Source organism: Lutra lutra, chromosome 8, assembly GCF_902655055.1.
Source record: "Lutra lutra chromosome 8, mLutLut1.2, whole genome shotgun sequence".
NCBI lineage: Eukaryota > Metazoa > Chordata > Mammalia > Carnivora > Mustelidae > Lutra > Lutra lutra.
In genome coordinates, this window is record NC_062285.1 from 74545014 (window position 1) to 74786096 (window position 241083).

The 241083-nt window shown below is 40.1% G+C and overlaps 1 protein-coding gene across 3 annotated transcripts; it reads right to left on the reverse strand.

The window, feature by feature from the left end:
- Positions 1–95325: 95325 nt before the first annotated feature.
- Positions 95326–205972, reverse strand: BCAT1 (branched chain amino acid transaminase 1). 3 transcript variants are annotated; one of them, XM_047740000.1, is made up of 11 exons: positions 205617–205852; positions 171454–171526; positions 161294–161494; positions 149717–149827; positions 146918–147037; positions 128000–128163; positions 120170–120312; positions 114721–114806; positions 111895–112035; positions 109724–109798; positions 95326–101634 (listed from the first exon to the last, which is right to left on the reverse strand). In XM_047740000.1, exons 3-11 carry the CDS (start codon positions 161402–161404, stop codon positions 101593–101595), a joined length of 993 nt encoding a protein of 330 aa, XP_047595956.1. In that variant the 5' UTR covers positions 161405–161494; positions 171454–171526; positions 205617–205852; the 3' UTR covers positions 95326–101592. The 3 variants fall into 3 exon arrangements, with proteins under 3 accessions (XP_047595956.1, XP_047595955.1, XP_047595957.1); XM_047739999.1 differs by lacking the exon at positions 171454–171526 and having other exon boundaries at positions 205617–205972; XM_047740001.1 differs by lacking the exons at positions 149717–149827; positions 171454–171526 and having other exon boundaries at positions 205617–205972.
- Between the last annotated feature and the right edge of the window lie 35111 nt (positions 205973–241083).

Consider the following 241083-nt stretch of genomic DNA (forward strand, 5'->3'; position numbering starts at 1 on the left):
AACAAAACATTTGGGAAAGAGAAAGAAGTAGTATTGATGAATTCCTTTTATGTAATATTCTAGTCCTCTATAGTCAGAAAATAACTAAGAGTGCTGTTCTTTTGGCATTTGGAGTAAAACTGGTTCTTAACATTTTCTTTTGAGTGAACTTATATCTCAGACACCAAAGAACAAATGAGAAGTGTAAAAACAGCACTGACTGTACCAACTCCCACTACAGTTTTCTGTCTTTAAACACTTTTTTAAAGTTCAATATAAATTGCTTGACAATGGCATTCACAGCTGTGGTAAGGGGATGGGAAGTTGATTTCTGTTGCCAAGTTTCCTTTGAGTGGTGCCTGCAGCGGTCCTTTCTAACTCTGTGGTTACACCCAACGCAGCATAGATAGTCCCTAGGAACTGCAAATTCTTTCCTTTCTGCAAATTTACAGTGGCTGCCAAGAAAAACAGAAATCACTGTGACTTGATGGGAAGAAGGAGACAATTGCCAACTGGAAGGTGGCAGTGGAAATATACACTTTTTCAAAAGAAATAGATCTAATTTGTCAGGAAGGTGTGCACCTGTATGAAAATTCATGAAATGAAGTGTAGGACTATGGTGGAGACCATTTGGCCACTGATGAGAAAAGGAGAGAAACAGAATTGATACTGTTGTGGGAGTAAGCTTTACGCTAAATGGCCAAAGACAGGAGATGTGTGGTGTTTTCTGAATGCAGCCAATAATGCTGGCAAAGACACAGCATCCAGAAGTGATGGAGGGAGAGGTGGGGCTTTATGGAGACAGCTGTTGAAAGTTCCATTTTGCTAAAAGCATGTATCTGATGAATTCTTGACTTGCTCTACTCATAGTTTCACCTTTCAGATGGTTGAGGAAGCAATAAGAACTGCAACTCAATTTAATTATGAATTTCAGGGAAGGACTAGATGGGGATGTGTCAGTGATAGGAAATTGTGAGATGATTATCCCGATATTTTGGAGATTTGTAAGAGTGAGGGGTGGGAATTCTGGGAAGAGGTAGAAATATACCCTGGCCTTCAGGAAAACAGATTTCAAAGAAACCAGACGGAAATAGTTCACATTTTTTAAAGGAACATAGTTCAGGAGGGAAGGGCCATTTTAAAAAGAGGGAGGGGGGAGAAAGCTTAACTATGCAGTTATTACTTCCAATATCTTTTTTTTTTTAAGTTGAGCTTTAAAGAAACAAAAACTATTCATTTACTGGAGAGTAAACTCCCCAATCACTGGAAATATTAAATTCTCCACAATTGCCTCTGAGTATCAGAACGAAGGACATTTCCTACATTAGATGGGAATCTGGACTAGATCAGTTTTTAAACCTTTTTAAAATGTGTGTACCTTGATTTCTTTGGCAATCTGGAAAGCCTGATTGGATTCCTTCTCCTAAAAATGACTTTAAGGGTAAAAGATTACAAAACTAACTCCAAGAGTATCAAAAGGCAGTTATCAAAATTTAAAAAACAAGTTTGTGATAAAATGTGTGTCTTCATTAATGCATTAAATAATGAGATCTAACAGCAGGTCTAATAACTATGGTAATTTTGAATATCAATGGGTGCAAATGATATTTCAGGATACCTGCAACAAATCTGATGTGATGTGAAAACATCTCAACCACAAGTGTTTTTGAGGCTTGTTAATTTGAGGAAGTGCTACAGTACAGCTAGACATCTGTGTAATTTTTTTCCCATTCAAATGCATAGATCCCTTGAATTCTATCCAGAAAATGACTAAATTCTACCCTAGGAACCATGAGATTCTATGGAAGTGAGGACATAGGAGTTTCACCAGACCTCCATTTCCTAGAAATCAAAGCCCAAACATCTTAGAACTGCATTATATGCATACAATGTGGCATTGGAGGGCTAGCATTGGCGACAAGTTTTCCTGGATTTGAATCCAGTTTGCCTGGATTCAAATTCCAATTCAACCAACATTGTGATCTAGAGCAAATTACTTAAAAACCCAATGCATCTATGCCCATATCTGTAAAATGAGGTAATAGTATATATATATATCATTAGGTTTTCTGAAATTTCAAAGAAATAATTGTTGTATATAATAATTAGCTATTACTAATGCCCAGATAATCTCACTTCTCACTTTATCATTCTCTGTCTCCAAACTGTGCTCAGCCATGACTACCTCACTGTAATTTCACAAGCATACCAATATTGTTTTACCCTTCCATGCCCTTCCTCATTCCACTCCTGTCTGAAGAATCTATCCTAAATATTTTGTAACACTTGCCCTTTCTTGTTCCTAACCTTGTACTTTAGAATCTACCAAGACAACATGGCAGTACTTCTATGAAGCCATCTTACCTCTTCCAAAGCAAATTAAAGAATTCCTTCTTTGAACCCTGTAACACTTCTTCCAATCAGCAAATTCCAACATGTATTGATCCTGGCTAACAACTCCCAAGTTTATATGTACAACTCTGACTACTCTCCTGGGTATTAGAATCATATCCAAATTGGTATCTTTGTTGGATGTCTAAAAGGCATGTCAAGCAAAACTCTGGATTTTCCTCAACTCAATCCCCCACCCAAGAAAACCCAAAAGACCACCACCAACAAAAAAAACCCAACAACCAAAAAACAAAAACCCCCAACTCTTGCCCCCACTCATCTCCATCTCAGTCATGATATAACCTAACTGCCCAAACTAAAAACTATGAGTCACCTTTCATTTCTCTTCTCATCATCCTTGTCCACATTCTTCCTAATACCTAGTAGCTTTACCTCCAAAACTTCTCCTGCATCTGTCCTGAATATTTAATCATTTTCATGTACACCACTAACATCTAACTCACCATCACCTTTCTTCTGGACTATTAAATTGTCCTTTTTTAATTTGTCCTGTTACCATTTCTACTCATAATCTTGGGTCCCTACAATCCATTCTCTATGATGATCTTTTAAAATTATAAATCAGATCATGCTACTTCCCTTTTCTAATCCTCAGAATTTAATACAAACTCCTTCTATTGCCCATAGGATTTTACAAATGCTCACCTCAGCTATAATCTCATCCCCAAATTTCATACTCTGTCCTTTGCTCACTATGGCCCAGCCACATTCTTCCTGTTTTCTTAGTTTATGTATCTGCATTGTTCCCTTTTTCTAGAATGTTCTTCTCCCAGATATTTGTATGTCTAACTTTTCTATCATCTAGGTCTGAACTTCAAAATTATAGGCCCAGAGAAGTTTTTCCTCATCATACTACTTAAGGTCCATCTTTACTGCACTATCCTACTTTCTTGATGCCACTTACCACTATCTGAAATGATCTTATTTATCTTCTTGTTTGTCATCAGTTCCCTTGTCTAGACTTTAAACTGAATCAAACCAGTGTCTTATTAAATACTATATTCCCAGGGCCCAGAACATTACCTTACATACAGTAGATACTCGGGGCATATTGTTTGAGTAACCGATTGAATGAATGAATGGCTGAATTTTGTAACAGTGTAGTTGTTCTGAGGACTAAATGAGATGATGCATGTAAATTGCTTATCATGCTGTCTTCCACACAGCAAATATTCAAAAATACCAGTAACACAGCAAAAAATATATAGCTGTTATTTTCATAAGTAGATTTTTTTTTTTTTTGATCAAGGAACTCCACAGAAACTGTGACAACTTAAAGGCATAAGTTTGAGACAAGATAACTTTCTGAGTAAGATAAGAGATCATGTTGGAAAGGGAGAGAAAAAGAAGTAAAACAGTGGGGACAAGATATGGAGTTCCTGAAACACTGGTCCAGGAGATTAATTTTAAAGTAAAAAGGTGTCCAAAGCTAGCTGAAGGGGACATCTTAAGATAGCTGGGTTACTGAACATATATTCTGCCAACTACTTAATTTTCCTGACAATCAGTTCTTCATCCCCCATCATTTCTTTAAACAAACACAGTTATTAATCCAATTCTCCAACTACAGCTTCAAAAAAAAAAAAAAAAAAAAAAAGACCATGCACTGTTCGCAGAAAGTTCTCTTTGCAGGTGGAATAGGGGTGTGGAGGATGGAGACCCACAGGAAGGAGAGGCATTTTTGATGCCATCAAACCTACTATTTGCTATGTGCTTTTGAAACGTTTCTTCTAGTATGGCCTGCAACTGGCCTGCTACTAAGAATGCAGTGGTCGGCATTGTGACCTTTCCCTACCCTTTCCTCAACCACCTTTGAAAACAGCATGGAGCATAAGTCGAAGCTGGTGACCTCCAGTCATGGGAGTCCCCATTCAAGCAATGACCTGGGGGACGTGTGAGAAGGAAATATATTTTTCTCATGAATTGCCCTGAAGCAGATGACAAATAGCCACGAAGGGGAGATGTAGGGTTCTATAGTATGAAGGGAAGAAAATTTTATTCAGGCATCCATTGTTCCTGTATTTGTTATAGAAATAACTAACATGTATTTTATAATCTCTCTATCAAAACTCAAGACATATTAAAATCCCAGTAACAACAGAAGTAAAAGTGTTGAGAATTAAATCTCTCCCACTGAAAGCCTTCACATATGCATTCTGCCCACATAGAAAACTGCGCTCAAGGCTGCAGTGGACTGTGTGCAGCTTTAGCAAGCATAATGGTCTAGATAAGATGCTCTGGGAACCCTAGAAGTCTGAACTTTATCGTAGCACACACATTACAGTGACGCAGCACTCCAAAAAGTAACTGGTGTGCTAATACAATAGATTTAAGGAAATGTTGCTCCCAAATTAATATAATGGATTCAGGGAAATATTGCTCCAAAGCTACAACAAAGTGAGTTGGAAAAGGAACACTGTGTAGTGAAAAGATCAGTCTTTTGACTCAAGACGGATGAGGGTTCAGAAGCCAGATCTGCTAGGTAGCTTTGGAAACAGTGCCTGGCACCTAGTCAGGAGGCAGTAAATGTCTGTTGCACAAAAGAACTGCTTTGAACATCAGCAAACCTATCTATGAAATGGAGGGAAGAATTACATCTAGCCTACAAGATTATCATGAGTATTAAAGGTAGCACAGACCTGTACCCCTGGGGCTAATAATACATGATATGTTAATAAAAAATTAGAAATTAAAAAAAAATAGCAGTTTACAGTCCAAAAAAAAAAAAAAAGGTACTATAGATAAACTATCTAGCCCTGTATATTGTGACTATTGTAATTTTCTTTTACCCTCCTAGCAATTCTCTCCTTGTGATACACCCTTCTACTACTTCTACTACTATCATCTGTGTCCCTTAGGGTTGCCAGGCCCTGCTATTTGGATTCCTTCATCTTATCTTTTCTTAAGGATTTTCTTAGGATAGAAGAGTAGAAGAATGTGACAGATATGTAATACCCAGCCTTCAGGTTTCACTGGAGACTTTGCTTGACTTCACTGGTATGTTTTCAAAGTATTTCCTATTTTCATATGTGGACCTATTTTAACTAGGTAAACAATAACTTAACTATTAATTACATATAGCTAGATATACATGAAATTATTATTGTATGTCTCCTATAGCTTGCAAGTTTCTCCAAAATACCATTTCATTCAATGCTGCTCTTGGGTCTTTGTAAAGAAAAACAAACAAACAAACAAACAACAACAACAACAACTCTAGGGTAAAGAGAAATTTAGAGAAGCCAAATATCTGGGTGTAAATTCAGATGTGATGATGACCGGATTGTACCATCTGTCACAACTTCAAGCCCCAGTATAGATTCAGTGAATCTGGCCAGTTTCACTGGAGTCTCTCCCAACTCCATCCTTCCAAAAATTGGGAGTTTAGACAAGAAGGAGGTCCGAAGTTCAGTTCAACTCAATTTAGTAAATACATATTGAAAACCTACTGTGGGTCAAAGACTGCAGATACAAAAGTAAATAGAATGAGGTTTCAGTCTCCAAGAAACTTCACTTGCAGTGGGTAAGACAGAGACATAAACAGGCTGTTTCATTGTAACAAAATAAATGTTACAAGATAGGTGTTGACTGAGTTCTTTGGGAGCCCCAGAGGAAGGTGTTTGCCCAGACTTTACAGAGAAAGAGGCATGGGCAGGAAGAAGTTAGTTCTGAAGACTCTGCAGATGGAAAGGCACAATCCTTCTTAGCAGGGTCAGGAATAAGAGAGCTTAGGCGAGGGAAGGAATATACGCATTTTGTGTACTCAGGAAAGGGAAGCCAGAGTGGATGGAGCTGGACTGAGGCTATTGGACAAACACGCTCTGAACGCTCCTCTCTTTGAGAACCACTGCTCTAATTTACCATGTTACACTCCTAACTTGGCTCCAGGCTTCAATCTGAACTCACTTCCAACAGCACATACATTGCCTGCAGTATCATCTCCTTAAAACGACTTTTGGTTGTGTCTCCTGCCTCGAAGATAATGGCGATGGATGTCTATTGTCTAAAGTTCAAGCTCCAGGATCTGGTCCTTGTCCTCTCTTCCAGCTCCATCTACAACCACTTGTCATTTCTATTACATGGTTCAGTGTTTGCAACATACCATTAGTCTCAATTCCTGGCCTTCGTGCATGCTGCTTGCCATCAGCTCTAATGTTTTCCCATCCTTCTCTACCTACACTCTACTATAGACTTAGCCAAGACCATGCTTCATCTAAGAAGCCTTCGATGACAATGTTCCTCAGCCTTGTTCCCCTTCCCCCACCCCCTGCCGCTGCAGTTTCCAATCTTGTTTAAGTCCCCTCTCTTCTCTGTGCCCATACTGTCATCTCCCATTATGTTTTCTATTGCCCCCACCAAGGATGTAAAATTCCTGAGTAGCAGAGCTTTGCCTCTGTCATCTTTATGTCACCAGGTGTGCTCCAGTGACCAGCGGGGCTGCATATCCTCAGTTTGTCCCCACACCACCACTTTTCACCCCCTCCTAGCTTCGTGTCTGCCAAGGCCCAAAGGTATTCTTGTATTTGGCTGCCAGTCATGTAGACCTATGGGAGTTCCCTGCTGGGGCTGGAAGTTAAAAGATAGTAAGATCTGAAAATAAACCAGGTTGCTGTGAATTGGTTTTGCCCCTCTCGCTGAGACCATGGTTCCTTTCAGGAGGTCCTCTCCATACAGCTTTCCTTTCTCAGCCCCTTTGGACTGTTGCCTCTTCTGGACAGGGAGTGGTAATGGTGCCCCACGGTTACCAAGACCTAGAATTCTGCACTCTACCTTGTGAATATCTTTACCTCAGCCCACACCTTTGCAAATTTCCTCTTTATTAAACTCAAGGAAAATCACTTCATTTAATGTGTATCTGCCTCTGATTTACCAGCACAGAGAAGTAACTTAATCACCACTTTGGAAGGAAAGGTGAAAAGAACAGAGGAAGGAAATAAAGAGGGAATGAAAGAAGGGAAAGAGTAAACAATAGCATCCCTAAACAATAGCATCCAGCTCTTTCCTGAGCTGGATTCCCTGAGCACTTCTTAACATTTGTGATCATTTACTGTGGCTACCAGGTACTGTCACTGCTCTTTACGGTTTCCGGAAGAATGATCTGTGAAAATTGCACTGGGAGGACACTGCCAGCTCTGACCTCCTGGAAGGATGGAAAGAGGAGGGTGAGCTTTGCACCCTCTGGACTGAGTGCAAATATAACTCTGGCATCACCACAGAGCAGCCCCTGCGGGAAAGGAAGGCCCACGAGGGAGCATCTGAGAAAAGGCAGAGCCTGATCCGGAGGGTGAAGGAGAAAAGAGGGTTTACACAACAGAAGAAAGGATGCATGGACCTAAAAGACTCCAGCACTAGGGGAAGCTGGTAAAGAATTAATTGACCACAGACCAAAATGAATTAACATGAAATAGTTGCCATTGTTCCTGCTCAACTTTTCTGAAAATGATGTTTCTGAGATGGCCGAGTGTGAAGAATTCGATTTGCAACTCCAAAGTCTCTGACTCTCTGAAAGGCGGAGGGTCCCTCAGTTCGAAGGCCAGCTTGGCAGGAGACTGCCCTGGAATCGTGGTGCTGGTGTTCCAGGGTCTCAGGCCTCAGGCAATGGGAGAAGGAGTTTGGGTGAAGTCTTGTCATTCCCTTCACCCGAAGGTTGTCATGCAACACTTCAACACCATTTCCTTCCATTTCAAAAGCCAAGTGTGAGTAAGTTTGCAACTCAACATAGCATTCCCCCAAATCTCTTTATTTATGACTTTTGTACATAAAAAGGCAACTGATAGGGCTTAATAGGAATATCAAAGCATATTGCCATATTTGGTTCACCACAACTGAACGATTTATCATTGCTTACTTCAAATCACCATTCCCCAAATTACTACAAAGGTGAATTTTTAACACAAAACTGATTTTGCTAAACTTCATGTCCTTTGAACCCTAACCATCTCAGCTGGAGCGTGCCTGGAATACATGTACAGACAATCTAAAAAGGCCCGAAGCCCGGGATCCAAGTGGCATTTGGAATTCCAGCCCGCTGAGAAATGTTTACACCTACTTCCCTTGACTAGAAAGCAGCTGAAGGGAGCTTACTCTGAGCAGTAATTGCATGTTTTGTAAAAGCCATCAAAAGTTGCACACAGATGCATTTTACAAAGGCCTAGAGGGGTGCACACCTCTCGGCAGGTGTGTGAGCCTGTGGCTCTAACAAACCGGGGACAAGAGCCACAGAGGCGGCTCAGGTGGTCTTGAACATGTCTCTATTAGAGGAGTTTAAACATTCCCTCCACATCTGGATGGCTGGCAGCAAGCTGCAAATGTGTGTCTGCCGCGTGAGTCCTTCAAGTGCTGCTATCCTTCCGTAAGCCGCCATGAATCCCACAGTCAAACAGGGCATGGCGTGCAAGCTTCCGAACACCTGCCCTCTTCAAATCCTGCTTTGACTTATGTGAGAGTGCCTGGCACTTCATTGGCATGGAACGATACAAGCTACGTGCCATTGTGACCTGGAAAGATTCAACAGGGAAACTGGAAAAGAATAAAAGTAAAGGGACCCCAGCTTGACACAGAGCATCAAGAAGCTCCTTGGTATCAGGGCATTGTAAGAACTTCACTTAACAGTGGAGGAAAAGCAGGCTTGCATCTGGATATTACTTTAGCTGGAAAACACTATTTTCTTTCATTAATGTCTGTGCTAATTATTATAATAACCCTGAGTTTATAGCAGTAAGAAATCAATTGTAATGAGCTGAACAAAAGAATCTAGGTAGAATTCTTTCCTATAAATATGCTCCTGTCAGTGCAGTCAAAACACAGTGCCAACACACTGCCAGTGTCAGCAAATAACACATTTTACAATTGGTATGTCCTTTTAATCTCTTAATTGGTTGTGTATGCAGGAAATCAGATGAAAAGCTAAGTCTCTGTCCACCTGGAAAGATAGGAATACTTAAAGCCATTGCGAGTTGTCAGTATTTTATAAAATGTCCAAGTCTGATTAGGTGTGGAGGTGAGGAGTTTTGTGTGTCATACGAGGGGCCTGAATTTGAATCTTGGAATATAAACAAAGGATTCTGTGGTGCCTAATATAGTGTGGCTCATATCGTTTACTTTAATAACCATGATTGTCTTGAAAGTTTACAAATCGTCTTTTTTAAAATGGTTTTGCCACAGATATATTTAAGCACAGAAGAAACAATTTTCATTCAAAAGCAGCTCTACAAACTAAGATAAAGTTGACTTTAAAAGTTCTGTGCACTGAGGTGCCTGGCTGGTTCTGTTGGTAGAGCACACGACTCTTGATCTCTGGATTGGGAGTTCAAGCCCCATGTTGGGTGTAGAGATTACTTAAAAATAAAATCTTTTTTTTTTTTAAAGATTATTACAAAATAAGATAAATAAAAATTGTCTGTGTAGAAGATTAAATTGTCCAAGCAGTTTTCACATGCACTGTCCTATTTTTGTCTCCATAATCTGGGAAGTAGATAGAACAGCAAATGGTCTATCTGAGAAGTTCAGAAAGGTTAAATGATCTCCTGAAGTTCACAATACTAATTAGTAGTTGAACTATTTCTATAACCCAGATCTCTATGCACCTTGTTTATTACAATACGCTTTCTCCGAATAGGTTACTTAGTGGTCCGGTCATTCATGAAACTTTATTTTGAGTGCTGAGAGACCCCTAGGAAAAATTAGTCTGTATTCAGGTTGTCGGCATGTGTTGCTACCTATATAAACACATCTTCAGAGTTTCTCAGAAATGAAAGGAGTTGCTTTTGTTCCACTAACAGAACAACCCATGGATAACAGAAGAGGGAGAAATGTCACTGAAGTTTGAGGACCACTGAATACAAGCACCTAAGTAGGTCTACGTGTGTATGTGTGTGTAAGAGAAAGGGGGAGAGTCTTAAGAGATTGCATAATAACACACTACAGCCCATAATATGCTGCAGTGCTGCCTGCCTCACAATACAGTAGGAGGCATCCAGATGCCATAGGTCAATCAAAGTCAGGATGGCTGAAATGTGTGTTAAAGTGTAGGAGATTAAAATATTATGCCTAACACTGTATAATGCATCATGGAAAAATCCTTGTAAGTATAAATTAGCTTTACTGTTGAGTATAAAATCTTCCTTTTGGTTATTTATGAAGCTTCATTTTGAAGATTGCCTTCACTGACTAACAAGCAAATCAGAACTTGTCATGTGCAAATCTTGTGAAGATTGCAAGGCCAGTATATAATTAGCCTCAAAAGAGTGTGACCAAATTGGGTAAAAAATAAAAACACTATGAAAAGGAAACAGGAGAACCAAAAAGAGGTCAGGGTGTGGTCAAACCATGGGAACCCTTAACTTCAAATTCTCCTGACTTGGTTACGTTCAAAGTCTCGGAAAAAGTAAAATTATGAAACAAATATTCCTATTCTGCTATTCAAAGGGCTGCTATTGTTCATAGATCAAAGAATCTGGTGATGAAGAGAAGTTTATACAGCTCTGAGTATGAAAAATATTCAAATTGGGAACAACAAAAAGAGAGCTGGCGGCAGAAGTAGGGGTAAGGAGGAAGGGCCAGCATGCTGGCTCACCCCATAACGAGTACTAGATACACATCTGCTCAATGAACAGGGCCACAGGAACACCTTTTCCCTTAGAATGTGCCATCAACTCCACCCTTCGTCAGTGACCTGTCTTCCCCTCGACTTCTCCACATTTCTTTCTACTCTAAAACTCTGAAGCAAGATTCCAGTGTTAGGCTTTACTCTCTGGCTACTCATCTGTGTAACACCCTGAAGTCATTTTTGCATTTCCTGTAAAGCACATACCACCCTTTCTCACCACAGACAGTCCTGCTTGTGAGGTCAGATGGTTCTCACAGATGACACGTAGGAGAAAATTCCCAACTAATTGCTGTTCTTTAAACCTTCCTCAATGTCAGTCTCCAGAGATGGGATGCTGGTCTCCACAGGGACCATTACGTAAGCTGGGTCTGTCAAGGCTTTAGTTAATGAACCCCATTGAGATCATCACCCTTCAGGGTGGGGTACAAGCAGACCCTGGGTGTGAAGGCTTCAAGGGGGAAAACCCGGGAAGTGGTCAGATGACTCAATGGTGGCACTTTGTTGAGTCAGGCTTGGGAACTGATACTGTGATGTTTCAATGTGCAATGGTAGACATCATGTTTGAAAGGAGTTTTTTCACGTCTATTGTCCACAAGGTGCTCACTAGACTCTGAGACCACTTCCTTTTTGTTTCTAACTTTTTACCATTTAATTGTGGAATTCGTAACTTCAGAGCCACTGCTATATCCCACAGCCAGGCTATCTGCAAGAAGTCAGTTGCTCTATGGAACTGAACTGATCCTTATATACCCCTCAGTATCTATAAATGTGTAATTAGTTCAGAAATATTTATCAAGCACCTAGAATGTGTCAAGAATTCTGCTGCCTATTAGTTCACGTTGAGGCAGTTCTTTTGTTCTGAAAACATTTTCAGTTATTATCAAATGCCCTTTTAAATTAAGTTGCTATTAGCTCTCTGAGAAGCATCATTAAACAAATATCTTAATCTTATCACTTGAGTCAAGTTAGTTTCTGTGTAACTCATATAGGGAAGAAGAGACACAATGGAGAAAAGGGAGTAAGTCCTTACGAATAAAGCATACTGGGTTTCTCCCAGAATGGAATAAGCAACAAGGAAAGCACTGACAGGGGAGTGTGGTGTGAGAATCAAGCATGTATGATTCATCTACTTCTCTGGACTGTAAATTGCTAAAACAGAGAGCCTTTCCAAAGAGCTAGTTTCCCAACATCTATATTATTTCTTGGTATGAATATAAACCTTTTTGTGGTCTTTGTGTCCAGTAAATCTCTCTGGACACTAAAAAGCTTTTTAAAAACTTCCACTTTAATGAAGGTATTGTTTCGATCAAGCACAGGAGCCCAGAAGTCAGAAAGTCTAAACTCTGTGGGTTCCAGTAATTACTCCTAAAAACAAATATTCTATCTTTGTGCATGTGGTAGACAAAATAATCTTCCAGAGGTGTCTACATTCTAATCTCCAGAACCTGTGAATGTTCTACCTTACATAGCAAAAAGAAAGTTGCATATGGGATTAAGGATTTTGAGATGGGGAGATTTTCCTGAATTATGTCAGTTGGCCTAAAGAGATCACAAGAATCCTTATAAGAGGGAGACAGTAGGATCAGAGACAGAAAAAGGAAACTGGACAAGAGAGTCATAGGTTGGAGTATTGTGCTTTGAAGATGAAGGAAGAAGCCATGAGCCAAGGAAAGCAAGAGGCCTCTAGAAGCCGGAAAAGGCAATATTTCTCCCCTGGAAACTCCAGAAGGAATGCATCCCTGCTGACACCTTGATTTTGCCTCCATAAAACTCATTTTGGACCTGACTTCCAGAATTATAAGCTAACAAATTTGTGTTGTCTTAAGCCAGAGTTTGTAGTAATTTGTTACAACAGTAACAGGAAATTTGTATTACTGTATGCCAGAGCAGAAAATGAATAACTGATAGCTTTTAAGTTGATTCATTTACCAAATATTTCCATGCTATCACATGCTTGTTGATACTCTGGGAATTGAGGATGTAAGAGTAAGCTAAATAGACATGATTTCTGTTCCATTAAACTTACAATCTAGAAGGGATAGGATTATGTTCCTCACAGGTGAGAAAACGTATGGATTTATCCAATGTGTGAAAATTAAGCCAGTTGTTTGTGGAGAAAAACAAAACTATTGGCTAACATTTTTTTCACTTTTTAATAAGTTGGGTTGGTATCCCACTGTGACTCATTGCATTTTTATGTCATAATTAAACTGTATTATAATTGTGACTGTGGTTGTCTGCTTGCCAAGTTCCAACTCTGCCTCTGTTTTTTTTTTTAAATCTAGGGTCAAAGAAATATATCGAGAATCTTAAAGGTCTTGTGATCCTTAGTTCTTGTGAAGCTATCTATGTTCATAACCTCTCAAGATATGCAAAATATACATCTATAGCTAATGGTAGACTAAGGGCAAATAAATCTTAAGCAGTCAAGACTTTTGTTACAAAGGACTTTGAAGCATTGATAATTACATATGATCCAAAATAGAAGTACATTCGTGTGTCTCATACACAGAAAAAGAGTATTATAATGGATGGAAAGCCTTCCTTTGCCCAACAAGGCTCATGAATCTTAAGCTTCAGGGCCCTTTATGTACTTTTTCAGCTTATGTTCAGGCTCTAGAAGAGGCTCTAGAAATATATTTACATGGCTGTGAGTTTTGCTAATATTTGGGAAAAATAAGGTATTAACCAAAGTCACTTTGGTAAGGGAGAAGTCTCTTTCCACTCTAATTTTCTATCCTATTTTCTTCCAGTCAGATGGGGTTTTCTCAGATCTAGCTAAGGTGAGGTTGGGTTATGGATGCATACTTTTTGCATCAGTAGGATATATTAATGAAGTCTGCACATTTATGCATAGTCGGGATCCTGCCAGCAATCACTGGGTAGTATTGCATTCCAGGTTTCCTGCTGTCCACTGTACTGACTTTCCTGGTGTTGACCATGAAGGTATAAGGTGGGAGGTTATATTGTGATACAAATATGTCCCATCATACCCAGCCCTGGAAATATGTGGAAAGGAAAGGACAGCCAATGTTTCAATACATGGAATCAGAAGTTAGTCTGTGAACAATTCTGTAACCTGTAAATATAAGTAGGCTACTGGGTTCTCCTTGATAGAACTCGGTCATAACTGTAGTTCTCTTATGTCAAGAACATACTTGATAATGTTGTGTATACAATTACAAATGCACTACACATCTTTTCATTTTTGATATGAATTTTATGAAATAGAATGTTAAAATTCCCACGTTTGTATGGTACAACCCTATAGTAACACCAACCGGAGTATATCTATGAAGTCAATGATGTTTTGTGTATCTCAGCTATTAATTAAAAAAAAATCAATCAACCATCCTAAAGAAATAACCAAATTATTTTTTCATTGTTATATGAAAGCAATCCAATTATGTAGGGGAAAAGATGTGAAGACAAAGTGTTATAGAGATTTTCAGGCACCTCATTAAGAAAAATATTATGTCTATTGATTTTAGGGTATTTGTGGTACTTGTCAGCTTCCTGGCAAGTTTATTGTTTGATATGACTTTATTTCTCATAATAAATACATAAATGTTCAAAACTTTGTATCCATAATTCTGTATCTTTAAAAGTGGTTCCTCTAAAGAGTGTAAGTTTTAGGTCCCACGGAATCAGCCCTGCAGGACAGCACAGTAGACAAAGAGTAGAAGCAGTTGATCAGGAAACCCTGGCAGCATGACCTCATTCACCACTGAGAAACCAGGGATCCGTGATCTGCTGGAAGATGACTTTGCAATGTGCTCCTGCATGAGTTCATCTTTCCTGGTTCACGGTGCATTTGCAGTATTGGATGGAAGAGCAAGAGAAAAGATTTTTTTTTTTTAAGATTTTATTTATTTATTTGACAGAGATCACAAGTAGACAGAGAGGCAGGCAGAGAGAGAGAGAGAGAGAGGGAAGCAGGCTCCCCGCTGAGCAGAGAGCCCAACGCGGGACTCGATCCCAGGACCCCGAGATCATGACCTGAGCCGAAGGCAGCGGCTTAACCCACTGAGCCACCCAGGCGCCCAAGAGAAAAGATTTTTATGATCAGATCTTCACACGAGAACCTTGAATGAGTTCCTGTGGTACCTCAGTTCCCTTATCCAGATACTGCTGTGTTTAAGAGCATAAACTCTAGAGCCACATCATCTGGGTTCAAAGTGGTAATTTTGCCACTTACCGTGTGACCTCGGAACAAGCCACATTTGGCTAAGCGTTAATTTCCTCACCTAGAAACAACATAAGGAAATGACAACTCCTACCTTAGAGGTTTGTTGTAGGGGACAAATGATATAATGAACGTAAAGTGACTAGCACAATGCTGGGTATATAGTAAGTGCTCAGTAAATGACAGTTATTGCTATTTTTCTATGTGAAAATATTGTACCTAATTCTGATGTCTCTCTTTCTCAGAGAAATGGTGTGAGGGAGAAATGATTAAGTAGTGTCAGGAGAATAAAAAACAAGACTAAACTGAAATGTACCATGTTCATAAGCATGGGGGTAACAGTCCCTGAACATGCTTATCTATTTGTTCTAGGTCACAGGACTCAGGCCGTGTATGTGCGCACATGGATGGGTTGGAGGACAGGGGAAGCACAGACAGGGCCAGGGCCAGGAAGGAAAGCGGCAGCCAGCACGCTTGGGATGCCAGGCTCTCTGTTGTTGCCCGACTCCTACTGCTTCTTTGTGTGGACATCCATTCGGATGTCCTAGACCTCAGTTTCCAGGGTCTTATAATTTGAGGAACAGTAATGTGGAAGCTGGCTGGTCCTCAGTGCCATGCTAAGTCACGAGGCAGGTGCAAGCCCCTGGCCCCATCTCCTCCACTCGACCAAGGCTGGCACAGAAACCTCCACGCATCATCGCAGGCTTCAGCCCTGAGCATTCTCCAACATTCTCAGAGATGAGGACAAAACAATGCCCTCACAAAGCTGCTACTTGTGTTGAGAAAGAAATGGGCAGAATGGAAAAGATTTGTGGTTTGGGCAAAGAGGGAGGATCTATAGCAATAGGGAAATTTCCTCCTCTTCTGAGAAAAAAGAACATGAATGAATATTTTATCTGATAAGTCTAATAATTTGTTTTGTTTCATTACTAGGTCTACTGCTTTTGAGAACATAGGTTACTAGAGATTCTGAATACAAAATTTGAACTAAAGCCAGAAATGTGCTCTTCGTGCTGTAGAAGTGTGTATACATGCATAATGATTAACCATGTTCATACAATTGCCTCATTTACTCCTCACAACAATCTCCCAGTTAGGAATTGCAGCCTTAGCATCCACTGTTTATCTATTAGGAAACGAATGCCCTAAAATGTTAAAGGAGTTGCCTGAGATTGCCCAAGAGAGACCAGTAACCTTGCCTTCCCACAAAAAAACACACATCCAGATATGAATAAATACTTTCACTATGAACACAGCCTCTATGTGTATGAAATCATGTGAGTATTTGTGAAATAATAACTTTTTTCTTCCTGTGGTATTTCTCTCTTTCCCTCCACTGGCTAGAGCAGAAAATCAATCTCCGGCCGCTGGCTCAGAACTGCTTGGGGGCTGGGGCAGAAAACACCCTCTGATTTTCCTATCCCTGGTTTCCAAGAGCCTAACTCTTAGAAGAATATTGATGATTTGTAGCATAGGCCAGCTTGTAGAGAAAACACAAAGGCAGAAAGATTTCCCTTCTAGACTTCAAAATAGTTTCTTCTGGATTGCAGGGAGAAGAGGCAGAACAGACAAGTTAGCCCTATTCAGAAGACAGTGGTTGAGACAGTCCAGAGCAGAGCCCAGGAGAGAGAACACGAACCTCGTCAGGAAATTTGCATTCATGCACATGGGACAAAGAGTGGCCGAGCAAGGACCTGTGGCTCTACTATGACAGGGAAGCAGTAACAAGTTCTCACCTCCACGGGTGTCACTAAACCAGCAAGTGAGCCACAGGCCGGAAGGTACCATATGGATAGATAGCTGGCAGTTTCTCTATGGCAGTCTGTGTGGAGCAGATACCATCCCACACAGGGCCTTAAACTTCATCATGACCATCAAACGCTTACCACAACTTCAGGAAGAAAGGGTACCACCAAAAGTCCTGAAGTTTTCTGCCATGCCAGCGGAATGATATCTGAAAGTAGAAATTAAGTTGAATTTTGGAAAATAAATGTAGCTAGAACACCTGAGATTTAAAACCATTGTTTTATCTCAAAGAAAGAAAGTAAGAAAGAATTATACAAGAAACAACAGGTGTTGGTGAGGATGTGGAGAAAGTGGAACCCTCTTGTGCTATTGGTGGGAATGCAAACGGGCGCAGCCATTCTGGAGAACAGTATGGAGGTTCCTCAAAAAGTTAAAAATAGGGGTGCCTGGGTGTCTCAGTGGGTTAAGCCTCTGCCTTCAGCTCGAGTCATGATGTCAGGGTCCTGGGATTGAGCCCCTCATTGGGCTTTCTGCTCAGCGGGGAGCCTGCTTCCTCCTCTCTCTCTTTGCCTGCCTCTCTGCCTACTTGGGATCTCTGTCAAAAAAAAAAAAAAAAAGTTAAAAATAGAGCTACCCTACAATCCAGCATCACATTACTAGCTTTACCTAAAGAATACAAAAATACTATTTCAAAGGGATACATGAACTCCACTGTTTAAAATGGCTTTATCTACAATAGCCAAGTAATGGTAACAGCCCAACTGTCCATTGATGAATAGATAAAGAAGATGTGGTATACAGATATACAATGGAACATTGCTCAGCCACAGAAAAGAATGAAAAATTTTCATTTGCAATGACATGGATGGTGCTAGAGAGTATTATGCTAAGCAAAATAAGTCAGAGAACGACAAATATCATAGAATCTCACTCATATGTGGAATTTAAGAAACAAAACAAATGAACAAAAGAGGAAAAAAGAGAGGGAGAGGGGGCAAACCAAGAAACCGACTCTCTTTTTTTTTTTTTTTTAAGATTTCATTTATTTATTTGACAGAGCAGGAAAGAGAGCAGGAGAAAGCACAAGCAGGGGGAGGGGTAGTGGGAGGGAGAAGCAGAATTCCCACTGAGCAGGGAGCCCAGTGTGATGTGGGGCTCAATTTCAGGACCCGGAGATCATGACCTAAGCTGAAGGTAAACACTGAACCAACTGAGCCACCCAGGTGCCCCAGGAAACATACTCCTAACTATAGAGAACAAACTGATGGTTACCAGAGGAGAGGTGGGTCGGGGGATGGGTTAAACAGGTGATGGGGATTAAGGAGGGCACTTGTCAGGATGAGCACTGGGTGTTGCATGGAACTCTTGACGCACTATATTGTACTCTCTATATTGACCCTATATTGTACACACGAAACGAATATGACACTGTATGTTAATGAATTGGAATTTAAATAAAAACTTTAAAAAATGAAAAATAAGTAAAAATAAAAACATTCCTACTTAAAAGAAAGGAAACATAATGGCAGTAGTAGATAGATACATTCATTTAGAACTATAGTTGTTACAGTTGCATGTGTCAGATTCAGTTTCTCTAAAACAAGCAAGGGATATTTTTCCATCCCCATATCTGATCCCTGCTAAAGGTTTAAAACCTAGAAAAAGCCATCAGATATAATCACTTGAGCTCTCCCTCTGGTGAAACCTCTCATAAAAGAGACTTACACTATCTATTGCAGAGATCTCAGATACATAAAATTTAGTGCATTCCAAGGTAGACACTGCATCCTGGGGGCCTTATCGCAAAAGGAAAACTGACATCTAAAAAATATAGGGTGCTCAAACTTCTACTATCTGTCCTCTTAGGCATTCTGACCTCAAAGTTTCCTGATCCCAATGACAAGGAATATAAACTTTTTGGAGGAAAAAACAGATCCAAATTACAGGTTAAGATTACCCTGCATGTATATATGGTCAGTTTATTTTATTTTATTTTTTTTTCAAGATTTGCCTTAGTTAAAACTTGGAGCTATTTTATTTTTCCTAAAATAAGACTGGTAAAATCACTGTTTTTCCTCCCAAGTAGATATAAAATAGAATTGTACATATACGACTGCGGCATGTTGGCCCCATTTATTGCTGCCTTCTCTCGCTTCCCAGGCAAATACATCTTTCACTTTCACACCTCTATGACTATGCTCCTGTTGTTCTCTCCACCCGGAGTGCCTTTGTCTCCACTTTGTCTGCGGTGAATTTGCCTTCCTCTACAAAAACCTCTTTCACTTCCCCTGAGGAGCCCCTCATTCCTCTGTGCCCCCATCTCATTTCACACAAGGCTCTGTGGTGGTACAGGTTAAAGTAGCAGCCTACTCCCACCATGCAGTCTTTGCACTTCTGTACCTTCTGCAGGTCTTTCTGCAAAGTCTACTGCCTTCTCTGACTACTCACATTAAGAGTACAGGGGCGCCTGGGTGGCTCGATCGGTTCAGCATCTGCCTTCAGCTCCAGTCTTGATCCCAGGGTCCTGGGATTGAGCCCCATGTCATCAGCTCCCTGCTCAGCAGGGAGTCTGTTTGCCCTCTTCCCTTCCCCCCTCACATTCTCTCTCCTCACTCTCACAAATAAATAAATCAAATCTTTTTTAAAACACTGAGAGTATAATAACTCTTAATCCCACTAGCTCTTTCTCTGTTTTGTTGTTTCTCTTTGGTGCATAGCATTGAACATACTATGTATTTCACTTCTCTCGTTTTAGTTCTTTGTCTTCCCCATTCTAAGGTAAGATTTCTGACTCTTTTATTCACTATTCACCATCTTACAACATCTGGCACACAGTAAACAATAAATATTTGTGGAATGAATGAATGTGACTATTACCCTATTGAATTATATATTTACCCGCTTATCTATGTCCTACTCATTCTCCTATGCTTTTTACCCATGAGGACAGGGTGGGGTGCATCCACTAATATTTACAAAGGAAGAGTAGATGGATAAACTGAATCAACCATGCTTTTTTTTTTTTTTTGCAATTGAGAAAGGGTGGAAATTTTACCCTAATCTGCAACATATTTTTGTAATACCATAAAATGACAGTGTTTCCTGGACAGTGGAGGGAGATTTTTTCACCTGCAAGTAGAATGATAAAAAGTATCCATAAATTACTCTAATAATACCAAGTATCTGAAAGCTTTTTTCAATAAGACAAGTCATTAAATTCCACAGCAAATACTTATTGAGGGCCTAGTATTTACAGGGCACAAGGCATTATTCAAAGTCAAATGATTTAAATTCAGCTCCCAAGTGTACTAAAACAATAGAAAAGTCTGGAGAGTTTTACCTGAATATCTCTGTTTGTGAAAAATATGTCTCACTCTAAAAACTCAAGCCCTGTACATTGGCTGCAAGTGAGGAAAAATAAAACCAAAAAGTGCAATTCAAAACTTTAATAAAAGAGTAGAATCAAAAATATAGCAGCAGCTAAAGCAGTAATAAACCAAATGAAACTGAATTGCACAAGAAAGCCATGCCACCTTGTGGGTATTGGGAGTATTTTACCACCCCTGATGTATAACTAGAGAAACAGTGACCAATTAGAGAAGGAGTAATTAGAAAGATTTCCAGCAATTTTTTTTAACAGTAAATAAAACATGTGCTTAATTTTTGATGCTGGAACTACTGGAAGCCTTTGATACCAAAATGCAATGCATCTTGAACTACTCTGATAAAAGAAATAAACTGTACATGACGAAGATATGTTTTAAAACAAAAATAATCTTCTTTATAAACGACCTTGAACATCTTCTTACAGATGTAGACATGCACTCTTTCCTTTTCATTTGTCTGAACAAAAGATATAGGTTGTTTAGACAAAAATGCATTCAAACAATAAATAATAAAACCAACCACACACAGACTCTGATGTAGTGTCCTAAGAAATTATAATCCCTGTGTGAACTTGTACCAATATGTAGCTTAAAATTTAAAGATATTATGTAATGAGAAACATAATTTTTCTGAAACATTGCAAGTACTAGTCATGAGACTACAAAATATCTCCACTGCTCACAGATAAATCTATCATTGTCTTGGTATAATAATTTGTGGGAAAAATAAACATTTGTGCAGGCTAATGGTTGTAGGAACATAAGACTATTGAGAAGGTAAAAAATAAAATTAATTATTCTTTTTTTTTTTAAAGATTTTATTTATTTATTTGACAGAGAGAGATCACAAGAAGGCAGAGAGGCAGGCAGAGAGAGAGGAAGGAAAGCAGGCTCCCTGCCGAGCAGAGAGCCCGACGCGGGACTCGATACCAGGACCCTGAGATCATGACCTGAGCCGAAGGCAGCGGCTCAACCCACTGAGCCACCCAGGTGCCCCTAAAATTAATTATCCTTATAGGGAAGAATTGTCCCTGGTCTCAAATTAGAGTCTTAGAATCATAAACTTGAATACTGGAAAGTACCTTAAATGAAGTAGAGGGACCAATGACTCATTCTAATGAATCCTTAGGCAACCAAATTATTTCATCTCTTGTTATTCTTTATCTGAGTATTACCAAAAACCAACAAAGAAAAAACCTCTTACTGGCAAAATACAAAAAATAACAAAAGCAGAGTAGTATAATTGAATGCTAGCTGGAAAGGGTTTTAGAGATTATTGAATCCAGAGTTTCCAGAAGATATTTGTTATATTCTATTCCCAAAAGATACTATGATGGGCCACTAGAAAAAATTTTTTGGAAAATACTGAACCAAAACTCAGCTGGGGTCTTTAACCAAAGAACCTTTCACACCCTTTAATGTGCTAGTATAAATTTGGAGGATACAGTATGCAGCATTTTTCAATTTTTTTTTAAAGATTGTATTTATTTATTTGACAGACAGATCACAAGTAGACAGAGAGGCAGGCAGAGGGAGAGGGAGAAGCAGGCTCCTCGCCGAGCGGAGAGCCCGATGCGGGGCTTGATCCCAGGACCCTGGGATCATGACCCGAGCTGAAGGCAGAGGCTTCAACCCACTGAACCACCAGGTGCCCCAGCATTTTTCAATTTATTTTATAATTTTATTTCTGCAGATAATTTCACAAGTCTAAAAGTACACATTTTGAGGGGCACCTGGGTGGCTCAGCGGGTTGAGCCTCTGCCTTTGGCTTGGGTCATGGTCTCAGGGTCCTGGGATTGAGTCCCGCATCAGGCTCTCTCCTCAGTGGGGGGAGCCTGCTTCCCTCTCTCTCTCTCTGGCTGCCTCTCTGTCTACTTGTGATCTCTCTGTGTCAAATAAAAAAAAAAAAATTAAAGTACACATTTTGAGAACTCTGACTTAACCCAGTTTCTTATTTTATAGAGAAGGAATTGAGACCATATTGGTATTTAATTTGCTGAACACAACAAAACTCAAAAATTTCATAGATAAGACCTAGGCCCCAGTTTTTCCTAATCCATAAATTTAATGGTTTTTTTTATTTGGGAGGGGAGGCAGGGGGATTCTTTCCAAACTGATTCTTTCCAAATTGTCATAATTTAAAATTCCTGCTCTGAAAAAGCAAATGTGTCAAAAAAAAAAGAGTGCACTAAATATCTTTAATCACAACTTTATGTTGTGTTTTATACAATTATTGACCACCAAAAGATCCAACACCTCTAACTTGACCCCTCCCATAAAGCTGTGACTTCCCAAAATGATATCCTTGTGGTTTCCTCAAAGTGAGACCACCAGATAAGAATAGTAATACAAATTAGTCTGATTAGCTATAGTGTTTCTGCCTCTCTTGGGCTCAAACCCAGATGTATATTCAAATCGGTTGGCTTTAAAAGGTTCATTTTGAGAAAGTGTCCTTGACTATAAATGAAGTAATTCAAATATTTAGAGAAAATTTTCATGCTTAGTGATGTGAAAAACCATGACATTTACCAAAAATAGGTATTATATGCTCTAGCTCTTACTTTCACGGGGAGGAGTAGATAGAAGGGAAAGAAGTGGGGGTTATGGGGTTGAGTTCAGTAAAGGCATGTTTTTCCCAAGATCATGGAGCAAAGGGGGAGATGTGTTCAGGGACATATCTATAGTTCCTTATGCATGAGGCAACTGGTCTGGGAGCATAAGATTCATGTGGAGATGGCTTTAGGATGTCCTGGATGGAAAAAGTGGCTCTCCAGCATACTGGAATCCTGTCCTGACAAAAACATGCATTCAGCTGTACTTAATAAAGCAATGCTCTGTAGGGGAAAAAAAAAAAAAAAAAGGCAGCCTGAACCTGATAAATTACTTAAAAGTACCAATGATACAGAATCCTGGGGAACTAGGACATGACCTCAATGGTAAGACTCCAATATACCCATTTTCAGGATAGACTCTCATCCACAGAGGCCATTTGTCTCTCTGAAACATCCCTACTTCCTCCTCCTGCTTTATGTGTGTTTAGACTAAAGAAACTCAAGATTATGCTGACAACACTACTGGAACAGGTTTTGGTTATGTTTATTTTTTTCAAGAAGCTAAATAAAAAGATTTAAGGCTCTCATTTGGACAAATTGGGCCCTAAAACCCTGCTATTGAGGAAAAGGTTCTGATTTTGTTTTATTTTAGTGTTTGTAATTGTCATCTTACTGCAATGCATTAAGTGAACAATTGCCAGTTTTCAAAATACATTTTTAGAGCTCCCATCAACCTAACTTTTTATAAAAATGATGCAAAAAGAAATAGAAAGGAGAAGTACTGAATATTAAATCTTTCTTCAGCCCACTGTCTGATTCTCTTAAGGTCTGCGCTGATATTTTTAGGCTTTGAGCACATATAAAATTTCATGGCTGTTTTAATATACATACAGGCTTGAAACAGATGAAAGCTTCCATCTGAATGATATAGATTCCCACTCCCACACGCAGTACTCAGACAAAACACATGAAACTAAGTTTAACTACTCCAGAGGAAAAAAAGCTAATTCAATCTTGCCAGGATCTGAAGCTGAGATTCTAAGGATTTTAGGCTTTTCAAATCTGTTCTTTAGCTTTTTGACACACTCCCCTCTGTTAGGAGCTCTCACATGGAATCGATCCCAGGACTTGTCTGGTGTCTACATAGTGAGTCTTCATTATTCAACATGGTTATGATCCTGGGGGTCATGATAAACAACAGAGTAGCAAGTACGTGAGTAGAGAAACGTTCTCTGGTAGAAAGCAAGGTCCTTCGGGGAGAACTAATTTCTGTTTCTGGATCAATGAGAAATCTGTGAACCAATGAATAACATGACAATGAAGAACGAGGACCCTCTATCCATATGTAGTTAAACCTCATCAGAAAGAAGGGGACAGGGGCACCTGGGTGGCTCAGTGGGTTAAAGCCTCTGCCTTTGGCTCAGGTCATGATCCCAGGGTCCTAGGATCAAGTCCCACATCGGGCTCTCTGCTCGATGGGGAGCCTGCTTCCTCCTCTCCCTCTGCCTGCCTCTCTGCCTACTTGTGATCTCTGTCAAATAAATAAAATCTTTAAAAAAAAAAGAAAGAAAGAAAGAAGGGGACACACCTGTAATTGAGAACTAATTATATACTATGCAACTGTACATGGATTTTAAAAAATACTGTTTAAAACTCTATCCCAAGAGACATAAGTTTGCTCAGAGTGAGTTTTCTACCCTCTGTTTTTATAGAAAAAGAAAAAAAAAAACAAAACAGTCTCAGAGCTCACATAACTTGCCCAAGTTTACACTGTAACTAGGAATGTCCAAACTCGAAAGTCCCAAAGTCAATTAGTACTGTAAGATTCAATTTACCCCAGCAATGGAAAATTTCCTGTAATCAACAAGGCTAGGGTGTGCATGAAATCAACCTACCCAGCAAACAAATGACTGCTGTACACTTAGCCATTATCCAAATCTTGCACAATTTATCCAGCCATTGGGAACCCCCGTCTGAATGGAAACATATACATATTTGAGGACTCAGGGTGAGGAAAAAAGTGTTGCTCCTTTTTATTAGTAAGGCAAAATTCTATCATGTTTCTTTTTTTTCAGTTTTATTAAGGTATAATTGACCTTATAATTGACAAATAAAATTGTAATTTATCATGTTTGTTAAGAGGAAAATAAAAGACTCAGAGTGCCATCACTGCCCTACAGACCCAATTCAATACCTCAGCGCACATCTACTGATGGCACTTTCGTTGTGAAGTTCAATGGTTCTTCGCAATCTAAGCAATACACTGAAATGGGTTGAGTCCAGACTCATTCACTAAAATGTTATGATCTTATCTCCTTCATTAGAAAGACTGACAGTTCGTGAGAATGTATCATGTGAAAACTGTCAGAAATCTCAGTGCATTTCTTTCGTAAACCTGTAATTGTAACATAATTGATAAACTACTAAATATATTATCAAAATATACTTTCCAACTATCAAAAAGGAGGGGAAAACACAATTATTAATGTTTCTAAGGCTTGTTTTCCTGTGCTATTGTTTTCAGGTGGGTCTTTACTACCATGAAACATGGTTGTACCATTTCCCCTTCCTTCCAAGTACGGGGAAACAATACTCTACAATCCGCATATCCTGGAAGAGAAGCATTGATGGACTTTTGTTCCAGACTATCTTTTCAAGTAAGTTTGCACCCCAAATAGGCTTTGAATATAGAAACAGTTTCTCCGGGCACCTGGATGGTGCAGTCAGTTAAGCGTCTAACTCTTGATTTCGGCTCAGGTCTTGATCTCAGGGTGAGACTGAGCCCCATATGAGGTTCCCCACTTGGCAGGGAGTCTGCTTGAGATTCTCTCTCCTTCTGCCCCTCCCCGAGCGCACGCGTGCACACACGTACACATGCACACACACACACACACACACACTCACTCTCTCTCTCTCTCCCTCAAATAAATAAATAAATAAATCTTTAAAAAAAAAAAAGAAAGAAAGAAAGAGTATTTCTCTTCAGAGCAAACAGCAGGTTTGCTTACTATTATAAAAGATTTTGGTTCCCTAAGCCCAGAATTCCTCTCCTGTGACACAACCTACTGTGTATACAGGTATCATCTGACCTTCTTCACACCAACCTGTGCAAATCAGACCTAGAGGAACTGGCACAAAAAAAAAACAAAAAACAAAAAACAAAAAAAAAAAACAACCCCAACACTCTGACTACTTCTATTAAGATAAATAACAAATTGTTCTCTGTCTCTGACCCAGAGGTCTGTCTTGTGTTTCTATCAGCATCTATGATACAGTGGTAGGCTAATCTGTCCACTTGCAAGTGGGGTAAAATCCCAGGCCCTTCACAATGCTTGGCAGTTTCAGAGATGAGGGTGGGATGCTGAATGAGAGGTGGCTTCACAGAAGAGGGAGGGTGGAGGTGTCACAGGCCAAGCAAAGGGACCCAAAGGAGTACATATGGTCATATGCTCAGTAGTGAATATGCTGCCAAATTGTATGGTGTATGGGGCAACAAATGTTCCTTCTCTTTATGAAGAGGCATTTAGAAAGTGGTGGAAGACTACATACAGGAAGTAGTTCAAAAAGACCTGCCCAAATGTTGCTCAGCTTACTGTTAATGCTCCTCTAGGTGGGGGGTGGGAGAGAACTTCTTTTCTTATGCAATAGACAGCCTCAGATCTTCCATACTGTAATAAAACAGCAATAAGACTCATCCCAGTGTGCCCCGTTTCAGACAAACATTGTAGAGATGTAACACCTACACTGAGCATGAAAGGAGGGAAAATTTTTGATCATATGGATAGAAACCAGGCACATCATCAAAACCTGGCCTACTATGCTTAGGATCTAGGAGGGTAGGTTCCCTAAAATCTGTCAAGGAAGAATGGCAATAGTTGGCCATCAGAAGGTCCACACTCTCCTATCATGACACTAAAACCATTTGGAAATGACAGTAAATGTCTCAGAGCTTTTTGTGATAGGTTCTGACTGATAAAATCGACCTCTGGCCTCTTCAGGGAGATTTCCCCTGAGACAGATGCCCAGGAGAATTGGGTTCTTTTTGCCCTGGGTGACTGTACATTGCTGTTGAAGATGACCTAGAGAGGGTGAAACTGACCCAAGAAATCTACATAAATTCTTGTGGTCAATATTGTTGCTTTGAAAAATTCCCCTAGCCCTTAGAGTGAATTTGAGCAAGAATTTAAGATGTTTTCTTAGGAACAGCCAGCTGTTTCCCCAAAGTAAGGCAAATCCTCACAGATGGCTGAGGGTGGGCAGGTCAAGCCTGAGACACCTAGGGAATGTAAACCCTGCAGCTCCAGCTGGAGACCAATGTGTCTGTGGCTGCAGAGTCAAGGGGTGTCTACATTTGAAATAGAAGGTACCAGTAATGATGTAAGTGGCCTTGCCACTTGAAATAGGGATTTTGGTACAGAAAAAAAAAAAAAAAAATGAGAAATGTGTTTACTAGAGCCATGAGCTCTGTAGATGAAAGCTAATGTCTCCCTCCAGAACAAAGAACATAAATATTTACTGCCCATTTTTAAGGATCCAAGTTTTCTATGTGTGGGCTACAACCCACTGAGCTGAAGGTGTCATCTAGCCCTCTTGGCATCAGTCTGTGGGAAGTGAGGTTCAGGAAGCTAAAGCAAAAATGCTGATGGTCTGTCTTCTGTTGTTGCTGTGAATAGTAACTGTCCTTCGTCTCTAACCCAAGAGTCCTGTGTCTTCTACCAGCATCTATGAAACTGTGACAGGCTAATTTGTTAGCTTGCAAGTAAGGTAAACTCAGATGTGGGGTACTTGGGTGGCTCAGTCGGTTAAGCATCCACCTTCAGCTCAGGTCATGATCCCAGGGTCCTGGGATTGAGCCCCATGTTGGGTTCCCTGCTCAGTGATGAGCCTGCTCGTCTCTCCCCACTGCCTGACCCTCTGCCTGCTTGCATTCTTTCTTTCTGTCAAATAAACGAATAAAATCTTTAAAAAAAAAAAAAAAAAGGTAAACTCAAAGTTCTCACAGTTCTTCACACCAGACACATTTAAAACCCTCTGTAAAGATGTAAGAATTTGGGGCGCCTGGGTGGCTCAGTGGGTTGATACCTCTGCCTTCAGCTTGGGTCATGGTCCCAGGGTCCTGGGATCGAGCCCCACATCAGGCTCTCTGCTCAGCAGGGAGCCTGCTTCCCTTCCTCTCTCTCTCTCTACCTGCCTCTCTGCCTACTTGTGATCTCTGTCAAATAAATAAATAAAATATTTTTTTAAAAAAGATATAAGAATTTGAATAGATTACACTTAATGTGTGTTTTCTATTGATGTCTAGAAAAACTTTTAAGATAGAAAGAAACATTTCATTAAGGTAAGTAAAATGGCAAGGGAAAAAATGCCAATGAAATACAGTTTTCCTCTTCGAATTAGATTTAAAGCTTATCTTGTACTGTTGCTTGAGAACTCCCCATTTGAGCTTCCTCATTTTAGGTTTAAAAGATTGACTTGTAAACAAAAGTGCTCCAGTGTCATTCATACTTCAAGGTAATCAAAACAATTCCTTCTCTCCATCTAATTAGAAACATTACCCAGAAATAATGATAATTTGATGTGTTTATAAAGGGATAAGTAAATGGAGGCAAAACAAAAGGAAAAGAAAGAGTAATAATAGAATAATATTTAGCCTTCATTATCACACCTGGTTTTAGCAGCCAGAATACAGGATGACTTTAAGACATACTTAGAGTAAAATGCCCAGAAAAGCACAACAAAAATGACAGTGGATAGTCACTAGACACAAACTGCTTCTACATCCCTGGAGATACAGAAACCAAAGGCATAGAGTGGCTGGAAGATTCAGTGAGACTGAATTCTCAACTGTACTCCTAAGAACCACTCTAGACCAGGTTTTAAAGATGAGTTATGTAGTAAATTTGGATAGTCCAAATATTTTTTTATCACTTCTGACTATTAAACTACTGATATAATCTAGGGCTCCAATTTTAAGAAAAGTTTCAATAAACATTTGTTTTTATTTGAAAGACCAATCTTAAGCATACTCTGACAAGTTAAGATAGCTGAAATTGCATGAAAGTCAGCCTATTAGTACCCTTCCAGTAGAATAGAAATAAAACAGTACTGCTTAGAGATTTTGAAAAATTTTGTAGAAGAAATAGGTTTACAGATCTCTCATACAAATCTTTTCATTTTCCATAACTGAGTTATAACAAAAATATATTTCTTTCAGATAATCAAAAAAGGTAGTCTGTAAACCATCTTTAAGCCTAGTAACTCATTTTTCCCAGAGAGTAAAGCATTAGAACTTTGCCCATAATAGGATTAATAAATATCTGCTGATTCTAATTGAATTCAATATGGTAGAGAGGATATATTAGCCCGAGTTCCATGCTCAAACTATCTCTTAAACACACACTTTCTTTTAATGCTTGTTCTAATACAACAAAACAACACAAAATTTCTTTAAACAATGGTTTCCTTGAGCCTACTTGTAATATTTTTGTCACCTGGGATCCTTTAACATTCCTCTGGATTTGATGCCTGCCATATCAGTAACTGAAAATGGAAAATGAAGTGAGAACAAACAGATGGTTACCAGAGGGGAGGTGGGTGGGAGGATGGGTGAAACAGTGAAGGGGATTAAAAGTACACTTATCTTGATGAGCACTGAGGAATACAGGGAACTATTGAATTACTGTATCGCACACCTGAAACTAATATAACACTGTATGTTAACTACACCGGAATTAAAAATGGCTCTTCTCTTGATTTTCAGACAGTGTCTCTATTTTTAATATAAAATGTGAATATTTGTTCAAAGACAAATGGTGATATATCAAATGGTGAAAAATATATATATACATAGCTCAACATACATATATATGCCTCTCTTATCCATTATGGTAAAACAACCACATCTAAGTAGCCAATGGGGTGGGCATCAAATATGGCCCCTGAATGCTCTTTAAGTTCAAAGAACTTGATGTTACTGCTACATCTCTAAAAACCTATGGCTATGGTCATTCATCATGCATGGTGGTATTATTTTCTGAATGGGAAAAACCAGGGAAGGAACAGTTTGGAGTAAGTGTGTAATGTTTGTGTGTTTGTGTGTGGGGGGAGAGATTGAGAATCAAAAGCTAAGTACTACAGGAAATGCTCTGCTAAGGAAACCCAATGAATGCGCAGACCTTGTACTTGCCCTCATATGCAATAAAATCCTCAGTAACAGATTCTCATCAAGCATTTCAGTAATATCCTTTTATCCTACAGATGATCCACTGCAAAAACACACATAGACACACACAGGGTACACATAAACATAGATTTGTCTCAGGAATTACTTTGCTCTTCTAGTAGGATGTTGAATGGGAAGGACTATTTTGTTGTACAGAATTGTAGTTAAGTTTCAAAGCTCAGGGTAAGATGGTAAAATACCCTTCGGTCCAGAGATAGCTGCTATTCAGCTCCCAACAAATGTAGTCAGGTGTATTGGGAGCGACAGATCTGGACTTCTCACCAACAATCAACAGCACAACCCCTCCTCCCACAGACAATAGAGGAAAATGATTGAAGATAAAGGGAGGGTATGGACAGTAAACCTCATGGAGAGAGCACTGTGGTGAAGTGACTTCTTCTTTCTTTCATTTACTGCATGCAAATCTCAGGAACTAACTTGAAAGAGGGAGGAGGGAGCTATCCAAGACCACACCATGCATTCCTCTCTACTTCAAACTCCTTCCTTCAGAATCTAGGCTGCAATGAGGAGGGAAAGAACTTTGAATTGGTTATGAGGTTGAAATCTTAAATGGGTCTGGACTAATTTTAACACCTATAATTGATCAGTAAATTATATGATATGCCCAGGCTGCTATTAGGAATTGGAAGGGGGAAATTGCTATAGTACAGTGAAAAGCAGAGTTTGGCAAAATAAAACAGTTTTCTATTTATACTCCAACTCTTCAACTAACCGTTACATATTTCACATGAATCAAGAAATACAGGCTAAATTTTGTGCAAGCCACAATCACTGCACATGCAAACAAGGCAAAATGAAGCCCTAAGATATCTGAGAAATAAGATCAATTCACAATACATTTCTCTGCCTACCACCAAGGAAGTATTTTCTAAACACTAGCTGCTGTCTTTATGATGATGCTAAGAACCAGAGAGGTCTCTTTATGGTTTCAACTGAAGGCAGGGACAGAACACACTCATTTGTAGATGATAGGGCATGAGTGAGCTGCAGGAAAGAGGGAACTACATGTGTTGGGTGCCTACTAGTAGACATCTTAAAAAAAAGTGATATTTCACTTCCAAAATGCAATAGATGATAAATGATAGATAGATGATATATAGATAGATAAAGTTAACTTTTAGAATATACAATCAGAAAGCTTCAACTGAAACTTCTTACCATGGAGAATTTAATTTTTCTAAAACAAGAATGTTTGTTTTCAATCTGACAGTTCTGTGAATATAAAAAATCTCCCACTATTATAGTCACAAAAACTTAAGACATGTTGCCAGAATCACCTACAAAATCAAGTATAAAAGTAGGGGCACCTGGGTGGCTCAGTCCGTTAAGGAGCCGACTCTTCACTTCAGCTCAGGCCACAATCTCAAGGTCCTGGGATCTCGCTCTGAGCTGGGCTCCGCACTCTGCTTCAAGATTCTCCCTCTCCCTTTGCCCCCCCCCCTCCTGCTTGCTCACTGTCTCTAAAATAAAGAAATAAATCTTTTTTTTTTTTTTTTTTTTAAGCCAAATCAGGGCACCTGGGTGGCTCAGTGGGTTAAGCCTCTGCCTTCAGCTCAGGTCATGATCTCAGGATCCTGGGATCAAGCCCCGCATCGGGCTCTCTTCTCAGCAGGGATCGTGCTTCCCCCTCTCTCTCTGCCTGCCTCTCTGCCTACTTGTGATCTCTCTCTCTCTGTCAAATAAATAAAATCTTTAAAAAAAAAAAAAGACAAATCAAGTATAAAGTGGTACAAAAGAAAATCTAAGTTCCATTTCTCTTTCTTGACAGGTTTCTCAACTAGGAGGAAATGATGGGAGTGGACTAAATCTCCAGGGTACATTTCAGTTCCTACAGTCCAAGATTCTTAGGTGATAAAGAGAGAAGGATAAACTAAAAGTTCAGTTTTTTGTATACAGCAAATCTTAATTAGGTAGGTTTAAGGTTATGTCCACACAATGTCATCTAATCAATTGAAAAATGAACCTGTCAGCCAAATAGTAGATTTGCTGTTACACAGTAGACCAATGGCACTACAAAAACATATATTAACAACAACAACGAAAAATCCTATTCTGCTATTTAAAATACACGACTATGTAGATATGACCTAAGATCTCTCCGAGATTTCTCAAATCTCACAGTCTTTGTTCCAATAATAAACAATACCCCAACAATTCCCTTCTAGGAGTGCAGCATCTGTGGATACCAAGTGGCATTTCCTCTGCGTATTTTTCCCTGGGGAGGCCTTTGAACTTCAGCCTTTTGGGGTTTCACAATCTTGAGCTAGCCTCATTGAATGTTAGGGCATGAACAGACTTTATTCTAAGTCCTTTATTTTACAGATGAGGAAATTGAGGCTCAAGGACTTATTACCTACCTTGTACCACCACCAATTCCAGCAAAGTTGGCCACTAAATTTTCATCTCTTGAAGATAACTTCACTGGAAAATATAAAGTGTTTTATGTTTCTCCCACCTAAGATAGGAGCCAAAACTATTATTTCAAAAGAAAGAAGTTTTTTCCATAAAGACTAGAAGTGATATGTTGCAGTGGAGGAGAAAGATGTGGAAAGAGGAAGAGAGGAAGCATGATAAAGAGGAGGGTTTGGTTTTTTGTGTGGGTTTTTTGTTTGTTTTTTGTTTTTTTTGTGGTTTTGACCAATTTCTCATCAGGTGATTTGTCATTTGTTGAGCAGAAGGCAATAGGAGCATAATTTCAAACTCTTCCAGCCTCCACATTTGATTAAAAAAAAAAAAAAAGACTTTAAAAAATAAGTTCCTAAAAGGATACTTTGTTCTTTTTCTCTGAAGTGAGTCCAAAATCAACAATAACAAAAAATGAAACTGCTAAAGGATGGAATGTCTTAATCTGGATTAGTTTGGTCATTGTTTAATTCAATTTATTTATTTTTTTTTTAAGATTTTATTTATTTATTTGACAGAGAGAGATCACAAGCAGGCAGAGAGGCAGGCAGAGAGAGAGGAGGAAGCAGGCTCCCTGCCGAGCAGAGAGCCCGACGCGGGGCTCGATCCCAGGACCCTGAGATCATGACCTGAGCCGAAGGCAGCGGGCTTAACCCACTGAGCCACCCAGGCGCCCCTGTTTAATTCAATTTAATTCAAAAAAACTTTTGTTGAGTATGTGACACATGTGAGTCACTATCTTTTTTTATTTTCCTGTCTCATTACCACGTATCTCTGAACTTCAGAAGTTCGTTGACTGGCGTGGGACAGGGTGTGTAAGTCAGAGTTCAGGACTATATTTAAAAACAACTCGTTGTACTTTCTCAACTGGCTTGTTCTTAATGGGGATGTGATGTTGGAAAAGTACCTGGCAACCCCAAATGAAAGGCAATGCTATTACTTACATTACTTACATTTTACTGAGTTAATGAGACCTTGCCTCCTCCATGTTCCAGTGGAATTAATATGTTTGCATGTGTGTGAGGAGTGGTAGTGGGGTAGCCTATTCTCTTTGTTCCCTCAGAGTTATAGTTCAAAAGCTACATCTAAAATACTTAAAGAGAGGGGCACCTGGCTGGCTTAGTTGGTAAAGAATGTGACTCTTAATTTTGGGTTTGTGAGTTCAAGCCCCACGCTGAGTGTAGAGATTACTTTAAAAACATAAAAAAAAAAATCTTAAAAAAAATTAAAACATTTTAACAAAATAGTTAGAGAGAAAAGATAAACACTTCATATCAATATATGCAGAAAATCCTTCAAGAGAGTTTAATGTAAATGTCCCCACCTTCATACTAGCAGGAGCACAAATGGTCTTCTCAGTTTACTCATCTCAAACAGGTAGTAACTTTAAAGTCTCTGAAGGAAAATTTAACACAAACATGACTAAGGCTGGGAACTTTGCATTGCAGTCACTATAACTTTGGACTTACAAACATAAATAACAGAGGTTAGAAATGAAAATAATGAAGTTCTTCTAGTTTTGAGTTTGTGAAATTGATGTTAATCATCTATTTTGGGGCGCCTGGGTGGCTCAGTCCGTTAAGTGTCTACCTTCGACTCAGGTCATGATCCTGGGGACCTGGGATTGAGTCCCTGCTGAGCAGGGAGCCTGCTTCTCCCTCTCCCTCTGCCCTTCCACCTGCTCATGCTCTCTCTTGTGCTCTCTCTCTCTCTCTCTCTTGCAAATAAATAAAGTCTTTCTAAAAAATCATCTATAAAAATTTTTAATTCATTAATGTCAGTGAACAAAGACTGCCATGAGATTATTATGTTAGAGTTACGCATTTAACTAACTTCCCAGAGAACTTTTTAAATAAAATGTTAGATTTATTTAGCACTTTGTTCCCATCTAAGATGTTCAAAGACTTCAGAGACTAACTAAAGCTCACCACATCACCGAGATGCAATAAGACCTACAAAGTATGGCCCTCATTTCAGAGACGGAGAAAAAAAAAAAGAACCAGAAAGTGATGGCTCATCAGCTTTGACAATAAGCAGGTGGCATAGTTCCGAGATGCCTGGGAACCAAGGGGGAGAAGCCTCAGAATTCCCTGCCCCAGGACACAGATGTCTCCATCTAGGTAGCCACCCCTGTGTCACTGCCACAAGTTTAAGAGTTCAAACTGGAGTGAGGGAGTAAGGAGGACACTTTTTTGGAATAAGCCTTAGCAGTCTAGTCCTCTCTAGCCAGAAGATAATGACAGAGCAAATCTAAGTCCAAGCTTACAGGCCCTCCAAACCAAATTGACACAATGTGCTGTGGGGACACCACATTCTAGATGGAGGCCCCAGTGACAATAATGGCAAACTTTCGATAAAAGGCATTCCGTGCTATTTCTGCTGTCATTTGAGTATATGGCATCATAAAAAATAAACTGTGTAATCAGAAAAACATGCCAAATCTTGGCTCTCCCCGCCATGAGCTGTGTGATATGCAAAGAGTTACTGCACCTAAAGCAAGTTCGGTTTCCGTATCTGAAAAATTGGGAAAACAAAATTCATGTCACAGCATTATTATGAGGATTAAATGGTAAAATATTTTAAAATTCTAGAACTTAATGGACTCAAAAATGTGATTTTTCCTTTCAACGTAAGAGACTTTTCTGGGGAGGGGGTCCGGCAGAATTGTGTTTGTGTAACTGGTTTCGTTACTTGCAGTTGAATCCAAATTAATCTGTGAAAGATCCCACACAGAACTCCACGTAGCTCAAAAGTCAAAAACTAGTTTAGATCATTAGAAATGCAGAGTAACTCAACTTGAAATTTCTTTGTTAGCATTACTAATTGAGAGGTTATCATTAAGCTCTATGGCTCAGTCAACTGAAGCTCAAATGAGGGGGAAATTGCATGCTTTTACTCAGGACTCAGCATGTAAAACCTGAAGGCAAGTTATGAAATGCCTCACAAACGAAGAAACATTAAGTGGAAATCATTGACCCTGTGGAACCAGCTCTTAGGGCACTGAAGGGAGAAGATGTTACTCACTGTAGTATCTAGACCCAGAGGGTGGTCGTTGTCAGTCACTGCTTTCTCAAATGGACTTCATGTTTTCAGTCAAAATGTTTCTGCATATCACTACGCTGCCACATATCTGGTTTTTCCATGTCTCCTCACATAAAAGAATCTTTTGACTAAAAATAAAATACTTGCAAATCCCTTTTCCTTTGCCAGATCTAAAACAAAACACAATTCTTATGGAAAGCAAGAAGGTGCACTGAGAAGGAACCAAAACTTGAATTTTTATTTTTTAACTTTTGCATAATTCTTGATGTTTGCGTTCTTAGAGGAATTAGAGGCTCTTGAAAATTACAGAGGGAACTGTAGAATTCCTAGACTGACAACAAAATATACATATTCCTTGCCAAAAACTTCTTCAGAAAAATGAAAGTTAATTCCCAAACTTCCCAAACAACTAGTAGCATGATTCTGACTGCAGTGAATCCAACCATGAAAATCTTTCAATTGCCCCATAATTGATATTTCTTCAGGATGGGTGCTCAAACTAAATGAAATAATTATTTAGGTTCAGGTTTATAAAATATTTCATTGTTCTGATTTAGTTCTGGTTTATTAGTTTTGTTTTTTTTTTTTTAAACCACATGAGCTTAGGTATAGCTCAAACAAGTTCCCTAGGTTTTCTTTGAAATGGTTTAATTTCAGTTCCCAGTTCAGTTAAAAAATAACAAGAAAGTCAAGTTCCTACCAGGTTTAGCAAACCTTGTAGTTTCTCATGGTTTGGGTATGAGAGGTGTTTTCAGGTCAAATCTTGATCTCAGAAGCCGAGGAGGCATTAGGGTGGGCCCATACTAGGAGACAGCATCCTGTGTCTCTTCAAGTGAGGGATGAAAGGGGGACCAGTTGTCTGCTGTGTGAGGAGGAAAAGTGTCCCGGTTCTCTGCAATTCAACCTGAGAGTCCCTGTAGCATGAAACTGGAGCTCCTGGCCATGGAAGGAGGGCTGGGTAGGGGAAGAAAGCTGGTCAGTCACCCTACACAGGCCAATTTCTTCTCTTCATAATTCCTTCCACTTTACCCAAGGCCAGTCTCCCAAGGGGAACTACCACCTCTGCTGCCACGGAGCATCTGCTCCCACCCCACCCCCCTTCTTTGCCTAAGTCAACTTAAACGGAGCTTGTCAGAAAGGCTTCCCTGATCTTCACTTTTGAAAACAGGGATGTATACCATATGATGTATACTCATGTCCCCCTTTATTTTTCTTTTGTTGCCCTTATTACACCTGTAATTATACAAATACTTGAGAGGTTATCACTCATGGCTGGTTTCTTTCATTGGGCCATTTGCTCCAGGAAGTGAAGAAAAGTGAATGTTTTTTTAATCTTCTATTCCCAGCCCTGAAGCAGAGGGCTTGGTACCCAGTAGATGCCACATGAGTAACTATTGAGTAGGCAGCTCCTTGCTGACAAGTTCTTATCCCATCCATTACTGGCTTTTCTTGTCCTCAAGTTCTGAGGTGCATTCTACATACCCTTATAGGGGTTACCTCCTTAGCAGTTAGCAAAAATAATAAAAACTATCCTTCATTGAGGCCTTATAGATGCTGGATGTGGGACTAAAACGACCATAGCCATTATTTCATGTAATCTCAACCATGAGAAGTACATAAAATTATTATTTCTACGTAATAGGTGGAGATCTCAGGACTGGATTAAGCCTGGGGCAATGCAAATCTTGGTGTGCAGTAGGGAAGGGGGGAAGGGTCACGGAGGTACAGGGAAGGTAAGAGGGTGCCAACGAGCATTCTTTAGGTCACAATTCTTTCAGAGTCAGCCCCTTCTGTGCCACTTCATAGCAACACAGAGCCCATATGTGTTGTTATCTGCAGCACGAGACAAATATTGCATGGTGGAATCCCTTTTCCTAGTGCTCAAAACTAGAAAATAGGAGATCAAAGGCAGATGATGAAAAGAGATTTGACTCTGTGGCCTTCATTGTTTAGTGTCTATTAAATGTGTTCTTTCCCTTTGTGTCTAAAACATTACAGCTAAGACATGGGTGGTCAGAATAGATAAGTCTCTGGCCCTCTTCCAGTCCTGTGATTCTACAATTCCATGTTGCTATAATAATTTCCCCCTAGATTCTGTCAATGGGCTCCTACTTCCTTCAGACTAAAGATTTATCTAGCAATGAAGTTGGTCTGACAACATCTAAAATGCCTAAACTGATGTGTCTCAAAGAAATTTTTTAAACCTGTAATGTATCCTGCCAAGATAAATAAGTAGAGTCTGGCAATTAAAAAGTTAATTGGGTCCGTTGTGAAGGCCACACTTTTTTGGCATCTCATTCCCATCCTGGGAGCCATGATGAGAAGCAGCTCCTCTGGGGTCTGTCATGTAGCACTCTAACTCCTCAGTGACAGCTGGTAGGTGTGCAAGATTGCAGAACACAATGGCTTTCTCCTGTACCTCGGTGTCTCTCTCCCCCTTTCCTCTTTATTTCTATCATTTCTAGGGTTCTGCACAACTGCACTGATAAATCACTGCTTGAAAGCCCAACAATTATATATTTTGTTGTATTGTAACTTTTTAAGAATTAGGGTTTCAGTTAGAAAATGGAGATTTTGAAGTGTCTCAGAAGGTTTTAACTAATTGGACTGCTCTGATTTGGGCATGACTTGACATTGTTGGGTTAGAGGCAGATTTGAGGCATGAAGATATCTGAGAAATAAAGATGGCAAATTTAGATATTTGTGTGGCGGTAGAGGGAGACATGTTTTTTATGGGCAAGACTTTATAATTCCTGGATTTTCACATTTGTATGGAAAGAAATGTGAAGATAGTAATTACCTTGGTCAGGTGAAGATGTACCTGGAAGGAAACAGAGCCAAGGATCTCCTACTTCCATCTCAATTCACTTACCTATCCCCAAAATGAAGCAGGAAACACAGAATGCCCGACCCTCATTTTGCAGCATTTTCCTCCTGTAAACTCCTAATTTTTTAAAGTGGTATTTTTTAGTAAAAGAAGAAAAAGAAAGGAAGTGATAATAACACAAAGATATTAGATCATCATGTCTGTACATGAACTATGAATAAGAAAAATCCATAAATGTGTCAAGGAAAAGGTTAATGAATGAATTACTTCCATGTTGGCTGTCATTACAACAAACACATACACATAAACCCACATACACACACCCAAAGAATGAAGGGGAATAATACATTAGAAGAGAAAAAAATAGGAGACATATTCATAATATTAAATTCAATGACAGAATTTAACAAACCAGAGCTATAGGTTTAAGTGAGCTTCTTTAAATATTTTTATTTCATTATTAATATTTTATCAAAAAATAATAGTTTTAGCACAAATTCCACTTTTTGAAGCTCTCACGGCTCCAACACTGAGGTCATCTTGTTTGGCATTAGAATAGCTCATGTCTACATTAAAGCTGGAATCTTAGAAGTGACATAAACAGGCCTTTTTCTATAAAGATAAAAGGCTAAGCTTTAAAGGATTTTATATTTATAGATAAATGTTTCCATAGTAATCAGTACTATAAAACTTGCTGGTGTCAGCAGTCCTTTGCATACAAAAATGGCTCATATTAAAATGAGCTAGATTCAGAGAATCAAATGCAGATTCTTTTACCTTAGGAAAAAAACTTTTGTTAGAAGACGAGAAATATTTCTGAATTTTGTTGGAAAGGACTCTACTTTTGGTCACATGCACCATGTACTCCCACAGAACACACAAGGGATGAAGGCCTGACCTTTGAAGGCAACATGGCCCACGATGAAAAGTAATTTAAAACAACACACTCATTCTTACATCCTCAGATGATGAGCTTGGAGCTATGGATTTTAGATTTTTCCAGTGTCTGAGGTCAGTTTTGTTTTAGGAAGAAAGAAAGTTCAAGAAGAGGGAAAACAAAGTTCAGAAGGAGGCAAGATTAAAAAGAGAAAAATATAATTGTATTGCTTTAGTAACAGAGTCAGAAATGCATGCAATAAATATTACCCAGAAAATAGTATAAAATAGGTAAGAGATCTGTTTTTAACATTTATGGCCTTCCCTGCAGAAGTGGAAACATATGTTTACCAAAAGACATGTACAAGACCGTCCTAGCAGCCCTATTCATAATAGCCTCAAACTGAAAACTCTCCAAGGGCCTACCAACAATAGAAAAAGTTGAGGTGTCTATTTACAAATGAAATACTATAAAATGAAAATGAACAAACTATTGCTCCATACAAATATATAGACATAATGTTGAGCCAAAGAAAGCAGACACACACAAAAAGTATATACTGTATGATTCCATTTAGGTAGAGTTCAAAAATAAACAGAAATAATCTATGGGTTAGAAGTCAAGAGAGTGATTGCTTTGGGATAGACAGTGACTGGGAGGGGGGAAGAGGGAGGGTCCTGGGCTCTGGTAATGTTTGCTTTCTTAATCTGGGCACCAGTTACATTGGTATGTCACTTTGTGAAAGTTTGTCAAGCTGTATGTTCATGATTTATACACTTTTTTGCATGGATATCATACTTTAATGAAAAGGAAAAAATATTCAGTGGCCTGAGTATTTTTCAGTAAATACATATAAATGTTTCCATTGTAATCAGCTCAGTTTTATCTGCCCTGGATACCTCCTCATTTCTGTTTCTCTTGGCCAGCGACCATCTGACCTCATAAGAGATTACTTTCATAAGGTGAAGTATGTGTGTGCATGTGTACACACTTTCAACCTCAGTTACCCACATTTTTATGATATCTTTGGAGATACCTATACAGTTTTCAGCTGCCCCAAAGCTACTGAAGTCTGGGATTTTGCTGGCTGGGGGCAAGGAGCAATTTGTAAATAAATAATGAAGCTATGCAGTACTAACACCTCACAAGAGGGCCGGATATAGGCAGGGAAGAGGGCTTTGATTTCAAAAGGCTTGTCCCTGGCCGCCCACAGGCTCTAATGGGACCGTGCCACACTCGCAGGGATTAGCAGGTGGACTCGGGACATTGGCTCTGCTGGCTCCCCCAACAGAAGACTTCGTTTGTCACACTCGTGGGCTTCCATGTAGCACTCGAGTGTCGGATAAATAGAAAATTAATTGGGAACTTTAAAAAATATTCCATTCCAGGGGCACCTGGGTGGCTCAGTGGGTTAGAGCCTCTGCCTTCAGCTCAGGTCATGATCCCAGCATCCCAAGATGGAGCCCCACGTTGGGCTCTCTGCTCAGTGGGGAGCCTGCTTTCCGCCCCCCTCTCTGCCTGCCTTTCTGCCTACTTGTAATCTCTGTCTGTCAAATAAATATATAAAAATCTTTTTTAAAAAAATTCCATTCCAGGGATGCCTGTGTGGCTCAGTAGGTTAAGTGTCTGCCTTTGGCTCAGGTCATGATCGCAGGGTCCTAGGATCAAGTCCTACATCGGGCTCCCTACTCAGCAGGGAAACTGCATCTCCCTCTTCTTCTGCTGCTCCCCCAGCTTCTGAGCTCACGCATGCTCTCTCTTTGTCTCTGACAAATAAATAAATAAAATATTTTTCAAAAATATTCCATTGCAGGAGTTTATACTGCTCATTCTATAATACCCCTAACTGAAAGGACTATGCCTTTTTTCTTTTTCTTTAATTCTTCAGGATGAGAAGCAGCAAGCTATGAAGTGGTGAGGGGCAATGGGGAAAGAGTAGAGGCGTGAGAGCCTCTGAGTGACTGTGTGACTTTGGGCATAAACCTCCATCTCTGGGACCCTTGGCTGCTTAGCTGTGAAATGGGGGTAATGACAGAGCAGTCCTTACATAACTGTTGTCAGGATTAAATGAGATAATAGTAGGGTTAGCGGGTCATTCTATTCTGGTACAGAGCACAGTCAGTGACCAATAAACGTTAGAAGTATCTAACTAGAAGTTTACTCTCCGATTTTTGCTCTTGAGAAGGTTTCAACTTAGCATTTAGATTTTTCCATTGCAGGGGGCTTATAAAAAATAGAATCCTGGCTGCCCCTATTAGAAGGTCATCAAATATCACATATAATTGTGATATTTGTGAATTGACAATTGTGTTCACTGGTGAAAGCTGAACACTCGGTGTCAGAGCCACGGTGACAGAGTAGCTACGTACGTTGGAGGCCTGTCTCCAAACAGACTACAGGAAAGAAGCGTTTCAAACCTCTGCTTTCCCTTGGTTTTTCATTCCATTGCTTGGTCCCTTCCTTCCTGGGCTCTCTTATTCTCTGCTTTCACCCCTCACCTTTCTCATCTCTGCTTGCTTCCTGATGTTGGCATAAGTTTAGGAGTCAGGGTGTTGGGGGACCAAGAGGCTAAACTTACATGGAAGGAGTTAGATGTGAAAGGCAGGACACAATGAGAGCCCAAATGAAGGGACTGGGTGTGAGCAGGATTCATTCGTGAGCACACATAATATTTTGGACAGTCTCCTGAGAAGGGCTGCATGGCAGTTTTGCTGCCTGTATTCAAATACATTTAATAGCGCTCATTGCATTTCTAATCATGTTACTCATAAGGGAATTTCTATCCTGAGATATGACAGAGAGGCACAACAGGCATAAGGAATAAATATTGGCAAAACAAAGAGCAAAATATTTTACCTGCAATGTTGGCCTCCACCTTTAATAAAAGCAAAACACACACACACACACACACACACACACACACACACACACACCACACACACACACACACACACAAACTGAATGTGGCCAGAGTTTCTTTAGGATCCAAGAAAATGCTAATCGATAGGTTGACAGTTTTTTCAAGATTTATTTTTACTTCTTTCTCCATCTCCCTTTCTCAAGTAAAATAAGAATTGCATACATCAGAGCTCCATGAAAAGAGAGCTGCTTTTTCCTTTCTTTTTGTTAGCTGCATATTGATGGGAGACCAGGGAAGCAAAAATTTGTGACAAGACTTCAGTTTTTTGCTTTATATCATCAAGAAACCTAGATATACCATATACTCGGATTTGCCTATATCAATGAAAATTAACAAATTGTAGAGGTAGGGCCAAGCTTTCCTGCCGTGGCTCTTCATGATTGAGCCATGGCATGAAATTGCTTAGCTGAAAAACACTGAGTTGCATTTTCAGGCATATCTTTCAACACATGTGTGGGTTCACGACTCATGGGCTCCTGAAATCAGACTGTGCTTGAATCAGTGTACCCTCACAAATCCTTATCACAGAGGCAAAACTTGCCCCAAGCCAAAATGCTCTTCTAGCATGGTGGCAACACCTGGATGTAGGGGGGAAAAACAAAAAACAAAAAAACAGCTAAATTTTAATTTGGAATAAATGCCATATGAGATACAACTAGGGATAATCTTATAGAAATATGCAGGTGGAAAAAAATGTCCTAATGATAGCTTCATTGTGCCATTCCATTTTCTGAATTTAGGTGATTCATCTAAAAATATCTACAAATGGAAGATATGAAGATATCTTCATTCCATGGAGATGGAAGGAGCAAAGCAAGAGAAAGGTGAAGATCTTCTGCAAACAAGCCAATCCATGTTGTATGCAGAGTTCTACATGCTTGTTATACACAGAGCTCCACCACACTGAAGAACACCACAACCTCCAACTGCGGACCTCCAACACTCACGCATACTGTGGCAGATTAATATTTTCATATATTAACAAGATTTCCCACTCACAGTTTCTTTTACTGCTTATTTTTTTTCCTCATTCAGGCACCTTTCCAACGCCTCAGGAAAGGTAATACAAAGACTTAAAAAACGAATAAAACCCTTGGCTTCGGAAAGTTTCAAACATCTAGGTTATAAATTGTGGTGGTAGTTGTATAACTCTATAAATATACTAAAAACCACTGAGTTGTCCACCGAAAATGGATGAGTTGTATGGTCTTGGAATCACATCTCAATAAAGTTGTTTTTAAATAGTTACAAAGTTTAGATGAGGCCAAAAACCACAGAGCTGGAAGAGAAAGAACCAGGCTACCCTGCACTCAAACTAAATGAGTATTTTTCTGACTCAGAAAAGAGAGGAATCTGAAATGCAGGGCTTTCAATGTAGAGGACTAAACAGGCCTCCTGGTTTGTCTGCCTCCTGTTTTGTCTACCTCCTAAACACAGGTCAACTCTTAGGAGGAAGTGGGTTGAAATACCCAGCTAGATTTGAGGAATGTGAGAACAGAAACAAACCTGTTTTCTGTTTCCTATAGCCCAAGACTCCAGTGCAAAAAGGTCTATACAGGTGTCCAGGCACTTGGCAATGAGACAGCCTCATTGAGTTTGTTATAGCTCAAAGTTATATTGTATTAGTGGAATGTTTCCTGGTATCCAAGAGAAGCTCAGATATTGCACTGGCCTAAAAGGGGAATGGAGTTTAGAGCAGTACTCTTTGTGAACTAATGACCAAAGGCCAGATAGCAATGAGGGTGCCTCAGCAGAAGGCCACATGAGTAAACTGCAAAAAAGAGGAACATGTGTCCCCTTCCATGCCCACATTTCGGCACTACATCATCCTTCCTGATCTTAAAAGACAGTCCCAAGGCAAGTGAAGGAGACCCTGAATTGACTTGAGTTTGTTTTTTGCCTCTTATCCCAATGAAGGACCAAGTTCAGTTTTAAATAAAGAAATGTTACATCAATTGAACTGAGTTTAGAGACTTAAATTTTATCTAATAGTTATTTTAAAATCAGCATATGAAATCAAGAAAGTCTCAGATCCAGAATGCCACAAGCTACAGTGGGCTGGTTTTTACAGAGGTTGCAGAGAGATTTTTTTCTGCCATCAATGCCTCTTGAGGCAAATCAACTGGGCATTCCAAATTCAGAAGGAAAGAATCAGGAAATTAAAGATACATTTACATTAAAAAAAAAATACTGTGATTGAGTTACTTTCTCAACAATGGTCTCTCTTTCCCTGAAAGGTTACACTACAATGACATTAGATCATTTCATGGGTTGAGTTATTCTATTAAGCCTTGAACAATCTGATTAGAATGGCTTTGAGTTAGAAAAGGAAAAGAATATTAGAGTGTTTACTCTAGGTTTTTTCCATTTTACATATTACCATTCAATTTATCTCTGTGTGCTCTTGCTTCCTTCTCTTCTTTAATCTCAAATGTTACTTCTTGGTTCTTGCAACTATACTTTTGTATGCAACAGAAATCAATGCTATTGGAAAATATAGATGTTTGGTATCTACCATTAATGCAATCACCTCTTTCTTGCAATTATCCCCCATTTTTCTGTTCTGAATACCTGAGTCTCTCAAAAGAATGACCTATGTACATTGTTCTCTATTTGCTCACCCCCCCCCATTTATACTTTAATTCTCTGCAATCTGATTCCTGCTCCAAGTACTTTTGAAGGAGGGGCATGACCACATGTCACCATCGTTAATGACCTCTCTGATTCCCAATTCAAAGGTCTCTTAACTATCCTCAATATATGCAGTTTTGCAGCAGTATTTGTTACAGGTAAATACTGCAGTTGTTGTGAAATGACCTCTTTTCTTTGTTTTTGAAACAGCACATTGTTTTGACTTGCTTTTTATCTCTGGCTATTCGTTCCTACTCTCTTTTGCTGGATTCATCTCCTGTAATTAATCTCTAAATAAAACTGCTGAAACGGGAAGCCCCTTATCTTCTCTGATCTACTGGGATATTTCATCATTTCCACGGGTTTAAACACCATTTTAATTCTGATGACTTTAAAATGATACCTCACTTCTGAGCTCCATACCCACATACAACATTGCTTACTTCAACAGGATATCTTATAGATATTTCGAACTTAATAAATCCAAAATGGAATTCCTGATTTCCTCCCCAAACCTGTTGCCTCATCTTAAGTCCCAATCTTCTCCTTCTCAGTAACTGGCACCACCAATCAGTCAGCTGCTCAAGTGAGAAATGGAGGTATCATCTTTGATTTTTCCGTTTCGTCATGCCGTACATCCATACAACAGCAAGTCTTGTCAAATCTATCTCCAAAATACATATTAATCAGTTTGTTTTTCTACATATTTTCTGCCCTCACTTTACAGTAGTACACTGTCATCTCATTAAATGGACTATTTGAATTTCAATTGATCTCACCTCTTCAATACTTACCCCTTACCAAGCCATGCTCAATACAGCAGAAATAGGTCATTACATTATTAAATACAGCAGCAATAGGTCATTACATTATTAAAATGTAAATTTTGTCTCATGTCAGCCCACAGCTTTGGTGTCTTCCCATAGCTCTTGGAATAAAATCTAAAGCTCTTATCTCGGCCTGAGGTCCTCCTGACTTTCCCACAGTCTCAACTCATACTGTCCCTGCTCTTAGTATGAATGGACCACTCTAGTAACTACCTTTTTTAAATGTACCAGGTCTTTCCTTCTGCCAATGCTTCAAATAACTGTTTTGTCTGCCCAGTAAACTCTCACGCTCTCTACTTAAAGCTAAATATCACCTCTGAGATTTCCTTCTTGAACTCTGTATTTAAAGTATGTCCCTCATTTTCTATTATCAACGTCTTTCCCTTATCTTCATAACACTTAAACACTAACTGTAACTATTTTCTTGTCTGTTTACTTTTTGTGTCTATCTCTCTGACCAGAGTATAAGCTCCAATTTGTACACAAAATAAATCATGGCCATCACATTCCTTATTCCATTCCTAGAGATTAGTACAGGGCCTAGCACACAGTAGGCACTACAAAAGAAATCGATTGGTATTATCACAATAGAAATCAAGTGCATATCCTCACTCATTTGTATATGGATGTATATGTGTACAGGAAAAAGAGAAAAGTACATGTCTATGTAAGCATATACAATACAGGCAATAAGATAATGACTGCGGCACATGCATCCTTTGGTATAAAGATGATAGATAACGTACATACAGTGATATCCTTACTTCGTTTGCATTACTTAGCTGTGGGATTTGTTGAAGTAATGACCTCCAAAGTTCATCTTTCTACTTAGAACACTAAAAAAAAATTTGAAACCTTGCCAGCCTTATCAAAGGGCATGATTAATCAGAACCTGATAATGCGTCACATTACAGTAGAAGCTCAATTATATATCTGTTAATGGATTTTTATATGTTTTGAATATGTATTTGAATTTTATTTTTTCACTTGTCTGGTTTCATTTGGATGTGGCTTACTTACTGCAAATTTTGGGTCAACGCTTGTGCATTTATATTTGTGTTTATGTGCTATATGAGAGTATGTCAATATTCACTGATGATAATTTTACAGCATTCCTTTTCCCCATGATATTACTTCCTTTTGGGTATGAAATTTACTCCAAATGACTTTCAGAAAACATCCCCCCAACATCGATAAAGAGGAAAAGTATGTGTTGCCATCAGAGAATATATCTGCCTATGTCCTGTGTGATCAGATCAGGGTGCTATCCCCGCAGCCAGGTCTCTGACACCCCACATTCCTACAGCATCTCTCATTACCCTGTTTCTGTGATTTTTAATTTTATGTGTCAACTTGGCTGGGCCATCATGCTCGGATATGTAGTTAAACGTTACTCTAAATGTTTCCATGGAGGTTTTTTAAGATGAGAGTAACATCTAAATTAGTAGACTCTGTCTGAGTAAACCAGATTACCCTCCATAAAGTAGATAGGCTCCCTCCAATCAGTCAAAGACTTTAATAGAAAAAGATGTACCCCCAAAGCAAAGGGGGCTCTGACAGCAGACTACCTTTGGCCTCAAAGTGCAGGATCACCTCTTTTCTGGGTCTCTAGCATGATAGCCTACTCACAGATTTTGGACTTCTTGGCCTCCACAGCTGCGTGAACATATTTCTTTTTCTTTCTTTCTTTCTTTCTTTCTTTCTTTCTTTCTTTCCTTTTTTAAATTTATTTGACACAGAGAGAGATCACAAGTAGGCAGAGAAGCAAGCAGAGAGAGGGGGGAAACAGGCTCCCTGCCGAGCAGAGAGCCCAATGCGGGACTTGATCCCAGGAGGCTGGGATCATGACCTGACCCGAAGGCAGAGGCTTTAACCCACTGAGCCACCCAGGCCACCTGGCATGAACATATTTCTGAAAACAAATCTCTTTCTCTCGACATACACACACACACACACACACACACACTCTCTCTCTCTCTCTCTCTCTCTCATTCATTCTGTTTCTCTGGGGAACTCTGACTTACACTGTTTCCACTGCCAACCCATTTTCAATTTGCTTCCCATTACTTAAGAGTACCACAGACACTGCTAATAAGACTGAGGCTCATTTTTCCTGTTTCAAACTTTCACGAAGAGTAAGAATGACTGTAATACGGGTAAGTGGAGAGATCCTGTTCTCTGAGGTGGAACACATTAGTCTCTCTGGCCTTAAAACTCACCCTGATCACCCTTCTCACCAACTGGAAGGCTTCGGAGTCTGTAAATGGGATTCTAACAAAGAGCTCCACAATGCAAGCTCTCTGCTCCCCGCTCCTCTATTGACCATGCATATTGACTCTGGCCAGGTCAAGAGCTTTTCATTGCTTTAGTTTCCCCATCTGTTTGTGTAATGCTTATTTCTCCAATATTCTGAACTCCTTCCATAAGCAGGTGCCCCAGAAGAGCAAGTGTAACTATTGATCTGGTACTACACGCACAGAAAAGCTCCAAATAACACGCCTGAACCCACTCCCTGCTTTGTCACATATTAAAAGCCTGGAGATTACCAAAAGTATTTGGTTTGGGTTGTTCTTTGAAAGATATGACTGTACCCACAAATATTCACAGAATACTTGTTGAGGACTCTTGAATCACAAAGGCAGGTCCTTCCCTCTTCTTGCCACATCTTTGATGGTGATGAAGAATGTGTTTACTCAAGTTCACAAAAGAGAACTCGGTTTGCTCTGTTTTAGCAACAGATTAGGATTTTCAAAGAAATACTGGCAATGTAGGTCATTTTCCTGAACGAGCTTTGAAGCCGCGTTGAAATCTTATCAGTGTGTCAAGATTTAAAAACTCCCACCTGTACATCGCCCTCTCTTCAACTCTTTTTTGAGCAGCTGCACCCCCTCCTTTGTTGTCGATTATGTGTGAACAGAAGCATAGCATACACTCAGCTCTAGGCACTAGAAACCACTGTAAGTCATTTCTATCTCCTTGTGGCCTATCTGGTAGGCAGATTCAAAGCAAACATGAATTCCTAGGGATGTATTATAAATATATTATGTGATTAAATTGTGCTAGCTCACCTGCAATGGATTTGTGCTCACTCTCTCTCAGAACCCCCATTCTTCCAGCAGTAATCTTCCCAAAGGGAAGGACTGCTCACTGGGCTCTTTTTAAAAGGCGTGCAAATCTCAACACCGCAACCATTTAATGCCACAAACGTGATTGTAAAGAGAGCACAACAGAATGAAAATATTGTATTTTCATCACTCATCAACAGAAGGCTTATGTGTAATATACCCGTGGCAGGCGGGTCTGGTGCGTATACTCATTTGTTCAGGAAACACATCAGATTACTTCACTTACGGAACCCTATTAAATAAGGTCAAAAGTTAGCCAAAAAGTACGTTGTGAAGAAAAAGTCCTTCAGAGACGACTCTGCCTGCCTCTTACTTTCAACCATCATAGCTTTTTCTTCTAGGGAGTTTCTGTATGAACCAACAAATTCTAGTTTTTATAATAACAACTCAGCTCATCTAGGATAATTACATTGCAGGGCGTTCGCAGAGCACACGCTCATACGTTAGCGTCAGAGCTCCCTTTCGGCCGAGCAGGACTCCTCCCACCCTCTTGAACTGCATCCAACCCCAGATGCAGGCCATTCACCTTCACTCAGCATCGTCCCCATCACCAAAGCGCTAAAACCAAAAAACTAAATCCAGAAGAGAGTCAGGCAGCAGGGCTGGTGGACAATGAAGTCAAGTCCCACCTCTGATCTAACTGAATGCTCACACGTATTTTCAAAAGGAACAACTCCGAGCAAGCACAGCACAGAATTTCCTCCGTGGCCCACACTGCAATACTTCTCTTCCGCTCTCCTGGAAAGCTGGAGCAAAATCTAACAACTAACACCCAAGAAGGACTTGCTGCCTAAGTGTTATTTTCCCAGCTCAATGTCACAATTATTCAGTGTGCTGAGCACTATATGTCTTTTAATTTCCTATAATCCCAACCCATAGTATAATGTGGAATTCCATTTATTCTATTTTAAAAGGGATGAAGTCATTCAGGGTGGAAACTATGACCTGATTGAAAGTACTGAAATGCTGCTATGTCTCAGACTGGGCTCTGGCACATGGAGAAGTATAAATTAAACTCTTCTGCAGACATTTGATCTCTTGCTATGAAAAGGGATATTGTGTTTCCTCTGTTTAACAGTATTCTCTATCCACTGTGAAAAGAAGCCTGTTTGCTTAAAAAAGTGTGGCATATTTTTTCCACTATGAGTGGCACTGCAAATGAAATCACAGCACGCCCTGAATATAGTTCCAATGGTCTATATGAATTGTACATCTATCAAGAGAAGCCAATGTTGAAATTGTGGTCACTTAATATGAGATGAATAATTTAATAATATGATGACTGATCACAACCACATCTCTGGATGCTAAGACTGGCAGCTTTTGTTGAGTGCCCACCTGCAGGCATCCCTGTGAAAAGCAAGTTAAACAGAAACAGCCCTGCCTTCTAATCCCAGTCCATCTTGCTGCACACCAGAGGCTGCCCACACACCAAGTCAGGTTATCACTGTTACTGGTGGGACATGATTCTGAAAGTGCATGCACATTTTATTAATTGAGCAGAAACATTCCCTTCCATTTCCATCCACAGATCCTAGGTGCTTTACTAAATTCGTAATCATTCTTTTCAAAAGGATAAACTTTGAAAATTTCTCTGATAGCATATGACAGCAATGCGTTACAACAGACCTTTCCTTAGTATCTGGCATGTGGTAGGCACTGTGCTGACTGAGTGAACCAAAGCTACCACCCTTTTCCAAATTCTGTTCTGCCCTGTCTGTGAAGGTGTGTCAAAAGCTACCAAAATGTACTTTTTCATGTAACATCAACTCTTTGTTTCCTCTCCTTGACCTCTCCTCTCCTACCATGGGACACTGGTGCATTTGTAAAGTGCTGATTTTAGAGGTGGGAAGACAATGGAGACCTCTCCCAGCCCCCCACTTCTCCAGCCCCTGCTGAAAACATAGCTGCTTCTACTCATTTATATACTGAGGTTTGGGCAAAATGTCCAGTGGCTAGAATCCCAACAGTTTGAAAACCATTCCTGGAAAGCATGTTTTTCTGCCTTAAATGAATTTGATTTTTATAGGATTGTCTGGAGAGATGGCGTAAGTAAGGAAGATTCCATGATGGGTACCACAGACCCAAAAGAGGACCTTCATTGTCATAAGCTTGTAATAAGTATATTTGGAAGGAAGAAAGGATTTATTTTTCTTAAGTACAGTACCAATAACAAATTTATTTCACTTTGTAATGAGAGGAAAATATAGCCTGACCCACAACTTTTTTATCCCAACCTAATTGGCGGTGCTTACTTTAGTAAAGCAATCTGGAGACCCAATAAAAAATTTGGCACAGTTGCTTTTTATATTGTCGTCATTCCTCCTACTAAAGTGGCTTACAAAATTATAGAATGTGCAACCCCAACTATTTCCTCATTATTTTGATGCTCAGTAAGGTTCTATATTACAGCATTCCTCTTAGAGCTTAAATAAATATGGTGAGCTGAAGAATGCTGTTTTGCTCGATTTACTTAATCATTTTTGCAATGTTTCCCAAAGTTCCCTGAAGATCAGGAACACCTGGAGTGCTTGACAAAAACAGATTCCTGAACCCAAAACCAGGCCCACTAAACCAAAAAAAAAACTTACAGAGGGCATGTCTAATAATCTGCATACTTAAATGAGCCCCTGGGATGATTCTTACCCTCACAGAAGTGGTGAGTACTATGAGACAGAGGTCAATTGAGTCCATCCCTATCAATAGACCAATTTTCCATTCCACCCTTTGTGTAGTTCTCCTGTTATAGAGGCACGATTCAACTCAAGAGGTTAAAAACTTGGGAGTCTTGGAAAATGCACCCAGCTGTCCTGCCAAGCCACTAGACTAGCTGGTGTGATCAGTCTGGGATCAAAAGTTAAATATTTTACATCTGAATGACATAGCAGATATGTAAAGGAAATGTGTTTTTCCAATATAGGTAGCATAAGACCATTTGCTTTGCTCAAATATCTCCTTCATCTCGATGCAGCTGAAAGGGAAAATAACACCCAGAATATGGCAGCTGAAATGGAGGAGGCTAGGATGTGTTTAACAAATTTTTGAAAACTTTCATTATGCAAATTTGCATTACCCCTATGACCTTGAGGGATGCTTCTGAGTCTCCTTTAAACACCACACAGCTACATTCTCCAAATGCTAAGGACTTGGAGTTATCACATATTTATCTTTTTGAATGATTGGTGTGTACCTTTGTGGATGACAAATGACTTCTCTCAATGCATGATACATTAACTTTCCAAGACAAGTGAAATATTGAGTGGCTATCTGGTGCATTCAAACACTGTAGACAATGACCGGTGGTGGGGGGTAGGAAAGGGGGGTCAAGAGAATATATATTATCAGTGTGATGGGATTCGCTTTGGGATCCTAAACATACAACTGACTGACTAATCAATTCGGAGTTGAAACTGTACAGACTGGCCAGCTTTATCTTCCTCTGTACCCTTCAAAAGCTCACAGTCTCCTACAGGATCTGTTCCAAACTATTTAACACACATGTGGATCCAGCTTTCTCCTTCCTCTTCATCTTCTTTCAGTCCTAACCTAGTACTGATGATTCAGTATCAGGAATCTCTTGTAGCTTCCTGAAGAAACCTTCCTGTAGAGAATCCTATATTCCCCAACCTTTACTGGTGTAGTCACCTTTACCTGGAATTGCTGTCCCAACCCCCGACTTTAGGACTCAGCTTAGGGATCATCATCCCCAAAAAGCCATCCTTCTATCCCCATCTTTGTCACTGAAATAACCAATGTCATAATACTGTCCAAATTCTAGAATGTAATCTACAGGGCTAAGGAGAAAGGAAGAGAGGGAATTTACTGGCTTTTATGCCCCCAATGTCCACTACAGAGCCTGGTCTATGGAAGGTTCTCAAAGAGATGGTTATAGACTGCAATTATGTTAATCAATCCTGGGAGTGTTTAAAATGATGAGACCAGATTACTCCTGCCAATGTTGCTTTTCTGTTGTCCTTCAAAAATGACCACAATACTTTTTTATTACAGCCTTGGAGACAAGGCCAGAAGTAGAAAAGACACTCCATTCATTTTTGATAGAATATATTTGTTTGCTGTGCTATGTGATTCTTTTTCTGCCTATTACGTGTACATTTAAAAAATTAGTTGCACCTTTTCCTTTCGAAGTCCTTAGTAACCATGTTGTTTCAGATACAAAGGCCTATAGAGCAATGCCCACTGCCCTGTGAATGGGGCCTTTGTTCTCAGTGCTGTTTTGGTAGGAAATGGTTGCTATTTAGGTTTCCAAGAGGGAATATAAACTATGCTCACCTAATCAAACAGACCAGTAAATACAGCAGTTAATCTGACAACTTCAAATTCCTGAGTTGCATTCTGAGAAACAATTTAACACCAACCATCATTGAAAGCCTATGTAAATCATAAGCCTTTGGTTACTAAGAGCTTTATTGTATTTTATTTCATTTCATTGTATTAATTACTGCCACTGCCCAGTTCTAAATCATATTGCAGTAAGAGATTTCTTGTTGGTGGAAAAGAAAAGAAATTCCAGAGGAAAATATAGCAAGAAAGTTCAAAAATAAAACACGTTAAACAGATGTCAAAGAAAGGAGAGAAACAGCATGGGTGACTCTGTGAAAGGGAAACCTGACCCTGTCCTATCGGCGGGCTATGAAGAAGAACTGATCCTGAGGACAGGAGAAACCCAAGTGCAGGTCTATGGTGCCTGAGGAGTGAGCCTGCCCACTGTTCTCATCTATTCATATAGTTATTGCAAACTAGTCTGCCCTGTGGCTGTGGAATAAAAGGCAGTGCCTGTTTGTTCAAGTTATTAGCAGTTTTACAATGCCCTCACCAAGTCCCCCTGCATGGTTAGTCACTGCTTCAGGAATAAAAGAGCTGAAACAACACTTGCATGGAAACAAACAAACAAACATACAAAAAAACCACCTAGTTGTTGAACGCCATATAGAATGATGCTTTAATGCCCAACAGCAACCACAATACAATCTGCCGATGGGAAGGATGGGCTATGAATGTCACCATTGCTAATAATGGCAATACCCTCTTAAAACTATGTCCTTGCAAACTGATCAGGGAGCAGGACCCAACATGCACACAGCACGTGCTAAAAGCACTCTCTGAGCTGTTCCTTCCCTCTTGAAAAAAAAAAAAAAAAAAAAAAAAAAAAAAAAAAAAATCTAGTGTTTCTGGTTTTTAAGGGAGCCATTGTCACTTCTGGTTGAATGTTTATTTTACTGTCTCCTGCACAGCAGAGGGCATTTCACCTATAAAGAGTGATTATAGAGCACTGGCATGATTTGAATACTCTAATCAATGCTAGTTAAAGTAGGAATAAATAAACTTTTATGGCACCGGGGTTCCTACCCTTCATGGAAATTATTGTTAATTTATTGAATCAATAATCTTAAAACAATAAATTGTGATGCCCTTTGTTTTACTAAGCCCTTCTCACAGTGTGTTAAAAAGCCAAGGGCTTTATAAATATTGCAACAGGCTGGGAGGAGGGTTTTTTTAACCAAGTCTTTGTATGTGGCCCGTTATGCAAGAGATTAGACCGTAAAAGTTGAAAGTGTGTATGTGCGTTGAGGGTGAGGGAAACTTGGACGTGAGCAGGCACTAAAAATAATAATTAACAACAACAACAATAATAATAATAATAATAATTCCTATACTACTTAATGCGGCTGAGCAAGGAATGTGGATTCTTTTTCTCATTAAACCTGTCACCGTTTGAGGTGGTTTGGTTTTACTCCCCAGATGTCTGAGAATTATTACTTACAAGAGTATATTTATTATAAATCGGGGAGAAAGACTTTTGGTTGACACACACAGGAAGCTGACTGTCCAGAAGGAATACTTGTCCTCAATCTTTTTTTCTTAGCCATAGTCCCATGTTTGTTTAATCTGTTCTCTACCAAAACCCTTAGCAAAAACAAAACTCCTAGATTCATTTTGAATTTTGCACCTCCTACAGTCCTGAATTCTCGAGGATGAGATACGGTCCCCAAAACAGTGGCTGACACATGGCTGGCTCCAAACCAAATATAATGTGCCCTCTCTGGGGCCGTCCTGGGACTGCTCCTCCACTCCACACACAAGTTTAGCAGGTCAGGAGAACTGTATCCTTGCAATCTTGATTAGTTTTCTCATTATGTTTTTACCTTTTGTAGCAATCAAAGTATCTTTTGGGTACCTATTCATCCTGTTACAAAACTGTACCCAAATGCAAACTCTCCGGCTTTAAAAAATAAAATGTAATGGAGAAAAGTGCACATTTGGGGTAATATCTGCAGATGAGACATTACTGTAGAAGCGATGTCCCAGAAGCACCTAATATCCAAAGCTTTCTGTGTAGATTAAGCTCCTCTAATGGCTCTACAGCTACTATATACAATTATCTGCTCACTAACAGCATCCCTTAAAACAGACGTAAGGGAACTTTGAAGCCGAGCTCTGCATACCTTAATTACGGAACCAATTTGGGACACTATTTGTTCCAACATTTTTTAAAGGCCTTCCCTAGATTATAAGAACACATCTAATTCAGGATTATTTTTTGTGCTTGGAGACCACAGACCTGAAAGCAGGCAGTTGGAATGGCCCCCCAGGGTGCCGCTGTTTGCCACCACATTCTGCTTGGGGTGTTGCAGTTTTTGTTACAGGACTGACCTAAAACCAGAAATATTATTCCCTGGAGCCAAACTTGCGAAAGAAGTTCCCACTCCATGAAATCTAGCTCTGACTATGGGACTGTAATAATTTAGCACCTGGAGGGCCCAGCAGGGAAACTTTAGAAGCCGAGGATTTATGGAATTTCCATCAATCACTGGTATCCTGCTTTGAAGAACTCTCTGTGAGTTCAGTGAAATTTCAAGGCATCTTCCTAGGATTCTGAAGAGTTCAAGAAATGTACCTGTACTAAGAGAGCGAAAGGAAAGCCCATATGTATCAAACACCTACCATATGCCATACATGATGCTAAATTAGCCAAATCCTCCTATAGTTGACCCATTGGCAGAGGCCCTCCGTCTGATCCACTGGTTAAGAGATGGCTCCAGACAAGGGAATTCCTGGGCTGGGTTTGATTTACAGGAAGACTATGGCTTAAGTCAAGACTAGTTCAGTCCTAGTCCCCTCCCACTATACATTCCCAAGGCAACTCTAAAGCCCCTGGAATCTGGTTGCAGGACAAGAATCAATTCCATGAGTTTTAACTGTATTCAACCACTAACAAGATGAATCAGGATTCCAGGCAGTCAGTAAGGACTGACAGCAAGAAACACAAAACGATGGCTGCCATATAGAGACTGGCTACAACAAGGGGGCCACTATCTTGGGAGACTTACATGTGATTTCATTTAGCTCTCACAACAGTGCTTGGAGTAATGGATTGTGATCTCGATTTTAGAAACGAAGACTGGGGACTTCCAGAGGTTCGGGGGCTCACCCAAGGTAACAGAGTGGCAGAGCCAGAAGTCATGTCTGGCTGGGCCTTCCCGGATCCAAAGGTCATCCATATGCCAAGAAGCCATGCTGACAGCCCTCTCCTAAAATTATGTTGTTGCTTCAGTCCCTGTGTACCTTCAGGAAGTTGGCAACTGTCTCAGAATGATCTCTTTTACTCACAGAAATTAATCCAAACCTTGCCCTCATGGATACTCCACACTCTGAAATTCTCATAAAGAAAGAATCAATATCCATTATGTAGGTACCGGATTCATAGATTTCAGCGAATTCATTCATAAATAGGAAAGTTCAATATTGATTTAACATTAGTGGGTTTATTAATATTAAAGCTGATTAATTGTATTCTTCCAGCTTTAAGCCTTTAATGTCCATGCTCTTCCCCATACAGCTTAATAGATTGGATACTCTCCTTATGTTAGGTAAGAGATAAGTTACCTTCAGAAATGGGAGGAGATGTTGTATGGATACGTACATTCAAAAACTGAATCTTTGGGGGATCCAAAAACAATCATGTGCCTGGGCTTCACAGAGATGAAGGCATAATTTAAAAACAAAAAGGGTCTTAGCTCTAAAAATTGAATTATCTTATCACTTCCTACTGCGGATAGCAGCATTCACTGCCCAGGCTCCCCTTTTAGGACTGAGGTTCTCATTCCCCACACCTTCTGCATTGGTGGCTGATCGCTGATAGAGTCCCTCTCCAGGAATCACCCTTGGCAAAAGGAGCCACATTATTCAAGGTTACACAGCCTCTTAGGAAGCAGCCCCCAGGCAAGGACTGGTCTATGGGAGGGATCAAAGGCTCTTCCTCCTACCTCACTTAGGCATAACTTTGATGGGCCATCCCAGCTCCAGAGCTTCCATTGGATCCAAAGGGGCCCTGATGCCACTGCATCTCAGCTCAGTCTCTCTCTCTCATTCTTTCTCTCTCTCTCCTTAACACTGCTTTCCTTTCTCCCTTACAGATGATCTCCCAGAGAACTGCCCTCAATAAACCTCCTATAAACAAATCATCTCAGAGTCTGTTTCCAGGGAATCTGACGCAAGACCCCCTCTAAAGCACAGAGGTTTATCAAAGCCTCGCTTAATTCACTCAACCTTTCTCTGCCTTTACTTCCTCCACTTGTCATTACCAACCTAAATTATCACCCCAGGACAAATGTTGTTTTCCCCCCTATATCATGGCTCCATTTCTGATGGCTTCTGCATACACAAAACTGATTTACTCAAAGTTTTAGTTTTTCTTTTTCCTTCATGGTTTGCCTACCATCAGTCTCCTTTAGGCAGAAATTTTGTGCCAGACCACCATTTCATGTGTCACTGGCAAGCAATCCCATGTATTTGGCTAATTTTGGTTCAGGTACCTATCTCTGGATTGTCTAGAGGGAAGATAGATGAGATCTAAGGCATAAAAGATGGCCATCCCTGCTTAAGAAAAAGTTCAAACCATCTTTCTCAGTAAAGAGAACCATGGATGTGACCATTTCTCTTAGCAGGGAAGGTAGACTTGACTGGCACTGTGACTAGCCTGTCCATTGCATTTGATATGGACTGGATGTTTGTGTCTCCCCCAAATTTATATATTGAAATCCTATCACCCAATGTGATGGTATTAGAAGATGAGACCCTTGGGGGGTAATTAGGTCATGAGGGTGGAGCCCTCATGAATGGGATTAGTGCCCTGATAAGAAGAGACACAAGAGTTTGTTCCTCTCTCTGCTCCCTACCATATACTGATACAATGAGAAGATGGCCATCTGCAAATCAGGAAGGAGAGACTCTCACTAGACACTGAATCTGCCATACCTTCATCTTGGACTTCCCAGACTCCAGAACTGTGAGAAATAAATGTATTTTGTTTAAGCCACCCAATCTATGGGATTTTGTTATAGCAGCCTGGACCGGCTAAGACAGCATTTAAGAACCAGGTCTAATTCTAGTCAGTGCAACAGTGATATATGGGTATTTATGTAACAAATATTTATTATGCATCATTAATTAGGTCCTATTTTAGGTAAGGGAACAGACCAGTAAACAAAATGATAAAATTCCTGCCTTCATGGAGTTTACATTTTAGTGTCTAGGACAAAATAAATAAATAATTGAAATTCAACAAGAACAACAACAAACAATCTCAATACATTTATACATCTTCCCTGATACAACTTCTGGATCCTCAAACAAAAAGTCAAATCAAGCTGACCTTTCACCTCCTTTCTCTGCTCATCCTCTCCTGTTGGTACTAATGGGCAGGGAAATGGCCAGAGAGGTAGAAAGAGAGAGGAAAGAAACCAAAGCCTTAAATAATCCACTTTATTAATAAAGTTAGTTTTACAAGTGAGCAATAAAAATCTTCGCCTGACGATTCACAGACCTGTACCCCTGGGGATAAAAATATATTATATGTTTATAAAAAATAAAATTAAAAAAAAAAATCTGGGGCGCCTGGGTGGCTCAGTGGGTTAAAGCCTCTGCCTTCGGCTCAGGTCATGGTCCCAGGGTCCTGGGATCGAGCCCCGCGTTGGGCTCTCTGCTTCCTTCCTTCCTCTCTGCCTGCCTCTCTGCCTACTTGTGATCTCCGTCAAATAAATAAATAAAATCTTTAAAAAAATAAATAAATAAAAATAAAAATAAAAAAAAAAATCTTCGCCTGAGAGAGAATTCTCTTTCCTCTATTCAGGCTGTTTCATTCAGTCATTTATAATTTTTAACAACATTTATATAGCATTTTTACCATTTCAGAAGCAATTGTATTTAATCATTCATTTACACATTCATTCAGCAAGCATTTATTATTTAATTATGTGTGTCAGGCCCATATATCACCTCTTTTCTCTGCAATGCAACTCTGAGAGTATAGCAAATACTATTAGCATACCTGTTTACCACGAGTCTGGGGGAAAATAAAACTCAGCAATATAGAATAAGCAGAATAGAAAAAGAGAAGCACTCAGGTTTGTTTCTGTATACAATATACTGATAGGAATATCCTCACACGTGCAAAAAAAATTTTTTTGAGCTGGTTTACAATAATACATGCAATATAATAAGATGGAAAAATATAAATGGATTGAAAGAAGCTTAATGAAGGGGCAATAAGAGTATAATGGAAAGCTGAAAACAGACAGCAAATCAGAAAATAGGTGTGCATGTTAACTATGTTAGGATCTTTCATAATTACTGAAGTTGAGCCTCCAGTCTTTTATGAGCGATGCGGCTATTAGTGAAAAAATGGAAATAGAAAAATAACACTTTTTCAATTACTAAATTGCAAGGGAGGGGAAAAAAAGAAAGAGGCAGAACTCATGGGATAAAAGACAAGTAAGAGACACATCTTCCAAACAACATGTGGACCCTACTGGATCCTGACTCAAACAAGCCAACTGTAAAAATGATTTATAAAACAATTAGAGAAATTTTAACACTCATTTTTTTTTGTATAATAAGGAACTGCCAGGTACTTTAGGTATGACAGTAGGATTGTACTTATGTTTTTGAAAGAGACACTATCTTTAAGATACATATTGAACTATTTGAGCTTAAAGAAAACATACAATAGGTATAATATTCCCATTGTCCACACAGTAGCTTTGTGTTGGGGCTAATTAATGGACTTTATTCTCCTATAAACCTGGGAAAAGGCAATATAATGCTCAGAGTTTTTGTAAAGATTAAATGAGATGAGCATAATCGATCCTCATCATTTGTGGGTTCACTATTTGTGAATCTTCATTATTTGTGACTTTCCCTACTCATTAAAATGTATTTATAACGCCAAAATCAATACTCATGGTGCTTCTGTGGTCTTTTACAGACATGCACAGAGCAACACAAATTGTAAGTCACCTGAAGCATGTGTTCCCAACTGAGACCCAAAACAGCAAAGCTCTGCTTTCTCCCTTTTGGCTCTCTTACTGTAAACAAGTGTCCTTTTCATGGCCTATTTAATGCCATTGTTTTTTGCATTCATGTGGTTTTTGTTGGTGATTTCACCATTTATAACTCCCTCCCACCCAAGTGTAGTGCTAAAGTGACGTCTAGTGTTCCTAAACACAAGAAGGTTCTGATGTGCCTCTTGAGAAAATACATGTGTTAGATAAGCTTCATTCGGGCATGAGTTATAGTGCTGTTGGCCATGAGTTCCATGTTAGTGGATCAACGATGTATATTAAATAAGACATCTTTAAACAGAAACATACATAAAACAAGGTTATATATTTACCAATTGACAAAAATATTGTGACCTGAGGCTTATAGGAACCTAACCTTGTATTCCCCTAGGAACAATTATTCAATTTTCACAAATTCAATGTTCACAGCAACTTTATAAAATTTAACTGCTGCAGATTGTATATAAAAGACTTGGGCTAATGCTTTCTGTAGAGCAAGTACTCAGCAAATGTTTTTTCTCCTGCCCTTAAGTGATAGAAATCAGACCCAACTCCTTTCTTTGGACTCATTTCCTGGGTTCTTTATCCTTTTTGTTTGTTTGTTTGTTTGTTTGTTTAAAGATTTTATTTATTTATTTGAGAGAGAGCACAAGAGAGGGGAGGGTCAGAGGAAGAAGCAGAGTGCCCCTAAGCAGGAAGCCTGATGTAGGACTCCATCCTGGGACTCCAGGATCATGACCTAATCCCAGGCAGATGCATAACTGACTGAGCCACCCCGGTACCCTTGGTTCTTTTTTCTTAGCATAGCTCTGCAGCCGGTCAATAAATTGTAATATATGTAACACACTATTTGATCTAACAGATCTGCATCTAGACACAACTTTCAACCAATATTTGCCTCTCTGGGATTGCTCTAGTTAACAGAAAAGGGACTGGGCTTGGAATTAAAGTGTGGGCCATTAAAGTGTGGGCCAATCTTCTGCTCTTCTATGAGCTGTGTGATGCACAGTTGTGTCTCAAGCACCTCGGAGTTCTGTGACTACTACATAAAGAAAATATAATGACTCCATTCTACAGTAGGAGCTAACACAGAGAGATTAATGAAATCTGGAGAAGCTACAGGAACAGATGAAAAAGAAGTGCGAAGCGACCTTCTTTTCTTTTGAAGCCACAGAGGGCTGCCCGTCCCCACCTAGACAAGTTGTGTATCTCCTACCATGATTCCCAAATTAGCATTTACTGCTGGACTTCTAAATAGGTATGTCACTACTATTCAACACCACACGATAAACATGCTCCCTGGTGCACCAATTTTACTAGAACATTCATTGAGAAAAATAAGTTAAAAAGTATTTTATTTTTAAATTATGGCTCAAAAAATTCTACACAGGAGGATGAAGTACACACTTTTGCTGTTTCACAACATATCCTCTGACATCACCTTGGATTTCACCTGCAACAATGAAGGACAGTCCTCATGCAAGCTAAAGGCATCCTGGCCTAAGGGCCCACCATATCTCTCATTTTTATGTCTCAAGCCCTTTCCCAAGCCTCAGAAGCTTGATCAAGCTGCAAGCAAGGCAGACCCACAAGTGCAGGGAAGTTAATGCCCTTGGGAAAAATCTGCAACTAACAAGGGCTAAGTGCCCCAGCTCCCTGTCCTTCAGAGAAATAATTCTGAGGAGCAAGCAGCTTTTCTCCTTCCTGTCTTCCTACTCTCTTGCCTACCAAATAAACTAGTCCAAATCCTTGTCTCAGGCTCTGCTTTTGGACTTAAGGAGAGCTATCTGGTTGGAATGGACTTGAACTGCATTTGCACTTTACAATGAACTAAATATCTGTTTAGATATTGAACTGCCAACAGATATATGATAGACTGAAAAGCACAGTTCTCATGTACTAAGCAAAAAATTTAAAAAAAGTGTCAAAAATGTTTTCTCTATTTTGGATCATGCTCTAGAATTCAATGTATTCTTCTCTCTGATTAAGGGTCCTGAGTGGAGGGGCACCAGGGTGGCTCTGTCAGTTAAGCATCTGCCTTCAACTCAGATCATGATCCCTGGGCTCTGGGATGGAGCCCACATCATGCTCCTTGCTCAGCGGGGAGCCTGCTTCTCAGTCTCCTTCTGCCATTCCCCCTTCTACCCCCACCTTGTGCTCTCTGTCTCTATCTGACAAATAAATAAATAAAAATAAAACCTTTAATTAAAAAAAGGAAATTGAGTGGGGAAAAATAAAATAATTCTCACATTAATCATCAATACTCCCTACTCACATGACCAATCAGGAGTTGACTGTAAGTGAATGTCACTGCCAAAGTCCATAAAACTGTATTTCAGCAGATGGGGCTTAGGGGATGTTTAAGTGTTTAGCTCACTTAGTTACCCCACTCACCATGAAATCAAGGGGAGCCATGTAACAAAGACAATCTGCCCTACTTCTCAGGCAGAAGAAAAGGGAAGTCTCATTCAGTAACCTGGATAACTGTGGCTATATGAGCCACATTAACATAAGATTATCTTCCCTGCAAATCTGATTAAGTCTCTGGTACACAGGGTATGCTGCCCTAGAGGACTTCAGAAACCGTTGCTTAAAAAACCACGACCATAATTAAGGCTCTCCTAAAGATAAAAAGTACTTATATCCAAACTGGGGAAATATATATATTTGAACACTCTTCCCCTTACTGATCATTTGTCCTCGGAAAAGGTGGATATAAACATTATTGCTGTTATTTCGAGGTAAAATTGAAAAAAGGAGGAGAATAAACAGATATTAGCAGCTGACTTTTAACTCTTAGTCATGCGATAGAATTTCAATTTATACTGATTAAGCTATTCCCCAGGATGTACTGTGCCAGATTCTACGATTCATCATTCTTCAATTAATCTTATAATCTGCATTGAATGAATTAGGGTCTTCTCTAAATTTTATGAGAAAGACATACTGATTTTGGTGGAGAGATCCAGATTGCTTTGCCCTACTGAAGTTCAAGAAAAGCTGTACTGTTCATGCAAGACTTCCCTCCTCATCCTCACTGGCTTGGATTTTATTTTGTTTGCACAGGGGTGATAAATAAACAAAACCCTCTATCAAAAGCAATGAGGAAGTCACAGTTTACAATATATTCTCTTTTAAAAATTTAACATCGTTACTTTTATTCCTTATATGGCCAGTGATGTGTCCACCCCTACATCCTCTGAATGTGAAAGATCTAGTAGTGAAACAGATTGGCCTCCTGTTGCCAAGACCCGGCAACACATTCATGGTCCAGTTATGAACATATTGTGTGTGTTCTGTGACTTTGTTACAAATTAGTCCTAGATCTGTTTTTGCCCTCTTCTCTTTTAAAATGCAGAGTCTGTACCCAAACTGAGATTTAATGACAAGAAAAAGCATAGCCTTACTACTGCCATTCATCCACCAGTTTCTTCGAGCATGCCCAGGTTTCATGCAGTGTCCAAGTAATGACCCTTCTGCAACCCAGAGGATGAAACAGAAATGGTGACATGGTAAACTCGACTGAATCACACCCATTCCTTGTTCTAACAATTTGACTCCATCACCAAAAACCAAGCGTCCTTGGCATCAACTACAACTGATTGGTCCAGGAAGAATTACTTAAATTGTTTTGACTTTACTTTTTCTTCTTTAAAATGAAGGGGAAGTCATCAGCAGCTAACATAGTGTTTCCACAAGAATACGTCGTTCATACTGCCATACACATGAACTTAAAATTAAACCCTTTTCTTTGTGAGTAAAAGCAATTTGAAAATAATAAGGTTCTAGGTAACTGTACTTGTTAAGTTTCTAGAATTTTTAACTAAGTGTTGGTGGTCATACACCTACATTTCTTGGAAGCCTTCTTGATGTGAATGGGTCTGTAACTTGCATCTTTCATGTTCCACCCTCTGCTACAGGGCAGTACAGAGTTTTCCAGGTCAAGCCACGGAGGAAGCAGCAAAGGGTATGCGATCTTAAGGCATAGGGACAGCCTGAGCTTTGAAAAAAAAAAAAAAGGCAAGAAAGTATGATAGAAAGAAAGACAGGAAAGAAGAAAAGCATGGAATTGAACACAATTCAATAGGAAGTATATACTCCAATGTAATTCATTCATTGATTCACTGATCCATTCATTGCTCAAACACTTACTCACCACCTGGTATGTGATCCACCCTATATATGCCCTTGGAATTCAAAAGCAACTAAGATGCCCATAGTCTAGTAAGGAAAGTGGGAAAACAGTTATAACCTGAGAGACAGGGTTCAGATATGCTGTACAAAGGGTGAGAAATATAGAATGATGGACAATAAGGCAGTTGTATTTTATAGTTCCAAGAGAAAGTGAACTTGGTTTTCATTGCTTCAAGTCCACATGGACTTCCCTGCAAATATCTTCCGGTAAACTAAGATAATTCAATGAGAATTTCTACCTTTTTAGACTCTGATGCCCTAGGTAGGAAAGAAAAGGAAAATGATCGATTTTTGCTCACATGGCTGCCTGATGGGCCATCATCATGGACAGAGTCTACTCCGCGGCATAACTCACAGCGCTTACCTCTGCAGCCACACACAGGGCTCTGATGCTCACACAGAGAAGAAAACAGATGATGGAAATCCCTTTCTAACAGAAATGTAGGCAAAGTGAGCTTTCTATTACTTTAGATTTATTCTCTCTTTCTTTGGCAAGTTCTAGGAAGAATGGACTATAGGTTCCTTGAAAGGCCTCATTATGCAGAAAGAGCAATTGAGAAAGACTAGAGGGAGGGAAGAAGGAAAAAAAGAAGGAATGAAGGAAGGAAAGGAAAGAAGAAGGGTGGAAGAGAAGAAATAAAGGCATGCAAGGTATCTACAGTATTTGGAATAAGAAATTTTTTTTTTCTGCTAAAAAAGTAACCACAAGTCACACAACATCAATTAACATAAGAAGTAAAGAAACATTAGGGTAAAAGCTAGACCACCGTCCTTTCACAATTCATATTTATCCCTGGACAGTTACCTATTATTAAATGTCCTGGTCAATTTCTACCTTACTTACCTGTCTATCCATTAGCACGAGCTGTGTGTTAATCTTTCTGCAGCCATTTCTGATATGTCGTAGTACATACTAGCCCCACCACAAAAAAACAAAAAACAAAAAACTGGATCTTTGAAAGCAAAGCCTAAATGACCACAGGATATAATCCTCTCATTCTTGAAAATATCATTCACACAGATGGTAAAAGTCATACACAATTACATGAACTCTGGGTAAAGAGTAGGAAGTCCAAAGATATCTCTGAAAGCACTTTCAGATAGGAGATAGCCCACTGTGTCTTGGGCCCAGACTCTGAGTATACCTCCCTTGTGAGTACATATCCCATTCTCTTACAACTTAGCATATAATCAAGTAAAACAACTAAAGGGCATTAACATGCTCTAAGAAAGGAGATTCAAACTCTATTAAGATAAGAGACAGCTCTCCTTTCTTTGCTTAATATTTATTGAATATTTCCTAAGACGCGCAATTTGCTACAACTCTCTCATGTTCGTCACAGTGAGGAATTAATACAGTTGTTAAGCACATCAAAAAAGATTCTTCTCCCGGAGGGAAATCACAGTATAGAACTGTCAGGAAACTATTTTGGAAGCTTACACCAAATTGGAGTCATTCATTGTTGCTGTGCAGCTAAATAATGAAACTTAAAATGGTAACAACTCTTCAGTGTTTCCTTTAAATTGATACTTTATTTTGGAAAGTTATCTCCAACTGGAATGATACTGTTCAATCATTCACTCAATAGGTATGTCCTGAGGACTCACTATGTGCAAAGCACCATTCTAGGCTCAGGGGAAAAAGTGGTGAACAAGAACATCCTTCTCCGGAGTCTAGGTTTCAGCAGGGAAAGACAATATACACAGATACATAAAACAAATAATTATATAAGATGATTTAAAATATGGATGAGTGTTATATTTTACGCTAAAATATAACAACGGGATAGAAAATGACTAAATCGGGGGCGCCTGGGTGGCTCAGTGGGTTAAAGCCTCTGCCTTTGGCTCAGGTCATGATCCCAGGGTCCTGGGATCGAGCCCCGCATCAGGGGGAGCCTGCTTTCCCCTCTCTCTCTCTGCCTGCCTCTCTGCCTACTTGTGATCTCTGTCTGTCAAATAAAAAAAAAATAAAATCTTAAAAAAAAAAAAAGAAAGAAAGAAAGAAAATGACTAAGTCAGTGCGGGATCTAGGAAGAAGACCTTAGTGTGGTCAAAGACCTCTCTAAACTAAAATAAGAAGGATAAAATGAAGGGAGATATAGGGAAAGAATATTCCAGGCAGAGGGAAAAGGAAGTGCAAAGGACATGGGACAGTTAATACCCTTGAATATCAGAGCATGATTTGTACAGTTCTTTACAACCTGGAGCACTTTCCCGTACATAGTTTCATTTGATTCTCAAAATAAGCCTGGAATAAGGGTGCCACAGGTAATATTATCCTCACCTTACAAGTGATAAATCACATACCCAATGGAGGGGCAGATAAGGTCTTACGCCTATGCTTTCTAACACATCCTGATGCTGCTCTGTGTTTCTCTGATTATGAAGGGTACATAAATCATCTGAGCAAGTAGTTCAATGCCATGATTAGCTCTACTTTTTTTCTTCCTTTCTTATAGCATAGTGGATAAAGCTCGAGCTCCAAGTCTGACAGACCTCTATTTGAGTTCTAGTCCGGGCTCAGTTACATCTGCTGCCTTCCTGCCAGTCACCACAGAGGCACTGTCTACTCTCCTATTAAAGTCAACCCTCCACTGGGACACTGGATCCCAGTCCCTCTATCCTACTAAGGACATTACTGCAGAAATTCTCCCCCTTCTCCTGCATCATTAAAATTTCCCTCCCTACTGTATCATCCCCATGGACCTATCAACATGCTGTTATTTCACCCATCCAAAATAATGTTCTCCTGACTGCCTGTGATTAGCATGCCATTTCTTTGCTTCTTTCTTTACTAACACCACTCAGAAGAGTTGTTTGTACTTATTGTCATCAACTCTTTCCTTCCCCCTCAACATGTTCCTTCTATTCCAGCTGTTCAGGATGAAAACCTTAGCATTACCCTTAACTCTCTGTCTCTCTCAGACCTTATCTAATTTGGCAGGAAATCCTATTAGCTCTGCCTTCAAAATACATCCAGAATGCAAACTTTTTTTTTTTTTTTTAATGAGAGAGGGAGAGTGTGCACAAGCAGGGATGGGGAGTAGTGGGAGAGGGAGAGAGAGAAGCTTAAGCAGCCCGCGCACTCATCGTGGAGCCCAGTACAGGGCTCGATCTCACAACCCTGAGGTCATGACCTGAGCTGAAATCTAGCATCGGACGCTTAACCAACTGAGCCACCCAGGCACCCCCAGAATGCAAACACTTCTTACCATCTCCACAGCTATCACACTGGTCCAAGCCATCAGGACCTCTCATCTGGATTACTAACAGCCTCCTAACAAGCCTGCTGCTGTTTATAGTCTATACAGCAGCCAGATCACATCACTCCTCTGCTCAAGCTTTCCCATGCTCTCATCTTGCTCAAAATTATATCAAAATACTTACAATGGCCTATAAGGCCCACATGATCAGGCCCCCACAAACACCTTTGACCTTATTTCCTATTTCCCTCCCTGTGGCTCACCCAGCTCCTGCCACTTGGGCTTCTACCCCCAACTCCTCTGCTAGAATGTGAGCTCCACAAAGTCTGGTTTCTTTGTCTGGCTTACACATGTATCACAAAGGCCTGGAACAGTGCCTGGCACAGAGTAGGCATTCAGCATGTAATTGATGAACACATAATTCACGACTGCCTAATATAAGGTTAGGTGCAGATCTGCCTTAATCTTTAGGTTTTTGTTCTTAATCTAATAAATACATAGTGTTCCACCAGATATCACAATCTTAATTGCTAAATATAGGTCTCAAATAAATAAAGATACAATAAAACTGCATCTCACTATGCACTGCATAGACTTAGCTGTTGCTAATGTCTTTCGTATATAAAAAAGTTGTTCCTTTGACTGCCCTCTCAGTTTAAGGATCCAATCTTGACATGGAGGGAAATATTGCTTCCTTATTGTTCAGATTATTAGTTCACCACTACTTAAGTGCCTAGAAGTAGTTAGGAAATAACCTTAAAATAATCAGTTTGTTTCTTCCCAAATAGACTCAATTCCACTATTGAGTTTCTTTTTGGGTCAACCAAAGCTATCATGAGAATATACAATAATTCAATAATTTTTAACTCATTCATATAAAATAGAAAATGGCTAATTATGAAAAAGAAATAAATATCACCTTTTAAAATGCTTTATGACTTAGAATTGGGCTAAAACTTTTTCTGTATTAATCAAGAGTCCATTATACATCAGAGGTGATGATAAAAAACAAGAGGCTCACCATATTGTGTTGACTATTTTGCAATATATACATATATTGAACCATTATTAATATTGAAACTAATATGTTGTATGTCAATTAAACCTCAATTAAAAAAAAAAATAAAGATGCTCAAATATAGCCACACAAGAAGGAAAACTAATGTACCTTAGACCAAAAAAAAAAAAAAAAAGGAAAAAGTAAAACATTTAAAATAATAAATGACATCTCGGATTTTGATTAGAAAAAGATATGATACTAAAATCTCATAATTACTTCATTTCAGTCTTCCAAAAAGTGTTACGGCGATTTTATGGGTATTTTGCCTACCATTCTTGAATTACATTCATAATGTGAGTACCACCCTATATCTCCTGTCACTTACATACCTAAGATTTAAAAACATAATAAATTTCTTCTCAGAATGTATTTTGCACTTCCACAGTTATTTCACAGAACTCTCAGAACTTGAAAACCTGGTGATTGGTCCTGATTGTTTTCCCCTCTCTAGTCCCCTGTAAAGAAGAAATCAGTAAGGAAATCCCAAACCCTAGACACAACCCTGCTGAACTCTTGGGTAACCCCTTGATTCACAGTACGATGTTCAAACACATCTGGATGCAGACCTTCCTAACCAGGCCTACCCCTGTAGCGTCTGTCATGCTTCTTCTTAAGGAACAGGATTCTCAATTTCCCACAGAGCTCTGTAGAGGCCATTACAATTGGGATTGAACGAAATCCAAAACTTACGGCTGAAGAACTATTTTCGGACTATCTAGTCTTAATTCATTTCAGTTCAGTCCCATAGACATTTATCCAACTTATAGGCACGGTGCTAAGTAACCGTTAGACCAATAAGGCCTGGCCTCGCTTTTAACACAATAAGTGCAATGGTGGAATTAGGTGCAGGGTGCCCTGTGGTACAGACAAGGTACCTTGCCTGGCCCTCGGGTTCAGGGAAACTTTCTGCACAGAATCATACACTGACCGAATTTCAATAGAAGCAGAGTATAAATTGAGCAAAACAAGGTGGACAGGACATTCACAACAAATGCCATTGATCCATTTTTACCAATTTGGTTAAAAAAAAAAGTCAGAGGGGAGGAAAGTTGATACCTAGTCTTTCACAAGAGGCTGGATTATCTGTGTGTCTTAGTTTATTTTTGGTGTGTTCACCTTTGCTGAGTTAACTTGGGGTTAACTGCAGTTCCATATTTAAAATACTTGACTTATTTTGCCTTGCATGGCATAAATGTCTTCATAAAAGAAATTAGTTGCAGTGGTCTGAATTTTGAGAACAAAATTAATATTTTCTGGATTAAGTCTGAGTAAGAATACATTTTAACTCAGTTAAAAGACATCTATTTTAATAATCAGTTTTAAAACTTTAAAAAATCAGTTTTGACTGCATGAGATTTTTAGAAGGAGTATTCCGTTTGAGTTTTGTTTACCAATATTGGAAGAAATCCTAACTTTTTTTTTTAAAAGAGGACTGTATTCCAGTTTCTTCAATCCTTTGTTAATTTGTCTTCCTTCATGCACCCACTGTGCTTGTTTCTGTAACATATGGGACTTTATACATTAAAGCAAAGCTGTGTTTGTTAAAAAAAAAAACAAAAAAAAACCCTGCTGGTTTTAAATTCCCGTTTTTATTCCATGTATGCTATACCCTGTTACAAAAAAGTTACAGATCATTGCTATTTTTGCCCAAATTTCACCCTACAGAAGTCCCTTTATTAAGAAATGAGAGTTAATGAAAAGAAAAGTAGGGCTACTGTTTATACGGCTGCAAATATCACTAGGGAAATATTTCATGTTTACATTTTGCCGAGCTATTTATAGCGGGGACACATACTACAGTAAAGCCCTCTTTTCCCCATATAATGGATATCTTTGTGCCTGAATTCTATATACTTATATGGTTTACATTTTTATCCAGTCTGACCACATTTCATTCCACATTACTTTGTCCTCCAAGCCCAGCTATATTATAGCAACACCTTCTGGCAGAACAGAGACACTGGAAATGTAGTGAAATAAAACACTGCCTGCCTACCAGTGTCTTAAATTGTTAGCAGGGAACATGGACTAAATTTAGCTATTTAACAAATCTTTCATATCAATTACTAGGGTCATCCCCACTGATGGTCTTTGAAAGTTCTCAATTTTAAGCATCTGAGTTTCTTCCTCTGAATTAATGACTAATACCTATTGCTGTATTTCTTCTATATTTTAACTATTTGGCATGATGTATTCATAAATCCAAATCTTCTAAAGTGGTTCTTGCCTGTAGTACAGTTCAATGAGTGAACTTTGGAGTCCCTCTGCTGGTCATTTAAGTCAGTCTTAGCCGAAACTGATTATTAAAACCTCTCTTGTCCACCAGCCTCAACATCCACCTTCTTATCTCTGTACCCGCAGCCCCACCCAAGCTAGGCCACCCCTCCTTGCCACACACAATCACTCACCCCATTCCTAAGAAGTATATAAATACAATGTGAATAATTTCTATAAATTCCTAATATTAGGTTGTGAGAATCTTTTGCCCATGACATTGGATTTATAATAAAAGTTCTTATGTTTTATTTTTTAAAAAGATTTTATTTATTTATTTGACAGAGAGAGAGATCACAAGTAGGCAGAAAGGCAGGCAGAGAGAGAGGAGGAAGCACGCTCCCCCGCTGAGCAAGAGAGCCCCTTGCGGGGCTTGATCCCAGGACCCTGAGATCATGACCTGAGCTGAAGGCAGAGGCTTAACCCACTGAGCCACCCGGGTGTCTCTGTTCTTATGTTTTATGACACTGCTGAAAGTTAAAACTACTGCCAATTCCCTGGCTCCTCAACTGTAAATCACAACTCTGGCTTCCCCCTTCCTTATTTTTTTTCTTCCTTCTTTCTTTTCATCCTTAGATTTTTTAAAATTAACTTTAATTTTTAAATAATATTTTCATTTGCATTACCCTTGATGACTTCTATTTCTTTCCAATTACCTGATTTAATCCCTTTAAACATTTCTTTAATTTTGTTAATTCAAGAGCCCAAGCAGAAAACAGTAGTACTCAGAAAAAAGAGTGGCTTGGGGTAGTTAGTCACTGTGCAAATATACTGTCTTTCCCTTGGCTCCTCAGTTTTACCTAAAATAGGAGAGAAGCCTTCCTGGGACTGGCTCTTGAGTGATGGAGGAGACTTTCAAATAGATAAAGTCTTGAACTGTGCTTAGAGAAGATTAAGAAGTTATTTACCTAAACAGAAATGAGATGTCTCCTTGACATTATATGTTGTCCCCTTGACATTTCTGTCATTATCTGTTGCTGGTCGATGGTCTCAGAATTTCAGAGCATTCAACATTCAGTTCCCATGAGTGTGTGGTTTTTCTGAGAGAGAATGTATTTCCTGCTTTCACTCTCAGTCGAAGGATATTCATCCATCAGGGATGTGTTTGCTTATCTTCAGAAAATAAGTATATTTAATTTACTATTTAGAAAAGGAAAGGGATGAAAGTAGTGATTGTATTGACACTGAGATCATTGAGTGCTCCTAAATCTTTTCCAAACACATAGCTCCCTAAACACCCCAGAATGCACCCTCTCTCCTTCTTATAAAGGGTTTCTTTTAGTGGCGATAAACTAGATTATACAACACTTGTCATCAAACCCAATATGTCAACGACCCGTTGCTTCCAATTAGACTAAAGAGAATTGAATATAGAACTGTGGTCCAAAATAGTATCATAGCACAGATCACGCTTTTAAAAATTGTAATAACCAAATATCAAAAATCTATATATATCCGTACTTTAATCTTTCAAAAAACAGTCAAACAGATATAATCTCATTCACTAGGAACTAAATACAAATGATGTTGCATTTGTTCAGAGTCAGCACTAATACATTTAAGTGCAATAATTTGTGAGAAAAAATTTGAATGGCATCTTTCACGGCCTTTTCTTAGGTGTTGTACCACACCACAGATGAAAAAAATGAACAGCCACATAACTCCTTTTGTAGACATCTTGTCCTTGTAGTTCCTAATCTCAAATTCACTTTCATATACTCTGTGGCCTCAGGGTGCTCACTTTTTGAGAGCGCATGGGGGGGGGGTGGAGTTCACATCTTAATATTCTTAAGGGGATGTAAGCAAGTGGATGTGGCAAAGAGAAAATATCCCATTGTTCTTTGGGTTTTTAATAAGTAGTTATTTTTGAATAATAGCAACCAAGTCTCCAACATCCTGGTGTTCCTGCCTACTCTGCTGAAGGTTTTCTGAATGTGAAACAATGTGATTTGTAGACTTTCATAAGTAACTGTTTCAACTGTTATCATGTGGTCCTAATTATTTTAAATTGGAGGAGCTGGCTGACAACACTGGAAACATGGATACTTAGCACCATCTATTGCTCAAGAGCAAAACAACTGTATGATAAATAGAGGGGAAAAGCATTCTGGAGGTAGGATTCTTAAAAAGAGGGTTTGTTTAAGTTTTCTATTACTACTGTAACAGATTATCATAAATGCATTGGCTTAAAACAACGCAAAGTTAATCTCTGTGTTTTGTAGGTTAGGAGTCTACAACAGGTCTCACTGGGATAAAAATCAATGGATTAGCAGTATAATATTTCTTCATAAACGAGAATCTCCCCATTTTGTTGTCATTTCTAGATTGTAAGGGGTAGAGCTTTTCGAAGCAGCAACATTCCTTGGCTCATAACTCTCTTCCTTCCTCATAAATGCCAGCATTCTTCCATTCTTTCTGACCATTCTTTTGTAGTCACATCAGCCTATGATTCTGACTTTAAACTGGAAACATGCTCTGCTTTTAAGGACTCACGTGAGTAAGCTGGAGGTACCCACCCAATCTATCCCCAATAATCTCCATACTTGAAGGTTCTTAACCTTAACAACACCTGCAAATTCTCCATTTTTTAATGCAAAATAATATATTCACAGGTTCCAGGTAATAGGACCCAGTCTCCTTTGGGGAGCCATTATTCTATTTACCACAAGGCCTGATAGAGCATTAATTAAATCCTTGCGCAAACATTCAAAATTTAAGTCTAATGCCTTTCAGTGGAGTCATTATGTTGGCAGTGATACACTACTATTTATATTGGGGGCAGAGGGGAGGAAGGCCGCATTCTAATGTTTGCAACATTTGTCACTGTTATCATTTTAGTGTTTATGAACCCAGGCTATAATTGTTCATTTTCTCTTACTAATGCTTATTAGGTAGGCATTCTTAAAATGGCCATCTTTTTAGAACATTCCAACTAAGTTTAATATTCCTTAGGGGAAGGGTCATTCCTTATTTCATCTGTTCTTCCAACACCTAACCTTTGCCTTTCACTCCATCCCACCCTTTGATCTGGTCACCAGTGCATGTGTGTACACAGAGGCAAACACCCATCTACAAATATTAACACTTTCAAAAAATGTCACTAATTTTCAATGATCTCTGTTCTGTTGAGGGGTTCTGCTTAGGATGTCTCTTTCAGAATGTACAGATAACTTTCCCATCTAATCTACCTTACAATACTGCAATGCCACTTGTGATTATTATTTATTTTCTATAGTAATGCTATTTATAGCTGATAGACAACTTTGATGATGAATACTGAGCATCTGGTTTTATTACGTTTATAACAGTAATAGAGACACATGAGCTGGTGGACACTCAGGATGCTGCTGGCATTTCATTACTAATCTGGAAGAAGCAAAATTCAGTTGCTAGAGGAATGCTCAGGAGACATGCTCCATCTTAAACCCATTCCTTCTCCCACTAGAGACCCTGGTGGCCACTGGAAATAGAATACAGCTTTTGGCCAACAACACTGTTCATGGTCCTCACTGATTTATAACTAGTGCTGATCACTTCAAGATTTCTGGCAGGAAGAAAATACCTAGAAAATAGTTTGTTCTAGCCACATTCACTCTGGAATGTGCTTGATGTTCCTCACATTGGGATAGGAAGAATGGACATTTGGGAATATAGCAGTTTCTTTTTATAATTCCTCAAATTTGGTAATAAAACAAAGGCACTGAGTTTTTAAAAGGACTTGAAAACTAATGTAACTTCAAGGTCTCTCAGATCTGCAAAATAACTAGAATGCATACAGAAATTATAATTTATAAATAATGTTCACAACCATCTAACTTCATAATGACATCAATCCTGTAGGACAGATACCATTTTACAGCTGAAGAAACCAATGTTCATGTCTAATTGACAGGATTCTAAACAGCATACTTGATGACATCAATATGGAGAAATTATCTCAGTTATATAACACTAGTGGGAATAAAAGATTCTCTCTTTTTCTGTTAAATACCATCAGTTTCAATGACAGGGACCCATGTTTATTAGTTAATATGTGAGTTTAGTGGATATAACTGAGACTCCAAATAATAGGCTTATGCAAGCTAAAAGTCTGCTTTTCTGACATGTGATGGCCCTGTTGTTGTTGGTCCCAGACCCGCATTCTGTCAGCCATGTAGGCAACTTAAATGTTCTTCTCTGAAATCCCTAAGGCAGTGGTTCCCAAACTTTGCTATTCACTGGAACCACCTGGAGATTTTTTAAAAAACATTCATGTCCAGCTCCCACCCCCAGAAATTCTTTGATTGCCCTGCAATGCAACTTGGGCGTTGGGATTTTTAAAAGCCCCCTAAGCTCCCTAAGTAATTTTAATGTACAGCAAATTAATCCAGCTTCTCAGAAGGGCAGCTGACTATATCAAATGCTAAAACACATCTTAAATACGTCTTTGACCCAAAATCTCCATTGCAAATAATGTAATCTAAGAAAAAGTTTAAGAATATGAACCAAGATTGAAATAAAGTGGTGTTCATCTCACAGATGTTTACAACAGCAAAAAGCTGGAAATAACCTATGGCAAAACTGCTGGATATTCAGCAAAATCTGTTTCCCCTGCCTCCCGGACTCACAGCTGGATTACATTTCCCTCTGCCTCTTCTACAGGTAGCAATGATTATGGGACTGCATTCTGGGTGATGAAATGTGAGAAGTGATAAAAACAGCTTCAGGTTCTACTCCTTAAATACTTCCCCAGCGATCCCCCCAAGTTCTCCTGTCCTGCCACTGGGGAGATACAAAGAATCCAGGGAAGAAAGCCAAAGCCCTAAATGACAATAGAAGTGCTGGGGGAGGGGCGCCTGGGTGGCACAGTTGGTTAAGCGACAACTTTTGGTTTGGGCCCAGGTGGTGCCATAGAGGCCCCCCACCCCCACCCTGTCCCCACGTTGCACGCAGTGGGCTTGAAACTCACTCTCCCTCTCCTTCAACCCCTCCCCCACGTGCTCGCCCCTGTGCGCACGCGCTCGCTCTCTCTCTAAGTAAATTAAAAAAAAAAAAATAAGAAGAAGAAGGGACGCCTGAGTGGCTGGGTCAGTTTTGCCTCTGCCTTCGGCTCCGGCCTTGATCTCAGGGTCCTGGGATCCAGCCCTGCACAGGCCTTCCTGCTGGGCAGGAAGCCTGCTTCTCCCTCTCCCTCTGCCTCTCCTCTCTGGCTTGCGCTGTCTCTCTCCCTCTCAACTAAATAAATAAAATCTTTCTTAAAAATTAAGAATAAAATCCCATCTGAAGTCTCCTACCGGGAGTTTGCCCGCAGACGGCCTCAGAGCGGAGTCCAGGCGACCAGACCGCCACAGGCTGCTGCTTGCCACCTTCGCGGGGGTGGGGGGGTAGCTCTTCCTGCCCCTCTCGCCCTCCCCCTGCGTGGCCCTCCGCAATCCCTCGAAGCGGGAACACAAACGGCGCCTTCCCCGCCCCGGGTTCCGGGACAAAGTCGGAGGCAAGATGGAGGGTGTGAGGGACCTTCAGACTTGCCTTCACCCCTCTACCCGACGCAACATACAAAGCAGCTACACCGGGTCTTTTCCAAACACCTTATTTTCCCTCTGTCTTTCTTAAGCCATGGAACGGGAAGCTATCGCCGAATAGGGCCGGTACAGGGCTGCTTTCTTTTCTCCCTCCCTCCCAGTATTTAAAAAAAAAAAAAATTTTTTTAAGCAAATTTTTAAAAATGGAAAGTGAAATATAAAATGTCATTTGTGACAACATGGATGGACCTACAGGGTATAATAGTAAGTGAAATAAGTCAAAGAAAAATACCATATGATTTCACGTATATGTGGAATGTAAAAAACAAATGAACAAACAGGAAGCAGAAACAGACCCAGAACAAACTGAAGGTGTCAGAAGGGGGGAGGATGGGGAATGTGCAAAATGGGTGAAGGGGAGGGAAGGGAGGTGAAGGGAGGTATGGGCTTCCAGCTATGGGATAAATAAGTGAGGAGGATAAAAGGCAACATAGGGAATATAGTAAATGGTATTTAATAGTACTGTATGATGGATCCTAGCTACACTTGTGGAGAGTGTAGCGTAACATATGGAATTGTTGAATCCACATGCTCTATACCTGAGACTAATGCAACACCGTGTTGTCAACTATACCTCAATAAAAAATAAAATGACATGTTTTGCTCAGTTATTTGCCATGGAATCATAGAATTGGAGAGTGGAGAGGAATTAAATGGTTAAGCCAGTTGCCCAGATGCCTGGAATTCTAGTCACAACTTTCAGTCAAGGAGTCATTCATTTCTGAGATACCTCCAGTCATGGAGAGTCAACGAACATAGAATAAAAAGCCGCTTAGGGTTTTTGCATCTGTGTGTTAGTGTTGCAGAGCTAATAACAAAGACAAAAAGAGGAAGGGAGGCAGGAAGACAAGCTGGCATCTATTGCACGTGCGTTGGTGAGCCCCCAAGGTATAGCACGGCCATATGTATTATTTCATGTAATCTTCAATACGCCCCTGCAGAGTTGGTGTGCCCATTTTTTCAGAAGACCTGAAGCTTGTAGAGTTAACATAACTGATATATAGCCCAAGTACATATATCTGCCAAAGTGATAGAGATAGTGCTTGCCCCACAGAGCATGATTCCTCCTGAACTTCGAAAGGAGGAAAAAGGAAAAAAAGGAGAAAAGAGATTCAGCTAATGATTGGTGAGCCGACCTTTGACATTCCTTTCTCTAGAGGGCTGGGCCAAATAGCATCCTGGTAGACATGTTAGAAACTGGACTGGACATCCAACTTCCTTTGCTTCCTAGCAGTGTGGTCTGGAGAAAGTTTCTTAACATCTTTAGGCCTCAGCTTCCTTATCTGTACAATGGGAACAGACAGGATAGCTACGTCCCATCTTTATATTGAGGATAGTTTGAGGCAATGCATGTTAAGTGCTTTGCATAACATTTCACAGATGTCAGGTACAAGGCATAGGTTTGGTGCACAGAGAAAGGGAGGGTGGCAACAGGTGCAACATTGGAGAAGTTAAAATACTTTAGGGTGTCTGCAGTTTTCTCAGAGACATATAGATAGAGATGAAAGTGATACAAATACGCATTATAGTTTCAAAATAGTACATATTTTATTTGGAGTTTGTATAATTTTTAGGCAAAAATTCTGAAATATCCTGTGCATTGTATATGAACGTGATGTTACTGGTCTGTGCTTTGAAATACACCTCTGGCCATCATTAGGAATTGGTATTTGGTATTATTCAGTCTCTTCTCCTCCTTAATTCCTTAGAGTAACAACATAGAATCTTGGGGGTACAGTCCATAGTCATTCAACAAGGGAAGATAAAACATAACAGTTTCATTAAATGGCAGAAACAATTACTTTAACATAGTGATCGCAGCTTTTAAGTACACCTGGCTCAGATCATGAATATTATGTCAAGCAAATTAAATACTTCTTTTGCTTTCAGAATATATTAATATAAATGACAAACAAACAAGGTCACATAGATATATGGAAATCAGTTCAAAGAAAATGACAGAGGTTTTTTTTTTTTTCAGTGTCTCCATTTTGTAATTATATGCAAGCAATGATTTCAGTGCTGAGGGAAAAGTAGAGGAGCGTATGTCTAATTGAGAGTATTTACAGCTCAATTCTAGTTGTCTATGAGAATCAGGAGGAGATGGAATGCAAAAAGGAAAAAGTGTCCTGGTGAGCTGCAAAAGAAAAGCATTAGGAACTTCATGCGGCTGCTGAGAAATTAGACAGCAAAATATATACAATTGAGGAGAGCTATTTGGAAGAAAAAAAAAGAAAAGAAAAGAAAAAGCAGTGGAACTCTTTCAGCAAATAAAATCCAGTGGAACCTCAATTTATAACCAAGCTAAAAATGAGTTAGTGTGTTGAAGTAGGCTTGGAGAACTTCATCTAATAAATTTCTCCCCTGTTGAAACCTGAGTTTCTTCAGATCACAGTTTGGAGATCATACCTACCTGAATGCATGATTATCATCTGGGGGTGCCTGTTGAAAATGCAGATGTCCAGGTTCCAACCACAAAAACTCTCATTCAGTTGGTCTGATATAAGATGTGGGAATATTTATTGTTGAAATGTGCTCCAGGGATTGTGATGCAGGAGGAATTTTGGGAAGTGCTAATAAAGCTATCCAGTACAAGCTCTTTAAGCTCAGGCTATTGGATAAATTCTACAAATAATGTACCTCTTTCGGTATCTCATAAAGTAGATCGTGTTATAGGTTGATGTGATAAATAGTGGTAATCAAAAAAGGTTAAAGGTTTACAGTTACAGGATGATAGAAAGTTGGCCTGAGGATTTGGTAAAAAGAAAAGAAAACACAGGTGCACTCAAAGAGAGCAGAGTAGCATCCCATCTCCCCTGTGCAGCAGTCACTACAGAGAGTGGCTAAAAACGAGGGTCCCCTGAGCGCCTTGGCAGCTCAGTCAGTTAAGCATCTGCCTTCAGCTGGGGTCATAATCCTGGGGTCCTGGGACAGAGTCCTGCGACCAACTCCCTGTTCAGCAGGGGGTCTGCTTCTCCCTCTGCCTTACTCTTCCTCCTGCCCATGCTCTCTCTCTCACTCTCTTGCTTGCTCTCAAAACAAACAAAAACCAAGGGCTCCATTCCAAGGGTTCCATTCCTGAGTTTGAATTCGTGCTTGTTCACTTAGCTGTGGGTAACTCCTAGGGGGATCCCAGAAGCCACCATGGTTGATCTCAGCTGCCACAGGAGAATAATGGCTCTCCTTTCTGCACCCTTCAAATCTCATATAAATGTCTGTCATTTAGCAGAACCTAACTTAAAAACATATTGGAAAGGGGTTCTGAGAATTGTATTTTCAGAGTTCTCCCTTGCAGGAGAAGAATTTAAAAGCAGACAGTGGTGAGGCTGATTGCTAACACACAACCTAGTGTACCCATGTCTGTTTCCCATATTTCACTGCCTCTGACTCTGCTTAGTCACCCACTGTGTTCTCTCCTCCTGCTGGTTCTTACCAGGCTACTAAGAGCCCAGAATTTGCCACAGCTGGATATTTACACATTCCCTACCACACACATGAATGCCACAAAAGTCTGGCAAGAAAATAATTGAAAAGCAAGAAATACCATACTAAGTTTCATCAGGGTTTACTACCTGATTTCTGTAGTGAGAAGATGACCTGGTTTCTCTCAGGGCTCATGAGCACAGAGTAATTTCCTCAGCTAACTTACACTATATTATTTTACTCTTCTCAGGCAAAGAGAAGTCCATTTTGAGAAAATGTTATAAGCAACATTGCCTCGGGCCACTTGAGATATGAGTTGATGATTCTTGACCATGTGTAATTGGTACCAACATAACTCACTCCCCTATGCCTTATCCACTCTGCACCATCATTACACAAATACACACCAAAACAGTCATGCTTGGAAATGAGAGAGACATTATACCATGACTTTTTAAAGTAAGTCCAAACCTTTGTCTGTCTCTGGCCCATATTCTAAACAAAATCAAGTTAGATGATATCTCATCCCCTTTGGAAGAGGACTGATGTACTTACCGATATATAGTACCATGTACATTTTAGAAATATACCCAGAATTCACAAAGCCATGTTAAATTGGCAATCAAGTTAATTGGCAATTAAATCCTCTTGAGAAATGACAAATTCCCTGTATATATTGCAAAGTATAGACAAAAATAAAAACCATACAAAAGGAAAAACCAAACCATCCTTAATCTTTCCTTAAGAATAGTCAAATAGGTCCCATTTTTCTGCCTCTAGAAATTAATCAATGCTCTTGGTATTTAATTAAAATACTTCTAAAACTCCCTCATAAACCAGTTACTCATAAAAAAAAAATGAGGCAAAATTAAGGCCATGAGGACAGAGCTAATACGCTGATAAGCTCTGGACTTGTCTGCTACCTGCTATGCAAAGGGTACTCAAAAACAATTCAAGAAAACCGTATGGGCCTTAGGAGACGCAGGAAGAGAAGAATGCCAAAGACAGAATATTTGAATTTTTATAAGTGAACCCCCAAATATCTCTAACAGTGCCTCAGTGAAAACCCACTAGAGAAAATACTTTCTGTTGGGAATATTTATCCACAAAACTTGTGACTTATGGATATTAGGCAAACATTCTGTGCAAGGATGTACTCTCATTTTGCATGGAAGTAAACAGTAATTAGGTTAGCACCTACACAGACCCTAAATTAAGTAAAAATAAAAAGTGCCTCCTCTTCACAATCCATCAACCACTTTATGGAAATGTTCTCCTCCCACACTTGGCCCTGCCTCTTCGTTACCTGTTGCTTCATCTCTCCTCTGCCCACCCTGGCCCATTTGTTCATTCACACCGCCTCTGTGTGTTGCATGTGACACCTTCTGTGTTCCCTGGTTTACTGCTGAGAATTTCACGTGGAACATCTGCTGCTCAGATGTTCAGTTCCTTTGTCTTAATCACCTCTCATTCAAACCTAGGAAGAATAGAGTTCGTCTCAACTCACATAAACTTACCAAATCACACTGATAAAACTACATCTTCTGAACCTCTCTGCTTTTCCCAAAAGAGGAAAAAAATATGCACACCTTTTAAGTAGAGGGTCCCTGTATGCACTGCACAGCTATAATCATATCTGTTCCCTCCAGTGTCATAGTAGGGCTGGAAAGTCAAAATTGATAAATATAGAAAACTGGCTAAAGAAGTATTCTAATGGTATGAGGAAGTGAGAAATCTCTGGGAAGTTATCTGTCCAACTATATTCCTACATTCCTACATATACATTCCTATATATTCCTTCTTTACTACAGTAGAGAAGCCACATAATCTAAGAAGCATTCCCAAATTAATTCTACCCATTCCCAACATTCCCAAGCTCAGGAAATATCTGACTTTCCCTAGCCTTCTTTCTTGTATACAATTATAAGTGTCTTGAAGAAAAGACATCTATTCTGTTTACTAGATTGTAAGAATTCTCAGGGACTTATTGTCAAGGAGTAGTAGGGCTTGAAATGTAGAAAAAGGATGTTGAGGTAAGTCACTGATTGGGAGCCATGAAAATATACAGCAGGAGCAATATTCCTTTGTATTGGGTAGAAACAAGTCAGACCTCAAACCTAATTTAAGAGAGGAAGAAAAGGCTTACATGGCTTTTTGAAAGTAAAAAAAGTAATTTGTGTCTACTTCAACAACAGCAACAAAAAACCTTATGCAAATTCTGATGTAAAGAATAACGCTGAGTGATTCTGGCAGCCAAAATCAATGAGGACCACTCTAATAACTGGAGATAAGACAAGTTTTAAATGTCAAGTGAAATGAGTAGGAGTTGGAAAGTGCGTTTTATCAGGAAATGTATACTCAAGCTACTCAAGCAACAAAAATTAGATTATTTTGGAAAAGCCAAAGTAAGTACAAGATAAAAGTGAAAATAACAGGGTTACCTGGTAAGTCTTCAAAATATTAATTTAGACTCTTATTGGAGGAAGGCACAGAAACTCCATGAAATTGTTCATCATCTTCTTCACATTGAAGAATGCCTATTTCTCTACTAAAGGCCTGATTTTGTATGAGGACAGATTTTGCTCTCTGAAGAGAACAAAGTTACTCTTTTATATTGGGCTTTTATTTTGGGCTTTAAAAAACCCAAAATATTGAGCTGTGAGATAAGCTATAGCTGGGGGTAAACAAGGTACTTTTTAGGACCATGCTGAAAAGTACAAGCTTTTGGGAGCTTACATCCAAAACCAAACTAAACAAATCTAGGAACACTTAGTGGGGGGAGGGGTACCTAAGTGACACTTCATGATGAGGGACCCTCATGTATGACCAACTGTCATACAGCTATTGCAAAGGATAAATGAGAGCAAGGATTTCAATTAAAGTCATAAGGATCAATATTGAAGGAAGAGAAACAAACCAGTTTATATATTTTTAAAATATTTATTTGTTTGTTTATATGGAGGAGGTCCATAATTTTGGTCCATAATTTTAAAACTTGGTCCTTGGTCCATAATTTTAAAACTATAAATTTCACTCTACTAGGTTATATCTATCTATCATCTGTCTGTCTATTCATACATTTTAATCCAGATATTTAGTGTCTAAGTGATACTATAGGAGAGGGTGTGTGTGTGTGTGTGTGTGTGTGTGTGTGTGTAGGGAAACCACTCAAATTAAGTGCCTTCAAGGAAAGGATCTAAGAGTAAGCTATAGTGCTATTTTCCTCATTTTCATCTTCCGAAGATAGATTTACCTTAAAGAACCATATTTTTCTTAGCAGAACTAGTGCTATCATTTGGCAATTTATTAAAATCTTTTTTGACTTAATATAATTGTAAGTTGTACCTTTTCCCTCTCTCAAAGTAATGTTTCATGCCCACTTACTCATAGGAAAAATGATATTTTATTTACCGGAAAATATTTGCCTTCAAGCTCCAATGAGTTTCAAGGTAAAGCGAGTTACAATTTACCAAAACAACTTTAACTTGGTGCCAGGAAAAATTTAAATCTGGGGAAAGCTAAACCAACTGGGACATTTCAAGTTGAGAAAGGTAGTTTGGAAGATAGAAATTATAATTTTTAAACAGATAATTAGATGTGATCGTTTTCTGGGTATTATTCTGGACTAACACTGAGTTGAACATGGAATCCAAAAAGGACTTGGAAATTACTTGCTTACAACTCCCTACTCTCCCCGCTTTTTGTTACAAAAAGGAAAATTGTGATGGTTAAACTATCACCTAAACGAAGACATCCCCATTCTCAGGATGGGGAAAAAAAAAAAAGAAAAGAAAAGAAAAGAAAAACAATTTTATTTTATTTTATTTTTATTTTTTAAAAAGATTTTATTTATTTATTTGTCAGAGAGAGAGAGAAAGCACAAGCAGGCAGAGTGGGAGGCAGGCTCCCCACTGAGCAAGGAGCCCGATGTGGGACTCAATCCCAGGACCCTGGGATCATGACCTGAGCCGAAGGCAGAGGCTTAACCGACTGAGCCACCCAGGCGTCCCAATAAAAACAATTTTAATGCATGAGACAATTTTATTATTGTGAACAAAGGAGGAAAAACCCATGATATATACTTAAAGCTAATGAAAGAAACAATACCAACCAAGAGAAAAACTAAATACAGTGGCTCAGGTTACTTGTCTGTGATTTAACTGTTTCATTTACTCTATTAAAAGTGACTCCATGAGAGTTCAGAGCTACTACTGGGACAACAAGGGGGATGGTACTTATCATAAATATCTAATCTGCAAAGCATACATTTAAAAACACATATTATAATTTTAAAAATGGGAATAGAAACACACACACACACACACACACACTCAGTGAACAAACTTCACAGGAGCTTATTCTTACATTTGAATTCAAAGGACCCTTAAAATTTTGGTTTAATGTAACAGTTGCAGGAATACCACAAGCATGTTCATGCTGGTAACTTTGTCAGAAATGATCAAGGAAAGAGGAGCCTGGTTGACAAAAGCTGTTTAATGAAAAAAATGCATGTGCTTTCACAGTTCTTTGAAGCAGACCTAGAGCAGTTCGTTATCTGAAACTTCTAAACAGTGTGAGTATCTTCAGTAGGTGAAAACTTCCTACTTCCAAAAACTTTGCAAACTTCTGTACTTGGAAAAGCTTGCATGAATTGCAAGAACTAGAAACTTGGACAATGAAGAAACTCCCAAGATAGAGCTGTTGGTGTGAACAAAGTGTTTTACAAACAGGGACATGAAACGCCTCTGCTAAAGTCAAGTCAAAAGGAAGCTGTCTAAAATACGCAGGCCAAGGCTGTGTTGAGCAATAATTACTCATTCATGTCTCCTGTTGGCAATACATTGGTGGCATTTAAATTCAAGGAAGCCGAAGGCTCAGTAAGAGCCTGTTGTTCTGTTTCATATCTGGGTAGTTCATTTTGGGAGAAAGCCTGTACATGATGTATGATTAATAATCCCTTGTTGAGAATGTGTCCTGGAGAGCTGGTCACCCTCTTAGAGAAAGACTTTTTGTTTGCTGTATTTGAAGGCTTAGGTCTTGGGCAAAATAATGATCTGCTGTGGCTTATTGAGTTTCTCTCCTAGAAAATTCGAGCAGACACCACAAGTGTGGCTGTGGTTATAACCCTAAAGTGAAGAGTTGTGTTAGGAGGTTTCCTGATAATCAGCTTGTCACAGACTATAGCATAAGGCCATGGAGAGTTGAGGAACTAAATTCATTTTTCCCCCTTCTATAACCACAATACCTAGACCACGCCTAACAAAAATAAAGAAGAACATTCCCTAAGAGCATTTAATTCCCATTCCATATTTAAATTTCTCCAACTTTTCCCAAAGGTCTTGACAGACAGTTTTGGCTCCCAGCCAGAGTGTGATCTATCATCCCACATAGCTGTTGCTTTATCTCCTAACATCCTCATTGATCTTTGGCAACACCTCCAACAACACCACCCCCCCGTCCCTGGTTTAATTAGCCTAAACTGAAATAATAATAATAATTATTATTATTATTGTAGATGATTGTAGAGTCACATAGTGTATTTTTTATATGTAGTATGTAAAAAATTTCTCCCAGTCATAAATACTATGTTACAAAACTGGAGGATTCTATCACAAGTAGGATATTGATTAAATCCCACTGAGTTTATTCATATTTTCCTACCTTAGCTTGTACGTGTGTGTGTGTGTGTGTGTGTGTGTGTGTGTTGGTTGTGTACCTATATTCATTTTTAAATAGTCATTTCAGCTAAAACGTGTGGAGTGCCTGCTATCTGCTAGGCACCATTCTAAGTCCTCTGCCTGTATAATCTCATTCAATGCCCATTAAGTACAGTTCTTATCCCCATTTCACAGATGAGAAAGGCTAAATGACTCAGCAGTAGCAGAGCAGGGCCAGTGTACTTGACTGTCATGCCACGTGTCTCATAATTAAAGAGCACTTCTTGGTACAAAATATATAGCCTGGTGGAACTAGACTGTTCCAAGGGGAATATGCTTCTAAAATAGCCATACAGCCACTGTCCCTCACAGGGGATTTTTAGGACTGTGAACGTATTCCGTATAATACTATATGGTAGATACATGATATTATGCACTTGTCAAACCCATAAAACCATACAACACAGAACGTGAACACCAAGTATAGACTTGAGTTCATAAAAATGTATCAATATTGGTTCATCAGTTGTAACAAATGCACCACACTACAGCGACATATTAATAATGGGAGACTGAGGGGAGGAAGAAGTACCTGGGAACTCTTTGGACCTTAATTTTTTTGTAAACTCAATACAGCTCTAAAAAAGAAAGTTTATTAATTTAAAATACAGTTTTTAGAAAGTCAGTGGCTCTTACCGATGGACTCAACAAAGTAAGTGAAAATACTTTATTGTTAAAGTCTCCAAACTGTGTTCACTGATCATGTTTATTTCACCAGCTGTCTTACGTTATCTGAAGTGGCAGGAAAATAGTGACAAAAGCTCAAGCACTTAGAGAGTGTCCTGGGGATACGGGTAGCTTTTTTCCCCTTCTACATCTTCTCCCTGCTCCAACCTCACCAGCTGAGCAGAACAAGGGCAGACAGAATAAAGTGTCTGCAATTCCCATCCATTCCTGGGCCCTGTGGAATTTGAACTTCTGCTTCCTGCATTGTCACTTGAACATTCAATTTAAATGTCAAAATATTCCTCAGGGCAGAGGGAGGATTTCACCACGGTATCCCCAGATCTCTTTTCCATACTCTTTTTGGAGCTCTGAAAGAAAATTTTGCTACTGCTTTAAAAAATATTGTTTTTATGTTCCTGTTGAAATTCACAAAGGGAATATTATATTTAATCCTTACCACAAGCAGAAATACTTATTTCTGGTGGAAATACTATCAGATAAGAACATCACGGAAAATATTATCTAAACTTTTATATGGAGTAAGCTATTTATCCTGCACTTCAAGAGGATCGTACGCACACAGCAATCAGGACAATTGCCAGTGACTACCCAGTCTGGAACTTGTTCCTTTGACGAACATGCTATGCTCTCAGGCAAATCTTACCACCGCACCATATCATATAAAACCAGAGAGACAAATTAATCTTAGCAGCTATTTGGAGGAAGAGATCCAAACATGCCTCACCTTCCTCCGCCCCAAATCACAATTCAATATTAACTCATAATCTGTTTCATCGTCTTTGGTAATTGTACCCTTTGAAGACAATCTATGAATATGCAATGGCCTTTAGGCACTTTAATTGCCATTTCATCCAATTAACAGATAATTAAAAATGCTTCATGTGAATACCTTCTCCCCCACTTTCTTTTATCACCGAAAAGTGTTCGGTGCCTCTAAGAAAGAGTGCAGAAAGCAGTCTATGTCAATGGCAGATGTAGGGTATCTTAGAGGCTGACACAGCCAACTTCCTTCTCTCTGACTTTGCTGTCACTTGACCCTCTAGATTTGGGATTTAGTGATCTGCTATTCTCCTTTAACTAGTCAACTAGTTCCCATGGGACTAGTCATGAGATCTTCCCAAAGTGTCAGTGTGTATTGCTGGAGTCATTTTCATGCAGAGTTCATGCGTGGATTATTTTCATAGGAAACAAGGAGTAAGTCATATTTATGGCTAAACAGGTGGTGATATATATCCCTTTATAGACACTGTAAGCAGCCTTTTCGGCACTCATCAGTGGGAAGAAAGGGGCATACCTAGCCTCAAGAAATAAAACCTAACTTAACAGAATAATCAAATAAATGTATTTTAAGGGATTTCTTTATTCTATAACAACGAAGAGGGAGGTTGTTGAACTATGATAATATACAACCCTCAGATCTCAGTGTCTCCATCCAGGTTTATTTCTCATTCCTGCAACATGTCCAACATGGGTCAGCAGGGGTCTCTGCTTACTTTGGTCTCTCGGGGAGCCAGGATGACAGAGGCCACATGCTAACCCATGATCCCAAAATCACCGAAGTAGGAAAAAGGAAGTCTGCAGTTGGGCACCACCAATTAAATGCTTCCACTCAGAGGTGACACATGTCACTTCCACTCACATTTTATTGGCTGAAGCAAGTCACTGACCAAGTTTAATTTCAATGGGGTAGGAAATTACAGTCTTAACAACCCAGAAGGAAGAAAACCAGAATATTTGTGAATGGTTCTAATTATTACCGTACTGCCTATTTACTTTTACTGACACATAGGAGTTTAAGAACACAATGCACTTTGGTGACCTTTGAGAATTTAGCATTGAGTGTTTCAACTACATGTGAGTGACCCTGAAGGTCTAGGATAAGCTCTAATGTCATATGAGGAAGCAAGTCGGCCAATGAATTGCTTTGGGTTCTCTATTTGTTATAGTCACTGTAACTCAAGGAAGGTGATTAAAACTGTATCTCTTATAAGCATACTTGGTTGTCCTTTATGAGAACTTTGATTGTTTTAGGAACTAAAAAACTCTTTGTCTTCCTCTGAAACTTTGGTATGTTTCCAGTTGTAAATCAGTTAGAATCTGTTGATTTTGCACAGAATCAGGTCACTTTGGATTAGTCCCAAGAGCTAATACATTTTCATATTTGCCTTTATTCTTTTTAAAGATTTTATTTATTTATTTGACAGAGAGAGTGAGAGAGCACAAGCAGTCAGAGCAGCAGAGGGAGGGGGAGAAGCAGGCTCCCCGCTGAGCAGGGAGCCCGATGCAGGACTTGATTCCAGAACTCCAGGATCACGACCTGAGCCGAAGGCAGTCACTTAACCAACTGAGCCACACAGGCACCCCTCATATTTGCCTTTAAACTTGTTTTCTCCTTTGTAATTAATTTTTAAATAATGGCATTATATTTGTCCTTTTCATAAACGACCCTAGGCCTTTTTGTGAAAGACACTAAAAATGACTTTTTTTTTTAAACAAAACTAAACAAAACCCAATCACTTTGTTTAAAAACAATACTTTTCCTGGAATTAGTACTGTTAGTAGAGTCCTATGTACGTAAATAAAGTGTCAGCAACAGGGGAAATCCATTTGTTGATATGCAGAGGACAAAACGTAAGTATCGTACCTTGCTCCCCACATGTTTTCCATCTTCTACATGTATATTCAACCTATTTATTTTATAATTAGAGATTAGGCTTGAATATACTATTTCTTGTAGGAGTAACATTATGACTTAACCTTACATTAAAAACTATGTGACGATCTTAAAGAGAGGGGACCTCCTAGGGTTAGAGAGGGAATTGCTATAGATGAGACGATATCCAGAAGATTAAACTTTCATGGTAATAACTCACTTAATGAAGTTGTGATGTGGATGCAAGAATGATAAAGTATTCATGTCTTTAAGGTTTGGGTTCTGTGTATTTCTTAAGAGTTTTCTTTTAAGTAGATCATTACCTTCAGAGTCTCTCCTAAGACTCATTTCTTAAACAAGGAAGCTCTTAAAATAGGAAAATGAAGAAGAAGGGAAGGGATGGAAAAGATCATGGCAAAGACCGAGTCCTTCAATGACAGATTTCTCAGAATTGAGGAGGCTTAGAGCAAGAAGGGACTTTAGGCGTCCACTAGTGGAAGCCCTTCTTTTTAAAAGAGTTAATCTGTTTGAGATCATGTAGCCAGTGGAGCTGGTGGAGGACACGGGAGTAAGACCCTCAGATCCAGAACTCTTGACTTCAGTCTGTGCCCAGCATTAAACAACTTCCTTGAGTTTCCTTTTTGTTTAGTCACTGGTGGCGTTACACTTCATCTTTGTGACAAAAGAACATCTCCGAGTTAGAAGTACACCTCAAAATGATATTTATGGGCAAGCTGGGGGAAGTATCTTAAACAAGGATGCTAATGAACAATGATTAGGATAACCACCAAGACCAAAATGAAAAAGTCACTGAAGAAGTAACTGCACTTGGTTTCCTAGAAGAAGGAAAGCAATGTGGGAAGAGCAGCATCATATCAGGAAGTACAAAAGGAACGCCACTTAAAAGAACTGCATCCTCTCAGCTGACAAGAACATTACTAAAGCTCATTGTCCAGGTGCAGAGACTGAAGGGGGAAAGAAGTGGAGAGCTTCCAGATGCTTCATAGAATAGGCACAAAAGTTGAAGAGCAAAAATGAGATCCAAAGAGGAAAGTTAGAATCTCACCTTGGGAAGCAAAAATGGTTGTTAGCTGAATAATAATCTTATATCATATGGAAGGATGTTATATGGGGAAACTTAGATTTTCTCCAGTTTGTAGATGCCTGTCTGTAGATAGAATACGAAAATGTCTTTGGCATCAAAAAGGACTTAGACTTGAGAGAAAAAAAAAAATCTTAACACTTTAGACACTAGAATGATCTCCAAAAAGGGCCAGCTGCTTTTCCTGTTCTGGCGATAGTTATAAAGGAATAAATTCCTCATATCTTGCTGATTTAGATGCAGTCCAGCCCAATCGAAGAATTACTTCTGGTCTACAAATATAACAAGGAATCACGTTTCTGGTAAGAGCTAACCCTAACTGACTTGATTCTCAACATCTTAATTGAGGATTCTAGGAAACCTAGACTCAGAACTGGGGAAAGATAACTCCCTGGGCTCACTCGGGCCAAGCACTGTACCTGCGGTCCCTCGCAAGAACCCTTGAGTCCCTCAGGTTATCAGCCAACTGTCACTGGCAGAGAACTTACCTTCATATAAAAGGAAGCACTTATCTAGCTTAGTATTCCAAGAAAGTTAAGAACAGCTGCAACTTGGCTGGGAATCTTGTTTATCTTTTTAATTGTGTATATATGCCCAGAGGCTCTCCAATGGCTCTAAATATAAAGAATAAATAGTGTGCAGGAATTCAGTAATTAAGAGTCTCCTGTTGTTTCCTGTGCGGTAATTTTCACAGAGACCACCATGATAATTTACTCACTTGAGGCCGAGACAGAAAGGAAGTGCCAGGAAAAAAGTCAGAAGGAATTAGCAATTTGGGAGGCACATTTCATAATCAGACCTGCATATGTTGGGTTTTGAGCAAACTCAAGGCTACCTTGAGTACAGGGATGGAAAAAAATCCCTTCTTCAGAATGAATGTCTTTTTTATAAAATTGATTCTGCCTGTTAAACGAGTCTTGTTTCTAACCTCACAATGATTTCTTAGTAGTACCTCCATTTGATGTGGCTGTGTTCCCTGAGAAGGGTTTCGATTGGGGCTTTCGGATTTGAATGCGCAGATGAATCATTTTGTTAAAATGTAGCTTCTGATTCCATAGGTCTGTGGAAAGTCCTGAGAGCCTGCATTTTTTTTTTTTTTTAAGATCTTATTTATTTGACAGAGAGAGACACAGCAAGAGAAGGAACACAAGCAAGGGGAGTAGGAGAGGGAAGCAGGATTCCCACTGAGCAGAGAGCCCAATGTGGGCCTCGATCTCAGGACCCTGGGATCATGACCTGAGCTGAAGGCAGAAGCTTAACGACTGAGCCACACAGGCCCCCAAGAGTCTGTGTTTCCAGCAAGGGCCAAGGAAATGCTGATGCTGCTGGTGGTCTGGTAATGATGCTCTTGCTTTTGAGTAGCAAGGCTTTAGATAACTTCTAAACTCATCTGGCAGTTGCTATTTTAGATTTTACAAGACACTCTCTGAAAAAATTAAATTAAATTAGATTAAATTAAGCCCAGGCAACAGGAAGCTAGGATGATTTTCAATGCTAAATGGTTATGTCTCTTCAGGGCAAGAAGGGAGCTTTTGCAAGTTGAGACCTCAAGAGCAAGCTGGCAGACAAAGCAGGGCCAAGCAAGCCTCTAGCCTATGGAGGAAGTAGGGATCAGCCCAAATCACCATGCCTGAGGGGTTATGGCAAACTCAGGGTGAATCAAGGCCATTTTTCATAACAAAGAGTCGTGTTGACGGGGTCCAGCAATAAACATAATTGAGCCAGGAGGCAGTGATTTTGTTCCAAAGGGGTCAACCCCTATGGAAACTGGATTCATCCATCTGTGTTGGGATGGGAAAAGACAAAAGTCCAGGTTTGAGATGATAGCTGGGCCTGGTCAAAGAGGCTGAGGCTGTGAACAAGGTGACTACAACAGAGAAGAACCATACCAGGGTGGAAATCCAGTTCACCAGGATGAATGGACACACAGGTGGAGAGTTAGGAGGAAAGTTGGCTGGGTTCAGGGGCTCCTCCAAGGGACACCAGATGCTGGGATTAGGGCAGCAAAGCTGACTTCATAACCCTGAACCTCGGTCGTGAATGCACTATCAGACCTATTCCCAATGAACTCGGGAATTGGGTGAGATTTAGCCCTCAGACAAGAAGTCTTCAATCTTGGAGCTAAGTGGTGCTTTGAGGAAGGAAGGTGTGAAGCTGCCTACTGGACGGGAGGCAAGATGCAGGGTGCTTAGTACCTTCTGCTTATGTCTGATTAAAGATTTTGTTCTCTAGGAAGATAGGAGAATGAGTTGTAATCCGTTGAAGAGTTACTAGTCAAGTGGGAGGGGCAAACCCTGGCATAAATAATTACAAGTTCTCACAGCCGCCTAGATGAAAGAGGAGGCTTAAAGGCAGAGCTGTCTGCAGCCTTCATACACTTGACTAAAGGCTATGGCTTCAAGTGATTTGCAAGAATAATGGTGAAATAGTATCAGGAGGAGCAGGACTAGTGTCATTAAAGAAAGTTTGCTTTAGACTTAGGGGTTGGAAGGTGGGGATACCCTTGCAAAAAACGCAAACGTTAACTTCACGATTATGACAAAAGCAAGCCCAAGAAAAATACTGTTCCTTCTCATACAAAATATGAAATCACCTTCTCCTCTGTGAGAGCAACCAAGCTGGTGGGGAGCTATTTTGCATGATCCCCGCCCCCATCACTTAACCTCATTTGGCTTCTTAATGCCTTTTAAATTGCCTTGTCAAATCTCACTGGAGAAGTGGACCTATTTATTCTCTTTATTCAGGAGTTTACAGAGACTGTCTTGCAAAATATAACTTTAATACATTGGGAAGATAGGGAAATAAAAGTCCAAATGACTATAAAAGATGACTGTTAAATTAAGTGTGGCAGTTAAAGCATCGGTAAGTGTGGGGTTGAGCCTGGTTGCCCTGCTGTGTAAAGTCAGCAGGGTCCAGATGACTCTTGTGATGATCTCTGTAGCCATACAGCTAGAAAAATCTATGAGGCTGATTTTTATCATGAGAAGGCTATCTACCTGTCAAAATAATCCCATCCCCCAATTATGCCAGAATTATACCAGAAAGGGAGTTCTTCCCATCTACTTGTGGCCACATTGCATTCTCCGGGCACAAATTCAGGCCAGAAATGCTAAACTAACAATATTTTATTTCCCTCACTGATGTCTGAAATTTCACTTGTGATATCTGCCCTCATTTAGTTAGTTTGGATTGCGCAACGTCACTTGTCCTGAAATTCTTACTTTCTCCTAAGCACCGTTTGCAATTAGAGCAGGCTAATGTTGACGTCTCACTCGAGTAATGATTTTCTGAATGCCAGGCATGCCTTGGATTAGATACCTGTGTCAAAAGGGAATAATACAACACATGGTTTTCTTTCTTAGAAGAGGAAACTCCTAGGGGTGCCTGGGTGGCTCAGCCCCTTAGGTGTCAGACTTTGGCTCAGGTCATGATCCCAGGGTTCTGAGATAAAGTCCCGCATTGGGCTCCCTGCTCAGCGGGGAGCCTGCTTCTCCCCCTGCTTGTGCTCTCTCTCTTGTCAAATAAATAAATAAAGTCTTTAAAAAAAAAGAAAGAGGTTTTGTTACCTCTAGCCATGGTTTGAAAGAAGACAGAGATTAGAAGTATCCACCCCCCCTTCTGTTTATCATTATCATGAATATTAAGAAATGTTTACTAGATTATTGTGGCTATCTTTAAAGCAAATACAGTTTAGGGAAACTGGGGTGGCTTAATCTGTTGTGCATCCAACTCTGGGCTTCTGCTCAGGTCATGATCCCAAGATGCTGGGATGGAGCCCCAAGTCAGGCTTGGGATTCCCTCTCCCTCTCCCCTTGCCCCTGCTCTCTCTCTCTCTTTCTCTCAAATAAATAAATCTTAAAAACAAAATATAAAACAAATGCAATTTAATGGCTCTTCACAATTGAATCAGTTCCACTTAAAAATAGCTACACTGTACTTGGGATACTTTCTGCCTGATTCTTGTAACCTGAAATTTTTTCTCAGTTACTCTCATAGAAAAATCCTATTGATGTAGTGACCACAGAGACTTAGTGACTTCGGAGAGAACGACCATGGATTTCAGTCAACATGGTCCCGGTTGCATACAGACATAACTAGAGAGTAAGCCCGGTGATTGTTCTAACATACACATAAGAAGCGTCTCCGTCTTGGCTGTGGGTCTTTTGGTTACAAGACTGTGATCCTGCAAGTCATCTCCATTATAAATGAAGTCAGGCTACCACAGCACATTTCATCTAAAGAGAAATCATCATGGTATGATGGCAACTATGGTAGGCCATGTCGTGGACTCGAGATGCTTGATTTTAAAAATATGCTTACAATCAAATTGAATCAGCTTAGCAGAAAAATAATTATGAAGATTGAAAAATCCCCGTTCCTCCAAGCCTTTTTTTGTTTTTTTGGCTTGTTAGTAAACTGATGTGGAAGAGACACTTTGTCCCCTGAAGGAGACTGCTGTCTCAACTGATAAATCCTATAAGCTCCAGTGAATGTATGCCATCACCCTCAGGAATGACAGATCTATCTTTTGGGATTTGAGCATTGATGCTGTAGAAGGGCTTGACTAATAACCTTCACCTGGACCTTCCACACTCTGCATGTAATCCTTGAAAAAGGCTAATATGTTCACAGGTTGACAAAGTTGGGAGAAGAGGGTCACTGAGCACTTTGACACTTTTAAGTCAGCCTATAGTAACTTGATGAAAAACCTTGGGTTTTGCTGTACTTGGCAATCACTGGGACAAATGACAAAAAAAATGAGTATATGGGACCCTCAGAACGCATTTGGCTTCATTCTCTCAGATATATGCATTTCAGGGCAGTTTATATGGGTCCAGTTTGACTAAAAGGATGCATCATCGATGTTCCTTGAGTTTTGATGGAATGCCTTTCACTTTATACTGTGTTTTTTAATTCCAAGGCTAGTGAGCCACTTACGGGTGTGTTGTATCACTTAGGTAGATTCATTAGGGCGGTGAATAGGAAGAAGCGATCTATTCCCCTTATTCCATGTAAAAATTAAGACAAAGCTAAACTTTACTAAAGACAGACCCATACTCAGAGGAAGGGACAATTCTTAAAAGCCCATTGTATTTCTATCCAGATATTTGAAAACAGATCTATTTAAATTCTCTCCAGGTGTATGGTTTTGGGACTTTCTGGTGTGCTCAATTCTTCTCCCACTCTCAATGCCATTTTGGTTTAAAAATACACTACATTTACATCCCATGACCAAAAGCCTTGGAACATCACGGAAATGGTAATTAAGCGCTATGTTTCATGCATCCAACAAATGCTGATTTCAAGAGACTACACAAACAGGATTCTTTTAAGTTGTTTTATTGATGGCAGAAACAAGTGTGTAATTAAAGATTTGATGAGGAATCTGCAAACAATAAAGAATGTGTCTATTGCCAGCAAAATACAATTATCCCAGGTCCTTTAGACACTACAAATATAGAGCTCTTTCACACCAGATGGTTCATATGTGACAAAGCCATTTTAGGAGGTTTAATTGTGCTTCTACAAAACCTTCAAAGAGTGAGGTAGTTTCCTTTACCCACATTGTTCTCCACATTTCCACTACACTTTCAATGAGTTTAAGTCCTTTCACATAACCTGTAAACAGCTCTTCCAGAAGGCCAAGCCTTCTTTACAAAGCGTTCTCCTTGATTTTCCTTAAAGAGGATTTCAAGAATTACTACACAACTAGAGAAATTCGAGAGACTGAAAGGCTGGGCGTTTTCATTGCAATTAGATTTAGACGCACGACAACACATTCTAAAAATTCCATAGTTAAGCTGATACACTCCTGTTTCTATCAGTAAAATCTGATTTAAAAACTACTTCCTCAAACTACTTATTTTCTCTCAGCCACCACTATCAAGCAAGTGCAAATTCTTCACAACAGTGGGTTAGGCTCTGTTTATTAGCTACTTGAGTCCACTACAGAACCATCATTCATTCTCAGAGGTCACCAGGGAAACATCTGCAGAATTTATAGATACATCCAGATTAGCTAGCTTATTCGTAAGAGTTCATTCAAAATCTACTTACACAGCCATACAGTTGAGAGAATTCCTGCACTCTTCAAAATGTTATCAATGAAGTAAAAATTGAGGCAGATACTTGCATTCCTGCGTTAACCCTGAGAATGACTTTAATGACCACTGCGAAATCAACTTAGGGAAACTGCAACATGATTTTAATTTAAAACTAAATGTCAATATTCAACTGATTTCCAAATCACTTAACCTTCACCAAGGAAAATGGGATGGTGGTAAATTGTATTTTTAAGGGGGGGGGAGGGGAGGGGGGCAGGGCAAAAGGCACAATCCACTCCTTGTGCTTATTTTTTCAGCCTCAAGAAGCTTCACAAATCTTAAATTGTTGAAGAAATGACACAATAGAGCTTACAGACGGTTGCAATTATACAATAAAGTCTTAGCTAAATTTGTAGTGAAGTGGTTTCCATGTAACAAGACCATCAGATTATTACCTCAAGATCAAGGCCTAATTCTAGTGTCTGAGGAACTGGCCACTCTATTTAGCCCCTTCCTCATTGGCACTATTTGTATTTGGCACCTATGTTGAAAGCTGAAGGTGCCTATGGCTGGCAGAATGAGGAAAAGATTCTCTGGACAACACAGAAGCAAATTTGATCCCCCCCCCGCATTCCTTCCTCTACCTTGAGTTCTTCTTCTGACATCTCTAATTAAAAGTTTCCCCATAATTTAGTAACAGGCAACCTAGCCATTGTGAAATGGATGTGCAGAGAAATCCATCAATGAAACCGTATTTCAATTCATTCTCATACCACAGCTTATTGTCAATTCTCACCGTCCCAACAGTGGATTCTGGAAACTGGACATTGTGCAACCCAAGTTTCAGGCCTTATTAACAAGGTCTATGGTGGTAGGAAAAATATAGCTCCAGACAGAATACGATTGCTTAAGACTTCTGTCATTTTGCTCACCAGATTTTAAAGACTGGTTCATTTCTAATACTGAATTTCATGCCTTTACCATTTACTAACCCAAATATATTTACTTATATCTAATCCCAGGGAATTATTTACCCACAAATGCTATTATATCTTGTTGACTTTTTAAAATCAAGCCTCCCCAAATTAATATCTGAGAAGTCTTGTCATAGAGTATGTATGCGGAAGAGAAAAATCACTTTCTTCTACCTTTGAATTTCTTCAAGGGTGTTTTGGCAATGACGAATACAATAATCTCATTGCAATACCTTAAATGGTCTTTCTTTTGAAACCTCAAACCATGAAAAATCGTTGTTATATTACTCTTCCACCTGTGATTTTTCTGAGTAGCTGGATCCATCATTTTCAAGCTAACACTCTAAACAGTTTGATTCATTATAGATATTTTCCAGAAAAACACATCCTAGGAATATTTTATTTCAGTAATACCAGACTTTGAGTTTAAGACAAGAAAGGATGCTCTAAGTTAAGGTGATCTTTTGTTAGATGAACTATGTTAAGTTAACACTGCTCCAAGGAAAGTAGTTAACAAAGGCACCAGGTAGATTGGCAGTAAGCAGTAAACCAAGAGGGAATCCACACCATGTAGACAGTGGCTAATAACCTCTAAATACTAACCCTACTGAGCAGTTTCACACTAGAAGGAAGGAAGGAATGAAAATAGGGGCAAATTTCCTTTAAAAAAATGAGATGAAAATGTTCATTGTGATTTCTTGATGAGAGATGTGTTCTGTTATCTCCTTACTATCTAACTGCATTAAATATTTCTTTTTTTTATCTAAAAATTTGCTTAAGTAGTAGAGTATCAACTCCATGAATACAATGTTTATGTACTATTTATTTTCTAAAACTAACTTCCTAATCCCTATTGCTAGTTACGTTAGATTCAACTTTGTGGGTACACAACATTTATCTAATTAATTGACCAAATGAACTATAATGTTTATGATGTTTGTCATAAGTAATGCTTATCAAATAGCTGGTACTCTTTGTCTCCTTTGGGGGGAGATATCTGGAAAACAGGTGAACAAATTCTAGTTGTGGTAAAACAAAGTGACAGCTGTTATAAAGTGTCCACTAAAACTATTTGTGAGCATTACTATTTACAACTTAAGCTTCCGCATAGCCACAAAAGAAAAAATCCACATTACAAAGAATTGTTTGATCACATTTAGCATCAGAACATGAAATAGGGGATGCTTACAATGTTTCTCTAAAGCCCTTCACTTTAGTCCCTCTAATAGCATCAGAACATGAAATAGGGGATGCTTACAATGTTTCTCTAAAGCCCTTCGCTTTAGTCCCTCTAATGAATCCTGATTGCCCTAAATGTTTTAGAAAAGATAAAGTGGACAAGCATTGTCATTTTCCCAATCATAATGGTAAACTGAACATATACTTTCAAACAGGAATTTTGTAAGGAAAAAGAACACAGTGACTGAGCGCTGAGTGGGAATGGGGAGCATAAACTTGTTCTGGCGGTTGATTTTATAGCACATCTCCCCTAAAGTGGAGGGAGCTGATCCTACCACCTTAATGAAGAGGCTCCTACCATTCTTCCGACCAAAATACACCCACTAATCGCCTCAAGCGTTCAAGAGTGCTGATGTGAGGAAAGCGAGACCCCTTGTTTAGGTACAATCACGTCAAGCAAAAAAAATGGATACAATGAAGAAGATAATTTATGGCATCTAACGTAGGCTTCTCCTAACTCTGGGAGCGTTGACTCTGCATGTCATGTAGGTGGTGTTACCTATCGTGCTGCCACAGTGGGTGACCTTTTTTTTTTTTTTTAAATGGTAATATTTCAAGAAAAAAATAGAGGGTGTTTACCAAACAAAACAAAACCCATGATTACCTAACAAGTTTTCTCTTATTTCTTTCCCTTTTTTCCTTCCTTTGCGTTTTTGAAAGCAAAGGTAAAAACAGGGATTAGTGTATTCATTCCTGCTGGTTGCAGGTCCCAGAGAGTGAGCTGCATACCCTTGCAGTGGCTGGTTCTTTGGGTGCGTCATGAATGGAATCCTTAATAAATCACTGTAACCAAGAACATTTCTAACAGCAAGTCTCTTTAGGAAATGCCCAAGTTTTGTTTATGTCTGAACACTTCATTTTAAAATCCTGGTTTCTACCCATGTGTTTAGGAAAAAGCTGACAAACTTGGTCTGAAATGTAAAAACTGAAAAAAAAAAAAAAGTGGGAGGAAGAGAACATGCAAAATAAGTTAATCATTATCATTCTAAGTGCCACCAGTTCTGTTTATATTCATGCACATGTGAATTGTTGAATCTCATTTGATCAACCCAATTAAACATTAAATAATTGCAGCCAATTATGCAAATATCAGCAACAATATTAATTTGTTGATCTTTTTGAGCAGATTAGCCTCACATGTTCCTAATGCTAGACTATCTTACGCCATAAATGATCAATTAGTGTTAGGATAACTAAGTCTTGAAGAATGGATAATTGCCTAGTTATAATGTGTCACTCTTGCTGTATTAATCCACTGTAATTAAACAAATAGTGCACAAGGAAAAAAGATGTGCAGATGTTCCTTTTAAATCTATTTAACAAGTTAGTGTCAAGGTCAATTTTCTGTCTTATTACTTAAAAGAGAATGGCAGATTGTGTTCTCTGTTTTAGGAGACCTCCAGTTTTAAAATGTATATCCTTCGTTTTCACTCCATCTGGTAGAAAGGGCTTAAAATGCTCTTAAGGTTTGATGAAAGAAATTATAGAGACATAATGTCAAGACATATTGTTCTCTAACTTCTACGACGGACATGTGTTGCCATACTAAATTTAGAGATGCAAAGTATAAAATGTATTTATGGCAAACAAATGATTTCCGTTTGTCATAGAAATGTGAATCTAGTTATTAAGTGCTACTTGACAGGTTAGAATTACCTTTAAGTCTTTTCTGGACTACTCAGTTAAAAACGAGGTCACAGGATTTAGCCAAGGCAAGTGCATACCCTTAGAATTTGGTGAATGTGTGTAGAGGACAGTTAAAGTACTTGAGGCCCGAAAAGAACAGACTCTTCCAAGATTTCAGTTTGCCAATTAAAAGCCCCCAAAAGATATTTTTACTATCCCTTTTTATCTTATACTTTCCTAATTTTCATTTTACCATTCCTATCTAAAAGGACCCTATGGCCAAAAGTCTTGGAAAAGAATCAAAGCCCCATTTGCTATGTGCTGCTAAATGCCTTAAGGAAATTTTTCTAACACATCAAACTTTTAGAATGTTTTTTTTCCCCTTCCTCTGAAAAGAGAATGAAATATGATCAGCAAGATGAAAGTTATTGGAACTGAGGGAAACCAAAATATAATGTCTGAGAGTTGACCTTCCAAGGGTAAATGTTTTCTAGCTAGATCTGACTTTCCCCTAGATAAACCAGGAATCAATTCTAACTCACAACTCCTAAATGAGGAAAATAACATCTAGAATTGCTCTCCCTGCACCCTAATCACGTGATCATCCAATCCCCATTCAACAGAAATGAACACCTAAAAAAGCAAAGTATACCTCTTTGCTTTCTACCGAAAAGCTAGAGAGGAGGATTTATTTTGTACTTAACACCTAACAAATGTCATTTCCATTTGGTTGGTATGATAGCAAGACCTCGCTGGAGCTGTTATTTCAATTTCAAGACAGTTTTCAAATACGAAATAAGCCCTCCAACAAGCTATGTCTTTGAGTATCTCTAATGATTTAGAAGTCCCTGGAAAATAAAGAAAATATGAGGTACGTGTGCACAATGTCAGAATCAACCATGAATTCTAATAAAGAGGTTTCATAATATAGAAACAAAGGTGGTACACTTCTATAGAAGCTAAATGTTATTCATTATTTAATGAGTATCTATTATGTGCCAGGCAGGGGACCACAAAGATCTCTCAGACACAAGACCCTCTGTCCTGTACTGGAGCCTGACAAACAGCCAATTATAACACACTGCAGAAAGGGCAATGGTGGAAATGTGCACAGGTCTTGCCGCTGCACAAGGAGAACTTGGAGCAGACTGTGACAACATCAGGAAGAAGGGGAGAGATTTACCTTGAGACGGACATTGGGGGGGGCTGCAAAAAAAATGTGGAGGGCAGAGAACCAGTTTTTCAAAGTCTTAATTATGAAAAACAAAACAAAACACAACCGAACCATTTTCTGAAGATGAAGATACATCATAGGAAATGTTACCCATGAAATTTACTCAGATCAGTTTTCAAACACAAACTCATTTGGTTGAGGAAAATGTAACTTATGCTAAGGAATAAACAAATACCTGTGTATCTGAGTAAAGTATTAAGGGAGGCACTACGATTATTGAGGAAAATTCTATGCTATATGGCTTACATGATCATCTTTCCAAGAGAAGGTAAAGTAAGCTTCTGCTACCAAGTTTACAAAATAGCTCTTGATTGCAATTCGTCTTCTCTAGCATGAGGAAACAATCACCCAGGTAACACCGACAATACAAACTACACTATGCACAACTAAAAACAGGTAACTAAAGAAATCTGCCGTAATTCAGTTGCAACAGTCTGTCTCAACAGCACACAGATGATATCCTGTATTTTCCATTCAGGACACTACGATTGTCCAGTCGCTCTCTTCTCTTCCGTACTATAACAAAAAAGCAAGAAAACATGTTTAAGTGCAAAAGCTAACAGTGCAGAAATCGCTTGTAAACTCATTAATACCACCAACATTGTACAACAGGTATGCTCCTGTTTTGAACATTAAAAGCATATTCATATTAAAAATAGGATTAGAGAGAAAGCATCAAATATGTGGAAAGAATCACAAATTTTTAAATTATGGTTAAACTCAGAACTTATAGCTGGTATTGGTCTTGAAGCAATGTCTTTTTATTGCCATTCCATATTTAGCTTCTGCTGTCCAAATAAAGTAACTGAGTTAAATTTAATTACTGTCCTCTTTACTCTGAAGAAGTGATGCTCCAAGTGTATCCCCCAGACCAGGAGCATCAGTATCACCAGGAAACTTGTTTCAAATGCAAATTCTCAAACCCAAGCTCAGACTTCACTGACTCAGAAAAGTCTGGGGGTGGGTTCCAGCAACCAGGCTTCAGCCAACACTTCCAGGTGATTCTGATGCTAAGATTGAGAATCACTGCTCTAAAAGCCCCTTTCTCAAGAGTGTTTTGTGTTCACGGAGAAAAATATTATTTGGACAAGTCCTGTGGCTCTGAACAGCAGCTCTGTTCTCTAAATTAAAGTTGTTTGTGTTATGTTAGCATCCCAATTTTTCTGATTCCTTCAAAAGTTATGGAACTACATTGCAATCAGAATTTGATTTTTTGCATTAGCAAGTGATTCGCTTTCGCAAACCTGAATTTTCATATACTTAAAACTGAATTAAAATGAAGATATTCCAAATGTCAGAAGTAGAAAGCTAGTTTTGATTCATTTGTTCTTTCCTTCATTCATTCATTTCAACATCCCTGCGTGTAAATGAACTCTCACTCTTTGAGCAAGTACTGCCTGGAAAGGCAATGGTGCCAAGAGCTTTATAGACTTAATACTAAATTTATGCTCATGGCAAGTGCAGAGAGTAGGTGCCACTATCAATCTCATTTTATGGATAAGAAAACTGTATGAGGGAGATTAAAAAACCTACTCAGGCAAATAGTAAATGGTAGAGACCGGACTCGAGCCAAAGGTCTCTCTCACACCAAATTATGTGTTCTTGGCTACTCTCTGGAATTCCCGCCACATGTTCACACAGCCACGTGTGTGGAGACGGACTTGGAGCATCTCTCCCCTACCACCCAGAGTAGCATGCCTACTCTGTCTAGTATGTCTGCCACCACGTGCTTGCCTAAATCACTCACATGATGTCCCCTTTTCACATGAACTGGCCTTTCAGTCCTAATATAACTTCAGTTGAAATTCATACAAAACATTTGAAGTTCTGAATTGGGAAGAACTTTAACGATCCTCTAAAGTGTAGGGGATTTGGGGCACCTGGCTCAGTCTGTAGAGCATGTGATTCTTGATCTTGGGGTCTTAAGCCTCATGCTGGTTGTAGAGATCACTCAAAAGTGAAACTTAAAAAAAATAAATAAATAAATAAAATTCAGGGGATGAGTCAAATAAGCAGGGCTCTGGATTTTTACTTCAGAACAATTCCACTTTGATTGGCTTTGTATATTGGGATTCCAGGAAAGATTTCTTTTGTAGAAAATCCTGCTGCTTAAAAATCAAGTGTGGGGGTACCGGGTGGTTCAGTCAGTTAAGGGTCTGACTCTTGATTTCAGCTTAGGTCACAATCTCAGGGTTGTGGGACTGAGCCCTGCGTAGCTCTGTGCTCAGTGCACGAGTCTGTGTGTCCCTCTCCCTCTGCTCGTCCCCCACTCACACTATCCTCTCTCTCTCCCTCTCTCACAAATAAATAAATAAAAATAAAGTCTTAAAAAAATATAAAGTGTGAAGAGCAATGAACTTTTTAAGCCAACGTTCTCATTTTACATATAAGGACATTAAAATGGCTCTAGAAAACTCTAAATCATAAGCCCAGGGCTCTTGCCTCTGTTTGATGCTATTTCTTCTATGTTACACACTCTATGTGCTATGCTCCTCTTGAAGACCTTTAGAGACCTCAAAGAGCAGAATTTGTCAGTAAAAATCTTGGAAGCCAAGAGTGGGTCTACTTACAACCTTCTGGTTTACAGAAAAAGAAGAATGAAGGAAGCCCAATGACTCTAAGTGACTTGCTGAATCCCTATGAGAAAGAGTTGCTTAAAGAGTGTGGCTTCCCACTATGAACTGCTGATTCATGATGAATGCTGGATAAAACATTCCCAAATTCTGCTTGATTGATAAATGGTGCCAACATGATTTAAGCTAGGATCAAAATATGTTTTATTTCTTGTACTTGGATTCCTATTAATACATTAGACACTTACGCCGTTAATAACAATTGAGTGTCATCATATTGACACTTTAGCAGATCTGTATTACCGTGATTCATGCCCACCATAATTTCATCTTGAATCTCATCAGTTAAAGTAAACTTGCTTCCAATTAGTTGTTTTAGTTTTATAAACAGTCAAAAATCAATTTTGATTACAATGAGTCATAGGTCATATCACTCCAAGAACCTACATAATCATATTAAGATTTACCCCTTGCCTCCTGTAATTTATGCTTTTATGTAAATTACAGCATTCTGAGATGCATCCAAGAGAGGTGATAATACAGGTCATTTGTAATATCTACACCTAGGCAGTTAGCAATCAAACTTTTCATTTGGATGATAAATTATTCAATTTAATTTTTGAAGGCAAAATAAGTCAAAAGCAGAGGAGACAAATTTTAGTAGAAATAGAAATTATCTTGGGGCGCCTGGGTGGCTCAGTGGGTTAAGCCTCTGCCTTCAGCTCAGGTCATGATCTCAGGGTCCTGGGATCAAGCCCCGCGTCGGACTCTCTGCTCAGCAGGGAGCCTGCTTCCCCCTCTCTCTCTGCCTGCCTCTCTGCCTGCTTGTGATCTCTCTCTGTCAAATAAATAAATAAATCTTAAAAAAAAATAAATAGAAATTATCTTCTTTTCTCAGAAGTAGGTGTCCAGAGCGGGGGAAAGAACACATGCCTGCCTGGGCGAGGTTGTCCTTATTGCATCGTCAGGGTGATTATAAAACCACAGTACAGGCCCACACCTCGAACATTGGGCAGGTCTACTCTAAGTCACACTGACTTGACTTTGTTCACTGGAATCCAAGATGAAGTTAAAGCAACATGGCGAATCAGACTGAGCCTGGGGGGTGACACTCTGAGCCTAACTATGTGATGTGCAGAAATTTCACCTTTCATGAATTCCAGGAAGAACACTATACCAAAACACAACTAACAACACATTCGTTCCTTCCCATTCAACGTACATATGGCAAATAATTGTACATGGCCTTTGCTAAAATGCCTTTTACCTTCAGCAGAAAGTTCTGAGGAACTTGAAAGGGCGATCTAGGTGTCATGCATTTACTCTCTGCGATGCCAATGAAAATATAATGGGGGCTACCCCCCAGGTAACAATTTGCTATTCTTGTTCTAAATCCTGTTCAGTGGCCTGCAAAGCTCTGTAATCCTGGAACATGGAGAAGTGTGTATTCGGGAACAAGGAGGGGCTGGGAAGCTGGTCAAGGGATGAGTCATCAAGGCAATCTGGCCCTGTTCGCTTAGTCTGCACACAAAGAGGAGGACAACTCAGGACATCAGCAAGGGCAAGTGATGGGGATGGAACTAAAAACTATCACGCTGTTCCACTGAAAACAAGAAAAATGCAAGACCACTACTGGTCACTTATTCCACAAAGCTGTAGCCGCTAGTGGGGAAAACAGATTTTTGAAAGAAGTTCCATCTGGTGGCCTCCGATCAATACAGAGCCTGTTCCTAACTCACTGGGCTTTCCTCTTCCTAACCTACTTAGGACTTCACCTCTCAAGTCTTTGCAATCACTACTCCCCACCTCCTAAACCCTCAAGAGCAGCACTGGTAGTTACGCGAACACACCGTCCTGATACCTAAGACCCAGCATCCAGCTTTTGTCTGATCCTGATAGCGGTCTTGGTATGTGTATTTCACTTAAAAAAAAAAAATCTAAAATCAGGGCCTCTGAAAGTTTGCTTGAAAAAGTAATTCGAGGGGAACCTGGGTGACTCAGTGGGTTAGGCCTCTGACTTCGGTTCAGGTCATGATCTCAGGGTCCTGGGATCAAGCCCCCCATCGGGCTGTCTGCTCAGCAGGGAGCCTGCTTCCTCTCTCTCTGCCTGCCTGCCTACTTGATCTCTCTCTCTCTCTCTCTCTGTCAAATAAATACATAAAATCTTAAAAAAAAAAAAAAGTAATTCAACATCAATCAAGACCTTCCTCCCACCTCTCCTCAGAATGTGTTAACATACAAGAGCAACACATTTCTGTTCTTCAGTATTTGTCTGGTATATCTCTCACTTGTTCATTCCTTTATTCATCGATGCCTGAAGCATCCCTGAGTCCATACTGTAGCCCAGGCCCTGCACTGAATATCGGGGTTACGAGAAGGAAATAAAACAGTGCTTACATTGAAACAACCTGGAACAAAGACAAGTGTGTGACTAGTTAAATATAATTTAAAGGCCATATGTGATCATTCCAGGTGCTATGGAAGCTGGAGGAAGAAGTAACATTTGAATGGATGAATAGGTGTTTGTACTGGGGGAGAGGGATGTTGTTCAAAAGAGATTTTAAAGGTTCCTCAAGGAGATGTGTCTTGAAGAACAACCAATAACTTCTCAAGTGGGCAGATTGTAGAAGGTAGAGGAAGGCGGGAAGAAGCAGCAGAGAGCAGAGCATATTGGAGAAGAGAGAAGACCCCAAATGTCAGGCACATAGGTGAATATGATGGTGAGAAATCAGACTAGCCAAGAGGCATGGGAGAGAAAAGAAATATTGGCAATATGGCTCATGTTCTCCAAGTTTAAGTCTGGTTAAGTACCATGAGACAAACCATGAGAGACTGTGAACACTGAGAAACAAACTGAGGGTTTTGGAGCGGGGAGTTGGGAGGGCCTGATGGTAGGTATAAAGGAGAGAACATATTGCATGGAGCACTGGGTGTGGTGCATAAACAATGAATCTTGGAACACTGAAAAAAAATTAAAAATTAAAAAAATATATAGATTTTAAGATTAAAAAAGTAAGTAACACAAAAGTGTTTTTGTTTGTTGCTTAAAAAAAAGAAAAAAAGAGACTGTCATTTGAAATGCTCCTCTCACAAGAGGTATTTGTAGGGCAATCTAAAACCCATGGAATTATATGGAAAATTAGCCAAATGCAATGAATGCTTAACCTCAGAGGTTCTTACTCAGATACAGAAATACACAAGTTAAATGAAAAGCAAATCTGTGGTTAAGAAGAATTTCCCCCCCAGGTCACAGTGGCAAGAATCTTGAGGGTTTTTGGTTGTTGTTTTTCTCCTCTTCTTCAATTTACCAGAGCACTTTGTAGGAAATGGCCACGTTTCCATGTAATGTCAAAGAGATCAAAAGTAAAACATGATGCAATTCTATGCTTTTCTCCTCAATAATCACTTATTTTTCTTGGAGAGAAACAGATACCCGTAGCTTCGTTGACAGCACCAATTTGCCATCTTATAAGAGGATACTTTTGAAACTTTAGGTTCCATGCTCACAGGCATAAAATAATTGAAAAAGGATGTGGTCTTAGGTTCTGAATGGATGGTCCTTTGTAGTATACATAACAATTTGGAGGAGAGTTGGTCCTTCTGGTTTGTGGTTTAATTTAGAATCATTGTATTACTTCATGTATCCTGTGACTATCCCTTTCTTTCCTTGTTCCTAAGGAGCTCTGAGTGTATCATTAATTTTCAGTGTTATTACCATTATACTTTACTACCTAGGATAAAAAGAGAAATTATTAATTTCTTCTTTAAGATTTTATTTATTTATTCGACAGAGAGAGAAACAGTGAGAGAGGGAACATAAACCAGGGGAGAGGGAGTGGGAGAGGGAGAAGCAGGCTTCTCACTGATCTAGGAGCCTGATGCGGGGCTCGATCTTAGGACCCCGGGATCATGACCTGAGCTGAAGGCAGATGCTTAAAGACTGAGCCATGCAGGTGCCCCTATTAATTTCTTCTTAGCCACAGGTATTATAGAGAATATATATAGGTAAGAGGAAAATGTTATTTCTTCTCATTCTCTCCTTCATATACTTCATATATATCTTTTATTTTTAAACATATTCATGTGGTTTCTCATTTAAGCTGAATATTTATTTTGTCTTTCTATAGCTTAGACATCTCTAATTTTTTTTATCCCTTTTATCACTATTACATCACCAGTACCTACAACAGCCTCTTGCATAATGTTTGCTCCACACATATATTTACTGAATGAATTAGAGCATTCATTTCAGTCCTAATCTTACTTTAAAAATCCTCTGAGAACTTTTGTAATGGCTTGTCATCTTGCCCCCAAAATATGTCTTTGGGCTTCTCTCTTCCTTATACTTTAGGGGTTGGATGCATATATTTTGTCATGACCTCACTGGGGATGACACACACTTCCACTTTTGCCTGCCTTAGCCAAAGCTTCATGATTACGTCCATCAAACACCTCTACTTAGCTCTTTCTTCCAATTCAAGTTTAATACAACTTGATTTCCCCCTCATCCTAGTCAACTTCTTTTCCTTTTCTTATAATCCTTTAAACCAAATCAAATTAAGTAACTTTTCGTATCCCATATCATCTCTAAGAGGTGACTCTGAAATCTCTTGTTTTGTGTATTAACTTCAGTAGAATGAAACATTGCCTTATATACAACTTGTTCCAGAAAATTTTCCAAAGTAATCTTTTCTTATCACCATAGCGATACTACCTCCCCTCTTAAAAGTCTTTCAACTTCTGTTGTGGATAAATGCTTCCGTAGTCTAGCCAATTATAAACTTTATTGTTCTACTTATGTTTTTTATTTGATGAAAACACTAATAGCTTACTACTTTCATCAGATTTACTGAGATAACTGTAAAAAAAAAAGATAGCTAAAACATCCAAGTATTTTTCATTAAATTTGTACTTAATTCCTTCCAAATTATCTCTATATACAAGAGTAAAAAACAACTCAGTAAATTATATGTCTCCTAATATTAAGAAATTCCTTTATTTCATTTATGGAAGATTCCTTTTAATAGCCTTCACGGAAGAGGGGAAGAGCGATAGTTCATTAACTCAAAAACCACAATCATTCTTACCTTTTAATATTATTAATTTTGCATAAATGTTGCTGAGTAAGTCTTCCAAAAATACCATTTTTATCACTATCCTAGGACCTCACTCTGGAGAGGTCTGCTACTTTGCCAACCAACTTTTTTGCTGAAGCCCTGGCACTGTCGACTGTCACCCAAATTATCAAACTTTATTTCACATTTCAGTATAAATCTCAGCTTCCCCTGGCTATGTTCAGTGAGTGGCAGTGATGATATCTGGGCTCAAGAGAAACCTTCAACAACTTGTAAGGTGTTTGCAAATTATAGAAAAGTCTCTTTTATATGACCTAGCATTCACTACCTGGTACTTGATATGCCTGCCTGGAAATAGGCTTAACTATCTAATGAGACACTACTGTAAACTGTTGCTCAGAAAAACATAAACAGAACAAGGTTAACAGTATTAAAAATACACACACACACACACACACTCTTTGACCCAACAGTTAAAATCTCAAGAACTTATCCTAAGAAATGATCAAAGACTGCACTGTTCATAACAGTTAAAAACTGTCAACAGCATAAATGTCCAATAATAATACCTCTTTAAAAGTTGTGGTACATCCATATAGTGGAATTCAATTACATTTTATACAAGGAATTGAGAAATTTATTGATATGAAAAAGCAAATGATTTACTAGGTGAAAAAAAAGAGCAGGTGACAAAATCATGTATGACCCTATTTTGTCAGGAAAATCATCTAAAAGTATATAAACACAAAATACTGAAAGTTGAGACATCGAAAATTAACAATGGTTATATTTCAGCATTGGAAGCACAGGTGATTGTTTTCTTCTGTGCTTTAATTCTACAAATTTAATTTGTTAACCCCAAATGGCAGTGCTTGCTACTCTCTTCTCCCCACTGATACATGATTTGGCTTTAAGCTCTGGTTGAAATAAGATGACATTTTAAGAGAAAGCCCTTACCTGAATATCTGTCAATTTGTCCAAGATCCGACTTGCAAGCTTTGGGCCATTCTCCATAGTTGGGATGTGTATGGTCTACGAAAAAAAAACCACATGCAGTATAACTTGAGGATATCCATGTGGACAGTGCCAGTAAGTAAGACACTCAGCAATTCTACTGTATCCAATATCCACTGAGATAAGGAATGGCACCATGATAATGTGACTAGCTCCTTATGCCAAAGACTCTTTTTTATTCTGAATTAGAATAAAAACAAACTAGCCAATGACACGTTGTTTCTTGTGTACCAACGGATTTTAGGGCACAACTGGTTTATATGCCAGTCTTTAGGCTGATGTGAGGAACCAAAGAGAAACTAGGGGAACCGAAAATAGTGGGGAGACAAAGAATCCTATTCCTTTCAGGATTCTGAGAACCTGTAGGATGAATGATTGGCCTCCTCACCTAACCCTTCTGGCAGGGGATGAGAACTCAAAAATATTTTGCCACAAATTAAAGCAAATCATTGCGGGAACATAAATTGAAGCAAGTCTATGCCTTCACAAAAGACTAAACCTATGTCTGTTCAAGGTCAGACCTCCAAGGGCCACAACCTCCACAATGCTGGACAGCATGGTTATGTTGGGTGCTGAGAGATTTCATGCTCCTAATTTATATTTGAGTCATGCCCATTCCTGCCCTTACTGGCGTACAGGCTTTTGATAGTCTGATTTTAACATACAGAGCCCATGCTGTCACTTTTCTTCTTATACTTTTTGGGATAACAGGATAATTAAATGTACCTGTTAGCTATGAATGCCCTTGGACACAAACCTATTAAAAATGCATTGAACTTTATCAACTTCTTATTTCTAGAGGTGAAATAATTGGACTTAAAAAAAAAATCTGACTTAATGACAACTTTAGTTTATTAAAAAAGCAGGCCAATGATGCATGTACCCAGATACTACCATAATAAAATGTGAAACAGTAGCTTTATAATCAGTGTAAGTATTGATACATAATAATTCTTCTCCATTGAAACGATTAATCTATAGATGGAATCATGTCAAAAGTCATTCCTCACAATCAAGTTTGAAAATTTCAAGCAATGATGCAGCTACCATTAAAATCAGAAAAGAAAATCACTTTTCTTTTAAGGAAAAATAATTATGCTAAATTTAAAAACCAAATTTATTTTTATTTATTAATTTATTTTAAATATGATTAATTTAAGCCAATTCACACTTAAGAATAATACCCACATCCATTTAAGCTATAAGACGATGATGTTAAATATCCGAGCTCAGGGTGCCTGGGTGGCTCAGTCAGTTAAGTGTCTGCCTTCAACTCCAGCCATGATCCTGGAGTCCTGGGATTAAGCCCCACATCAGGCTCCCTGCTCAGTAGGTAGTCTGCTTCTATCTCTACCCCTCACCCTGCTTATGTTCTCTCTCTCTCTCAAATAAATAAAATCTTTTAAAAATTAAAAAAAATATCGGAACTTTGTCATAAAGGGGAAGCAAAAAAACCCAAAACAAAAAAAATCCCCAAACCCCAAAACCCACAATCCCCCCCAAGAATGGAAATACCACATACTAAATCAGACTAAATTTATTGGGAAGAGAAAATTTTTTCCAACTAAACGAATGAATTCCTTTTGGAGGATTTTATCATGTGTGCCAACTTTGCCAAATGAAAATTTTTCATAAAATAGTCTGAGTAGGAATGACAACAGCAGAGATGATAATAATAATAAATGTAGGAGTTGATCATTCAAATGAATTTCCCATAGCTATTTGCCATTACTACTCCAGTAGTTTGGAAGTCCTTTTGGAAGCCAGAAATTGAAACCTAACTACCCGTAGAACTTTTTTAGTGAGCTATTACAAAGAAATAAGAGTGGAAACTTGCTGGCACATCTCCAATCCCTACACTGACATAAGGCAGATGTGATACTTGTCTGAGGACAAAGCTGACTCCCCCCAAGACTGGAGCGCACACAAGATCACTGGAAAGATGAGAGTAAGTAATTTGGTAATACAGGTTTCTTGGGACAAACTGCCAAGTCATATTAAAAAAAAAAAAATCTTTTGCATCTTGGGTCCAACTAGCATTTCATTTACACATTTAAAGGATTAAATTATAAGCAAATGCTTGGAAATGACAGGAGGTGAAGAAATAGTCTTACCTCACCCTTGTACAGTATATCAGAAACTGGGCAAACAACGCAGGCTGTACCAGAGCCAAACATCTCCCTCACCCGGTTCCCCTCCAGGGCTGTTGTCAAGTCATCCATGGTGAGGTACCTCTCTGACACCTTAAATTCACCCTGTTTGGAATATAAAAAATAAAAACATTAGTATTTTCAAGGAAAAGGTATGCAAAAATAACAAACAAACAAACAAAAAACCCTAGTGGTACCTACCTTCCTACACTATATTCTGACTAAACTCAAATGTGAGACTTGTCCTGTGAGGGAAAGCTGAGGGGAGCACCACCACCATGTAAACACACGGAGGTGTTGAGCTACCTACTTGAGGTCACAGCATTTCTAAATGAGATGATCAGAGAGAATAAAATAAGACGATCACTATAAAATACATGGTATATGCTAATACAGGCCAGGTTTCTTAGCCTTTTATTTGTTGTCAAGCCTGAAGTCTCACAAGATAAGGCACACCCAAAGCTAATTAGGGTGCGCTCTATGTTAAGAGTGTCTTGAACCCTATTTAGCATAAAAGAATGTATCATATAATATTAATAATTACAGCTACCATTTATTGAGCACCCATTTTGTGCTAAATTCTCTCACTTTTGAGGGGGTATTATCATCCCCATTTCATGGATGAGGAAACTTAGGTTCAAGGAGAGGCTAGATAACATCTCTAAACCCACACAGTTACTTAAATGGCAGAAACTGAACTTGAACTCAGGTCCAATCTGACTGGCTCCAAATTTCCTCCTATCTCTACTGGGTCTTTCATGGAGTAAAAACATAAACTGAGTTTCACTATCTGAAATATTTCATTATTTTAAAACATAGAAAGTATATTTGGACTTTGAGAAATTACACTATATATTTCCTTTCTTCCTAAATTCGCTGATTCAGTTGACTTTATAGCAGAAATCCTCTTCCTGTCTTTAGTATCTCCTAAGGTCAGATTTCATCACTGAATTATTGGTATAACCTCATCAGCTTCTGCCGAACCATTTGAACTTTTATTTGCTTGAAGATAGGAAATGAAAAAAACAATCTGATGTTTTTAAGCTATCTGCTTAAACGATCTGTTTAATACTCATTCTTCAATCTGTTTCATTCTCATTCTTTTATGTTAATGGTTAAAGTTCAAAGCCTGTCTCATCTTATTTAAAAAAAAATTCTCTGTTGCTTTCTTTTTTAATAAGATGAGAGTATTTTTTAAGACTTACAGATCCACGATAAAAAGGAAAATCACAGCCCTTGGCAAGATTTAAAACATTAGAAGAAGAAGGTATCATGCTGTAAGTATGATTTGAAAGGGTAGGAAAATATGTCTGCAATAGAAATATGGCTTTTTGCAAGTTTCAATTTATCTCAGTCTGCAATTGCAATTATGTCGTTCAAAGGTAAATAAATAAATAAATAAATTCCAGAAAATCAGCCAAGTTAACTGAAAACAAGATGAGCTCTGTGTTCTGGAAAAGAAAAAAAATCTCTTGTAAATAAACAGAATTGTTTTTACTCTGCTCACCCTTACTTATCTTTGGACAATTTCCCCTGTCTGGCAAGTAATGGTAACCCCCCACATGCCTCTTGGCATTTATGTCTCACTGTTTTCAAATAGCTTTTAAAATAAATTACAGCTGAGGAGTCAAGGAAAAACTTCCTCCATAATGACCTATTTTTTGAGCTAGCAAATCATTAGTGTGGGAAAGCATTTCCACTTGCAGCTTGTCATCAAACCTTCTGTACGTGGTTGATTTTTTTTTCTTTAATAAAACAAAAATTACTGAGCTTCGAAAATGCATCTTTCCAACTGCAAACATATTTAGGACAGGGCAAGCTGCTTGAAATTACACCAACAGTTTGCAAATGTCATGCCCAATGTGCCAGCCAGCATGTGGTAGTTGGGTCTTGTCTACTTCAGAGTTTTGTAGAATTATTTATAGCACATTTCCTTTACTTCCAAAGCCTTTTCCAGAGAAACTATGCTAGTCCTCTCCTAGATAAACGTGCGTTTCTAAACATTTGTGCTATTAATACTGTTTGACCACAGTGCGCTCAAAGTCTTTTCATGTCCCTTGGAGACCACTGCAACACATGGGTCAAAAGTTCCATCCAAGAACCTTTGCCAGATAACCAACTCTTCCAACATTCATCTTGAGTATGTTATAAATGTCATTTCAATACCAAATGGCTTAACGTGCTTGCCTGTGTCACATGGATGAGAAGCTCTACTGAAAACAACTACATTTACTTGAGTGTTTTGACTTTAAAATAAGCATGTATGTGAACTGGGGAGGACAGGGGGCAGGAAGGAAGGAGAAAAAAGGCAGCCAAACTAATAATGTGATGTTAGTAAACATTTATATGTCAGTAAAATTCTTTAATTTCTCTGACTAGCAGGGTTACATTGGAATAAATAGAGGCAGGGTAGAACTAGAAATCACTGCAGACTAGAAACAACACACTCAGATTTGAGAAGTTCAGGACGGGCAAAATGGTAGCACGTGGAGTATAAACCAGGTGAGCTGGGAGGAGACACCTGGCAAAGAGTGTGAGATTAGTACTAGAAGACTTCCTCACTAGGATAACTCGCCAAACTGCTTTCTCTCCACCCTTCCTACAAACAATACTTATTTAGCGGTGTTGCCAAGACAGTCCATCTGGAAGAGTTATTTCCGCTCAAGTTCAGATTTAAAGATTAGATAACACTGGATGGAACGACAGAATATTATTTCGACATGAAGCTCGGCTTATTTCGATTGATTTTTGTTTCACGCTTATGAAGTTGTTCCTGTCAAAGTCACCCACCCACTTGTGTGCCAGGTCCAGAATGCTCTGCCTCGTCACTCCTGGAAGAATGATGCCATCTAGTGGAGGAGTTGCCAGTTCTTCTTCTGTCAATTAGAAATTGGAATATTTTCAAACTTGAACATTAGCCATGCCTTATATTAACAGCCACTTAAAAAAAACGGTTTCTCGCAACTTTGCTGATAATAAACATGAAGATGATGTTACTGGTCTGCATTACCTAACTTTCCAAATCAATTCACACTCCAGGTAAATCTTTTTTTTTTTTAATTTTTTTTTTAAATTTATTTATTTGAGAGAGAGAGAGAGAGAGAGAGATCACAAGTAGGCAGGGAGGCAGGCAGAGAGAGAGGGGGAAGCAGGCTCCCTGCTGAGCAGAGGGCCCGATGCGGGACTCGATCCCAGGACCCTGAGATCATGACCCCGGCTGAAGGCAGAGGCTTAAGCCACTGAGCCACCCAGGCGCCCCTCCAGGTAAATCTTTATTTAAAAAAAAAAAAAAAAAAAAAAAAAGAGGAGGAGGAAGAAAAAGGAAGTAAAGCCACTCATCAAATCATCTTCAATGTATCCTTGCCTAGTAAAAACTGAGAAGATGTTCCACTACCAAACAGTAAGAGGAACCTTCTGAAGTCAAAATTTACCTCCGTGGATTAACGCTGGTTAGTGATTAGGATCGTGCAGCTAGATCGGATACAGGAACACTGATCATTACCAAACCATCTGAGACTCCTGTGGAGGACAGGAAGTACGTATGCCTCTTCAGGTTGGTCACCGTTTCTACACTGCCCTTTAGAGATATCCCTATCTATAATGATTTTCAAACCTGGAGGACTATCCACATCAAAGAGGGAGAGATACTGACTTCACACCTCTATGACTCAAATGTTAATACGCTCAGGGTAGGCTCAAGCATGGATGTGGCTAACAAAGAAAAAGAGAGAGGAAAACAAGAAATCCAAAAGATCAAAACATAAGTCCAAGGGTGATTCATGGAGTGCCAAGGCTGAGACACTGTTGTACTGTGAGAAGGATCACATGCATTACTAACCAACACGGGGGCCGGTATGATGATCTGTCTACGAGAATCAGCGGGATCCGACAACCGCACAAGCTCTCCTTACAGGAAAAGTCTGGTACTCAACTTCCCCTTCTCCTCCCCACATCTGGCACCCAGGAGTCTAATCTAGGGGGGAAATTTAAGCCTTAAATCATCACTCTATAAAGATGTTGAACCTTGTAACAGATGTGCTGCTTATCACTTACTTGCAGAGCAATAAACAGCGTATGCTTGAAACGATTGCCAGGTAGCAAGAACTGGAGAAATCACAGTGGTATCCGTAAGCTCCCCCAAGCCAGTTTAAGTAGCTAAAAAGGACTTCAGAAATCATCTCATGCAATCCTTACTTTCCAGAAAAAGACAGAGGCTCTCTAAACATAAATGACTTGCAAGATTGGTGACACCGGGGGACAGTCAGGATCAGAGCTTATGTGTCCCAACACTGGGGCCACTGTCTTTTCTTTTAGTATCCTGTGGTCGGGGCTTCCCTACTCCCCTGTGGTTCCCCCAGACGTCCCCAACAAACAAGCTGTCTGAAAGACCAAAACCCTACATTCATGCCTGTGTCCCCCGAACTTGGTGCTGTGCCTGGCCCAGTGTGGTATGTAATAAGTGTTTCCGCATTAAAAAATAAATAAATGAATGAATGAATAACCCTTTTTTCCTAGGAGACAGCAGTATGATTTTTTGGAAGTTTGTTTCTAAAAATCATCTGCTGAAAACCACTTTCTGGAAAGGAGAAAATTTGTTCTTGGCAATGGTCTTAGGGCTACTTTTTGTCATGTTTAGAAGTGTTGATCTCAAAATAAACCTGTGTGTTGCGATAGCTAGCTAGCTGGACACATAAATGTGGGGATCTGTGTGTGTGTGTGTGTGTGTGTGTGTGTGCACGTGCGCGCAGACCCCACACCGAGAGCCAAACACACTTCCAGCGCCTCCGAACTGGACCTTTCCTAAAGCTTGCTGAGCTCTAAGACTACATAAAGTTAAATAAAAACAGAGGCCTTGGATGGGCAAGTGCAGTTCTGTGAAATATACTTAACACCCAAAACTGCAACCACTAGCCTAAGGTCAAGGCACAGAACATCTGTTTCTCTGGTTGCCAGACAGAGATGATGACATGACAACATTTGGGTGAGAAATATTCATTTTCCTCTGCAACCACAAACATGCTTACAAGAGCCAGAACTGGCTCCAGATTGCCCAACATGAGGAAAACAGAGCCTACAAATACAACTTGTTTTTGACAAAGAAATAATTGGTAGGAGATGAGGAATTTAGAAGCAGTAACGGCAGATGTCATCTGTGACATCCCAAAGTCAATTTCTAATAAAAAATTCATTATTTTTAAAATTATAGTTTGTATAGGGTTTGTAGTGCCCAAACACTGTCAGCACAAGGATTATTTATTCAACAAATAATATATTGAGGGTCTACCCTCTGCAGTTGTCTTATCTGTGCACCGTGCGTATAGCAGTGAACAGAACGGATATACTTCCTGTTTACTTTCTAATAGGTAGAGGCAAACAAGTATTATGTTAAATATATAGGAGACTATGGAGAAAAAAAAAAAAAAGGAAAGAAAAGAGGGAAGGCAAAGGGAAATGCCAGGAGTGATAGGGGAGGGAACCTGCCATTTATTAAGATGCTTGAGGAAAGCCTTACTGAGAAAGGGATATGTGGGCAAAGACTGGAGAGCAGGGAGCAAGCCATGCACACACCTGAGGGAGGAGGGCTCCACAAAGTCTACAAATACCTGATGTCTGAGAAGGCTCATGGGGCCCATGCAGACCGAGCAACATCAAACATTCACTGCCATGATCATTCTCCCAACTAACTCTTAACTCAGCCACACAACTGGGTCTTATTTTCAGGGTAGCTCCAGAGACCAGGGCAAGGTAAGATGGTTTGTTTCAGCTGTGAATAGTAAGCATGTTTGGTAAATTACTCAGCAACACAGTGAGGCAGAGAATCAGTGCTATGTGATCTTGCTCGCAGGGTCACTGTTACTAGAATCAAAATCACATGAGTTACAGGCCCAGTACCACGGATAGCTACAGTTCACAGCACTGTGCTCTGAGGACAGATTATTTACTTGGTATACCTTTCTGGGGCAGCCGTCTTGTCCAAAAGGGGCAGTGAGTGTGCTCATAGAAAGATGGCAGGTTTTTACTGAAAGGGCTCTACTCAGACCTCCGAGGGGTAAAGTTTGTGAAAATCAATATTATTTTGTTGATTTTCAACCCATTATTCTTTGAATTTTCCAAAAGTCGCATGGTATAAATCAAAGGTACTATAGAGTTCCTTTAGTGTCTTCTTTTGTTTTTAGCCCAAAGGTTATTCCTGACATTCTACTGACTTCTCTCATGGTATTGTCCAAACATTTATTGTACTTCTTTTCTCCTTATTTCAAATTTTATTTGCTCTGTTAGGTGAACACCCACACGTTGAAAAAGCATTAAAACTAAAGCCATCTCAGGCAACCATAACAGTTAATTCCTAAGGTCTGATATATTTTCTAAGAGCCAAAAGGCAAATTCACTCATGTCTATTCTGACCTTTAAAAGTCATGGTGGAGGGGCGCCTGGGTGGCTCAGTGGGTTAAAGCCTCTGCTTTCGGCTCAGGTCATGATCCCAGGGTCCTGGGATTGAGCCCCGCATTGGGCTCTCTGCTCGGCAGGGAGCCTGCTTCCTCCTCTCTCTCTCTGCCTGCCTCTCTGCCTACTTGTGATCTCTGTCAAATGAAATGAATAAAAAAATCTTTAAAAAAAAAATAAAAGTCATGGTGGAAATGGTTCATGATTGTTGTTTGGATAACGGGTAATTTTTCACCAGGACAAGTTTCTGGTGTTTCTGTTTTAAATCGTGTAGTTCTGATTCAGACTGAACTTAAATCCTGACATCTCCCATCCATAAATAATGATGTTACCACTTCTGTATGATATAATTGCTTTTTTTTTTTTAGGGTTGTGTGGTTTTTTTGGGGAAAGGAGGTTTGGAGGTAGGAGTGGGCAGATAGAAAGGAGTTGAATCAATATATTTTCTCCTAAATCCAGAGTGTAACACTGGCTGTCATCTTTCAAGCATAGCTTTCGATATATGTCATTTGCAATGACCCAAATTTAGAAATCACAAATATTCCAGTATAAATTTTGTTTCTAAACAGTGCCAAGTACAAAGAACAGAAATGGAAGAATCAGCATGATCTGCATCTGGCTTTTCAAATGCCAAGGATTACCAACGGCCAACCCAAGGACAAGGTGTACTCACCACACCTGTTTATTCTACAACTGACTGGAATATAAGGCTCATCTTATTAGTCTCTGCAACTAATGCTCAAATTAGTGCATAGCTCTGAAGTCAGCCACATCTGAATCACCATTTTCCTCTATAAGTAGCCAAAACCCAAAAGAGCAATAGAAGTTACTGTAGCTACTTTAAAAGAAAAAGTTCACTTAAAATTTTAATTGAAATGAATACTCAGACTTTACAAGTATTTGGAAACTTTTATCTCTAGTCTCTATACTTACTACTGTGAAATGAACAGCCTAAGAACTTAAACAAGCCTAAAAAGATGTTTTTAAACTTTTAAGACTATTAAAATTCTAATGGAAACAAATGTATATATATGTATTGTCCCCCATTATTGGTCATTTCATCCAATACCATAGACATTGTCAACATTTTGCTAAACCCCTATGGTCTCTGCCAACTAACCGAAAAAATAGAAAAGAAAGATACTGAGCATTCAGGATATTTAAGGCAATGAAGAAATACAGATTTTTATAGTAGCACATATTAAGTCTTGAATGAACCAGGATCTAAGTACAATTCCCAAAATGGACCAATATGCCCTTAAAAATAGTGTGTTTTAATCAAATTGAGCTCCAGAGTAAACCTGGAAGATTTATGATATATTATCAAAATAATGCAGAAAGGGCAACAACCGTTACATGACTTTTAGCAAGAAAATACACTAAATGTCCTATCAGTAGAATCAGCAGACTATGCTTATAACTACAGCATTTTCAGCCTATAGCATATGATGAATGGCCACTGAACTGATCTGAGACTGATGCAAGGGATTTTGGATAGGAAAATGGGTAAGAAGACAGCAGCGAGAATAAGGCAACACATCTTCAAATCACGGAGATTTAAATTCCTTAAGATGACATCTCCATAATAAGCACATCTAGAGCCCAAACCCCAAAACAAAACTTTTCTCAGTTCTGTGAATTTACACTCATTTCTACTTGAACAACAAAAGCACAGTAGTTCTTAGCCTTTTGGCTCATGCTACTTATTCCTTATTCTAAGGTCCTCGTTCTTTTTTCTCCAGCCTCATTTAAAATGATTGACAAATTGCAAAGAGCTGAAATCAGAGTGAATTACCTCCATCTTCATTTATCCAGTAAAGAAAAAGATTCATAGTTCCAACTTCAGTTATCTGATTATCTTCTCCATAGAGCCACAGAACCTGCTGACAGCCGTGATCCGCGGCTTCACATTGGGCAAAAAGGGATGAGCCGTAATTCCTTTTCAGAAAGAGAAAACATATTGACTGTGAATATACCACCCTTCTTATGCTGTCTTCCCTACTAAAATCCTCAGATCTTTAATTTGTATATGGATGTAGTCAGTGCACCATGCCCTTTATATGTGTGTGCATGTATATTCTCTAGTTAACTGCATAACATTAAAGGAAACTCATCAGACAGACTAAATTAAGGAGTATATTACAACATGCGGATGAATGTTTTAGATAAAACATAAGAGTCCTCAAATAAATATGATGTTTGCTTGCCTTCCTAAGCCCCTGGTTGTATAATTTACTTTCCTCGGTTTTCACAGGATATTAGCAAACAAGTTTGAGGGCTTGGAAAGGAAACCTAAACCCACCGTTGGATTATGGCGCCCACCCCAAGCACGTGGAAACAAAATACTACAATAACTACTACAAAGCATTAATGTCAGTGTCCACAAAATACCCACCTAGGCCTTTTAAAGTGCCTCTTTTACATTTGGTTGGGATCAAAATGTCTAATTAAAAGTATCAGTTAAGCACTAGAGCCCCATTCACTGTGGCTGTCTGCCATTTTCATCCCACTATATTCTCTTTGGGCCCTCCTTTGGAGCCAAGTCATTCTGCTTGGGTTGAATGGAAGTCATTATACCTTGCCCTACACAACTGAATTAAAGGGTGGGCATGTAGCTGCTCATAGAAGCCCTTCTTTGAGTGATTCACTCATTCATTTTAATGTAGGGAAACTGAAAGATGTTATTTTACCCTTTGGGGGTAATGGCAGCCTGTTTGCTCTGACATAAGCCTGGCATCTATTGTATTCACGATCACTACCCTTCACAGGAGAAGGCATCTGAAATAGGAGAGCCCGAGGCTAATGTACAGGCAGAAGCTACCACAAGAGATGGAGGGAGAGAGAACCAGAAGGGAAGGGCGAGAGAGAGAAACAGACTGGGTAGAAGGATAGCGGGTGAGCAGGACATACACAAGGGCAAAAGAGACTTGGCAACAATGATCTGAGCCCCTAGTGGGTCCACCGCTGCCATCCTACATACATGAGCCCCTCAATTCATTTCCTGCTTAAGATGGTTTGAGTCTGTTTCTTTAATTTTTAATTTTTAAGTAATCTCTACACCCACTGTGAGGCTTGAACCCACAAGCCCAAGATCAAGAGTCACACGTTTCACTGACTGAGCGAGCCAGGCACCCCCTGAGTTGGTTTTCTGACTTGCAACTCCAAGAATATTGACTAATAACTAAAACATTCTAGAGAAACTATGGGAAATAGGCCTTACATTATATGGCTACATGGGTCATGAATTTATTCACATCAAGGTCAGGTAAGATTCATTAAAAGAGTTTCAAAATGGGGCACCTAGTTGACCCAGTCAGTTGAGCATCTGACTCTTGATTTTAGCGCAGGTCGTTATCTCGTAATCTCAGGGTCACGGGATCAAGCCCCACAAGGGGCTCCAAACCTAGTGCAGAGTCTGCTTGGGATTCTCTCCCCCTTCACCTCTCCCACTGTTCGTGCTCACTCTCTGTCTTGCTAAAATAAATAAATCTTTTTTTTTTTTTAATTTTATTTATTTGACAGAGATCACAAGTGGGCAGAGGCAGGCAGAGAGAGAGAAAGGGAAGCAGGCGCCCCATCAAGCAGAGAGCCCGATGCAGGGCTTGATCCCAGGACCCTGGGATCATGACCTGAGCCGAAGGCAGAGGCTTTAACCCACCGAGCCACCCAGGCACCCCAAAATAAATAAATCTCAAAAAAAAAATAAGAGACTTTCAAAATGCAGATAATAAAATGAAAATTATCAGCCAATCTAGAGAGGATACAATTCTTTATATAGGAGGTTTTGTTTGATGACCATAAAAAGCTGGACCACCCAGATTCAGAATTAATGGTAAATAAGCAACAGTAGAGTTAAAATTATGAATACTTTTCAATAATGGAGGATAAATGAGACTTCAGCAGGAGTCCACTAGAAAGAGCATGGGTTTGGGGCCAGTGGACTTCAGTACAGCTCTTGAACTTCTACTGTTTGGCTACGTGTGCACTTAAGTGAGTCAGTTCATATTTTTGCCTTAATGGAATCATCTGGCAAATAAGAATACTTTATACACTGCATGGGCTATTTGGAAAAAATGAAGCAATAACAATAAAAGCTAAGAAACAGCTCATGTGAGCCTCTTACAGCCTAATAAAATCAAGTTTTTCCAAAAAAATAACTCATCTAGGGCACCTGGGTGGCTCAGTTGGTTAAGTGACTGCCTTTGGCTCCGGTCATGATCTTGGAGGCCCAGATCTCAGCAGAGAGTCTGCTTCTCCCTCTTACTGTCTACCTCCTCACCCCACTCCATGTTCTCTTTCTTTCTCTCAAATAAACAAACAAATAAATAAATCTTTAAAAAAAATAATAACTCCTCGGGGCACCTGGGTGGCTCAGTGGGTTAAAGCCTCTGCCTTCGGCTCAGGTCATGATCCCAGTGTCCTGGGATCCAGCCCCACATCGGGCTCCCTGCTCAGTGGGAAGCCTGCTTCCCTCTTTCTCTGCCTGCCTCTCTGCCTACTTGTGATCTCTGTCTGCCAAATAAATAAATAAAATCTTAAAAAACAAAACAAAACAAAACACTCCTCTATTTCAATTGACTTTTGCCTAGTTCATAGACACAGCCACTGAGACTTTAATGATTTCTCTCATAAAATGTTCTTCGTTGGGTGCCTGGGTGGCTCAGTGGTTAAAGCCTCTGCCTTCAGCTCAGGTCATGATCCTGGGGTCCTGGGATCGAGCCCCGCTTCGGACTCTCTGCTCAGCTGGAGGCCTGCTTCCCTTCCTCTCTCTCTGCTTGCCTCTCTGCCTACTTGTGATCTCTGTCAAATAAATAAGTAAAATCTTAAAAAAAAATGTTCTTTGTTAAAATGAGAATTTTCATAGCACGAGTAACTAGCCTTTTCAAGAAGTTTCTAAAAAAAACACACATGCACACTTTTGAGAATGTTAGCTGAATTAAAACCATGGTTCCTTAGCATCATGAAGCTACTTGGGCAAGAAAGAGAATTAAGGACCTCAACCATTTCTATACACTGAAAGAAAAAGGGTTTTTATTTGTTTGGTGCTTATTTGGTTGATTGATTACTATATTCTATAGATGGTATTTTTCCTTAACCGAGTTCTTCCTCAAAATCTCTCTCAGGTGTAAACTGGATTATTAATATCCACAGGGTCATTAATATTTTGATAATATATTTGGATTCCCTCCCACATGCCACCAATATTCAGAAAGAAACACATGTCCTGGGGCACCTGGGTGGCTCAGTTGGTTAAAGCCTCTGCCTTTGGCTCAGGTCATGATCCCAGGATCCTGGGATCGAGCATCGCATTGGGCTCTCTGCTCAGTGGGGAGCCTGCTTCCCTTCCTCTCTCTCTGCCTACTTGTGATCTCTGTCAAATAAATAAATAAATTCTTTAAAAAAAAAAAAAAAGAAAGAAACACATGTCCTTGGGAGAAAGAGAAAAATGAAAAATTTGGACAACTGTCTATATAGAAAAATTTTAACTGTACATAATCTATCTTCTCCCAGAATAAAAATCTGGGAGAAGATAGATTAAATACATCTGTCCAAAAGAGTAAATTCTATTGTGTGAAATCCAAGAGACTGCTCCTAAGGCAGGGTCCAGGAGATGAAATGAGAAAGCAAGCAAGCCTCATAATATCAACTATTGTCTGCTAAGAGGATACTTAGTACTTGCCAGGCAGGGTACTGAGTACTTAAGTCCATTATTTCAATGAAACATCTTAAAACAACACTAGACTTTATTATACTTTGGAGGACTTATAGGAAGAGGGTACTTAGTAATATAGGATCACACAGATACAAGCGTAGGATTCTCAGATATCTCTGAGTGCCAAGCCTATGCTGTTCACTGCCAGGTTATAGCACCACACTTATTGGCAGCTTTCTACAAGCCAACCATATGGTCCTAGGCACTTCATAGTGCCCTGCTTCAGCCTCACAGGTAAGCCAGGTATTACTGTCCTAACTTTATAAATGAAGAAACAAGGAGGCTGAAACCAGTTAAGTAATAGCTCAAGACTGTAAGGTTTTTAAGCCAGATCTAACTGACTTCAAAGCTTGTATTCAAGTACAGAATAAGAGTAAAAATTAATTAATTAGCTAATTAATTAAGATAGAGTGGGGGCAGGGCCAATTCTTTCCATATTAACAAGGAAACTAAGAAATCAGGAATAAAGATGCTCCAATGATGAAAGACCTTTTTCTAACTCAGTGTTTCTCAACTTTGTTTTCACATTAAAAAATTCCGATGCTCGGGCGCCTGGGTGGCTCAGTGGGTTAAGCCGCTGCCTTCGGCTCAGGTCATGATCTCGGGGTCCTGGGATCGAGCCCCGCATCGGGCTCTCTGCTCGGCAGGGAGCCTGCTTCCTCCTCTCTCTCTGACTGCCTCTCTGCCTGCTTGTGATCTCTCTCTGTCAAATAAATGAATAAAATCTTTAAAAAAAAAAAAAAATTCCAATGCTCATAGAACTACCCTATAATCCAGCAATTACACTACTAGGTATTTATCCAAAGAATACAAAAATAGTGATTTGAAGGGGCACATGCACACAAGTGTTTACAGCAGCAATATCCACAATAGCCAAATTATGGAAAGAGCCTAGATATCCACTGATTGAGGATAAAGAAGATCCTCAATCACACACAGGAATATTACACAGCCATCAAAAAGAACAAAATCTTGCTATTTACAATGACATGGGTGGAACTAGAAGGTATTACACTAAGTGAAATAAGTCAGTCAGAGAAAGACTAATACCATATGATTTCAGTCTTATGTGGAATTTAAGAAACAAAGCTGATGAACATAGGGGAAGGGAAGGAAAAATAAAACAAGATTTTGGAGAGGAAAACGAACCCTAAGAGAGGCTTAACTATAGAGAACAAACTGAGGGTTGCTGGAGGGGAGGTGTGGGGGGGATATGTGGTAATTGGGTGATGGATGTTAAGGAGGGCACTTGACAAAATGAGCACAGGGTGTTATATGCAACTGATGAATCACTGAATTCTACCCCTGAAACCAGTAATACACTATATGTTAATTAACTTGAATTTAAGTAAAATTAAAAAAAAAAAAATCCGATGCTTACTTAGGCTCTAACCATGGAACCCAGAGAGGAGTAGTTGGTAAAGCTGATTTTAATCTGTAACCAAGGTGAGAACCATGGTGCTAGAGCTTTCCTTCAGCTGCGTGCCATTGTATTACTTCTCTCATTTATGCATATTTAGATATAAAAGAATAACATTATCTCTGATGGCTTCAAATAAGTGGAATAATTTTAGAATAAAAGGAAAATCCAGGGCGCCTGGGTCGTTCAATCGTTAAGTGTCTGCCTTCGGCTCGGGTCATGATCCCAGGGTCCTGGGATCGAGTCCCGCCATCGGACTCCCTGCTTGGCTTCTCCCTCTCCTACTCCCCCTGCTTGTGTTCTCTCTCTTACTGTCTCTCTCTCTCTGTCAGATAAATAAAATCTTTAAAAAAAATAAAAAATCCTTCTCTTCCTTAGGTTAACTGGGAAGGCAGAAATTTTCTCAAGCTGAGGAAAACCAATAGCTATTTAATAAATGTCAACTAACTACAGAGGTGCTAAAAAACTTGGAAGATAATTGTTGAATTAATTGGTTTAGAAAAAGAAGCAATAATAAAATCTAAGGGGGCTGCCAAATGTCTTTGCCAACTAAATAGGTTGATACTAAATGAAGAATCCTGTGTTTCCCTTGCAAGTCTTTGGTTAAAAGACCCCCCACTTTGGGTCACTGCCTTCTCACTTGTCATTCCTGCTTTATTTATAAGACGCAATATTCTCTTCTCTAAGAGGTTTCATGCCAACTTCCACTGATCATGGCCCACCTGAGCCTAATGAGTCCAAGTATTAATTTTTTTTTATAAGAGACTTTATTTTTTATAGCAGTTTTAGGTTTACAGAGAAAGTGAGCAAAAAGAGTTCCCCTGTGTATTCTCTCCCACTTCAGTTTCCCCTGTTAACCTCTCACATTTGTATACACTCGTCAGGACTGATGAGCCAATACTGATTCGCTAATATTCACTGAAGCCCGTAGTAACAGTAGGGCTCACTCTTCGTGCTGTACAGAGAAGGACAGTTTTTAATTGGCCTCTAGTGATCATGCATTCTGTTCATACTGCATTATATCATCTTTATAAAAAGTTACAAACTGTCCCCAACACTAAAACTAAATTTCCCTGTAATTCTCAACATTCCCATGTTACCTTTATCCTGGGCAGGTAGGGGGAGCTAGAAAGCAAGATTCAAAGAGGAAAAAGGAGCTCATTAGGACCTCTTCATCAAAGACGGATTTACTATAAGGTGAACTCTAGGGGACGTTCTCACAAAGTGATACATGTGGTGTCAGGGGTGCCTATGCTGTGTGAAGAAGTCTGAACAGGTGAAAAAGACATCAAGAAAACACCCAAAAGAAGTTGTTTCAACCTGACTAACATAGCCCACCATGAGGGAGGAGTGCTCCATGCTAAAAGGAAAAAAAGGACTTCTTGGTTTAATGGACTTCGTTAGGATTTCTCTAGCTACTGAGAGAATGCAGCTGCTAAAAATGCAGGGAGGACAGGACCCAGAATTTTCTAACCTTTTTTTTTTTTTCTTTTTGGTAGAAAAGGAAAAAAAAAAATACAGAGGGACAACAGAGGGTTCAAACCCAGCTGTCAACATCTCTCTCACATCCTAGCCATACATCGCCAGACACTCCCAGGTCTCCCTGAGTCTGCATGTTTTCCCTAAGCCCGGAAGTCACCACAGCGTCACCTCCCAGGCCTACCGCTGCCTCAATGTACACAAAGGAAGAGCCCCCGGGTGAATCTGGCTATTCAGGCTCACCCAGAGGGGCATTCTCTGCTCACAGCCAAGTCCACCCCTGAAATTGTCTAACACTTTTCAAATGCTCTTTTATTTCCAGCCAGCTACATATGGCCAATGAGACTGGCCTGACAGAGCCAAAGCAGGGTTGTCCCTCAGCCAGCTGGCAGCAGGTACGGCTACAATCTGTGGCAATGAAGACAGCACTTGAGTAAAGCGGGCACCTTCCCCAGACAGGACTCCTTGGAGCCGGCGGAGAGCCTTGGCCCCAGCAGCAGATGCTCTCTCAGGCCACCTGTCTGCCGGCAGCTAGAACACCAGCCTCCAGGGGCAGTGAATTCAAAGCATTCGTGTTATTCCCAATTTACTTATCTTAGTTCTTGCAGCTGTATAACACTTGGTGGTTCTCCGTTATAAAGGGTCACAGGTGATCCTTTGAATGAGCGCAATTTTTTTTAAAAGATTTTATTTGAGAGAGAGAGAGAGAGAGCACAAGCAGGGGGAGCAGTAGAGGGAGAGGGAGAAGCCGACTTTCCGCTGAGTGGGGAACCAGACATGGGGCTCGATCCCAGGACCCTGAGATCATGACCCGAGGCAAAGGCAGATGCTTAACCAACTGAGCCACCCAGGTGTCCCTGAACTAGCACAATTTAACACTGAAGAATAAACACAAAACAGAAAAAGGGCATTTCAATTTGAATATTAACATATGTACTTGGACTGATTTGAGATGGTGATAATTGAATGGTTGTGAGGGACTCTTAACTTTCATCAGAAACAGATTCACTTACCCTCCCATCTTGCAGTCCCCAGTCCCACCTTTCCAGGCTCTCACGTACTTCGGATTGGCCCAAAGGGACACCGGCTTAAAGGTTCCACTTGAAAAATAAGGCCCCACTGGGCTCAAGATTACAAAGAGCAGGGCTTTGGTAGGCTTCTTGACTCCAAGAGAAGGCTGTAATGGAGTAAAAGTACACACAACTGTTAATGTAAATGGAGACACCAGTCTTAAAGTCTAGAACAGATCTGTAACTCTCTACCAGAGGGGCTGTCTAAGCACGGGGGCTGTTACTTCTCAAGTTGAGTTACACAAAGCCAGATGGTCCTTTAAGAACAAACCACAAAGGCCGGAGTGCTGAGGAAGGATCCATTTTGCTTTGCCTTCTGAGTTACAGTTTTAGGGGAAAAAGAAATTTATCACAACTTTTTGTGAGGAGGGCCTTGAGAGGAGAAATATGTTTTTGACAACCAGCTTTATAACACCTTGCATTGACTGGGAATTGAAAAAGGGAAGAACCCAGACATGATTTTTGTCTCTAGAGAGGAAATGCAATATTTGCTTTTCTAACTTCCCCTTCTGTGTTCACAGATTACTAACAGCTTCAAGACATGCCGGGGCGGGTGGGGGGGACAGGTGGTGGATATAGGTGAGTGTGCCATTACTATACCCCATGGTCACAGACAGGAGACGGCAAGAGTGGAGCTTCACAGCAGGCGAAGATTTTAGATGAGATCGAGATTCCCCAAAAAGCCAGAGGATGAAGGACTGAGGAACATGAGTCATGAATGACAAAGATAGAACATGGTCTTTCCCCACAAACACTGGGAAAGCATAAGCCAACCACGCAAAACTATGTTGTCTCCAGCACAAACAATTATAAATAATTATTCAGTTGTTTACTAAGGAGGAAAATGGAAAGACTGAAAGCTTTGAGGTTATGTATTATAAAGGCAAAAGAGGCTGCTGTTCTATTCTATGTGATTCAAGACCATTGGGAATAAGAAAACGAGCCCAGGACTATTACACTGACAGTCTCAGGATTAAAAAAATGCTACGTCCGTTCTTCAGCAGAGTGGTGTCTGCCTAGATGGTGGTTAAGAGTCTGTCATGGTAAGAATTAAGAAGGGACTCAACTCCAGCTGACCGTGTGTGACCATTTTGTTTGCTTGATGAACTGACTAAAGTGGGTCTGGAGGTATTTTTTGTTTCTGAATTTTATTCTGTCTCCCTCCCAAGGCCCCCACTCACTACTTATGCCCAGATCATCAAAACTTGGGTAAGTAAAATATTCATGGGCATAAAAAATGTATTTGTATATGTGCACACTGATGTCCTCCGAAAGGCATGTAACCTTCAGAAAGTGGGAAGATGAGGGGCACCTGGGTGGCTCAGTGGGTTAAAGCCTCTGCCTTCGGCTCAGGTCATGATCCCCCGGTCCTGGGATTGAGCCCCGCATTGGGCTCTCTGCTGGGCAGGGAGCCTGCTTCCCTTCCTCTCTCTCTGCCTACTTGTGATCTCTGTCTGTCAAATGGATGAATGAAATCTTAAAAAAAAAAGAAAAAGTGGGAAGATGATTCCATGTGAACATGAGACCGAGAAAGGCTTGGATGGCCAGAGTCAGCAAGCAACAATGGGCTTTGGTTTTTCACTTGCTTGGATTTGTTCTTAGTTGGGACTGAACAGGATTCCCCTACCAGTAATGAGGGAAGAGCCTTAAAGCTTCATTTGTCCCCCAAAACTTCAAAATAATAATACATACCTGTCTTTCTTCCCAGCTTTGATAAAAATTGACTAACTTCTCTCCACACTTTCATGCACCTATCAGTTAAGTAAATTACAATGATACATTCATGTCAGAGGACCTTTGAAGCTTAATACTTAAAAAGAAAAGGTTTTGGACCCTCCTATTGAGTAATAAAGAGAAACTTCCCAACACAACTTGGAAATCCAATCTGCAGCACAAAACCTCAGTAATTTATCTATCCTCTAAGTTTCTAAATAAAATAGCTTGCTTGTGGATAAACTGATAAGCATTTTATTAGAAACCACACAAATGTCTGAAATTTTATCACTCTTAACTCATGTATTTTTCACAACCTGCGTTATACTAGAAGCAATACCTCATCATCATTGAAATGTGGGATAAATTTCATCTTATTCATTTTCTTCCTGACTTTAATTGACAGTAAACTTGCATTTCCTCCACTAGGTGGTGGTATAGAGAGCACAGATGGAAAAATGGAATAATCTTAGGCATGAAATCTCTTTCTGGAAAAAAAAATCAATAAACCTTTAAATAACACTTTTATTCTTAGCAAGGAGGTAAATTATAGATGAGAAGTTTTCAATGCTGAGAGATAATGTGTTTATGTGTACTAACATTTTATTTTCTGAAATTTAAGCAAAGCCAACTCATGGTTTTTTGGTTTTTTTTTTTTTTTTTACAAGTACTTCAAGTACTAGTGTTGATCACAGCTTGGCCACCTTCATCCTTAAATGATTACTTATATTGATCGTCTTCTCATGAAAAGAACTCTGTGACTTTACTGCAAATGGCCACACTGTTTTAAGACTGAAAATAAATAGATAACTGCATTAGGAAGGGAGCTTGGGGACTATCTGTTTCTAGCCTCAGGAACCATTATCTGTTTTGTCTTAATTCTCCCTTCTATTCTGGAAAGCAATTTAAATTCTGTGCTACCACTACAATTAACAGCAATTTCTTCTATAATATTCATTAGATGCTAAAGAAACATACATCTATAATGACCTGGTCGGGCTTCCGTTTGAATAAAGCAAAAGCCACATAAATAAAGAGAAAATAAGAACATCTGATAAGCTGTGAAACTGTTTCAATAAGTCTCATTTCCTTATGAACATTTTTTATTCTTTTTTCTAATTTCCATATTATTTCAATATATAAGGAATTGAGGGCTTAAAAAAAAAATAAAAGCCATGGGAAATAAGGAATATAAAATCTCATGGATGCGAAGTATGTCACTTCTCAAGGGACCACATTGACTTAAGTTGAAATTCTGATGTGTATGAAAAAATACTCATCTTTATATTATACCTCACAAACACATATACAAAAGTATTAAGTACATATATATTCTGCACAAAATAACAAGACCCTTGGGTGTGATGGAAAATAAAGTGACCAATTCCAGGGAAAATCACCACTTCTGAGTCAGTCAGAAAATTAGTATATAAAAAGGCAGAATTTCAGAGGTTATCTGAACGATGGCAGAAAGTGTCCCAGGGGCTGAGAAGCACAGCAGCTGTGTGGAGGCTTGAGAATAATTCTGTTTAAGCATTTGTCTGTTTAAGACGAACACAGGACAGAAAAAAATAAGATAATTGGGAATAACAAGAACATTTTTCAAAAACAGTGGCATGACTTTTTTTTTTTTTAAATTCTAAAAAGAGCCTAATTTGTTTTAGAGGGGAAAACAGTGAAGAATATTGGGCTTAGAGGCACCAAAAGAGATATGGAGAGGACTAGGGGTCCAGGCAAGGCCTTCAGTGTGTGAGTTACAAAACAGAGGGATAATAAATTCATGTAGTTTTTGTAGGAAAAATTAGTTGGTTTGGTGAATGATTAAAAAATCCTCAATAATTGTATAGCTTTTGGTTTCTAAGACATTTCAGTTATTGCCTCATCTAATCCAATAAGCCAGGAAGTTAAGGGTTTTAATTTCTATTTTTATGTTGAAGAAACTGAGGCTCCAAACAAATTGCCCAAGGTCTCAATTATTAAGCTCTAGATCTTCTACTCTTAATCCAGACCTCTTTTTGTAATATCAAAGTTTAAAACAAGAAGTACCCAAGATTTCTTACTCTGGAAAGAGTTCAAGTCAAGGCATCTCTTGTTTCTATCTCAGCCTTCAGCACGGCCCTCACACTCTACGTACCTCATGCTCAAACCCCCTCACTTTCCTGCCTCTACAATGTCTTCCTGAACTACTCTCCCTGGACCACTCTCCTTCTCCCTGTTATGGACTGAAATGTGTCTACCTCTAATTTTAAGCCCCAACCCCCAATGTGACTACTTTTGGAGCTAAAGCTTTTAAGGAGGTCATTAAAGTCAAACAAAGTCAAAATGGTGAGGTCCTAATTCAACAAGGCTGGTGTCCTTCTAAGAAGTGGAAGAGACATTAGAGCATGAGTTCTCCACTCGATCCCCAACCCACTCCCCCCCCACACACAGAAGGCTCTGTGAGGACATAGCGAGGTAGACCTCGATGGGGAGACCGTTACCAGAAACTAACCCTGATGGCAGTTTGATCTTAGCCTTCCAGCCTCCAGAACTGTAAGAAAATAAATTCTACTGTTTAAGACATTCACTCCATGGTATTCTGTCACGGCAGTCCACTAAGACTTCCAGTCTCCTTCCTAAGTAATATAAACCCTCCAATCTCAACTTAAATGTTATTTCAGAAAATGAGCCCTCTTTACAAAGTCAGGTACTTGTGTTACATGCGATCACAGCACCCTGCACTTCTGTGCATTTAGATAAAATGTCCATCACACTTGCTTACAAATGTTTCTGTAATTCTCTACCTCTTGTTAATCTGCACAATCAGTGATTTGCAAGGCCATCTCCGTCCCCTACACAGAATACTGTGCCTTGTTATACCAGGTTTACTACATCATAAGAAGTTGTTTACAGAGAGGAGCTGTGAAAACAACCTAGATAACTTATTTGCCAAATCTGAATTATTTTGATTAAAAAAAAAAAAAGATACTAAACCTCCTATGTTGCATTGATACCACAGAGAAAATGTTCCTTTGTCCCCTGCCTTATTTCCTAAACTAACCAAATTCATATGTGGATATTCAAAGAATACCATGAGGGAGGCTAAAGTCCAGAATATTCTGAGGCTTGCTATAAAAGACAGTATATATTCAACATTGACAAAAAGAAAGGATAGCACTCTTCTGTAGTTTTTAAATAAGAATGACCTTAAAATTTAGAAAGCACATAGTTAAAAGAAAACTTAGGATAAGGAAAAAAGAACAACTACCTGTCTAAGGTTATATAAACGCAGTCATAATGACCTGCTCACAGCATCAATATAAGGGGTAAATTAGATAAACTGTGGAAAGCACCCAGAGCCTCCTCTTTTTCAACCATCCAACAAACAGCAATTATTTTTGTTTTTATACCTACTCATTTCTAACAGTAATAGTGGTAGATAAATTCAGTATTTACCAAAACGCAAAGCCTGAAGGCGACATTAGGAGGACTGTAGATGGGACCACGGAAACTACACTCAACACTCGGTGTTGGAATTGTGGCGAATGAGCACTTGGGGAAAAGACAGGATTATTATACCAGCATCCGGTATATATATACAGCTTGGCATATCTGAAATCAACCCTAAACAGAAATTTTAGCATGGATTATTAAACAAGTGGTCAAGAAAACTTGATAGGGAAGTACCCAGGAAGAGCCAGAATGAGTCACTCTTAGAAACACCATGCTTCATTTCCCTTTCTGAAATGACTAGATCAGGGGTCAGCAAACTTTAGCCCGCTTCCTGTTTTTTAGTCTTATTGGAATACATGCATTCATGCATTTATGGGTTGTCTACTGAGGTTCTGTACCACAAAGGCAAACATGAGTATCTACCTGACTTCATAGGAAAAGTTTGCTGACCCCTTTCTTTAAAGGACAGGAAAATGCTACAGGAGCATTTTTCTTGTATCAAAAATGGCCTCAAAACCAGGATCTCCTCACTACCTAGCCTCAGCACTCAGACTTTGACTTTGTGATTCCATCTAATTTGGTTCAGTTGACTGGGCCAAGGACACAATGCGCCTGGAACAGAGAGACACTCAGACCAATACAGGGAGTTGACATTGGCAATGAAGATGCTCCCCAAATAGGCAAGTCTCAACCCAGCCGACCAAGTGAGATCCTGAGTGAGCTGAACAGTACCCTCAAGGGAGTCCCAAGAACTGACTACTGGCTGTGGCAATGTGAAGGTCCTTGGTGATCTTGACAAGCATATTTCAATGGGAGTTGATGGGGGTGGGGGGGGGTAGTCAAAAGTCAGAATGTTATAGATTCAAAAGAGAAAGGGGAGAGAAGAGGTTATAATGGCAAGTATGCAGAAATCCTGTGGGACATTGTGTGATGCAGTGGAGCAGAGAAACGGATGTGCTCTACTTCTGTCCCCTTCATCTAGTCACACATCACTGCCTGGCTGAACCGTCACCCTCAGAAGTAGAACCATGAAGAAGTAGAGCCTGGGAAATCTTTTTAGTTTTTTAACAATCAATTTTCTCTTTCCTCTGGATCATTCCATCAGCTTAGAAATATGTAGTAGTAGCTCCCATCACAAACAAACACATTCCCTTTACCACATGTCCCACTCCAGGACAACCATCTCGCCAAGGACCTTCATGTTGCCAAATCCAATAGTCAATTCTTGGGCCTCATGTCTCTGGTCCTGTGGACAGGATCTACCACAACTGATCATTACTTCCATGTGCCTTACTTGGCTTCTGGTATACCAAGACTTCTTGTTTTTCTTTCCACTTTACAGGCTGTTACTTCTCAGACTTCTTAGCTGATTCCTTTTTATCTCCCCTTCTTCTTAATGCTGCAGGGCTTAGTCCTCACCTTCTTTTCACTAGTATCTAGATTTCTTCTCTTAATAACTTCACATATTCCCTTGACTCTAAAGGCATTATATGTTAAACACTAAGAAGGTATTACTTAAATCCCAAACTCTCCCCCAAATTTCAGACTTGTAGATCTGCCCACTTACTTGATAACTCAAGCTTAAGTTACCATGCCCGAAACTGAACTCTAGAGTCTACCCATCATCGCTCCAACAAATACAGAAGAAAAACCTTTTCCCTCACTCTTCCGCATCCCAACAAATTGTCACTATTCAGTTGCTCTGGCCTAAAGGAAAACTTGACCTTTCTCCTTTCACATTCACATCCAATCTGTCAGAAAATTTGGGAGTTGCAATAAATATCCTTGAATATATGTCTTCATGTGAACTAGGGGATTTGTCTACAACATAAATTCCTTGTAGAAAGCCTGCATTTTTAAGATTCCCAAATTTAGCGGTCTCATTTTATTCAATTTACTAATACTTCTTATGTTTGTTCTATCAACATAATGGGTGATGAACAGGACACTCTTTGCATAAATTATGCTACCATATTTCATTGATTCTAAGATATCAATTTTTTCTCACATTTAACATGTCTGAAATCCAGACTCAGCATTTTACAATTGCTATTGGCTAAGTAGCACTCATGGGAAAGCTGGCATTACCAGACTTGGAATTAGCTATTCATACTGATGGTAATTCCAATGGCTTATGGGCATTGGTGAAGCCATACATGCTGAGTTTGCCATTTAAAATGTCTTTAAAAAGTTACAATATGACTTGGCATTGAAAAGAGAAATCACTGAACAGAAAGTGCAAAGACAAGAGCTGGATATATATTTGATATCAGTCAAACAAACATTTGTAGTAACACTGAAAAAATGCAACTGAATATTTTCCTGCAAAGCAACATCCAGTCTTCTCATGGAACCTCTGGGAGGAAGAAATCCATATGAAGATAAAGCTGTGTTAGTTTCTGTTATTAAGCTACATGCAAAAATAAAAATGCCTATCACAAGCCAAGCGGTGCAAATGATGGCAGGAAGAATTGCAGATGTCCTCTGAAAACACACATTAAAAAAATAATAATAAAAGGCTGGTATGATTAATTCATGAGTGAGTCAGGATTGTCAGCAGAGTACTACATCATAGTTTAGCCATGTTTTTTCCATTTCAGTGCATAAAATAATGGGTAACTTATAATTTATGGCATCCTGTATTCAATTAAAAGATACATATGTATGAAGGAATACCTTACAGCTAAGAAAATGGGTAAAACAGAGATAAATCTGTACGTACTGATGTGGAAGAATCTCTAAGACAAATTGTAAATGCAAAAACAATAATACAAACAAAATTGTTCATAGTATGGCTGCCATTTAAATAAAAAAGAGACAGACAAAAACACAAATATATATATATATATATATATATATATATATATATATATATATACATACATACAGAGAGAGAGAGATAAGGTACAGCTGGGGAGCCAAAAATAGTCTTCTTCTATGGAGACTTAATATTGAACATCTGGCACTGTCTATCAGGGAAGAAAGGATAGACCACTCAATAAACAGTAACAGAATAACGTGGTATCCATATGGAGAAAAATAAAATTGGCTCCCTCATACAAAGTTCATTTCCAAATGGATTTCATCTAAATGGAAAAGCACAACTCTAAAACAGATGTATGACCATGGAGTAAGGAAGAATTTCTTTAAAACACACAGAAGCCACAAAATATACAGAAAAAAATAAATTTAATTACATTACAAAGAAACATTTTTTAAAAAAGATTTATTTTATACAGTGGGGGAGGGGCAGAGACAGAACCTCAAAGAGACTCTGTGCCAAGCACAGAACCCGATGTGGGGTTCAATCCCACGACCCTGATGTCATGACCTGAGCTGAAACTAAGGGTCAGACGCTTAACTGACTGAGCCACCCAGGTGACCCAGTACTGCTGTTTTCTAAAAGATGCCAGTAAGAGAGTGAAAAAGCAAGACTAGCCGAAAAAACAAGCCACAGACTAGAACAGTCTTTGCAATACATTGATCTGACAAAGGATGTGTCACAGAATGGAAAGTTACTACTTGTGAAATGTATCTCTGACAAAGAATTTACACCTAGCATATACAAAGACTCTAAAAAAATTGAAAAGACAAATGAATTTTTTTAATGGCAAAGGACTGGCAAAGATATTTCCTAAAAGGATTTTCAATACACAATAAACATATGAAAAGGTACTCAACATAATTTGCCCTCAGAGAAATAAAAATTAAAAACTACAAGAAGGTAAGACTCATATATCGGAGTGGATAAAATTAACACGATACTACCGGTGTCAGCAAGGATATGAAGCAAATAGAATTTTCATACATTGTTGGTGGGAGAATAAACTGGTAAAAACAATCTGGAACTCTGTTTTGCAGTATCTAGTAAAGCAAAACACATATATCCTTCTATTCAATTTAACTCCTAAGTAAATACCAAAGAGATACAAGTACATAGGTCAATTATAAGACACATACAAGGATGTGCCCAGCAGCTTTATTTATAAGAGCCAAAAGTTAGAAACATGCCAATTGCCCATCCATAATAAGACAACCCTGTATTTGGGGGCAGGAGGTAAAAGGAGGAGAGAATAAAGAAAGAACTACATAGCACAACATGGTTAATTGATTCTAGGGAGGGAAGGGAAATCAACAGAGAAAGATATACAAAAGGTTTCAATTGTACTAGTCACTTTCTAATCCCAACTGTACTAATCATATTCTAATGTTAACTGGGAGTTACGTGCATAAATTTTCATATTTAATTCTTTTCTTTAAACTGTGTGTGTGTAAAAATCTTTGAGTCTGGGAACCTGAGCAAAGAATTATTGCCAGTTTTGAAAAAAAGAGGCTAACAATTAATGTACAGACACGTGTATGCAGGTAGAGGTAAGAATATGGGCATCTAGAAGGATATAAGAAAAGGCGGTCACAGGAATTGTTTGGAAGGAGGCAAACGGTGGAACTGTGGATCAGAATGAGAGTGAAAGGAAGCTTCCTTACCTTTACATGCCTTTGGTACTATTTGAGTTTGTTACCAGATAGTTTTCCCTCCCCCAAATAGCTCCTTTAACATCCCAGAAATATACCCTTGTGCACTGTTGGTAGGCAATTAAATTGGTGCAGTCTCTCTGGAAAACAGTATGGAGACTCCCAGGCAAATTAAAAATAGAAATACCATATGATCCAGCAATTCCACTTCTGGGTCCTTATCCAAAGAAAACAAAAACACTAACTCCAAAAGATAAATGCAACTCTGGGCTTACTGCACAGGATTTACAATACCCAAGTTAGTGTCCACTGAAGGATGAATGGATAAAAAAAATGTGGTCTACCGTCTCCAAGGCAAAGGAAACAAAAGTGAAAATGAACTTTTGGGACTTCATCAAGATAAAAAGCTTCTGCACAGCAAAGGAAACAGTCAACAAAACTAAGAGGCAACCCACAGAATGGGAGAAGATATTTGTAAGTAACACTACAGACAAAGGGCTGATATCCAAGATCTATAAAGAACTCATCAAACTCAACACCCAAAAAAACAGGTAATCAAAAAAGAAAAGGCAGAAACCATGAACAGACACTTCTCCAAAGAAGACATACAAATGGCTAGCAGACACATGAAAAAATGTTCATCATAAGCCATCAGGGAGATTAAAATCAAAACCACATTGAGATACCACCTTACACCAGTTAGAATGGCCAAAATTAACAAGGCAGGAAACAAGTGTTGGAGAGGATGTGGAGAAAGGGGAACCCTCTTAAACTGTTGGTGGGAATGCAAGTTGGTACAGCCACTTTGAAAAACAGTGTGGGGATTCTGTAAGAAATTAAAAATAGAGCTATCCTATGACCCTGCAATTGCACTACTGGGTATTTACCCCAGAGATACAGATGTAGTGAAAAGAAGGGCCATCTGTACCCCAATGTTCATAGCAGCAATGGCCACAGTTGCCAAACTGTGGAAAGAACCAAGATGCCCTTCAACAGATGAATGGATACAGATGTGGTCCATATATACAATGGAATATTACTCAGCCATCAGAAAGGATGAATACCCAACTTTTGTATTAACATGGGTGGGACTAGAGGAGATTATGCTGAGTGAAATAAGTCAAGCAGAGAAAGCCAATTATCATATGGTTTCGCTTACTTGTGGAACATAAAGAATAACATGGAGGACATTAGGAGAAGGAAAGGAAAAGTGAATTGGGGGAAATCAGAGGAGGAGAGGAACCATGAGAGACTGTGGGCTCTGAGAAAGAAACTGAGGGTTTTAGAGAGGAGGGGGAGCGGGTGGATGGGTGAGCCTGGTGGTGGGTATTAAGGAGGGCATGCACGGACTGCATGGAGCACTGGGTATGGTGCATAAACAGTGAATTTTGGAACACTGAAAAAATAAAATTAAAAAGAAAGAAAGAAAATGTGGTCTACAGATACAATGGAATACTACTTTACTATGAATAAAGAAGGAATGCATCCTTGCAACAACATGGATGGTCCCTGAGGGCACTATGTGCAATGAAATACATGATCTCATTTATATTCAGAATCTAAAACAAAAATGAAAACACACATAAAACAAGCTTGTAGATGCAGAGAACAGATTGGTGGTTACCAGAGGCAGGGGAAGGGGGTGGGAGAAATGGGTAAAGAAGATCAAAATGTACAAACTTCCAGGTATAAAATAATTAAGTCCTGGGGTTGTAACAAACAGCATGGTGACTATAGTTAATAACACTGTATTGTACATATGAAAGTTGCTAAGAGAGTAAATCTTTCAAGTTCTCATCCTAAGAAAAAAAATTTTTAAACTATGTATGGTGATGGTTGTTCACCAGACTTACTGTGGTGATCAATTTGCAATATATGCAAGAATTGGATCATTATGCACGATGCCTGAGAGTTTTATCTGAATTTAAAAAGTCTGTCTGTCTGTCTATCTATCTATCTATCTACCTACCTACCTACCTATCAGAGACAGAGAGAGAGAGAGCGAGAGAACACAAACAGGGGGAGTGGCTGGCGGAGGGAGAAGCAGGCTCCCTGCTGAACAAGGAACCTGATGTGGGGACTTGATCCCAGGACCCTGGGATCATGATCTGACCTGAAGGCAGAAGCTTAACTGACTGAGCCAACCAGGTATCCCTACAAATTTTTTTTAAATAAAAATAAAATCCTAGAAACAGAATGGCAAATTTGCATGTGAAAACTGATATCCCTCAACTTGGAGGTATGGTAACTGAACGTAAGATTGTAGGAGTGTGTTATATAACACAGGTGTGTTTTGTGTGATAGTGTGTGTTATATAATACAGAATATATAACACATTATAATATCTGGAGTGATTAGGTCAAATGTAATTAAGAGCAGGAAAGCTGCTGGCTCAGAGAAGGAAAGGAAAGAGACACAAAGGTGGACTGATATGAGAACAAGACAGGAAAGACCTTAGTAGCCCCATCCATTATATTTCCACACTAATCACTGTTATTGAGCTACACCCCGTTTCTCCACAGCACAGACCTCCCTCTAGCAGTACACAGTCATTTCATGAGTTTCTATTATGAAAAGTGACTGCTGCACCAGACACGGATTTCCCAGAGAGCAGAAATATCTCGTTGGCTCAGCACTGTTTCCCTAGACCCAGCTCCATGGCAGAGAGGCTGAGCACGCAGGCTTCTTATTTCATTGCTTTGGGACTCAGTTTCCTCATCTCTGAAATGCCACGAGGAGCTCCTACTCACAGGGTTTGCCAGTGCACAGAAAGCACCAACCACCGTGCCTGAGACTTAGGAGAGCTTCTTAATGGCAGGGGTTGGTGACAGTGTCCAACAAGTGACTGCATTCCCTGAAAAGCAGCAGAACTTTCCCGGACTGGGAAAGTAAGATGGGCCAAGGGCATCTTGCTGGGGAACACTAACTCAAGAATTCCCTGGGTTCTATGTTGTCAAACTTCTCGCTGCAGTATTGGATCAGGTGACAGGGAAATGGAATCCCAGTAAGGGACCTGGCACAGGTGGGGCAGGTGTCCAACATGGAGAACTTTCCAGCACTTAGAAGTGATGGACTGTTTAGACACATAGTAACCTGCACAGAAATGAGAAACAACATGCCTTGGGAAAACGTTCAGAAATGGGAGATCAAAAGAACAAAACCATTTCTAGGAAATACAAATAAGAGATACCGAAAACACACACACAGACCAAAAGAATATTCATTCAAGGCATAAGATGATTGCCAGGGGGTGGTGAGGAGACGGGATGAGAGTAGGGAATGAAGATGGAAGGAAATAAGGAACCAAATGGTGGGACCTCAGAGCCCATGATGGGAAGTGCCATGAACTGAGGCAGGAAGAGCTGCATCGCAGTGGAGGGTAAAAATGAAGACAACCACAGCAATCATCCCCTGTGATAATGATGACACAGACCCGAACAGCCTCAAGAGGCTGTCCATTGGTAGGAGTGGATGGTAGCTGGTGAGAACAAGCTGCGTTTCACAGGCTGTAATCAATGCAAATAAGCTGGATCTCGAAAAACAAACTCCAGGTTTGAAGATACTTAGATGGGGCTGTTGATCTGAAGCATGTTAACAGAGTTATACAAATGAGAATTTCATATTGTTTATGAGCAGTGGAATCAATGCATATGTGTGTGTATATGTATGTATGTGTGGGAATCTCAAATATGATTGCAAAAGAATGCATTAAAGTGTAGACAAAACACAAGTTATAGGATCATAAGTTGCTGCTATACTTAAGTTTTTTTTTTTTAAGATTTTTTTTATTTATTTGACAGAGAGAGATCTCGAGTAGGCAGAGAGGCAGGCAGAGAGACAGAGGAGGGGAAGCAGACTCCCCGCTGAGCAGAAAGCCCAACGTGGGGCTCGATCCCAGGACCATGAGATCATGACCTGAGCCGAAGGCAGAGGCTCAACCCACTGAGCCACCCAGGTGCCCCTTAGTTTTAAAATCTGTTCACATTCTTTCATTTATAGAGGCTAATTGTGAAGAGAAATGATGGTAAGATACAATATATATATGCATAAGTAAGGGCAGTGAATAAAGGGAATTCTTTTCACGGGAACAGTTACGATTATAGGTTACATTACATGTGTAATATGAAGATTTTACAAGGTGATAAAAGGAAAAGAAAGACATGTCTATGAAATTTATGTCCTTAAGCTGCCCATGCAGTGAACCAGAAATGAAGGGTTAGACCCTTTGGCAGCAGGAGTTTTATAAATGGGAGCGCTAATGAAAATGTCATTCTGAAAGATTTCCAGAAGTTGTGAATGGGGAAACTGTTTATGTGAAAGGACTGAAAATGCTCTGCACTGTTCAGATTGTATTCTGGGCGTCCGAGGCTGCAATTAACCAAAGCAGACTGCTTCTCTAGTGGGGCTCAGCTCCAGAGATTTACGTAAGGGCACTCTGAATGTAGAGGTAGGAGTTAAGGGGTGCCTGGATGGCTCAGTCATGATCCCAGGGAGCCCCGCATCCATCTCTCTGCTTAGCATGGAGTCTGCGTCTGCCTCTCCCTCTGTCTGCTGCTCTGCCTACTTGTGCTCTCTCTCTGTCTCTGTCAAATAAATAAATAAAATCTTTGAATATATATATTTTAAAAAAAAAAAAGAAGTATGAGTTAACTCAATATGAGGGATTCCTCGCCTTCTGCATGAGCCAAAGACAGTCTGTCTAGGAGAACAGCTGAAAAAGCCAAATCTGCTGGTGGCTTGCAAATCTGTGGCCTCAGCCTGGGACCTGGTCAAAGGGGCCGAGTGGGCTGTGCCTCCACCATCAAACTTGATTCTTCTCCATGACATGGATCCTCAGCCCTGCTACTATCCAGTGCAGCCTCACTCTGTCACCTCTCCAATCATCTCCAGTGGGATGAGAGGACACTGAGAAAAACTGGAAATGTGAAAGGCTGAACAGCATGATCACACGGGATTTCAGAATTCATGGTTGTGCCTATTTTGTTATAGACTGTGGTCAAAGCACTTGTACACTTATTAGAATCACTAAGGAAATAAAGCCTGTGTCTGTTTGTACGTTCATATAGCTGTATCTGCTTGGAGTTACTAAACAGAGTGAAGCTGGATAAAATAGATGTTAAAATCAGCAAAACCCAGCTTCTTTAGAGGTAAGGCTGCTCGGTATCCCGTACTGATTCTGATAGCCATGTAATTTTAACTTCTTGTCTGATAAAGTGAAAATCTAGAAATTGTTCATGTAAATGTTCTTTATTTAAATAGTAGGCTTTCAGATTTTATCTTAATTTCCATTGACACATAATCAGCAGTAGTCTGAGGCACTCCAGCTTTTAGTTTCTGTTTAAGTTTTTAACTACCTATAAAAAAACATTTTAGAAGATAGTAAAGGGATGTTCAAATTCCTTTTTTAAGGAAATCTTAAAAATCTTTTGGTAACGTGAATGATTTTACTCTCTAAACTTTTCCCAAGAGGTTTATGTATTAATGTTCAGCATTTTGTTTAGTAATATGAATTTTATGGGAAAAAATTTTTTAAAAAAAATTTCTACCCATAGGCAGCCTGGTATATTTTACTGGCAAGTTCTACCCAGTAGTTATATACTAATAGATAATTATAAATGTCCCAATAAAATACTATTCTGTTTATCATAATCCTAAATCTAACAGGCTTTTAGTAATGGAATCAATTATTATCGAATAAGTCTGGAAGACATATGAAGAACTGCACAAAAACATTCATATGTAGATATTACCTATGTAAGTCAGTAAAAATGAAGGGTCAGTTAATGATAAACATGTGAAGAAGCAGAACACTTTGCAAACATAATGAAATTCGTAAGCTGATAGGAGAACCACTCTCTTATCACATGGCTGCTGCCGAATCAAACTGGGCATAAGAAGGAATAATTAACACTGGACTGTTGTATCATGGCCCCTGAAAATGAAAATGACACCGTGCCCTTGGGACGAAGTTGAGCTTTCAAAGATGTAAATATTTCTACCTGGTGCCAGTTGGCAATCCCAGGAGCAAATAAAGCTTTAAAGACTGCTAGCCATATACTTAATTCTTTCCCAAGGCTTGAGATGGTGATACTCTTGAAAGTAGTAAAGAAATCCCTGGAACGTTTGCTTAAATGCAGGGTCTCTGATCTTGGCTCCACAGACTTAAATTATTTGGCTCTGGGCTGAAGCTCAATACAGATGAGTGGGTTGTAGAACACGGACTATTCGACACTCACAGGGGGGTCCCACATCCAGGACTAGACACTGGGCACATGAGATCAAAGCAGGGTGAGATCACTTAATAAATCACCCCAACATATATTTATTTGCTCATTCAAAGAAGTCAAAACACCTCCTGGATTGAAGACCCACTTAATCAATTCATCTAACCATGAAAAGAACTGGAAACAAAAATAATGTGGATGTTAGCCAGCAGAAGACAAGACCAAAAACATCAGATAACCGATACAGAGGTAAGCCTGCAATTATTCTGTGAAGCCAGTGACAAAGCAGAGCCATCATGAAATCGAGCAACATAAAAAGGCCAGCAAAAGTTAGCCATCCCCGATGAAAGAGTCCCAGTGGACTGGAAGCCACTGGGCCTAATCCTCGAGCCAGCACCTCACTTACCAAATGCATCCACCATGAAAAGTCAGTGTGTGCTAATTTACCAGACTAGACTGTAAGACATCTGTGTGGTGTACAAATGTTTAAATCCAATGCTTTACTGAACATTATTTGTATTATGCTCATTTCTGAATTATAGGTGATTGTCTTTTCTGCTTGTATATATATTTATATGTATTTATAAACATATTTATATTTATAATGTAAATATTGATATAAATATATGTATAAATATACCAACCAAATATAAATAATGTTGACTTACACATGATAGCAGTTATTTCCTTCAATTCTTAACTTACACTTGTAAAGCAGATTTTGAAAAATTCTTGATTCTGGGGTCCAAAGCATGATCAAGTAGGTAAGTTGATAGTCTAGTGGGAGAGAACTTCTTGGCCGGGCTTTTGTCACTGAGGTTCCTAAATTCCGCCCACCATCAGAAACACCATCCTGATCTACTCAGTGAGTATCTCTGTGGACTGGGGTCAAGATGTGTATTTAAAAAAATACCTGGGGGTGCCTGGGTGTCTCAGTGGGTTAAGCCTCTGCCTTCAGCTCAGGTCATGATCTCAGGGTCCTGGGATCAAGGCCCACATCGGGCTCTCTGCTCAGCAGGGAGTCTGCTTCCCCCCTCTCTCTCTGCCTCTCTGCCTACTTGTGATCACTCTGAGTCAAATAAATAAAATCTTTAAAAAATAAAAAAATAAATGAAACAAACAAACAAACAAACAAACCAGGGTGGGGGCACCCAGATGGCTGTCAGTAGTCAGTTAAGCATCTGACTTGATGTTGGCTCACGTAATGATCTCAGGATTGAGAGACGGAGCCCTGTGTCAGGCTCCAACTTGGGGTAGAGCCTGGTTAAGATTGTGTTTCTCCCTCTCCCTCCCCAGTCAATCAATCAATCATCAGTCAAACAAACAAACTTCGGTGATTCAAATGCAAAAAGGTGAAGACCACCAATAGAGAGGATAATTGTGACAACAGGCTAGACTATAAAATCAGGTTTATAAACTTGTCTAACTCTAGATTATAGGATTCTGGGACTCTGAACAATTTACTAAATCACAGAACAAAATATACTAGGAAACTATAGACCAATACCTTTTAGGAGCATTGACAAAAATTCTTAACAAAATGCTTGCAAACTGAATACAAGATTTAATATGAATTATTCATGGTAGCCAAGTAGGATTTAGTCCAGGAACGCAAGGTTGTTTTAACACCAAAAAACTGAATAAAACAAATATAATTTAGAATAAAGGACAAAAACATATAATTCTGTCAAGACATTTAGAAAAAGCCATCAACAATACCTAACATCCATTCATAACAAAACGTTCAACAAACTCAGAATAGAAGAATCAGATCTTAGAGTGGGAAAGTACTTCAGAATAAACACAAGACAGTGCTTCCAGAGTAGTAACAATGTTTCAACAGACTTTTAAAAACTATTTCTTCCTATCCTAAAATATAAACACTAAAAATAAAATATGTAAATAAAATAGAAAATTGAAAATAAACTTTATTAATACTAAAATGTCAGAGACATAAGGAGTAGATAACTTTTGTAATTGTCCCAATTCTTCCAAATTTGTTAGGGAGACTGCACTTCATGAAATTCATTGTCTGGATTCATAATACCACTTAGGTATTTTTTCCATGGCCTTATATATTTCCATACTTCTGGCATTCAGATGTCAGAATAGAGAAACTGGTAAGCATATAATTACCTAGAGAGAGCAGAATGCCTAGACTACAGCAAAAGAGCGCCATCTTCTCCCTATTCCTAAAAATCTCCATATGCCACAGCCCCTTCATTTGCTACCCACACTCAGTCTTCCCCCCTCCATTATCCCTCCATACCACCCACTCTCCATAAGACCACAGCTGCCTAGAAGAGGAAGGAGACAAGTAATAGGGTCTTTACAGGACACCCATGCAAGTGGCTTAGCTCCTCTAGGCACATCCTCCTTTTGCAAGGGCACCAACCAGTAGACTGTGACCTACCAGCAGATCTTATCATCCTGATGTGTAAAGCTACGACTCTAGCTCTCACGGTCCTTCCCTAACACCCATTGTGAACTTCATTTTCAACATTTCCTGTGGGGGAAGAGGGACTTCTACTCCCATTCCTTGGTAATCCCAAGACTTCAGGAAAATGAAAATAAAAAGCAGCAGCTCTCCCTCCTCCAAATTTCAAAATCATTACCACTTCCACCTTGGAGAACTGCTGCCAAGTGAAGAGACATTACACTGAAGAATTACTCTGAGGAAACTCAGGAAAATATAAGGAAATATTGGTGAAACTTGAGTAAGAGAAGACAAATAGCCTTGCTCATTGCTCGTTCCTTGACTCATCTACATTGGTAACTATGGCTGCTTCTGTACCCCAATGTTGGAATTGAGTCGTTGCGACAGAAACTATATGGCCCACAAACCTGAAATATTTACCCTCTGGCCCTTTAAAGAAAATGTTTGCTGACACCTGGTCTTGATAATCAGGAGAAAGGAGTCATTTATGTTATTGGGGGCTATCAAACTATATCCTAGAAGTTTCTCACATGAAGAAACAATGATAAGTTGCCCACCCGGAAACAGGGAGTCAGTTTGTACCTCAGTTCCGATGAACGTGGGACGAATATACAGACTAGCAGATGTTGAATAGGGGACCCATTCTTGATCCAATTTCACAAGCTCTTTAATACACTCTAAAAGCTCTTCCTTGTCAAATACCTGAAGGAATGGAAAACATAATGAAGAGTGAGATTATCCTACATTGTAGTTATAAGAAATGATCCTCATGAAAGCTTTAGAATGTTTAAAAAAAAAAAAAAGAAGTAATAATAAAACCCATTTTTTTTCCTGATTTTTTTCTCCAAAGTTGTGATGGGATGATGGATTATCTTCATGGAGGAGATAAAATAGTGGATCCCTATCTCTTACCATAGCAAATATCAATTATAGTTGGATTATACATTTAAATGTGATAAAACATTAATACTTTTATAAAGTAAAAATCAAAAAATACCTCTGTCACCTTAAGGTAAAAAAGAGTTTTGCTTTTTTTTTCTTTAAGATTTATGTATTTAGGGGTGCCTGGGTGGCTCAGAGGGTTAAGCCTCTGCCTTTAGCTCAGGTCATGAGCTCAGGGTCCTGGGATCGAGCCCTGCACCAGGCTCTCTGTTCAGTGGGAAACCTGCTTCTCCCTCTCTCTCTGCCTGCATCTCTGTCTACTTGTGATCTGTCAGATAAATAAATAAATACAATCTTTAAAAAAAAAATTATTTATTTAGGGACGCCTGAGTGGCTCAGTGGGTTAAGCTTCTGCCTTCGGCTCAGGTCATTATCTCAGGGTGCTGGGATCAAGCCCCACATCGGGCTTTCCGCTTAGCAGTGAGCCCGCTTCCCCCTACCCCCGTGCCTACTTGCGATCTCTCTGTCAAATGGATAAATAAAATCTTAAGGAAAAAAAAAAGATTTATTTATTTATTTGAAATAGCACAGCATGCACTAGAGTGGCAGGGTAGGGCAGAGAGAGAGGGAGTCCTTAAGCAGACTCTGTGCTAAGAAGCAACAAATTGGGTGAAGTTACTCATAACCCATAACTAACCAAGTATAATAACTTGAATCTGTTAAGATATTCTGAAAATGAGTAAGAAAGACACAGATAACCCAAGAGAAAAATGGGCAAAGGCAAAGAGTTTATTTCTAAGGAGGAAAATGTTTTCATATATTAGATGGGTGACAGTTTATAAAATAAGTTAGTTTCTACTCACTTAACAGGGCAAAGAAACATACTTTCAGAGATGTAGGTCATGGGTTATCCAGGGTTGAAATGACTCAGAAATACATATCTAAGTAGAACTCATGACATTAAGAACTGCCTACTTAAATGAGAACTTAGAACAGCAATAGCAGCTTAAGGATACAGAATTCAGGATTGCCAATCATACAGGACATATTGTCACTCTAAGTCACTGAAGATTTAGTGACAACAGAACTTGACTAGGAATTAAAAAATCTTGCACCCAATTTCTTGCCCTGTCCCTTTACTCTGTGACTTTAGGCCAATCATTTAAGCTCTTGAGGCTTGAATTTTCTTCTAGGTACAAAGGTGCTACTAAAATGCACAACACATACTTTTTTTTTTTTTTAAACACGTACCTTCTGGAGGGTTACTGTTATGATTAAACAGAGAAGGAATGTAAAATCATATAACACAGTTTATGGCGGAGCTGAGGTCCAACAGATGTTAATTCCCTTTCCTTCTGCCCCCGTTTTAAAGTATTTCCTGGTAATTTGTCTGTAGCGGTACAAGAGTGAAACTAGTCCAAAGAACGTACCTTCATTTCCCTTCCGGCATTATATTATAGCCCCTGAAGGAGGTGAGTGAAGCATAGGTTACAAAAATAGGGAGGAGAAGGAAGATCCTGGCTAAAATGGAGTAGTTACTTGGGCTTCTTCAAAGCACAGCTTGGGCTGGGCTCCTGAAAGTTAGGTATGCAGAATTTGCAAAAGAAGAAAAAGACTCCTACAGTTCAGAAAGGCAACCTGGTCACATATCAGGGAAGGGCAGTAATTGATGACACCTCTTACCTAGATGTGAGCCATAGGATCTAAATCCAAGCCACCATATAATGAATTCTGCTGTTTAACGATGTTATAGATAGTCACCAATGGCCATTAACAACCCATTTTGATATCATTTTCTTAATAAAAGAAAGCTTGGGCTAAAATATCAAAATAATTAAATCACTGCAAACTTGCTAGTGTCCCAAGCAATTGGGCAAAAATACTCCTAAAATACCTGTGTGGCACACCCTATTTCCCATTTCATATATTATAATTTCATAGGATCCTCATATTTTATTTATTTTAGTTTGAGGCATATTTGTCTTCCAACCCCCCATGAACATTTATGAAGAAACAGATCGTGGAACTGCCAAGTGGTATTAGTTATCTCCTTGTATTTTTACCTCATTCATTACAAAGTAGATGAGACGTACCTTAAGAGTTCTCATGGTTTGTACTGAATATTGATCTAACTATAATTGAACCTTGAACAACATGGATCTGAACTGCATAGGTCCATTTGCATGTGGATTTTTTTTTTAATATATAGTTTCTATAAACGTATTTTCTCTCCCATGTGATTTCCTTAATCACACTTCCTTTTCTACAGCTTACTTTGTGACAAGAATCAAGTCTACAATACGTATAACATATAAAATATGTGTTAATCAACTGTGTATGTTTTGGAAAGGCTTCCTAGTCAACAGTAGGCACTTGGTTAAGTTTTGGGGGGATTTTGCTCAAGGGTCAACTGTATTCAGAAAGGATTTGTTTTGTGGTAAAATCACAGTGACTCATCACATCTGGAGAAACACAAAAGAAACTCCTGCATTTACGTACCGGCAGAGTGGCCCTCACAGCAGATCGGTGCATTCTATCTATGTTGAGGTTTGGCCGAAAGAGTCGAATTTTATTATCTACTCCTCGAAATGCCTTCAGTCCTTCAAACAACTAAAGATAATAGGAGAAATAAATCTTAGGGGATAACAACATGAAAACAATCTCTATATTTAAAAGACTGGCTTTCTGGGGCACCTGGGTGGTTCAGTGGGTTAAAGCCTCTGCCTTTGGCTCAGGTCGTGATCCCTGGGTCCTGGGATCGAGTCCTGCGTCGGGCTCTCTGCTCAGCAAGGAGCTTGCTTCCTCCTCTCTCTCTCTGCCTGACTCTCTGCCTACTTGTGATCTCTGTCTGTCAAATTAAAAAAAAAAAAAAAAAAAAAGACTGGCTTTTCTATGGGCACTCATCTTCTTCATCATGCCAAGCTCTCGACGTTGACCAAAGATTTCTAAATCTAGACAAGACAACAGTTGACAGGCTGGTTACTGTAGCTGGACTAAAAACAAACTCTTTTCGTACCAAAATCTGATAGGAATTCAAAGTTACCCTTTCCTTTGCAGGAGCCGTACTGCCAAATAACACCTCCATGGAGGTGGGGAGAACACGTCGCCAATCACACAACGTGGGCTAACTGCCCAGTTAATGAACATGGAAGCAAAGAACCCACTCTTGCCGCCCTAAACACATGTGCCTCCTTTCATTTAATCTGGCTCATTCAAACTCTGGATCGTAGGCAATCTAGATGTGACCTGGGCTGGTTTAGTCCCCCAAATCACGGAAGCCCAGCAACTCAAGGCCATCCCATGGTAGGAGCAGGGCACTTTCTCAAAATGCCAAGCCCAGAAGAACCATTGGGCAGAGATGTTAAAAGACCCTGAAGTAGCTGCATATGGATAAACACAGAGAAAATAGAAAAATCAATAATTTTAGTGGGAAATCTTAACACTGGTTCTTTAGATAACTGATAGAACAAACAGGCTGAAACTCGGCAAAGATATGGCCAATTTGAACAACAGGAAGAACAAACTAAGCTAGTGGACAGAGAGAACCCTGCACATAGCACCTGCAAAATGCATGCTCTTTTCACACATTTTCCAACCAGAAACCAGAAATCAGGATTGGAAATAGGATGACAAAATGTCAACATTTTGGCAAGGAAGAAACTCATCATTAAATAAAGTATGAGTCAAAGAAGAAAAATAATGGAATTTAGAAAATTTATTGAACTGAAGGACAGCTGGGCCCTTCGAAGCTTATAGTCTTAAAGCTCAGCTCACGTGATAAAAGAAATCTAAATCATGTAGCACAATTTCAAAGCACTAGATTAGATTTAAGGGCAAATATTTAACTTATTAAATGGAACAGGGGTAAAGCTTCAGTTAAAAGAGAAGGTTGTCAGATTTTGGACTCAGTTGAGAACATCTGAAACATACCTGAAGCAAAAAGACATAGCTAGCAAAATGTCATACAAATTCTTTCTAAAGTAAAGCTGGTGAGGTTATATTGTTAGTAAATATAAAACAAAATTAAATTTTATTTAATTTTAAGAAAATTAATAAATTTTATTTATTTTATTTTTTAAATTTTATTTATTTATTTGACAGAGATCACAAGGAGGCAGAGAGGCAGGCAAAGAGAGAGGAGGAAGCAGGCTCCCTGCTGAGCAGAGAGCCCAATGTGGGGCTCGATCCCAGGACCCTAAGACCAGGACCTGAGCTGAAGGCAGAGGCTTAACCCACTGAACCGTCCAGGCTCCCCAAAATTAATAAATTTTAATTAGTAAATATAAAACAAAATCAGTAGATACAAAATTAGTTTTAAATTAAATTTTACCAGAGGTTAAAGAAAGTGACTTCATAGGGTTCTAATTGCTTCATTTACTTCACTTTAATTTTAAAATTGTAGGCACCTGATGAGGGTTCAAGTATATGTAAAAATTATATGATACTCTCATTAAGCAGCACAGATGCAAAATATACTAAGGGATAACACAGCATGACAACGTTGGACTTATCTCAGGAACAGAGGTTGATTTAACATTTAGAAAAATCAATTAATGAGATTCATTATATTCATAGCCTTGATGAAGAAAAAAGCAATATGATCATCTCATTAGATGTGGTAAACGCAACTGATAAAACTGAACATTCTTTTGAGATTTTTTTTTTCTAAGTTTCCCAGATAACTAAGAAGGACCCTTTGGTAAGTGATAAAGAATATCTACAATGGGGGCGCCTGGGTGGCTCAGTGGGTTAAAGCCGCTGCCTTCGGCTCAGGTCATGATCCCGGGGTCCAGGGATCGAGCCCCGCATCGGGCTCTCTGCTCAGCAGGGAGCCTGCTTCCCTTCCTCTCTCTCTGCCTGCCTCTCTGCCTACTTGTGATCTCTGTCTGTCAAATAAATAAATAAAATCTTTAAAAAAAAAAAAAAAAGAATATCTACAATGAACTTGCAGCAAATATTGTGCTTAATGATAAAATTTAAAGCCTTCCTTTTCAGAGTAGGAACATCACAAATTGCTGGCTGTGACTACTTTAATTCAATACTATACAAGTGTAATAAGGCAAATATATCAAATAAATAATCATGTAAAAAGCATTGGTTTGAAAGAAAAAAAAACTGTCATAGATTATGAAACATAGATAAGATTAAATATGTAGAAAATCCAGAAAAACCAACATCCTCCTTTGAAATTATTTGGTTAGGCAAGGTAACCAAATGCAAAATTATATTCCTATGTAACAGAAAATAAAAACACTATTTATGATAGATTTAAGAGAGGACTATTTGGGGGCGGGGAGGGCCTAAAAGAAGAGAAGATCCATAAGGACAACATAAAACTTTATCAAGTCATTAGAGGCCTAACTAAATGTAGAAAGCTACTGCACACTCATGGATCCAAAGACTCAATATCATAAAGATACTGATTCTCCCAAACTGATTTATATACTCAATGTAATCCAAATGAAAATAGGTCAGGGCATTTTATTTTCTTTGAACAAACTAAATTACAAAAGTTGACTGACTTGATAAACTGAGTTTAAGAGTGATATGGAAAAGCAAATGGCTGAGAAGATACAAAGCACTCCTGAAAGGGAAAACAGGACTTGTCCTAGGCGGACATCAAGACTCAATGAACTGGAAATTAAGAAAGTGTGACATTTGTGCAGATAGACAAGTAAAACCACAGAACAGAAGAGAGATCCAGATAGACAATGCAATGAAAATGGAGATCCAGAAGCAGACCCAAATGTGATAGAGGAGGCAGGGGAAAAAAGGAGAGAAAAAAGAACAGTACTTAAAAAAAAAAAAAAAAAAAAGATTTATTTATTTATGTGTGGGAGCAGGGAGAGAGGGAGAGGGAGACAGAATCCCAATCTGCACTGAGCATGGAACCCAACACCGTCCTTGATCTTACGACGCTCAGATCACCCACCTGAGCCGAAACCAAGAGTTGGTCCCTTAACCGTCTATACCAGCCAGGTGCCCCAAAGAACAGTCCCTTTTAAATGGTGCTATTCAACAGGGTATCCACTGGGAGAAAAAAACAAATTGGACCCCTACTTATATAAAAACCAGCTTCTAGGAGTAAAGACCCTCCTGTGAAAGACAAAATTAACAATACAGAAAGATGCCATTATGATCTGAGGGTAGGAAAAGAATCTTTAGACAAGATCCCCTAACTACCAAATATAAAGCAAGGATTGATAAATTCCACTTAAAATTTAAATGGACTTCTTGTCATCAAAAAATTATAAAAAGAGTAAGAGACCTTAGAAGAAGATACCTAAAATACTCAAAGTACTTCCACAAATCAAAAAGACAATAGAAAAGTGAGCAAAAGATCTGAACAGGCACTCTAAATAGGAGATATCCAATTGCTCAGTAACCCTATGAAAAGGTGTTCAACCTCTTAGGGTACTGGAAATTAATATCACAATAATGAGATGCCATTACACGAAAGTAGCTAAAATTTTTAAATCTGATTATATTAGGAGTTGGCCAGGTTTTGGAACAATAAAAATGCTTATTCATGGCTTGTGGGTATAAAATGGTTAAAACCACTACAGAAAATAGTTTCCCTTTTCTTGTAAAATTAACATCTGATGACTGGCAGTGCTATTCCTTAGTATATCCTTAACCAGTATTTGTCAAATCTTTTGGCATCAGGATGTCTTTAAACTTTAAAAATTATTATCACTTCTCGGCCTTTTGGCTAAGATCAAGTACAAACTTTTAAAACTTATAAAGACCCCCAAAAGCTTTTTATGTGCAGTTATTCTATAATTACCATATTAGGAATTAGAAGTGAACCATTAAATTTAACAGTAATGAACCATGACATGTTAACATATTTTAATGAAGACCATCTATATTTTCCAAAAGGATTATTGGTAAGTGTGACAGTTTTTCATTATTGCAAATCTTTCATGGGTGACTTAATGAAAGACAACTGGATTCTTATAACCTGCTTTTGCTCTTAGAGTATATTGTTTTGGTTGAAGTACACAAAGAAAATCCCAAAATCACACAGACACGCGCTTGAGAAAGGGAAAAGTATTTTTGATAGCCTTTTCAGGTAACTGTGGCTGCTGTTCTCTGATCCCACTTCCAAAGTTGACAAGTGGTGGTTCCCTGAAGATAAGTTGCAGTGAGGAATTTGAAGCCCTATCAATGAAGTTTTTATACCCTGTTAATTTATTAAAATAGTGTATCAGAGTTCAACAATAGAAACAGAACAGGAGATACCTATGTTATTACCAGATTTGTTGTAAGAAATCGGGCAATGCAAATGTGGTGGCTGGCTAAGCAAGTCTGAAATCTGTAAGACAGGCCATCGGGGACAGAAGATGACAAGCAGGCTGGGACCTGCAGGCATGAGTGGCAGCTGACCCACCAGCGGCGATCAGAAAGGGAGAGACAGAGGAAAAGAAAGCTGGGTCTAGCTATGTGTCCTAAGGTTCACCCAGGATAATTTCCCTTTTGATTAATTTTAAGTCAACTGATTAGGGACTTCAATCACATCTGCAAAATTCCTTCACCACCGCACCTAGATCAGTACTTGACTGAACATTTAGAAGAAGGTTATGTGTATGCCATGAAATGGTCATGCCTCCCTCTATCCTCCAACACTCAAAGGAATGTCTTGTCGGTATTCTAACTAAAAGGAGACTAAAAGTCAGATTCTGGGGGCTGCAGTTCAGACTAGCCAAACTGACACATCAGAATCCATCACAGTCTGTCTTGCATTCTGAATGGATCTTAACTCATGCATAAACTTGTAATGTCACACAATGGTTATTTGGAAAATGTTGGTTCAAGTTATGCAGATCTTCCAAAGGTTAACACCTTTTCCATAAAACATATTTAAAAAAAATCTGTTAATATTACCACTAACATCATCAAAAAATTCTTTAATAGTGGAAAGGCTCAAGCTAGTGGTGGTGGATACAAATTTCCCAAAATCCTAATTTTTACTTGAAAGCTAGAATTTGAGGGGCACCTGGGTGGCTCAGTGGATTGGGCCTCTGCCTTTGGCTCAGGTCATGGTCTCGGGGTCCTGGGATCGAGCCCCGCATCGGACTCTCTGCTCGGTGGGGACCCGGCTTCCCCCTCTCTCTCTGCGTGCCTCTCTGCATACTTGTGATCTCTGTCTGTCAAATAAATAAATGAAATCTTAAAAAAAAAAATCTAGAATTTGATCAATGGCAACAAATACGGTCCTCTGGTTTGCTTGAAGTTGCAGACTCATTTTGTTCATTTTCAAGAAGACACCTGCAAAAGCCGAAGTCTGAATAACTATACTTTGTCCTTTCAAGTAAACTGGTTCTGGGTGAAAAAAGTAGCTGATTCTGCTCACAACATGGGCATGCACGGCACACACACAAACGTGTGGATCACACAACTACTATTCCTTGAGATAACTGTAGTATTTAAAGATGTAGAAGTGCTTGAGGCAAAGATGCTATTGCATCGCACAGATTAAAATGTCATTTACTCAAAATTTAATAAAATAATTATTACCACTTCACCAAGAACATTCTTCAGCAAAGCTGACATCATACATTCACACTTGGTAGTAAAGAGTAAAATGGTTAACTAGCAGAAGCTGGTGTCAGTCTTAGTAAATGTCAACACACAATGAAAAAGAAAAACACAGTCTTGGTATTAATGTGAAGTCTTTTAACTTTGGTGACCCCTTGAAAGGGGGCCTGGGGGCCTGTGAACCACACTTTGAGAATGGCTTAAAGAAACTTGCGAATAAGTACACCAGCATACTATATATAGGGATGTTCATAGAAAAAAAATGCCCAAATGTCCATCAAAAATAGACTGAATAGAGACACCTGGGTGGCTCAGTGGGTTAAGCCTCTGCCTTCTGCTCAGGTCATGATCTCAGGGTCCTGGGATGGAGCCCTGCATTGGGCTCTCTGCTCAGCAGGGAGCCTGCTTCCCCCCTCTCTCTGCCTGCCTCTGTGCCTACTTGTGATCTCTCTCTCTGTGTCAAATAAATAAAGTCTTAAAAAAAAATAGACTGAATATATTCACGTAATGGCATACTGTTGTTACAGGAGTACCTGAATGTGGTCCCTACCACACTTGGACCCAAGCAACTTGGGCCTCTGCCCTGAGCCCACTTTAGATGGCCTCTCACCTCTGCCTTCCTCCAGCTGTGATATGACCTTTCCTTGGGGCAAGCAGTCACCTAAATCCTGAATTGCATTTTTTTAGACCAGGCTCCAAGGACCCACTTCCCTGAATTCCCTGCCCAAATGGCCCTGATCCCATTTTCAGAGCCTGAATGACTCTCCTTAGGCTCATCCTACTGAAAACAGGTAGCCACCAGGGGTGTGCCCAGGCTTAAGACCAACGGATGGCCAAGGGTCATCTATTCGCACATGGTATAGGTATCTACACATATGTGTGTGAGCCTTCTTGTGGCACAGGATGGAGCCAGGACAGGCAGAGAGAGTGGGTGAACCACCGGGTCTCTATTTGCACTTTTGTCCCAGACCCCACTGATGCTCACGTTGGTCCTGGATGAATAGTTCTTACATAATATTGAGCTCAAATAATACTAGTGTGTGTGTGCATGAGCACACACACACACACACACACACACATTTCCATTGACACCTAATTTCAAAAAGAGGCAAAACTATAGTGTTAGGGATATATACAATCTAAAGCACTCATTTGTAAGTATTCATTAAATAATAGTACATATGTTACCCACTTTTTGTCAAATTATGTTTTGACTATCTCAACCTGAAAATGAACTATTATCAAGTTTCCTATTTTATCCAAGTTCTCTAGTCACGGTTCTTATTTTGCTATTTGAAATCTTCACATATGTATCTATTAAAAAATACTTTCTTGGGGCACCTGGGTGGCTCAGTCAGTTAAGCACCTGCCTTTGGGTTAGGTCATGATCCCAGGGTCCCAGATGGAGCCCCACACCTGGCTCAATGCTCAGCAGGGAGTCTGTTTCTCCCTCTCCCTCTGCCTGCGACTCCCCCTGCTTGTGCTCTATCAAATAAATAAAATCTTTAAAAAATAAAAATAAAGAATACTTTCATAATTAATAAAAACCACATGTAGTTGGAGATCTCAAGATAAAATGGATACTAAAATCAATAGGGTTTATGAAAGGAGGAGAAGAACTTTTAAGAAGACTGCTCATATTCACTTTGGGGTTAAAACAATACAACTATTACTGAACTTAAAAACTGGGTAGTGTCCAATAATGTAGTGTCCATAAGTGGGTCAGTATAAGAGAAAGAGCAGACCTGTGAAAAAGCCTAAAACATGAATGTTTCAAACACATTTGGGAAGAAAATTTTTGTGATAAACTATCTGCCTGTTGGTGGGGGTTAAAAGATAAAAAAAGCACATACTGAGGGCAGTTCGCTCGCTCTCCTGTCCTAAGCACACTGCACTCCCAGGGAACTGAGTAGACACTCAACATCCACTGCACAGGCAAGTAAAAATAGGAAATCAAATGAATATGCCTCAGAAAATTCCAGGATTCAGTTTCTCTGTGCAAGGCAATCACACTTTCTAAATCCCTATGACAATTTCCTAATATTTTTGTCTACTAAACCTAAGAGCCCAATCTACAAAAAGCAAACTAAATGCATTCCTCTACCTCCCCATTTATCACTGATACATGTCACAGGCTGTATTTCTAAAACAGTCACACAATATTTTCAGTCCTACCTGCTCTTCTAGAACCTTGATGTTCCTTGTCAAGAAAGGTAGATCCCCTTCTTTTGAACATAAGCAGGTCTTTATGATGGCCACGGTAATCACACAGAAGTCACACTGTGTGATTGGGGGGTTAGGACATAAAAAGAACTAGAGCTTCCATGTGGGCTCGGTATCTTGAGACACACAGCTTAGAGCCCATGGTGCCATGTACCGAGTCTGACTATTCTGAAGCCACCATACTCAAGAGACCACATGGAGAAAGAGAGCTGATGCTCTCAGCTCTCACCCCCATCCTTCTGATTTTCCCCACCCAGGCAAGCGGACTCCAACCCCAGTCACTATCTGACAGAAACTGCATGTGAGACCCCAAGCAAGAACCACTTACACCATCCTATTCAACCTCCAGAAGCATGGAAGAGAAAAAGAAAATGATGGTTTCTGTTTTAAGCCATTAATCTGTTACACTGCAATCGACAACCGATGTAACATATGATCCAGTTCATGCAAAATACTTCTTGTATCCATATTGTAAGTGAAACAGTAAAAATGTAGAAACTTTTGGGGCACCTAGGTGGCTCAGTAGATTAAAACCTCTGCCTTCGGCTCAGGTCATGATCCCAGGGTCCTGGGATTAAGCCTAGCATCCAGACTCTCTGCTCAGCAGGGAACCTGCTCCCCACCACAGCCCCGCCTGCCTCTCTGCTTACTTGTGATCTCTGTTGGATAAATAAATAAAATTTTTTTAAAAATTTAAAAAAATAATGTAGAAAAGTTTTCAATTTTTACTTAACAAAGGATAATATTAATTAAAAAAATTTTTTTAAACTATCCTGGTCACAAAAATCTAAATTGGTAAAACCAAGCAAACTAGCGTTCTAACTAATTAGATTTCCAACTAGTTTTCAAAAGCCAGTGGCCCTCAGTATTGCTTTTAGCTTTCAAAAATCACTTTAATCCTGGGGTGCCTGGGTGGCTCAGTCATTAGGCACCTGCCTTCGGCTCTGCTCAAGATCCCAGGGTCCTGGGATTTAGCCCCGCATCGGGCTCCCTGCTCAGCAGGGATCCTGCTTCTCCCTCTCCCACTGTCCCTGCTTGTGTTCACTCTCTTGATATGTGTTTCTCTGTCAAAGAATAAATAAAATCTTTAAAAAAAAAAAATCACATTAATCCTTTCTCATGTACTTCCAGTTCTCAAAGTGTGGTCCCTGGAGTGGCGGGCATGAACATGGCATGGGAATTTGGTGTAAATCAAAAACTCTGAGGAAAGAACATGTGCTACGTTTGAGACCACTGCCCTAAGATTTGCCATATTCCTTCTTTCAATTTTTTAGGCACTTCCCTTTATTATACCCTGTGACACAGGCAAAGGCGAGGCTACCACTCTTATTTTATAGTTGAAGAGACTGAGGCTTGGAGCAAATAACGAAAGAGTTCATCCAAGTTGATACAGTGAGGACACAGAGCTGGGGATGGAAACTAAAGACACAACATCCTGTGAAGACATCTGGGCATCGAACAGGTTTCCAAATTATTCAAGTTTACAATTTTGTTTTATTTTATTTTATTTTTAAGATTTTATTTATTTGACAGAGAGAGAGATCACAAGTAGGCAGAGAGGCAGGCAGAGAGAGAGGGGGAAGCAGGCTCCCTGCTGAGCAGAGAGCCCAATGCGGGACTTGATCCCAGAACCCTGAGACCATGACCTGAGCTGAAGGCAGAGGCTTAACCCACTAAGCCACCCAGGCACCCCCAAGTTTATAATTTTAAACACGTTAATTGGACAGGCCTCTTCATAATTTTAGTGTCTATGTTTAGGAATGATGTCACAGGGAGTAATACTCAGCATTGGAACCCTGTCTCCTCCCATAATACTGTGTTATCTTGGCTGAGAAACTTCACTTTTCTGAACCTGCGAATATAAGAGAGAAGGCTGCTTTAAGGGTTAACAACAATAGCTAATAGCCGGGCTCTCATTATGCACCAACAACGGCTGTATATGCTTAAACAAATTACCTTACCTTATCCTCCTAATAGCACTCTGAGGTAAGTATTATCCCTACCTCAATTTTCTAGGTAAAGAAATTGGAAGCACAAAGTGATGTTATTTTTTTTAAATTTTTTTTAAAGGTTTTATTGATTTATTTGACAGACAGAGATCACAAGTAGGCAGAGAGGCAGGCAGAGAGAGAGGAGGAAGCAGGCTCCCCGCCAAGCAGAGAGCCCGATGCGGGGCTCGATCCTAGGACCCTGGAATCATGACCTGAGCCGAAGGCAGAGGCTTTAACCCACTGAGCCACCCAGGCGCCCCAGCACAAAGTGATTTTAAATAAGCTTCCCAAGTCATAGAGCTCCCTATGGAGCAACAGAGAAGTCTCAGGAAGGAAGTCTGACTATAGAACCTAAATGCTTTAACTGTTTTCTCACTTAAAATAATTAAATGAAATGATCCACATAAGGTGCAGAGCACATTGCCGAGTTTAATAACCACGAGTAATTTTACCATTATTGTTGGGAATATCTACTACTTTTACTCCCTTAATAGGTAGGTCACTGCTTATTTCCAGTACCCCAATATTCTGGGAAAGATGTCCAACACATTGAAAACAAGGAAAATAAAATGCAGGTGAAGGGAATGAGGAGTGTATTGTGGATCTTAGGGTGCATCCTAACAAGGACTAGAGAACGTATTCTCAACATATTAGCATTTTATGCTTATAATTATTTCATTCGTGCCCGAAGGCTCTTAACACGTATACCTACCTGTTAATTCTAGTCCTAAAAACATGCAGGAAGCCCTAAGACCGAACTGTAATACTGTATTCAATGACACCGGAGTCATTAGGAAATCTGACAAGGGACTCAGTAAAATGTTAACAGTCCTGGATTTTTGAGTGCGAACTTTTTTTTTTTAAGATTTTATTTATTTATTTGACAGAGGAAGAGAGAGATCACAAGTAGGCAGAGAGGCAGGCAGAGAGAGAGAGGAAGAAAAGCAGGTTCTCTGCTGAACAGAGAACCTGAAGCGGGACTGATCTCAGGACCCTGAGACCATGACCTGAGCCAAGGCAGAGGCTTAACCCACTGAGCCACCCAGGTGCCCTTGAGTGCGAATTTTCTTATCTACCATCCTTGCATTTGCTGCAAGTGATTTTTTTATTGATATAAAGAAAAGTTCAAGACTATCCGAAGATGAGTTAAGACTTACCTTCAGTCCAACTGTCTATGGAAAAAGTTTTGAAGACATTTATGATTTCCTCGAGTTAATCTGATAAAGCCCATCCTGCCCCAAAGCTAGTTTATCCAGAAGAGCTACTTCATACTCACAGCGAAGACCTAGCACATCACCATCACTGACTGCCTTGTACTTACCTCCACGGCGTAGTGGAAAGCTGAGGAGCCAGGGTGCAAGGACAGGTTCTGAAGAGGCTTGATACGTGGTTTCTCCCATCCACACTGTGAGGACCACTCCACCGTCAACATGTGATCCGTGAACACAGTTCCAAAAACCAGAGTACTGGGGTCTGGTTTTTCCTTTAAAATGGAGGCTGGTGTGATTATTAGATCTTTCGCCTGAGGAAGAAAAATTGGCACCATTAAAGAAAAGTTACTGGACATCCCCTGGCTGCATAATACAGAGGGTGAAAAGACAAAATTTAGGTCACTGGCTACGAAAAAGTGAAATCATTTGACTTTTAAATGCTGGCAACTAACTCAGAAATTTAACAACACTACGTGAGCCAAACAAATCTTGTTGGCATTCAGAATCTGGCTTGCTGTTTAAAATCTCTACTGTACACAGACTAATAAATAAAGACCAGTGATATTTAGAAACAGGGACAAAATAGCAGAACAGGTAAAATGATGGAAAAAGAACACATGCCTTCCTCGTTCTCACCACAGGACTTCTATCAAGCACTCAGGAATGAGGGAAGGGGTGTCTTCTAGAATAATGATAGCAATACTCATAATGATTTGTTAAACTAAAATTAAAGTCATTAAGAATCGAATCTCTTAGTGATGGTTGTACTCCAGCTCCCTCAAAGAATTCTTGGCACAAGCCTTCAAACCCCCCTGGGTACATCAGAGAAGAAAGGAAGAGAATGAAACAAATGTTTTCCTCTTTGAAAACAGAGAAGTAGAGAATGTACACCAAGATATAAATCCTCTATTCTATGTTGAGGAAACAGTGAACAAAAGACCTCTTATTGAAAGCAAGAAAAATAAGAGTAATAGGAAACAACTTCACACAGCACCATTACACCAACTCCCCACAAAGCCAAGCTTGCGCATTACAAATGGCCAAACACACACCCCAATCACAGTACCATCTCTAACCTCACAACAGCCGTAGACAGCCGACAAACCATAGGGGAAGGAGCATTTTGATCAGTAAAAATAATATTAACCAGGGACAGGTTCAACTTAACAGGTTGTAAGGAAGGTCAAACTCCATAAGAGTACTCATTGCCCCCCAAAATCAAGTACAGAAGTTCCCTTTAGATCATCAGCTCTTATCCTTCTATTAAGATGATCCAGGGGCACCTGGGTGGCTCAGTCAGTTAAGCATCTGACTCTTGATTTCAGCTTGGGTTATGATCTCGGGGTCATGAGATTGAGCCCCGTGCCAGCTCTGGGTTGGGCATGGGCCTGTTTAAGATTCCCTCTCTCCCTTTCCCCTTCCCTGCCTCATGCACATGCTCTTAAAAAAAAAAAAAAAATCCAATCACTTCTGATTAATTCACTGCCTTACACATGCCTTAGTCACTTGATAGATTATGAATGATAATCAGTTTTATTTTTATAATAATACTCAGCTGAATGTATTCTAAAACAACAAAAAAGCTCACATTACAGGGAAGCCTAAGGCACTAAAGATAACATATTACTGTAATTTTCAGATTTAGTAATGTTACTTTGGAATATGCCAATAAAATGCCAAATTTGGAGGCAAATGGACTTTCTTTTACCACTATTTAATCCAAGTAAGTAAATTAACTTAAAACCCTTTATTGAGTGCAGAAAAAGAATTTATTTAAAGGGATACACTCCAGCTCAATTATTTTGTTCCCTGAATCCCGTTTCTCTCCCTTTATCCTCTAGACCTCATCCCCCAAATAGGATATTGGGCAAATTTCACCAAAAGGCTAAATGCAGCCTTCTGGTCTATTTTGTAAATAAAAGTTTTATTGGAATATAGTCACACTGTTCTTTTAGCTTTAACGATGGCATCGTCCATGAATAATGACAGAAACGTTATGGTCCTCAAGCCTAACTATTTATTATTCGACCCCTTAAAAAGTTTGCCAGTCCCTCTAGACTGTTTGGACAAGAACTGAGTAGATATTCCAGTGAAATCTCTAACCCTAGCACAGTGCCTCACACACACAATACAGTACATCTTAAATGCTGAAAATAATATTCGGCTGATTTCAGGTACTCCCTGAGGGATGACAGGCTCATGCGCAGAAGATGGCCAGGGTTTAAAGTGAGTGAAATTCTAACATAAACATTTCATTACATGAATGGTTTCACAGTGCTCTTGCACAATGAAGCACTCGGGACTTGGCTTTAGTTGGCTTTTTTAGTGGCTTTTCTTAGCCTTGGGCTAGAAAAATCTGTAGCCATATTACTAGAGTTACATGAACAATGCAAATTTTCACCTATTAAAACTACTAATAAAAATTTCTCAGTAACAGGGGAAAATAGTAAGACCCAGAACAGAAAGATGAGAGTTGGTAAAGATGGAGAAGTGAGAGTGTGAGTACAAGATGTGAGTTTTTCCTGCTTGCTGAATTTGGGGTATGTCTTCGATATTGCAAAGGCAACAGACCTCAGCCTTTCCCCCTAATGACAGAACGAATACTTTGTATGGTTCTTCAAAAGTAAAATAAAGATCACCTTCTCTGTGATTTCTTTCATTAGCTAACCTATTCTCCCATGAGCTAATCAACAAGAAATCAACTATACATGATCCTCACAGCTTTCAGGATTTCTAAGCTCTCCAATAAATAACCACCTGCCATGAAACCAACAGGCCATGGAATATATATTTTGTATCAATAACAATCTACATAATATTTAAAAACAAGACTATGGCCTCATATACAACAGCTTTTTTATTTTTCCTTCCCTTGCTCTTTCTTCCATATCTGCTTTATTATTCTTAGTATTTTGCCTTTTTATTCACTCAATGAACACTGACTGCACAAGCACAATGGTTCAGGCACTGCACTAAGTAAGCACAAGAGATGCAAAGATGCCTGTGGCTCAGTGCCTCCTCCTCAGCAAATTCAACGTCAGAGCGATGGACAGACAGGAAGCGGAAGCAGCTGCTGTGAGCAAGTATTACTCACCCAACCTATTATCTGCTGAGCTACTGTGTACCCATTGTTACAGGCCCAAAGGAATCTCTGGGAGGAAAACAAGTCCTGTTCTCTTAGTGCAGGGAAACAGTATGAAGAATTAAGTGCATAAAGAGAGGTAAGGAGGTGATTAGTGCTATGAAGAAAATGAAAGCTGCTTAAAAGGATAGTGTGGGGAAGAAAAACCCATTTTTGGTGAAAGGATTGGGAATGACCTCTCTGATGAGGTGTCCTTTGAGCAGAGACTTGAATGAAAAAAGAAGGTAGGCCATGTAGATATCTAGAGGCTAAGTGTTTGAGGCAGAGGAAGCAAGGGCCCAGGTCTTGAGAGGGGAATAGACTTGGCATGTTCAAAGAACCGGGAAGGCTCAGTGTGGCAGGAATTCAGGAAATGTGGGGAAAATGGAGTGGCAGAAGATGTCACAGAGGCACTGTGGCTGCTGGAACAGCGGAAAGCTCTGGGCCAAGAAAACTAGTTACTTCATGCTATACTGACCAACATTCCAGTTCTCCATGGGTTCTGAGTCCGTGCAATTAAGAGTGTACCCTGTCTTGGGGCACCTCGGTGGCTCCGTCAGTTGAGTGTCTGACTGGATTTTGGCTCAGGTCATGATTTCGGTTGAGGTCCTGGGATCAAGCCCCATATTGGGATCTGCAAGGAATCTGCTTGAGGATTCTCTCTCTCCCTCTTCCCCACTCCCCACTTGCACACATGCTCTTTCATAAATAAGCTTTGAAAAAAAAAAAAAACAACAACAACAACCGTACCTCATCTTCCTTATTTTCCCAGGAACCTTTACCAAAGAGGCTGCTAACAATTAAAACAACCCCAGTTTACCTTTACTCCAGGCAATTTGAAGTAGCCATCAGGGATAATACTAGAGGTATGGCTACCATTCTTTCTTAATTTTTTAAAAATATGAAGGAGCAAAGCAGGAATAGGGAGAAAGATAGTTTGACAGTGGCAAAATACAAAAATCCGGGTAACATTGAGTTTTTTCCTTAAGCCTCTACATTTCCTCCTCTGCATCAGAGATCCTTGGCCCTGGCTATACATTGGATTTAAATACTATACATTGGATTTAAATACGAAGCTTTTTAGAAACACTAAAGAACACTCCATTCCAGAACTGAATGAGAACCTCACAGGGAAAGGGCAGGGGAGTGGCTGGTTGTTCATTCAAACTTACCCCACAACATTCTAACTGGTCACTCAGGGCTCAGAACCATTCTACACTATCTCCCTTGAAGATTTCAGCAACAGCGAGGAAAACAATGGTTTCCAACACTGGCTGCTGAATTGGTTCACCTGGGAAGTTTTTGTTTTTTGTTTCTTCGTTTGTTTGTTTAAGGAATTGCCACTGCCCATGCTGTAGCCAAGATGCACAAAAACTCCAGGAAAAAAATGAAAGAAACTCAGGAGTGGGACTTCACATCAATTTTCACTGAAGGCTCTCCAGGAGATTCCAAGGCACTGGAAAGGCTGAGAACCACTGACGAGATTCAAGTTTCATTTGAGAATTCTTACCAAAGCCATACATTATTTCATAATCACAGGACCTTAGTTATCTCAAACTGAATGTATCTAAAATAGGCCACATGTTCCTGCCAAAGCTTGATCCCTATTTTCTGATATATTACATTCTACGTCCTTTCCTTCTTAATCCTTATTCATCTTATAAGAGGAATGCATGTTTATTTTTAAATTCTACTGTAAAGCGAAGAAAAATGAAAAGTTTAAAATTCCCAACATTCAAAAAATAAACAAAATAACATTTCCAACATTTCCCTGGCCACCACGTTCCCACTTCCCAGACATGACCTCCAATAAAAATCCATGTGCATGTTTTCCTATATTTCCTTTACATCTTCATTACTTTCAAGATAATATACCATTCTCAACAACATTCTCCCAGCCCTCAGCTTCTCCATCAGTAACTGAGACACGCGTACTTTCAAGAATCTCTTTAATAGGTCTGATTTCTCAATTTCTACCATCCCCTCAGTAGCAACTATCCTGTATCGCTTCCCTGTCATCTCGGAACATAATCACATGCTTGATCACCATCTTCAGTTCCATGAGTAGCTGAATGACTACAGATAAGTCCAAATCAAATTGAGCTGCAAAATCAAGTACCCCAAGTATGGTACTAACTTCTTTTGTCAATTCTACCTCTCACTCATGTCCTATATTAACCATCTACTTATCACTCAGCAATGCGTTCAGTTGCAAGTAAGTCAAGCACAGAAAGAGGAGTTGGTTTTCTCACATCAGTCTGGAGGAGCCAAGCCTGGCGGTAGCCCAGCATCTCAAGGCCCTTTGATTTTCTGAGCCTTCTCCTTAGAATCAAAAGAAAGCTCATTATAGCTGTAGCTTCAGCTTTCATGATTTTCAAGGTCCAAAGATAGGGGAGGAAAAGGATAACAGCAGCCAAGTCTGTTCCCTCTAATCGCAAGAGCAAAATTTCCCCAGGAATTCCCAAATGCCTTATTGGTCAGACATGTGTCACACTAACTATCTAGCTGCAAGGGAGGCTAGCAAGGCAGGTCAGAGAACTACAAACAGCATCAAGGAACATCAAGTCAATAAGGAACATGGGTGGGCTGTACTAGGGGTACACACTGACCCAGCGGCTGAATGCTGACCAGTTCTTAAGCATTCTTGTCTACATGCCTCTGTTTAACATGGAAGGACTAAACTTGCCAAGATGCTTTCCCACCATCACCTCTTTTTTCTTCCCTATCATTTCCTCCACCTATCACACCAGACATATGGTGTAGCCAGTTTATCACACTCCTTTCGTCCTCCTGGAGGAAGTGTGGAAACTTCCTCCTCCAGGAAGTATGTAATGCCCCATCTGGCCCAGCATTCTGGTGGTATCCTCAGCTTTTCCAACTGCCTAGCAGTTGCTCAGACAAGCCCTCTATATAGACATCCAACCCCCAGAATGTTGGTTTGGCTCTATAAAATCTTTTAGTTAATTTGAACAACTGGAAAATGAAGTCATTTCTTAGATTATGCTGGACTCTCATTTAGCACAGTAACTATTACACACATCAAATATGTGCTAATAATTGTGTTCTAAATTTTGCTAAACATTGGGGCACCTGGGTGGCTCAGTGGGTTAAGCCTCTGCCTTGGGCTCAGGTCATGATCTCAGGGTTCTGGGATCAAGCCCTGCATCAGGCTCTCTGCTCCACAGGGAGCCTGCTTCTGCCTCTCTCTCTGCCTGCCTCTCTGCCTACTTGTGATCTCTGTCAAATAAATAAATAAAATCTTAAATTTTTTTTTTTTTTGCTAAACATGGATTGATCTTCATGGTTTGGGATCTCTCAACAAAACAGACTGCTGTAGTTTTTATAAAAATCTTGTGTACTTGCTGTATTTCATAAAAGACCCTTTTGTTAATGAAAATCCTTAAAGAACCAACTTTAAGAATGATCATGGTCCAGTAGCCCAGTACATAATTTTTACTTTTCTGAACTGTCCTTAAAATACCTCTAGGACTACTCACCACTCACAGGGATCCACTGACCCTGTGAGATCAAGTTAATTAATGGCAAAGATAAAGAAGAAGGTGTTTTTATGCTGGACTTAGTGTTCTTGTAATTATAACTTGATACTACTAGTTAAGCTCCTGGAAATTGAGTACAAATGATTAAATTACCAGGTATTCTATTTTAGTAAGCTACTACAGCCTTTTGTAAGATGTGACTTATTAACGATAGGAATAGCAACGCTCTGATTTTCTAATTTGTAAATAAGGATTGCCCTATATGCAGTTTTTCAAAGTAATACACAACTGAGTGCCTTCAGAATTTCATCAAGAAGTCTAATGTCTGTCATTTTAAACAATTTCTGGGAGGCCTGGGTGACTCAGTTAAACATCTGACTCTTGATTTGGCTCCAGTTGTGATCTGAGATCATGTGATGGATCCCCATAGAGGGCCTCAGGCTGAGTGTGGAGCCGGTTTAAGATTTTCTCTCCCCCCTCTCTCTTTGCCCACCTAGGCAACCCTTCCCAATGTGCATGTGCTCTCTCAAAAAAAACCCACAACAAACAAACAAAAAACAAACAAAAAAAAAAACCCCAAAACAAAAAGGAAAACAAAACTTCTCTAATTCTAGAACCTAAAACTAACAGCTTTTAACCTGAGCTCCAAGAGAAATTACCTAAGAATATTAAATCAAAACAACCAGTAAACTGAATGAAATTCAAAAATAACCAATATTAGCTGAAGGTTGTGGACTGGTTTGGAGTAGATGTGAAATCTAGTTCTAAGGGGGAAAAAATCTTTGTTTGGCATACAAGAAACACATTTTGCAAACAGTTTTCAATCACTGTTTAGAAACCTTTTTCTGCATTTGCTTTCCAAAGATGGATTAAAAATAACAGTATTTGTAAAACGACACTTTCTTCTACATAATTAATCTGTCTCCTTCTGATGCTCCATGTTCTCTGATAACTTCAAAGTCAGGATGTTTCTGGCCATATGCTTGTGGAAGAATCTGGAAGACCACAATGACTGGATTGTGAAACGACAAGAAATAATTGACAAAAACAAAGCATATTAAAAACAGCAACTTCCGAACTCAAAATTCATGCTTGGGTACCATCTGCTCTGAAATGGGGAAGCCCGGAGCAGGCTGATGTGACCTGGTTGTACCCGAGGGCTTGTGTTAGCCAGCATTCAGGCCACATCTCTTGTTCACCACTCAAATTCATATCTGTACTTCTCTGCACTGGACACAATATGTAAATGTTTAAAAGCTATCTCTGCATTACAAGTGTATCAGAAAATGCATAACTTTGTTCTACAATAAGTGCAATTCTCTTACTCTATTTGGAAAGCCTTAGGTGCTAAGTTCATTGGAGATATTCTTTTAAAATCTAATAGCGGGGTGCCTGGGTGGCTCAGTCGATTGAGTGGGGCAGGTGGTGTTCTGCTTATGGATTCTCTCTGCCCCTCACCCAGCTTGCTTGCTCATGCTCTCTCTCAAATAAACAGATAAATCCTTAAGAAGATCAAATCTAGTCTAATAGAAAGGTAGAAAGGGGAGAATTGCAGATTTAGAGTGTCACACTCTGTGGAGAGCTACTAAGGAGGGGAAAGTGGAAGAAACAGACAGCTGGTCTCTTTGAAACACAGAAGGCTCTCAAGTCCATAGAAAGATTCTGTAGGATTCCCCAGTAATAAGGCATCTCAATTTTGGGCCTTGTTGGGAAACTGCAACCTCACTTTAAAAGGATTGTATCAAGATGGGGGAAGGGATGCAGTATGAAAATTCAATGAGAAACTCAAAAGGCAACTTAAAAATACAAATGGAGAAAATAAAGGAAAAAAAACTTTGCTTTTTGTCAAAAGCAACAATGGTCCTATAAAACCCACCATTTCCCCCCAAAATTATCAATTTCATTTTTCCTTTGCCTCATTACATATGCACTGTGAATACAATCACCATTACAGCACATTTTAATATGTAAATACAAGTGGAGAATGTCAGTACACTCCCCCTTTAACTAAAACCTAATATACAGAAATCTAAATTCAACAAATAGATTATTTATATTAAGAACTAATTTTTTAAAAGATTTATGTGAGAGAGAGAGAGAGAGAGAGGAAGAAACTCCAGCGGATGGATTCCCCGCTGAGCTCTAGCCCAGTGCAGGCTCATGGACCCTTATCCCCAACCACCACCATGATCATGACCTGAGCTGAAACCATGATCAGGACCTGAGTCCAACGCTCAACGGACTGCGCCACCCAGGGACCCTAACACTATGAATTAATTTTAACTTCATAAAAATTCTCTATGTATAAAAATATAAAGGCCTTTTGGGAAAAAATCACATTCGTCTATAGACCCTTTGAGGAATATACCTACTCTATAAAATAACCCTGAGAGATTATCAAATAGTCTGTTTTATTTCATTCTTTCTAGAATCCATATCTCAATATCTAAGTCCCCAGAGTGTATCTGAACTTGGCCTTCATAAACTAGATGAGTAGACTAGATCAGCTATAAGGCTATAGAGGAGGGGCACCTGGGTGGCTCAGTGGGTTAAAGCCTCTGCCTTTGGCTCAGGTCATGATCCCGGGGTCCTGGGATCGAGCCCTGCATTGGGCTCTCTGCTCGGTGGGGCGCCTGCTTCCTCCTCTCTCTCTCTGCCTGCCTCTCTGCCTACTTCTGATCTCTGTCAAATTAATAAATAGAATCTTTTAAAAAAAAAAGTAATATTTTAAAAAAGGCTATAGAGGATATTATTTTTAAAGGACTAGGAATATTATGGACAAATAAAACTCAAAAACTTATCCTAGTAAGGAAATTACTATATTCTTATCTAACATCTATCTCTTATTATTATTTTTAATCCTGAGAGCACAGACCTTATCTTGAATTTATCCTCAGATTTCCAATGCCTACGACATAGTAAGAGCTGGGTGTGTGGGAAATTAATGAGTCAAGTTTCCACTCCCTCTCTGAACCCTGCCAGGATGTGAGATCATTAGGACACTCTGTGCTACAGATGACAATTGACAGTGACTGAAATAGGCAGGAGAGTAGAGGGAGACATAAAGAGGAGAAAAACCCTCCCTCGTTGGTGGAAAGCTGTGGGGTGGGGTGGAGATAATGATTCATAGAGAAAATAATAATACACCCTATCTTTGAATTTTTATGATTTTCAAAGTGCTTTTACAAGATTCTCATTTTCTCCTCATTAGTCACCTGGGAAGTTATATGAGATTACTTAATATATAAACCCCATAATTCATAAAGAAAGTAAGGAAGTACAACACATTTACTGTAAAATGTTAGGTGTTGCTTTAAAGAGAAAAATGGTAAGTGTAACTTTTTCCACTAGTGAAGGGTTACACTTATTTATACGATCAGATAAACCTCTAGGTGAATATTTACAAATTAATCATTTTCCAAGAAAAAGTTATGACTCATGAAATGAAATAAACAATTAACTGCCTGGTAATTTTAGGTGTGAAGGATATTACTGCTCCCCAAATGATACCCCCCCAAGAAGGGAATTAAAATGTATGGCAGCATACCTAAAATACTATATAACCCACAGGTGAAAATTGCCCAAATCTCAATTAAGAAATAGATTTATTCAGTTGATTGCTGTTTCACTTAACCTCTGGCAAATAACTTACCCTGAAAGTCCCCACCACCTCCTTTGATCCCGCTTCTCCAGTACATTCTGGGGAGCATCCGTTAATTGCAGTCCTTAAAGAAGAATTAAATTCATTAAGTAAGCCAGGTGGGTAACTGCTGCCTGGTGGTAATCAGGATCGCTTACCATCCCACCAGCGGGCTCCGCTCAGGTACCGAGCAAACAGGGAAAGGAGGCCAAGCACCCAGGCCACCGGCCCCAAGGAGAGCGTCCTGGGAGTGTTGTCCTTCACTTTCTACCCTTCCGGACGACGCAGCTGTTTTCGTCCTCCACCGCTGGCTTAGGGCAACCGGTTAAATTCCAGGGTCGCCCTACAGAGCCAGGGCTCACCAGCAAAGAACAAGAAGGTAATTGTCCCCCCTTATATCCGAGTAAATAGTCTAGACTAGGGTTTTAAGCCATTTATAGAAAAATCTCCTGAGCGCGCTCAGCCTCGTGGTCTTGTCAATCACTCGCGCACAATAGCAAGACTGGAAAAGGGATGAGGACGAGAATGAACCATTTTCTCCAAGGACAGGGTCCTGCAATGCAGGCGCGTGGACACCAAACCTCACAGGTTAAGGACAAAACCTCAGGGAATTAGGCAGTAATATAAAAGATACTTAACACAATAGAAGTGGGATGAATTGGGGAATGGTGCAGACCTTTAAAAAGAAAAGAAAAAAATAAAAAATCCTAATCTGCTAAATAGCTACGTGAGAGAGGGGGGAAAAAAGGGAGGGATCCAAGGAGGCAGAAGGCTGCAGTCAAAATATTTGGGGGTGGTGAAAGCACGGAGGATGTGGCTGTCAGTTCTGGCCACCCAGAAATTCCGCTTCCCCCTCCTCCCCAAGCGGCTTCCATGGCGACCCTCGCGTTCCCGGTGGCTGTCCGCGCCGCGCTCCACAGCGGGTCACCGGCTGGCCGTTAGACCTGGCGGGCAGAGGCCTCTCCAAAGCGGAGTTCGCGGGCTGGAGGTCTAGATTTCGCTTAGGGTTGGGGAAGGATGAAACGGCTGGGTAGAGACAACGGCGATGCGCGGCGAAGCAGGATGATGCAGGAAACGCCAGCACTGCGCCCGACCAGGCCGGCTGGCTTCGGAGACCCCGGGTCCATTCCGCCCCCCTTCCACAAACGCCCGGGTTGAGGTACCTGACGGGCGAGGGTCGCAGCGGCGCAGGTCGGGCTGGCCATGGGGAGCCTCCGGGAGCGCGGGGCTGCGGAGAGCGGCGGCGGCACGCAGCGCGCGGCTGGACGCGAAAGCGGGCGGCGCAGCCAAGCCCCGGCGCACGGACTGCGCGGCGCGGGCTGCCACCGCCGGGAGCCCCGCGCCAGGGCGAGGCGCAGGGAACGACGCAGTCCCTCCAGCATCCCTGGAGGAGGAGCCTCCACCGGTCGGGTCCTTCTCGCCGTTCAGTGGGGAAAACCAAAGCCTTCGTCCCCTCCACCTGGTCCCGGGCTGGGGCACCGGAATGCGCGCCGCAGGCGAGCGCCTTTCCAAATGCTGGCACTTCATGAGCGTCCTTATTTACCAAACAACCCCTGGGTAAGCAGCCCGGAAACGCCCCTCGGCCAAGGCGAAGGCCACCTTGGGGGAAATTAATTTACATTAGGGGAGAGTTTCCTTGCACAAACCGACTAAAGGCAGTTTGCAGCCCAGGGCTGGCGGCCGGGCACTGCTCTCATCTGCCACCCACCCGCACGCGCAAACTGATGAGGGAAAACGTCAGTCTGGGTTTTCAATTTCTTTGCACCACCTACTCGAGTGGATTTGTTGCGGGGTGTAGCAGGGCTCCCAGGCTCAGTCATATCTCTACGAGCTCTTTCTGCCCCAGTGCTACTTAGACCCACCCTATTCAGCGTTTGTTTTGTTTTGTTTTGTTTTTTTAAAGATTTTATTTATTTATTTGACAGAGAGAGATCACAAGCAGGCAGAGAGGCAGGCAGAGAGAGAGGAGGAAGCAGGCTCCCTGCTGAGCAGAGAGCCCGATGCGGGGCTCGATCCCAGGACCCTGAAATCATGACCTGAGCCGAAGGCAGCGGCTTAACCCACTGAGCCACCCAGGCGCCCCCTTATTCAGCGTTTTCAGGCAAAAATAGACTATGGAGAGCTCCCCAATCGATTCGAGCTTTCTGATGTAAGCCCGTGAGCGCAATATTTATAAAGAAAGCTGATAAAGCGACCTTTGAAAGGGAAAAGGAAGCTACTGCCTCCTCTGCTGTGTTCTCTTAGGGCAACGTCAGCCTAAGTTACGAGCTTTTCTGGGCTTCAGAACTAATAGGAAGTGGTGACTTAGGCTGATTTGTTCTTGGAATGGAGGAGGGCCATTTATTCTGGGTAAGTGCGGTTAAATCTGGTCTGGTTTAGAATTGATTTCATACACCCTTCTCGACAATATAGCTCTAATCTTATCAACTCAGAAGACATTCATTTTTCCCTTCCACCTTTCCTTTCATAAAAGGCATAGAAAAGCCTCTTATGAAGCTCCAAAGACCAGATAGCCCAGGCAGGTCTCAGGTCCCTGGAAACCAGTCTCTTTGAAGAAATTTAAAATCAAATTAAAAATAGAAAGTGCAGACTAAACTCTAAGGCTGCCATTTTCCAACCTTGTCCCCATGCCTAAAAATAAGGAACCCTTGGCTGAAGAATTAACAATTGATTTGCATTCAAAAGCTTGATTTAACTGACTACACCAGAGGAGCATTAAAAGTCTATAATTGTTTTAAAGGTAGATACTACACAGCTCCAGTTTTCTTGCTATATTACATATTACTTGTAAATCCTTGCTTTTCAGTCAAGAAAGCATATATAATACAAGAATGAGGTTATTAAAGAATTACCACAGTGCCACTTGTACCTCTCATCTTGTCAGAGCCAAACTGCGCAAGGGCATCTGTATTAACTGCTTCTACTTCTTCCCACTTCAAGTGGCTGCATTGGATTCCTGTCCAGTCATTCACCTGAACAAGGCTCCTAATAGCCTTCATTTTGCTCAGCCCAATGGTTTTGCTTCCTGTTCATTTTCTTTCTTTCTTTTTAAAATTTATTTATTTGACAGAGAGAGAGATCATAAGTAAGCAGAGAGGCAGGCAGAGGCGGGCGGTGGGGGGAGCAGGCTCCCTGGCGAGCAGAGAGCTCCATGTGGGGCTGATGTGGGGCTTGATCCCAGGACCCTGGGATCATGACCTGATCCAAAGGCAGAGGCTTTAACCCACTGAGTCACCCAGGTGCCCCATGCTTCCTGTGCATTTTCATGGCTGACCCTATGTGGTAATGGCTCCCAAAAACATATTTTGTCAGTCCACCGCTCTCCTGAGCAGTATTTACAGCCAAAAATCTAAGATATTTATTTTGTAGGTAACATTTGTGAAAGCAAAGGCTCTGGGCTAAGTGCTGGGATGCAGTGTGAGCCTACCTCCACCCCATTATCATGCAATGCCGGCAGCCATCTAGAAAAATGTTACTTTGTTGGAGAGCATCAATAAATTCTACAATGTAAAACTGCAAAAGTAACAAGCTCCACCTGTGTTTTACCAGCCTCTAATAATGGAATGTATCCCGCTTGGAAAGGTCTGGAAAGGCTTTCCAGCCAGGGATTCTTAATTAGAGACCTGGCAGATAAAACATATTTACTACAAGAAGGGATGAAAAAACACCTGGGTGAAAGTGAATTCCAGGAAAGGACATCTCTGAGGGGAGAAGGAACGTGGTGCTTACAGGAAACTAAAGAGAGCCAGGGCTGGAGTGGAGAAAGCAGAGGGTTTAGGGGGAGGCTGGGAGCATTGGCAGACAGCCAACCACGCATAGTGCCTCATAGAATTAAAGGATAATTTCCCTGATAAAGGTAAAAGCATGACTGTCACATACATATAAAATGAACTTGTATTATAGTCTGTAGTCTTGTATTAATTCCTGTAATGAAGTTACCAGGCAGATGTTAAAACTTACTCGAAGAACAGACACATTTCTGAGTCAGAAACAGTGACATCAATTTGTAATGGATATGAAACTAGCTTCTTCCAACAATTGAGAAGATAAATTAACTGAACCTTCACCCTCAGAATTTATTTCTGAATTTATCATTATTTATTTATTCTGAATTATTATTCAGAATTTATTGACAAGAATGATTTTTGCGGGGCACCTGGGTGGCTCAGTGGGTTAAGCCTCTGCCTTCAGCTCAGTTCATGATCCCCGAGTCCTGGGATCAAGCCCTGCATCGGGCTCTCTGCTTGGCAGAGTCTGCTTTCCACTCTCCCTCTCTGCCTGCCTCTCTGCCTACTTGTGATCTCTGCCTGTCAAATAAATAAATAAAATCTTTAAAAAAATGATTTTTTGCTTTCCTATCCATTATCTGTAGAGTAAATCAAAAACAGTGAAACAACATGAAAACACAATAAAAACTGATGGGAATCCTAAGAACAAGCAAAGCCATGGAAAGGTTAGATTAGGTGAGGAATGGAGGTAGAAGTGGACAGGATAGAAAGCACACTCTGGCTGCAGTTTGAAGATTGGTGAAGTGAAATGGGTTTATAAGAAAGCTATTACAGAACCCACATAAATGATGATCCTATTAATAAGATGGACTTGGCAGGTGGTAGGTGACTCAGATGAAAAGAAGCAGCCAGATTTCAGCAATCTTTCAATAGAATGGACAAGAGAAGGAACAGGGAGAGAGAAGTGCCAAGAAAGGCTCCTTCAATTCTGGCTTGCTCTTCTGGTTGGTGATATTCACTAAGAAAAATGGTCACTGAAAGACGATGTGGTTTGAGGGGATAAGCAGGAATCTGGTTTGGGGCATACTGAGTTTTGGGCCATCTCTGAGACTGGCTGTTGGAGATATGCTTGTCTGAAGTTCAGATGAGAGGTCTGGTTTAGAAGTCAACATTTGAGGAGTCCGTGGCATGGAGGTGGTAACTGATGCTATGGGTATGAGTGAAAATGTCACATCTGTGTCTCTGTAAATGGGACAATAGCAACACTTCATGTTTGCCAGTTGGGATGGAGTATCATAACATACATACCATATGAAAATTATTTAGAACATTGTTCAGTAAGTGTTCATACCTCAATAAATGAAAATAATGATCATTTATCTCAGTTGGCATTTTCTTAAAGGGCCAGATAGTAAATACTTTAGCCTTTAGGGCTATGGGGTCTTTGCTGCAATTACTCGGATCTGTCAATGTATTTCAAAGCAGCCATGGGCAGTATGTAAAAGAATAGGCATGGCTGGTTTCCCATAAAACTGTATTTACAAAAATAAGACAGAGCAGATTGGCCAGTTGGCTGTAGGTTGCAGACTCCTACCCAAGGCAGTTGCCCTAACTAGAAACCTGAAGGTTGTCCTTCAAACACAACCAAGTGATTGCCAATATCTATACATTCTAGCTCCAAATATCCTGACAGTCGCCATTTCTCCAGACATATTTCTGCCATCCCAGTACCAAATAGCTTCCAAGTAGCCTCCCCATCTTCAACCTTGCTTCCTTTTAAAGCATCCTTAGCATGTACAGAAATCCTCTCCAGATGCAAATCTGAACATATCCCTTGTAGGCTAAAAAATACCCACTCATCACTCTTATGACAAATATTTTAACAAGCTCTCCCACCCATTCCCAAATTATGATTCCTGCCCCAACTAACTCCCTGGCTCACCTTTTGCTGCTCTCCCTCTCTCCAGCCACACATTTAACTGTTTGAGTCCTTCTTCACACCAGGCCTTCTTGCAGCTGGCCATCTGCCTTAAAAAGCCCCCCTGCCATTGGATGGTTGTCTAATCCTTTCTCAGTTTATATGGCACTTTGTCCTCAGAGAGGCACCCCTGAACCCTATCAAGGTTACCATGGGCTCTTCTGCTATTTATTTCCATAGAATTTTTTCCACTTCAAAATAACTGCCATACTTTAATTATTTTATTATTGTTGCTCTAATTTTTATGATGGTAACTTATGCCTATTTGTCAACCTAGAAGTCCTCCCTCACTCAATGCCAGGCACACAGTTGAGATTTATCTGTTATATTGTAGCTCTCTAATTTTAAAAGTATATTTTAATATGCTTTGGAATTTCCACTGCCGACATTTACAATATAACAGACTAAAAATGTCCTCAGAGCCCACTGGACTCCTATACCGTAGGCTTCTTTCTTCACTAAAAGTCTCTCCCTCACCCTAAATCTTTCTCTTTCCTCTGTCCTCTTCCTTCTGCTATTCCTTCTCTCCCCGTAACTGGGTTTTCAATGTATGCTGTTAAGGGATTGGACCAGTGCTCCCTAATAGAACTTTCTACAATGATGAAAATGTTTTCTACCTATACCAAGCCATATGGGGCTACAGAGCATTGAAACGTGGTTAGTGTGCCCAAGGTACTGAATTTTTAATTTTGTTTAATTTTAATTAATTTTCTTTTATATTTTACTAGCCACATGTGGCTCTCGTCTCAGTGGAGACTTTAGTATTGTCATGTATTTGGTCCTAGTGGAGGGTTGGTACCCTGCCTCTATCAATTATCAGCTGTATGACCTTTGGCAAATTACCTATTTTGAGTCTCACATGTAAAATCAGAGGAATAAGGCAGTGATGAGATTCAGCATGAAGATATGTATAAAGGACCCAGCAATACTTAGCATCTTGGTATTGCTCAATAAGCATTAGCTACTGTTACATTTCTACTTTTAATTTTTAAAAATCATGATTCTTTGTCACTTAAAGGTAGCTCTTTGATTAGATATATTAATGATCAGAACAATATTATATGGGGGGGGGAACCTTAAAAATATGTATTTAGCCGTTTGAGGGATTTTTACCCAAAGACTTATCTATTTATTTTCGAGAGACAGAGTATGGTGGGGGAGGGGGGAGAGAGAGAGAGAGAGAGAGAGAACCCCAAGTAGACTCCGCACTGAATGCAGAGCCTGATTCTGGGCTTGGTATCATGATCCTGAGATCATCATGACCTAGGCTAAAACCAAGAGTCAATGCTCAACTGACCAAGCCACCTAGGCACCCTCATTGTTTCTTTTTCTTTTCTTTTTTTTTTTTTTTTTAAGATTTTATTTATTTGACAGAGATCACAAGTAGGCAGAGAGCCCGATGTGGGTCTTGATCCCAGGACCCTGAGATCATGACTTGAGCCAAAGGCAGAGGCTTAACCCACGGAGTCACCCAGGCTCCCCTGTTTCTTTTTGTTTTTAATGAAATATTTTTAAAAGGCCCAGTTTGGTTCTCAAATTGCATACCTATGATTTACAAGTTTCTGCTTGCCATTTGGAAGGCACAGAGAGATGAGTCACAGCTTTTAGCTGTCCTGAGAAAGCCCCACCTCACATCTCTGGAAAGGCGAATGGGAAAGAAGTCTTGACAAAAGGATTAGTTGGGCTTATTTAATGCCACGCCCCTTTAACCAAGTAAAATGAATACAACATTGTAGTATATATAGATAGTTACTATATCTGTTTCTTAGGGCTATGGTAACAAAGTACCATAAACTGGCTGGCTTAAAACCACAGATAAGGGGGCCCCTGGGTGGCTCAGTTGGTTAAGCATCGGACTCCTGGATTCAGCTCCAGCCATGATCTTTCCAGTTGAAAGATGGAGGCCCAAATTAGGCTCCACACTCAGTGCAGAGTTTGCTTGAGTGTCTCTATCCCTTTCCCTCTGCCCCTCCCGTCCTAAAATAAATAAATAAATCTTTAAACACATGCACACTGTCTTGGGGTTCTGGGGGCTAGGGGTGGGCAGGGCCTGGCTTCCTTTAAAACCTGCAGTGGAAAATCCCTCCCTCCCTTCCAGCTTCTGGTAACCCCAGGTGTTGCTTGGCGCACAGCCGCAGCACTTCAGTCTCTGAGGGGAGATTACAGGTGTCTCTATTTCCCTATTCTCATAAGGACACAAGTCATAGTGAATTAAGGGCCCCTCCTATTTTAGCTTTACTTCACTCTAACTTGATTACATCTGAAAAGACGCTATTTTCAAATAAGATCACATTCACAGGTAGTTTAGGATTTCAGCATATCGTTTGGGGGGGGACCCAATTCAACTCATAACAGCTAACTTTATTTGAAATATAATGATATGACATCTTTAATGTCATGCTTTCTACTTTAAACAATAATTTTACCAATAAAAGGAATTGATTTACAAAACAAAAACCAAAAAATATGACTTTCACACAATGATGTTCCATTAGGACTTGATGATTTTATGAGACCAGATTCCTAATAAAATTTACTTACTGTCTAGGAAACCTCAATCTCAGAAGCAAAAAAGCATAGCTCTAGATGTTTCCCTTCCCTTTCTCACCCCATTCAGTGAGTCACCAATTCACACTGAGACTTCTGCCTGTACAATCCTTCTCCTGCCTCTCTCCTTCCCTGATGATCCTCACCTGATGGTGGTCTCCCCAGTGGTCCCCTTGGCCCCATCCTTGATCTTCCACCTTCTCTATCTGATACATCCTCCATGCTATCATCTGAGCGCTTGCTCTGAAAAGCTTTTTCTTTTCTTTTTTTTTTTTTTTTTTAAGATTTTTTATTTAATTATTTGACAGAGAGATCACAGGCAGGCAGAGAGGCAGGCAGAGAGAGAGGAGGAAGCAGGCTCCCCGCTGAGCAGAGAGCCCGATTTGGGGCTCGATCCCAGGACTCTGAGATCATGACCTGAGCCGAAGGCAGCGGCTTAACCCACTGAGCCACCCAGGCGCCCCTGAAAAGCTTTTTCTAAACCAGTCACTCCCCAACTCAAAACCATAATAATATCTGCTACTGATCCAGCCAGTTATGATATTCTGGGCACTTTGGGTATACATTTTCTTATCTAATATTCAAAGGTGTCCCCACCCCACCCCATAGATTTTATTTTCTCAATTTTCAGAGAGGTCAGCTAAATTTCCCAAAGATCGGAGAACTCTAGGTGAAGTCGGTTTGACCACAAAGTATGTGATCTTACCTATCATTCTGAGTTATTCCAGTAGTCCAAATGTTATGATTATACACCCCATCAGGAAAAACGTTAGCATTTATGGCAGACTGTATTTTTCAAGGATGGCCATAATATTATCTTCCGTTATATATACTCTTCTGCCCAACCCCATCATGGGGTGGCTTATTTTCCCTCCCCTTTTGAATCTCGTAGGCCCTGTGACTGTTGACCAACAGAATATGGCACAAATGTAGAAGTAACACTGTTCCATTTTTAGGGGCATACTTTCATTGACCTGGCAGCTTCCGCTTCCTTCCTCTTGGAAGGCATTTGTGTCTCCCCCATTTGGAATCCAGACACCATTCTGTATAAAGCTCGAATCTCGTGGAGAGACCATGTGCGGGCTCACAAAAAACCAGATGAGCTCCCAGCCAACATTCAACATCCACTGCCAGCCACATGAGTTCTATCTTGAACATTCAGCCCCGCAGAGCTTCCAGAATTCTGACTGAAACCACGTAAGAAACCCCAGGTTAAAAGTACCTTGCTGAGGGACACCTGGGTGGCTCAGTTGGTTAAGCAACTGCCTTCGGCTCAGGTCATGATCCCAGCGTCCTGGGATCGAGTCCCACATTGGGCTCCTTGTTCTGTGGGGAGCCTGCTTCTCCCTCTGCCTCTGCCTGCCACTCTGTCTGCCTGTGCTCTCTCTCTCTCTCTCTGACAAATAAATAAATAAAATCTTAAAAAAAAAAAAGTACCTTGCTGAGCCCAGATGACCCACAGATCATGAAAGATAATAGTACATTGCTGTTTTAAGCCACAATACCTTGGGTTGTTTGGTTACACAGCAATGTTAACCAAAGCAGCATACAAGTCTAACATGTTTGCTTAGTTATTTATGAAAATAACTTAATACATTATAAGTCATACACACAAATAGTAGTAAAAAAGATGACATAATCATGAAATAATTCACATTTTAAAACATCTTCCAAGTTACGGTTGTTTTCTTATAACATTCTTGGCTAAAGGCCCAATATACACAAGACCCAAGCAATCATTAATGACAGTAGATATAAATCCCTCTTAAATAGTCTTGATGACACCAAAAATCTATGGCCCACTGCTATCAGTTCTGATTAAATCATAATATATATTTTTAAAGATTTTTATTTATTTGACAGAGAGAGACAATGAAAGAGGGAACACAAGCAGGGGGAGTGGGAGAAGGAGAAGCAGGCTTCCAGCTGAACAGGGAGCCTGATGCGGGACTTGATCCCAGGACCCTGGGATCATGACCTGAGCCAAAGGTAGAGGCTTAATGACGGAGCCACCCAGGCACCCCTAAATCATTAATATTTTTTTTTAAAGATTTTATTTATTTGTCAGAGAGAGAGAAGAGCGAGCGAGCACAGGCAGACAGAATGGCAGGCAGAGGCAGAGGGAGAAGCAGGCTCCCCGCTAAGCAAGGAGTCCGATGTGGGACTCGATCCCAGGACGCTGGGATCATGACCTGAGCCGAAGGCAGCTGCTTAACCAACTGAGCCACCCAGGCGTCCCTAAATCATTAATATTTTTATCTTGGAACATGAATAATGGAGAACTTTTAATAACTGAAAAAATATTGGCTGTCTTATTTTTGTTAGATCCTTGTTTTTACGTTTCCAATATTTTCTTTATTCTGATTTTATGCTTTTAATTTTTTGTTTGTGTTTGTTTTTTTTGCAGATATCTTTTAAGGCCAGTTTTCCTTTTTGCAAGGATTATCAATTAATACTGGCTGGCATAATCTGTAAATCTTCTTAACCGAGTTCACATCAAGTGCCACAACCACAGCCTGCTGATAGAGGGCAAATGCAGAAGGCTGCACAGGTAGCCCCTTGGGAGAGGTGAAGCTGCCCCTCCGCTCCTCGAGGAAAGCTCAGGACACAGTGATCAACTGATACCTAGGCGGAGCACCGGGTGCCCAGGTCAACCCATGTGAGTTCAATACAAGCAATTTTTCTGACCTAGTAAAGAAAACTCACATATAACCAAAGCTTCCAGCACACAGTGTTCTTTGTTGCAGAACCTGGGTGCACACACTCCACTTTGAAACCGCTGGGCTCACTGTGCTCAGTGCTGAGCTCAGTCTACGTATGGGGATCTGACCTTCTGCAGCTGTCCCTTGAGATTCTTTCTTCATCTCTCCCTTCCTGACCTTCCCCTCACCCTCATTTGCACTTCCCATTTTCCTCTGCACACAGAAGAAACCCTGAGCATGGCAAACTCTGGGTCATCGTGCAGTACCCTAAACAGAAGTAACAGATGGACGAAGAGGAACAGACACCTGAGGATTCCAGATAGAATCTAGACTAGAAATAGCATTTCACATCTGGAAATAAGTAAGCTTTTAATTTTGCTTTTTACCAAAATAGAATCACATATGAACTCTGAGAGGGAGAAATTAATCCTAATTAAATGAGACTGGTTTTTTAAAATCCAGAGTATTATATCCTGGATTGCTTTAGAGAACATTTTGTTTTACACCAGCCCATAAGTAGCTGTTGTGTTGCTAAGAGTCCAGGTTAATCTACTTGGAGGAAATTAACAGCAAGAAGAAAAGGCTCTGGGCTACAACCCAGATGTATTAAGTTTTATTCATGGTTGTTAAGTGCATTATTTACAGTGGAACCCACAATATATGACCACTAAGATAAACTGGTTTAATTATGTGGTAAATCGGGGGAGGAATGAGATGTGGTTGATGATTGACACTGAGCAAAAGATAAGCACAAAGGAAAATGTGGTATTTGGGGATACACTAATCTTTTGGAAAAAGTTAATGGAAATGCTTTTCCTGGGGCACCTGGGTGGCTCAGTCGGTTAAGTGTCTGCCTTCGGCTCAGGTCATGATCCCAGAGTCCTGGGATGGAGCCCCCTGTCAGGCTCCCTCCTCAGTGGGGAGCTGCTTCTCCCTTTCCCTCACCCTGCTGCTCCCCTGCTTGTGGTCTCTGTCAAATAAATACATAACATCTTTAAAAAATATAAAAAGAAAGAAAAAGAAAATGCTTTTCCTGTGAGTGTAACACATCTTCAAGAAAACATAAAATACTAACTTCTCTTAGCTACGTCTCTTTTGCTCTTAGATATGCTATTCTCCATCAGAAGTAAACAGAGTACTTAATACCCCTTTGAGAACATTCTAAATATGCAACAGAGACACAGATGGGAAGAGAGTCTACCAAGCTTTCTCCTGCTGACAGTAGTACAAGGGCACAACCCACAGATTTGTCATTCCTGATCTTTTTTAAATAAACCTCAAATACTCTAATTTTCACATGGAGAGATAAAGCCTGGAGGCCTGCCATGCGTCTGTCACCTGGATGAATTAAGGACCACCCTCTTCAGCGTTCCTCTCTAGCCTTGATGATTCACAAACCAGAGTCAAGGCACAGAAGAGGCAAGATTTTTAAACAAAATGGCATTGCCCCTGCTGCTTCCATCTTTAACATAGTCTGAACAGAGACTATGTCAACGCACACCAAAACTTCTGGTTTCTAATGCCATTCTTCACCCTGAGTGGGAGAGAAGCAGCAGTAAGACAGACAGGAAGCCTGGCAGTGGCTTTATGGTGACTTGATTAGACAAGGTTTTTCTGACACAATAACGTTAACCATCGATTTCTTTATGTTCTGGTGGCTTGCCGGACAATTCAGAGTGGACAAAAGAAAAACTTTTTCTTTGTAGACTCGGAGAAGGGCTGTTATGTAATGGGAGGTAGCAAAGAGAACCAGCAAGATGCTTCCTCCTTGAATGTGTTCCTGCAGGATGGAACTGGGAAAGACTTAAAGAAGGTTAGGAACCTGGAAATTGATTAGCTTCCTAACTTTCATACTGCTTCGGGAAGTCCTCCTGCATCCCCAGGGCTGTGACTGGAGTTTGGAGATGCTAGTTTAGCCTTATACTTGCTAGAGCAGTTGTAATGCTAGATTACTGCCCTGCTTGTTTGCTGGGCACCGACTTCATTGTGTCTTTCTTTTTCCTTTCTTTCTTTCTTTCTTTTTTCTTTTAAGATTTTATTTATTGGGGGGAGCGAGAGAGAGCGTAAGTGGGGTCGGGAGGGGGGGGACAGAGGGAGAGGGAGCAGACGCCCCACTGAGCAAGGAGCCTGATGTGGGGGCTCGATCCCGGGACTGTGAGATCATGACCTGAGCCCAAAGGCAGACGCTTAACGACTGAGCCACCCAGACGCCGGTCTTTTGGATTTCCAATACTTAATACATAACCAGGCCAATGTGCGAACCTCAAAAAATATTTTCTGAATAAACTGCTTGAATATATAAATCCACCATGTTTTTATTTAAAGTAAAAATTGATATGATGGATGTCAGCTAAACTTATTGTGGTAATCCAAAAAAATTGATATATTACAAACTGATGTATTACACACACACACACACACACACACACACAGGGAGAGAGGGAGAGGGAGAACAGAAAACTGGTACCTATATAAATTCTAATGTATTAGGCATAGAAGAATCAAAAAACAGATTTTCAATGAGGTGATATGTTCAGGCTCTGTGTCATAGATATACTGAACCCTACTTGCTAAAACTGCCTGTATCTATTAATAAGATATTTTGCTAATCCCCTCTAGTTTCTGTGTAGTCCCCTTAGAACTTTTTTCTGAGTCTTACTAAGCCATGAGTTCTGAGTTCATTACAAGACTTTGTTTCAAGCTCCAGCTCCCTTATCTAGTAGAGATGTGACCTTGATGTCTCTAAACCTCACGTTTGTATCTTTGAACCTCAGATACCTTCCCTGCAGAGGTAAAAATGAACTATGTAAGCTAGAGCATTTTGCAAACCATTGAATAGAGTATGTCACAGTTGTTTCTTCATTCTTTTTTTTTTTTAAAGATTTTATTTATTTGACAGAGAGAGAGAGATCACAAGTAGGCAGAAAGGCAGGAAGAGAGAGAGAGGGAGAAGCAGGCTTCCCGCTGAGCAGAGAGCCCAATGCGGGGCTCGATCCCAGAACCCTGAGATCATGACCTGAGCTGAAGGCAGAGGCTTAACCCACTGAGCCACCCAGGTGCCCCTGTTTCTTCATTCTAACGGAAGGTTACCAAGCTTATAAAGAGACCCTATAATACAGCAGTGAAGCACATAGAGTCTGGGGTGACATTGCCAGATTTCATAGTTTGGCAAGCTGGGTCTAGTTACTGCACGTCTCTGTGCCTCAGTTTCTCCATTTGTGAAATGCTATTCATGAACACTGAATGAGAAATTCACGCAAAGCCCATGCCAGCACCCAGTGAATTCTCAATTAATGGTAGTTATAATTAATAATTACAGTGAAGATTCATCAGTATGAATCTGAAAGGATTTAGAGAAAATTTGGCATCTGTGAAACTGGAATTATTTATAATTTTAGAGAGAAGAAAGGCTCCATAGATACTTCACTTGTCTATAAACCAAACCTTGTGGCATGGCTTCCTGAAAACCCTGCTGCCTGGCTGAGAAGTGGTGGTTTGACCTTAGATGCTCCATAAATCCTCTTGGCGAACCAACCACTCAGTGTGGCCAGACCGTCTTCCATTGTACTAGGAGAGCCAGTATTTTTGTTTGTTTCTTTGTTTGCCTTTCTTCAGATTACTGGAGTAATCTTCTACTAGAAATCCATTACTGTTTGGATCTGGTATAGTCCTCAAGTAACTTAAAACTCACCTCCTCAAAAAAGTCTGGTTAACTTATTTCTCTACTTTAAAAAATTGGTATGGAAGCTCTTTCTCACTAATGATGATGGCAAACATTTTTCTCCCTAGTATAAGTAATAAGCCCAATAGATGACAGTCTCAATTTACAAAACAGACATATCCTAAGGCTTCTAATATGCAAAAGTTTTGCCACAGATGGCTTTTATTCTTTTTTTTTTTTTAAAGATTTTATTTATTTATTTGTCAGGGAGAGAGAGAGAACAAGCAGGCAGAGGGGCAGGCAGAGGCAAAGAGAGAAGCAGGCTCCCTGCTGAGCAAGGAGCCGGATGTGGGACTGGATCTAGGATCCTGGGATCCTGGGATCCTGACCTGATCTGAAGGCAGAGGCTTTAACCCACTGAGCCACCCAGGCATCGCACCACAGATAGCTTTTAAATAGCAATTCAGCTTGTGCATTTGAATGAAGGTAAAAGCAGAAGTTATGACTTTAAAATGCTGCAATCACCTGTTGTGTAAAAACAGGCTCAACAGTAAAGAACTGCACTTCTCTCTACCAATCTATCTTCCGTCATCAAGAAGAGACAGTTTTAAAAGTGTTAGCATTTGTGTGTTTTATGTTTACCTGGTGTTTTTTGTTGTGGTGATTCCAGCTACTTCAAAACATCACAATAACAGCCTATTGGTCATAAATTATTTCTGACCAAATAAAATAGCCTATAACAGGTCTACAGTGCAATGCAGCATCACCACACAGCTCTTTAAAGCAGACAGCCGTACAGAGGAAGTATGGTTTAGTCACAGGAAACTGCATGACGTAGAAGATAAAAGAGATTAATGAGAATTATTTGGGGCAGGTCGTGTGAGGATTATTAAGGAACATCTATGCCTTATTATTCTATGGGCAATGGGGAGTCTTTTTAAGGCACTGGATTCAAGAAGTCAAAGGTGCTATCATCCTCCTGAGAATGTATGACACAGGTTGGAGCAGGAGGAACTGGAAGAAAGGTGCCTTTCTGGAGCATATCCCAGCCCTCTGGGGCCTGACACAGAAAAAAAAGGAGCAGACAGTGAACGGGGCGATTCTGGGCGCTGCCCCAATGGCTGGCAGACAAGGAGGGCAGGCCAGGTTTCACTATGAAGCTTCCAGTCTCCCCGCATGGTGTTTACATATGCAGGCATGAATGCACAGTTCTCAAGAACGTAGGACTCCTTGAGTACAACGCTGTTCTAAATCTGGAACCACAGAGCCAGTCGCCTCTGGGATTCTGCCTGGAGTCTAATTTGTACTCTCTGTCAGCTGTCACGCAGTCTGGTCCTTGTGGCATCGAGGCATGCTCCATCCCAGCCCTGAAGCCTTCTCAGTGCTTTGCTTTCTTGATCGGAAGAGCTATCACCTCCCTGACAGATCTTTGGTCTATTTAATGAGATATTCAGAAGTATTCCCTCCACCTCAACACAGCCAATGGACAAACTTTGTAAGAAATACAACTATAGGGGCACCTGGGTGACCCAGTGGGTTAAGCATCCGCCTTTGGCTCACGTCATGATCCCAGGGTCCTGGGATTGAGTCCTCCATCAGGCTCCCTGCTCAACCAGAAGCCTGCTTCTCCCTCTGCCTCTGCTCCTCCCCCAACTCGTGCTGTTTCTCTCTCTAAGTAAATAAATAAAATGTTTAAAAAGAAGAGAAATATAATTGTAGAAGGAGTGGATTTATGCTTTATCTTTGGTACATTTCGTTCTAATAGTTCCTATTAGTCACAACTAGAGAACCTGCAGAGTTTCTGTCAAAATCCACTCCATGTGCTTCTGCCCTGAATGTGTTTACTGTGCAGACTGCCAGGGACACATCACAGGAAAGCATGAAGAGAAGAGGGCGGAAAACAAGGGAGAAGTGTCTTAGTCCATCTGGGCTGCTAGAACAGAATACACAGACCAAGAGCTTATAAACAACAGAAATTTCTTTTGCACAGTTCTCGAGTCTGGAAATCCAGAAGCACAATGCCTACCGTCCTGGCTGGTGAGGGCCCTCTTCTGTGTTACAGACTTCTCAGTGTCCTCACATGGTGGAAGGGGCAAGGGATCTGTCTACAGCCTCTTTGGTAAGGCATTAATCCTAGTCATGAAGGATTAGTCATTTCCCAAAAGCCTCACTTCCTAATACCATACCCTTTGGGGGTGACATTCAGCATGTGACTTTTTTTAGGGGGGGGGGATACATTCAGACCATAAAATAAGTTCCAAATTATAATTTTTTTAAAAGATTTTATTTATTTATTTGACAGAGAGATCCCAAGTAGGCAGAGAGGCAGGCAGAGAGAGGAGGGAAGCAGGCTCCCCGCTGAGCAGAGAGCCCTGGGATCATGACCTGAGCGGAAGGCAGAGGCTTAACCCACTGAGCCACCCAGGCGCCCCAAGTTCCAAATTATTTATTACTTGCGAGGTAGTGAACACACACACACACATTTTAGTGAAAGAAGCAGGAATCCGTATAAACTGGCTTGTGAACCTGCTGTTCCCATCGAATGAGTCATCAAAGATTTGAGAGTTAATTCATTTGCAGGTCATTGTCACCTGACAAAAGGCATGAGCATACACCAACAAACAGAAGATGCTCTTTAACGAATGGTTAACACACTCCATAATAACAACCACCCTCTATCAGACGTATCCTCCATCAGGCCCTTAGTTCCACACACATTTTATACTCACAACACTATAAGGTAGATAGGATTACTATAAATCCTATTTTATGGAGGAGAAAATTGGAAGAGGTTTGGTGACCTGCTGACTCACAGGACTCCATGCCCACAGCTCAGAATTATTACAGGATAAACAAGAACACGCAGCAAAATCAGCAAAGGGAAAAGGCCCATGGGACAAAGGTCAGAGGAAGCCAGACACAAGTGTCCAAGAGTCCAAATATATAAATACAATGTATATAAAATATATATAGTTACTCATATAAACAAAAACTTCTCACTCATCTGTAAAATGTGAGACAGAATAATCAAAACCACATGCAGTCTCCAAACCCCATCCATTTCAACTCTAAGTTATAATCTTCATCCTCTTATTAAAATTCTTCTCTGAAACAACAGGCATTCATTTTGAGTTAACTTTCAGCTCTTTGATGATGACAAAATGACCAAAAATCCCATTGTGGGGGAAAAAAAGAAGAGAGTTCAAGGTGATCTATATAGACAAATAAGTAGCAGTACTGAAATGACCGAAAATGTTACCATTTCTCCTTAAAACATTTGCTTGGGATTCCAATTAAGCGTGGTAGACTGAACAAATGCGCCTTCTCCACATCTTTCCAGAAACTCATCGAAACAGCAATATTTTTTAAGGTGATCATGGACAAATAGCTAATTGTGTAGAAACTTGAACCACACTGCTCAATGAAGGAAATGCGGCTGAAAAGCTGATTTCTCTCACTGAATCTCGGAAACACCCAGAAGAGAGGCACCAGGCATTTTAAAAGATGTGGCAGGAGCAGGGAGTTTTGATGAAAATCAGTACAACCATTTACTGAACAGCATTAACAGAGTGCAATGAGGGAGAGTTTTACTTTTCTCTCATGCCTGCCCTTCAAACCCACTTTTGAATCTACCTCCCTAATGAGGAGATCAGGTTGACCCAGTTATGTTTCCAGTCACTTTCAGATATCTTTTTTTTTTTAAGATTTTATTTATTTATTTGACAGAGAGAGATCACAAGTAGGCAGAGAGAGAGGGGGAAGCAGGCTCCCCACTGAGCAGAGAGCTCGACATGGGGCTCAATCCCAGGACTCTGGGATCATGACCTGAGCCGAAGGCAGAGGTTTAACCCTCTGAGCCACCCAGGAACCCCATGGCAAATCCTTACTTGACTCTCTGTAGAGAGAGGCAGCATCAGCCAGCCTGGACTGTCCCAGGGGAGAGTCAGAGGCTGGTATTTCCCTCGACACCAATAGACCAGGGAACACAAATCCCGTGCTCTCAAGAGTCTCCAGGCTCTACTCCATATCCTTAAGGCAAAGGAACCTACAAATCTCCTCACAAAGTGTTTGGAGATTATTGTGTTGGAGAGATGGAAAAACCACCCCTCCCTCCTCTGGGGTAGAGAAGGGGAAATGGCAAGCACATTTGCTTGGGTAACAGGTCCCCCCCCCCCCCCCCCAGCTAATACTCTTCTTCCTTGCCTGCTCAATCTCCAGACTTCTTTTTCCCCCTTTTTAAAAGGTTTTATTTATTTGAGGGAGAGAGAGAGAAAGAGACTGGGGGTGGGAGGAGAGAGAGAGAGGACAGCAGGCAGAGGCAGAGGGAGAAGATGACTCCCTGCTGAGCAGGAAGCCTGATTCGGGGCTGGATCCCAGGACCTCTGGGATCATGACTTGAAGGGAAGGCAGACACTTACCCGACTGGGCCACCCAGGCACTCCTCTCCAGACTTTTTATTTTATTATTATTATTATTATTTTTTAAGATTTTATTTATTTATTTGACAGACAGAGATCACAAGTAGGCAGAGAGGCAGACAGATAGAGAGAGAGGTGGAAGTAGGCTCCCTGCAGAGCACAGAGCCCGACGTGGGGCTCGATCCCAGGACACTGGGACCATGACCTGAGCCGAAGGCAAAGGCTTTAACCCACTGAGCCACCCAGGTGCCCCTATTTTATTATTTTTTAAAGATTTTATTTATTTATCACAGAGAGAGAGAGACAGTGAGAGAAGGAACACAAGCAGGGGGATTGGTAGAGGGAGAAGCAGGGAGGCCAATGTGGGGCTTGATCCCAGGACCCTGGGATCCTGACCAGAGCCTAAGGCAGCCACCTAATGACTGAGCCGCACAGACACCCCCAAACTTCTTTTAAATATAAATTAGAGGCAAGTAAGGAGCTAAAGATTGCAGAATTGGTTTTGCTAATGTTTAGGAAGATTCTTTTTGCATATACCCAACATGTCTGTTTGGAATGGGGAGGTGCCTGTCAGTACTGCGGCCTCCATGGTCCAGTCAGTTAAGCATCTGACTCCTGGTTTCAGCTCAGGTCATGATCTTAGGGTGGTGAGATCAAGGCCCACATTAGGCTCTGTGCTCAGCTAGGAGTCTGCTTAAGACTCCCTCTCCCTCTGCGCCTCCTCCCCTGCTTGGGATTCATCTCTCTCTTTCTCACAAATAAATAAATAAAACTTTTAAAAAATTAGAGGATCCATCATGGAGGTCTAATATCAAACTACTAGAGAAGTCTAAGAACCCAGGAAGTGTCATTTGTTACTCCCTCTATGGGACACTCTACCTCAAGATCGCCCTATAGTGTGTGTGTGTGTGTGTGTGTGTGTGTGTGTGTGTGTGTGTGTGTGTGGTGTACTCAGTTCTTGGCTCAGAGTTCACCTTCTCTGGGAAGATTCCCCTGACCAGCCAGTAGGAATTAGTCCCAGCTTCCCCTCCACTCTGTCACTTTAACATAATTTCATCTTATTTTCTTCCTGTGACACCACTAACTGAAGCATTGGGTACTCTATGAGGGTACAGTGTGATATTTAAGTAAAACTCATTTTGGATCAGGCACTTACACTTGTTATTTTATATAATCCTCACAGCATCTCTATGAGGCAGGTACTATTATTACCACCATTTTTTAAATGGAGAAACTGAGGCATAAATAACCTGACAGAGGTCATTCAAGAGCAAAGCCAGGCCACACAGGCAGTGTGACCCCAGTCTATAACTACCACTGCACATGACTTACCCTGCAAGGGCCACGAGGGCAGTGACTTTGCCAACTCTTCATCCTCATGGCTTCAAGACCTTCAGCAGTGCCTGATGCTTATATGGTGGGCACTCTTAAATTATTTGTTCAATAAATGCTTTACAGTATCTGAGGTAGCAAGGAGGTAAATATCTTGCTTAAAAGCCAGTATTTGGGGGGACCCGAATGGCTTCATCGGTTAAGTGTCTGCCTTTGGCTCAGGTCATAATCCTGGAGTTCCAGCATAGAGGCCTGCATTGGGCTCCCTGCTCAGTGGGGAGTCTGCTTCTTCCTCTGCCCCTCCCCCTGCTCATGTGCACACGTGCTCACTCTCTCAAAGAAATAAAATCTTAAAAAAGAAGAAAAGTCAATATTTTGTTTGGAAAATCTCAACTACATATCCAACTTCATCACATACAAGTTCTTTTTTCCACATAACTGTAATACATGATTCCATTAAGCTTCCTTCCACGATATAACAAGGATCCCCTGTCCTCTGGTTTCCATGAACATGTTCCTCAAGGTTTTCTGAACCCTCATCAGCAATGCTTTAATACCCATGTTTCTGCCAATAGTCCATGACTTTTTAGATATTCTGTAAGATCCTCTGCACTTTCTCTACCATGTCCCTCACTTCCTTCTACGTCCTCAGCAGCAGTACTTTTTTTTTTTTTAAAGATTTATTTATTTATTTGACAGAGAGAGATCACAAGCAGGCAGAGAGGCAGGCAGAAAGAGAGGAGGAAGCAGGCTCCCTGCTGAGCAAAGAGCCCGATGCGGGACTCGATCCCAGGACTCCGAGATCATGACCTGAGCCGAAGACAGCGGCTTAACCCACTGAGCCACCCAGGCGCCCCGCAGCAGTACTTTTAATTTCCATATTTTTACCAGCAATCCATTTCAAAGCAATCTAAGCCTTTTTTTTCCCCCATCATGCTCCTCAAAGTTCTTCTGTTCTGTGCTCAACGGTCAATTCAAAACCTCATCCACATCTTTAGATACTTGTTATAGCAGCACCCCACTTCCAGGTACCAAAATCTGGATAAATTTCCTATTGTTGCTGTAACAAATTATTGCAAATTTTGTAGCTTAAAAGAACAGAAATTTATTATCTTACAGTTTCAGAGGTCACAAGTTCTAGGTCAAGGTGTTAGCAGGGCTGCATTCCTTCTGAAAGATGTCAGGTGAGAATCTATTTTCTGGCTTTTTCCAGCCTTGAGAAGCCATAGGAGCCACTTCCTTTCCTTGGTTCATGGCCCCTTCCTCCCCCATGGTCAAAGCAAGCAGTGAAGCATATGCAAATCTAACTCCCTCTCTCTCTCCTCCCCACCCCACCCCACACACCCCTCTCCTTCTATTATCATATCTCCCTCTGACCAGGACCATCCTGCTCCCTCTTGTAAAGACCCAATGTGATTACATTGGGCCCACCCAGCTAATTAAGGATAACCTCCTCATCTCAAGACCCATAACTTAATCACATCCGCAATATCTCCTTTATAATGAGAAGTTTCTGGGGATTTGGACATGAACATCTTTGAGGGGCCATTCTGCAGCCTACCACAATCACCAACCATGTATAATGGGCCAGGAAGCAGAATACATATAGTTGAATGGTAGTAAAAAGCAATATGTTCCCTTCTTTCAAGAAATGTATGATCCAGAGGGAGAGTCAGACGTCAGTCCCAAAACCACAATAGTAATCACGCCAATGACTAATTGTAGATTGCAGTTAGTGCTCTGAAAGCCTGGGAATCACAGGGGGTCCTGAGGGTCTCTCTGAGGTAGCAACATTCAATCTGAGGCTGGCAGAGCGATAAGATGCTAGCTAGATGAGGAGTAGGAGGAGAACCTTCTGAGTGGAGGCATCAGCAAGGGCAAAGGCCTCGACGAGAAATTTGGGGGGATGACAGGAGGTGGCCACAATGGTAACAAGGTGAGGCTACAAAGAGAGAGGAGCTAGATTCCTCTGGAACTTCTAAAGCATAGCAGAAACCTTGAGTTTTATTCAAAACATAAGGGAGGGGCTCAGGAATTTTTCTAAGCAGATGAGCAATGTCATTACTCCACTTTATGGAGAACAGATTAGGGGTGGGAGATGGAGGTGTGCGAGAAACATACTCAGTGAAGAGAAGACAGTGGCTCGAACTGGGCATACGGCAGCTAAAATGGAGAGATTTGTAAAAATGTCAGCTATATCTTGGACAAAAATAACCCACAGGACTTGTAATTTAGTGTGATTCAAAAGTCCAGGGTATGGCCATAGGTGTGGGTGGTATCTGGGGAGTGTAGCAAGTTCAAGGAGATGAGAAATTAAAGTAGTTGTAAGAGAGAAGCAGGAACCAAGGCTAAAATCTTCAGTGAGCAACGGGGGCAAATTGACCAGGCCGTCTTTCAGTGACAGTTACAGGGAAGAGATCAGGTATCACAGACTGATGGTGTGAGTAGCAGAGAGAGGTTTTACAGGAGGAGCCTGACATGGAAACAGTATTGGGCACAGGAAAGGAGATCAGCACCCCTCTAATTCTGAGAGCAGAAGGTAGAGAAATTGAGCAACATCCACTAGAGGTTGGTAGGGAAGTGACCTTACCTAAGGCCAGGAGGAGCAGGATATATTTAGGGAAGGTGATTGCAACTAATATTGAGTTGCAAAGGGTATTATGGACAAGGGTATTATGGTATTTGGGTGGGAGGGTCCAGTGAGGCTTGAGTCAAGACAGAAAACAAAGAGCACCAAGAAAGAGTGAAGGTGGATGTGGGCACTGTGAAAAAGGTGTAACAGGACGCATGTCACTAGTGGCCAGGTTGCCAATGTTATGAGTTCCAACAGTTTGTTCTGGAGGGTGTTGGAGGATGTCCTCAGGGCTCTCTGTGTTTACCAGTGGTCTGGCAGGAGGCTGGACATAGGTTTCCTCACATTCTTCTATGGTAAGTCAATCGTGGTTGAATCCACTTCTGGAAAGCTGGGGTTGGATACAAGTGGAACATGTATTGGCCTGAGATGCGCTCCCTTCCTTGTCCATCTAGCCTTCTTTCGTGGTTCTGTTCAAACTTCCTCTCCATTGGACAGCCTTCCCTGATTCCTCTGACTCATCACTGTTAAGCACGTCTGTACCTTCTGCAGACTTCTTTGTTGCAACCATTATTCTTTATTGCATTTGTTTTTATACATTTCTCTCCCTGCATAGTTATTTCTCAAGAGTAAACATAATGCTTGAATTATCTCCATTTGCCCATTAACCTAGTACAAAGCCTTAATAAGAGTTATGTAAGTATTTAATCAAATGAAACTCAAATCAATCATCGTTTGCTTGTCCCTATTACACAAATTTTAGGTTTGAAAAAGTTTGTGTACTCTTGATATAACAGGTCCTATAAAATTGGGTGTGCATGCTGTATTTAACCTGCCTTCTCAATAAAGCATTTTCAGTTAATTAAAATTAAATACAAGTTTGAAATTTTGTTAAGATATATACCCTTGGTCTTAACTGACCAGAACCCTGAGATCATGACCTGAGCCGAAGGCAGAGGCTTAACCCACTGAGCCACCCAGGCGCCCCCATCAAATTATTTTAAAAGTAAAATCATGTTTTTCCTCTGTGTTCACTGGAAAATTTTTCCTCAGTAGAAAAGACAGAATTCTTACTTTCCTTGTTATACCAAAATTACTTAAGGCTCTCAATTAAGCTAGTGAATCACGTAAGTCCTAAAACATATCATATAAATATATTAACATATTAACCAAATATCTCAATCCTAAAGCAGTTTATACGGTTTAATTTAGCTTAAATAGATCATTTAAATAGATAATTAAATAGATAATTTAAGTTAATTTAAGTTAAATTAAACTAATATAGGGTTGAAAAGGATATCAATACTTTTTAAAAAATTTTTGCTGTTGGGCGCCTGGGTGGCTCAGTGGGTTAAATCCTCTGCCTTCGGTTCGGGTCATGATCTCAGGGTCCTGGGATCGAGCCCCACATCGGGCTCTCTGCTCAGCAGAGAGCCTGCTTCCCACCCTCTCTCTGCCTGCCTCTCTGCCTACTTGTGATCCCTCTCTCTCTGTCAAATAAATACTTAAAATCTTTAAAAATTTTTTTTTTTGCTTTTGTTCATATTTGTTGTCAACTAAATAGATAAATAAGAAATAAATGTAACATTATATATCAGTTAAGGTATGTAATAAATTTTACTTGAATTTAAGATACCAATTGTGTGATCCTACAGACAAAGAAGGATCTCTAAGCTATATTATTTCAAATATTAAATATTACAAATAATATCTTATTTTATTTATTTATTTTTTATTTATCCCAGGACCCTGGAATCATGACCTGAGCTGAAGGCAGAGGCTTAACCCACTGAGCCACCCAGGTGCCCCTACAAATAATGTTTTAAACAGATATTTCAAAAAATAAGTGGGTTAATAATAACTCATAATTTCATACATAATTTCATAACTCATATATTTCATAATAATAACTCAAAATTATCTTATGTAATTAATTTTATACGGTTGCAAATGACCCCTCCATCCCAGTTTCTATGTTGTCTTTTAACAGAAAGTGGTAGACTAATGGGTTCCTGTAAATAATGTTCTCGGAACATTGGTCAAGAGGAAAGAAGGAGCCTGGTTGACCAATACTGATGACGTTAATGTTAAGAGGCATGAAATTATTAACGCACATAAAACTCACTGATGCCCTTTATCTACATATTCACGGAATGACTGACATTCCTAACTAATGTTACTGAAAAGAAATGCCAATTTAGTTAATAACATTGGACTTTATGGGGCATCTGGGTGACTTAGTCAGTTGAGCGTCCAACTCTGTTTTGGCTCAGGTCATGATCTCAGGGTCATGAGATCAAGCCCAACGTCAGGCTCTGCCCCTCCCTCCCCACCAGGTGCACTCGCTCTCTCGCTCTCTCTCTCTCTCTCAAATACATAAATCTTTAAAAAAAAAAAGTGACGTTGTATCTTAAAACCAAGCAATGAAAGCATACATAATGTTATATGATATTTTTTAAAAAAGCTTAAAGACTCGTGGCAAATGAGTCAGCAGAGCCAAGCATAAATGGTGGATGTGTATAACCAAAAGGAAAAAGAAATAAGTTAATTATCAGGAAACTTTACACAGCGAATATACTAGGTGGGAGAACTGTCCACAGAAGATTTGAAAAGTCTTGGTTGTCGAGGTATTTAAGTGGAATAGAATTGAAAGCTAGAAAAATAAACTTGAAAGAACAATCCTTCTTTGGCAGAAGTAAATGCTGAACATGACCTAATAGATTTTTTTCTTTCAAAATTCCAGTATTCAATGAACACTGCCTCTAAGTGCCTCTTTTGTTGGATTTGTTTGTCAGTGTATGCATTAATTAGATTGCTTAAGAACTGCATTGTTCGCAACAACAAAAAAGAACATGTTAAACAGTATTGGAATTGGTTAACATTCCCAGACACATGACTCTGTTCTATATTCTAAGTCAGTTCCTTGGGATATGACAGGGGAGTTTCCCATTACAAACTGCCGAAATATGAAAACTAGTGATTTAGCCAAGTGGCATTGCTGGGTTTATTTGTTAGGAATTTTGTGGTCTTCAGTTCATACTGCTATTCATTTCCCCAGAAATATTTATAGTCTGTTTACACTTAGTCTATTTGCAATCTACACAGTTTCACCACTGACATTCTGTAAAAAGGGAGTTTGGCAATAGGCATTAAAACACGTAAATACTTACTGTTCTCTATGTGTTTATAGACCTTTATCTTTTGGGAGTCAGTTAAAGCTTGACTCCAAACAAATCCAGATATGGAAAGATGCAGCTGCTGTTTGAAAAGGAAGAGGTAAAAAGCACAATTAATCTGACCTATGAAGCCTAGAAGTCATAGATGATTTAACTCAGCTACTACTACCTGTAAAGCAGCAACAATGGGGCAAGATTCAGGCCAGAGGAGAGGAAGGGTGAGTGCAGAGAGACTGCAGAGTGTGATCAGTGTCTGTATGATATGAGATATCCTAACTTCAAAATGTGGCCCTACTCTTACCTTTTCACCTTCCACCCATGTTCATTTTTCTATGAAAATAGTCACCGTGCTCAAAAAGTGCCTGGGGAGTGAGCCACATAAGGAGGGGCACACCGGAGGGACAGGGAGAGGCATAAATAGGGAGAAAGGGGTTAGGAAGGAGTATGTGGAAATGTAAGAGCTCTTTCTGAGCTACAGCAAATCCCCCATTATGAATAAAGGAGTGCACAGATGGAAAAGTGATGGGAGAACAGATTAGAAGCTAAATTCAGTAGACAATAGGCAAGTCATAGAGGTATTCTGAGAGAACAAATGACATAATTAAAATAGTGCCGTAGGAAAATTAGCTTGAGACCAGTTGAGAAGCCAGAAGTAACTCAAGCAAGAAGCAACGAGAGCATAAATCAATCCATTAGCAATGGGAAAGAGAAAACATATAGATACAGAGAAAAGAGAATCCACAGGGTAGGATATCATTGAGTGGGGAGACAAGAGAATAAGAAGTAAGAGATGGTTGACACTGGGTCAAATATATACCCTTCTTACATCAGCTGTGGCTGAGGTGGGGTCACCTGGTAGGAACATGGATTTGTAGGCCTGCCCCTTTGACAGGCACTAGCAGGTAGGGAATTATATCTAAGAAATAGGAAAACAAGGCACCCAAAACTATTAAACTCTACTAAAAAATTATGTATTAACCCTGTTTAACCAAACAACCATGCACACACTTCAAAACTAGATTGAGACCAAAGCTATTAGGATGCAGATTCTATAAATCAAGTTCTATTCTATGAATACTATGAGACCAAAATATGCCCCTTTGACATAAGGATTACCTTGAGCTAACAGCAATTGAGATCCAAGAGATGCAGAAAAAAAGCCTTCCTGGAGCTTCCCTTCTCTGACTAAAAGCAGATACTTCTGAGAAAAATTTTACAGCATTAAGACAGAAAAGTCAGCAGTGAGATGGACCTGCACAAACAATCCTTACTTCCTTGGATTCCCCCAAGGTATTCACCTACCCCCAGTTTGATGCACTTGGAAGCCTAAAACCTATGCCCCTATCCTTGTTACTTTTCTACAAGTTTATCATTCTTCATTAAGATGCTGTATAAGTGCAAGTCCTAACCACCCTTTTGAGTTACTCATCACTGAATTTCTCTCATGTGCACGTATGCTACAGGAGCTCATAAACTTGTTCTTCTCTTGTTAATCTGTCTTTTGTTAGTCTAATTTGCATGCCCTCAGGTACAGAACCTAAGAGGGTATTGGAAAAAAATTTGTATTCCTTTCCTACACTATACACCTTAGATCTTTATGAAATAAAACATAAGAAACTGATAACTCACATGCTGCTAAAAAACATGGAAACTGTCTTTCTGTTTGAGCTATAGGCAGATGATTATTTGGGGTTCTTCAATATTCAAAGGTGTTTATATATATAAATGTGTACACACACACACACACACACACACACAAAAACATATGTATATATACTCATACTTCAGCTGACTACGGAGGCAAGAGCCAATAGGTCTCTAGTGCTCTAAATAACTAGATCATTTCAGTATTTTCCCTCAGTTTCCCATGCTATATGGACTCCACTGTCCTGGTTCAATAACAAATAACCGAGATGCAAAATTGTATGCCTATGTGCATTTGTACGTTTTGCTGGAGAGATTGTTTATACTTTTCATAAGATTTCCAACATGATATCAGACCCAAGAGATCCTAGAAGCACTGGTAAATGGAGAGCATGTTGGACTGGGACTCAAAATATCTAGTTTCTATTATGCTCTGCTATTTGTGATTTTTTTTTAAAGATTTTATTTATTTATTTGAAAGAGAGAGAGAGAGCATGAGAGGGGAAAAGGTCAGAGGGAGAAGCAGACTCCCCACAGAGCCAGATGCCCGACAGGGGACTTAATTCCAGGACTCGGGATCACGACCTGAGCCAAAGGCAGGAGCCACCCAGGCACCCCTGCTCTTTGTGATCTTAAGTGATTCTAGTATTCTGATCTTTTTCTTATCTGTAAAATGAGGTTAATAATAGTTGCAATGCAAAACACAAATGTTCTGAGGTTACAATTCAATGTTATGTAATTTATATGGCATCTAGAAATATTAAGCATCATTATCTTACTTAAGCAAAGAAGTCCTTCTTCAAGCGTTGATGGCATTTCTTCTATAAACGCCAGCACTAAACTCGCAAGTAGACCTAACATTCAAAGCGTTGAAAACCATGGAATCCCAGAGGAATGCATTATGCTTCCACCATAAATTCTATAGCTCCATTTTAACTCTACTTTTTATCTTCAAAGTTCAAATTAACATTTACTGTGGTTTCAGATTCCTGAATTAATATCTAGTGCTAAAATCAAAACAATATAACTGTGAATCTGAATCAGCTACAATAAAATGTACTAGGCAAAATCATCCTTTACTGTAATGGTGGTGAATGCTAACAGCTGCTCAGCCATCACCCTGTGCAAATCCATCCTTGTCCTCATGCCCAAACTGTGTGGAGAGCTTTTTGGTCATGCAAGAGATATCTGTGGCATGTTTGCCTAGAACATCCCAACAGGTGCTCCTTCTGTCTAGACTTACGAGGAGTCAGACAGATTTGAATGTTCTAATTACAACCTAGGCTTCTTAGTGCTTCCTAAGACAAATAACCATCTACAGTTAAAATAGTAAAAGCATTTCTTGGATTAGGATAGACTATAAATGCAGTTGATCAAATATTCAGATCTACCAATCAAAATAAAGATCTAATAAACTGGTTCTTTTTAGATGAACGACATGACAACTGTTAAGGGAACTAACTGGATTTCATAAGTATTTGACAATTTTTCAGTGACAAAGAATCATGTGTTTTCCAGTACAACTTCCCTGGATTATTGCTTGTGGTACTAAAATTTCCTTTTTTTTTTTTTTTTTAAATTTTCTTCCCTTTTCTTTCTCTTTGACTTTTTTCCTGTATTGTTGGGGAGCATGACTATCTTTTTAAGATTTTCTCTCTCCCAGTAATCACCAAACACAAGAAGTGTTTTTGCAAAATAGCTTCTCTCACAAAAAAAGCACAGCCAGTATGACAAGAGAAAAACATTTATGTGATGGGCTATGCTGTATTAATATGGTGATCTGATTTCTAAGTTATCTTTAAAATAAAAATGCTCAGGGTGCCTGGGTGGCTCAGTGGGTTAAAGCCTCTGCCTTCGGCTCAGGTCATGATCTCAGGGTCCTGGGATCGAGTCCCGCTCGGGCTCTCTGCTCAGCAGGGAGCCTGCTTCCTCCTCTCTCTCTGCCTGCCTCTCTGCCTACTTGTGATCTCTGTCAAATAAATAAAATCTTAAAAAAAAAAAAAAAAAGAAGCCTAGGTCCAATTGGCACTTGAATCTGATGTTATAGATTCTGCTTTTGGCTCTGCATTCACTATTGCTGGGGTGAACCTGACTAGATTTTAGGATTAAAATGTTTGCAAATATTTGCAAAGTCAATTTGTAAATCAGAGCATCCCAAATGCTTAATTTTGAAACACTTACAAAACCTGAGTTGCACCTCACATTTATATCTCAGTTGATTTAAGGAAAATGCAATGTCAGAGGCATTAGCGGAAAGGACACAGACATGCATTACCAAATGGGCTACAGAGGCTCGGAAAGCCCATCAGTGTTTAAAGCATTTGGACAGCTGTTGAGGGAATAAAGTTACACACAGACTGCCCACATTTCCAACTGGAAAGTGAGCAGACCAGACAGTTTCCTCCTGTGCTCAGCAAGAATTATAGTACTATTACAGAAAGTAGGTGATGCCTCAGATAATAATGTCTATCATAGAAGTTCCTAGAGTCTCTCCATCATATGATAACCAAATCCGCTTAGGCAGAAGGATGAACATTTCACTGGGTTTCCCTAGGGTGGCACCTGTCATTTACAGGAATTGTGGTTGCCAAGCCTAAAGGGAGAAAAAGAAAGCTCTTAATTTCCATCTTCCTACACCCACTGAGAAGAGGTCATTTGAAGAAGCAGACAACATGAAACCTCAAAAGATACAACCCAAACACTAAAGATGGGCAGTTTAGAAACAAGTTTTCATTGATGCACAGAAACTGTTACTCCCAAGCCCAGGCTTCTCAGGTTAATAACACTACTATCGAACTCTTCACTTCACTGGTTTGTATCTTAATATTAGAAATAAGAAGCTTAAGGGGAGTAGAATATGCCATGCCAAAAATATGCCTCTTTGGCATAATAATTATTTTGGACTGGTTATTTTTGAGAGGTGTCAGACACAGGACAATCTCTGAAAACAAAGTGGAATTTGAGGGAAATCTACATTTGTAAGGGAAACCTCCATTTCTCAGGGAGACTCCCACCCCTGTACAGGGTATGTCTTCTCTGAAAAGAAGGATAACTAAATGTCAAAACACATCAATGGAGAAGGTACTGATTTAAATCTGCAACCATTCCTTACTTACTCGGCTTTGCCTGAAAACTTCCCAGCCTGGCTCCCCCTCTCACCACACCTCCAGCGTCTTTCCTTTGTCTTTAGCTGAAGATGATATTTAAGATGGTAGCTTGGGCCATTTTGGGAAGTTACTTTTCCTAGATGTATATAGAAGGTACACATGTTGTTAAACGTTTGTTTGTTTTTCTCCTGTTAATCTGTGTTTTATTACAAGGGGGTCTCAGCCAAGATCCTAGAAGGGTAGAGGGAAAGTTACTTTTCATCCCCTACAGAACTCAAAGTTTTGACCTGAAATAAGGGATAAAATCTAAATTTATGAAAACAATGGGAAAATACACTGTTGGGTCCATGGTCAAAGGAGCAAGACTGATACAAAGCGAAGGTCAAGCAAAGCTTTATTTCGCGCCAAGCATCCAGAATCAAACTGACTGGCCAGGGCCATCTCTTGCAAAGAGGCGACCTCTCTCCTCTTTACAGACTAGCTTTTAAGGGCAAAGGCCATGTGGTTGGGCCTGGCCATGCACATGTGACCAATGAGACTGTAACACAGAGAAAGCTGCACAGTCCTGCTAGGTCACACATAGGTGACCAACTGAATTACAATTTACCCTATAGTAGATATTTGAACTAGCCTATCACCTTGGTCAGAATTGGCGCCCAAAGGGCACCCAAAGGGCGGGGCCCATACTCCTTGGTAGCTAGGGAGACAGTATGCACTCCCACTGATTGAATACCTCCACCTGGCCTGACCCACCCTTGTGTTTGGGCTTTGTTACCTGGAACTGGTTTCCAGGACTTGTTTTTAAGTAAGTTCCCAGAAAGAGGTTGGTGGGGGGGGGCGGTGGGCAGGGTCAGGATGGAGCTGCTCTGGCTAAACAGGCCCTTACAACACAACTACTGAAGAAAACCACAACTTGTTGTTCATTCTTAGCATAAATCTCTATAATTATCAAATGACTATTTTCAACTTTCTTTCATAAGGTTTTAAACCCATTTCAAATCATTAGACCTTCTCAGGGTTCAACGAGCAAGAGAAATTCTTGCATACAAATGGAAATTTTTCTTTCTTTCCTTTCTCTCTGTAGTTCTAAAATCAAATGAAATGGTCTATTATGGAAACTCACTAAATGAAATATAAGTCCAAATTAAATTCTTGTCTTTTTTTTCCCCTCCCTTTTTCCTTTTTTCTCAGCACCAGTTTCTACCAATGCCCTTTGCATTGTATTTTCTATGATGCACTAGCCATGCATACCTGAGACTTGCCTGAGGGGCCACATCCTGTGTCTGAAAAGTAAACCCCTCTCCCTGCCAGGCCCCAGGTCCTGCCCTCTGCACACACACAAACAGCCTTCTCTACCCTTGTTGCCTGTCAAGCCCTCTCACTTCCTTCACTTAACTATACATCTGTGACAATGACTTATCTTGTCTCTATTCCTTCAGAGATATGGCTCTTTTCAATCTCCACATTAATTTAGTCAATCATAGCATGTACTTACTATTCTTATATACATTCTATTCAATGTATATGCTAATTTTCTTATTCAGTGGCCTATGCTTTATGTGTCCATCTTAAAATATATGCTCCCAGGGAAGGGAGCCATGTCTGGAAAATGTGCGAAGGACAGAGCCTATTTGGTGCCAAGTGCAAATAACATCTAAAAAAATAATAATAGGTGAAAGGAAAGTAGAAAAGTGTTTGTCATAACAACAACGAACTTAAAGGAACCTCATGTACTTCTTAGATCATGCCTAGAAAATAATCTTTTCATTCCCAATCTCAGTGAAATATCAGAAAAGAGATATGAGACTACTTGAAGATATCTTCTACTTCCTGTGTTAAAAGTACCTTGTTAAAAAAAAAAAAGTACCTTGTAAAAGGGATAGGGGTTTTGGGACTCATATTAAGGCAAGCATGAATTTACAAAAATGCATAATCAACTACAACTCCACATAGCACAGGGAAACCTGGAAAAGCAAGAGTGTTTATTCTCATAATTTTCTCCTTTTACTCACTACCCCATATGTGACCAGAGTGTATTTTTCATTTGAAATTAGACAGGAATGAGTAGGGCAGAAGTAAAATATCTGACTGTGGAAGGAAAGGCTGCTAAATTTTTCACCACAGCACATTTGCATGATCTCATTTCAACACAAAAACAGTGTTTCCACTCAGTTCCCCATTAATCTTAGCAGAAATTTTTGTTTGGTGAGAGGCACCATTTACATATTATTTCTTGTAAGTGGAATTGTGGATGGGGATGGATGGGAAAGTGCAGTTGAGAACCATTATTTCAATCTTTCTCCTTCAAAACCTGTAAACGTGGGTTTATTTCTCCTAAAAGTTCAGGTTGCATATCTCTTCCTCCCAAGACATTTTTATTCGTTTATTTGAGAGAGAGAGAGAGAGCACCAGCGGGGTGAGGGCAAAGGGAGAAGCAGGCTCCGCGATGAGCTGGGAGCCCCACACGGTCCTCCATCCCAGGATCCGGGGATAGGGACCTGAGCCGCCCAGGCGCCCCCTCCCAAGATAGTTAGATGGCAGGGCTCCCAGCTCATCCTTTACTTTCCTTTAAAAAAGAAAAAAAAAAAAAAAGCTGCTCTTCAGTTTTTAACGTCATTGCAGTTTTCCAAGGTGTAGGAACAGGAAGACACCGGTGTTTTTCCTACACCCAAACCAACAGAATAGGCAGCTAGGCTAATTACCCTTGATTAACATAAGAATGAAAACCATTAGGGCGGCTCATTCAGTTTAATAAAAGAATGACCTTAGGCTAATATGATTTGTAGCTCGTGGAAGCTTGTATTTCCACAAGCAAAAGACGAGGCTTCTGCTTTTAATAGCGATGAGGCAGCTTTCTTTCCCTTGTCCCACCCTCATCCCCTGGCTCTGCACCTCCCTCCTTCATCACATACACCCACCAGGAAACCCCTCTTTGCCGCCACAAACACCCCAAGACCTCGTCCCCCGAACCCCCACCTCCTGTGCATCTTGCCCATTGAAAGAAGCTTCCTCTTCCTTCCCAAACTTCGAAACAGGTAGGGGAGGGAGCTGCGAGCCGCCTTTCGTCTCCGCTCACCCCTGCCGCGGTGAAAAAGCCTGAGGAGGCACATCCCGTGAGCAAGTTTGAAAAGGAAAGAATGGAAGGTCCCGACCCGCGAGGACGGACAAAGAAGGTACGGAAACCGTTTGCGCGGAAACACACCACGGTGGTCTTCGGTCCCCTTTCTGCCGACTGTGTGTCTCTGGGGACTCGCGGGCTCAGTGCATACACGCGTTTTTGTAAAACACAGCCCCAATCGGAAGCAGTTACCTTCATGGTTCCGTGGGCCGTGGGGACCGCTGCGACCGCGCGGAGGGCGAGCCGGCTGCGTCCCAGGCGCGGGCGGGGTGCGCGGGCGGCTGGAGCGCGGGGCGGCGGCGGCGGGAATGGATGCCCAGGGCAGCGCGGGGTGGCGGCAGCGACACGTGGCGGGCGGGACTGCAGCCGGGCCCTCCCGCCGCCGAGATCGCGGGCTCTCTCGCAGATTGCATCAGCAGGAAGAGTGAGGAGGCTGTGTTTCCCCCACACCGCCCCCGGACGGCAGAGTCTCTCCCAGCGCGGAGAGGCAGACTCAGCGCCGGCTCCAGCCTCCCTCACCGCCTGCTCCGGGGATGCCCGCGTTTCCGACACGTCTGCACATGTTACCCCTCGGTTACTGCCTGCGAGTGTCGGGATGCCGAGGAGAGCGAGGAAGCGATCCTGACTGCCACTCCCTTCTTAGCCGGCTGCCTGCCCGCCTCGCTTCCCGCTGCCCCCAGAGTAACTTTCCCGCACGTGCTGCTCGGCATTGTACAGTGGATTCCCATCATCAAAAGCCAGAACATTTTAAACCTGCTTTCCAATGGAAAGAACATGTGTCTGGTTTTTAAATTTTTCCAGTCTTCCTTTCTCCCACTGTTTCACTTATACAGCCTATCCTCAGATGCCACCATTTTTGCCAGTTTCTTCTGGATCTGGAAAAAGAATCCTGAATCCTTTGAGTGTATAGAATTATTTCTGATTTGAACGTTGCCTGCGGGCCCAGTTCATCCTCTGTAGGATGCCTCCCCACTGCACGAGAGTTCCAGCACTGCTACTTTTCTAGGTTAGGCTCCCCGACGTGGCCTAAATACCATCCTGGTTGATGGCTCACTCTGGCAACCTTCTATCTTTGCTAGGAAGTCCTTGCTGAGTCTCTCAAGCAAAACTGAACCTTTTGTCTACGCACTGTGCTTTGTTCATACCCTTTATAAAAATCCATTTTCTTTTAAGTATTTGTTTGCACAGGTGATACTTCATGAGATTATGAGATTCTTGAACACAGATCCCAATGTTGAACACAAATGGGGGGGGGGGACGGCGCTATGCAAATGTTGGTTAGGCGAATGAATGATTAATTCATTCAACTAATGTATTGATCCCATTGCATTTCCAATGCTGGGCAAGATTCTAGGCATAAAGTAAGTGGTAAAAAAATGTTCTTAGGCACATTAAATTCATATTTTAGTGTGGGAAACAAATAAACATTTATTCAGGTAGCAAAATGTCCATGCACTAATGAATAGATTATACAATGAAATATTATTTAGCAATAAAAAAAATGAATTACTGATACATGCCGACATACATGCATTAACCTTTAAAACATTACATGAAATGAAATAAGACAGTCACAAATGACCACATATTGTATGGTTCCATTCTTCTGAAATGTCTAGAATACAAAGATGCACAGAGACAGAAAACAGATGGTCGTTGCCAATCTAGGGAAAGGGGGTAATGAGGAGTGATTGCTAATGGGTACAGAGTTTCTTTTGGGGGTGATTAAAATGTTCTAAAATTAGATTGTGGTACTGGTTGCACAACTCTGTGAATATACTTAAAACCAGTGTATAATACCTTTTAAATAGATGAATTGTATAATACATGAATTCTATCTCCGTAAAAATGTTATTTTTTAAAATCAAGTAGTAAGTAGTAAATTTTATAAGAAAATAACACATGGTAAGGGAAAAGAGCATGATAGGGCAATAGACCTGAATGGATTAATATGTAAATTCTAGAGCATGCCTGTCAATGACTTCCTAAGGATACTTTTGATATTGTTACAGGGTTAGAGGGTTCTTATCTGGCAGAACCGAAGAATGAATCTCACAGAAACAAAAGGGTGAAGACATTTATTAAGAGAAGGTGAGAACAGAAAGAAAGCTCTCTAGAGGGAGAGAGGTCTCCAGTGGGTTGCCACAGAGGGCTTTTATGGTCAGTCTTTTATAGAAATCTGACCAAGGAACTTAAATCTTCTTGTTACCACCAAGATATCACCACGATTACTTCTCCTTCAAATATCTTGTCTCTGATATTTAAGACAAACCAGGTGGTCTGGTTATGTTCCCTTACTTCTGGTTTCATTAGACCTCAGCATTTCTGGGATTTCTGTAAGCCTGAGCACGTAGCCCCCACCTATCTCTCTCTGCCTAGCCCAGCCTGTCCCTTACTCATTCCTCCCCTCTGCAGTAGTAACCCTAACTGCCTTTAGAGAATGGGAAGACCGCTCTGGCTGCTTCCCACTGAATGAGGCTGCCGGCTGTGTGGCAGTTAGAATCTATTATGGGTTGGTCCAGGGGCCTGCAGTGTGGCTCTAGGGGCCGTGATGGACAGCAAATGGTACATACATCACCGCATGCAAAAGGACGTGCATAAAATAAGTAGTAGGTTCAAAATTATGATCACATCCCTTAGATAAGGATCCCCAATCACCAAGTCGGTTAAACAGACCAATGGGCATCTGTATCTTACTCACTTGATCACAAATGTCCTCTATGAAATGGGACACGTTGTAGGAGTTACCTGTAATGTTAAAACAACACATGGGAGGAACCTCCTCTCACCCCAAATGATTAGCAATAGTAGATAGTCAATAGCGGCCCAGTTCTGGAGAAGCCCCACTCTGGCTTGACTTAATTCTGCGTTGAGTGCATCTAATGTCTGTGAGGTATCATTTAAGGCTCGACTAAGAAGATGCAAACTGTTTCAGTTATTTCAATTGTAAATCTGTTGTCGTGCCTGGAATTCCTTGGATGGTGGAGGTAAAAGCTATGGTTCCTCCTTCAGACATGAGGATGACATTGTTGTAATCAGGAGGCAGGTAGGACAAGTCTCTATTCACCAGCATCTAGTAGGGTGCTAACAGCTAATTGGATGGAAAAGTTTATTTTGCTTCTCTGACTGGTCATTTAAGTTAGTGAAATGGGGAGAACTTGTGGCCTTTTTTGGAAGACAGTATGTTTTCAAAGGAAAACATTTGAAAACATATTATCTGATCCTGTGGATCAGTTGGATCAACAAGAGTCAAGGACATCCCTAGAGTTAAATTAATAATTTCAGGTGTGAAGATAGTACATTTAAAGGTCTAGGTGACCTAAGATTATGCTGAGTGAAATAAGTCAAGCAGAGAGAGTCAATTATCATATGGTTTCACTTATTTGTGGAGCATAACAAATAGCATGGAGGACAAGGGGAGATGGAGAGGAGAAGGGAGTTGAGGGAAATTGGAAGGGGAGGTGAACCATGGGAGACTATGGACTCTGAAAAACGATCTGAGAATTTTGAAGGGGTGGGGGGTGGGAGGTTGGGGGCACCAGGTGGTGGGTATTGTAGAGGGCATGGATTGCATGGAGCACTGGGTGTGGTGCAAAAATAATGAATACTGTTATGCTGAAAAAATTAAAAAATTAAAAAAAAAAAAAAAGGCCTAGGTGACCTAGATTATAGTCCATAAAATGGTTAAATTTATCATATGGATTACCTAATAAGGGGATTACATGCCCTTGTTAAGAACTGGAGATCTTTAATTGTTTCACATAAATAAGTGGAAGGGTCCTTGAAGGAGGCTGAGGGATCCTCTTGCATGCCCATAGAGCAACAGGCACAAAAACTGTCTATACAGAGTTTTTGGGCAATTTTTTGAGGCTGACCTCAAGTTGTCTAGTTTAGGCAAACAACAAACATTTAAAGAACTGGAATTTAACATCCACAAAGGTGGGTTATGGAAACATAAATTTACTCATGTTTAATCAGAGATAGCCAGATCAGGACTGATTTGCTTGCAAAACAAGTCCAGTTTAAAAAAACCTGGCCAGGACGCCTGCCTGGCTCAGTTGGTTGAGCGGCTGCCTTCGGCTCAGGTCATGATCCCAGCGTCCTGGGATTGAGTCCCGCATCGGGCTCCTTGCTCCACAGGGAGCCTGCTTCTCCCTCTGCCACTCTGTCTGCCTGTGCTCACTCTCTCTCTCTCTCTCCCTCTCTGACAAATAAATAAATAAAATCTTAAAAAAAACCTGGCCTACTTCATAAGCTGAACAAGAATAGCAATTGGCCAAATAGATTTGCTTTTATCTTATTTTATTTATTTATTTGAGAGAGACAAAGAGAGAAAGGGAGAACATGAGCAGGGGGAGGGGCAGAGGAAGAAGCAGACTCCTGATCCATTGAAACTGGGATCATGACTTAGCTGAAGGCAGAGGCTTAACTGAGCCACCCAGGTGCCCCAGCCCTGTAGCTATTTTAAAGTTGGCTTTGCAAAAAAGAAAGAGAGAGAGAGAGAAAGAAAGAAAGAAAGAAAGAAGAGAAAAGAAAAGAAAAGAAAAGAAAAGAAAAGAAAAGAAAAGAAAGAAAAGGAAGTCTGCTTTGCTGGAACTTTTATAAGGAATCTAGATTGAACTTCTAGTAGAGTCTCTAGGCCAGAAACCAAGCCAAGTGCTTGCCATCAGACATGCCTGCAATACCTGTAGGTTTGGGGGAATTCTTCACAAAGTCCCCAGTATATCCTGATGTTCCTACACCTGCCACGAAGTGACATTCTTTGCTCACCTGGTGAGGCTGCTGGGAGCTCTGTAGGCAAGGGATTAGGCCGACATTTCTAAGGGGATTTATGGCTCCATGTTTCATAAAGTCAACCTTAGTTCCCTAAAGCTGTCTGGTCATATCTGAATCTATTCATGTCTCTCTCAAATATGACATTTCAGTCAAAGCCTTGGTAAAATAACCAATGTTTACAAGGGTGTCCTGTTACAGGGAGAACAGATTATTATTGATTGAACTTATGTAAATGACTGTGATTGCCATGGAAGAAAGAATACTTACTGAGACTTTTTAAATTTCAGGTAGAGAGAAAAGTTAAATGCTTGAATTTGTTCACAAAGGAATACTTTATCATATTTCTACAAGTCATAGATATCTATTTTTTTTCTTAAAGATTTTATTTATCTCACAGACAGAGATCACAAGTAGGCAGAGAGGCAGGCACAGAGAGAGGAAGGGAAGCAGGCTCCCTGCTGAACAGAGAGCCCAATGCGGGGCTCGATCCCAGGACCCTGAGATCATCACCTGAGCCGAAGGCAGAGGCTTTAACCCACTGAGCCACCCAGGCGCCCCAAGTCATAGATATCTTAAGAGAAAGTTTCCTTAATCTGGAAGAGTGAACATTAAAGATCCAGCAATGTTTCAAGCAAGAGTCACAAAACTATAATAATCTTTTTAGTTCATTTAGTCCCATGTTACTAATTCTCATTCTTTTTGAATGTAGCTTTTAATTCTGGAAATTCTTATGCATTTTAGTTGTATGATCTTAAAGATATTGAATCCCTGTATTTATCCTAAAATTCCTTTCAGTCATCTCCTTGAAGATGAGATTTTGCAAGGAGTAAGAACAATTATAAATGATCTCAGAAATGCACTTTGTATCTGAGGTCATTATAATACAATTGACAAGGAAATTCAGGTATTTCGATGACACATAACACTTTAATAATCAAAATATTGAGTGATGATGACCTTATACCGGAAGGCAACATACCAAATAAACAAGCCTAATTAGTTAACAAGACTTCATTTATAATTTAAATCTTGGGGAAGTTTGTTAAAACTTTAGAAAGCTTTTTTTTTTTTTTTTTTTTTTTAAGATTTTATTTACTTGTTTGAGAGAGAGAACATGCATTCATGGGCAGGCATGCACATGGGGGAGGGAGTGGGAGAGGGGAAGCCAACTCCCTAGAACAGGGAGCCCGAGGCCTAGCTCAATTCCAGGAATGAAGGCCAATCTGAAGAAAGGCAGGCAGAGACAAGCCCCCCTCCACCACCAAGAGGACACCACCCTTAAGGGGATCTTACACCACCCTGGAAAGGAGCCCTCCACCCATTCCCACGTAGACAAAAACCTGATTGGGTGACAGGCACATGGGGATTAATCAGATTAAAGCAGGCCATGGCAAAGAGCCCATAAAACCCCTGGATTTAATAGAAAATCAGCACCCCTCTCAGGTATCCTCCTTCTTTAGGAGCTTTGTACTTTAACTCAATAAACTTCATTTTTTTTTTGTAAATTCCTTTTTTTTTTTAATTTAATTTCAATTAGCATATAATGTATTATTGGTTTCTGAGGTAGAGGTCAGTGATTCATCAGTCTTATACAATACATAGTGCTCATTACATCTTGTGCCCTCCTCAATGTCTATCATCAGTAAGCTTTTATATAAATCAACAAAAAAAATTTTTTTCATTGTGTTATGTTAGTCACCATACAATACATCATTAGTTTTTGATGTAGTGTTGCAAGATTCATTGTTTGCATATAACACCCAGGCCTCTAGGCAATCCATGCCCTCCTTAATACCCATCACCAGGCTCACCCATCCACCTAGCCCCCTCCCCTCTAAAACCCTCAGTATGTTTCTCAGAGTCCACAGTCTCTCATGGTTCGTCTCCCCTCCAGTTTCCCACCTTCGCTTTTCCTTTCCTTCTCCTAATGTCCTCCATGTTATTCCTTATGTTCCACAAGTAAGCGAAACCATATGATAATTGACTTTCTCTGCTTGACTTATTTCACTCAGCATAATCTCCTTCAGTCCCAGCTATGTTGATGTAAAAATTGGGTATTCATCATTTCGGATGGCTGAGTAATATTCCATTGCATATATAGACCACATCTGTGTCCATTCGCCTATTGCAGGGCATCTTGGCTCTTACCACAGTTTGGCGATTGTGGCCATTGCTGCTATGAACATTGGCGTACATATGGCCCTTTTTTCTCTACATCTGTATCTTTGGGATAAATAACCAGTAGTGCAATTTCCAGGTCATGGGGCAGTTATATTTTTAATTTTTTGAGGAATCTCCACACTGTTCTCCAAACTTGGCTGCACCAAGTTGCATTCCCACCAACAGTGTAAGAGGGTTCCCCTTCCTCCACATCCTCTCCAACATTTTTTTCTTGCCTTGTTAATTTTGGCCATTCTAACTGGTGTGAGGTGGTATCTCAATGTGGTTTTGATTTGAATTTCCCTGGTGGCTAATGTATCATCAGTAAACTTTGCTTTGCTGCCTACCACTCTTCATCTGCTCTACCCCTTCATTGTTCAAAGTGCTGTGACCAGGGGCGCCTGGATGGCTCAGTGGGTTAAGCCGCTGCCTTCGGCTCAGGTCATGATCTCAGAGTCCTGGGATCGAGCCCCGCATCGGGCTCTCTGCTCGGCAGGGAGCCTGCTTCCTCCTCTCTCTCTGCCTGCCTCTCTGCCTACTTGTGATCTCTCTGTCAAATAAATAAATAAAAATCTTTAAAAATAAAAATAAAAAAAAAAGTGCTGTGACCAAGAACCATGGGCACTAAAGGAAATAAAATTCTTTAACACCATGACCTGAGCCAAAGACAGACACACTCAACTAACTGAGCCACCCAGGCACCCCAAAACCTTAGAAAGTTTTAAAGCACATGCCTAAATAGGATTAGGGATTATTAAAGACCTAATAAAGGCAAAATATAGAAACTGGGTTTTCTGGACAAAGAAAAGAGGAAAACAATTTTTTTACATTTTCTTATCAAGAACAGATGAACAGTTCAGGAAAACTTTGTCTTTTTAATCGAGAGAAAGCAGACTTTCAGTCTTATAGGAATGTGCTTTTAAAAATCCATTTACTTCAATCTTCATCCATCCTGATCACACCTAAAATTCCTTTCCAAAGATTCCCTTCACAAACCTTCTACAAATTTCCTTTGCATTCAGGTTTGCGTTCATCCCAAGCCATTTCTTTCCAGACAACTATCGCATTTAGGACAAAATTACCTTCTTTTACCTTCAACAAAAATGCACTCCCATTCCTTATATCTTTCTTACATATCTCCTACTTTTCTCCATCCACAGTTGCTTCCCTTATTTCCATCAGCCTTAATTCCATTTAGCAGAATTTTAACTCTTAGAAACTTAAGTCTCCAGTGAAAACTAAGTAGTAACCAACTGTGAACTGTTATACCTGAACTCTTTAGGTGGCAAATTTATGAACTAGTTAAGCACAAAAGCAGGTTTACCAACAGCCCCAAATATCCTTAGTGTCTTTGCAATAATAAGTCAAAAGCACAAACCTATGTCCAGTAATCAATGCTTTAGCACTTTATCCTATTTGGAAAAGACCTAAATGTCCAGTGAATTTAATCCTACTTATCATCCAAGCAAAACTTGATTTTAAAGTTCCAGGTTACCAAAGACTTTGAAAGCTACCATAACAATTACCTATGAAAACTTAAAGACAGACAATTAACCATGATTTTAAGTCATCTTTTTGCTAACAAACTGCAACAGAGATAACATGAGCTTATTTGACCTTCAGTAAATCTTGGTAGAATAAAAGTTTCACATTTAATACTGATAACTTTAAAGACCTATCTTCATTAAACCAATGAACTTAAGTTAGCTTAAATACCAAATTATATTCCACCTGGATCCTCTGTTAAAAGTCATTTTGTTCCCCATTGTTCTTTTTTACCTGAGACCCCCTCGTGGGGGAGTCTGAGGTGGGTGGTATAGGCAGGTGCATCCAAGGTGTTGCAGAAACGGGGAGGGGAAGGCAGAAGAGGCAGAGGGCTGCTGGAAGGCGGAGAGAGAATGTTCCTGGTCCCAAAAGCCTGTCACTGTGGACAAATGAGCAGACGCAGATTTTTGTTGGTTTGTTTTTCCAACAACAAGTGGAATTAGGCAGTCTGTGTCCAGCCGGAGAAAACAGAAAACATGCCCCAACAGAAAGGGAATTTTGGCAGCTGCCTGGGAATATTCTGTAACGTCTCCATCCTGAGGTAGACTAATCAGAGACAGTTGGTTCCAATTATAGCCATTAACCCAGGAAATGAATGAGGGAGAAACCCCCACATCCTTTAGGAGGAACAGTGAGAAAGAGAGAGTCAGTGCCCCCTTAGTTAAGGAGGGCCTGTGTTTCCTGCAGCAATCTGGGTTTATTCTGAGGAGCCTGTTTGGGCAATTATCACCTAATATGTCAGAGGCCATTTTTAGCCAGACACATTTGGGCAGATATACTCTGCAAGAGGACTTTAGGCCGGAGTCCTGATGTAAAACCCTGTTTTCTGCAGAAGAGATCTAACTGATAGATCCCACTGAGGCCATGTAGTGCTACCAGAGCTCAGTCCTTTCCTAAATCTTGCAATCCAAATTGTTTCCAGTGGATTAAAAGGCATCCCAAAGGTCCTTAGGAACTGAAGAAGAGACCTGCCTTGGAGGTCGTGCCACCAAGGTCACACCTTATTTTACTTTGCCTTGAAGAACCTGCCATTTTTAACCCATGGAAGACGATAGAAAATTTTTACAAGGGGAAATTACCCAATTTTGCTGTACAGAATCCAGAGGAGTCCCTGTGAAGGAGAGCCTCTTTCCCATCTCACGATTCTGGTACTACCCCGCACCTGTTACAGAGCGGTGACTATGAAAACATCCCTGCACATCAGCTCTCTGTCCCTTAGCCAAGGCATCCTTTGGTGATCTGACCTAAAGAGAGAGAGTGGCCTAACACCCCCAGGATGCCGGAAAGTCTGGCTGGCAGGAATAGCCACTCTGACCTGCACCCGGCTCCCACCTTCCTCTGGACTAGCACCGAGTGAAATATGTTAGATAGTTCAACCATAGTCAAGGGTGCAAACTGGTGGGAGTTCTCATAGGGAACCCTCATTCATTTTGCTCACACCAAGGCTCTGGTAAGCAAAACCCCTATTATGTTTGGCTTATTTTTGGCAGTAAATCCCCCAAGCTTCCTTTCTCCTATATACTTGATGACCCATCAGTAGATGAGGCCCAAGTACAAACACAGAATCCCCAGAGAAAAGGAGAAACCATTTGAGAAAAAAAGTACAAGATCAGAGAATAAGTGAGCTGGTTAGGATGGGGCCAACACTCCCTTCCCACAAGGAAGGGGGATTTGACCGAGTAGTTCCCAGAAGCCTGTCACTTGAGTTGTCATGTTGAGTCTTTAAGACCAGTGGCCGAGCAGGTCCCTCTTACATGGCCAAGAGGTGCTCTGTGTTTTATCAGAGAGGGGGGCTAAACAAGGGAGATAAGTCTCTCAGGACATAAGGACAGAGGCCACATTCCTCATCTTCCAATGGATGAAGTGGGATGAACCAGAAATGTTGTGTGGCTGAAAAATGAATTTCACAGACAGAAAAGGGTGAAGTGTTAGTTTATTAAGGGAAGGTGAGAACAGAAAGATAGTTTTCTAGAGGGAGAAGGGTCACGAGTGGGTTGCCACAGAGGGATTTTATGGTGAGGCTTTTATAGAAAATTGACCAGGGAACTTAGATCTTGGTGTCACCACTGATAGCACCATGATTACTTCGCCTTCGAATATCTTACCTCTGATATTTAATAAGACAAACCAGGTGGTCTGGTTATGTTCCTTTATCTCTGGTTTCATTAGGCCTCAGCATTTCTGAGATTTCTGTGAGCCTGATCATGTAGCCCCCTACCTGTCTCTCCCTACCTAGCTCTGCCTGTCCCTTACTCAATGTTAGCAACAGGGGGAGGAAGGGGGTATAAAGAGCTTTAAGAGAAACTTAAAGTGAAAGAGGAATTAGGGACTTAACATCCACAGAAGGACATAAGAATGATCTGGCTATGTCTGCCCTCCAATGTTGAGAGGAGGGTCCCACATTATCCCTCACTGGTACATGTAAACTCCTAAAGCCTCCCTCTGAGACACCAAAAATGCTTTTTTTTTTTTTTTTTTTTTTTCAAATGAAGAAGGTCATCATCAACCAAGATTTTGGGGGGTTCTTTTTTGGTTTTTAAAAATTTATTTATTTATTTGAGAGCAAAAGAGAAGGAGGCAGAGAGAGAGAGTGAGCAAGCATGAACAGGGGAGAGGGAGAGAAGAAGAAGAAGACTCCCTACTGAGCAGAGAGCTCAATGCAGGGTTCAATCTAAGACTCTGAGATCATGGCCCAAGCCTAAGGCAGATGCCCAGCCGACTGAGCCTCCCAGGTGCCCCTCAACCAAGATTGGTAACCTGCCAGCAGTACTACCCTTCAAGAAAGTCACAGTTAAAAGATATTAAAGGCAGCTGAATTGTCAAAACTTGAAGTATTCCATATCTTTACCAGTAGGCAGTGCTTGGGACTGCACTTGAGGAAGACAGAATTTTAACAGTCCCCAGAGACACTAACTTTGAGATTGACTTCAGAGCCCCAGAGCTCCATTTTGTCATCATTGTTATGAACAAGGTCTGTTTTTGTAATCATTATGAAAATTATATAACAACTACTTGCATAATTTCTCTTCTGAATCTTATTAAATCTTATCTAGAGGAAGGGAAACAGAAATGTTCTTAGTTCCTTGGACTTGGGAAAAAGAATGAACAGAACGTAATGATGCTTTCTGTCAAAAAGCATAGAGGGAGCTCTACTCTAAAATTCTACTTTACAAATTAGGGGGACAAAATCATTACTCTCTTTATTTCTCAAAATGAAAAATATTGCAAAGTTTTATGTTTTTTATATTTCATATGCATATGAAATATATGTACACATGTATTTTATATATTCTATAAAAATTTTATATATTCTATAAAATTTATATATTTCTATAAAAATTTTATATGTTCTATAAAATGAAAATATTCTATAAAATATATATTCTATGAAATATATATATATATATATATATATATATATATATTCTAGAACTTAATCCCCATGTAAAATTAGACTCACTATATCAGAGAGAGTTGGCTACCTCATCAAAAATAGGAAAAAATCCTATTGTATTGGTTGGGTGATTCCTTAGGCCCAGGAGTGGTGGTAGCCCAGGAGGGAAAGGGTAAAAACCCAAAGACTTCCCACTGACCATGGAAGAAGTAGTCATTGCCACTAAGTAACTGCCACTAAGTAACTTAATCTTTGGGTAAACTATTTCTGGCTAAAGAGGAAAAAAAGATTAATGTTTTTACAACTCTTTCACATTGTTTTTAGTTTGATTCTTCTTCAAATCAGACCCAAGCCCAGTCCTACAGCAATCTCCAAACTAAGTTAAGAGAAGATCAAGGGGCTATTTAATAAGTGATCTTCAAACAAATGACATAGATTAGGGGAAAACACAGGTTTAGATCCAGACATAAATTTGTATCTCCAGTTGCACTGATTTGTAATGCACAAACTTTAGCAAGTTATTTAATCTCTCTGAAATGCAGATTGAGTTTTTTTTAATTATTAATATAAGGAAAGGAATAGTTAATTTGGAAGTATGTTTTAAGAGACACGAGCTAATACATGTATAGTGCCCAGCATTAGAGGCTTCCTTATACACCCCACGTATCTCCTATAAATCCTTCAACCCCAGTCACCATAGAATAAGTATCAGCTGTTCATTTTCTGTGAGTAATAAGGATGTAAAGTGAAGATACAACAAAAGATACTCTAGAATATTGAAACCGCATCACTTATTAACCAAGAAAAAATTCTGGGGTGCCTAGCTGGCTTACTTGGTGGAGTGTATGACTCTTGATCTTCGAATCATGAGTTCAAACCCCACATGTGGCACTGAGTTTACTTAAAATTGAAAAAATTAAAAACAAAAAAAAAATCTCAGGAGAATTTATGGAACCTTTCTTCCAGATTGTTTTTTTTTAAGATTTTTATTTTTTTATAATACTTTTAAAATAATACTTATACCCAATGTTGGGCTCAAACTTACAACCCCAAGATTGAGAGTTGCATGCTCTACCAACTGAGTCAGAAGGCACACCTCTTCCAGATCCTTTATAAAGAAGTTAATTTCCATCTATGTTGAAAGGATGTTGTAAATCTTCCCACTAGTTCTCTATAGCTTCTCAGGGTACCTTCCAAACTAACTCATAACTCTGGCCACTCTCTCCTTGAAACCTTTCCTTCCATGATACTGTGCTATTCTGAATTTCTCCAGTCTGTCTAGCAGGTCCTTTTTCCTTTATTATAATCTCAACTTTTTTTTTTCTCATGCCTTCTAGCTCTAGGCAAGATAGTGATCCCACCTGTATCTGACTTGAAATCTCCTTGATTTATGCTTTGTCCCTAGGTGAATTCAACTGTCACATCTAGTCTGATAATTTTACAAAACTAAGCCTCTAATTCTAATGTTTTTCCTGATCTCCAGAACTTCATTTCCAAAGGCCCATATCTGGTTCATCACTGTTACTTCAAGCCCAGCTGGTCCAAGTTCAAGCACATAATCTTCCCTCTTCAACCTGCTCATCCTCTTGTCTTCCTTATTTCTGCTGATGCCGTCAACATCCTCCCAATCATCCAGGCTCCAACCTTTAATACAGTTCATGTCTTCATGAATAGCATTTAAAGTAGGAGAGAAAGCTATGAGCCTCCCACACCCAACTATCACCAAGATTTCCCAATTCTATCTCCACATGCTCTCCTAGTCTTCCCGTTCTGTCCCCGCTCTCGTGCCCTACTTTAGTCATTTTGTTATGCCTCCCCCGAATTATTGTTATCCCTCTCCAAAGGCCTTCAGTTTCTCCTCGCCCCAATCCACCCAACACAGGTGATCAGTAATCTTCCTAGCCCTCAATTCTGATTGATTTTCCCCCTACTCAAAAGAATGTAGGAGTGCCTGGGTGGCTCAGTAGGTTAAGCCTCTGCCTTTGGTTCAGGTCATGGTCTCACGGTCCTGGGATCGAGTCCCTCATCGGGCTCTCTGTTCAGTGGGGAGCCTGCTTCCCCCTCACCCTGCCTGCCTCTTTGTCTACTTGTGATGTCTCTCTCTGTCAAATAAATACATAAATAAAATCTTTAAAAAAAAAAAATGTGACTTGCATTCATTTGCCTTCACATGAACCAGATTGGAGAGCATGCTGTGTGCCTACACACACTGGAAATCTTCCATCATTGCTTTTACATAACACTACTTGGAATTTCTTTTCCCCCAGCTTGTTTGCCTCAATGATTATCTAATCTTCAAGATCCATTTCAACTACTATTGTCCCCTTACAGGCTTTCCTGAAGACTTGCTGTAGAGACCCTTGGTTCTCAACTGAGAGCAGACATTTTCACAATATGCCTTTTCTTTTTTTTAAGATTTTATGTATTTATTTGACACACAGAGATCACAAGTAGGCAGAGGCAGGCAGAGAGAGAGAGGAAGGGAAGCAGTCTCCTGGCTGAGCAGAAAGCCCGATGCGGGGCTCGATCCCAGGACCCCAGGATCATGACCTGAGCCGAGCGCAGAGGCTTTAACCCACTGAGCCACTCAGGTGCCCCCACATTATGCCTTTTCAATCCCATTGTGTCCTCTTCTACCTCTTAATAACTCTTTAGATATTGTTATACTTCAGGATTTCATCCTTTGTCCTCAACTTTTTTCCCATTGATTTTAAATGCTCTCCATAGGTGAGTTCATCTACTCTTCAGCTGATAGTGTTATTTAACTACCCAAAGACCTTCCTCCTCCTCCCTCCCCCAACTTTCTTCTTCTAACAAAACCCTGATTTTTTTCCTAGAATGGGGGCACAGAATATGCTTAGTCCTGGGGGATGAATAATTACTAATCTAAAGCAGCAATGACAATCTCATTTTACTTTTCAATATACCTGTTTTCCCATACTCTCTTGAGCTAGGGAGGACCAAGGAATCAAGTTCTAATCAATAAGACCTAAGGGGACTATCTAAATGCTTCTAAGAATGATTGTACCTTCTAATCAGAAAACAGCAAAAAAAAAAAAAAAAAAAAAAATCAGGCAAGGAGAGCATGCTGGTTCTATTCCCTTCTCCAATTTTAAATTTTGTTTATAGATGTATGTTTCAAGGATCTGCCAACAGCCATCCTGCAACCATGAGTGACAAACCCAAGATCAAAAACCAATATATTGAAGATGGCAAAGCAGAGAGAGAGCCTGGGCTGTTGAGCCCCCTTGCCAAATCCAGAATCGCCCACCTTCAAAACTTCTGTTTTATGATATAATTCAGTGTCTTTACTGTCTTGTCCCTATTGGTCAGGTATTTTATTAATACCACTGAAAGCATTCCTTACCTTCAACACCTATACTGCAGTGCCACTTGCTTCAAGAACACTTTACTCATATTTCCCATGTACATTCCCATGTGTTTGATCCAGAGTCATTTCCAACTCAGTAGGAAATTTTTATCTTATGTATAATTAACTTATATTTACTCTCAAATCCTTTTCTCAATACACACACAAACACATACACACACAGGCCTACCATATGTTGCATGCTTCATAGATTCCTCTTGCATTTCCTATCTTTCTTAATAACAGTACTCTTTAACTATTAGCCCAAACAATTGCCAGTCAACTTCAGATCCTATCTTTCCTTCACTCTCCACCAATTTCATCATTTATAATTTCTGTCATTTTTTTTTTCTTTACTACTTCTCAAATTTGTCTTTTGCTCTTAACACTCATTAGAATGCCTTACTTCGAACCTTTATCTCCTGGCTGGACATTAACTGGTGTCTGTGTGACATCTGGACATATTAACCTGTCTTGATCTTATTTTCCTTACCTGTGAAATGGGGATTAAGAACCCTACAGCTGGGGCACCTGGGTGGCTCAGTGGGTTAAGCCGCTGCCTTCGGCTCAGGTCATGATCTCAGGGTCCTGGGATCGAGTCCCGCATCGGGCTCTCTGCTCAGCAGGGAGCCTGCTCCCTCCTCTCTCTCCGCCTGCCTCTCTCTCTACTTGTGATCTCTCTCTGTCAAATAAATAAATAAAATCTTTAAAAAAAAAAAAAAGAACCCTACAGCTGTCATGAGGACCAAAAGAGCTAATACACGTAAAGTAATTAGAATGTTCCCAGCACATAGTAAGTGTTCAGTAAACATTAGCTATTATTATTGCCTTCAATTTCTCCCATCTAATGTTTGTTTTGTTTTTTTATTCTGTAGGATGTTTTCTATTACCTAAAGCAAATTTTCACTAATCACCCCTGCCCAAATATTCTCTGCTTTAGTCAAACCAATTTACTGGTAATCCTAAATCAAGTTAGGTCCAAGTCACTCTCCTATATGGCTTCTCAACACTATCATTTACCACCTGCTCAGACCCTCCATTTCAAAACACCTGAAGACCTAATATGGTTCACAAGTTTCTCTCCTTCTAAGATCCTGTCATTTCCTTAGGTCTTCAAATGAGGACTAACACCCTAAGATCTGGATAATCTTTATTTTTACTCTCAGGAAGCCATTCATTTACACAGTTATACCCTTGACTCTTTATAAAGATGCTTACCCAAGGCTACATCCCAGATCTGCTGAGTCAGAACTGCTGGGAGGGGAGTGTGGGGGTAAGGCTGCAACATTTGCATTTTAGTAAGTGCCTGAGCCACTGTATGCATACTGCCCTTTGACACAACTGAACTAGACTTTCTCGTCTCCCAGAGCTACTATACCTCTAAAATTTTGATTAAAACAAGGTTAATAACATCAAAAACTAATTATGTACTATATGTTGGCTAATTGAACATAATAAAAAAACGTTTAAAATATAAAACAAGGTTAACAGAGGCCTAATGTTACATTACAATGCCTCATATTCATCTTACTTATCTCATCATATAGGCATGTTATCATCTGATGTCATCACAAGAAAGGTGAGTAAAATACAATAAGGTATTTTGAGAGAGTGTACATTCACATAACTTTTATTACAGCATATTGTTATAATCATATAATAAAAATGTAGTATATGTAGGGTTTGGTTCTATCTGTGGTCTGAGACATCCACTGGGGGGGCCTTGGAATGCATTCCCTGTGGATAAGAGGGGACCGCTGCTTTTAGTTCTTCTTTGATTTTCTTCATCAGAGTTTTGTAGTTTTCCTTAGGTAGATCTCGTATATATTTTGTTAATTTTATACCTCAGTACTTCATTTTGGGCTGCTAATATAAATGGCATTACATTTTAAAATTTCCAATTCCACTTGTTCATTGCTGGTATACATTGGTTCAAAGCAATTGACTTTTTTTTTTTAAAGAATTTATTTATTTATTTGACAGAGATAGATCACAAGTAGGCAGAGAGGCAGGCAGAGAGAGAGAGAGAGAGAGGGAAGCAGGCTCCCTGCTGAGCAGAGAGCCCGATGCGAGCCTCGATCCCAGGACCCTGAGATCATGACCCGAGCCGAAGGCAGCGGCCCAACCCACTGAGCCACCCAGGTGCCCAGCAATTGACTTTTTAATATTAACCTTGTATCCTGAAGCCTTGCTTATAATCACTTAGTTTCAGGACCTTTTTGTAGATGCTTTTGGATTTTCTACATAAATGATCATGTCATCTGTGAACAAAGACGATTTTATCTTCTTTCTCAATCTGTAAAACTTTTTTTTCTTTTCTTACTGTATTATCAAGATCTTCCAGTACAGTGTTGAAAAGGAATAGCGAGAGACAACATCCTTGCTTCGTACCTGATTTTGGTGAGAAGTCTTTAAGTTTCTCACCATTAACTATAATATTATCTGTAGGATGATCTTTATCAAGGTGAGAAAGTTCTCCTCTATTCCTAGTTTCCTGAGAGGATATTATTATTATTATTATTATGAATGGGAATTGGATTTTGTCAAATATTTTTCATGCTTCTATTGACATGATCATGTAGTTTTTCTTGTTTCATCTGTCGATATGATGGGTTATATCAATTGATTTTCAAATATTGTACCAGCCTGACATACTTGGAATAAATACCACTTGGTTGTGGCATATAATTCTTTTTAGGCTTTTTTGGGATTTGATTTGATTTTTTTGAGGATTTTTGCATCTATTTCATAAGAGATATTGGTTTACAGTTTTGTTTTTTTTTAAAGATTTTATTTATTTATTTAACAGAGAGAGATCACAAGTAGACGGAGAGGCAGGCAGAGAGAGAGAGAGAGAGAGGGAAGCAGGCTCCCCGCTGAGCAGAGAACCCGACGCGGGACTCGATCCCAGGACCCTGAGATCATGACCTGAGCCGAAGGCAGCGGCCTAACCCACTGAGCCACCCAGGCGCCCCGGTTTACAGTTTTCTTGTAATGTCTTTGGTTTTGGTAGTAGGGTAATTCTGGCCTTATAGAATGAGTTAGGAAGTACTCCCTCTGTTTCTATCCTCCAAAAGAGATTGTAGAAAATTAGTATAATTTATTCCTTAAATGTTTGTTAGAATTTACCAGTGAACCCATCTAGATGTAGGAAGGTTATTAATTATTTATTCAGTTTTCAAAAAATAGATATAGGCCTGTTCATATCATTATTTCTTCTAATTGAGTTTTGGCAGATTGAATCTTTTAAGAAATTGCTCCAGATCCTATTTTTAAAGACATATATTCTAATTTATTAATGCTTTATAATCAAATTTATTAATATTTCAGCTTTCATCAAAAAGAGGTAGACTATTCTCAACGATAGACACACAGGCATCTGAGAATTTGTACTTTCAGTTCTCATTCACAGGTAGAAGTGAAAAGTCAACACAGAAACACAAAACTCCTTGGTTAGATCTCAAAGAGTTATTCTCCTTCCCAGTGGATGTAAAATACTTTCTTAATTGATTTGTGCCCACAAATAGATGAACAGAGAAACAAAGCAGGCTAACAGACCATATTCTCTGTCTGTCGCATTTCACCCAACAGAAAATTCATCCTCATCTTCATGAGAGAGATTACCAAAGGAGCAGGTGATAAAACCAGACTCTCATTACAATAATTACTGCCAATAACAAGGAGTAAATCATCAGCCATGTGTGTCACAGACTCACATATACACAGGGTGCTCTCTTGACCAGCTTTGAAGTCCATTACGCACTACTTCCTGGACCATGTTGTAGGCTAGAAGGTAGCCCAACCACTATTTTCTAATGACTTGGAAATATACTCAGGAGTATGACCAGCTTTGTACTGCAGCTGGCTGCACTGGCTTACAGGATTGTGCTTAGTAAACTTGGCATTCGGTGACATCACATTGCTAGCTTATCATTGGCCATATTGGAAGTATTTGTACCACAAAAATCAGTAGACACTGGAAAATCAGCATAGGCCACCTCAAAGAACCAATTGTTAAAAATTTTCCAGCATACAGTTGTCCTTTACCCACTAGTTCCTGGACCCAGCAAAGAAGAGTAATGGCCCCAAATGCCAGTTATGTGGACAGATTAACAGATTTGGCCAAGAAAAGAAACAAAAAACAAATATACAGAATGAAAAGAAGAAAAGGAAACAGAGGAAGAGAGTCAGCAGAGGAAAATTCCACTGACACATGACTGCATTTAAGCAACCCATGTGGTGCAATTCTAAGGTAGTTCAATTAGTCCCAGCAAGTGACTCCACTTGGACGTCTCCGTGACCTCCCAAACTTTCCAAGTATAGATTGCAAAAGCTAATAACATGACTCCTGCACAAATATAGAATAAGCGTGAAGCAAAAAACTGATTTAATTCATGAATGAGGGAGCCAACATGAGAATAAAGCTGATTCAAAGAAGTATAGGAGAGACCGAAGTATTTTGTAGTCAGTGGAAGATGGCATGCAGAACCACAATGGCCAAGTTCTCTACAAACTGGACTCTGGGAAAGGAAAGAAGGAAAATATCCTTTCTGACATAGATCAAAATAATAAGAGGAAGGAGAAGGAGGAGGAAGAAGAAGGAGGAGGAGAAAGAGGAGCGGAGGAGGAGGAGGGTGAGGGGGAAGAGGAGGAAGAAAAGGAAAGAGAGAGAAAGAAAGGAGGGAGAGAAGGAAGGAAGGAAGGAGGAAGAAAAAGAAAAATAGTTTAAAATGATGTGAATATTGATTGGGATATAATAAACAAAAATTAAGTCATAGTTATTTTTCTTCACAGATTTATCCGGTCTCTATTATGTAGATCTCTCTTATTAACAGTGATCAAGATTACAGTCAAAGTTGGATAGACCAGTGTTTATCAAACTTAGAGCTCATAGGATACATGAGCTTTAGGAATATGTTATTAAAACTTAAACATTGTCACCTCAGATGAATCTTGGACTAATTGGATCATAAATAGGTACTTGAATGTGGGCAATGAAATTTATTATCTCCTCTGGCTACAAGATGACTTTCAGAAAAGGTAGGGGGTCGTGGGGAATACATATATCATTACAAAATGCCCACACATTCCAAGAGTTTGTACCCTGAGAAGAAACAGAGGGTCTAAACTGACCAACAGCTCCACGTGAATGAAAACTCCCAAGGAGGCCTTGCCCACCCGACAGCGAGGGTTTCCAAAGATGACAGCGTGCTTGAAGTGTTGACGCGAGAACCACCAAAACCAGCAGCACACGCCAGCGCAAAGGCTCTGGAGACTCGAAACCCAAGGTATCCTTTTTATTGCAAATATTTAATGATGCTCCCTTTACTGTCCTAAAATGAAACCCATACATGAGGTAATCTACCTACACACGTAATTTAAACAAACACACATGATAAAGAAAAGCCGAAGAGAGAGTAATTTATAATAAAATCAGTGTTTCCATATGTAAATGCACAGACACGACTCTTCAGAAAGGCACAGTAGAGCCAGACGCTCACACCTGTGTGTGGTTTCTGCACGAGTAGGACAGCTTCAAGCACAGACGGATCCTGAGCTGTGGACTGATCACTCAGAACCAAGCGTGTTACATTTAAATGATGCATTTTTCACACCAGTGAACACCTCCTCCAAACTCCAAAGTTCAAAATTAAGGTACAACTTGTCCTCTATTTTACATGGCTATCGCATTTCAAAAAATTGTTTATTAAACTACGTGTGTGTGTGTGCATGCGCACACACACACACGCTTTAAATAGAGGTTTTTTTTTTTTTTTTTAAAGGTTTATTCATTTATTTGAGAGAGAGAGAGAGAGCACAGGTGGGGAGCACAGAGGGGCAAAGGGAGAGGAAGAAGCAGGCTCCTCTCTGAGCAGGGAGCCCAAAATGGGACTCCATCCCAGGAATCTGGGATCATGACCCAATCTGAAAGCAGCTGCTTAACCAACTGAGCCACCTGTGTGCTCCTAAATAGAGCTTTAAAAAAGAACTATATATAGGGGCACCTGGGTGGCTCAGTGGGTTAAAGCCTCTGCCCTCAGCTCAGGTCATGATCCCAGGGTCCTGAGATCAAGCCCCACATCGGGCTCTCTGCTCGGCAGGGAGCCTGCTTCCTCCTCTCTCTCTGCCTGCCTCTCTGCCTACTTGTGATCTCTGTCTGTCAAATAAATAAAATCTTAAAAAAAAACTATATATAATATTTATAATTATACATATAATCATACGTGTGTGTGTGTGTGTGTATAATTTATTTATTTGAGAGAGAGAGAACAGCGGGAGGGGCAGAGGGAGAGGAAGGCTGAGAATCTCAAGTAGACTCCTCACTGAGTCTGGGCCTGACCTGGGACTTGATCTTAGGACTCTGAGATTATGACCTGAGACAAAATCAAGAGTCAGATACTTAATCAACTGAGCCACCCAGGCACCCCTCAATAGAGCTTTTCCACGTTGGACTTTCAGTGTCAATGAGCAGTTAAAATTCGCCGTAGAAATGAAACAAGATGGGATCGGGAGGGAGACAAACCATAAGAGACTCTTAATCTCACAAAACAAACTGAGGGCTGCTGGGAAGTGGGGGGTAGGGATAGGGTGGCTGGGTTATGGACACTGGGGAGGTATGTGCTATGGTGAGTACTGTGAATTTGTAAGACTGATGAATCACAGACCTATACCCCTGGGGCAAATAATACATTATGTGTTAATAAAATAAATAAATAAATAAAATTCACTCTAGAAAGCTCGGAAGTTGGAATTCAGTTATCTTCCAACTTTATATTTCCTGAACTTGAGGAAATGGCTATGGAAAGCCATTTCCAGTCTCGAAACAAATCCTGTCTGTTAGATTAGCCCACAAAGCTGCAGTTCTTCAGAACTCAACAGACCCGTCTATACACCACCCATTTCCTGAGGCCGCCCAGAGAGGTTTGTGAAGAATTTGAATTCATATTACTATCTATGCAGCCCATATGTGGCTGTTGAAATTTAAATTTAAGTTAATTAAAATAAGATAAAAAAATCAGGTCTTCAGTCCCACGATCCACATTTCAAGGGTTTCATGACCACATGTGGCTGGTGGCAACTGTCTTGAACAGAGCAAAATGCAGAACATTTCACCATCACAGAAAGTTCTCTTTGACAGTGCGGCATTTGATTACAAAAAGGATGCCTGGTATCAGAAAAATCTGGCTACTTACTTTCTGACACAGATGTGTATATAATATGAAAGTAGTTCTTATCTCCTGAAACTGAGAATGCAAATAGGAATTTGTATTGATTAAGACCTTGGGATTCCCTTCCAGAAGAAGATAATGTCCAGAACAATAATGGTAAACAGCTGTAATGTGTTATCTTGCTATTCACCAACTTTCCAAATTTCCCATAAACCCTCTCAGTAGTGACATTAGTAGAAAACACTAATGATGTGGGCCTTCTCTTGATGCAGACATTTTCCTACCATTTTGGAAAAAAGAAATGGCTCTTACACAGGATTCTGTTCTTGTGGAAGTACTTAGCTTAAAGGCCATCTCTTCCATGTAGAATTTCCTGATTTCATTTCCTTCTGTTACTCTTCCTTGGCAGCAGAGGAGGGAGGCTAAAAGGGCTGACACTGGAGCTAGACTGCCTGGTTTCAAATCCCAGATATACTATTTATGAGCTGTGTGACCCTGGGCAAGTTGCTTAACCTCTCTGTGCTTCAGCATCATCATTGGTAAAACAGCAATGATAATACTACCAATTTTAGTTTTGTTTTGGAAATAATAGAAATAGAAAAAAAACCAAAATTTTATTACTCAGCCTTTTCTCTCCATATATTTGCGATTAGAGCATGTATAATATGCTTTCGTTTACTTAAAACTTTGTTTTTAAACTTATAGAAAATTTTCATGCTACTCCCATTTTATCAGTTTTGGATGCCTCCCTTTTCCTCAGTTGTATTTGAGAGCTGATGGAAGACCGACTCCTCAGAACTCTCTGAAGCAGAAATGCCACTCCAGCTTTTCAAACTGCCAAAGGGAGCTTTATAAAGTCAACAAAATACTTTAAGCTTTGAGCTGCTTGTGAGTGAGATTCAACACAGACATTCCACTTGTCTGGATTTTCCATTTTGAGACTCACGTAAGTTAGAAAAATATGTAAGCTCTACCATTTGCTTTTGATTTTTTCCCTTATGCTTTTATTTATTGCCATATTTTTTTTTTTTTTTTTTTTTTTTTTTTTTAAAGATTTTTTTTTTTTTTCTTTTTTTGACAGAGAGAGATCACAAGTAGACGGAGAGGAAGGCAGAGAGAGAGAGAGAGAGAGGGAAGCAGGCTTCCCGCTGAGCAGAGAGCCCGATGTGGGACTCGATCCCAGGACCCTGAGATCATGACCTGAGCCGAAGGCAGCGGCTTAACCCACTGAGCCACCCAGGCGCCCCTTATTGCCATATTTTTTAAAATTAGGGGGTTTTGTAGATGTAGGACTTTGGTAGGACTTGCAGAAAATCTTACAGGAGCGTATTTTTTTTTTTTAAAGATTTTATTTATTTATTTGACAGAGAGAGAGATCACAAGCAGGGAGAGAGACAGGAGGAAGCAGGCTCCCTGCTGAGCAGAGAGCCCGATGCGGGACTCGATCCCAGGACTCTGAGATCATGTCCTGAGCCGAAGGCAGCGGCCCAACCCACTGAGCCACCCAGGCGCCCACAGGAGCGTATTTTAAAGTCTGTAATTTATTTTAAAAAACTTCCAGTGCAGGAGCACCTGGGTGGCTCAGTCAATTAAGCATCCGACTTTTGATTTCAGCTCACATCCTGATCTCACCGTGTGAGATTGACTCCCGTGTTGGGCTCCATGCTGTGTGTGGAGGCTACTTGGGATTCTCTCTTCCTCTCCCTCTGCCCCACTCCCTCCCCCCAAAATCAAAACAAAACAGAACAGAATAAAACTTCAGTGTAGTTGGCTTAATATTATATACATGCCAATTTGTTTAAGTTGTATCTCCAGGGGTGATCAGTTGACATGCTGTTTTGTGGGTACCCCACAGTGGTCATCAGCCCTGTCTGCAAAAGGCCAGGTTCTCTGCTATCCTCTCTCCTCCATCAACCAGGTCTTGGCAAATTAGCTTATTGAATGCCTTATGTGGGTTTTAGGGACACTTTCTAAATCAGTTTACAATCGGCGGTATGGTAGGCCATCCCCGGGGGTTCTTGTCTTTATGTACTCTTATCCTAAGTGTGGGCTCGATTTAGTGACTTGGTGCTAATGAATAAAGTTGGAAGAGATGGACCATCACTTCCAAAATTAGGTTTAAAAGACTAATGCTATTTTTGGCCTCTCTCTCTTCCTCTCAGGATGCGTGTGTGGGATTCTCTTTCTCTTGGATTGCTCACCCTGGGGAACGGCGACTGCCACGCTATGAGTCAACCCCATTCAGAGGCCCATGTGGAGAGGGATTGAGGCCTGTCAGTAATCAGGTGAGTGGTCTTGGAAGTAAAACTACCTAGTTTAAAGGTCCTAGATTCCTGACTCACAGAAACTATGAGATAATCAATGCTTACCAATCTGGGCCTCTAAACCCTGAGTGATTTGCTTCCCAGCCACAGATAACTGATAAAAATGTTTAAGACCTAGAGAAACTAAGGAAAACTACTATTGTGTCTGATATATTTTTGGCAATAAGATAACTAAGTTTCAGAATGCCTCCTAGGAGCGAGGCAGTCTTCTGTGTATTTTCCTATTTACTGGTACTGTTGTATGCTCAATTCTCAGATAAGGAAACTGTCATAGAGGGGTTAAGTCACTTGCCCAAGAGGCAGAGTTTCGAGAAGGCCCTAGGCAATCCAGGTACGGAGTCCCTGCTCTGTAGCGCTGTGCTGCATTGCCGGTCTTGGGGTTTACTTAGAGCGGAAGAACGAGCCAAGTGCAGTCAGAAGGCCTTGATGGGCAGGATGGTGAGAACATGAGCAAAACGAGAAGCTGAAAATGCTCACGAAAGGCTTAATTTGACCTTATTAAGCATAATCTACAGGAATGAAATTACCCACCCGACTCCCACTAAAAGCAACTAAGCAGACTCTGAGGAAATCGGCCTCTTTGGGCAGGAGGGTTGTTTTTCAAGAGAGGAAGAAAGCCCAAGTCATAGATACGATAGAGAGGGTCACCAGTGTTTCTTTGTGACCCTGTCTGTTTGTTCAAATAAATGAGCGTTTCTATCTCAGCTGATTCACTCAGAAGCAAAGAATTTATCAACAGATTGACCCAAAGAGGCTCCCTCCAAGATAAAATATATTACTGTGATTTTTCACAAACGGTGATAAAGTCACAGGGTATTTTGCTTTCTTTTTCTTTTCCACAGTGCCCTCTCCGCACCTGTGTTTGGCATTTAGCATAACATAAGGTGAGCAGGCGCCTGCAGGTGTCCACAGACCCTCAGACACTCTTCCGGCTCATCTTGTCCTGGCAGAGACGCCAAGGAATCTGTGTGTGCCCAGCGAGCACCTTTCTTTCTTTCTTAAAGATTTTAATTGTTTATTTATTTGACAGAGATAGATACAATGAGAGAGGGAACACAAATGGGGAGAAGAAGAGGGAGAAGTAAGCAAGTTTCCCGCCAAGCAGGGAGCCCACTGTGGGGGTGGATCCCAGGACCCCGGGATCATGACCTGAGCTGAAGGCAGACGCTTAACCACTGAGCCACCCAGGCGCCCCTGTGAGCCCCTTCTGACCCGATCAGTGAAAAGAATAAATCTCAGCACTCTGTGGTCATTGCTGATTTAAAAAAGAAAAAAAAAAAGCACCTGGTTGAGTGTCAGGAAATTTAGCCCAGTTTTGTCCCAGCAAGATAGGGTAGACTATGGATGGACAAAGGGAGGAAAGAGGTTTAATAAAGATGTCAGTAATGATGTCTTCCTCTTATGACCTGTTCAGAGCTGGCATATATTATAGTGGTCAGGATCATTCTACCTTTGTAACAGTTTCATACCTGCTCACTGATTTTCAAGAGCAGAATCTCTTGTCTGAGAATCGTATTTTTCCCTTAACATGTCAAAGCCAAATCTGTTGATTTAGGTAAGCAGAACATGCCCCGGTTTTACATTGAGTGTTTAATTTATTATTCAACTCTGTGTGCTAGTTACTTCATGAGTCTTTTATGGGGGGAAAGTCATGGTGAATAAGTGATTCCATTTTGTATAACATAAAAACAAGAAAGTGAGTGCAATATTTATGTAACACAAACTTAACACTAATTCTTACCTGCCAGGCAGGAGAAATAAAACATGTTTGCCCTGCAAACAAAATAGGGCTCTAGTTCAAGTATTTATGATTGCACATTTGGGAGGAATGAAATAGCTTCTTCCATTTAAAAAGGTCTTCTGTGTGTTCTCTGGTTTTCTAGTGTATAATCTGGAAACCTGAACCACTCAAGGGCTTTTTTTTGGAAGAATACACAAGGCAGATACACAGAGCACCTAACTCACTAAATGCTATCTGAACCCTCCCTTTGGAAAAAGAAAATAGACTCTGGGCTTACATAGTTACTAGAACACTCTCCCATAGCCCCTGACTGCCATGGCCATACCGTTGGCCTTGTCATTACCAGTCACCTCAGCCCTGTCATATCTCAGGCTCTGGATTCTGTACTTGAGTGTCATCTAACTTTTGAGCTCACCCTTTCCAGCCCCCACCTTCACCATTCTCTGACCCCACCGGGATCTTCTACCCCCGATCCTCCTCCGGCTGCCTTGTCCCTCATGCCCATCCTTAGGTCCCTGTGTTTTCGCCTTACCTAGTTCAGTCTCCCTACCTAGTTCGTTGTTGCGTCACTGATTTACAGCCCTCTCAACTCTGCTCACTCTTTCTCACATCTCATGTGGCACTTGTTAGATAAGTCACGACCCTCGTTGTACTCCCCAAATGCAGTCTCTCGTGCTCTCTCCTAGGCTATTTTATACTTTCTCCTCTCTCCTCAAAGAGGAGATACTCCCTCCTTTTTGGCTTTGCTGAGATCACTGAAGCAATCAGAAGAGAACATTCACCATCTCTCCCCTGTACCTGCCCATCTGTGTCTGTGCCCATATGTGGTGCCTTCCCTTGGCCCGTGGATGGGCTGCCTCTGCAGCCAGCTAAGCCCGAGTCCCCAGGACCTAGGTCTTATCCCCGACACAGACTAAGGGACGGGTATGCCATTCCCAGCTCTGTCTTCTGCAGCCTCATTTTCCCCCTCTGGACTGGATCATTCCCTTAAATGTGCAGATGTGCCGTTATTTCTCTCCCCTATAAAAAACAGCAAAGCCCAAAGCTCCCTTGACTCTGTTTCTCCTGCTGGTGGTGTCCATTTCTTTTCTTCCTTTTATAGCAAACTCCTTTCTTTTTCGTTTCTTTTTCTTTTTTTGCCATCTTATTGATGTATAGTGAATATTACAAACACTTCACATATTTAATATTTACAATTTGATGAGTTTGGACACATGAATGTACCTGTGATACCATCACCATAATCAAGATAATAAACATATATATTACCTTCAAAAATTTCCTTATATCCCTTTTCTTTATTTTTTTTTAAAGATTTTATTTGAGAAAGAGAGAGAGAGAAGGAGTGGGGGGCAGGGGAGTGTGTGGGCAGACCCTCTGAGCAAGGAGCCTGACGCAGGTCTCCATCCCAGGACCCTGGGATCATGACCTGAGCCGAAGGCAGAGGCTTAACCGAATGTACCATTCAGGTGCCCTCAAAGATTTTATTTTTAACACCCAATGTGGGGCTCAAACTCACAACCCTGAGGTCAAGAGTTGAAAGCTTAAGCAACTGAGCCACCCAGGGGTCCCTCCTTTTTTTGGGGGTGGGGTCATCAGAGTACTTTACATGAAGTCTACCCTCCAGTATTTTTTCTTTTTTTGCTCTTTCAGAAATTTCTTTTTTATTTATAGTTTATGTTCAATGCAGAGCAATTCTATAATATGAGAAGTTACTATGAATCAAAGAGTAATTACACAAACACAATATATGATCCAAAATAGATGTACAGCCTTCAGGTGTGAAACAAAACAGAATGTTCATTCCCACACACAGTAACTTGACATCTGTTGGATATGGTTGTTCTGGTGTTGGTTCCTAAACATGGGAAAAAAGGACTTCGGTTATCAAGACTACTGTGGCTGTATTAAGAGATTAGAACATAGGCATGACTATGCACACAAAAGTCCTTTTAGTGTTTTTTTAAAAAGCTTTCCATGCATTGAGGCAGTTGTGAAAAGATTTACTTTCCACAATCAAACAAACTTTAGACTTAGGACCAGGTTCTATCTAAAAATATTAACTAACAGGAAGTGTTCCAAATGTGGCTATTCTGATTCAGAGTTTTAAAAAGCATATATTTACAGAAAGAGCATAAAACTTTTTGGAGTTTAATGTAAGCAAGCTTCCAGTCTTCACTCCAGAATACTTGATTTAAGATTTTGTTCCTGCACATGTTTTGCCTTTATAATTTCAAGATTTGTCAATTTTACCTTTGTAAAAGATCATTTTTTTAATTGTAAAAAGTATTCAACATCTGCAGAAATAAAAAGCATTTTGAAATTCCTCGAGGTCAGTGTACTTCAAATCTTTGGAATCAGTTTAGCTAAATGAATCTGGCCCTCTTGTTGAATAGCAGTAAGTGATCAGTATACAAGCAAAATATATTCCTTATACTTCAGTCAAGGGTAGATTCCAATCCATCATTGTCCTGGCACATGTCAGTTACTATAGGAAAAATCAAATGCATTCTCAGTGGGGCTCCTGGGTGGCTCAGTGTGTTAAAACCTTTGCCTTCGGCTCAGGTCATGATCCCAAGGTCCTGGGATCGAGCCGCACATCGGGCTCTCTGCTTGGCGGGGAGCCTGCTTCCTCATCTCTCTCTGCCTGCCTTTCTGCCTACTTGTGATCTCTGTCAAATAAATAAATAAATATTTTTTTTAAAAAAAATGCAATTCTCAGAGAAGAGAGTTCATTTCCCAAGAAACAGTGACAGCTTAACAATGTAAAACTTTTATTTTATTTTATTATTATTATTTTTTTTAACAATGTAGAACTTTATCTGGAGTACATATGCATTAAATTGGGACAGCTAAAGCAATGCATTGAGGATTTACAGCACACCTGGAAATTTCTTCTAGTTTACATATAAATAGAATCATGGAAGCTTTTTGTATTGCCTGTTTCCTGGCCTTAAAGATTTAATGAACCGGGGCGCCTGGGTGGCTCAGTGGGTTAAGCCGCTGCCTTCGGCTCAGGTCATGATCTCAGAGTCCTGGGATCGAGCCCCCACATCGGGCTCTCTGCTCGGCAGGGAGCCTGCTTCCTCCTCTCTCTCTGCCTGCCTCTCTGCCTACTTGTGATCTCTCTGTCAAATAAATAAATAAAAAAAAATCTTTAAAAAAAAAAAAAAAAGATTTAATGAACCAAATGAAAACAGGAACTGTTCACATCCCATCCTTTATATCTAGCTAAGATAAAATCTATTCTCATTTTCAAGGTAGAATTTTATATGTCCATACTTCTTAAGTGATATTTAAAGAAATCATCTCTTAATCAATCTTGGATGTTGTCTCTTCATCTTATACATGAAACTCCAGTAGATTTAAAAGACATCACCTAGACAGTAAACACTTCACATTCTTCAAACCAATCAGATTTGGGATCCTCCGTATTTTCTGTGTCAACACAATAAGGTATGGAATTAGCAGCTTCGATGAAGACCTGTTTTTCCCTTGTCACAGGTTGTCTAGACAACTCTGGATTGTCTTTAGAAGATGGAGAAGTATAGATGTTTCTTGGTCCAAGTCTCTTCACAGAGAGATGTAGAAGGAAGAAGGAGATCACGGAGAGACTGGCCGTTGACAGCAGAGCACCCCCTGTTGCCACGGTGGTGGCATTAGCTGGATTTATGACAGTCGAGGTATTCTGGGAGGAGTTCCTTGAAAGTGTTACAGCAGGTATTGGTTTGAATAGATCTGCATAGGAAGGAGCAGCGCTAGGCACAGCAGCCCCAGTCCAAGGCTGGTCACCAATTCTCTGCCCATGCCCACCTCTGTGCATGGTGCATCTCACTGGATGCAGGTGAGTGGAGAACCGCTGGCTGGGCAGGCACAGGCAAGGGTAGCCTCCTGTATTTTTAAGTATGCAGCACCATCTTGTTAACTATAGACACAATGTTGTATAGAAGTCACAACAAATGCTTAAAAAGCAGTGTCCAGGTATGCCTGGGTGGCTCAGTCAGTTAAGCCTCTGCCTTCATCTCATGTCATGTTCCCAGTCCCACATCAGCTCCCTGCTCAATGGGGAGTCTGCTTCTCCTCCCCCTGCCCCTCCCCCTGCTTCTGCTCTCTCGATCTCTCTCTCAAATAAATAAAGTCTTTAAAAGAAAAAAAAAATCAGTGTCCATATTCAGACACTCTAATTTTTCTCCTACCATTTACTTTGGAACACATCATAATGAAATTTCTCTTGTCAAGTCACCAATATCTTCCTCCCTTATGGTTAATCGAAGGTCATTTCCTAGCTATTTCTCTTCTTTGAAATCCTTTCCCCACTTCGCTTCCAGGACACTGCACTCACTGGATTTTCCATTCTCTGCCTTCCACCTTTCCCGTGCTCCTTTTCAGTCTCTTTTGTTGGCTCTACTTCCTCTCCTCACACTGGCTGTTAAAAGTTGACACATGTTGAGGCTCAGGGGTCAGACTTCTCCCTTCTGCTTACCTTCACTGGCTGGCTATCTCAATGGAACCTGAAGATTTCCATGCCGGCTTGATACTGAGGATGCCCATATTTATACCTGTGAGCCGTAATCCATAATTGATCTCCCCATAATCCAGACCATACACCCACCACCTATTTGACAACCCCCAGTTGAATATTTAGTAACACGTCAAGCTCCACATTCTGAAATTGAGCTTCTGAGATTCCTTCCTCCCTCTAAACCATCTCAGTTAATCACAGCTACAGTCCTCCTGTTGCTCAGTCCAAAATCCTGAAGTCATTCTTCACTCTTCTGATACTCTTGTACCCCACAGTAGGTCTGGGTCGACCAGTATATCGTGTCTTTTTTAGCAGCACATAATTCTATCATCTATCTATCTATCTATCTATCTATGATTTCTTTTCTTTCACAGATTATTCAACAATTTTTTTGTGTTTAGTTTTTTATTTAAATTCAATTAATTAACATAGAGTGTATTATCAGAGGTGGAGTTCAGTGATTCTTCAGTCTTATATAATACCCAGTGCTCATTATATCACGTGCCCTCCTTAATGCCCATTACCCAGTTACCCCATTCCTCTACCCCCATCCTCTCCAGCAACCCTCAGGTTGTTTCCTATGATTAAGAGTCTCTTATGGTTTGTCCCTCTCTGATTCCATCATGTTCTATTTTTCCCCTCCCTTCCCATATGATCTTCTGTTTTGTTTCTTAAATTCCACTTATCAGTGAGATCATATGATAATTGTCTTTCTCTGATTAACTTATTTCACTTAGCAAAATACTCTCTAGTTCCATCCATGTTGTTGCAAATGGCAAGATTTCATTTTTTGATGGCTGAGTAATATTCCATTGTATATATATTCCACATCTTCTTTATCCATTCATCCGTCGATGGGCTCTTTCCATAGTTTGGCTATTGTGGACATTGCTGCTATAAACATTGGGGTGCAGGTGCCCTTTTGGATCACTACATTTGTATCTTTGGGGTAAATTCCTAGCAGTGCAATTTGTGGGGTCATACGGTAGCTCTATTTTCAACTTTGGAGGAACCTCCATACTGTTTTCCAGTGTGGCTGCACTAGCTTGCATTCCCACTAACAGACAGTGTAAGAGCATTCTTCTTACTTGTCAACATCTCTCGTTTCCTCACTTATTAATTTTAACCATTCTGACCAGTGTTTGCTGGTATCTCATTGTGGTTTTGATTTGTATTTCCCTGATGCTGAGTGATGTGGAGCACTTTTTCATACGTCTATTGGCCATTTGTATGTCTTCTTTGGAGAAATGTCTGTTCATGTCTTCTGCCCATTTCTTGATTCAATTATTTGTTCTTTGGATATTGAGTTTGATAAGTTTTTTTTTTAATTTTTTAAACAAGATTTTATTTATTTATTTGACAGACAGAGGTCACAAGTAGGCAAGAGAGGCAGGCAGGGAGTGAGAGGAGGAAGCAGGCTCTCCGCAGAGCAGAGACCCCGATGTGGGGCTCGATCTCAGGACCCTGGGATCATGACCTGAGCCAAAAGCAGAGGCTTTAACCCACTGAGCCACCCAGGTGCCCCGAGTTTGATAAGTTTTTTTTTTTATAGATTTTGGATACTAGCCCTTCTTTATCTGATAAGACATTTGCAAATATCTTCTCTCATTCTGTCAGTTGTCTTTTGGTTTTGTCAACTGTTTTCTTTGCTGTGCAAAACATTTTTATCTTGACAAAGCCCCAAAAGTTTATTTTTGCCTTTGTTTCCCTTGCCTTTGGAGACATGTTTAGCAAGACGTTCTTGCAGCTGAGGCCAAAAGAGGTTGCCGCTTGTGTTCTCTAGGATTTTGATGGATTCCTGTCTCACATTTAGGTCTTTCATCCATTTTGAGTCTATTTTTGTGTATGCTACAAGAAATTGGTCCAGTTTTATTCTTCTGCATGTGGCTATCCACTTTTTCCAATGCCATTTGTTGAAGAGACTGTCTTTTTTCCATTGGACATTCTTTCCTGCTTCATTGAAGATTAGTTGAGCATAGAGTTGAGGGTCTATTTCTGGGCTCTCTATTCTGTTCCATTGATCTGTGTGTCTGTTTTTGTGCCAGTACCATGCTGTCTTGATGATTACAGCTTTGTAATAGAGCTTGAAGTCCAGAATTGTGATGCACCACTTTGGTTTTCTTTTTCAACATTCTTTTGGCTATTTGGGATCTTTTCTGGTTCCATACAAATTTTAAGATTATTTTTTGCAGCGCAGTGAAAAAAGTTGATGGTATTTTGACAGGGATTGCATTGATTGTGTAGATTGCTTTAGGTAGCATAGACATTTTAATAATATTTGTTCTTCCAATCCATGAGCATGGAACATTTTTCCATTTCTTTCTGTCTTCCTCAATTTCTTTCATGGGCATTCTGTAGTTTTCTGAGTACAGAATCTTTGCCTCTTTGGTTAGGTTTTATTTCTAGGTATCTTACGGGTTTTGGTCTTGCTTTTTTATCCAATCTGATATCCTGTGTCTTTTGATTGGGGATTTAGTCCATTTACATTCAGAGTAACTGTCAAAAGATATGAATTTAGTGACGTCGTATTACCTATAAAGTCACTGTTTCTGTATATCATCTCTGTTCCTTTCTGGTCTATGTTACTTTTGTTATCTTTCTTCACTTAAAGGATCCCCTTTAATATTTTTTGCAAGGCTGGTTTAGTGATCAGATTCTTCTAGTTTTTTTTGTTTGTTTGTTTGTTGTTTGTTTTTTGTTTTTTGGTCCTGGTAACTTTTTATCCTATTTTGAATGACAACCTTGTATAAAGTATTCTTGGCTGCATATTTTTCTCATTTGGTACCCTGAATATATCATGCCAATCCTTCCTGGCCTGCCAGGTCTCTGTGGATAGATCTGCTGCCAGTCCAATGTTTCTATCTTTGTAGGTTATGGACCTCTTGACCCGAGGTGCTTTCAGGGTCTTTACTTTGTCTCTGAGATTGGCAAGCTTGACTGTTATATGTCAAGGTATAGGCCAATCTCTGGCCTTTTTTTTTTTTTGAGGGGTTTTCTCTGTGCCTCCTGGACTTAAATGCCTGTTTCCTTCCTCAGATTAGGGAAGTTCTTTGCTATAATTTGCTTCAATATACCTTCTGCGCACTTTCTTTTTTCTTCTTCTGGGATCCCAATTATTCTGATATTGTTTTTCTTTATAGTATCACTTATCTCTTGAATCCTTTCTTCATGATCCACTAGTCATTTAGCTTTCTTCCTCAGCCTCTTTATTCTCCATCGTTTTGTCTTCTATATCACTACTTCTCTCTTCTACCTCACTTATCCTAGATGTTAGAGCCTCCATTTTTTATTATACCTCATTATTAGCCTTTTAAACTTGATTGGATTTTAGTTCTTTTATTTCTCCAGAAAGGGCTTCTTTAGTGTTGTCTTGTGCTTTTTTCAAGTCTAGCTAGTATTTTTATTATTGTAATTCTGAACTCTAGTTCTAACCTCTTACTTATGTCCATACTGACTAGGTCCCTGGCAGTCCGTACTGCCACTCGTTCTCTTTTTTTTTTTTTTTTTTAAGATTTTATTTATTTATTTGACAGAGATCACAAGTAGGCAGAGAGGCAGGCAGAGAGAGAGAGAGAGAGAGAGAAGATGAAGCAGGCTCCCTGCGGAGCAGACAGCCCGATGTGGGGCTTGATCCCAGGACCCTGGGATCATGACCTGGGCCGAAGGCAGAGGCTTTAACCTACTGAGCCACCGAGGCACCCCTCGTTCTCTTTTTTGAGGTGAGTTTTTCCATCTTGTCATTTTGTCCAGAGAAGAATGGATGAACGAGAGAACAAAGTACTGAAATGGCAACAACAACCCCTAGTAAACAAATCAGAAGAGACCCCAAACCAAATAAATAAATAAGTAAAAATTTAAAGAGAGAGAGAGAATATAATCAGACAGGTGAATAGGACAGAGCAATACACTGGATCCTGTGTGTATTGTGGTGTTTGTTAGAAAACTGGATCCCAAAATTGTAAAGAAAGAATAATTTATGTGTGCAAAAGTAAAATTAAATACAATGAAAAGATAGAATGTAACTATAAAGATGAAAATTAAGAAAGACTTTAAAGAATAGAGAATATAATCAGATCGGTGATGAGAACAGAGCAATACACTAGATTCTGGGTGTACTTTTGTCTGTAGAAGAAATTGCATTCCAAAATTATAAAGAAAGAAAAACTTTTATATATATAAAAACAAAATTATGTACAATGAAAGGATAGAATGTAACTGTAAAAATGAAAAATTAAAAAGACTCTTAAAAAAAGAATTGACAAAATAAGAAATTGGTTGAAAAGGAAAGAGAAAAAAATAAAAATTAAAAGACTAAAGAATTATGAGAACAAAACCATGAATTCTATATACTATTTTCCCTTATCCCTGGAGTTTTGCAGTTCTGTGTGGTCGGTAAACTTGGTTTTAGTTGTAAGTTCTTGTTGATCTTCTGGGGGAGGGGCCTGTTGTGTTGATTCTCAGGTATCTTTGCCCCAGGTGGAACTGCACTGCCTTTGCCAGGGGGCCTGGCTCAGTGTAAGTGGCTCAGGATTCCTCTGTGTGGCTTTTGGTCCCTGAAGGCTTTCGGTGCCTCTTTAGAGGATGAGAATGAAAATGGCAGCCTCCCAATCTCTGGCCTTAGAGTCAAAAGTTCACACTCACCACTCCTCAGTGCTCCA

Excerpts from the sequence above, each read along its gene's own strand:
- BCAT1 (XM_047739999.1), bottom strand. Across the intron at positions 112,036-114,720 it reads TGGACCTGGCACACAAGTGG|GGTGAATTTAAGGTGTCAGA; the intron begins GTGGGTGACTTT and ends TATTCCAAACAG. Across the intron at positions 101,635-109,723 it reads ACAAATTGACAGATATTCAG|TACGGAAGAGAAGAGAGCGA; the intron begins GTAAGGGCTTTC and ends TTTTTGTTATAG.